Source organism: Sphaerodactylus townsendi, linkage group LG02 (genome assembly GCF_021028975.2).
Source record: "Sphaerodactylus townsendi isolate TG3544 linkage group LG02, MPM_Stown_v2.3, whole genome shotgun sequence".
Classification (NCBI taxonomy): Eukaryota; Metazoa; Chordata; class Lepidosauria; order Squamata; family Sphaerodactylidae; genus Sphaerodactylus; species Sphaerodactylus townsendi.
In genome coordinates, this window is record NC_059426.1 from 93,905,998 (window position 1) to 94,194,355 (window position 288,358).

General features: G+C 41.7%; 3 protein-coding genes across 9 annotated transcripts in view; 1 reads left to right on the forward strand and 2 right to left on the reverse strand.

Annotated features, from left to right (window-relative positions):
• Positions 1 to 40,076: 40,076 nt before the first annotated feature.
• LG02H11orf91 (linkage group 02 C11orf91 homolog) lies at positions 40,077 to 42,205 on the forward strand. Its single transcript, XM_048484582.1, has 2 exons — positions 40,077 to 40,497; positions 42,120 to 42,205. Exons 1-2 carry the CDS (start codon positions 40,077 to 40,079, stop codon positions 42,203 to 42,205), a joined length of 507 nt encoding a protein of 168 aa, XP_048340539.1.
• A 16,874-nt stretch (positions 42,206 to 59,079) lies between these two features.
• Positions 59,080 to 234,205, reverse strand: KIAA1549L (KIAA1549 like). Of its 4 annotated transcripts, none has more exons than XM_048485597.1 (22): positions 233,640 to 234,203; positions 168,984 to 169,310; positions 165,522 to 166,115; positions 163,033 to 163,145; positions 159,619 to 159,838; positions 157,896 to 158,029; positions 152,138 to 152,300; positions 142,965 to 143,024; positions 133,234 to 133,385; positions 131,845 to 132,016; positions 126,761 to 126,924; positions 119,816 to 120,003; positions 116,905 to 117,032; positions 110,317 to 110,340; positions 99,121 to 99,293; positions 96,950 to 97,167; positions 91,600 to 91,729; positions 81,962 to 82,312; positions 75,955 to 76,052; positions 74,518 to 74,666; positions 66,383 to 66,534; positions 59,080 to 63,047 (listed from the first exon to the last, which is right to left on the reverse strand). In XM_048485597.1, exons 1-22 carry the CDS (start codon positions 233,866 to 233,868, stop codon positions 62,766 to 62,768), a joined length of 4,221 nt encoding a protein of 1,406 aa, XP_048341554.1. In that variant the 5' UTR covers positions 233,869 to 234,203; the 3' UTR covers positions 59,080 to 62,765. The 4 variants fall into 4 exon arrangements, 3 of the variants coding, with proteins under 3 accessions (XP_048341554.1, XP_048341556.1, XP_048341555.1); XM_048485599.1 differs by having other exon boundaries at positions 165,522 to 165,665; positions 233,640 to 234,202; XM_048485598.1 differs by lacking the exon at positions 110,317 to 110,340.
• Positions 234,206 to 249,476: 15,271 nt separating this feature from the next.
• The window catches only part of HIPK3 (homeodomain interacting protein kinase 3), a 115,422-nt gene continuing 76,540 nt past the window's right edge, over positions 249,477 to 288,358 (reverse strand). For 3 of the 4 annotated variants that reach the window (XM_048483694.1, XM_048483695.1, XM_048483696.1), the window contains exons 3-16: positions 282,651 to 282,774; positions 281,551 to 281,670; positions 279,755 to 279,841; positions 275,905 to 276,089; positions 273,651 to 273,810; positions 265,098 to 265,221; positions 263,319 to 263,437; positions 263,083 to 263,198; positions 262,820 to 262,981; positions 261,486 to 261,782; positions 259,457 to 259,597; positions 254,550 to 254,776; positions 254,150 to 254,277; positions 249,477 to 253,696 (exon numbers count right to left, since the gene is read on the reverse strand). In XM_048483694.1, the coding sequence (XP_048339651.1) occupies positions 253,223 to 253,696; positions 254,150 to 254,277; positions 254,550 to 254,776; positions 259,457 to 259,597; positions 261,486 to 261,782; positions 262,820 to 262,981; positions 263,083 to 263,198; positions 263,319 to 263,437; positions 265,098 to 265,221; positions 273,651 to 273,810; positions 275,905 to 276,089; positions 279,755 to 279,841; positions 281,551 to 281,670; positions 282,651 to 282,774 (2,464 nt within the window). In that variant the 3' untranslated portion in view covers positions 249,477 to 253,222. The remainder of the gene's footprint in view (positions 253,697 to 254,149; positions 254,278 to 254,549; positions 254,777 to 259,456; positions 259,598 to 261,485; positions 261,783 to 262,819; positions 262,982 to 263,082; positions 263,199 to 263,318; positions 263,438 to 265,097; positions 265,222 to 273,650; positions 273,811 to 275,904; positions 276,090 to 279,754; positions 279,842 to 281,550; positions 281,671 to 282,650; positions 282,775 to 288,358) is intronic. The other variant, XR_007243473.1, reaches the window with a different exon arrangement.

Below are 288,358 nucleotides of genomic sequence, written 5' to 3' on the forward strand. Positions count from 1 at the left end.
CACCTTTGGGGTAATTCTGTATGCTTTCCAGCACATTAATAAACTCATTTAAATTGGCATTTTCTCCCTCCATCAGGAACTACTCTACTATTTATTTTGTGTTAATCTTTCCATTCACTGCTGGCAACTTAAAAATAGAGATCAAGGCTCAGATTTCACTAAACTCATCTCACTTTTCTTATTCAGTCAAAGGCAGCTCTAGAGGAAGAGACACTTCATCCATCAGCAATTCTCTATTTTCTTCATATCAAGAAATAAAAGGGGGGATACATTCAGCACTAGAAAGCAGAGACTGTACTTTCAGTGTAGCATGTTTGGTATTTGAATGGAGGAGAAATCAGCAATAGCAAAAAAAGAGAGAGAAAGAAAACCCCAGTTAACTGAATCTTTTGTGAGCTGTGGTTTCACCCAGCTGGTACTTCTAGTAAGTAATTATTTTGCAAACCAGATCTCCATTGGAGGGTAAAGGTGGCATGTGTGTATTGGGAGACAGTATAGAGAGCCAGAGAGTGTAAAAGGATATATTGATGCATCTGTGATAGCTATAAAAGCTATTGAAGGAGTTTCAGTTCAATTGTTATACCCATCTCCATTTTATGTTTCCTCCAAGATGAACTTTTTATCTTGCTGTGATCTCAGTGGGCTTTTTGGTCTATTGTTCCAAAAGTAGAAAAAGTGATAGTAGCACTGGCAAAATCAATCCCGTTAGCCCTTATAATTACTGTTGGTACATAATGTGACGCTGAGCCAAACTGATCACACAGGGGTGCTTGCTAATGGTTTTGTCAGTCTTAAGAACATAAGAAAGAGCCTGCTGGATCAGACCAAAGTCCATTTAGTCCAGCACTCTGCTACTCACAGTGGCCCACCAGATGCCTTTGGGAGCTCACATGCAGGATATGAAAGCAATGGCTTTTTGCTGCTGCTGCTGCTCCCAAGCACCTGGTCTGCTAAGGCATTTGCAATCTCAGATCAAGGAGGATCAAGATTGGTAGCCATAAATTGCTTCTCCCCCATAAATCTGTCCAAGCTCCTTTTAAAGCTATCCAGGTTAGTGGCCATCACCACCTCCTGTGGCAGCATATTCCAAACACCAATCACACTTGCATGAAGAAATGTTTCCTTTTATTAGTCCTAATTCTTCCCCCCAGCATTTTCAATGAGTGCCCCCTGGTTCTAGTATTGTGAGAAAGAGAGAAAAATGTCTCTCTGTCAACATTTTCTACCCCATCCATAATTGTTTAGACTTCAATCATATCCCCCCTCAGACGTCTCCTCTCCAAACTAAAGAGTCCCAAACGCTGCAGATTCTCCTCATAAGGAAGGTGCTCCAGTCTTGAGTGCCACATGCTTCAGTGCAGAAATGAAAGGCTGAGTTTTGTGCAGACAGTTCTTAGCAGAGCAGGGGTGAGCATGCCAAATACCACTTTTCAGCTTTTCTTGACTAATATTAGTCAAGGACTAATACTAACATATAACAAATTAAAACAACCAGCATTAAAACTAATCTGAAAACTTTAGAGTTGACTCAAAGTTTCAAAATATTATCATTTTTAAAAAAAAAAAAAAACTTCCTAGTCTGTCACATTGCATAGCAATTTCCAGTTCCCCAACCTGTCAGACTAACTTTTTTTGTTCCATTATTTTAATTGGACAAAGTACTTCTTTTGCATTCTTTAACCACTAGAGACAAAGGGGTAAGTGAAAGAATTTTGCCTATCTCTCATATATCCTTAGGTCACCTAATGTTTAGAGCAAGTACTGAGCATAAGCAAATCATACAGAATCCAGTCAAAAATAATGGAATTACACACAAAGCTTGCAGGAGTAGGAAAAAGACAAAATCAAAAGCAGCAAACCAGCCAGACATGCTGCTCTAAACTAAGAAAGGACATGGGGAGATGCGTAAAATTTTGTCAGCTGATTCCCTCCTCCAGTTACAGACCACCAGGTGGGTCTCAGTGATCTTCTAGAATTACAGCTGATCTCCAGACTACAGAGTTCAGTTGCCCTGGAGAAACTGGCTGCTGTGGTGAGTGGACTGTATGGCATCACATTCCCACTGAGATAATTCCCTCCCCAAACCCTGCCATTTCAGATCACATTCAAAGATCTCCAGAAATTTTCCTACCCAGAGTTAGCAACCCTATGGGCTCTCCAGGATAAACTAAGAATCAGAGCAATCTGAAGGCTGTAACAATCTAAGTATGATGTATTGTCGAAGGCTTTCACGGCCGGAATCACTTGGGTGCTGTGTGGTTTCCGGGCTGTATGGCCGTGTTCTAGCAGCATTCTCTCCTGACGTTTCACCTGCATCTGTGGCTGGCATCTTCAGAGGATCTTCTGAAGATGCCAGCCACAGATGCAGGCGAAACGTCAGGAGAGAATGCTGCTAGAACACGGCCATACAGCCCGGAAACCACACAGCACCCAAATCTAAGTATGAGCTCAGTGGTCTAAATCTAGGTCATACAACTTTCCACAAAATTGTACATACTTATACTAACCAACAAATTCAGTGAACCCTACCAGTGGTCCCATCATCTCAAGTAATACTTCAAACTCTGCCAAAACCCCTTTGGAAAGCCACACACCCAGCATAAGATATACATTATTTGAGAAGATGACTAGAAAAGACAATAATGCATGGAAAAGTTAAAGGCAGCAGGAAAAACAGAAGACACGGCATGAGATGGATTGAATTCATAAAGGAAGCCATGGTCCTCAGTTTGCAAGACCTGAGCAAGCTAGGATATTTTACAGAACACAGATTCATGAAGTTGCCATGAGTTAGAAGTGACTTGATGTCACTTAACACACACAAGGAACAAGTTTTCATGTTAAGGCACCATTATTCCACCTACCACCACCACCACCACCATATCCTGTATCCTCACAGGATGCACACCACCACCCCACCACCCCGAGCATTTGTTGTTTTTTTATTTATTTATAGTCTGCAATTCTCACTAAGACTCAAGCATTTTGTCAGTTGCTGTAACAGTTTAAAAATCAGGGATTCTAAATGTGTTTGTTAAGTTTTGCATTGACAATCAGTGTATTTATCACCAAATGAAAACATTGTGCAAGTCATTTGTTCTGGTTCACAGAAATGAGACAGTTCCTGATAAAGTCAACAGGGATCATTGTAAGATGTGTCTGTTCAGAATCTTGTTAGGTGTGTTATTGCAGCTGAAAGATGCACATGCTGTCAGGTGAATGTAATAACCCTGATGCTTTATTGTCTGCAAAAGGCAGAAATTGAAAATGAAAAATGATGCAGTCCCATAGTATTTGATCAAATTTGGATCACAAGAGCTTCACACTACTACACCCATAATGCCATGACCTCCTTTAAAACATTCAGGACAGATAAAAAGCATTATGAAATAATTCAACCAAGTAATTAGCAGTGAGTTTGCATATGCTAACTGATGATCAGGTCACTTCCTGCAAACACTATGATAAATTAACACAGCTAACAGTGCAATCCTAAGCACAATTACATCTATCTAAGTTAATTTGTAGTAAAAGAATATCATTCCACTTAGGGTAGAATGGTGGTATTGTTATCTCACTTGTTATATTTCAATTGGCTTGTCATTGTTACAAATCAAAAGGGTTTAGAACTTCCTAATTAATTTCCATTGATTCCTATAGCCATTGATTGCAAGTAAATGGTCAAAAAATGAATGATGAACCCTCACTAAAGGCAAGGCTGTGCATCGCCAGTAGAAAGATCCTGTGAAGAGAAAGCAGCTAGCATGAGTTTGGAAGCAAGCTACTCACACAGATTTCGCACAGCATCTGTAGACTCCATGACTTTGGAAACAGAAATGCAGAGTTCAAAGTGCTGCAGCCTCCTTGAGGTTAGGAGTCAGTACTGCTTTTACTACATTGGAAATTAGGTATGTGCATTTGGATATATCCAAATGTGTATATTCAGATCTCCAGGTGGTATCTGGGCTTTCCTGGGATGCCAGTAAGAGGTGTCCTGAAAAATCCCAGAAACATTCAAGATTAACCAATAATATTGGGAGCCAGTGTTGGAAGGCACAGAGTGTCTGTGTCTTCTTGGGCTCAGTATCAATTTGCAAGATTGATTTGCCTTAGATTATGCCCTTTTAAATAGTTTTTGTTGACATTGCAAAGTGACATTATTTGCTTGAGTTGCTTCATGACAAGTTTGGTTTTTGCAGTAAATTCTTGTGCTTGGCATTGCTGTAGTTTCTTGGCTTGAACATTGGCTATAGGAATCAATGGAGAATGGCTGGGGTCCCACTGAATTGGACTTCTTGGTTTGATTCACTTGATACTTAGGGGTTATTTAAAGGACAGGAGCCAGCAGCTTCTGCTGGAATGTTGGTGCCAATAGCTTTAAAAATAGCCCTACCAGTTGAAAATCGCCAACCTGTTGATGCATTCTAGGAAAGATGTCACTTGCTAAAACACCTTGTACTTATAGTCTGCTCCCATACTTTCAAAGAGGTATCAGAAAAATAAGGGGAAAAAGAAAGATGATCCTGTAGATTAAATCAAACATAGTTTCCATAGTGGATTAAATCGTGCATAGCACCCCTATGGAGTTCCCCTTTGGATTGGAGCTTGGAATAAATCTGTAGAGAGAGTCTAATCCAAATTTCTTTGCAAGATTTTGGGGGTACCCCACTGTGTTCCATATGCTGTTCTGTGTTTCGAATCAGGACAGCACTTGTTGGAAACCAGAGCGTGGATGACTACTTTAAAATTCTGGCCTCATCTTTGCTTTAATACTGAGGCCGAAAGCTTCACCCATTTAGCCCTCACTGAACTGCAAATGGTGGAAATGTATAGAGGCCAAAATAACCTCTTTAGGTCTCTCTTTAGAAACCTTTTTAATGCAATCTGCAAATGAAATTTGGCTATCCCTAAAAAGAAGGCTACTGGTCTAGGAATACCAGTTGCTGTTGAGTGCAGCCAGAACATCTTGCTCTCCCTTGCACTTTGGAATCTATCCTGAAATTAGTCTCACAGCTAAATATCTATCCCAACTGTCCGAGACCAGGCATTCCCCTCTGCCATTCTTAAGGGCCGGCAGTTGAATATTCCACTTCAAGATAGAACATGTGCATATTGTCAGGATATTGTTGAGACTCCCAAGCATGTTATGTTTTTTTGCCCGACGTTTGCGTTACCTAGACTCTCTCTACTTGTCCCTGTTCTAGGGAATTAAAAAAGTTGTTTGGAGCATACAAAGACTACTCACCTGCTGAATAATAGCGATGGCGGGATAACTGGAAAAACTGCTGAATTTTTATTAGGAGTGCTCAAGTCAAAGACATAATGGAAGCTTGATCACCTCTTCTATACCAACCTTACGTGCTTTGTCCGGTTTTATGTCCTGTTTTAACACCCAGTCTGTCTTGTATTTTGTTTTATTTTTACTGATATGCCTAATAAAGGTCAGTTGAAGTTGAAGTTCACAGTCTTCAGATTGTCAATACAGTTGGAATAGATGCTTTTTCAGTATTTTTGAAGTATTTAGAAATCTACTTACATAGTTTAATTGTTCGCACTACTAAAGTCTAAGTGTTCATTGTATTCACATTTTTTCTGCAAAAATATATGTGCAAAAAAAGAAGTTACCCATGGAAAATGAATAACAGTAAATAAACTTCCTTTGCATGACTACAATATAAATTTCTGCTCTATAACTCTAGTTCAAGATCACCAAGTTTGCATGTCTGTTTTCCAAAACCATTCTAGCACTGGATATACAGTTTTATATACAGTTATGAGACAGAAGATTTACAATGACCTTTTCCTCCATGTTGATGGTCTTGTGAAATATAAAATCTGTGGTCTACTGAATGGCCCACCAAAGAATGACCAACTGATGTTGGTGTGTCACAAACTAAATAACATATGAAATGCATAGACTATCACAGTATTATAGAAGAAGGCTATATTTAAAAAGCTATATTGATCTCCCCATAATTCTTCATTGAGTCCCATTTCTTTTAGTAGTATGATTCACCAGAAAAGTGATCTTTACCTTTCCAAATCTGCATTCTTGTGACAACCATATCAGAGTCATGTGAAAGAATGGACAGCAAACTAAAAGAGCTGGGCATTTATTTGTTTGTTTGTTTGTTTGTTTGTTTGTTTGTTTGTTTGTTTGTTTGTTAGTTTTTTATACCGCCCTATCCCCAAGGGGCTCTGGGCGGTTTACAACATAAAATCTAATACACTACTAACGAGAAGCAAACAATAAAACAATGTACATAGGCTCCAACAATTTAAATTACTAAAATAAGTGATAAATCCCATTTAAAACAGCAGTAATATAGTAAAAGTAGAAGGCGCCCAATAAACCTAATATCAGACCCTCCCCTCAGAACAGAAAAAGAAACAGAAGAAAGTGTATCTTAGGCCCATTCTGCATGAGCCCCCACAGTGGCTGCATACCAGCATATATGATGCTGCTGTGGCCCCAGGGCCGTTTGCATGATGAAGTGCAAGTGGCCCCAGAGTGGCTGTATCCCATGAAGGTGCCTCCACACAGAGGCACCTTCGTTTCATTTCCCCACTCTTGCCTTCTCTTCCTGCGGAGCTCCGCAGGGACAAGGAGACATGCCCATGCTGCCCTCCAACTCCCGGGGGTCAAAGGGCAGTGTGGGCATGTCTCCATGTTCCCTGCAGAGCTCCGCAAGGAAAGAAGGTAAGCGTGGAGAAAGCAGGAGGTGCCTAAAAGCAGAGCCCCCAATCTGGTGCCGTTTGCACGGTGCTGGCTGGGAAACACTGTTTCCCAAAGCAGGAAAACAGTGTTTCCCCACTGGTTGTCAATGCAGAGGCAGCAGCTGTGTAAACAGTAACCCTGGAACAGTGTTTTTACTGTTCCAGGGGCACTATTTTTGGCCCATGCAGAGTGGATCTTAGTGAGAAATAAGTCATAGTGCCTTCCTCTCTACCATTGGATGACTTTGCCTCATTGTCCTGCCTCTCTTCTCAGCTTGGCATCTTTGCTCTATTTTAAAGATAGGAAAAACATTGTTATCTCTGTAAGGTCTCACAATGCAGTTGGAGGGGTTTCATTATCCACTGTAACCCATGGATTGAAGATGATTGCTAAGATATGATTCCACTGTCCCCTTTCTGCATACACCACAGTACTAATCGTAGCAGGTTCTAAGTCTTGATCTTGCTGTCTGCCTTTGGCCTTTGCAAATCATTCTACTGCATCCTATCTGGAATTCTGCAAGCAAGCTAGAAGCAAAGAGTCTTACTACATATTATGAGTTCTTTGCCCTATCTGTTACTATGGAAATGTTTTTTTAGCCAAGAGAGCTTGGGCAAAATCATCTGATTTGATTCTGTTCCATTTCCTTGCTAAATGAATTTTCAAGCATTGCACAGATAGATCTAAGGCTGCAAAGGATATTGTTCCCTTAAGTCGTCAAATAGAAAAGCAAAATTGTAAAAAATACTTTGGGTTTTCCTGAAAAACATACTGTGTTTTTATAAATTGTTTCATTTTGTTTTTCATACACCAATGTTGTAGCATCAGTTTGGAGTTTAATTATATCTGTTTCTCATATTAATTTCAAATGTCATATTGCACCAAAATACACTTCCGACATCTATTCACAGAGTGATTTCATGAAGTACTCATTTCTATAAATCTAGACGTTCAGTTGTCATCACTAATACAATCTGTTATTTATACATTTCCATATTTTTACAAACCAGCAGTGCCATTTGTTCATTAAAAAATCCAACAAAAATTTCATTATCTTTTAAATGGACTAGCAAATAGATTTATTTAAGACATAATGGAATAGGATATTATGTTGTTGGACTTTTTAATGAATAAGAGCATGGCTGGTTCGTTGAAAAGTACCAGTGAATGAACAATAGATTTGAGGCCAAAGCTGCACTTTTCATTTACTGGTATATTTTTTCATGTACTCTGTCATAAGGTATATGTCTGGGGACAGGCATCTTACTTGTCCTGGACTGCAACAACAACTCAGGGGTGTACGGGGGCCCCGACTCCCTCAGAGGGGGTGGAGGAGGCACAGCACCACAGTACACAGATTATTCTAACAGCATCAAAACATTTTTTAGAGTTTTGTCTTCCATAGGAAATAATAAGAAAACAAACTATTCAGTAGAGAGAGATCTATGAGACACATGTCAAAAAACGCCATTTATTCAACGTCAAGGTGTGGAACTACCAACCCATCAACTCATTTCCTTCTTATGTAAGAATAAACAGACAAACATGGGGAATGTCCTTCATTGTTATAAAAAATAATAGTCAGCTTTCTTCAGAGAACAGGAAAATGAAGTAAAGGCCAATAAAGATACATCATACAAAACATTTTTTTTCCAAATTACTCAACAGTTTTAGTTCACGGATCAAAAAAGTTTATGATAATTGATTCAAATGTCACAAAGTATATAACAATATCTAATTATTTTGGACTATACATGAAGACCCAGGACTTCCAAATTTTGGATTCCTATGAAGTACACAATTTTCACTGATTAGGAGTCACATACACTAGATACAAATATTCTACCGGCAACCCAAAAGGAAAAGCTATTACTGTGTTCCTTAAAAGAGTTAAAAATACAATCTACAAATCATTTTTCCATAAATCCAGTGGCTATAGTTAATCACAGTTAATTGTAATCCAATTAACTCATTGACTCTTTTTGTCTCAGCAAACTAGGTGACAAGTTGACAACATATCCTATTCTATTTTTTATTCATATCCTTTATGCACAACATGAGGTTCAAAAGCTAACCAACAAAAGTTATGCACAACATGAGGTTCAAAAGCTAGCCAAAAAAGGAAAAACAAAACCCTGAAACCCCTAGTATTGAAAGATCAATTAAATATATTGTATTCGTCTCATTTCTGTAAAACTAAACACAGCAATGACAGAATGATCTGGAGAACCAGCTGCACAATTTCCACCCACAATACTTCAAGGGTGGCATTGCTAGTATTTCTAAGTCACAGTGTATCCAACTCAATCTCAAGCCTTGAAATAGTCATCTCACCAAGGACCAAAGAACTTGCCAAATCATACATTCCCCAAAATGTTTAAATGTCTGAGTTTTAACAGCACCTGATGCAAAATCCTTCCAGCTAAAAAAGAGAGCCAACATGGCAATTCTCCAGTAAAAAAAGTTTCACCTTTTATGAAACTCTTTTTCATTTCTGTGGAACAAAATAATCTTTAGGGTAGTTACCCTGCTCCATCTGTTTTGAAAATAAACCTGTTTGTTCCAATCAGTGCACCTCTGCTAATACCTTCTACTTTTTTGCTTTTAGAAAAGGTATAAAAAAAAGGATAGTGGGGAAGATGAAAGCCTGAGTAAAATTTGATAGTTCTTAATATCATTAAAAAGAAAGGGATACAGGCAAACTAACCTATAAATATTAAATCAAATAGCCGAATGTCTTCCTCTACACTCCAAAGGGTTTCTTCTAAAAATGAAACTGCCAGCATTGACCATAAATGTTTGTTTATTATTGATCATTTGGGAACCTCAAGTCTCACGAACAACTAGAAACTGCAAATTTTCTGTGTGGCAAGGAGGATTCTTATACAAAAGAGCAGAGGCAGATTTTTTAAAAAAAAAATTCTTATCCTTATTTGATGGTTTCTTTTTCATCAAAGTTTATTTCTAAAAGTTTTATGTATCTGGCATTAAGGAAACTCTTATTCTTCAGCAAGTTCCTGCAGTGGGAGACATAAACTCATACATGAAACCAAGGGGTTATCCCCTTATATTGTACAGAACAGTAGTCTATTAAATTATGGATGGAATTCTGAAGTGACGAGAGAGCACCCCAGTAAAATTCTCTAGGATAAGTTGAATAAAGTAGAGCAAGTAATTCATCATGAATCATCATGCCAAAATTGGAGAGTTATATTCTACATGACATGCATTTGTAAATAAACTGTTGAAATGTTATGTTGATGACCCACCCAGAGGGTTCTGCTTTTGCTGTGTTCCTTGAGGAAGACAGAAGCTTTTCAGTAAATGCACAAGGAAGTAAAGATAGCCTGTCATATGACCATCATGACCATCATGCTTCTTTCTTTTTAGAAGAGAAAGCATAAGAACATATATGAAGATGTCTTAAACACTCCATCTATACCAATATCAGCTACTACTGCAACTGGCAATGCTTCTTTAAAGTCTCGGCGGAGGTCTTTTTAATCTCCACTGCATTGCAAAATCCCTTTTTGATTGGAAAAGCTAGAGACTGATCCAGGAACCTTGCTTATGCAAAACATAGTCATGGACGTCTACAAATGGCACATTTGTATTATACAAACGATAAACACACAACTGAATAATTTGTCAAGGTCTTCAAGTATGACCTGATGCATATGATGAAAAGCTTCCTAATATGAGCTTAGTTGCATCTAGTCAAATCATGACACATGCAAAGAATGATTCTAAAGAGTCTAAAGACAACAACTTCAGAATTGTTGTTGAATGTTAAAATGTACTAAAGCCAGTTTGGTGTAGTGGTTAAGAGCAGGGGGATTCTAATCTGGTGAACCAGGTTTGATTCCCCACTTCTCCACCTGAGCGGCAGAGGCTTATCTAGTGAACCAGATGTGTTTCCGCACTCCTACATTCCTGCTGGGTGACCTTGGGCTAGTCTCTCAGCCCCACCTACTTCACAAGGTATCTGTTGAGGGGAGAGGAAGGGAAAGGAGCTTGTAAGCCACCTTGAGTCTCCTTACAGGAGAGAAATGTAGAGTATAAATTTACTCTTGTTTTCTTCTTCATCCATGTAATCAGTCTCTTTTGGGGATCCTATACCCCTCCATGCTCTCACATAAGAATGAAACCCTACTAATCCAAATGTTGCTCCTGAATAGTCTGTACCCTTTATTTCTGCTATCAGCCTCTTTGGAAAATAACCTAATATAAATACCTTGTGGTAGTAAAGGTGTTGGTGGATGTACATTATTAGCAGAGTTTAGCAGATACCAATAAAAACCCAGATACCAGCAAGTTGAATAAAACTTTACCAGCTAAAACTGTAGGGTAACATGGAGACAAAATAATAAATACTAATCTGTACTATTACATATTTACAGTTTTTTTCAGCACATGGTTAGAATTTACTTTGAATCTGAAACTGAGAGAACAAAGAAAGAAATAACTTTATAACTTCAGGTATAGGTGCTCAAAAACATGTAGGCAATGGCTATTCAAACTGGCCAATAGTAAATCAAGAGGTCAACTTATTATAATGTGATCTCAACATTCTGTTTACACAGAAACAGATAGTTTACATACCAACACTTTCATGGCTGTTTGTGACAGACACTTGCAAATACCAACAAAAGGTTGTAGCTGTTAGTGTTCATCTTAGCACCAGTTGATTAAACTGGAGGGAGCTTGTACTTGTTAAATTCCTCCAGTGAAAGAGGACATGACATTTGCTATTCCAGTGCCTTAAAATTTCTTCTTCACTTCCCTGTGAAAGACATCAGGTGCTTATTTTAACCTAAAGGACAAATTGGTATTCTTTCTCAAAGGAATTATTTAAACTGTCCTTCTTACTTTCACCATAATTTGTGTACACTCATCACAACTTTCTACAGAGTTACCTCATAGCTTCCATTCTTTGGGGGCCTTCAGATGCTGCATATCTGTAGGTCCCTACATCCCTCACAATAGTTTCATTATTGGCACCCTGCTCCAGGCATCATCTTTTGTTCTGCTGAACTACAGTTGTTTAAAATAGGTCCAGTTGTCAAACAAACTGGAACTTCCTCTCTGTTTTAGGCTCTCTGTAATATGTTCAGAGTCTAGTAGTCCTCTACCCCACCCCCTTTCTTTCCCAAGGAAAAAATAATTCTTTTTCAATAAGCTCCCAGAGCCTAGTACCTTAGAAAAGCAACAGAGTATCACCAATACATGTCAAAACTGCTGCCCTTGTGCTGGCGTAACAGGTACATTTGATCTGGGCCCAGCCCTTCACTCCAACCATCCTTCTCCTCCTGTCAGAGAACAGCTGTTCTGAATGACAGCAGCTAGCATGATGCTGCACAGGTGTTATCACCCAACAATAAGTACTTCACCAGTTATCTCCTCCTCCCACATATTCCTACACAGCCTCCATTCAAGTGAAAAGGTCAGTGGATAACCTCATACAACCCAACCTGCTGTTGATTCCTTTGTTCTTCCCTCATACAGAAGGTACCAATTAATGAACACATTCTATAATAATTCACTAACCACAATTTGTCCCAAAGGCCTTGTTGAATGTATAGGGAGTTTTGGGCTGGTTGGAAGATTGTTCAATCTGATTTTCCCCCCTATTTTTGTCATGGTATGCCATTGCGTGATTTTATCTTGACATTTATTACTGTTACACTAATGCTATTTTTTAAAAATCTCTGTAGTGCTCATGTCTCCATAGCTGTCAGTCCCCCAGATCAGGACCCAATAAACACTCAATTTGTTCAAGGATTTTATTGGCAGACTTCAGGGAACAAGGAAAAGATGATTCTGGTGAAAAGGCGCCAAGCAATTGATAATATGACCCATACTTCCCCACCCTCACATGTGTACAGAACAGCACAGAGAAATCCAGACAAGAGGTCTATCCCAGCAGTAGACATGGCCAGACCATTAGATAGCAATGCACCAGCAAAAGCAAAAGTAACTTCACACATCCCCCTCCCTGGCAAAGCCAGGCCTGACAATAGAACACTTTCACCTACAGCAACCAGTTTGAGAGAACAACTAATGTTACAGAATAGGCATTTTTAAATCAGTAGGAAATTATAAATATTCAAGAGAAACACCTGCTGGCCAGAATGTAGAGATTCGGCCATCTTGAGCCATCATAGAAACTTTACACATTTAATTACACAAGTAGCTACTTCTCCATGAAAATGAACTATCCTGGGCCAATCTGCTAAAATCATTTGCTTGTTTTTGTTGCTCCATTTCCAGATGCATTCTGTTCCCTTTATGATGTGTAGCATCTGTTTATGAAGTCTTTGATTTGTTGCATCATGGTGCTCTGCAAATGTTTTCAGTGCAAGAAGCATATTAATGCCACAAGTGATCACAAATCATATAGTTCAACAGTTTTTTCTTAAAAGTCAAATTATACTACAATGTCTATAAGAGTATATTACTATGGCTATATTCATATGATCTTATTTAATGGTAGTAAAATTGCCCATGGCTGTTTCCACATGGCCAAAAAACAGCACCCTAGGGATGGAAAAGACACCATCCCTGGGGTGCTGCAGCACTGCTGTCCATGCCCCCTCCTAGCAGCGCAAAGATGCCACTTTCAAACCTCACTCGGGGAGCGAGGTTTTTTGAATACACCGGCTTCCACCCATTGCCGAGCGAACGGCAGCAGGTGGAAGCCAGAGTATTCCCTGCACTGCTGCCAAATGGCTTCTTACCTTTTCCTGACTTCCATCACTCTGAGGAGGCTAGGGGACATGCCTCCTGGCCTCCATCGCTGCAGCCATCGCTCTGGCCATGGGGCGTGTCCCCTGGCTTCCTCAGAGTGACGGAAGCCAGGAGAAGGTAAGAAGCCATTCGGGGGGCTGTGCAGCTATGCGGAGCCCGTTGTGGCAGCTACACAGCCCGTGGGTCCGTTCATGTGAATGGCCTTAGGACTTGCATCAGCATGAATCATGCCGATACAGCACCACAAATCTGGCTGTGTGGAAATAGCCTATGTTAATGACTTCATACACTAAAACTCTGACAGACTGTGCAAAATGAATTTGAGAACCTCACACAAATCTCACCTCCTCCCTGATAAAATCAATCATCTAGACTGGGCTCTGCAGGCTAATGGCTTCTCCACAACAGAAATCAGAAGAGCTTTAAGACCAAGAGAAACCCAAAGGAATGAGGAGAAACAGCCCACCACAGGAAAAATATTTCTACCGTACATCAAGGGAATCACAGATCAATTAGAGAAACTGATGAAAAAACATAACTTACAAACCATCTTCAAACCTACCAGGAAAATACAGCAGATGCTACGCTCAGCAAAGGACAAGAAAGACTCCCTCACTTCTGCAGGAGTCTGTCGCATACCCTGCAGCTGTGGAAAGGTCTACATAGGAACCACAAAATGCAGCACTAAGACTCGTATTAAAGAGCATGAACGACACTGTCAGCTTAATCATCCTGGGAAATCTGCAGTTGCAGAACATGCCTTAAACAAAATTGGACATAACATTTTATTTTAAAACACTTAAATTCTGGACAATTCAGAGGGTTACTATGTCAGACAGCACAGGGAAGCCATTGAAATTCACAAACACCAAGACAACTTCAACAAGAAAGAAGAGACTCTGAGAATTAACAAAGCTTGGCTACCAGTACTTTAAAAACACCAGAAGCAAAGGCCAAGGGCATGCTAAGTTCATGGACAATGGACTCAATTGTCTCAATTCCCTAATAGGGATTGGGGATGGTGCCAGGTTCAGCAGGCAGGCTGCCCAGCGGCTAGGATGGGCCCCTTATGCTCGCCAAACTTCCATGTTGCATAATAAAAGGGCTGCAGACAAATTTTATTCCAACAAAAAGTTGTGTTGTATTCTTGGGGCAAAGGAAGCTCCACAAATCAGCTCACAACATAAGCTCAGAGAGAAAATAGTGTGGGATCCAGAAAACACCTGCAAATGAATTAAGACTGGAATCAAACGGAACTCTGTTATATTTCTCTGTGAAAGAACATGCTAGGTCTGTATAGAAAGATCCCCTCTCCAAAGGAAAAAAAGAGGGAGTGGGGAAAATGGGGAGAATTTAAAGGACAGCTTTCCCTGCCTTTGTGGAATGAGAAGAACACAGCTGGATCAACATGAGCACCAGCAGATCAACCTGAATGCTGGAAGACACATTATGGGAGTTGGTGGCAGGGACCCCCATAGGGCAACAAGTGGGAGGGAACACCTTGTGAGCAGCTACAGGGACGACCACGATGACAGCGACAGTGTTGGTGGCATTGGCAGAGATGGTGGCTGCTGAGATTGTCTGGGAAAGACTGGAGTTGCTGTACTGGACTGAGAGCCAGAGGCCCCAGCAGCAGTTGATGTCCAGAAGCACCGAGGCAAACATCGAAGGAAGAAACAAACAAAGCAGTATTAGGCAGCAGAGGCCGGTGGCAGAGCCCTTCGCAGGACAGCACAAGAAAGCACCGCAAGTGAGAAAGGCAGCGCCGATGGAGCTGGGTGCTCCTGAAAGGGAGTTGACTTCTGCTGAGCTTTGTCAAACCCTCCTGGACTACATCGTGCTCTTTCAGATCAGGCTGCAGAGGCCAGTGGCAGGCATTTGATTCATGTTTTGATGTTATTTGCTTGTTGTTTGCCACCCTGAGCCCTATGCGGGAGGTTGGGGTATAAATGGAATAAATGAAATGAAATGAAACATCTTAAAGAATTCTGGACTACATTTCCCAGGGCACACTGAGGCAATACCCTTTGGACACACTGGAAAGAGCATACATGAGCCTTAGAGAAATGGCAGAAAATAGATTATTACTTGTGCTAGCTCATTACATTCCTAGATCAGGAACAGAAGACACAGTTCTGACCCCAGCATTACAGTGCAATTTTGAAAAAACACTTTCCTGCAAGTCAGCGTCCATGAGGATTCTGAGTATATTTGCTTAAGATTGCATTTCTAGTGTTCCATGTGGCCAGTAACTTATGGGGGTAGCACAGCAAAAAATGTATAGGTTTCACAACAGATATAAGAATAGGATATCTCCAAAAAGCAAGCCAGGAATGACAGCTTTTTGGACATAATAAGGTAATGGCAGTGAGAGATACAGCTGCCCAGAATACCATGATATAGTATAAACATTGTCTATCAGTATTTCAGGCAGTTTAATTGACATGTCTCACTGAGGTAGGAAAATATCAAAGTCTAGTCTTTCTAATACTATAAGGCATAGCTGAAGCATAAGGTCATGATTTTTGCAAAGGCCAATAGCTGGTGTACTATAAATCTGGTGTTCATCCATCAAATGTAAGCTATTTAAAACAAAAGATCAAGGTTGAATTGTCAATCAATGTGCGGTATGCTATGCATATTTATTATGCTGTTACTTTACTGGTGCACTTACAGAATCAGCATTAACTTCCAATTTAGTGATTATTCATGAGGAGATGCAAGCAGAGAGCAAAGCGGCACCGGGTGGCTTCATTACATCATCTCTTTGAAAAAGCAAAGTTTTTAACAGCAAAATTCTTAATGACAGAGCTTGATTTTGGTGGTACAGGAAGTTGATGAATATCTCATCAACAATCAATATCTCATCAACAATTAAGTTATGGTATGTAAGAACACTTGGAATGGTGACATCTGGAAATGATAGAGGAATCAGGAAAGTAAGATATACATCTGTAGTCTAAAACTTAGAACTTGGGGGTCATGACATATATAGACACAGACCTGGAAGAGCAATGATCTTATAGTGACATAACTACAGGAGTATATAGACTAAAACAAAACTTCAAACAAAACAATGGAACAAAAACAATGAAACTTCAACAACTAAGAAACCCAGATTTCTGGGGGAGGGGGGTTGAGGTTGGGAGGTGTTGTCCCATGGCCAACATGGTTTAATCAGCTAAAAGTTCACTGGAAGTGAATGGAACAAATAAAAACATAGGAAACATTACCCATGGAAACAAGCACAACTCAAAATCAGTTTTAGAAAAATATTGAGGCAAAAAATGGTCCCAAAAGAATTAGGAAAAAACCCAAGAAAGAAAAGTGAGGCAAAAACTAATGGCTTAAGAGAGCGTATGGAAGCCAGGTGACAAACTGAAGTGGTTTGGGGCCAAAACCCATGCAATAATGCTATGCAGCAATGTGGCATGTGTAAGAATGTTTGCTGGAAAAGATTTACACTACTTGAAAACCAAACCAACTGTAAGACTCTAAGTTGCTGTTAAATTATTTCATTTCTAATTGAGCCAGTGGTGTTGAGGAACAGATTAAAAACATTGAACAATGCTGTGAGAAATTATTCAGATTGCCAACCGGCTAGAAAAGAACCAGCCATTAATTTTACAATTGCCCATCTTGTCTCTAAGTAGATAGTTCTGTTAAAAAAAAAAGCTGTGGGAAATATGAGGTGCAAAATTTTAAATTATGCTTCTATCAATGCCAACTTAAACAGAGTCACGTACTTCTAAGTCCATTGACTTCCAAGGGCTTTGAAGAGTGTAACTCTGTTTAGGATTGCATAAGCATCTTTGCAGTTGAAAAACAGAGTGTTTTGCTTGGTGTAGTAATCAAGAGGCATCTTGTTCAGGAAATATATCAATAAATAGAAGCAATCCACCTTGTAATAAGCAAAATATGAAATGGTTAATCCAGTCTGTGAATTTCAGTTGACTTGAAAAGCAGAAAGAGCAAAGAAACTTTTGTGCTACTATCTTCCTCAAAGGCTCTTCATCCTGGTCCTGCATATGTGTATGAGTCAGCAGGTAGAGGTCTTTGGCGACACTGTATTCTCAAGAATCTATATATTTAAAAAGCTAACAGTGACTTAGTTAGTCATGCCCTAACGCCAAAACGACTGGACGGATCACCCCCAAATTTTCACATGACGTTCCTCCCTGTTGCAGGCAGGTAATCGGACCTTCAAATCACCAAAAGTCCATACCTGAGCCAGGTAAAACGTCTTTTTCCTGGTGCACCAGGCCATGAAGCTGGCTGTGTTTAACTGTCACCCTTAGAATGTTTGTGCAGCATGTCTGTGGCCTGAGGGGTTGGTACGCCCTTACAATGTTCGTGCAGATGGGCAGAGATGAGCATTGAAAACAGTAAATAGGTAATACTGTTAGGTAATATGAGTGGAAGTGAAACACATACACACTTTGCCATGTGAGACGTCAGGTGGGGTTCCCCCCTCACACGCAGGTAACTTTCACTCTCTGTGCCTCACCCACTGCTACCACACAACACATGTACTCTCATACACATCCAGCTCATCCTCACACACCTCACTCTGCCCTGGAAATGGCTAGAATATTTGTTTTCTCACTATTCTGTAGACATGTTCACCTACCTAAAGGGATGGATTTCAAGGCTGGTGGAAGTAACTTGCAGGCATGTTGAACCCTGACATTTAGTAATTAAAGCCCTAATTAATAACCAACTTTTCCCAACCCAGCATTGAATGGACTACTGGACAGTCCAAAAACACAGAAAACAATTCACAGAATAATTGTATTAGGACTAAAGTCACATAATAGTGTGCAAGGTTTTTAGATCTTCAGAACTGTCTATCAGGTATTATATGGATTGTTTCCTAGGTTTTGTGGCTGTACTTTTAGACTAGTATGGCTGATGACTGGGTAATTAATAGGGCATTCAGAATCCTCTGGATGGAGGAGGCATAGCCCATCATTGTCTGTCCTTTTTCTTGTTCTGTTGTGTTCTTCTCCTGCTGCTGTACCTCCCACTCGATATCCAGTGTGAGCACCAATACCCTCCTCAGCAAGAAAGACAATTCTGCCATTCCCTGGCACCAAAACTAAGCAAGAAACAAAGGCCATTTCTGCACGGCAAAAGACACAGCTGTCCACCAGCACAATTATTGCTGGTGGAGCCATGGGACCGTTCGCACGGTCTCGTGTGTCCCCGAAGCTGCTGTAAAGTCCCTGAAGCTGCAAGGTCCCTGAAGCTGCTGCAAACAGCAGAGGAGCAGCCTCTGGTCTGAGTGTTTTGTTTACCTTGTCTTCCCTCTGAGACTCCAGAGGAAGGAAGTGACATGTCCACACTGCCCTCTGACACCCATGGGTGCCTGAAAGCTGCGCCCTCACACCAGTGCCCTTTGCATGGCACCAGCAGGAAGACACCGCTTTCCAAAAAACTTGCTCAACTTTCAAAAAAACTTGGAGCGAGTTTTGGAAGTAGCATTTTCCTGCCATTTTGGGGGGTGGGGGAGAGCATGGCACTGCTGTGCTGCAGCAGCAGCAGCTGTGCAAACAGTGACCCAGGGGCGGCCATGCAGAAACGACCGAAGTGTGAGACTAAGCCTGGCATTAAATAGCAATAACAATAGCAATCTTCAATTGTTCTCTGTCAGTCAGCTAGTACAATTATGCTTTACACAGCAGCAATACTCCTCAGACCATTCCAATATAAATGTTCTCCATTCTTTGTTATCTCAATTTGTATACATTCCAAGATCTTTTGACCTTCAAAGCATGGTATTTAATCCTTAGACTATCTGTGAAGAAATATGAAAGGCATTTTTAATAAACTTCTGGACAGTATGAAGCCACAGTATTTGAAACAAGTGACCTTGCTTTGGCAACTAATCTTCAGATTTGAACTAAATAATGTAATTTAGTGTTCCAAGAGTAGATCTCTATTTCCCAAACATTTTTCAATAAGAAACGACAACTTCTTGGTAAACCGTAAGGACAAAATTTATAGTCACATGAAGCTTGTCATCGATGTTGGTTCCCATGATCAATAGGTAGCACACTTGTGTAAATAAATAACTGCTAACAGAAGCGGTTTATTTACGTGACCCGTTTAATGTCAGAGCAAGATCTCAGTTCCTCTTCAAGAGCAGAAAAATCATTGCAAGTCGGGCCATCCATTCCAAGAACCAATAGGTCATGACTTCATGCCCTTGATGCTGAAAAGCATTAATATCTTTTTGATATACAAATGCTAACAAAGACCTCTCTCATTTCAACGTGGTAGCCTGGTATCTTTGAAAGAGGAAGTGAAACAATAATTGGCCTCTCCTCCACCCTCCTGGTTGGGTTTCTTTTGGCAGGGGGGAGACTGTTCTAGCAACAGCCCGGCAGGAATTCCTAGTTGTAATTCTTATGAATGAACTCTGCTTTTTCTTAAACTAAAACAGTTCAGAAGCCTTAAATACATCATCTATATCTAATAAATGCTTAGATGTGACATCTCACACACAGATACTGAGAGGTTGTAATTCTGATTTCAGAAACTCCCTTTGGTTGGTGTGCTTTAATCCATGCTACTGCCAATTACTGAGATTTGCTTGATGTTTCTAAAGACGCACAGCTAGAGCTTTTTGATTATAACTTTTATTATTTTCACTCATCTTTGAAACTTCTATTTGCATACTGGGTTTTCTAGCTAATTCTACATTTCAATTAAGCATGCATTTTAAAATCTTATTTTAATTAGCTTTCCTTTAACTAGCTTAATTTAAATTAGTTCCTTGCTGATGATTATAAGTTCACTGGTATTGTGCTCAGTGGGTTTACAAATAGCCTCAACTGCATGTTTCCATGTTGTTCTTTTTCTTACATAGAAGAGCCACAATCCTCAACTTGCTTGCTGGCAACAAACAAATCTTTAAATATGTATACACCATTTCTCTCCCTGATTGGGAACTATGGTTGCCAGCTCTTGGTTGGGAAATACCTGGAGATTTTGGAGGTGATGCTTGGGGAGGGGAGGGGAGGGGAGGGGAGGGTTTGGGGAGAGGGAGGACCTCAGCATGGTATAATGCATAGACTCCACCCTCCAAAGCAGCCATTTTCTCCAGGGGAACTGATCTTGGCCATTTGGAGATCCATTGTGATAGCAAGAGATCCCCAGGTGCCACCTGAAGGTTGGCAACCACACTGGGGACCCAAGGCAGATTTTTCACATCTTCCTCCCTCCTCTATTTATTTCTCACAACAACATCCCTGTAAAGGTAAGTTAGGCTGACAGATTGCGAGGGCCCAGGTCCTTCTCAGACACTCTAACCACTATGCAAGTTGTTGCAGATGTTGCATAGTGCCACAAATCTACTGAGAGCAACATGAATATGAATGCACTAATAGCATGCATGTGCTGCAACACTTTTGCACATGATCAATTATTTAAGCGCAATGAGGTATGATTCATCAAGCAACGAGGATGCACTCTCTGCTATAACAACCTTTTTCCTGAAGAACCAAAAGAATAAGAAAATACAAAAGACAGGAGAGAGCAGACTTCAATATATTCAGACAGAACATGGGAGAGGGAAACGACCAAACCTTCTCTGTGTTCCAGTGAAGCTGAAATAGCAGAAATAGCACGCATACATCTCCATATGCACTAGCATCAAAATGATGACAAAATTTCCACTAACATAATTATAAAGGGGCCAACATAATAATAAAGGAACCTGTTATCATGATAGCATCTGTGGATAAATGGCTCCCCTCCCTTTTTTTTTCTTTTTTTCCTCCCCACCTTACATCAGGTATCATAGATTTGGAGGACTTTAGAGATTCCAGATGAACCATCAGGAAATGCTACCTGACCTAGGGGGAAAGGATATCTTGACCCAGCCTGACCAGGTCAAAGGAGGGTGGGGTCTGGGATCTGATAAATTGCTGGGAGTGGAGGGGCGAGGTCTCTTCTCTCTTTCCTTCTGCTGGGAAACAGACCTCTTACCTGTGCTGTGAAAGCACCAGCCATTTTTGGACCATGTGCTCAGTCAGGTAATGTGAACTCTTTGAGAATTGCAACCTTCTAAGTTTTAGATGCCTACCCTATGTTCAACTACTGCTAGCTAGGGTATGTTAAGAGATAGGGGCAGGGGATTTGCGGGTTTCACCACCTTTGTTTTGGAAACACTTGCTCCATCTGGTGCTGTGCTAAAATATATTGGTAGGCATTTTTATTTTTAATAAATACTTTTAAATCTTAGATGTGGAGAATGGTTCTCTGCACCACGAATGCTCCACTGTCTTAATTGTGCTATCTAAATAGAAGGGGAAGAAAGGCTGAGCAGCTTTTCCTCCAGGACCTCCAACCTGCCCTGTGGACCCCAAGAGAGGGGGACCAAGGGAAACTGAGGCAGAGGTCTCATGGTTGGAAAGGAAGCTGGGGAATCCTGATCTTCCGCAGCGGGCAGTCCTCAAATGATCAGGTGGTGGCAGCGGTTTACCCAGAGAGAAAGCTAGCCCTCACCAGGAAAAGTTGGCAACCCCTGGTAGAGTGCAGAGAGTGGAATAGGGCCTGCCAGGCAAAGCAAGCCCGTTTTGCCACACATGATTTCCTTATAGTACTCCAAAAACAATAACATGAATATGACAAAGTGGTAGGCCCAAAATACTTATTTAAAAATCAAGAATGTCAACAAACATACAATGTCAAGTTTCCCAAATCTCTTTACCAGTTCAAAAAAGTAGTTTTTGTCTTCTAAAGATCTACTTGTGCTGGTAATAATAATTCATCATCATCAGTAAATGTGGTGTTTCACAGAATTTTTAAAAACTAGAAATATAGAAGCACAGTAAGCCATAATGCCATACAATGGAGCAATAAAATTGTTTATATTGGATATTCGCTGGAACTAGATTATACTTATTTTAAAGTTCCATATGGGAATCCAGCATTTACTCTGAATTGCTGGTGAACCATTCATTTTTTCCACTTTACAATGCAGCAAAAGGAGAGGGAGAATCTACCACAAAGGATCCTACCACAAAGAACAAACAGTAAATTTGGACACTGGAGGAAGAGGCTTGCCATGGGTCTGCCCACAGTAGATAAATCACTCTTTTGGACCCAATCCTACACCTTCAAGAAGCTGAGAAATGGGAGGAAAATGGGAGGAAAATGGCCTCTGTAGTTGGTGGTATAAAGTGCCATCAAGTGGCAGCCAACCTAGGTGACCCAGTAGGACTTTCAAGGTCAGAGATGAACAGAGGTGATTTGCCATTGCTTTCCTCTTCATAGCAGCCCTGAACTTCCTTGGTGGTCTCCCACCCAACTACTAACCAGGAATGACTCTACTTAGCTTCTGAGATGTGACAAGATCAGGCTAGCCTGGGCTATCAAGATCAGCACACTCCATAGTTACAATTTTCTACATTTCCTTATGGTCTTCATTGGGGAAATTCCTAGCTTATCATCCTGAAGTGATGCCACATCCCCCCCTCAAACTGCACCATCCCCAGGCAGTGCCCCCCAAACCCCCAGCATTTGTCTAAACTGTGCTGAAAATTCTTTGGAGGAAGAGAACAGAGGAAGGGGGGGGGGAAGGGAGACCTTATGGCCCATCCTCCTTTCTACAAGCAATTCTCAACACTCCTAACAATGCCATTCCCTAGCTTTGATTTACCTGCCTGTCACTTAAACATTAACTTCACACACACACACACACACACACACACACACACACACACACACAAACAGAGAGAGAGAGAGAGAGAGAGAGAGAGAGAGAGAGAGAGAGAGAGAGAGACACTCTTTGAATGTGTATTATTTAATTGTTTGGATTCAGTGGGGCTGTAATTTTCCAACAACACAATCAGTTCAAAGGAAGCTGGTGAAACACCTAGCAGCTAAATTCTTACAATGTTAGGAACACTCTGTGGGAGATTCTTGCTTGGAAACTACAATTAACTTCAATGCAATTCTTCCTTGTCAAAAAAGTATAACAAGTCAGTTCGGATTACACTTTGTGAGCCTTTTTAGTGGCAGTCAGCACAATGAGCTTCCCAGATCCTTGCTGAAAACATCTCCAGTCCCCTGTAGAGAGGAAAGCCAATCATTACAGCCAAAATACGTAGCAGGCAAGTTCCACGTGTACATGAGCAAACTCATCATGGCTTGAAATTCATGTTCAATTTTATCTGTTAGGAATGTTTGCCTGGAAGTTAATTGCCCTGAGCCATGTTGCTGTCCGAGGGTGGATCTCTTTTGTGTCAACCCCTTTACCAATAATACACACTACTCCATTGCTGGGGTAATAAATTGGCCATAGCCATTTTATTGAGCAGAAGCGTAAGGCTAAGCATGGTTTTGGATCTGGTCATGTGGCAACATGCTAAAACTCTGGTGGCAAACCTATGTTCCAGATGTTCATGGACTACAATTCCCACTGTGCTAAATGCTCTGCAGGGCGGGTGCCCCATCCTGAGCTTCATTCTACTGCGGGGCCCTTCCTGACCAGAGATGTTCCCCTTTGGCCCAGTTCGGCAGGGGTGCTCGCCTCTTGCCACTGTTGCCATTCCCAAGGGGAAAGCATAGCTCCCTAGCCCCCTTCCCCTTGCCCTTCCAGAGCCATACCCATGCGCCAAACTGCCAGAAGTTAATTGTCCTGAGCCATGTTACCAAAAACCTTCTCTTCTTCACATTGCAGACCCTTTAACGTTTCTCATTTGACACTGCACAGTCCTCCACTTTTTCTTAAATAAGCTGTCTCTGCATCTGACATGGCACTGTTTATTAGGGGGTAGAAACCTTCCACATATTTCAGACCAGAGGGTATTGTTTTAGGAGCATTTCTCATATACTGTGTTTCCCCGAATATAAGACAGTGTCTTATATTAATTTTTGCTCCCAAAGATGCACTATGTCTTATTTTCAGGGGATGTCTTATTTTTCTGTGTTCTGTTCGTCGGGCATGCTTCCAAACAAAAACTTTGCTATGTCTTACTTTCGGGGGATGCCTTATATTTCGCACTTCAGCAAAACCTCTACTATGTCTTATTTTTCGGGGATGTCTTGTATTAGGGGAAACAGGGTAGGAAGGCATAAAAACTAATTACAAAAATGTTTCTTAAATACACTTCTGTCTTTGCAACTTATCTTTAATATATCCAAAAACAGATCTTTGAAAGGACCCCATGGCACAGAGTGGTAAGCTGCAGTAGTGCAGTTAAAGCTTTACTCACAATCTGAGTTTAGCCTCCTCAAGGTTGACTTTGCCTTCCATCCTTCTGAAGTCTGTAAAATGAATATCCAGTTTGCTGGGGTAAATTGTAGATGACTGGGGAAGAGTGGCAAACCACCCCATAAATATAACCTGCCGATTAAATATGGTGATGTAATGTGACCCCATAGGTCAGTAACAATTTAGTGCTTGCACAGTGGACTACCTTTAGGTCTTTGAAATTTGCTAACAATATTGCTCCCCTTACTTAAATCTCTCTTCCCCCATCCCTGCCTATGCCATGAGACTGTTCCTGAATTCACTTTCAGGGTGTATTCTTCCCAAGCTATGAATATTCCCATACTCTTCTCCAAATGTTTCATATATAGAACTTGATAGTGCAAAATAAGTTTCAGGTAGAAGATTAAAATTTGTTGTAAAGCTGTTTCTCCTCACACTTTACTCAAATATGCACACTTTCATCTTTATTTATTTATTTTATTTATTATTGCATTTCTTAACCGCCCCATCCCCTAAGGACTCTTGCCATGTTGGCACATCATAACCTTGTCTCCAGTGCAAAATATCAACCATTAAGCAACAATTTGTTTTTGAATAGTAATTATATATACGCTATACGCTATGGTGGATTCCACATAGGCCAAATAGGTGTAGGATGTTATATAAACCATTTGTGGGGGGACTTTGCACTGGTCCCATTCCCAAAACGAGTTTGGCCCATTTTATTCCCCTCAACCCAGGATTTTCAAAAATTGCTAAACTAGCAATCCTCTTGCAAAATCCCAGTTGGAGGTCCTCCCACACAAACACAACAGGCAGGAGATACTTTATTTCCCTTCCTTCTACCCATTCACTTCAGGTTGCATGACATCCATTGTCAAGGAGAATCTGCCTGTCCGCCATTCTGTGCAGGTTGTGGGCACCCAACAGTGTACAAGTTCCCCAAGCATGGGCACCCAACAGTCTACAAGTTTCTCCATGTGGCAGCGAGTTATGACCACCATATAGATCTACAGCAACACTTTCATTATTGTCCAGCCATTGCAGGGAAGTCCCTTTTTCTTTTTCTTTTCTTTTATGTGTTGCACATGCGCAGTTATGCAGGTGTAGTCAATTGGATTGTGGAATAATTGGCTTGGATGGGGGGGGGAGTTCTTTCTGTCTGCCTTGCACAGCTATGCATGTGTTGTAGGCTCAAAAGCAACCCAGATTGGTTCCATGAGCTCCAATTGCTGCCTGAACGAATGAAGGGCACACACGTGAACAGGAAAAAGGAAAATGGTTTCCTTTCTAATGACTACAACCATTCAATAATACATATGCTGGGCAGAATCCACTATTGATAAGTTAATGCAGCTTCCCACTGCATGTCACTCTTGTTTTTACAGAAATGTTTTGTACTTCCAATATCGATTTCGATTTCAAATACCTTTAATGGCATATAAATTGTTTAAGATTAACTTAGCAAGATAATAACAGCCTTTACAACTTTACAATTTCTGACGAGTTAAAATAACCCCATTTAAAAATTTAGCCACCGCTTCCAACAGCTCGTAGTTGTGGCTGTTTAAAAGATATATAACAGTGGTGGCAAACCTTTGGCACTCCAGATGTTATGGACTACAATTCCCATCAGCCCCTGCCAGCATGGTCAATTGGCCATGCTGGCAGGGGCTGATGGGAATTGTAGTCCATAACATCTGGAGTGCCAAAGGTTCACCACCACTGATATATAACCTTCTGTTTATCTGTAATGCATTCACTTCCATGCAGGAAGGGGATTATGTGCTTCTTCCTACCTATCTCATAAAAAGGACAATTCAACAGCATATGAGATACTGTTTCCACAGAACCCATGCCACACGGGCATTTTCTTTCTTTATGTGGGATTCCAAGGTGGCGTCCAAGGCTAAAGGAAGAAGGCAGGGCATTACACCTAGCTAAGGTGATTGCTCTACGCCACCGGGCCTCAACCAGGAGATAAAGGTACTGGGCTACAATTAATCCATCCACGGGTATTCCCAGAGAGATCGGGGAACAGGTTTTATTCGCTTCCTCTAGCATCTGTCGAACCTCTCTGTCAAAAAGTCTCTTCTTGATAGCCCCATAGACCTCCTGCTCTGTTAGCATTAGCAGGTCCTCCAAGGAAATGCCCAACTCATTAAGTTTGGCTTCGATTTTAACCCACCACTGGGTTGTGTGGAGGATGGAGCGTCCCTGGGATGTATAGTCCAGTTCACCTTGATTAAAACAAATCCTGGCCCAAAACTTGAATGTACAGCACCAGGCCAGAGTTTCCAGCCGATGCTGGCCTGTTTCTAAGCACAGGGCCGCATAGGGAATATAATGGGGCAAGCCAAGGATTTTATACAGAAAGTACGACTGGACCCTTTCAACCTCTGCTCCATGCCCCTATCCAGATGGGGATCCCATAAAGGATTTGTTGACTCACTTTGGCATTAAATGCTCTCAACGCTGCAGGGATGTATCCTCGCCTTTCCCATAGAGGAAGCGAGTAATGGCTGAGGCACTTAATTTAGCTGAGATGGCCTCGATTCCTATGTAGTGTCCAGGAGACCCTATGATGGTAGGTAAGCCCTAGGTATTTATATGACTGCACCTGCTCAAACTACTGTGGCCTATCATCCGCCAATTGGTGGCTTTCCATTTTATGGGTAAATACCACAATTTTGGATTTATCTAAGTTAAGTTGCAAATCGTTGGTGTGCAGTATTCTATACAACACTCTAAAGCTCTCCTTAGTCCCACTCGTGAGCTGAGAAAGTACAACTGGCCATCAGCAAACAGAAGCAGGGGTATGGAAGTTGAGCCCAGAGTTGGGCTGCGTACTTGGGTCTCACTTTAGTGTGGAAGCTAGATTGTTAATAAAGAGCTTAAAGAGTGTAGGAGCCAATACGCAACCTTGTTTCACCCTTTAGTAACTTGAATTTTGGGGTTAACAATCCTCCATGTTACATCTCACGGGCAATAGGTGTTTGTGTGCAGGATCTTAATTAATTCAAGCAACCTTGGCTCTACACCTTGGCTGCTGAGTTTCTTCCAGAGAATCTCTCTCTATTAACAGAATCAAATGCTCCTCCTCGAGATCAATAAAGGCTGCATACAAGGGGCTCTTTTTTCCTCTTATATTTGGTTATCAAGCAACTTAACACCAGGCAGTGGTCGAGGGTTGATTCTTATCCCTTTGGAATCCAATTTGTTCCTTCCTATGACATTTTATCAACAATCCAATCAGTTAATTTCCCAAGGAGGTATTTACAAAGTTTTCCCAAGACCGAGAGAAGACTGATTGTCTATAATTGATGGATCTGTTAGGGCCACCCTTCTTATAGATAGGGATGATAATTGAGTAGCTCCACACAGTGGGAATTATGCCTGTTTGGTTAACCGTGTTAAACAATTGTGCCAATAGAAGGGACCACCGTTCTCCAAATCCTATAAACAACACTGGAAGAAGAGTGTCAGGACCAGCAGCTTTACCTCGTTTAAGTTGGCTTATAAGTTTCCCAATCTCAAGAGAGGACACGGGAGGCCAGGGGTTGTCAGAAGGTAGAACATGAACCAGGGTGGAATGAGAATTCTGGCACTCCCCCATTGTTTCCAAAAAAACCCTCATACCATTGTGATCTTGAGATACTAGAAGGAAGGATGCTGCTATCTCTAAGCCCACCAGTGACTATTTTCCAGAATCTTCTAGAGTCGTTGTCCTGTACTGATTGAATCAAGGAATTCCAGCAACGATCAATTGCCTCTTGTTGATTAGTCCGTAGTTGCAATGCTAATTGAGTTTTTAACGTAAAGTAAGATGTGGGCAGGCTATCCCATTTTTGGCTTTTATAGTTTTCGTAAATTTCCCGCAGTGAGTGTTTTATGGCCATACTCCTAGAGCAGAATTCCAACCTGCATGGAGATTTGTTGGGCGAGGTACTTCCAATATCATTATGTCTATTTAGCACATGGTTAATAATGTCATGTGAAGTATCTCTAAATATTAAAAGGAGCATAACATTAAATAAGTTTGTGGTCTAACTCCTAAAGATAACCAAAAACCCATAAGTAGGTCACCCAAAAATTTCAGTTTTACCTTAAAGCAGTTACAGGTTGCAATTTTGACTGGACCAGGATCACTAGGAGAGAAGGCTTTGGCACACTGGATTTCCAGTCTAAGTCATCCTGTGCTCAAAGATCCAGGTGAGGGAAAATGGACTAGATCTTGGGAAACTTGAACTCAAATCCCCACTCTGTCAAGAAGCTCACTGAGTGAACGAGTTACACTCTCGACCTAGCCTACCTTAGAGAATGCTGTGACAGTAAAATAGGCCAAGGAAAGCTATACATGCTGCATGAGTGCTCTGAAGTTCTTGGAAAAATAGGCTTGTTTAAACGTAATATTTTTAAAAAAAAATTCCATCCTACAAGGAATGATTTAGCCTAGGGAAATTACCTACAGGATAAAGTTGAATAGCCTAGTCCCAGGACTGATGCTGTTATCAACATTCCAGCCCCACATGACTGATTTAAACTTTTTTTTTAAATGAAAAGATGGAAGATCCAGTGGTGTATGGCTTGGCCCCTGTACATTAAAGGTAGTTTTCTCTCTTTTAACAAGATCTGGATTACAAATGGCTTTAGGCAGGCTCTCCCTTTCTCTGCACTGTTGAGAGCTCAATACATCACAGTCCAACTTGCATAAAAACACCACTCACCAGAGCCGTCTACTCATCTGAGCAGTGTAACATAGCAATAGCAAATTCATGTGATAGCGCCAGGCCCCTTCTGCAAACTAAAAAATTACAAGGTGCAATTTTCTAGTTCACTGAAGAGAGTGCTCCCAAGAGTCTGCTGCTCCGATATTATACTCCTCACAAGAATAAACTGCTTCTGCCAACAGCATTTTTATACAAGACAGCATCTGTCCCTGGAACAAATTCTTATTCTAAATAGAATGTTCAATTATTTCCATCTCCTGGAGATGCACAAAATGTCCCTGTACTTGCAGCAAGTGTAAGTTGGTTGCTCTCTGGGAAGAGAAGATCCAGCAGCTTGAGGCACAAGTGTCTACTCTTCAGCACATTAAGAAGAATGATGGTTTCCTGGACAAAGTGGAGTAGACAGTACTGACTGAGGAACACACAGGAGATTCCTCTGAGGAGGAGGGCAGTTCTCAAACACAGGAGGTGGGCTTTTGAAGGAATATGACACATAAAAGTACAGGGATCAGGGAGGCATTCTGTGAGTTTGAAGCTACAGAATTAATTTGAAGTTGCCTCCCTCCTCAGTGATGACAAGGATCAGGCTCAGAGGATAAGAATCTGACTGTTATCCATTCCTTTTGATCCACATGGGAACAAATGATGCTGCAAGAGGTAGCTATAGGGACATCACAAGGAATCTTGAGGCCCTGGGAAGAAAACTGAAAGATTGGATGCACAGGTTGCCATTTCATCTCTACTCCCAGTTTGAAGGACATGGTCTAGGGAGGAAAAGAAGAATAGTGGAGGTAAACAATTGGCTTCACAAATACTGCTGTCAGGAATGTTTTTATTTCTTGGACAGTGGTGTGCAGTTTCATGAAGATGGACTACTGGCAAGGAATGGGTTGCACCTTATAGCTGCAGGTGGGTACATTTTTGCTAGGAGGCTCACAAACCTGATCAGAAGGGCTTTAAATAGAGTTATATGGGGAAGGGAGACAGTATTCAAGTGGGCAGAAGTTCATCAAGTGGTAGAGATAATAGCCCAAAGTTTATAGGGAGAACTAAGCAAAGAGTTCCAATGAGGAAAAAATGGGAGGTGTCTAAGGAAACCAGGATGAATGTTTAACGAACTTTCAACTGAGCTAAGATTGAAAGGAGACATAGAAAAATGGGGAAATCACCAAAGAGGAATTCAAACAAATAGCAAGGATGTGTAGGGAGAAAGTGAGAAAAGCTAATGTGCAGAATGAGCTCAAGCTTGCCAAAGAGCTTAAAAAGAATAAAAAAGGGTTTTTTGGTTATGTCCATAACAAAAGAAAGAAAAAGGATATAATAGGGTCACTGCATGGAGAAGATGGCAAAATGCTAACAGGGGACAGAGAAAAGGTAAAACTACTCAACACCTCCTTTGCCTCAGTCTTCTCCCAAAAGAAAAGCATCTTTTCTCTCTTTGTATGGTAGAGGTCGTTTCAGCATGGTCCAAATATCCCAGGTGGGGCTAGGGAAATATCCTAGTTTGGCCAAGAAGTTGCATAGTTCCTGGTCCTAAAGTAGGTTTGTCCAGTGATTTTTCCCTCCCCTGGGATTTTAAAAAAAGATTATTTTCAAAAATCCCATGTTGAACCTGCTACCATGCAAACACCACGGGAGCAGAACCAGTTTATTTTTCCCACCCAGCTGCCTGATCTCCCCACCCCACCATCTGCCCCCTGATCTCCCCCCCCCGACATGTCAGTTTTCAACTCTGTTGAACCACCAACAATTGCAGTCCCCCCTTCCCAAAACATTTCCCCAAGCACGTTTTCTACTCAGGGTATCAACCAGGTGCCATCTCACCTGGGTTAATCAGGAGTCGAGTCCCAAAATGTTCCCATTTTCTTTTCTCTATATATACTGGTTGCTCGGAGTGCATAGCTAGGGAGATGTGCACTTTCGGCGGAATGTTATTGGGCATATCAAGGTGGGGGGGTGTCTCTCATTTTCTACAAAAATATGAGGTGAGTGGGGATGTGATGTAATACTGTGCTCCATTATTTTTTGCTGCTGCTTGCCATGTTGAGACCTGCACCAGGTTCTCTCCAGAACTGGAAAAAAAGGGGGGCTTCGTTTCCTCCCATTCACTGTGGGTCGGCCAATCAGAAGCACAGCCTTTTTGTGGGGGTGGCAATGGCCTGAAACAGACCTTGGGTAGGAAACAGCCAGTTTGATTTTAGGGTTAAGGAAGAGTTGGCAGCAACTGCTAGTGTGGTTTTGAACGATTGGCATGCATGGATGACGATGACTGGCACAAGTTGTGATGCTGCTGTTAGGGTCTACCACTCTACCAAAGTACCAGGGAGAGGTGTTGCCTGGAAGGAGGCAGAAACCAGGGACCTGATTGGGATCTGGGGCCAGAGGACTGTCCAGCAGGCCTTACCAACAGCCATAGGAATATTGATGTTTTCGCTAAGGTGGCTGCAGAGATAAGGAGTTGGGATCACAGCAGGACTGCTGTCCAATGCCACACCAAGATTGCAGTGAGAATACAAGCCTATTGTGCAACACAACAGGATGACAGGGTGACCTGCCCCTTCTGTAAAGAGCTCAAAAGGATTGTCAGGGAAGACAGGAACACCAGCCTCTTGCATCATGAGAGCCACATGGTTTGGAGTGAACAAGTGGTTATTGCCACCAGAATCCCCCTGCCCTAGAATCAGAGGAGCTCTTCACAAAGAAAAATGAGGCAAACATTCACCCTCCTCCAAGTCCCCTAGACTCAGGTAAATAGAATTTGTGGGAGAGGGTCCTTCCATGTGTCTCCCCAAGATGTCCTGCCATAGTATGAGTCTGAAATTGTGTGCATCGAGGAATGCTGCTGTAAATTTCGTTGTGTGTGCACAATGACAATAAAATGCTTATGCTTATGCATAGTTGGTGTTGTGCAAACTTGGACCCAGAAGAGCACAGAGCTCGGAAGGGGAAAGCTTCTGGGCACATTCACTGTCCTTGACATGTGGTAGCCACAGGGATTGGGAGAGAGGTTGATTCTCCCAGTGGTTCCCACCATGGTCTTCAGTGAGCAGGAGCCTGAGGGAGTGCAGAGCCTGTTTCCCCTGCATTTCACGCCTTAGATGGAGGGGAATGAGGAGAGATCCTGGGCTCTCAACATGCGGAGGCTGTTTGGGGAACCAATTCCCCTGCATTTCGAACTTTGGATGGAGGGGAACGGTGGGGGGAGGATCCTCAGCTCTCAACATGGAATTATGAATGTCTGTAGAATGCAGAAAAAGAGTCTAAAGAAAACTATATTGAAAGATACTCCCAGAGGAGAAAGCATTTATGTAAGAAAGCTGCTTTAAGTCAAAAACTTCAGATCTTCTACCCTTTCTGTTGGCTGGTCGCCAAAGCAAAACTGGAAAAGAAACTACTTTACATCACCACACAGAGAAGAAATTTGAATCCTGTATTAAGTTACTGAAACTGTGGAAACAGAAATATCTAGTGGATCTTATGGACATAGCAGCAACCAAAAAGGGTTCTGTATCCCTTGAATTAACTGAAATAACAGTAAGCCTCAAGAGCAAATCTGCCAGTATGTTAAGTATTAAGGCAGAATTACACTCCCTGAAAGACTCTATCAGTAACAACATGCCACAAACGATGTTACATCTCATAAATGAGATGAATGACCAATTCCAGAAAGTAGCACATAGAGGCGAAAGTGTAAAAGACCAAAGCAAAAGTAAAATCCTTAAAGCAAGAAATGGACTCTATATAACTGAATGTTAAAATACACTCTTCAATTGGAATATCAAAGAAAAGGCTTTGTGACTGAGATAGTTACCAGTGAGTTTCAAATCCGGCAAAAGAGGAGTTAAATAAGAAAATTGTCTCAGTCCTGGACAATCATTTGAAGATAAAATAATAAGATATGGTGTCCCAGACTGAGAAAATTTACTGTCACATAAAAAAAACAAAGTGAAAAGACCATACAGAGACATTGTCATCTATTTCCACTCTGAAGAAATGGCAGAGCAGATTATGGAAGCACACAGGAAATCAACAATCAAGACAGAGGATAAAGACATCATTGAGATGAGGGAGATTCCCTTAAGAGTCCTACAGAAAAGGAAAAACTATGCATTTCTGGTGGACATTTTGAGAAAGAACCAGATAAGATTTGCATGGCTTAGATGGGAAGGGATTTTCTTTACTTACAAGGGATAGCAGCAAAGAATTATTTCAATAACAAGTGCCAAAGAGATCTGTAAGTAAATTTTAGAAGTCTCTAAACGAAAATATTAAAGATCCAATAGAAGAAGAAGTAAATGGGTCTATTGGAGAGAAACAATAAAGCTAGGAGAGTAAATTTTGTTATAAGAGAAGGGGGCAGGGGGGAATAGTGGAGGGATGGGGGAATAAGAAAAGGGTAATAAGGGAGGGAACTTACGTTTGTGTTAAGGAGAAAAATAAAAAACTGTGACTATGGGAAACTAGGTTAGGATGATAAGATTTTATTTATTTATTTATTTATTTATTTATTTATTTATTTATTTATTTATTTATTTATTATGAATTGCCTCAATTTTGAAGTTGATAAATCAAAAAAGGTACACACACACAAAGAGGAAACTTAGTTGGGCTTGAAGATGAATAAACTATGAAGAAATGTGATGGATAAGATCAACAGCAGGGTGCAGGCAGGAAATCATTTAGTTATATACAATCTTTGTAGTTTATGGAGTATTAACCCTTGTTTTGTAAGTAGTTTGAGATGCCTGGATCACCAATGTCTTTCCCTTCTCATGTTGTATTTTCATTGTAGATGTTATAAAATTAATAAAAATATATATTTAAAATGTATACAGACTGGCAGTGATCACCTTTAAAGCAGTCGTCTAGAAACATGCCTCAGGCCCCCAAGGCTGTTGCGTGGCAGCTTGAAGTCAATGAGTTCATAGAAGTCACTGAGTTCATAGAATCATAGAGTTGCCAGATCTCTGACAAATGCACTCATATTGTGGGCTTGAAGACTCCATATTTAACATGTGCTGAACAATCCAGAGTCCACTTCCTGGAACAGATGTCAGTTTTTGATGACATCTTATGCTAATTATGCTTAAACTAATTATGGATGCTATTGTGCACTTTTGAGGACAAGAACTGGTGAGTTTGAAAGGGGGAGCTGGGGGAGCTTCTGTCCTGTACATAGATAAGCATTCTTCCTGGCCTTCTTTATCTCTGCATCTCTCCCCAAAGTCCCACTTTGCTTAATTACTTTGCAAACTGTACCTCATTTCCTCCAAGACACATCCTTATTAAATACTATTTCCCCTTAAGTCATAGACATAACACAAACATGTTCCTTTATTCCCTTTCCCCTCAAGCTACCATAACTTTCTCTTAACCTGTCCCTTCCTTCATTAAATTTCCAAACATTTTTAGTATTTCCATTCCCCACCCCCTGCATCACTTTTGATGCACACACACAATCCTTTCTGTCAGCACTTCTGCATAAATTTCTGCATAACTCTTCACCCATCAAAAATGATTTCAAGCACAGAAGGGGGTGGGGGAGTTCCAGTCAGTAGTGCTTAATGAATAATGAAACTAACAAAACACAGCATGCTGCCCTTCCCCAAACATTTTTCCCAATCTAAAACAAATACTTGTGGATTGTTAACTCGTGATCCACTAACTTTATTCACTGAAGATTATGGCATGATTTCCTATATTAAATTTTCCCTATAGTGATATAAACTCTCAAATAAAATATACATTACTGGAATCATTAGCTGTCCAGTCCCTAAACTAAAGGTGGGAAAACATCCTGAACTCTAGACATTTCGGTATTTCCTATAGAGATGTCACATGAAATCATGAAGCCATCCATAGCAATTATAAGGTCTGAAATGTCTTCATAGTGAACTAGAACCAATACATATACTGTCTTTCCCCCCAACTAAAGGTGTTTGGTTCCCTCTGCTGGATGAAAGTCAGACCTGCAGGATTACCTTATGAAAGAACTTAATTTCTGGAGCAAAAGCTATTATTATCAATAACAGTAGCAAAACACCTACTGCTATGGTTGGAGGACTCCCGCTAGCACTCTTTGTTATCTGCAGCTATTCTGAGCATGACTGCAGGGGAAAAATAAATTGCCAATGTCAGACATAGTGTGACATCACTTCTAGCAAAAACTTAAGAGGAGATGTCATGCAGCTCTAGAAACTACTGAAAACCCTATGATTTTACCACAGAATTTCCAGTGATCCTTTGAGCGACACGACATCACTTCCAGTTTTTTCCAAAATGACATAATGCCATGCACCACCATGTCTCTATACCCAAAGCTTCTGCCAGTTCTCAGGCATCATTATAATGGTTGAAATTTATATGGAGGGAAGATTGGTAAATTGCAAGGACCTCTGTGGTGAAGCAGAATATAATTCTGCATGTTGTGTTTTCTGACATTTATTGAATCTACTGTGGGATCCCGTCCAACCAGGGTTAAGTTAGTGTCAAGACTGGATGACAAGCTTTGCCTTATAATGCCCCCAAAGATTGTATTTCTGAGACTTAGTATATAAATCTTGACAGCTCATAATGCTCACTTTCAAAAATGAAGGTGAACATTTCAGTCCTTCTCTGTATCAAGCTGATGTTTATTCCCCACTTACCTGGGTTGCTATTAATTCAGCAGGTTGAAGCAGTAGAAAGGTAGTGTCCTTCACTGCCAGTATCCCTCTCCCTGCATCTCAGACACTATTTGGGTAGCATCTGGGACTTCCTGCTCCCCAAGCCCTACCCCCGGCCTCAGTGCTTATAAAAGAAGGTCTCCAAGGCTGGGACTGCAGTCTCTTCTGGCCTGCCCAGAGAGGGGGTGTCATAAGAGACTGCAGACTGCCAGCTGGGAGCCCATCCGGCAAGGGGGGGAGGGAGGGGGGAGGGTTGAGGCGCTTGGAGGCAGAAGGCAGTCCTCCCATTTTTGCATGCCTTGGACGGGATCAAGGCATGCGAAAACGACAAGGCAGCAGAACTTCCTGGTCACATGGGGGGTTGATTTTGCACCCCCCACATGACCAGAAGAGTGGCGCCTGGGGATAAGGGGTACCCCTTTCCCTAGGCAGATACACCACTGCTGCTACAGCCAAATACTATCAAAACAGATTACAAACCACACTATCACCTTGGACTACTAAACATTTGTCGGGTTTTGCATATGGACATCAGATTTATTACTGTGGAGACAACCCTCCGATCACCCTGTGCTTGATGTCGTGCTCTGAAGTGGCGGGATGAGCCCCCAGGAATGTGCTTCAGTGGCGGTACAGTCCAACTCCCTGCCCTTCAACCCTACCCTGAACCTCTTCACAGCCTTCTCACTCATCAGCATCCAATTGCAGAACACTTTCTTTCTGCATCCCGAAAATACAACGGCTGCTTCCACATGATGTCTTTTGGAGCCCACCAGGTGAAAGAGAGCAATAACACATTGCATTATAAAAAGACAACTACAGGAAGCTGCTGCAAAATATGCGAAACCATCAGTCCACAGACAGGCTGTGAGGAAATGTGCTGCATGTCACCCCAAAGTGCACAAACAGGCTATAAAGAAGTATGTTGAATGTCACCCCGAAATTCATAGAGAGCCTGTGATGAAGTATGCAGAGCGAAGCACGGGTGCCCTGCTAGTATAAAATATTGTTCACAGGAAACATTCCACTATAATGCAACCATTTAGCTGCTAATCTAACCAGCATTACCTCAAGATCTCTCAAGTGAATGAAAAAGAAGAAACAGCAATAGACTCAAAACCTCTTTCCAGGAATTGTAGAAATAAGTTGTTCAGAACTGAGGGAAAGTGTGTGACTTTATTTATTGTGAGCCTTTCAAAAGCAGAAACTAGTCTTCAGAAAGCTAAATCTAAGAGGAGGAGTTTCCATCATGTAATGTCAAAAGGATAGTTGCAAAGGTTTTGAATTAATTTGTTTTTCTGAAACCATTGTTCATGTGCATGCAAGTTTCTGCATTAATAACTTCAGAAGCTGGATTTCTTGGTATAAAATATTTCATATAGATAAAAGTGGGAACCTGTAAGGACTTATGTGAGGCATTTCATTTCCTCCTCCCCCACCATTTTTCTTTCTCTTTCCTGAAAGTCCCTTAGCCTCTCCTCCTTTTCCTGCATCTTTTTTGGGGACTGTCTAATTCAAAGAGAAGATACAGTGTAGTAATTAGTAAGAGAGCAAAGAAAACTGTACCCACAAAGATGCAGTTACAAAGTGTAAACAATTCAGTTAAGCATCTATTACCAAAAAAAACCCTTTATATGTCATATACTATTAACTTCATGCCAATTCAACAAAGTAACTATAACAAAAGAAAAGAATCACATCATAAGTGTGTAAAATGCAAACAACTCAAACATTAATACAGAAATCTGCAGTACTGATCACATACCACCGGATGTCACTGTAAAACAGTATATGGTAAAGTACCATGTAACAGTCATGATACAGGAAATAAAGCAATGCTCAAACACAAAGTTTAAATTTCATTAATGGAAATTTCAGTTGATAAATAGCATAAATTCCAAGTCCCTTCCTGCAGGACCCCAGTTGTCCCTTGTTTCATGTTTGTCTTTGTCAGGAAAGATCAATCAAAATAATGTTGTATAATTTATTTTATTTCTTTATTTATTATCATATTTATATACTGCCCCATCTTCCTCTGGATGAAAGTAGGTTCATTAATTTTTACAAAAAATGCTGTTCAGAATATACATCCATATCTTGTAATTCCATCAGAGATATTGCACTTTATGTTTGTTTCATATCTCTCATACTAGCAGTTAAGCCTGTTGTGCTGAACAAAACAACAGGCTCTAGGCAGCTGTTGGTAGTGGGAGTAGCAGTGAGGCAGGATCAGTTTAAATCAGTCGTGAATGTTATAAGATTGCTGGCAAGCTGTTGAGGGAAGGGGTTTTGTTTGTTTGTTTGTTTATGTTATAATGAAGAAACAACTCCATCTTTGCCCAACAATTTGTCCAAAAAGAATCAAGCCACAGCAGGGTTTGTGGAGGGGAAAGTTCTCGGGAGGGGGTATAATGGCAGACACTCCACCAACCAAAGAAGTCATTTTCTCCTGGGGAGTTGTGTCCTCTAGTTTTGCATTCAGTTGGAACATGAGATCTCTGTGCTTCACCTGTAGTTTGGCAAGCTGTTGATGCAAGGGTGTTCTTTTTTTAATGAAGAAACAACTGGAGCTTCCCCTCCTTTCCTTTTCTTTCCCCTCCTCCCTTTTTCTTTGTTTCCTGCTGAATTGAGCCAGATTTTACATCTCTCCATCCTTCTTTTTGAAAGTCTCTTTTACTACTCCTGGAAACTGATGTCACTGAATTGTAATTGGTGATTTCCCTTTCATGTTGGTTTAAAGTGTGATAAAGGGAATCAGAGTTGGGGTGCAGTCTTTTTTGCTAGGATATATTTGAGGATTTAAATAGTTATGCCTGTATATGCTGCTATGTTTTATATTGATTACTATGTATATTGATCAAATAAAAATAAATTAAAAATGAAAATAAATAAATATAATTATTCAAATAAAATAAATACAAATGATGTACAAAATACTGACCTAGCTGTTAGGGGACAGGAGACAGTGAACAACTGTTTTCCCATATATCAAGGTTTCTACTGTGCCTATGCTGACCTTGGAAGCAAGATTTCTATGCATAGCATTGCAGGCTAAGCAGGTCATATGTATGGTGAGGCCATGTGTAAACATTGCTTCTGAGTTGGCTTTTAGCTCCTGACTGCAGCTGATTTTTTTTAGCTCTGCAGAATAGACTGTACAGGAGCTATGTGGAAAGCAGCAGCTGTAGCCTCACTGGATACGTAATCCAACTGTGTCAGATGATAGGTAGGTGTTCTGCCAAAGGTGGATGTTGCTGTGTCGGGGGGAAGGGAGAGAGAGAAAGAGCCTCACCTGTGCCTCAGAATGATTTCATTACAAATCAGACCTTCCCAGATTAGAACTACGTTCTGCTAAATATGGGTAGAACCAGTGTATCCCCACTGACATTTAGCAGAAAGCCCCCACTATAATAGAAGCCCTGTCTTTCTATTATAATGCCAATGGGTTACCAATGCAGCTGGTAAACAAATTGGCTGTTCACTAAACCAAATAATTTTTCAGCTGTTTCTGAGCTTTTCTTATCCTCGTGTGAGATTCAGAAATAAAGAACAAACATTCATTTTCTTCTTTATCTTTGACTTTAAAATGTAACACTTTAATGTCTTTGACTTGGATGTATTTATATTGGTTGACACAGCAACACATTTTGCAAGCCGCTTTAAGTCTGGTAGACACATCAGCTGCAGTGGTTGTGCATGGGTTTCCCCTTCAACCCTCCACATTTGCACTGCAGCAGCTACACATTCTACAACATACCTTAGTTCACTGTAATTTTTTTTGCCTTCTTGAAACCAGATTCTAGCCTTTAATTTTTAGTCATTTATTTTTAAAGCATTCTACTTGTAAAAGTTTCTTGTTGTTAAAGTAACAGGTATACTTTTAAAAATAGTACTCTCTATAGAACCCTATAACCTTATGGATTCTTCCAGATTCCATTGTTTCCAAGGCAGCAGCTGTGGTTGCTGCGCCATCAGGAACAACCCCATGAACCATGAGCCATCACCAGCAGCCTCCACCACCTCCTCGACCACCAGCCCCTCTATATTTCCCCTCCCTCTATGACCGAACCGCACCAAGCACCACCCAAGCTGACTGCAGTCTATGGCGGAAACTTTTTGTGCCATTGAGAGGGGGTGAAGCAGCATCAACTGGACCTCAGAGACCTCCACCTGGACTAGGACTTCTCCCACCTGCCAATGAACATTACTGCCCACCTCCCTGGCCAGCTGGCCTAGCCCCCATTCCCTATGAGCCACTGCGCTTCTTCTGTCCTGCTGCAGAGAGCACTGTCCAGTGTGGAGCTGGGGCACATCAACAGCAACAGCCAGATGGGGAGATCTGTGAGCTAGGCATTCGTCTAAAGGAGCTAGAATTACTGGCACTCACTGGAGATGGTTCAGACCCACAACAGTGTGAGTACCACAAACATAAGTTGAGTGTGAAGTAATCCCAAATCTTCTCAACATAGAGCTCCTATATTGTTCAATGAATCTCTCAGTCTTAACATAACTATCCTCCTCAATATCATTGCCACAACACCTCAGATATGCCACTTAACATCTGTGGCGTGACACTCTGAAATAAGCACACTAATGGTGCAATACAATTCAACACTGAATTCAGGACTTCACCAAATCTCTGTTCCACAATAGCATCTCAACAATGAATCACATGAGCATGAGTCCTGTGCCTTGACCACGAATATATTTTAAATTCCTCCAATCAGGCCCTATAGTTCTGAAAAGGGTTCCCCACAAGCTTTACTAGGTTCTGTTTAGGGCAGGTTTCTGTATTTGCATAGAAGAACAGTTCAGAAAATTCCTGCCTCTTGCATATGCAGTAGGATAGGATGCACCAAAAATGTCACTTCTGTACACATGACTAAAAGACTCAGAGCCATTTTCTTAAAGAAATCTGGCAACTTTAATATTGGTACCCACGTGTACCATATTTCAACGCTCCCAACCAGTTTCAATATTTCCCATAAAGAAGCCAATGTCCTGTCAGTTGTGTTGTCATATCTCACCTTGAGATCCAAATAATACCATTAAATTCTCCCAATGTAGAAAAGATTTGGCAGATGCAGTTTTCCTGCCCACTCCTCTTCTGATCCTGTTATCCAGTACTAATGAGGTATGCCATGCTGCAAATGGGAGTGCAAGACCAATGTCAGGAACATCAAAGGAATAAGTAAGAACTGTTGCTACTTGGTCAATTTAAGGAGGATTCTGATGATACCATTCAGATCTCTCATTTGCAGTCTGGCAACCCAATCCACATGGTTTCAATCAAAGCTTCCATTCTCAACACGCACAACTTCCAAGCATTAGTGTAGTCAGTCAATACAGGCCCTTACCACTAAACTAATAATGCCTAACAATTATTTTTAAAATGCATCACAAGAACTTTGGAATCATATATCTATCAAAAGTCTGGAAAGAAGCTAGAAATGACAGACAATTAAGTTGATTTGGTGAATTTTACTTGTCAAAACATAATAATAAAAACTATTATTTTCCTCCTTGGGTTAAAAGAAAGGGAGAGTCCTTTGCTGTAGCACTGAGCAACTACACAGTTGCTGTAGTGTTAGAAGTTTGGGACCCAATGGAGAAGTTCCAGTAGCCCATAGCATAGGATACAAGGAGTTAGCACAGGAGCACAGGTTTAAAGAGCTGTGCTCATATATCAACTCAGAGGTTCCCACCTAATCGCTACTGCTGCTGCTTAGGTACTGGAGAGTGCTGGCTCCCTGCCCTGGGCCAAAGAAGTGAGAAGTGAGTTTGCATTGATACTTGAAGGTAATTCTGTGCTGTGCTGCAACACATAAGATTAGACTTTTCATAAGGTTACTTTCACTAACGAGGAATTCATTCTATTGTCATCTTGCTATGTGATTGTCCCAAAGACTACATTTTATATCTTTCAGCTCTTTAATTAGATTACATTAACTAGATCAGCAAGCTGTGTGCTGCCTCCCAAATTACTGAACATTTGTATTGTTGACCAACTCATATCACCATCTGTTCTTTTCTAGATAAACTTCTAAAGGCACTAAAAGACGAAAAGACACAAAATGTAATGGCAGGACTCCCTCCGAAGAAACATTCACATGCATTGTGAGAGCTATTTCAGTCTGACTTATAGTAATGGACTACATTATAGTAATGGACTCATTTGTATTATGTATTATATTGACAACTAGGCATTTTTCTCCTTTACTGCTGAGCTGGAAATTGACAATTCATTCTTCAATTAGCATTTTGTATATTGTTTCATCTAAGACTGTAAATTTCAAATACAAAGCAACCTTAAATTTCAGTCTTGTAATTCTTCAACAGCTGTCTGAATTTGAGTTCACAACCGAATAGTTACATCTTATTCATCTTAAATATGGACATTTCAAGTACATATTTGAGTTGAAACTTTGCCTAAAAGGCCCATCACAGGCACAGTATCACAACCTATGATGTCATGGTGGCTCATGACAAATGCATGGCATTACAATTGCCTCCACTCACGAATTCAGCAACCAGGCATAAACTTGATAGTTAACAAGTGGAGTGCAAAAGTAATGTAAGTGCATGTGTGTTAGGAAATACAGGAAGGAAAGTCCTTCTCCAATAGCAGAGGGCTCTGAGAGAGGGAAGGGGCTCTCCTCCAGCATTTAGATCAGTCAACCAAGGCAAGGAACTCTTGGGAGGAGGGGTAACTTACATCATTTGATCTCCTACTTCTCAAAAAAGAGAATGGATCAGCAATACTGCTGCCACTGTGGCCTCACTTGTCTTTCCTTCACATTAGCTCTCTGTTTTACAACAGCCCTTCCTCCTTTGTCAAGTCAGGGGAGATCAGGTGCTAGTGGAGCAAATGAAGAACTGAAGTTTTAAGATGACAGAGACAACTTCTGAGGACAACTCATGACAAAAAGGCAATGGGTCATGTCACTTGAGGTCAGAGAGTTTCAGGTCAGAGGATGATAAGCCAGCTCTTCCAGCTTCCTTCCAAACTTCTCTCTATGCCACAAGAGGGAAGGGACAGTCATACCTTGGTTTTCATTGCCTTCGGAAATTGTTGGTTTTGGTTTTCGCCAATGGGATCCAGCCATTTGTTGCCTTCAGGTTTTGTCGGTCACCTCGAATCTGAGGCAACTTTTGCGTAAGTTGCTACGTTGTTTGCATTGCACCTGCACAAATGGCGTCACCTCAGTTTTTGTCAGTTTCGGTTCAGCCGAGGTAATCCAAATGGATTACCGACGAAACCTGAGGTATGACTGTAGAGGGAAAGAGACTGATGACAACTTTGCATCATTAGATTTGTACTGAAATGTTTGCACTCCAAATCACTGGGTTTGTACCGACAAAGATTGAGTTAGTATTTTTATTAGCCATAAAAGATGAGGACAATCGACAGAAACAATTATGCTTCATTCCTGTGGAATTCCATGGGTTGCTCAAGCGCTGATATGGCAAAGCCTTATGATAATTCAGGGATTGAAAAAATGGTTGTGAGGTGGCAAGACAAGAGATGTGACTCACCAAGCCAAGCAGGCCCACCTTCCCATGAAGCCCAGAACAATGCCGCTTTTTGCTGCTTGCCTGGAACTCCAAAATGGCTCTTGAGCACTTGAGTCAGACTGAGAACAGCCTGTTCCTCAGATGCATGATGTGGATGAAAAGGATGATGTACATAGATATTTACATAAATCAAACAGTATGGAATAGTGGTTAGAGTGTTGGCATAGGATTGAGGAGACCCAGGTTCAAATCCTCACTTTGCCATGGGAGTTATTCTCTGTTGCTGTTATGAGGATAAAATGGAGGAGAAAACAGTGTTTTAAGCTTCTTTGGATCTTCATTGTAAAGGAAAGTGGAGTATAAATAAATACATAGATAAATAAATATTTGTGCAGTGCTGGCAGAGAGGAGAATTCTGAATTTCAAAGGGTTTATGGGGACTTGGCTGTCTGACAGCAGTGCTTCCAAGAAACAGCATTTACAATTCAGTATTCTGCAATTTACAGGCTGTTGGTAAGCATTCTAGTCACCATTTGGCAAAATCACTGTTTTCACGGGTACACAGGGCTTAACTTGAGTCATATTGTATTTCTCACATTCTTGTCATAACAACATAAGAACATAAGAAAGAGCCTGCTGGATCGGAACAGAGTCCATCTAGTCCAGCACTCTCCTATTCACAGTGGCCCACCAGATGCCTTTGGGAGCTCACATGCAGGATGTGAAAGTAATGGCTTTCTGCTGCTTCTGCTGCTCCCAAGCACCTGGTCTGCTAAGGCATTTGCAATCTCAGATCAAGGAGGTTCAAGATTGGTAGCCATAAATCGACTTCTCCTCCACAAATCTGTCCAAGCCTCTTTTAAAGCTATCCAGGTTAGTGGCCATCACCACCTCCTGTGGCAGCATATTCCAAACACCAATCACGTGTTGTGTGAAGAAATGTTTCCTTTTATTAATCCTAATCCTTCCCCACAGCATTTTCAATGTATGTCCCCTGGTTTTAGTATTGTGAGAAAGAGAAAAAAATTCTACCCCATACATAATTTTATAGGCTTCAATCATATCCCACCTCAGATGTCTCCTCTCCAAACTAAAGCTGCAGCCTCTCCTCATCGGGAAGGTGCTCCGATTCCTCAATCATCCTTGTTGCCCTTCTCTGCACTTATTCTATCTCTTCGATATCCTTTTTGAGGTGTGGCAACCAGAACTGAACACAATACTCCAAGTGGGGTCGCACCATTCCTTTATATAAGGGCATGACAATCTTTGCAGTTTTATTATCAATTCCTTTCCTTATTATCTGCAGCATACAGTTTGCCTTTTTCACAGCTGCCATGCATTGAGTTGACATTCCCATGGAACTATCAAATAAGACACCCAAATCCCTTTCCTGGTCTGTGACTGATGTCACTGACCCCTGTAGCGTCTATGTGAGGTTTGGATTTTTTGCCCCTATGTGCATCACTGGACTTCAACCTGTTTCCTAGCAGCCTAAATTTAGCCTGCAGAACCTCCCGGCTACATTGTCCAATGTCGTTGATGCCAATGTGGACCACAACTGCTGATACCACCCCAGCACTGTCTAACAGTCTATCTAGACGAAGTGTGACATCCGCAAGTCACCATGTAGTCATCATGCCTCTCACAAACCCAACTCTCTACATTTCTAATGATCAAATCACCTACTACGAAGAGCCCCCCACCTTCCCAAGGGGTATCCTCAGTGCGAGAGGATAGCTGATCACCAGTTAAAGAAGGGGTCCCATCTAAGGGAGCATCTTCCACTACCTCAGACTGGCACCCTCCATCCCCCAGACCCTCATTCTCCATGACATCTGAAGAGATGTCACCGTGGGAGTGGGATCCGGTTGTTAGGTCCCTGAGAGCCTTGTCTGTCACCCTCTCTGCCTCTCTCAGCTTCTCCAGGTCTGCCACTTGGCTTCAAGAGAACGCACACATTCCCTGAGTGCCAGGAACTCATTGCAGTGAGGCCACACCCACAACTTCTGTCCTAGTGGTAGATAGTCGTACATGTGACACTCAGTGCAAAACACTGGAAAGTCCCCACCCCCGTGCTGGTTTCCTGCCTTCATGTCTAATTCTGTTTAGATATTCAAATATTAAACTTTTAATGAGTGCCTCCCACGTGAGTTTTTTTTTGTACCTTCTACTATCCCTCAAGATATGTCCTTATTTAGTAAAACACCTGTGTGCACCGTTAAGCACACACTGCTGCTTCCAGAGACTGAGCAACACAGCTAATAGGAAGCCCCACCTCTCAGCTGCCCCACCCCTCAGAAGCCTGGGGCAAGCACACAGCCAGAAAAAAGAAAACAAGAAAAAAGCCCCTGTTAACCCCTGTTAAAAACACACTGTTTAAAAAGTTGTGGCTTTGAGAAAAGCCCTCCAAAAAGAAAACCAGAGCTCACTCAGCTGTTTCTGTCCCAGTCGTCTTCTCCACTGCTACTCTGATGTCTAAACACATTTGTGTTAAAGTTATGTTATAGTGTATTGTGCATGACTGTTCTTGATTTGCAGACATTTTGCATCTCCAGCATTCACTGACCGCTGCATTGGAGAAGTGACAACAGAAAGTTCTATGGGACTATTGAAAAGTTAGCAGGACTGTACAGAAAGTTGTGTTTTTAAAAAAAAAATCTGGTCCAGCCACTAGATGGCAGTACATAACAATATTTCTGCATCAGGAGTTTGCCATATGGAATACAAAACACCTGTTGTTATAACAACATTTTAGAAATACCAGGTTCTCCTGAAATTATAACTGATCTCCAGGTTACAGTGATAGCTTTCAAGAACAGAGAGAGAGAGAGAGAGAGAGAGAGAGAGAGAGAGAGAGAGAGCGAGCCTGCTGGAAAAGGCAATGCAGAGTAAATAAATGATATTAACCTACCATTTAAATTAATCCTTATCCATAATATTTTCCTCTGAGAAACAAATGCTTGGAGAAGGTAATGGGATGGATGAAGGCTGAACTCCTCTGAAACATTTAGTGGCCTGTGTACTGAAAGTCCTCAATTTCCACACTGTCCTGCCTGCCAGCTAAGGTAGTCATCACTATAATTAATAAAATTAAATGTAAAAAAACCAATCCCAGTCAACAGTGCCCCCTCCCTGAAGAAGCTAAGCAAGTGTCAACATAGGACACAGTTTTTTTCAGTGAGGGTTTCCTGATGTACATGAAGCTCATCTCATGTTAAAGCTCATCTGGTGCCTACCATGTTGGATTCTGAATACATGAAGCCACCTTACACTGAATCAGATCCTTGGTTCATCAGGGTCAATACTGTCTACTCAGACTAGCAGCAGCTCTCCAGGGATCCCAGGCAGATGTCTTTCACGTCACCCACTCCCTGGTCCTGTTAACTGGAGATACTAGGACTGGGACTGGGTCTGCATGTCAAGCAGATATTCTACACTGAGTCAGTCTCTCCATGAGCCAGGCAAAAACATTTCTGTGCCTGGAAGTTTTCCCCATCTTTAGTATTAACCCTTTCCTCTATGTCTCACCCTCAGTTCACTTTTTTTGCTTCATTTTACTGATAATCGGTGTACTGCTGAAAAAATTATTGTTGCATTCTTATTTTTCTTCAAAAGAAGACATTATTGTATGATATATTGCTTTCTGTTTGTTGGAGAGATGAGTTGGATGGGCTGCAGGTGTGATCAGGGTGACTGAAATGGTTATATTACATTATGGAAATACATAATGGCAACTGACTGATAGAGTCTGGCACTTCTTCTGCCTTAGAGGTACTGCTTGGCACTGGCTCTGTCTGTTTCTGTTGCATCTCATTCTGCTTGTAATGATGGTCATGATGATGGTTGAGGGAACTGAAAGGTAGTTCTGTTGGCAAAAAGGTCCCCAGCATGGCTGGCACAGTTCTGAATTCTCTGACCATCATTACCAAGTATTGCAGAGGTTGTTGTTCTTAGTCATGCTAAGAACTTTGCAGTGAAAATGTTCACCAGTTATCTATTCTTTGTTCTAACTCCCTCCTGAAGGGTTTATTACAATATTCCCTAGCAAAGATCAATACAAGCACAGTACCATGTTGAGTAGCTTTGCACCTGCATGTAGGCACCTGATCATTGCAGATGGCAAATGAAACCTTCTGGAGCCACAGAGACAAGTTAGGATTCCTGGGTGCCATGGTCATTCCGGTAGTTAAACTGATTCAAATCTATAAGTCATGAAATCTCTTTGCCAGGAGACATTGGACACATTGCATGGCTTGCATTTCACATCCATTCAAGAAATGAATTGTCCAAGCCTCAGTTGATGTTCATACCAGAGAAGAGAGAGTTAAAGGGACTGTCACCTGAGTCTCACAGTAAGCAGATAGGCTGGGGTAGCCCTGCCAGAGTTCATGGTGGCTTTCACATTGCCATGGAAAAATATAGTGCCCTCTCCCTGTATCTTGTCTTACCATGAAGAGAAGAAGTAGCTGAGAGGGAGGCTTGGAATGGAAGGTTATGCAAAAGGCAGATGGAAAGTCCCTTGGGTCCTGGGTGAGCCTCCAAGGCCAGCTTATCTTTCCCTGCTTTAGAGAGACATTTACAATTACACATAATAACTGAGAATAAAGCACCAGTTCTCTTCCCACATTTTTCAATTACGCATGCCAGACAGTAATTGTCAGGTGCAATTTATCCCCATTCTGAAAAGCAGCCTTCTGAATTAACACATCCATCTGCACTATAATTAGGAAAGCAGCATTTACAAAGAGAAATATCTGGACTTCTGCATTTCAGGTTCCTTAATTCTTTTTTTAAAATCTTCTATGGGGCATCATCATAGCAGACATCCAAAAAGTGGTGATACAATAGCCTCCAACACAGAGTTGCTACAATGATATTCATGTCCTTGCCTGGAAAGCGGCAAATTCTTCCACTTCAGAAATCAGACACTGCTTTGGCTTTTTTTAGCGATGGGGACATTTAGATATGAAACCCTTTAAGGACAAGGAAGTGTTTGGTTTGTTTTCCGTCCTACTCAGTTTGTTCTAATTACCCTATTCTTGTATTGTCGAAGGCTTTCATGGCCGGAATCACTGGGGTGCTGCGTGGTTTCCAGGCTGTATGGCCGTGTTCTAGCAGCATTCTCTCCTGACGTTTCGCCTGCATCCGTGGCTGGCATCTTCAGAGAATCCTCTGAAGACACAGCCCGGAAACCAAGGCTTCCCTGTGCTCCTGGCCAATGCTGCCCCCCTGGACTGGCTCCAGCTGGAAAAGGCACCCCACGGGTGGCCCCTGGCTGCCCCTGCTCTTCTTGGCACCCGCCGTCTGGCTCCACTTGCCCGGCTGCATCCTCTGCCAACCACAGTCCTGCCGCCGAGCACTGCCTTTGGACCAATGCAGCTCTGGAACAACTGGGCCTGTGAGGGGGGGAGGGTGGCAAGATACCCATTCTGAAAGAGAAGTGGCAGGGCGGGGCCTCCAGAAGAGCCCAGAGGGGGCCACTACGGCCAGTGGAGGGGATAGAACCGGGCAGGGGCACCTCTCCGCCAGAGAGGTGTGGGGTGATTTTGTGCCCCCGTGATTAAATGAGTGGTGCCCACGGACATGTGGCCCCACATGTCCCTCTGGCAGGTACACGTCTGAAGCCAGCATGGTGCAGTTTCCCACTCCTCCACATGAGCAGCAGAGTCTTATCTGGTGAACCAGATTCCCCATTCCTATACATCCCTGCTGGGTGACTTTGAGCTAGTCACAGTTCTTTGGAATTCTCTTAGCCTAACCTACCTCACAAGGTGTCTGTTGTGGGGAGAGGAAGGGAAAGAAGTTTGTTCTCTTTGAATCTGCTTACAGGAGAGCAAGGCAGGGTATAAATCCAAACTTCTTCTTTTGAAATGATCATCTCCATTATAGGACACATGCTGAATACATTAACACAATGAATAAATTGTTCAGTATTTTAGAAGGCACAAGTGTATATTGCTACATGAGCTGTTTGGCAAGATGTTCCAGAGCAGGGCTTTTTGAGTTGATTCCCTTCGGAGAAACAAGTACTGGTGACTTGTGGGTTTTATTTGCTTTATTTTACAAATATACTAGTAGAGTTCAGGTGGAAGCAAAGAGGTACTCTTATAGGGCAGCAAATCTGCTATTCACATCACAGAGATCCTAAGAGGGTTTGCAGCCCAACATGGTTCAGTCATTTCACAAGTGTTTGCTTCTCTCTCAGTGATGAAAGATGACATGTTTTGAAAATGTTCCATGTCATTATAGCATCATGTAATGTCATCCACAAGGCTTAATAAGAAAGAGAATAAAATATATTACTGATGCTCTTTGAAGCACTTCTTGAATTTTGTATCTGTCTATTCTTATCCATAACCATAAGTGGACCATCCATAACTACTGCAGCGGGATTCAGTAGATTGCCTATACTTTTTGTGGCTCTTTGATTTACAGAGTTGGATGAGAATCCCAGTTTACAAACAGATTTACAGATGAAAATGTGCCATGCTCAAAAATAAGCTCAAGTTCAAGACAAAGTGTCCTATTCCTTTGTACAGTTATACTCAGGGAAAATTAATTTTACTAGATTGCCGCAGCCACCAACTGCACTGTGGGGATTGCCTGGCATTTATAACACCAAAATGGCCCCAGAATAGTTTGTGCAATTTTGACATGTATCTTTTAAAAGATAAGTGTACCTTGTGGTTGTTCAGATGTCCGAATTAAAAGAAAGGGAGACAGTCTGCTTGAAGCATGGCAGGGATGGGGGGGAGTGATTCATACTAGCATCAACCAAGGACTCTTAGAGAGCAGTTCTAGGCAGGTCTAATCAGAATCCTATCAGATCTATTCAGTGGAATCTATTATCACAGAAAAGTTTTTTGGGATTGCACTATTAGATAAGGAGATACTTAGGGAATACATTCTTCTGGAAGTGGTGGCCCCACTAGGTGAATCAGGGAGGAACATGTACAACAGAGAACACTTGGGGAAGGGCATGGAGAAAATGTTTTATTTTATTGATTGATTTTTGCAGTAAGTGAAGTTTAAAACTATGAATTAAGCATGACCATACAGTCTTCTTTATCACAAGCCAGGGACCTCATGGATGCTGTGAGAGAGAAAGAAAATAATTTTATTATAGTTGTTCTGTGGGAAAGAACACAGCGTTAATGGTTGCTGCTCCCCCCCTCCCCCATCATAATAAGCTGGCTTGCTATACTTGCTGTTTAATTTTCCACACCCTCTATGTTGTATGTGTGCTATCTGGACTGGCCATCTATCAATTTGAGGATGGAATGTATGGTTGCTACTGTTTTTGATTGGATTTTAATGTTATTCGATTTGTCTGTATACTGTTATTTGTTGTCTTTTGTTTAATTTGTACACCACTCTGAGCCCTTCGGGGATAGAACGGTCTATCAAATCTAATTAATAATAACAAACAACAACAACAACAACGACAATAATATCATCTGCTGTTGAAAGAAAATAGCCCAAACTGACTATCTCGAACATCACAATAGGCTAGCATCAATGGTGCACTAGAACCTTTGCAAAAAGTACGGCCTGCCCTGTAACAAGACCTTGCATGAGTACAACCTAGAGAAGACCACAGAAAATGAAGAAGCAAAAATACTCTGGGACTTTAGAATACAGACAGACAAACACCTGGCACATAACACCCCAGACATAACAGTGGTAGAGAAAAAACACGTTTGGATCATAGATGTTGCAGTGCCAGTTGACAGCAGGGTAGATGACAAAGAGCTGGAAAAGATCATGAAATACAAGGACCTACAAATTGAAGTTGAACGATTGTGGCGAAAAAGAACAACAGTACTCCCAATAGTAGTCGGTGCTCTAGGAAGAATCCCAAGAAACCTTGAAAAGCATCTGAAAAGCCTGAACTTGGACAGAATATCAGTCCACATGCTGCAGAAAGCAGCACCTCTAGGAACTGCACACATTCTACACAAATACCTCTAATATCCTAGGTCCTTGGTAAGGACTCGATATTCAGAGATTAATTCCAGACACTTGTGCTGTGTTGTTATGTGTATTATTATTATTATTATTATTATTATTATTATTATTATTATTATTATTATTATTATTATTATTATTTAGTAGTAGTAGTAGTAGTAGTAGTAGTAGTAGTAGTAGTAGTAGTAGTAGTAGTAGTCCAAATACTATCACATACCTATGAGGAGAAACCACCAAGCAGTAGCAGCCTGTTGTTCAGTCAGAAGGAGTCTGTTGCAAGTGAGGCTGGGGGACACACATAAATGGATGGGATGGCATTCAGGATGTCTGTAGGGAAGAGCAAATGTGTCTCTGATTCTCTCTAAAATGTTTCCATATTTGCCACATTTCCAAGAACTCCATGTTGGAGTTTACTGCACAAAGAAGTGGCTAATACACTGATTAAAAGGAAAATGTTTATTAGGAAGTACATTTAGGATAGGAACAAGGGAAAGTTAGCATGCTGCAATCATGCTAGCTAGGAAGAGTCTCTGCAACTAACTTCCAAGAAGAAGCAGGATATTAGACCTGAGAGTATCAGTCTAAGGACAGACAAGAGGTGACACAAAAGGATGGAGAAGTCACTAATTTTACAGCCCTCTCTAGCTGACCACTTGCCTGCCCCCTGCTGGGTCTTCTTCTCTGTTCTTTTGCACATTAGATATTGCTACATCCAACACTCCTTCTCAAGGTCTAGTGTGCAAAGTCCACAAGATTCATCTTCTTACGTAGACATTCAAATTTCTCTCCAGGTAAAAGGGCTTGGTGAACATATCTGCAACCATTTCTTCTGTAGGACAGTACTGCAAGCCAACAAGCCTGTCTTCACACAGTTTTCTCAAAAGATATTTCACATCCATATGTTTAGCTCAAATGTTAAACTATTTCATCACAATCCTCTTTGCTTTCATAACATAAGATCAGATCATCCACATAAGTCAGAATGTGAGTCCATCTATTGTCTTTCTTAGTACAGGCAAGGTTCTGCTTTGCCTTGTTAAAATCCTTCTTTGGTAAATATCTGATGAAAGTTTTGGTTCAAATACCAGGCTGCCTGTTTTAAACCCTAAATGCTCTTTCAGCAGTTTGCACATGTGATGCTTCCCCTTGTGTTGTTCAAATTCCATGTTGACTTCTTCCTTTATTTCTCCATGTAGAAAGGCAGCTTTTATGTCTAGGTGCTCAACTTGCAACTTTCATACAGCTGTGATGTTCAAGAGCAGTCTCACAGAAGTGTGTCTGATCACCGATGAAAAGGTTTAATTGTAGTCTTCAAATTTTTGAGAGTAGCCTTTTATAACCAGTCTTGCCTTCTGCATCATGCTTGCTCTTCTTTCTAGACAGTAGTTCTGTAAATGTCCATGGTTTTTTTTTAGTTAATGGTTCAATCCTTCTGATGTTTTCCTCCACCTCTCTGCTTCTCTGGCTGGCATCTTTGCAATATCCTACCATGTGTAGGGTTCTGGAACCATTGCTGCCTTCCCAAGACAAGCATATCTCAAAGGTGGTATGCCCATGTTTTTTTCTGCTGGAACGCCTGACCAGGGGCAGAATGAGGAAGAACTGCACCAGGAGAGTGCGCCCACCCTGCAACCCTGCCCCGACCTGCGAACACTCCCGCCACACACCCCCTGTCCTGTGGGCACTTCGCCACTGTGCCTGATACTTGCAATCCCTTCTGGTTGAGTAGACTCTGCAGATGCTCCAGGTGTGCTGCCACAGGGCTATCCTCAGGTGTTTCAAATTCACTGTATGTGACATTCAAATTGACTGCATCCAGCTGCTGCACTTGATTTTGCTCCACTGAGGTGAAATCACTGTAAACTGCTTTCTTTCTTTCATCAACATAAACTGCATCACAAATCTTTAATTCACCAGACTTAGGGTTAAGGATTCTGTATCCTCTGCACCCCTGACCATATCCTATGAAAATACCTTCTTCAGCCTGAAATTCATTTTTGAATGTTTTCCCATAATAATATAAGCATATGCTATAGATCCAAAAACTCTCAAATGGCTCACACTGAGCTTCTGCCCAAACCAAAGTTCACAAGAAGTCAGCTCCTTTAGTTGACAGTCTGTTTTGTAAGTTGCCTCTGCCCAATATTTAACTGGTAGTTTGGCCTCTAACAATGCATCTGAACATTTCAGAAAGGGTTTTTTTTTCTTGCCCGTGGGACAAAATGGAACAGTCAGTTGATGTTCAATTCTATATTCAGTCAATAATGCTTTCATTTCATTTTAGGAATATTCTCCCCCATTGTCTGAGCATAGAGCCACTAGGGTCCTTTGGATTCTGTTTTTGACTAATGCAAGGTAAGCTTTAAATTTACTCTGAATTTCATTTTTATGTCTGAGGAAATATATCACAGTATATTTTGCATAATAATCTATAACAATTAGGAAATATTTGCTTCCAGATGGAGTCTCTGTTTTAACAGGTCCACACACATCTGTGTGAATAAGCTCCAGAATATGTTTTGTTCTTCCTCTGCTCAATTCCTTTGTAAAGCTTGGTCTTACAGGCTTTGCCTTAAGACAAATTTCATGCCTATCTCTCTGCTGAAAGCAATTTGCATATTCTTTATTAGATTCTGGCTCTCAAGTTGTTCTATTGCTTCAAATGATCTGTAGCCAAAGCATCTGTGCCACAAATTTAAATATTGGTACACTTCTGAACAAGATTAACTTTCTCTGTATGTAAATGCAGAAAACACAGCCCATTTCGCTTAGTTCCTTGGGCCACTAATTCTGACCTATCCAAAATTAAATATACTTCATCAAAGGACAATGAAAAGACTTTCTCTGCTAAAGCACTTATAGAAATCAGACTATTTGCAAGCAAGGGTATGTATAAACAGTATTTAATAGTTATCTCTGTCACAGCTCCTCTTGCAAGAATTCATTTTATGGTCAGCTGCCCAATCCACTCTGCTCTGACCATTTCATCATTGGCAATGACAATTGACTCCTTTTTACTTTCATCCAAATACTCAAACAGGCTTTTATCTCCACTGTCTAAAATCCAAGCATCTGATTTCATTTCACCAGATTTCACTACAAAACACTTCTTAGTTTGCCTCAGCACTGCTGCTGTGGAAGGAACTATGCTGATGGCTTTTATTGATCATTTTCTAAAACCCAAATGGCACCCTTCTTGCAGACCTTCACTGCAGTCTGGACATTGACTTGCAAAATGGCCCATTTTGTTACATGAATGACATCATAAAGATTTCTTGTTGTGTAATAGCTAACACTTGTAAATCATTTGTGCTTTGAACAAACTTTCTCCTCATGCTCTTTTTCTTCAGCTCACCAGCAAACTTGTGCTAAAGTTAAATTGTCTTTACTTTTAATTATGATGACCAAGTTCTCATAACTCTTTGGCCATGAAATTAACAAATATAGAATCACGTCATCAACTTCCAAAGGCTTCCCGGTTAACTTCACTTGATCAATTAGCTTCAACATTTTATTGATATGCTGATTTAAATCATCCCCTTTGGGCATTTGTTTAACAAGCAGTTAATAATGCAAAAACATCACTACTGTTCAATATTTCTTTGCCAAATGTTTTTCTAAGTCTCCCCAAAATCTCAGCTGCCATTTCAAAAGCATCTGTCTCAGTCAGTTGAAATAATACCTCTGGCTTTTGAGTTCCATTTCTTCTAGTCCTCATTTGGCTGGACTGGTTTTGGTGTTGAGAGAAAGGTCCATAACTTTTCCTGCTGTAGGATCATTTTTATACACAGTGTCCATGTTGAGAAATGTACATCTGCTAGCAGTTCCATTAGAACTCCAAATTTCTCTCCATAGGTGGCAGCCATCTTTGCACTTCTGTCTTTGTTCCCTGGCTATCTGAGCCTGGGGCAAAAGTTTATTGTTTTTTTCTTTTAATCAGTGCAATTAAGTCCTGGTGCCCATAACCAAAAATGTTGGAGTTTACTGCACAAAGAAGCAGCTAACACACTGATTAAAAGGGTAAAAGGTATTTTTTTTATTAGGAAGTACATTTAGGATAGGAAAGAAGGAAAGATAGCATGCTGCTATCTTGCTAGCTAGGAATTTGCTCTGCAACTAACTTCCAATAAGAAGCAGAATATTGGTTATACCTGATAGTATCAGTCTAAGGACAGACAAGAGATTACACAAAAGTACAGAGGAGTCACTAACTTTACAGCCCTCTCCAGCTGATCACTTGCCTGTCCCCTGCTGGGTCTTCTTCTCAGTTCTTTTGCACATTAGTCATTGCCACATCCAACACTCCATCCTGTACTTATTTTATTCATCTCTGATCACTCCTGCCAGGGAACTCAATAGTATCTAGCCTATCAGTAGAGCAGTAAAACAGGTCACCCGTACTTGAAGAATTTCTCAAGGAATGCAGACATGTATAACTTTAAAAATTAAAGCACAAACAGGCCAATTTTTAAAAATGTATCCTGCTTATCACTTCCAGGAGACACAGGATTTTGCGGGATCTTGGTCAGTTAAAAAGAGAGGAGGAAAACATGGGAAGATTAAGAGAAAAAGCATTTATTTTAATACTAGCTAGTCATCTAGCCCTGGAACTAGGGAGAAAGTTCATAGCAATATATCCTTGGCCTGTGAATCGTCATAACTGTAACACTGTAGCCATTTTAATACACTTTTAATATACTTAGGCTGCAATTCGGGGAGGGAGGCTAAAGTCACATATGAAGGTGGGAGGGTTTTGTCAGTGCCCATGCCATCAGTGCTGTACGAAGTGGCATGGACTGTGGTGCAGAGAGACTTATCCTGATGGTGGGGCACTGTGGAGCAAAAACCAGGAAGTGTTCACAATGCCATTGCTTCTGCACCACAGGAGACTGAACTGACATGAAGAGGAACATTCCAGGGGTGTTCTAGTAGTTAAGTCAACTTTAGTCAGTTCCCAAAGGACCTTCAGCCCAGGAATGCCCCCCTTTAGCAGCGCAGACTTACACCACCAAAAAGGGTGGCATAAGTCTTGTTCACACATGGGCTTTCCAAGAAGAAAAGAAAGTTTCTCCTTCTCCCTCTGCACTCACACTGCTGAATGCCTCTTTGGAGGCAGTGCTGTGGTAGCTGCCATTGTACTCACACATCCCTCCTCCTTTGGATTGCACTGTCAGTTTCAATGCACTTAAGCTAATCTTTGTTAGATCATGGTCAGTGTCATTTTATGGAAAATGGCTTCTTTGATAAGATAAAACTATCTGGTGGTATTCAGGCACAGTAGGACTTGGCACTACATATAACACTTGAGTCTGAGTCATCTTTCCATTAGTTGCACTATTGTCAACTTTCACATTTATTTTCTTTAGAGATCAGGCAGAAACTGGCTGTTGTGGGTTTTCCAGGCTGTGTGGTCATGGTCTGGTAGTTTTTGCTCCTTATGTTTCACCTACATCTATAACTGGCATCTTCAGAGTATGTCATGGGCAAGACATGTTTTTCTCCGTGTCACAGTATTGAGTGATTGTATGGTGGGACATATATTTTGTCCACCTTACAGGGAGTGAAGCAGAAATTCTGGCATGCTTACATTTACAGAACAGACTCAACTTGAGCATTGAAACCATGTGGTATGAAAGAAAGAGGATCCCAAATATTTATCTTTTGTCTAAGTCTCCATCTGATGGTGTTTGGTAACCAAAACATTTGTGAATTCAGAGGCTTGGTGAGTGTGTATAAGTTCAAGCAGGAAGGATGTATATTAATTATTTTTTTAAAGGTATGTAATTCCTTAATAGTTTGCATCTGATGGACTGTAATGCTCAGTGTACAGAAGTTGGTGATGACTAAGCTGGATCATATTACTACTACTAGGAAAACAAATCACTGAGTTTATAAAAGAGATAAAATGTTTTTATGGGTGACTTTTAAAGTGGCTGGAGAAAATTATAAGCAGACATTAAAGATACCTCAGGTGCAGCTGACAGACTTAAGAAGGATTATTTGTCTTGAGGTAAACTTAAGTAAATTGACCGTAATGAGGATATCACCAGGCCTGACTAGTTCAAGTAACTTCTGGAAAAACTCTTGACTATGTCTGAACATTCTTATGGCTGTGAGAAAACATCTGGTATGAATGGTGTAACTCCTGAGATTTGCATGCCAACTGGGGAGGGAAATTACAGATAGAAATATTTTTAATCTCAACTGAAACTAATATAAACTGTTGAATTAATTTACTAATTTAACTAGCTTTAATTCTGATATTAAAGAGTGTCCCTCAAGTTTTTAATGGAAACTGACTTCAGCTTTTTGGGGGAGGTACAGCACTGGTTCTTATACTTGATTGGGGGGAAGTGGTAGCAACTATAAATGGTCCATTCATTGTGAACTGTGTCATTGTGAACTGTGAACTGTGACTCCTGGTTTCATAAATTCAGAACAATGGCTATAGGAAATTGAATAAAAATGTTATGTATGCGGGTGTCTGTGTGTGCATGTCTCATATTCAGACACAGTGATTAGGGTCAACTCAAAAGTTTTTGGACAAACTATGACTTTGGTGGCTTCCTCATTCAATATAGAGAAAAATGAGACAATTCATCCATTATTTCTTATTTGGCACCCCTTAAAGCTTAGTCCTTGGTCTTAGGCAATGACCTAACTCACATATATGGTCAGGCTGAACAGTGAAGACTGAATGTCCTATTAACAACTGTCAACAGATATTTTATAGATATATACAATAGGGTAAAACTGTTTTCATTGCACCTAGTAGTTGGCTTAGTCATTCACTTAGTCTATGATGTCAAAAATATTTGCTTGTTGAAAGGGTAAGGACCACTCATAAAAAGTGCAGCTGTTAGAAAGATGTGTAGGCCACTGTGGCTGGAAGAAAAATCTTACAGAAGCCTTGGAGATACAAAGGATCACACCATGCAAGAATGGAAACAGAACCATTTGAGAAGCATGTCAGCTGAGGGTACAAGGCTGTGAGTCATCGTACAAATACCATTGATTATAAGCTAATGGAATATTGGTATAAGGGGATGAAGGAGCTGGAGAGCTGAATAGCTGAGGGCAAAGTGAGAAAGAGGAGGAATGCAGGACATGTCCAAAACCCAATTTCTGGCTTAGGGGTAATGGGGGAGGGGTGAAGAATTGCTAATGATTTAAGCAGTGGCATTGTAGTCTATTATGATGTGAAAGTAGGCATGGAGTCCATGTACTACTATTGGCATCCATGGAAAACTAATAATGTTCACAAATGTCAACTTTTACTTCATTATTGTGCAGATAATTTTAGTCATTTTCTGATTTTCATTAACTAATGTTCACAACATCTTTAGAGTCATTAGTAAATTTGAACATGAAAGCATTTTGTGTTTTCAAAATGTTTGAGGAATAAAGACACTTCCAAATAGCTTATCCAAAATATGCCCTGTTGCAACTTGAACTTGTATGTTTTGCCTTGTGCTCTTTTAAATTTCCAACTGAAAACTATATTGCAACTAGTATCAAAAAAATATTTAATATATGCCAAATTTATACACCATATTTTCACTTCATAAATGCATTGTGCTCATGGATACTATATGCTAGAACATAATTCATATTTCCAGAAATGCCCCCTTAAGTAAAACAAGTAGCCTATGATTCCTCTACATTGCACACATTTCTTACCAACATAATTGTTTACTTATTGAATTGGTAGATTAATATAACTTCATCAATCAATGAACCTCAGGAAACATTTTTATAAAGCCATGGATTAGACATCTTTTCAACAGAAACTAATACTTAAAGTATGTAGATTCTGTTCATCTAGAGAAATGATGTGTCATTAGTCATTTCCCTTATGAGCAAATTATGGACCCAAAACCCTAACATAATTATGTGCAGTTTAAGTCCTAATGAAATTAATGGACCTTAATGATGCAAGGCTCAGTATGGGGATCTGTTCATTAAGTAGAAATTATTTATTTTCTGTATTTTCAAAAGCCATTTGATAATTCAATTCAATTCATTTTTTATTGTAACCCACCCTGAGACTATTGCAAAGGGTGGAGAATAAATCAAAATCATCACCATCCCTGTATCTCAGTCTTCTAAAACGTTTATGAATGTGATCTAAGTACTGAAAATGAAGTCAACTCCTAAAAATGGGTTGATTCCTACCAACTGATAAGAGTGGATCATTCTCCATCTTCACTTCTACCAACTATCTCTTTTGACTTTCCCTCCCCACAAAAATCGTATGTCATAGGTCAGTGCATTGGGGAAATTAGACAAGATTCTCCCTCTTCTACCAAGTGAAAGCTGGTAGGATCTCGTCTCATGGATGAGGATTCCTTCAGAAATCACAGTGCCTTGATACTTCTCAACTTGCATGACTCCCTCAAGACTGACTGCTTGCTGCTGTTCAACAGCAGCCACCCCATGAAAGCCTGTGTGGTGTTATGGTTAAAGATTCAGACTAAGTTCTGGTAGTCCCAGGTTTGAACTACCACATAATTCACAAACTTATATTTTAATGCAAAAATGGGGAGGCATGCCTCAAATGCAAAATCCCTTAGTTTATTCTGGGGACAAACTACTGCTATAATGATAGGCATTAGACATTCAAGGATGAGGTATCTAATTAAACTTCTTACAATCCTGAAATGTAGTAATCCTTCTACAGGCTAATATGATCTGTGACTTATTAAAAATGTTATTTAAAAGAGACAATTTACATTCTTAACTAGATAAATCTGAAAGTTACATCAATTACTTATATTTTACACATAATTTTATATTTGATTATAATGAAATGGCATTATTCTCAAAAAATAGGAGTCATCATAAATGAATTTAGTTCCATTTAACTGAAATATATTAACTTAATATTGACTATTGTATGCAGCATTCATCTCTAGTTATAGGGGACCATGCACAGACAGGATCCAGGACACTTTTGTTCATTGTGCTGCTACCCAGCGCCATCACGCCCAGGTGAAACAAAGGAGTCTCATTCTTTTGGCAGTGTTAGTGGTCATATCAAAAGCTTGCTCATCTCTTTCCATCTGTTCTTTACAACTGCCAGCTCTGATTATTCATCTGTTTCAGATGACTATAGATGGACAAGCTTGAACAAAGCCCAAGAAGATTTAAGTGGCAGCAAATCCCATTAAGCTCTCTCACAAACCTTTCTATATTGTCAAAGACAAAATACCAAAACAGACAGCAACCAAAAACATTAAATTGTGAATATATTGCATCATGATGGTACAATTAGCATGAATTGGTTGACTGTTTTATTAGACTCATTTTTATGGGAGATTTGAGTTAAGTCTCACTACCTATTTATATAGAGACTTCGACCATATTGCTTATTTCTTTTCTATTTTAAGGGCATTTATTATTCTCAGCAGATAAATCATTTCTAGAAACATATTTACATAGAAATTAGAAAAATACATTTTATTTATATGTGGTCTACTTAAGTAATGAATAAACAATTATACCATGATGGTTAAGTAGTAGCCTTGGGAACGAGGTTTTCAATATTTTTAAAATAGTGTTGCTTTGAAAATTCTGTGCTTTAACAATGCTTAGTTTCCTGGTTCAGTGTTCTGCTTCTCAACCTATTCAAGCTGGTGTTGTGGCTAGAAGATTCACTGTGGTTCCTCCTTGACTTTGTCGATAAAGGCCAAAGAAACGCGTGAAAGAAAATGAAATCACAAAGCTATACCAAGTTGGTAAAATAAATAAATTGAATAATGGGCATATAACCTTGTACTCCAATGGATACTGATATAACCAAATGGTGTAACTCAAACAAATTCAGTTCCTTCTAAAGTTACATTATGAAGATTGGTTTCTGCAGCTCTCCATCAATGATGAGTGAGTGAGCACAGAGGCTCATTCTGGTATTGTTTTCTTTAACAAAGGTTGTATTTGCATGATAATGTATTGGAACAAGGAATGACATGTATCTTTCAGAATCTACAGCTATGGGTTTAAAAAAATACTACCCCTAACCTTTTTAAACAAAGTACTATTTGGTTTAATTCACACAGGTGTTTACGTATTTGCACTTTAATATAATAATCAGGTTGTAGTCCAACACATCGAGATATGATGGTTTCTTAAAGATTTCCTTGTGTAGTTTTTGTTCCGATGTAATCCAAGTTAAGTCACAGCTCTGGTTAGCTGTTTCTGGTATCCCTTTAACTAGATGTCATTGTTTATAAGAGAGAAAGGGCTGCAGTCTATGTCAAACAGAGGTTTTCTTGTAAAAGCAGGTGCATTCAGTATTCCATGCGGAGCAGGTTCTCAAATTTGCTAGGATTACCATGTGTTCAGAATGAAAGCCTTTTGAATGTAGGACACTCATAGAATGTTTTCACTGGTCAGTTTTGGGAAGTTTTAAACACCAATTTACTTCATCAGTTTTCTTTACTATTTTGCAGTGAAGAAACAAAGTATTGAAAACACTCCTGTGTAACTCACCAGTAACATTAAACCAGCACTTCAGATATCAATTATGCTAGTATGCCTCTCCACAGTTCTTTCTTCTGGCTTTCAGATTATGAACAATGATGATGAGTTAGGGATATTTACAAAGGACTCCACAAGGCTCATTCACATCAGATTCTTCCTGATCAAATGTGGCTTCTAGGCAGCAACGATTGAGCTCTATTGCTTTGCTGCAATCTGTCTTACAGCCCTTCCCAACTGCAACAATTTTGACTACTAAAATATGATTATGTGGCTCTTATTTTTATGACATTACTATTTTTTCTTGATCCAGAATGAGATTTACTTTTTACATGCACAACTTGATTCAGCATGATCTATATTGTGCTTCCCAAGCTCTTCATATTTTGAAACATTAGACAGAACATTCTATGGTTCAGTAATCTTTTCAACAACAAAGGCTTCAGAGAACAAGGAAGTATGTGACGGTCAGTTCCATACCATAAATATGATATATCAATATTGAACAAGGAGTTGCTCAGGAATACCTTTCTTAGTTGGCAGATAGCTGTTTTTCAGATTGATGGTTCTATTTTCTTTCATTTCACAAGAATTCAGAATTGACTGTTTCAGAACATGGAAAAAATTGCATCATTTTGGCACACACCATCATGACAAAGCTGATCTGAAAGCTAACGGTTTGCAAAGCGTGTGTTACAAACACTCAGCACAAGAAGCCATCAGACCTGATACTCGAACATGTCTGTCTGTTTCTTGGCTAGCTTAGCAACTTCCTCTCTTATTGCCTTCACCAGAGCAGCCGTAGAAAGGTTGGTGATAGGACTGTCAGATGGGTCATTTTCTGATAGGCTTTGATGAGAAGCAGTAGTGGAAGGCAGGGTGGCATGTTCTAAGCTGGAATGCATATTTGATGGCTGGCTGTATTGACAAGGAAGCCTTGAAGGAAAGTTGTGTTGATAGCATAGCCGGGAATAAGCATCTATGTAGCCAGGGAGTGGGACCTGTAAAAGATAGTAAGCAGATAAATACAAAGGTTCTCAGATCTACACACAGAATTCCAGGGGTAGTAGTCATGTGGCAGTAAAAGTGATGAACCTAACAATGGCCAAACAAGATCAGAATTTGATCTGTGAGGCGACTCTGGTTAAAATAAAATATTTAAAATAAACCAAAATTTCACATTATGTCTGAAGAACTGAGTCTGTTTGTTTCTCTCTCTGTTATCTACTGTCACTGATTGCAGTGCTTCACTGATGATGGTAGAGATGCTACCTGGCATTTGGAGGGGCAGTGAAGAATTTGCAATCAACCCCCCTTCAGTTTACAGTACTGCCTGCCTGCATGTCTGTATGTGCAAGGACTTTTTTTTTTGTCATTTTGCTAGTGGGCACAAACATTAGAGAGAATAGAGAAGTGATGATTTTTGTTTGGTTGCTAATCTTATTTATTTTAAATCCACTCAAAGCCAGTGAGCCAGTAAACAGATTCATGTAAACCCCATTTTGGAAAGTGAACAGAGGGAGCTCCTTCTCCCATAATACTAAAACTTAGCAGCATCCAATGGAATAATTGGGAAATAGGTTCTGGATAGACAGAAGTAAATATTTTTTAACAAGTAATTATTGTGGAATTCACTTTCAGCGGAAGTAATGATGGCAACACATATAGATAGTTTTAAAGGGGTGTTAGAGATCCATCAATGGCTACTAGCCATAGGGGGCCTTCATCTTACACAGGCAAACCTCTGAATATGAGTGCTGGGAGGAACCAGAGGGGAAAAGTCTTAGCCCATGCCTTTTTTTTTTTTTTTTTGCTTTTCTGGGCCACTGCATGAAAAAGTATACTGGACTAGATGGAGCAGTAGTCTGATCGAGCATATTTATATATGTTCTTATATTTGCAACCACAAGAAAGCTCACAGTTTTGCGAAGAGTTTCTCTTGGGCCTACTCTGAAAACTCCTACTGATGCAAAATGCAGCAGTGTGGGTCCAAACTGGGATTCCGTGTTGGACTCATATCCAACCGGTGCTCCGCCAGCTGCATTGGCTCCAGATGAAGCACTGGATTAGGTTCAAGGTTTTAGTGCATATCTTCAAACCCCTAAACTGTCTGGGACCTTCATAACTACGGAGCAACCTTTCCCATTACATCCTTCGAACAGCACTCCAGTCAGCGAGTAACAACTTACTGGTGAACCTGGCCCAAAAGAGGTCCAGTTAGCTTCAACCAAGAACAGAGTTTTTTCAGCCTTCACTCCAGCCTGGCGGAATGCTCTGTCCAAGGAAACTAGGGCCCTGCAGGATCTGATGCAATTCCACAGTGCCTGCAAGATGGAGCTGTTCCACCGGGCCTATGGTCAAGTTGGAAACAGTGCCATCTAGGGATTGCTATCAACAATTGGCCTCCCTCTGCCCTACTTCCACCCACCCACTATATTGTAAATATTTTGTCACCATCTATTTTAGAACATTATTTAATGCTTTTTAAACAATTTAAATGAATGATATTAATTGTAATTTAAATGATGTAAGCCACCTTAAGCCTGAAAAAGGAAGGGCAGCCTATCAAATACATACATACGTACGTACGTATGTAAGTAAGTAAGTAAGTAAGTAAGTAAGTAAGTAAGTAAGTAAGTAAGTAAGTAAATAAATAAATAAATAAATAAATATTCTACAGAACAACGCTAGAGGTCACCCTTTCATTACTTTTTAACTCAGGCTAGCTTTACAGTAGACCTCCAGATTCAAGAATTAGAGGTGCAAATAGGCTAGCCAAGTGATCATTCAGTTTCATCCATCCACAGGATTTCTGTTGTCAGTACCAAAGCATCCCATGAGAAACAATAAGTGGGCATGGGGTAACATGCCTTCAATGGATCACTACACAGTTACACGGGAGCCATTCAAATGTATATTTACAAGAGGAGATGTGTTCAAGTATGCATAGAAAAGTTGTTTGTCAAACTATAATTATAAGGAACACAGGAATTTAGAGATAGAAAACTCATGTCTGCTTATACTGGAGAATGACAATGTTCTATGTTACCTTAATTGTTACAGTAACAGTTCCTTCGATCAATAGGAAATTCAAATAATACTTTGAATATCAATAGACATATTAATTTACTGTGACATACAATAACCCCTGAAAGCCATGTCTATGGAGCTTTCTGGATTCTATTCATTTCCCTGAAGATCATACAAACCATAGCAAACTTCTGCTTCTCTTATTAACGAATATAGATAGGTGTCAATTCCATGTATGAAACGATGAAACTTGCATGAAATTTGTCTCATGTGATGAATATACATATATCTATGATATACTTGGCAGGAAACCAAAAAAGAAGTTGTATAAATGCTTTCACAGAAGTGCTGAAATTAATATTATGTGAAGCAGCCTTAAAAGTAGCCCTTTCATCCTTTTTTGCCTTTATCACAAAGGCTATTGCGACTTTAGCAATGTCTCCCTTTCCCAAGTTATGCTCTGTTCGTGCTGCTGCAATCACTCACTTCCTGGGTTTTCCTGTCATCTCATGGAATTAGAAAATGCTCACTGTAGAATTAAATCAAATGATTACTATTACCTGAGACAAAAATTAGGTCACTTTAGTGGTATAAATCCTGTCACACCAGCATAAACCAGATTCAGACTAAATTCCTGTTTTTTATGAAGGATGTGGATGAGAACTGAAACAAATTATGAATCATGTTATTTATGGGATTAACTTTGCCTATGCTATCTCTGTTCAGAGACTAAATTTAAATCTATCCATAATATTCTTTGATTTGCCTTGTCTTCATGCAACCACTGCCAAAAGAATGGGAAAGTATCCAAAAGTTCTGACTTGCAATTTGGAAAACCAGCTCCTAGAGACGCAGAACTACAGACCACTGTAAATGCATGAGCAGGATCTCTGTTAAATGAGCCAGAACATTTTTGGGTTCTGATTTCTTTAAATGATGTATATATAGTTCATTGTTCTAATGTTCTACTGCATCTAAATTGTCATTACAAAATCTACACTAGCAAAACAGCAAGGTTCTGCTTTTCAGAAAGTTGTACAAAATGTTTAATATGGACTTCACGTAATGAAAAATTCCATTTCCTCCCAGGCAATCATATTTTTTTAACTGTCCCCTTGCACTCTCGTTTAACTTGGGCAATTGAAAGATAGCCAAATAGTAAAACTAGCAAAGGTACAGCTGGCAACAGTGTCCAGGATAATAAAAATACCATCGATGAAGAAATCCCCCCTTCTAAGAATCTGGTCTGAATAAGTTCACTATTATTCAGTATATAATGAATGGAAAGTAAAATCTGCAGAATTACCGAGTCAGCCCATTGCCCTGGTAATTCATTCTCTCCAGCATAAGACATCCAGGTGGGGTTCCTGTATGCTGCAGGTGGTGTTGGGATGAAATAGCCTGTGAACTCAGGTCGGCTTGCTGCTGGGATGGCAAACACTGCTGGAACTGTGTTTCCTATCGAGAGACACGGAAGATAATTAGTAATCAAAAAGCATTGCAGAGTACTTGATATGTTCCACCTAGAAGATGTCATTTTGCGTTGGCAACAGAGAGCACTTGCCAAAGACAGAGCATGTATGTTTGAATCTGCACACAGTGCCTTGCTACTACTGTTGTAGGGAGATGGATAATCCTACACCAGAATATACCTGGTTGAAGAATCCAGAACTTAAACTTAAATTGACACTGTGGGCATACCAACCCCATGATCACGCCCCAGTGATCATACTGGCCTATATAGCATGAATTAGTATCAGTTGTATAATCCACCACAGGCACAGTAAAGACACAGACCTCTAAGATTTATGATAGTGTAGCAAGCACTTAAAATATGCCAAGGTTAAGATGGTGGTGGTCAGGATTCTAGTAGATATGAGGTCTTGTAAAACAGCACACATGGTATTTCCAAATATTGATTCTAGTGTTCCAGAGATTGTAGCTTTTTTTGCACAACATACAGACTAAAAATGCTACTGTAGCATTATTTTAAAATATCCAAATGGATACAGAGGCCTTTATTACCCTCAGGCAATTACTGAGCAGTAAAAAGCAGAGTTTGGGGGTTCTGAAGAGCACTACACCTGTGTATGGCTATTCTATGATTTGTTTTTTGTGCATGTGTGTATAAAACTTTGTACATTTCCTGAAGGGGGAAATAGGATGTGAAAATACTCCACTATGAATCGTCAATCTTTTCAGTCGTGACATATGCAAAACCATTAGATTAAAAGGACAAAAGAAGGGAATAAACTTGAATATAGCTGTGATGTGTTCCTTTTTTGTAGTGTGAACTGATCTTTGGATCATGTTGTCCCAACCACCAGTTAATTAAATTAATCATTGCAATAGCCAGTTCAAAGTTCCATATGCCTGTATCATTTTACATTAGCACATACTGATACATGACCAAATATACCCATTATTTTTTTCCTAATGCTTTCTAGCATGTTATGCTTAAACAGTTTATTTGTTCACTGTGATACTCTTCTTCATCAGTTGGTAAATTGCTGGCTTCTTCAGTCAGTCACTCATGCACGCTTCAACTTGCAAATCTCACTGGTATTTTCTGGAAGAAATTTGCAACTTTTAGGTGACGCATTACTGCTTTCAGCTTGAAAGATGTTGCCAAGTGTTAGAAAAAGAATCTTTCTTTATCTTCTGTACAGTGAAGCAGATCTCTTATATGCTGAAGGCCCCAGCAGTTAATGTATGTGTTAGGAACAAGTATTAAAACTACATACTATAGCCTTTCTGTTTCCCAAAATCTTAAGCGACAAAGGCATTACTTGATAGGTATGAAAATAATGTCTTTCATTTGGTTTTTTTCAGGGAGGGAGGGGTTAATTCCTGAAGAGTGCTTTTTTCCTCTGAGAGCAATACCCATTGCTATCAGCATCTAACACCACAATTCATTTTTTTCTGGGCATAAAGATATCCATTTGACCATTGCTTTGCACAAAGAGGTTAGTTCTATCATTTCTACGCATCTTAGTAGATGTCTTAGAAGTTGATCTGATGCATATTTACTGAGAAGCAAAAACCACTGGATTCAGTTAAACTTCTGTCAGAATACAATTGCAGCCTATATTTCTTTCCTAGGAAACTCCCATAGAATTATATCTAATTCTAAGACTTTTCACATGTGATACTTGATTATTTGTGCCATTTGTGAATGTTGGCAAGCATGATGAAGATTTATTTCACAAATCTTATAAATGTAAATAGAAATAATAGATGCTGTGAGCAAAGGGAAAGTCAAAAAAGAGACTGATGCATGCATTAATCCTTAATTCAGTGTTATCTGTACCTTTATTAACATAGCAAGCAATCTTTCTTTTATTAACTTGAAGAATCCTGGATGCCAATATGATTTTTATAAGGTTCCTTGCTGAATTCCAGAACATTTCACCTCTGTACCTCCCACTTCCAATCTATATCCATGGATGGATGACAAATCATTGAAGAGCAATTAGAAGCTGACAAAACTGTTCCATTACTGTCAGTTGTAAGGAGTGGCCATTGCCTTTCCAGACACTTGCCTGTTAAAAAGCAAACAACCCTACCCTATTTGACAAATGTACCTGAGCAACTTGAAACAAAACACTTCACACACAAGATGTTAAACAGAAACAATATATTTAATAATACAGTTCCAATTATTTTCCATTTCAATTTACAGCACAGTTTCCAGCCTCCGGTGTCTACAATGGGCTTGTCAGAATTGCATAAATGTTGCTTATGAAGTTACATGGGATGAACAGAACCAAGGAGAGCAACCAAGCACCTTTTAGTTTAAAAGAATGTGTGTGTTGTGTTAGAGGATCACCACGTTTGCTTGGAGTCATGTTCCACTAATGACATAAAACCATTCTGACATATTATTTCAAAATCTGAATTAACGATTTCAGAAGATTGTATTCCTGTCGATGAATACACCCCATGTGAACAGAAATGGTTATAGGGTGCATTTACTCTGATGGGAAAAACAATTCCCAAAATTTAAATCCCAAAAATAAAACAAAAAAACCCAATTAAGAAGCAGAGACATCATACAACAAAACAGAGTCTCTTGAATTCATAGACTTGGCTGACTATAGAGATAACAAAAGGAATTTAAACTGGGAAGATATTTTTACTGCTAGTAGCCATTTCCTTTACCAATATCTATACCACAGCTGTATATTTACACCACACTTTACAATCACAGCAAGGGGGCTTGTGATGTTAAAACCAAGCTGAGAGTAATGATGAACTGCTACATCCTGCTGAGACAATTGTGACCTTCACTCAGGTAGTCACAATTATCCCCAGGCTATTCCCAGAGCCTTAATTCTTACCTGTTTTGTTTTTGGTAGTTTTCTATTGTTTTCCCCCTCATAACCATCATCTTTAAGTCTTGAAACATAAAGAAAGGGCTAGGATGATCATATCTTCTCCACATTCAAAACCATTTGATCCTGAGCAGAAGAGGAGTACCAAGTGTTGTTGTTTTTTTCAAATCCCCGGACTTAAAGAAAAGGCCAGCTGCTCCAATGCAAGCACAAAAGGAGACTATCCTGGCCAAAATGCCATGTAAGGATCACTCAGAAGCTGGGCCTAAGTATAAATGAATTCACTATAGTTGCACATTTTTAGTTCTCAAATAGCCTTTGCATTCACAATACTTTACATTTAAATCTATTTCTGCTGTAGAATGGAAGGTTTGTGGTCATGCACCAAACCTATATGGCCATATCAACCTCTCCAGTCAGGGGAAGCCGTGGTGGCAAATGTTATTTTGGTACTGTAAAGCAGTGGTAGAATTTCCGTTTTCACTAATGTAAAATAGTAGCTGAATATTTATTATACTTCTGGAATTCCCCGACTATAATTCAAGGTCATTGATGGTTAGGTTTGTCTAAGAAAGCACAGTGGGAAAATTATCCCATCCTTGTCAAGTTTTAATGTGTGTTTTCATGAGGTTATTAATCAGAGTTTTTTATCATCTACCTGATATAAAAAGGTAGTTTTGCGGTCGATTCAGTCTAATCTAAGGGACAATTAGTAGGTAAAGTTTAATGGTTTCTTGTATCCCTGGGTTCTTTGTTCTGAGGTAGTCAAAGCATGCTAAAAACCTAAACCAAGTATGAACTTTTCTTTTCATTGAGTGGTACTAAAAGAACACTCATAATTGTTCTACCACCACCCCTCCCCACTGCAGATGAAGAGACACAACTTTTGAGGGTGGTTTCATGAACTTAAATATAGCAAAATTTGAAGACCTCCAGTAAAAGTACTGTTGTAGATGTGTAAACCCAGAAACCCTATAAAACCCACTGTGATAACTCTCAAATAATTATTTTCTGAAAGGTCAACTTGCAGTTTTTGTTAAAAGTTACACCAGTATCCTGAATACTTCATCAAAGTTCAAGCTTTGCCTTGATATTTTCTCAGTAAAGAATGCTTCCTTCACTATCATTCTTATTCCTGACAGCAATTCAGTGTCTCTAATAACAGATTCATACTTGTTAAAGCCTTAACATTTCAAAAAACCAACAAAACTAAAAGAAAATGGTTGAGAAATCCCTTGTTCTTCTTCATGTACCACCTTCAATAAACTGCTCTACTAAACTCAAGCTTCTCACAGAAAGTATCAGTGGATAACAAGCATGAAATTACAACATTGTCTTTATTTTGTTCCATGATGTACCTAGAAAAAGTGTCACCATCTCATATCGGTTTTTTCCCCAAGGCCAGTCCATTTTACTTCCTCTTCAATTTATGCACTTTAATTCTGTTGTCTGATTTATATAAAGAAAAACTAAGAAACTGAGAATAGACATAAAATTCAGAGGTCATAATATTCTACTCTTTCCCAGAAAACAAGCAAACTGGAACATTCTCTGAGACAGAGTGTTCTTTCAAGTACGTGCATCTGATTTCCTGTAACAATTGCTAAGGAATCTCAGTGACAGTGGGTACAATTACAGGCTTGACAGGATGATGAAAATGGTAGGAGTCCTCAAAAAGGCATCAAAAAGACTATATATGTCAAGGTCACATCTGAGTTTGATTAAGGATATGTAAATCTTTTCCCCAGCAAACATGGGGATGTTTCATTTTATCATTTTAACAGTAGCTTGAATTCCACCTAGCAACCCTGAAAAAAGTTAACCTGTCTTTCCAGAGAATGAGAGAGCATTATCTTTTATTCCATAAAAAGCACACCACTGGTAGTAAATAAATGTGCCATAGCAGTAATACTTTATCCATTATTAAAATGCAGGCGCCTCTGTTTTGAAGATCAGTATTCCAGTCCTAAACTGAACAACTTTTAATACACATGTCTGCAGGATTTAATACAAGATATTTACTATTTCTTTCAGGATTCTGCTTATACCAAACAGAGCTAGCAGAATGATTTCCTATTAATGAGCAAGGACCAGACAGGAATCTTTTGCATGGAATGTGACACTGGGAATAAGATGGTAGAAAATAATAAGGAAACTTAGAATGGAGTTCCCAGTCAGAGCTTGGAACAAAAACTATATGTTCAATTCCACTGATAAGTTCTCTTAAGCATCAGGTTAGAACCACAATGCTAGGTAATGAGAAACTCTCAGAACCATGCCTAATAATGAACTTGATATGTACAGTCCTACTATAGATCAGTTCCAGAAATGCTCAGTTTAACTGTGCTTTTCAGAAACAACTCATGAGAAAAGTTAACTGCAGCAGTGAAATGCCTGTTAGGATCTGCTGGATTACTGTGCATAAGACTAGCAAAGAGCCTTCAAGCCACTGGGAGCTGCGAATGGAAGAACACAGCATAACCCCTGCTAACATGCAAACTGTGCAAAATGGTTCCACTTGAACTATTTACATGCTTAAAATGAAATAACATCCTTCAATGCTCCGCTGGATCATCGCCTAAGGCAACATAGTGAAATTTCTACAAGCCCTTTATATCCAACCTGGTGCCAACCACCCCACCAACAGCCCAAATAAAAATCCATCATTTACACCAGTCATAAAAACTTTACTTGGAAACATGGAGGTCCCAGTGGTTTCTATGAAACCTGCTTGCGTGGAAGTGAACTTTGGATTGTGGCCTAGAAACAAGGCCTTTACTGCTTTTACAATATTAAATATTAATTTTACAAAAAGAATTAGGGAGTACTTTTTAGAGTAAGAGTATTCTATTGTTTTAATAACTCAGTCATTCATTTTTTTAAAAAAAAGTGAAGGCCAATAGCTCATTTAGCGCAGTACATTTCTCCTATCCAAATGTTTTAGAAACTTCAGCAACAAATATAGCATTCTATCCTGTTTAGTCCGTATCTTGAGCACTTGTGGTGTAAAGAGTACCTAACCATTAGAATGTCCTTTGTCTTAGCTTTATGAATACACTGACAACTTACATGATACACGGTTGACTACTAATGGGACAAACCAGGTCTGTTTAATTACTACAGATAGAACTTTCTTCAACAATTTACTGCTATTTGTAATGTTCAAGGTAAAAATGCAGCAGAGAGGGAAAGTTTTTAATTTACTTTTGCTCTGAGTAGGAAGGTGTTGCAACAGCAGATGGCAGAGGCCCATAGCTGTCCAGATGTGGACGAACACTCAGGATCTGAACACAGTTGGGGACCATTAAATTACAGAACATAAGAGGGGAAAGCTGCAGAAGAGACAGTCAGATCAATAAGCACTGGCATTCTTTCTCCTTTAAGATGTAATTGGCTCCAAGCTTCATTCATCAGGCTTTAAGAGCAGGGCAATTAAAAACCTTGCTTCTAGCCTTTCATTTAGAAATGAATGACTGGTCTTCAACAGGCTTTCTTGATTCAGAGAACCATGTGGACTTATGGCAATTATTTACTGCTCACTGTGCACTGATGAGAGTAAAAACAGAAAGGGGAACTTGCAATGTAAAATGACTATGGAGTACAAATCTTATTTTCTTTTAAGAAAAGGAGATAGCTCCCTCCCACAGCCCTCCGTCCCATTCAGGCATTTGACACAAGCAGAAAAGCTACTCCAGCTCTGCTCACCTTTACTTCAATGCACATGCTTTTTTTGATACCTAAAGACAGTTATTACGTGAACAGCAAGCAATCAGTGTTATTCCAGTAAATTTCAGCAATTCTGAAAATCATTTGCTTTCTCCAGACCTTCCATGATCCAGTGAACTCAAGGGGCCCTTTCCATGAATATTGGCACTTCTTTTTCCTACTCCATTGTGCTGGCTACCCAACCATCCATCCTTTGAATGAAATAAATATCTCAGTGACCTCCTGAACAATCTCAATAATCTTCAATAGTCTTAATTGACATAGGCTTCAACACCTGGAAGCTTTATTTAGTGAACACAGGAATGCTAACAAAATGGCAGATAAAAAATGGCAGTTACAATGTAAAATAGAAGATGATCCCAACTCATTCACGCACAGGCTTATACAAATATTTAGAGTGTATAAGTCCAATGTGCCAAAGGAGTTATGCAATGTCTGTCGTGTTTCCTTAATACCAAAGAGGTTTGACTGGTTGGTATAATCAAAAAGATTTGCTGGGACCCAAAGCTCAATGGCAGAGTACATCCATTCCATGTATAAAGTCCCATGTTCAGTTCCCAGCACCTCCACTTAGAAGGGTCTTAGGCAGAAGTTGCTGGGACAGTTTTCTGGCTGAGACCCTGGAGCGCTTACGACTTAGAGTAGATAGCACTAGGCTTGATGGACCAGTGGTCCGACTTGTATAAGAAACTTCTTACATCCATATAAGTTCATATTCTTTGCTGAAGCTTCTCATTGCAAGCACACTCTATTTATTCTCTAGCCTCCAAACGAAAGCACTGTACATATGACCATATTCAGCTTATTAATTATGTGGTGAGGTCAATCTGAGTTGAATGGCCACATTGGGCAAAACCTCAGTCACAAATCAAAATATCCTCACACAACCCATTTCAGAATGGTTTGCAAGGACCTGCTGGTTTGCAATGAAACAATACTATAACATGCTTACTATCAGTTCAGAATGGCTTCACTACACTGAGTTGAAAGTGGTCATCTGCGTTGGTTGTTTCCAAAGATAACATGTGGCCCCTGGGTCATTGCAAAGTGGCCCTCAACTCCAGAATAAGTAGCCATTGCAACAAAAACTGACTACCTTACATGGACATCAGTTCTCTGTACTGCAGCAAACCTTCAGTTCCAAGATCCTGCCTCAGAAAGATGACAATTCCAGGTGCTTCAAATAGAATGACCATGTCCTTCTTCCCCATTCTTTCCCACATTAGAAAGCTTTTATTCTTTTATTGATCCTCCTCCTCAAGCCTTCAAGAAAGCCATTTAATACAGTTCTACCCAAGGGTGTTTGAAACATCTCACACGCTCGTCTCTATGCCATACAGACTTAGATGTGGTCTCTGTTTGTACCGCATGCGTTTTTCACCTGAGTAATTCAAAGCTGATTGATCCAATGGAGCCACAGATACTGAGGCTCTTGATACTGGGACAAAAGGGGCATGATCATGTGGCTGTATCTGTTCAGTCCCACTGGACTCTGAAATTCTTGTCTTGCTGCCAATATCAGATGTTGACCTGTATGATATATATATATATATGGAAAATATCAGTTATTTCAACATCAAGCAAACATCAGGTGCGCTCTACAACCAATTTCAGAGTAGCTTGTGATTTACAAACATTGCCAAGAAACAATTTCAGCCTACATTAAACATGTGGAAGATGGTAGAGAGAGTATTGTGGTTTTAGTTTTGACATTTCTACAGAGCTTGGTCATTATTTGAAAGCTTGTGGTCTACAGTTGCAATATAGGGCTTTGACTCTGAATTCCCAAAAAATACAACTGGATGTGAAATAGCACAAATACTAGAAAATACACATATAGTGAAGAAATGACACTGGTCATGTAGAGCATCCTTCTTCCACTGGTTTCAAAGAAAATCTAAACATGTAACCATATTTTAAAAAAGTCTATTTTAGCTCACTTCCAACTATCAGTTCTACCTGACAGAGAAAGATGAGCATGGCTGCCAGTGCGCCAAAGTTCATTGATATTTCTGCATGACTGTCATGACATCACTGGCAGCCAATCAGGACAGCACCTATTTCTGTACTCTAATGCCAAACCACAGCAAATAACAATGTGTGTGCTAAGCCTGGGCTTTGCAGACTACCCAGTGTAAAGCATCATCTGAAGACCAAATGATTTTATCAGCCTTAACTGTGCAACTGTTAGTCAGATGGCAATCTATAAATCAGCTACCTGTGAGGAAACAGAATTTTAAAAATGCTGTCCACCAGCTTCTGCTGCTGCAATGCCTGCGGAATTGTGCACTAAACATTAAACTGACTATTAGAGGTGATTTAAATTTATTACGTATTTTAACTGCAGATAACGAGATCTTAAAGGAACAAATCCTTTAAATGTTTCCAGAGTGCCAAACCAATTTCAGCAGGCAGTCCATATATTTTAAACTCCCTATAGTTGGCTCATCTTAGAAGAGAAAAACAGGAAGGTTTATAAGTTATTTGCTTATTTTACAGCACAGCTAATCTGACATTATACTTTTACAATTGAGTGAAACCAGAACATATATTTGGTGTATGTTTTTGGCATCTTAGTAGGACTACAGCTGAATAAGAAATACACATTTCTTACTCTTATCTGTTTGCCTGCTGTTAAATAAGTAAAAAATAAAAAATAGATGAAAATCTGAAGTTTTAAAATGATGTTGCTTGTTAACAATTTCACAAATCTCTTCTCATTACTACACATACAGCCTTCTCTGTGTGAATATAAGATATCTTTGTCACAGTGGGGTAGATTTAAAATTCTCAGCTAAAATATTTAACAGCATAGTACCTCCTAAGAGAGGTGATAGCAACAGGTCCTGTTCTGGGAGGCACAGGAGGAGGTGGAGAACCCATCACCATTTCAGGGAGTGGAGAAAATCTGTAAGCCTGTTAAGAAGGGAAGAAACAATGAACATTTCCTTAAAAATCTATAGGGACTTGCATTTCTCCAAATACAGCAGTAGCATGTCAGTAGCAGGAAAATACATTTCTCCAAATATAGCAGTAGCAGAAAAACTGATTAAAATTTGAGCCATATGAGATCCCTCCAAGCTAACATTTTTAGTACTTCCTAAAACTGCAAAATCACAGTATTCTTCTCTGCCTGGAACCCCCCAAGTTAGACTTGTTTTTGTCCCACTGAAAATGAAATGTTTTGATGTTAGTACACCTGGAAGCATCAAACCCCATCACAGGAAACAAAACTGCCTGTAAACACTCATTTATGTCTCAGCTTTCTTTTTGTATCTTTATAGTGGGAGATCTTTATCACATTCTGCTACCAATGAAAAACAAGGTACTATCTTATGACACTATAAAGATACCAGTTTTAAAAGGAAAAGAAAAACAAAACACCAGAGCAAAGTAAACCTGAAGAGGCTATCAGATCAGTTACCCTGCTTCTATCAAGGGCAGATTTATAGAGCTGGGGCAAAGGTGGAGGATTAGCACAGCGAAGATTCTGCTGTGTTATATGCATGTAAAAAAAACTTCCTGGACCTTTCACTCCAATAGCTTATGGCATTAAGCATGAGATATCACTCTTGAAACCTTTGTACTGTGATGGGGATTGTCAAATTTGCTTGGGAATACAGTGACAGTTATTGACTCTGCTTAGCAGCTAGACTAAAACACTGCAGTGACATTCTCCAGTCTTCATTCTCCTAGAGTTGGAGAATTAAAATCATCACAGAGTACAATGGAGTTATAGTTTCCCTAAATATATTTTGACAAAGTAATGTATTTTGACATGGGAGGTACAACAAGAATCAGAAAGCCGTGTGTTTCCAATGTTCTGCCTCATTGTTCTCTACTCTATCATGCGGGATTTCAGAGATACTTAATGGATAGTTGGGACTACATTTGCATTATTTCCTGTGCAAAACATAGGGAATACCAATATTTGGCAAGCACATTTACCACCTTTAGTTTCTAATTAAAATATGTCAAGTAAATTTTGCTAGTCTATATCTGTACAAAGATAATAGCTTCCAAATGCCAAATTATAATAATCATAACAATGTGTACAGTACTTTAGATTTTAAAAATCTTTAATGCACTTTCCTTATAGTCTGATGTCACAAACAAATTATAGTTTCTTGCCTACACCACAAATTAATCCGGGTTTAGAACTCTGCTTTCTAGACTACATGCAAACTAAAATTTATTACAGTAGAAGAATTTACATATCACAATAAATTAAGATTAGATTTAAGCTTGCTAGGTACCACCTGACAACCAGTGTGTGTGAGACAGGGAATTTTCCCAAGAATAAAAAGAGGCCTAGGTCAGCACTGTTGGTGACAAAGGGGCATTCTGGAATTTGAGCAAAAACCTCTATGATACAAGTCATTTTTACCACAGAATTTTGCTTCAATATTGGAGCATCCCTGCATTGGTGGCAGCATGATTACATCAGTTCTGATATGTACCAGAGGTAATACTGCCATGTTGCTGGTGAGGCAAGTTTGGGTCTCCTTTTGCAGTGTGCAAGTTCCCTGTCAGCAAGCTGATTGATTCCAAGGGGAGGGGTCCTAGAGCAGGGGATCCTTTGCTCCATTGGGAGTCAGGCAAGCCTGATTAGATTGGAGATTTCCAAAACAAGAGTTAAGGTTTAGCTTTGCTTAAATTTATTTGTGACATCTGAATAGAGATAAACAATGTGACAGCTGAAGTTCGGTATTTGCGATGTCTGTTCCTTTAAGCAGGATTGTTTTCCTAGCCCGCCTGATGTTTATTAAGCCTGGTGTTTTATCATGAGCTGGTAGTTGCTCTCTTGTAGTTTTTGTTCTCTGTCTATGTTCAGAGACTTCGTGTCTCCAGGCTTCTCTCTTTATTAAACTCTACTGCTGTCCTATGAGCATGTCTGAGGATTGCTATGTTTGCTATGACTAAGAGACATTACAGTATTTATTAGTGTCAGGTGACACTAGAACAAAAAATCCCCACTTCAAGTAAGGGCTAATGGCATCTGAACTTGCTGAGACTGAGAGGGAAAACGATCTTGAGGTCATAGACAGCCTTCAGATAAACAGGGAATTATCAGTTTCTACCAGCATGGCCAATTGGCCATGCTGGTAGGGGCTGATGGGAATTGTAGTTCCTGAACATCTGGAGAGCCGCAGGTTCCCTACCCCTGTCATAGTAGATAGCTCAATGAAAGTATCAACTGCACTGCAATGAAAAAAGGCAGACTCTGTGCTTGGGATTATTAGGAACAGGATTGAAAATAAAACAGTCAATATTATAATGTCCCTGTTTATATCTATGGTATGGCCTCATTTGGAAAATAGTGTGCAGTTCTGGTCACTATATCTCAAAAAGGACATCTCAGAACTGGGGAAAGTACATAAGAGGGAAACCAAGATGATTAGGGAGTTGAAGCACCTTCCATAGGAGGAAAGATTGAATAGTCTGTCCAAGGACTGAAAATTGAAGCTATATGGGAACTGCTAACTGCAACTCTATATGTGATAACTGCATGTATAGTTGATAGTGTAACCCCCATGCTCAGAATGGGTTGACCCAGTAAGGGGTGGAGACTCAAAGCAGCAAGAGGCTTCAGACCTCATGTAGTTTGGAGGAGACAAGGCTACCAGACTCGGACCTTGATTTGTATAAGCCCTTAACACCTTGTTAAGGGTTCTTTTTGTGTTTGTAATGGGTGAGAGTTCTCCTGGAAACCTTCATCATGTTGAATTCTGTTCACCAAGCCCTTGGAGTCTTCAGGAGCCAACCCACTTGCAAAGAAGAATTGGACTTGGCAGTATCAGTAGACTGTAAATATAAGGACTTGAAAATGCAACCTGAACAGGACCTTGAAGTGTGATGTTAAATGTTGATGTTTGGTGTTATATGTTAAGAAAGTAAACCATATTGTTTTTAAAAATTGTTGTTGCAAACTCATTCCAAGTTCTGCCCCACAGAACCCACAGATAGAGGTTACAATAGCACATTTTATAGCAGGTAGCTAACTAAACAATGAAAACATAATGAAACAACGAGAATATTGATTGAAAGCAATTTTTGTTTGTTATATTCGCACTCATTTTAATACACTTCTGTTAGATATTTATCATGGGAATTTAAAATTCGTCATCATATTTGATAAAGAGCAGACCTAGGAGATGTCATGACAAGTCATGGCTTGTTCAAACTGCAGTTAATTCAGCAAATGCACACACCTGACCAAAGTTTGTTCATTTAAAAAAGTCTGTATGATGCCTGCCTTCTTTCCCACCTCCAAGCAGAATCAACAGCTCTTTGGTAGCCAAATACCACTGTAGTGGCCAGGTTTTTCTAATCTTCTGTGCAGATTAAACAGTAACTAGGAGGTTGAGAGTTCTACTGAACAAAGCAAGATTTCTGAATTCAGGTGTTAACAAGAAAATGAAGTTAATACTTACAAGCTTTCCAGACCCAGGTACAGCCAGTGGTTTAGAATCCCAGTTTCTCACCCACTAACAAACCCAAGTTTATTGGAAACCTACATCCAGACATTGCTAGTTTTATCAAACCATGGCTTGTCACAATACCTGAATGCAGTCCAAGTGTCCTTCAACACATAATAGTGTGGCTTTTAACACTTCCTTTTAGAAATATCTGATAACACAGGAAAGTAATTTGGTTGTCATCAGGTGCCCAGCACAAGTTCTAGATAGATTCCAATAATAATATGTGATAACAAACACCCTATGTGAATCAGTGCAGGAATGTCAAAGTGACACAGGGCAATCTTTGGTAAGGTTTAAACAGTGGCAGGCAGAACATTTCATTGACTTATAAGTAAATAACAATGGATCAGAAAAAAACATCATTTTCTAGTTTCTTACTATATCTGATCCCAATAGTATGGATGTTAAATCTCAGCAAGTTCTTTAGCCATTTGTACAGAAATACTGTTTCCATTATGAAACCTGAAACGTCTTCTATAATACAAGAACAAAACTATCTACATCAAAACAAAATAGAACAAACTTATCTTTAAACACCACAACCACCATAACCGCCCAGCCACCATTGCCACTGCCAGTCATAAAACAAATTCTAGGCTGTACTATTTCACAAGAAACTAGTCGACAATTTTAAAAAATAAATGTTTTGTCAGCTCTCAAATTATTATTAATTCTCCTTTGTCAGACATAAACCAAGTCTAATATGTATTTGAAAATAAACAAATATTTTGGTAAAACATTTTTTCGAAGATTATTAATAAAGAATCAAGACCTTTACATTCAATACTACAGGAAGCAAGTTTGTATATATCTAGGATACAACATGTTTTCATTTTATTCTTTCTCTAAGGAGCTCAGGACCATTTGCACTGTTCTCCTATATATCCACTTTTTATTCACAACACTCCAGTGAGGTAGGTTAGGTCAACAGTGATAGACTCACGGTCGCCCAGCAAGCTTCATGACAGGTGGGAAAGTGGAGGAAGGGGTGGGGTTAGGAAGTGCAGCTAGTAAAGAAGAAGGAGGGCATCTGGAAACAGAGGGGAAGTAAAGGGGTGGGGGCAAGATGGGATTTCCCCTGTCTGTGAGTCCTCATGGGTATCATCCTAACAGAGACCTATCCCAGTTAGAAAACATGTTATGAAAGCTAAAGTTTAGATGATCACTAACATATCACCTGCACTGGTATTTAGTAAAGGTGTCAGCAAACTTTTGTGTTCATCCACCCGACACTTTGAAGGTAGAAGTCATGTATACTTCCAGGACAACCCACCCTCTTTGTTGGGTAATAAAAACGTGACGGGAAGATCCCATTAGACATATTGATTCTTACATCTAAAACTATTATCAAAAATCTAGTTCTTCTTTCAACAGTACAAAATAATTTGCAGGATTTTGTCTTCCTGCAGACAAATTATTCCAACAGACAAATTATTCTGTTGATTCAGTATAAGTCATTTAGAATATGGTAGCACATGTCTATAGTCCAATTGAACAAAATCTGCTCGGAAAAATAAAGTTGACATTTTATTGTGGTCATATTAAGAAGTGGAGAAACATCACTGGGACTTTATTTGATAAAGCTAATAATGGTGATCATCTCAAACTAATTGTCTGTATCCAGCCATGCTGTTCTGTAGCCTTATGGTGTGAGCCTTATGATGTGAGAAAGCAGACTTTGCACAATAATGAGACAGAGGCAGTTGTTTACTGAAATAAAGATCAACTTAAGTTTTCTTTAAAAGAGATGGGAGATTTCTACTGATTTTCCCCCTCCAACGACCAACACCTCAATTTTGTTCCTAGAAGTTGGTAGCCCCTCTGGAACACCACAAAGTGGGAAGTGGGAAGAATGCAGTGGGAGGGGCAAATCAGCAGAAATCACTGCTTTTTCTTAAGAAAACTAAAGTGCCCTTAATTCTTCTGAACTGTATTGTTGGATGCAGGCCACAAATTAACCCAGCAAAATAGGCTATGTGAATGGCCAAAAGATACACTCCCTTCATAGACAAGAAGATACAGAATTCAAATATAGATCAACTATGACAGTGGTTCTCAACCTTCCTAATGCCGCGACCCTTTAATACAGTTCCTCATGTTGTGGTGACCCCCAACCCTAACATTTATCCATTTTACAGATGGAAAACACCGATGCAGAGAGTCTTAGGCAACCCCTGTGAAAAGGTCGTTCGACCCCCAAAGGGGTCCCGACCCCCAGATTGAGAACCACTGAACTATGACATCACAGGGGAGGGAAGTTCTCTTGCAACTTTAAAAAAAACTACGTTGTAGAATACGGGTATTGCCACAGCTGCTTTGTATATTACACAAATATTTACTTACAGGTCTTGGCAAACTGTACTGATAAACCTCGGGCCTATATGTAGGTACCCACTGTATTCCCCCTCTGGGTCGAGATATTGTACCAGGAGCACTGGTCACAACTTCCGCATACGGCAAGTGCTGCGTAGAACTGTAAGGGTCTTGTTGTCTGCTTTGACCTCCATGGCCTGCTGAAGCCAGACTAAAGGCTTCTTCCAATAACATGTGCATCTGTTGTCTGACTTCATCAATGGATGGTTGAGAACTCAGAGTTGAAGTCTCTGAATGGCCTTTTGCTTGATGGGGTCTAGTATAATTTCGAGGCTCATTAACACGGTCAACATTTGTTTCTTCTATCATTTCAGGTTCAGTCTGTTGGATAAAGTAAGAACATTTAACAGAAACCTCTGGACCATCTTTGATACAGCACAAATGCCTTGCATATGATTTATACACTGTTTTTATTTATATTTGAAAGACTATGAAGTTTTTCATTACAAGTGCTCTCTCATTATTCTCTGGAACATATCCACAACTGATTGATGTATCAATAACTATGAGGTTATGGTCCTGATTCCTCTTTGCCAGCTAGATAGTAACTGAACCAAGAGCAGAAAAACTGGGCTGCATCTTCTGTTACAACTGCAACAACCCAGCCTTAGGAGGACATTTTGGATAAAACAGTCCCCTGTATGTCTGCCTTCTTCCCTTTTCAATGCAAATCACAATCCTGCTCTAAGCATTAATTCATTTAGTACATTTATTTATTTAGTACATTTTTAGTCTGCCCTTACTACAGGGTGTTAGGACACTCCTTTCCTCCACTTTATCCTTACAACAAACCTGCAAAGTATGTTGAGAGTGAATGACTGGTCCTTGGTCACGAAGTGGACTTCATGGTAAATATGGATTTGAACCACAATCTTCAAAGCCTAGTTCAGCAGTCTTAATCTCTATGCCACACTGGTTCTTGTATATAATGATAATTCTTTTTTATTCGCAGTTTAATTCACCACCTTCATTTAGAGTTTATACATCACAGGAAATGTAAGCTAATTGGCTTGGAAAGACCTCTTGCAGAGATTTTTAAAATGAAGGTCCACAAGCTGTTGCTATGAAAGTGAAACTTGAGCTGCATTTGTGGGACAAGCAGACATTCTAAGAAAATAACAGGTTCAGAAGGTAAGGTAGGTGAAGAAAGAGTACACAAATTAAAAGAGCAGAAAAATAAAAACAGCAGGCCCATTTATTATAACTATAACTAAATATAAAAACTTACATATGTTCTGCCAATCCTGTTTTCTAAAACTGAACCACTACAAATCTTGACAAATATTGATAGAAGATATATTTCTCTGACCTCTCTTTAGATCAGTCAGATTGCCTTACTAGTCAATAAAACCAATAGTAGCCAGCATCTCATTAACCTGAATCTGCAAAAATTGAATTATTTATAAAACCCTTAACCTCTGCCAGTGTCACCTTCCCACTTCTGCTGCCTTTCAAGGATTCCTCTGTACCCATCACCAATGGAAGTATCAATTCTCTTCTGTTAATATGGCCATTGATCCCTGAAAGAGGTGGATGCATCTTAGTCTGGCGTCTTAGCTGTGACTATTCCACCCTGAGTTTCTCTGCTGGAAATTGAGCCTCTTGACAAAGTCTAAACTCCTTGCAGTATTACTCTCAGCTTTGCTGACACATACAAACCCCCTCACCATGTTAAGATGTGTGTTCAGTATGTGACCATGTGTAACACTATGTAAACTGCTCTCCTGCTTACTAAGATTTTTTGCTGCACCCAGCGTTGCCATGTATTGTAAGGCAATATATGTACTTACACATATGTCTGTGTGACAATACTCCACTTTCCAACTTAGTCCAAATTCATACTATGCTAGCCTAACCAAACCAATAATCAGCACTTTTGAGCAGATAAGTCCGGTCTGAATATCCACTCTACCATCAAAGGTTTCTGTGTGACCTTTGGCCAGTCATACACTCTCAGCCTAACCTACCTCACAGAGTTGTGAGGATAAAAGGGAGCAGAGGAGAAGGCTCCCCACTAGGGAAGAAAGGAGAAAGTAAATCAATCAATAAGACATACAAGCAACAGAATCAAATATTAGAATGTTCCTGTTAAGATACAGATACTTTAAACGGCTGCATTCCCACTGTGCATTTTTCAGCAAAGACACAGAAGAAGAAGGAGGAGGAGGAGGAGGAGGAGGAGGAGGAAGAGGAGGAAGAGGAGGAGTTTGGATTTATACCCTCCCTTTCTCTCCTGTAAGGAGACTCTCCCCGCCACACACAACAAAACCCTGTGAGTTGAGTGGGGCTGAGAAAGCTCCAAAGAGCTGAGACTAGCCCAAGGTCACTCAGCTGGTGTGTGTTGGAGTGCACAGGCTAATCTAGTTCCCCAGATAAACTTCCACAGTTCAAGTGGCACAGTGGGGAATCAAACCCAGTTCTCCAGATTAGAGTGCACCTGCTCTTAACCACAACACCACTGTTGCTCCCTCCAAAGAGGCAAAGCAAAACAGATTACAGATACCTACTAACTAGGGCATATTCTGGAAAAGATCCAAATTCAAATTAGGGATTTAGTATATCTGAGTTGCTACTAATAAAAAAAGGTTAAGTCCAAAGGCAGGGGTAAGATGCAAATGATTGTAGCCAGTTGAAACTGCATCTCTCAATGTTGATTTGAATACTTGGCTTTAGATATTCGTAACGTTATTGCAAACTCTCCATTTAGCCATGATACATTAGTTAGGAATTGGTTAAAAGAAAACATTAATTAATATTCTTGAGGACACTTCTAGAAGTCAATGAACGAGTAATCCTGAAAATGGCCATAACATCACCAATCCATTGTAAGACCCTTTCCGCACATGTAGATTAATGCACTTTCAATCCACTTTCACAATTTGCTATTTCTCACAGTACAATCCAGCTGCAAAGTGGATTGAAAGTGGATTGAAACTGTGTTATTCTGCATGTGCGGAGGGAGCTAAATAGTATTTCCTAAAAAGCTGTCAAAAGATGGAAATATTCATGGGACACTAATGCTTTATTTCTATTTATAAACCTGTGCTTCCCATTGGTGAATTTGCTGACTTTATTATTTACCTGAACTAGTCATGTTTTCAAATTATTTTTTATTAAAAAAAATTTTGTAGTCATAAACGTTGATATTTTTCATGAAATAAATCATGTGTTTTTCTCCCCACAACATTTACAGTTTGTTTAAAAGCAGATTTTAATCTTGCTCCTTTATATTTCCACTGTGATGAAACACTGCAGTGCAGCAGACCATAATCCTCATTACATGGCATATTACAATTTGGTTGATTCCCCACGGGGAAATTCTACCTAGATCAAACCAAGTTTGTAAAGAAACCACACCTTTTCATTGGGGCTTCAACCTCCCCACCGCAGGACATGTAGGCCTATCTTGGATTCCAGAAATGTAGTAATTCCCACTACCATGCAATCTCCTTTGCGGGTCTCTCCTGATTGGTTGGTGTGCTGTGTTGGGGTGGGACCTTTTTAGGGTGGGAAATTTTTCCCTGCTACTTGCAACCGAGGTTCGCTCGTTTGCAAGGATGAACATTTAAGCGTTTAGGCGCTTAAGCGGGTTTTCGTTCATTTGGAAGGGTGAACGGTTAATCATTTAAGTGGTTTTCTGTTCTCCTTGAGACCAACAGCGAAATCGAAACCCAGAAGAGGCTGCGCGCGCATTGCTCAGCGCCCGACAACAGCTGATTGGTTGCTAAACTTGTGTCATGCTCCACGGCGGGAATTTTAAACACAGATTAGACCCTGCTCCTCCCCTCGAAACTGGATCGAAAGTGTGCTAAGAAGAAAAGTTGTACTTGCAAGCAGGTTCTGCTGGGACGTGGGATAAGGGGGAGAACAAGTGGCAGAAACGGGATGAATCCCTGTTCGTCGCTCAAGCAGTGGGGAGTTCTTGCTGAAACATTGATATTTCACGTGAGTATCACGCGATTAATTGACCGTGGGGAATCGACCTTTGTAAGTTCTGACAGAATTTGTCAAAACATTGTCAAACTTTTCACAAAAGTACACTTGTCAATATCATTTGATGTTTTGGTTTCCTTCACTTCATGAAATGCCACAACACAGTAGCATGCAGTGATATTTATTACATCACAGGAATTGCAATTAGGCTTGGAGATTCGGGTGTGCTGAATCCCGAATTCAGCCTGAATCTGGGCACATTCGGGAATATGCGGGCCAAAATCGGCCCAAATATAAATGAATCTGAATGCAAGGCATTCAGGCTGGGTTTTTTTTGTTTTTTTCATGTTTTGGCCTGCAGGGGGTGCATTTTTAAAGCTAGTGGCACCAGAATCTCGCAGTCACATTCGGAGACTGTCCTGATGATGTCATCCAGGTTTGGTGAAGTTTGATCCAGGGGGTCCAAAGTTATGGACCCCCAAAGTGGGTACCCATCCCCCATTGTTTCCATTGGGAACTAACAGGAGATGGGGCTACCCCTTTGAGGGTTCATAACTTTGGCTCTCCTGAACCAAACTTCACCAAATTCAGGTGGTTTTATCAGGACAGTATCTGGATGATACCCCAAAATTTTGGTTCCAGTAGCTTTAAAAATGCGTCCCTGACAGGCACCCCAATAATTTGCCCAGATTCTCTGCTATGAAGTGCCTTGGCTCCATTGTAGCCAATGGGGAATTTCTGAGTGTGTAAGCAGGCTGCACTTTTTTGAAGACAGAGATACCAATTGTCAAGGTGGCTCCAGGAGGCCCTTCTAGCTATAGCATCCAGGCTTGGGGAACTTTGCTTCTGGAGGTTCAATTTTATGGGCCCCCAAAAGGCTTATTTTGTTTTCCCACTCCTACACATGAAGTCTGCTGGCTGAGTTCTCTCAGAACTCTCTCAACCTCCCCCCCCCCCGCCCCCAGAAGCAAAGTTCACTAAGAGTAGCTGCTAATACCAGGAGGGCCTCCTGGAGCCACCTTGAAAGTCTGGTGCCTCTATATTCAAAAATGTGCAGACTACACAGAAATTCCCCATTGGGTACAATGGAGCCACTGCAGAGCACAGAATCTGCCAGGCTCTTCAGCAAGTTCTATGGTGGGAAAAATTAATTAACTTTTCCCATCATAGACTTCAGTGGGGCTTGCTGTTATGCCCAGCTGGCTCTGTGCTGGAGATTTGGGGAGAGCTCTGGCGAGGGGGTTGTTCTGGGTAGGGGCATCTAATTTCCTGCAGAGCTGCTGGTGTGAGTCAACCAGCCAACTTTGCTAAAGTTTGCTTGGGAGGGGCAAATGCTGTGGGGCACCCAGTTGAAGGTGAACCTGATGCCCACAGAACAAGTGCCCAGTCATCCAAACGTTAGCAAAATTTGCTGGCTTGGTGAACTTTGCTTCTGGGGGTGGGTTGAGAGAATTCTGAGAGAACTCAGCCAGCAGGCTTCATGTGTAGGAGTGGAGAAACAAAATAAACCTTTTGAGGACCCATAAAATTGAATCCCCAGGAGCAAAGTTCACCAAGCTTGGATGCTATAGCCAAGATGGAGTACAATGGAGCCAAGGCACTGCAGAGCAGAGAATCTTGAGCAATTTATTGGGGTGCCTGTGCATTTTTAAACCTAGAAGCACCAAAAGTTCAGGGTCTCATCTGGAGACTGTCCTGATGATATCACCCAAGTTTGGTGAACTTTGGTCCAAGGGGGCCAAAGTTATGGACCCTCAATGGAAACAATGGGGAATGGGGGCACCCCCTTTGGGGGTCCATAACTTTGGGCCCCCTGAACCAAACTTCACCAAACTCAGTTGGTATCATCAGGATAGTATTGGTATTATCAGGTATTATCAGGCCCTGCAGGCACAAACACGAAAGAACCACCAAAAAAACAAAAAAAAATCAGATGGACCCAAATTTTTCAGGTATACCTGAGTATGTTATTGGTCTTATTCAGGCATACAGATAATTTTATGGCTAAAAAAATCCAAATCCGAATTTTACCACATTTCTAGGGTATTGACCAAGCCTAATTGCAACCCTAGTTCTTTCAATAAAACAATTAAAGCATCAATTAATTTTGTAGCCTTAGTGAAAAATGCAAATTCTACATTAGGATTTTTAAGAAGGTGATTGAAAATAAATTAAAATTCAGATGTGAGTTTCTTGGAACCGGTGGCGTAGCACCAACGGGGCCGAGTGGGGTGCAACGCCCTGGGTGAAACAGCAGCAGGGGCATGGTCGGGCCACAGAGGGGCGTGGCGATCCAGGGGCATTCCAGGGTGGGACGGGGGCAGACGGCACCACAGCAGGGGCACAGGGCATGCGCGTGCCCTAGGCACAGTTTCCCCTCGCTCTGCCTAGAACCATCTGGCTAGCCATTGCTAGGAAGGGGAAAAAACATATACACCCTCCGTCTGATCAAATGGAATTATTACATATGTAAATACTCTCCATATTCAGTTCCCTTGAACGAAGAGGAAGCCAGGATATAAATGTTCTAATGATAAATACCTAGAAGCAATGTCCTTATTTTGAATAGCTTATTCCTCATATTTGATCTCTGACCTTGCTATGTTGATGCTGGAATAAGAGCAATGGAAGAAAGTTATATCAGACCCACCTTAAGCCTACTCCAAGCTATGCTTGTACATTCAATATTACTGATTTTCACAGCCTACCAGCACAATCCTATGCACATCTATTCAGAGGTAAATCCACTGTATTCAGTGAGGCATACTCCTAGTAAAGCATTCATAGGATTGCAGTGACAACTGATTCTCCTGCCTTTATTAAGTACCTATTGTTATACCAGCTCCCAAACACAGCACAACTGAAGATCTTATGGTTCACAATGATTTTTAACATGACCCGATACATATTTACTTATTTAGAAAATATATATGCTACAGTGAACCGCTTGAGATAGTTGCAACGAAAACAAAACAAGCCAAAGCCATTACAATCAATTAATTAAAAAGAAGGCAGAGCATAAACATTGCATAAACAGAGCATAAACATGAGCGGCCTCAATTTACACTGACAAAACAGTCCCCAGGCTAGAAGAGAGCTAATAATTTCCATACCATCAAGCCAAAAATGGCTTTCAAAACGTATGGCTGAAATTGGTGCATAACAAAATACAAAGCCTGGGCCTTTCCCTTGAAACCCTGAACCAAATGAACCTCTACTCTGCATGCAAGCTAATTAAATCTAGCATTTTACAGTTTGATAAATGGAGTATATGTTTGACCCCTCCATTTATGAAGACCCTACCTTCATACTGTAGGCTTATAACAGTTCCCAAATATGGAATACTGTTCTCTTAAGAAAGACTCTATGTTCTGCTATTAGGAGAACTAATACACTTCATGGGATCCCCTTCTGTAAGCAGTTCTGTGACTACAAATAGGGCGACTTAGATACCATCTGGCATTTGTTTTTACTGTAAGAAATATAAAATGGCCCAAGAAAAATGGATTACTAGATACGCCCCCAAATGGATCCCTGGTATAAAATAGAAGCTTGTAGCCAAGTCACTAGCAGATACTGATCTAAGTATGATTTTGGCAGTTGCAAAATGTTTGTCTATGGCATTTAATGATATTACTTTTTAATTTTCATTGTAAAATCCTGTTTATTCATTATTTTATGAAAGTTTTATAAAACTGAATTCTGTATATATGAATTTTGAATATTATGCCATTTACAAATGTATTCTTTTTGCACACAGCTAGTTGGACTATGAGGATCAAATAAAGAATGAGACTAAATGATGAACCCCTTCAGGTCTTTAGGGGTTTGTTTTTAAAAAGGTTTAAAATTTTGAGAGAGATAATTTGGTAACAACATTGTTGTTTTGGTTACGGATAAGTGTTCTGATGTAAAAAGTGCTTGAGGTGAGAGACTCCATTGTTAAGATATAATATTACTTTTGAGTAAAGGATTGAGTTTCATTTAAATGGATATTTGATTTGTTTTGAATACTTGGGAGAAGTTATTTGAGATCTTACATTAGTGGTGCTTTTGTTGATGTATCATGTTAGGTAGAAGTCTGGGCAAACCAAAAAATGTGTTAACCAGGTGCCAATAAAGGATAGTAAGGTAAGCGTCAGGTGACCCTCAAACAGGAGGGCATTTGTTGCTGAAGAATTTTCCTGGTTCACAATATGAACACATGCATCTTTATAACATTTCTATCTTATTATTCTCAAAAATGTTATAGGATGCATGATTTCCTCCTCTATGTTATCGTGAAAGCAATTTCATTAAGTAAATTAGGCTAAGAGCCCCACTGACCCCAAGTCACCCAGAATGCTCCATAGCCATGTGGGAATTTTACCCTGGTCTCTTAAATATTAGCCTGACACTCTAACCAATACACAAGTCTGGCTTGTCTCCAATCTGAGGCAAGTGTTAGGACCAAATAACGTTTCCTCAGCTTGGACAGCAACTATGTAAAGTGTGTTATCATGGTTCTGATCACATCAAGGGAAAATACAATGGGGAGGACAGGAATAAAAACAGCCTGGAAATAAATTCTCGTAGAAGCTGGAATATATCTATGATTCTATTACAGTGATGGCGAACCTATGGCACGGGTGCCAGAGGTGGCACTCAGAGCCCTCTCTGTGGGCACTCGCATACACATCTAGGCTGGCCTGGGCCACTGAGCACGACATTTGCGCACTGCGGTGAGCAGGAAGGACTCGGCTGGCGGGCCTGGTGCCTGTGCTCTGGGTGGCTGCTGCCCAAGGGGGGGCACAGAGGAGGCAGAGATGCTAGAGAGGCACAGAGCGGTGCGCGCGGGACTTGCTGGAGACTATAGCAGGCTGGCCCCTGCTCGAGCGGGTGGGGCGGAGGAAGGGGGAGCCAACCTGTTTTTTTTAAACTAACACCTCAGCATTCAGGTTAAATTGCCGTGTTGGCACTTTGCGATAAATAAGTGGGGTTTGGGTTGCAATTTGGGCACTTGGTCTCAAAAAGGTTCGCCAACACTGTTCTATTACATCCTACATCCACAAACAATACATCAAGGGTCTCCAAATTCAACCCAGAAAAAAACCCTAAATTTTAATGCTATACAAATGATTTATGCTATACAAATTATTATGTGCATCTTTACAAATTAGTTTGAAGAATAACTTTTCCTTCAGCAATTAATACAGCGAAAGGATTTATACCAAGCAGTAAAGTACAATCCTTTAACAATTTTAACATCTGATCAGTACCCCACCACTAGCCCTAGGATTTACCATACTATCCCTGAAATTCTTTTAAAACTCAGTGAAACTATAATAGTACTTGGAAGTTGTTTAAAAAAGTAAAAGCTGGCATTTTCAAAATGCAGACTTTCATACGTAATACAAAATTCCAAACTATTAAATCTTGATTTCAAAAACTACCTTTCCTTATTTAATATTGTACTTGCTCAGTTGGATATATCAAAAATTGAATAGGAAGCTTCACTGTAAAATGGACATCATCATGAAGCTGCAACTTGACCTCTGAATATATGGATCACTACAAATTTACATTTGCAATTGTCGAACTTTTATTTAGTTAGTTGTATATGCCATTCATTATCCTTATAAAACCATATATAACCAGTACAATTTGCTCAGCAAACAGGATTTCCATATACTTACATCATATCCACTATTGCGAATACCACGCCTTTGCCTCTCTCGGGTAACCAGAAGATCCATTTCTGTTTCGCCTGGACTAGGGCTGTTTAAGGACTGCCTGCTTCGGTAAACTGAGTTCTTGATCTGCTGCCTGGACAAGGGTAAAATAACATTTAAATGAGATCTAGTTACATAAATATGTACTGTTATTTTAAAAGTAACATAATCTTGACCTGAGCAAAAGAAAAAAAAAGTTTATTTGTTTGGAAAGAAACTGGTTAACACTTGATCAATTTTGCAGTGTTCACAAAAGAAAAGTATCATGCACATCACTATATGACTTGCAAACACACATACAGACACAGTTGTTAATGATGAATACACAATTATTCTACAAATGCTTTTATTCCACTAGCTAGTCTCCTGATTTTCACAGTGCTTGGGACTTACAAATAATTTAATGTGACCATCTCAATCCTTCCCCAGATGAGCTCTGAGGGGAAAGGGCAGGATACAAATCTCATAAAATAAATAAATAAATAAATTTCAGAACTTCAACAAATGGCTTAAAATGGAATATAAATTTGACACAGTTCTAGCAGTCATCTCTGCTGCTTTGTTTTCCTCAGTTCTTCCATCAACCCAAAAGCAGAATGTGTGACAGAGCACTTAGAAGCAGTTGTGTCTACTGCTGAACCCAAACAGGAGAAATTTAGTGTTGAGGAGACAATGGTGACCAGGGGCGTAGATACCATGGGGAAATGTTGGGACAAACGTCCCGGGCGCCCATCATTTGATCACGTGGGGGCGGGGGCACAGAAAAATTTGGGTTCATTTCTATTTTTTTGTATTTTTAGTGTTTTTATTTTGTCGGCCGGCAGGGGGCGCCGTTTTTAGGCTAGTGACACCAAAGTTTCAGGCGATCATCAGGTGACACTCCTGATGATACCAGCCAGGTTTGGTGAAGTTTGGTTCAGGGGGTCCAAGGTTATGGACCCCCAAAGGGGGTGCCCCGACCCCCACTGTTTCCAATGAGAACTAATAGTAGACGGGGCTACCCTTTTGAGAGTCCATAACTTTGGACCCCCTGACCCAAACTTCACTAAACTTAGGAGGTATCATCAGGATAGTCTCCTGCTGATACTGCCCAGGTTTGGTGAATTTTGGTTCAGGGAGTCCAAAGCTATGGACCCCAAAGTGGGTTCCCCATCCCCCATCCAATGAGAGCTAATAGTAGATTGGGCTACCCTTTTGAGGGTCTATAACTTCAGGACCCCCTGAACCAAACTTCACCAAACCTGGGTGGTATCATCAGGAGAGTCTCCTGAAGCTAGCCTGAAATTTTGGTACTGCTAGCTTAAAAATTGATCCCCTTACAGGCACCCCCAAATTTTCCCCAGATTCTCCCTTTAAATCCACCCTCTTTGGAGTGGATTTAAAGGGAGAATCTGGGTTCTCTAGATTAAAAAAAATTGAAAGTATTGTCGAAGGTTTTCACAGCCAGATTCAGATGGTTGTTGTGGGTTTTACAAGCTGTGTGGCTGTGGTCTGGTAGATCTTGTTCCTAACGTTTCGCCTGCATCTGTGTCTGGCATCTTCAGAGGTGTATCAGAGAGAAGTCTGTTGTAAGAGAAGTCTGGACACAGTGAATAACAGACTTCTCTCTGTGATACACCTCTGAAGATGCCAGCCACAGATGCAGGTGAAACATTAGGAACAAGATCTACCAGACCACAGCCACGCAGCCTGGAAAACCCACCACATCCAACATTAAAAGTGATGCTGTTTCAGGCTGGATTCCTCCACCCCACCCCAAAACAGCATCACTTTCAATGTTGTTTAAACTAGGGAGACCAGAGTCTCCCTTTCAGGTAGATTTAAAAGGAGAATCCGGGCTCTCTAGTCAGCATCACTTCCAATGTTGTTTAAACTAGGGAGCCAAGAGTCTCCCTTCAAGGTGAATCTGGGCTCCCTAGTTTAATATTGAAAGTGATGCTGTTTTGGGGTGGACCCCCCCCCCCGAAATAGCATCATTTTCAATGTTGTTTAAACTAGAGAGTCCAGATTCTCCCTTAAAGGTGGATTTAAGAGGAAAATCTGGGCTCTCTAGTCTAAACAACATTGAAAGTGATGCTGTTTCAGGGTAGATCCCCCCACAGCATCACTTTCAATGTTGTTTAAACTAGGGAGCCCTGGGTGTACAGATTTGTGAGTTGGGGCATGTTATATAATGTAATGGTGACTTTGAGATGATCTGGTGCAAAAAAATCATTCTTCTGTTGTGGGGGGGATTGGTCGGCCATACAAAGGGCCCCCAGAAAACTCAGATTTTGCCCCAGGCTCTATTTTCCCTAGCTATGCCTCTGATGGCGACTAATTTCAAGAGGAGACATCCATTTTAGACAAATTGGGGAATCAGACTGAAGATTTGCCACTTACAAGCCTTGGCATTAAGGAAACAACAACTTAGATAAAGAGGTATTAATCTTTTTCGCTTTGGCGGTTCCCCTCCTCCACTGGGACCCTCGGATGGCTGGTCCTTCCCACCTTCCCTGACCTGGGGGTTGTCCACCCCAGATGTTGATTTTTCCAGTTGGCCCAAGAAACAACCATACCCACAGGGTGCCTGCCGTAGGCGGCAACCCTCACTTCCTGCAGTCCCTCACCAATTGGCCTTCTAGCCTTCCTCGGGGCAGGACTAGCCTTCTAGCCTTCCTCGGGGCAGGGCTAGAGCTCTCCTGTGTTACTACACAGGGAGTGGAGGGGGTTGGGTGTGGCTCCCACCCTGTTGCTTCACAGGGGTGGAACCAGTCTGGGGTGAGGCTCTCACTCGGGCGAGGTACACCGGTTTCCAGGCACTTGTCCTCCCACCCCACTTCCCACCACCGTACTTCCCCTCCTAGCTGTGTTCCACCACCCTTCCCAGCCCCTGCTGCTGCGGCAACTCCCGTCTGCTCGTTCCCCACTCCCTTATATCCCCTTCCTCCTCTCATTTCCCTCCCTCACCCCAGCTGCCGCTCTCAGCTTTCCCTCACAGTCATCACAGCTGTGGGGGGTCACGCCCGCCTGGGTTTGGAGCCATGCCCCGCCTTTGCCTCCTCGGCAGTCGGGGCTGCAACCACCTCCTCTGCCACCATGGGAGGCCCTGCCGCTGCCCCGCATGTCTGTGGGCCTCCACCCCCCCCTGCAGTCCTGGCTCTGCCCAAGGGGCTGGGGCCCCCCGCCGCCCGTGGTGGTGAGCGGGCGCGGATGGCCCATCTGGGTGCCGCGCACCCCCCTGCTGTGCCTGACGAAGCACATGCGGGGCTGGCTAGTCAGAGTGCCACGGCAGCTGTCATGGCCAAGCCCAGACATTGGCCTTTTAAACAGGAAGCTCATTTGGCCACCAAGTCTGAGTCAGAAGTCAGATCAGACAGAGTCATTGGGACTGAGGCAAGCAAAGGAGTATGAACCCTCTTTGAAGATTTCTCCATGGGAGTATCCACCAAAGTAAGAGACTGTCTTCACAAAGCGACCTTAAGACCTGAGACACGTTCATTTCTGGCCTTTGGAATAAAAAGGCAGCAAGATGGGTAAGTCTCAAAGACATAAGTTGCACCAAGGCAGAAAAGACATTCATTATGGTCATCATTTTTGATCTGTTTTCATTCTACACTGAGAACATTTCTTGAATAATGTCATCTCAACAAAGATGAATGAAAAGAAAAACTCTGAGATAAATGAAGTGCTCAGCTGAAGTCAGTCTTCTTTCCAAGACAGTGAAGAAAGAACTGGGGGAGGAGCATTCTCCCCACCTCCGTCATGTGACTGGGCAGGAAACCAGACTGTTCTCGGCTCTGGAGTGGGAGGGAGCACTCTAAGGCTGTTTTTGCACAGTCAAATTATCCCAGGGTAGAACTGGAATCTTTCATACTGCAGCTGATTTGTCATGGTTTGTCCTTCAGCACAGCTCCCTGGTGCTTCCAAGGAGTCGAGGCAGGACCTGGATGTAATGCCCCAGCAGTTTCCGCACTAGCCCACATCTTTTTCCATTTGTACTGTGATCTCTTCCGTGATCTCTTCCACACATGCACAGACAACCATTGTTTCCCGCATTCTGATTGAATGATTCTCCCCCCCATTCCCCCACTCACTTTCACAACTGTAGCTTTAAATGACTTTGAACCCAAAACTCCTTCTGTGTTGATAAAAGACATGGCTTTGATAGCAGTGGAAAAAAAACACAGAGGGAGAAACTGCGGATTTAGACAGAAGAAGTGGGCTTGACAAAAGGCAGTGGGAAATGGCCCTCCTCGAACCCCTCCGCATTCCCCTTTGCCATCCACACATTTGCTGGCTCCAAAGCCAAGAGGAAAACAGCTCTCCCGCTGCCACCCCACATTTCCCTCCACCATCCACACATTTGCCGGCTCCAAACCCAATACAGATAAAAGGGAAGGGGGAGCAAGTCTATCAAGCAACTGCAAGCACTTCCTAAGTCAATGCAAACATTTGTTGCTCCCAGAGCCTGTTGATTGGTGGGGCAGGCCAGAGCGGCAAGGCAGGAAAAGGCTCCAGTTCTGCTCCAGGTGCATTTGCGCAGTGCGGGGTCACACAGGGATATTGGAAAAGAACTGCCGATTTTGCCATTTTTGAAAGTTGCAGAGCAAAGGCAATATCGTGGGGGTGACGCCGGGGCCACACCAAGGCAGACCTGCTGCAGCTTCGGGAGCCGTGCAGAATTTTCTGCTGCACAGAGATATTTCTTGTGCTCACACAAGTGCAATTTTGCCATGAAAAAACAGCTAAAGTGTTCTGAAGCTTCTAAAAGACTTCTGTCAGTTCTCTGTGGCCGGCTTGCACAGTCCCACGTAGGAATGCACTGAAGACACAACAAAGGAGTTTGGTTTCCAAAACAGAGGCAGTGTGGTATCAACGACTGATTTCCAGTAGTTGTTACAAAATGCTATTATACAATAAAAAGTCATCAGTGTAACTTCAGTACACGAAAGCTTTTGTATTATCATTCAGTTTTTCATCATAAAAAGTCCTGTACAAGAAACCATGCAGTTTAGCACAGGCCATAATTCCAGTTAAATGTTCCAATTAAATGTTCTGATCAACAATAACAACAACATACCTACAATCGTATTCCTTTCCAACTTTCTTCTTAGAATCATAGCATAGCAGTCAAAGGGCCTACTTCTTTGAGCAAATGCACCTCACCAAACACAGGAATCGATTCTTCCTAGGCAAATAAGTGTTACTGCATATCACCATTCCTCAACATCTACGCTAATTAGGCTGAAACACTTTTCTTCATAATGTGTCCCTTTTGTGGATGGAACCAAGGGTACAGACATGGGTAAGCATAAAGTAGGTAAATACTCACCTGTTTTTGGGTTCTACAAATGGGGAAGATCCATCTGTATCAGGATCCAAAATATGATCTATTTCATTTTGTGCATTTTCATACATCTTTTTCCTCTCTACCAGTCCCTTGTTGTTATCAACTTGAGGAAAATCATAATACCCTTTCCGTTTGGCTTTCAGGCGTAATTTGTTGCGATAGTGCTCTATATCAGACTTCTGCTTGAGGGCTTTATTAACCTGAAGGTAAGTAAAAACAAATTTAAAATGACAACACCAAAATAAATTATTCTAACTAAACTAAAATTAGAAATTAGTTTTCATGGATAACATGTGCAAGAATACCTTCACGTTCACACCCATAGTCTAAATTAAGAGATTCACATATATACAGATTAATCTAATCACACTATTACCAGTATTCAGGTGAAGACAAACAAATTTATTGTGGCATAAGTTTTAGAGCCTACATTATGACACTGATATGAAAAAAACTGTTAGTCTTTAATGTAAATCAAATCACTTTGATTTTGCTACTCCACTGATTATGAAATGCCAAATTCATGTGTTTTTTGGCAATCATTTTTATAGCTTATAGATTGCGTCTAATAACTGAAGGAACAGGGTGGAGTTATATTATTTGTAGTGTTAGAGCCATATTTTAATTTCCTAGACAAATGTTGATAGACCCTAACAAAATTGTAGTAATTGATCCATAGGCTTTCATGGAGATTAAAATGGGACACCATTATGAACTACCTGTGCCAAGCCCTAAGCAAATCAAGCCCTAAGCAAATCAAATCACAATAGTATTGAACTAAGAAACAGGGGAATTTGAAAGCATTCTTTGACTAAGAGCTCCCATTCTGAGACATCTGTTTACTTTTTCCAGTCACCATTCACCTTATGTGTAAGTATAAGTTATAATTTTCTGGGTCCACTCCTGGGCCCAGTCAATAGATGAGGTTTCCTTGTTTGGAACTCAATTCCCAGGTGCATACAAGCCAGATTATAGATTGGGAGCAGGGCTTAACTATGCAATTCAAAGGAGGTGGGCTTGAAGCCGCACCCATCGTGCCATGCAAACTGGCATGGACAGAATCTGGCGTACAAACACTTAGGTTGGCGAAAAGCAGAGCAGTAGTGCGGCACCCGAACCCAGAAATAAAGTTGGATGCGATTGCTGCTGTGCCATTCAGGTCTGTGCTGGCATCCCGGGAGGGGGTGGGGTGGCATTCCCAGAGGTGTTTCCAGTTATTTTTAGACCAGGAATGCCCCCTTTCAGGGGTACATATTTACACAAGCAAACTGCATGGCATAATGCATTCTTAGGGAATGGACTAACTGGGTAGAGATGAATGTTTTCTCTCTGCTGGCACCCGTGCTACTGATTCCCTCTTTGGGAGAAGTGATGCAGTGCTGTCCCTGGCTGCCCCCCTACTCTCTCTCTATTGGATTAGAGTGTAAGTCTTCCTCTCCCCATGTTGTTTTCCCAGCCTGAAAAGGCAAAACTACATGGAGCTCAGTGGCGAAGCCACCAGGGGGAGGGGGGTGCGCCATGCACCAGGCGCATGGATTTGGGTCACGCATTCTGGCCCAGCTACGCCTCTGATGGAGCTTGCATGTATACTTCAGACAAGTTGTCCTAATTTAGCAAAAACAGGCTCTGTTGGTTGGGAAGGCTCTTGTTCTTAGACTGCTTTGTGGCAGCTTTTATATATTCAGAGTGCCAGAAACAAAAAAAATGTTTCATATCCTACTGGATTTTAATATCTATGTCAACCATTCACTGACTAATAATCCCTTAACTCTGAATATTTTATGAAGACTTGTCAATACACAAATCAATGCATAAAATAATCAATGGGATATGTTCAATGTATTGTCGAAGGCTTTCATGGCTGGAATCACTGGGGTGCTGTGTGGTTTCCGGGCTGTATGGCCGTGTTCTAGCAACATTCTCTCCTGACGTTTTGCCTGCATCTGTGGCTGGCATCTTCAGAGGATCTGATAGTAGGAAAGCAAGTGGAGTATATATACCTGTTGGAGTATCCAGGGTGGAGAAAAGAACCATTGTCTGTTAACAAGTAAAGGGTGCAATTAGCAAGCTAGATTTACATGTGTTGAGTGGGATCCACCCATTAGCATGTGAGTAACAATGAAGATAGCAAGGTCAATGGGATATGTTCTCACCTCTCCATTAGCAGTTTCCTGACTCCTATCTGATGTTGGATGTACAGGAGGCAAAGCTACAGGTTTTATGGCAATGAGTTGTACGGATCCAGAGGATGTGTCAAAAGGATCAAGGGAAGACTTGGCAACACTGTCAAAGAGTATGTCTCCCTCTTCTTCATCACTTATGGGCACTAAAACACATAGGGATTAAATCAGCATATATTTTTGGATTTTTTAAATTTTGAGCCTCTGAAGCAAAAAAAGAAAATGAATTCATGCATTAGATCAGGGCTGTGGCTTGCCATAGGCTTGAAAAACAGATCCATGAGGAATACAGGTTCCATGCTAACTTAAAGCAACAAAGAGGCAAGAAGAAATCACACATACTAGGCAGCTTTATGTTTTCCTAATTCTCCACCCATTCTTGCTCAAAACAAGCCTTCAGAATAGTAATCCATAATACATTTATTCTTTGAAGTACTCATAGTATATACACTCATCCTAATTTCTGGGGGAAACCCATAAGTAACCTGGAATAGCTATAGAAATTACCAGAAACTCTATGGTGCAGTCTTTTTTTAAAATTGCCTGCTGCCACTTAAAGAAGCAGCAGGCAAGGTCAGCTGCAGGGGGAAGCCTCCCATCATAGCAGGAGGCCTGGCAGCACTAATCCAAAGAGGCAGAGACACTGAAAGACATTCATCAGAGGTTATTGGCAGTCATCCACAGCACAGGTTTAGTCAGATGGTGGTCACCATCTGCCACCATTGAAAATAAAAACACAATAAGCAATTACTAGTTAACTGATAATGTTACCTGCTTTTTTGTTTTTCAAAAAGTATGTCCAATGATTTTATAAAGAGAATTAATCTGTTAGCACTCATATGAGGTCTCATCAATAAAAATCAGTTCAAAAGCTAAATTATATTCTTTACCATCACCCCCACCCCCCCTCCAAAAAAAAATAACATTTTTCAGGCACACATCAGACCAGTTCTTTGGACTGGCAATCCCAACTTCAGGAGAAAATTCAAAGGCCATAACTAAACTGTACTGACAAAAATACATCCATGTCGTCAAGTTTAAGGTTCAGTTTATTACCCCACATGGACTCTAAAGCTATCTCCAGGCATTTGGTTCTGGGTTTCTTCAGCCTCCGTGGGCCCATTCCACATGGGCCAAGAAAACAGGTGTAGGACACTATATAATCCATTTTGGGAGGGGACTTTGCACAAATACCGCCCCCAAAACGAGTCTGCTCCGTTTTATTTTCCCCAACCCAGGTTTCTGAAAATCGCTAAATAAGCAATCTTTTTGAAAAATCCCAGATTGGAGCTGCTCCCTCACGAACAGCCAGGCAGGAGGCACTTTATTTCCCTCCATTCTGCTCCATCCTCCATGGTCAGGGAGAAGCCACCCACCATTGCCTGGCCATTGCAGGGAGGCCCTTTTTCCTTTAAAAAATTTTTTGCGGGTTGCATTTGCATAGCTACGCAGCTGCAGCTGGTCATATTGTGGGATATCAACATGGATGTGGGGATTCATTTCACCATGCCTGTGTAGCTACACATGTGTTGCAGGACAATAGAAAAAACCAGAAGTGCCTTCATGTGAAGGCATGACAGCAACCTGGATTGTTTCCGTGGCCCCCAATTGCTGCCAGCATGGGATGCATGTGAATGGGAAAACAGGAAAGTGCAACCTGTTACACATTTGCTGGGCAAAAGGGATCTGGGATCAACTAGAAGTGCAAGATAGAGCTTAAAGTCATTTGCATATTGGTGACACAAACAAACTATCTAGATGACCTCATCCAGCGATTTCACATAAAAAGAACATACGGGACAAGATGACATTTTGTAAGACTGAACAAGAGCCCCTCAGAATTATTTTCTGAATACCACCCTCCAGGTAGAACTAGCACCCTGGCAGAATAGTTCCTCCCAATTCCAGCCCAAACATGTTGTCTGGAAGGATGCCATGACTGATGGTTCAAAAACCACTGAGAGGTCCAGAAGGTCCTGGACATCCTCAGTACAAATTATCCACAAGGGTGACCAAGGAGAAGAGGAAAAAGAGTTGGTGTTTATATCTTGCTTTTCTCTACCTTAAGAAGTCTCAAAGCAACTTATACTTCCTTCCTCTCTCCACAAAGGCACTTTGTGAGCTAGGTGTCACTGATAGAGTTCTGAGAGAACTGTGACTGGTCCAAGGTTAGTCAGTAGACTTCAAGTGAAGGAGCAGTGAATCAAACCTCATTCTCCAGATTAAAATCCACCACTCTTAATCACTACACCATCCTGGTTCTCATTTGTTTCAGTCCCATAACCAGACTTGAAACCAGATGATTGGAAGAGATCTTAAAAAACTGGTCTCATCTAGGAAGGCTTGGAGTTGTCCAGCCACTTACTCAAGAATAGAATCACTTACTCAAGAATAGAATATTTAAGACTGGTTGACAATTATTGAGATCTCTTTGGTCAAGGGTAGGGTTCTTTTAAGTGGAAGAATCAAACCCTGTTTGAAGGCTTCTAAAGAAGCGCTAACTACTTGAACCCCGTCAGCCAGTCTCATTCCCCAACCTGGAAAGATTTAAGTAACCAGGAAGATCATAAAAGCAGGTGATAGAACTTAAACTTCCAAGGATTCTATCCATATCCTCCAACTGAATAAACTGAAAAATATCCCACATAACTGGACATAATTGGATGCAGGAAGACTGGCAATCTTAGGGGAGAAGAAAGCAGAAAAAGGGGAGAATCTATAAGGGCTTTCAGGAAAGGGAAAGAGGAAATATTAGGGGAAATGAAACAACTCCTGCAAGTCCTTGTGTGTTCCCAATCGTCTATATCCTAATAGCCAAGTGGGCCAAATCTGAGATTACTTACATCTGGATATTGGACCCTTGTATCCAGATGTAAGTAATCTCAGATTTGGCCCACTTGGCTATTAGGATATAGACGATTGGGAACACACAAGGACTTGCAGGAGTTGTTTCATTTTCCCTAATATTTCCTCTTTCCCTTTCCTGAAAGCCCTTATAGATTCTCCCCTTTTTCTGCTTTCTTCTCCCCTAAGATTGCCAACCTCCTGGTGGGACCTGGGGGCCTGCTGGAATCACAACAGATCTCCCAACTGCAGAGATCTCCCAACTGCACTTCCCCCTTAGGATTGCCAGTTCTGGGTTGGAAAATTAATGGAGATTTGGGGGTTGAGACTTAGCAGTGAGGTTTGTGACCTCAGCAGGATATAATGCAAAGGAGTCCCCCCTCCAGAGCAGCCATTTTCTCCAGGGGAGTTGATCTTTGTATCTGGAGAGCAGCTGTAATTCTGGGTGATTTCCAGTCCTCCCATGGCTACTTAGCAGGGTGGAGTTGAGGGTATAATACTTTCTGGGGTCTTTCTGCACCATTCCAAAGCTCTACTCTCTAAATCTCCAGGTATTTCTTAACCCAAAGTTGGTAACCCTAGCTCCTTTTCATCTCCTATAAAGTCATAACTCAACAAAATATCTGAATTAGCCCAAAGATTTACACACCAATTAGAGTGCTCCTACAAATTCGAAAATAGTTCATGACAAAAAGGTAGATGAATAGAAGTAAAGACTTACAATAAAGAAAGGTAACTACTTTAAGGCTGTTAAAACAATATATAAATATTTGGAAACTCAGAAGGACATAATTCTGAGTTAACATGAACAGGACTGAGCAGCATGTTGCCTTGCATAACTGAAAAATGACCAGATGTCATCATGTCATAACAAGCAGAAACTAAAAGTGGAATTTCTTTTTTACCCAAGAAACAGCTGTTTGATAAATGTCACTTAAATTACAAATCTGATTTCAACTTTTATTTTCATCCTACTGACACATGAACATAAAATCAGGATGTAGTCTACAAATGTTACCGTATATACCGGCGTATAAGACGACTGGGGGTATAAGACGACCCCCCCCTCTTTTCCAGTTAAAATATAGATTTTGGCACATACTTGCCGTATAAGACTACCCTGCAGCAGAGGCTGCGACGACACCCTGTGTGGCCTCGGCCTCAGGAGAGGCAGGCCGATCATTGCGGGGGTGGGACAGAGCCCTGCTGCCGCCGCCGGCACCCCCGGGTGGCCTTCCTTGGCCTCGGTGGAGGCCGGCCTATCGTCGCGGGGGCAGGACAGAGTGGCAGCAGCGGCACCCCAGGTGGCCTTGGTCTTGATCATCAAGGGGGCGGGTCGAAGAGCGGGCTGCGGCGACAGCGGCAACACTGGGATCCGCCCCGGCCGGAGGCCAGGTGCGACAGAGGCAGGACACCTCCTGAGCTCCCTCCCCCTCACTCTCCCCTTTGAGTACCTCCCGCTCTTCACCAACTCCATGCCTTCCCTCTCAGCCACAACACCCACTCCTTCCCCCGCCTTCCACCACACCGTCCCATCTCTTCCTCTTTTCCTCCTTTTATCCCCTCCCCTTCCCCAGCTGCCCTAAAACCCCACTGCCTCGTTGCTGGCCTTCACGCAGGACTTCCGGTTTGTCAGGCCGCTGATCCCCGCTGGCGTGGGGTTGTCAACGGGGGTGCCCCCGGAGGAGTTCCCCTTCCCTGGCAAGCCCGGGGAGAGGACGGGGGAAGCCCCGCTGTCGAGGGGGCCATCCCCGGGGGTTCCCTCCACTGCGGGAGTCCCCCGGCCCATCCGCGCAGGAGCAGGGAACGCCCCTGGGCCCTCGTCGTTGCCGGGCTGGCTGCAGGGAGCTCCCTCGCTGGAGTGGCCAGTCGATCGGCCAGGCGGTGGCAAGTCTGAGAAGGGGGTGGGGGATGCCCGGCGTATAAGACGACCCCCGACTTTTGATAAGATTTTCCTGCATTAAAAAGTCATCTTATACGCCGGTATATATGGTAGCAAACTTAAGCTGTCATTTAGGTAAGCAATGAACTGTAAGCAAACACTGTGGACACTTCCATGTTTGCTCTGACCTCTTTCTCAGTGAATCCACTAAGAGTGTTCAAAAGAATACAATTAAGCTCTATAATCACCATTTCAGAGGGTCATGAAACTGATAAAATGTGAGGATGTTCATGATCAGATCCCACCCCCACCCCCCAAGTTGTCACAATGTAAATCAAGATACTATGCAGCTTCTATTTACATTTCAAAAATGCTGGAAGGATCCAGTCAGAAATGTTCAGGCATCTTATCTGTTTTGACTGTCTTCAATAAGCTGAAAAATGTATAAGGAACCTCGAGACACATCTAAGCATTGATACTGTGTGTTGAAACACACACCCCCCCCCGCCCCCGATCCTGGCCTTGGGTTTCATAAATACATGATACCTGTGATAGGGATGGTACTGGACTGTCCGCCTTTCTTCAATGTCTCATGAACTACTGAAGCACTGGGAAAATCTATTTTCCTGCAGAATGCAGCTGTCTTTCAGAGTTTGAAAATATACTTGAACATACTTGTATATTTCCACTCTAATTATGAATGCTTTAACTACAATTTTTAAATATATGGTAAAGTCTTAAATCTAACATTTTATCATAGGGAGAGCAAAAAATCTCTAGTTGCTTGTTCTAATTAACACCATGGGTATGTGTGTGTGCGGGGGGGAGTTAATAGACAACATTTAAACTCTTTTTTTAACCTTTTGCTTTAACACAACTGAATGTCAGCATCCTTTTATAATCATTACTCCATCCCACTCTTTCTCAAGCTCAGGCATACAATTTACCACATTTATTTGAATGGAAAAGAAGAAAATCAGTTTGTTTCTATAGTAACTACAGTTTCCTGAAATATATTCTACATATTCATACAAGCATTCTTATGCTGCTGGGATTAATGTATGGAATAAAATTTGGCCACAGACTGTTATTGGTATGCTGGCTGACGGAAGCAGGGGCACAGCATATGGGACAGCTCTGAAATTGGGTAGAATGTCTGCTGTTCCCCAGTAATAACCTTCCCCCCGTCTGTTGCAAGGGGGAAAAAACAACACGCGGAGCAGCAAGATAGTGGGAGCCATCGGGGTGCTGGCATCTTGATGAACTCCCCTTACTGCAAGGGGGCATGAGCTACCTGCAGTCCCTGCCTGGGTATGCGGTACACATGATTACCATCACCCCCCAGGCCTCTTATAGAGGCCCCCACCAAATGGGGAGGCCCGGCATGCAGCTCTTCCTCCCCTGAACGATTCCCTATGAGCAACTCACCAGGCTGTGACGAATTAATGTAAATCACAACAAAACACAACTAACAATATGGCAACACTACAAGGTCAAAAAACAAGGGAGGGTGGGTGAAAGAAGCCGCTGCAGCCCGAGCAGAAGAGAGGCCCGGGAAGGCCCGGCATGCCCTTACAAGGCTGCGGCCTTGCCCCCTCCACTTACATCACATGTTCGCGCCAGCAGCAGAATGGCCCTGCCTGCTGGGCTGGACATTGGTGTTGAGCCCGCCCATTTCCCTGCCTGCTTCAGGCAGCAACCGTGGCCAAGGTCACTCTCAGTCATGCTTTGCTGCCTGAGGAGGGGAGAATGAGCTTGAGGATGTGGAAAGACAACACAGACAACCACCTTGTGCAGAATAAAATTTGGCCACAGGCTGTTTGTTGGTATGCTGGCTGAAGGAAGCAGAGGTGCAGCATAGGGAACAGATCTGGCACTGGGCAGCTTGTCTGGTGCCCACCTGTGGTTGATGATGCAGTCAAGGAATGAAAGCCTTTAACAGTTTCAATTTCCTCACTGTCTACCCTAAAGCTAAGGCTCATTCCGCACATGCAGAATAATGCACTTTCAAACTGCTTTCAGTGCTCTTTGAAGATGTGGAATGGCAAAATCCACTTGCAAACAGTTGTGAAAGTGGTTTGAAAACGCATTATTTTGCGTGTGCGGAAGGGGCCAAAGTAATTCCCCAGTAGTCATTACTTTTGTATTAACTGCTGTTCAGCTGTAGTTCTGCTTTGGCATTTTCTCCTTTAACTTTCAGCAGTAGTCATTTCAAGTCCTCACTATTTTCCTTTAGTAATGTATTATCAGCAGCATATCTCAAATTGTTAACATTCCTCCTCCCAATTTTAACACCACCTTCAACTCAATCCAATCCAGTTTTCCTTATGATAGGTTCTGCAAACAGATTAAAGAGAAAAGGAGATAAAATTGTCTAACAACTTTGCCAGTTGGAAACCATTGTTTCTCCATATTCTATCCTAACAGTAGCCTCTCGTCCAAAGTGCAGGTTATGCATCAAAACAATCAGATGATGTGGCACGTGCATTTCCTTTGAAACCAGCCATAGTTTTTCATAATCCACACAGTTAAATCTATGAAACACAAGATTATTTTCTTTTGAAATTCTCTCATATCCTCTAGTGACCAATGTTAATTTTCAATATGATCTGTTGGGTCTCTTCCTTTTCTGAACCTAGCAGTGAATATCAGGCATTTGTTGTTCCATATATGGTAACAGTCTTTGTTGTAAGCTTTTCGTCATTGCTTTACTTACATGAAAAATGAATGTGATGGTCCAATAGTTGCTCCAATCTTTGACATCTCCTTTTTTGAGAACTTGAATGTAATTTGATCATTTCCACTCTGTGGGTCATTGTTTTGTTTTCCATATTTTGATAGCATATTTTTGTCAAGATTTGGATGGACTCTGTTTCTGTGGCTTGAAATAGTTCTATCGATATCCCATCTACTCCTGGTGATTTGTTTCTCCCTATTGCTCTCAGTGCAGCTCTTACTTCACTTTCTAAAACTGTAGATTCTTCTTCAAAAGATTCTTCTTGGAAGGAATCTCTCATCCTAGCAGCTATTTTGTATAGTTCTTCAGTGTATGGTTCCACCTTTTCTTTATTTTGTCCTGCTGATCTTTCAGCATACTAACTGTGCTGTAAACTGCCCTTTGATTTCTTGGATCTTGTGGAACAGATCTCCTTTTTTGTTGTTTTCTTCTATTTTTACACTGGTTATTATAACAGTACTCTTTGTCTCTGTGTATAAGTTGTTTTGATTCTGTTTCTGTCACTTTTTACTTTTGCTTCTTGTCTGATTTGGTAATTTAAAACATTTTCTCAGTCATCCATTGAGGCTTTTCATTTCTTTTGACACTGAATTTATTTCTTTGGGCTCTGAAAATAAACTGGAAATTAGCTGTTTTGGTCAGCTTGGGGATATCTGAAAGCTTCCAAAACACTCTCATATTCTTAGAGCAGTGGAAATTTATCTTCCAGAAATTTAGAAGTGTTTCAGGTATCAGGGATTGGAAACCAAGGGGGAAACCAAGGAAGGTGGTCTGCCATACAGTTGATTGGTGGCTTCATCCACCCTTTAAATTTTAAAAGGTCATTGTTTTTTGATAGGAAGACCTGGTCCTTTAATATTTAATAACTGCTGATCAGGTAGACCAGGCCTTCTGAGTAGATCTGGCCTCTCTACTATCCTCAGGAAGTAATGGTTTCTATATACCTGATCGACTGTTAGTCAGAATCTCCATTTTAAAGCACCAGTTTTACGAGGGTACACCTGGCCAGGTCTTCCCATAGAAAATAATGGTGCTTTAAAATTTAAAGGGGATGGAGACGCTGACTAACAGATGTTTGGAGAAACAACTTCCTCCTTCTCCCTCCTTTCTTGTTCATGCAGCCTCTGGGACTGAGGGAATTGGTGTGTGTGTGGGGGGGGGGACAGGTATTGATAAAATGTTCACCAATGCTCAATGCCCGAAAAAATCCCAAAATGTTAAGGAAAGTCCTAGTAATTCAGAATAACAAAAAGCATGCCCTCCCCAAATCTGAATTCATCCAGTTTTTACATGTACACTCCTAGATACAATAGGTTATGTCAGAATATATTTACAATAATATCACAACCATTTGAGATTATGTAAAAATAGTTAGTGTCCTTTCCAGAAAGCACTAAGGGCTGATCACAGATATTATAATATTGGGCAGTGACTTGTTTCATGATCCTGCAAAATGTAGAGCAAATTAATGAAGTAACAGAAGTTTAATGGCATTACTTCTATGATACCAGTACTCCAAACTAAGTGGTTTGGATCACCAGATACCACAATAGTTTGGTTGAAGTCCATAAGCCCCTAATTTACTTGCCACATAGCTTACAACAATGTAGCTTTTTAAAAGATCCAACATAATGTCTAAACTGGGTCATAATGCAGAAGCTTCTCCCCTGTTTTCAGCTGAATATTCAGTAACTTGCAGAGCATTAAGTAAACCCAAGAAGGAGCCTACAGCACTTCAGAGAATGTGCTGGTAAAAGAATCCTATTATGTCTGTGAGAACAGAGGCTTCCTGTTACAGAACTGCAGAGTCTATCTTCTAAAAAAGAACTGTAGCCCAAAGGCTTATTTTTTTCAGAGAGAGAAAAGTTTGCTAACAGAAAATACTCGTTTTTGTTCAGAGCTATTTAATGTTTGGTCATACATGCACAATGCTGTCCTGCATCACAACAGGTGCATTGCAGGAATGCTTGTTTCTGGCTTTCACCATTATTTGATACAGACTGTAATCATGCAACTGAAGAACCCACACAAATGGGCCATAGAATAAAGCACTGAGCTTAGATATTATGTCTTCTGCCTGAAAATAGGGACCATTCTCCTCCCCCATATAAACTAGAGCCAATGCTGTCTAAGGACTAAACAACCTTGCCTAAGTTAAAGGAACTCCATGTAACTGTAAAAAGAGTACCATCTAAAAATGAAAAACAGAGCAGAAAGCATTAAAACATGCCTCTAGCAAAAGTTACTGTCTTTTTTGGCAAAAAACCATCTGGAAAACTCTGTGACCTGTGAAGAGCTGATCTGTGATCTGTGCCATTATTCTATAAAATATGAGGATTTAAATTAGTTTTATTTTAAAGATATGATACAATTTTAACAATGAATGACAGGTCAATTCCTCCAAAACACTGGCTGCATCAGTCAATCTTTCCTGCTTCTATCAGTTCATCCAGCTCCTAATTGTCCACTTGCAGATGCCAACAGAACATTCTGTGTGTCTAATTTGGGATGCTTTTGAAAAGAATTATAATTTCAAGTTTTATCCTTTACAAGTAACCACCAAATGCTATCATTTTCCTCTCTATCTAAATGTCAGAGGGATAGGATCTAAAATTGGTTTGTTACTATGACAACTCATGAACCAACCTTAACTTTTTGGCTCAACAGTGCAATCCCATGGACAGTTACTCCACTCTAAGCTCATTGACTTCAATGGGCTTTAACTGGAGCACCTCACTTTAGGATTACACTATTAATCAAGCAATCTGAATAGCAAAGAAATGTATTCCAATGTTCAGATATCCCTGAGATCCCATCTTTAAACCAAGATGTTAAAAGCTTAACCGGTAATGGACCAATGCATGCCCTCGACATTTGCTACCATGGAACTTTGTCAAGGACAGAAAAAAGACATACAGCACAAACCAGCAGCTTTTTAATCATGCCGAAATGTTTTCATTTAAATATAGCTTTCATGCATGCAAAAGAATAAATATTAATTTTAGTGCCAAGGAAGCTCTACACATGCACCTGACTGAGCATGCCATGCTGTCAATTTCTTGCCATGAAAAGAAACAGGGAACCTTGCATACATAGCATCACAGAATCAACTATATTCATATGAATATATGATTTCATTAAGATTCTAAGTAGCCTCCTTCGAATTGTACTGTATGTTACCCAAAGAGCTAGATTCCTACTCACTTTAACTGTTCTGTCTTGAGAAAATATGAGGGAAAAAATATTTTACTTTTTACTTTATTTTGGATTTTTAACTCACCCTACCGCAAACAATTATTTTGATACTTATACACTATTTTTCATTGCACTGGCAACCCAAAGCAGCTTACAGTATTCTCAATTTTATCCTCATAGCAACCACCCTCTGAGGCAGTTTAGGCCGAGAGAGTGACTGACCCAGTAAGCTTCCTGGGGGGTTTAAATTTGAGGTTCCCAGATACTGGTCCAATACTGTAACAATTACACTGCACTGGCTCATATGTAACAAATATGTAAAGTAATATAATTTATACCTTCACATTGTAAAATGGTAAGGGATTACTTTCTTTTCTTAAATGGGGTATTCTACATAATACGAAAGCGGTGATTTCAATAGCCATTAATCTAAAGGCACATTATAATTGTAGCCACTGTTGATTCAATGAAATATCAGTACAATTTTAATGAAGAAACTAAAATTTCTTACCAATTTTCTTTGAGGAATTAAAACCTAAATGTCAAGAAAAACAAATAAACAGAAAATAATGTCCTCACTAAGATATATCAGACTGACAAATGGACAATAATCATGTCTCTTTAATTGCTCCCAGGAAAGATTAAAAAAAACAAATTGCATTTTAAACATTCCAATTTTATTTGTTATAAATTACACGTCTTTTTCTCTTCAAATTTGAATTTTTAACGTCAAAAATGAAGGAATTTGTTGCACTACTGACTTTTAAAGTTAAACAGAAAATAAAGGTTTTAACAAAAATATGGATTTACAGAATAAAGTAGAGTTGATGGATAAAATAAGATTTAAGAATAAAAAAGTAATATCTGAGTATTACATTAACTAATATGATTTGTATGTTATTTCAAAATAATTACGTCAAAACGTGGAATGAAGTAAAAAAAGATTTGTTAAGGGGAAGCAAACGTCAACTATCCTTGTTATGGATAATTGCTGTGATTAAGATGAATGTTAATTCTGCTTCAAACCACACCTGTGTTAGCAAACAATATTACATTTAAACAATGACAAAAGGGAATAAACCTCAGACTAAACATAAAATTCTTCAAAATGCAAGGGAAAGAGGAAGATTAGATTTACTTGACCTGAAATTGTATTTTGCCACCTGTTGCTTGGTTTGGTTGATTTTGTTGAGAAATAGAAGGCTTTTGGAATTAGAGGGACATGATAAGAGATTCAGATGGACCCTCAAAGGTGTAGCCCCCATCTTCTATTAGCTCCCATTGGAAACAATGGGGGACGGGGCATCCCCTTTTGAAGTCCATAACTTTGGGCCCCCTGAACCAAACCTCACCAAACCTGGGTAGTGTCATCAGGAGAGTCTCCCAACAAATCCCTGAAATTTTGGTGCTGCTAGCCTAAAAACAGCACCCCTGCAGGCCAAAAACTGAAAAAAAAACCCACTAAAAACCCCACAAACAGGAAGCAGAGCTTCGGACATGTAACGGGGGGAGGGGGGGGTCAAAACTGGGAACATCCTTGAAGAGAACACATGGTTTTGAAGATCCACGACACAGTTTGAGGTAGAATGATATAAGAATGATTATTATGTTATTGCCAAAGGGTATTAGTTTCTGTTGAAACTTGAAACAGAAGAATGAATGAAAAAGCATATGACAAAAAGGCCAGTAAAGATGCAATATAGAAATGGATCAATGGGAAATTATGTAGTTAGAGGACCTTAAATTTATATTAAGTTCCAGTCTTAAAATGTTTCTATAAAAGGACACATCATTGATATTTGTCACAGGAGAAATTAGTAAAAATGTATCAAAAGGTTCTGAATGTGTGTTGGAAATGGGAACACCATGAAAGGTCATTTTACCATTTATGATGGACTTGTCTCTAATTTTTTTTAGCTTTATTACAACTACATTCAATAATTTGGAAGATTTTAAAGACTAATGTAGAAATGAAACTGGAGGCTTACCTTACAGGTATTATGGATAGGTAGTTTGAAAAGAGATATAGAATTTCTGTAGATTTTCCAAGCTGTGTGGTTGTGGTCTGGTAGTTTTTGCTCCTAATGTTTTGCCTACATCTATGGCTGGCATCTTCATAGGCATGTCATGGTAAGATGCTTTTCTCTGCATAACACAGCGTAGAGATATTGTGTGATGGGGCATATATTTTATCCATCTCACAGGTAGGAGGGGGGGTGAGGTATACTTTCATGTGTCCAGGTGGAGTTCAATTGCAGTTGCAGTAGCATTGACAAATGCATTTGCAATCTCATTCACAATTACATTAGAATATGTCTCTGCATTTGAATGTCTTGCTTTTTGGTTTTGGTGTTTTTTAGAACTGGTAGCCAGGTTTTGTTGATTTTCAGACACGCTTCCTTTTTGTTGAAACTGTCCCGGTGTTTGTGGGTTTCAATAGCTTCTCTGTGTAATCTGACATAGTAGTTGTTGGAGTTGACAAGAATTTCTGTGTCTTTAAATAAGATCCCATATCCGATTATTTTCAGCTACTGATGATACCTCAGGCTATGAGTCGGCAGTGCTTTCATGTTCTTTGTGCAACTGCAACTGACACACATGCCTGGACACATGCAAATGCACATCACTTTCCTCATCTGTGAAGTAGACAAACATATACCACCACACAATCACTTCACACTGTGCTATGGAGAGAAACACATCTTACCGTGACATATCTCTGAAAATGCCAGTGATAGATGCAAGAGAACAGCCACAACAGCCAATTCATTCTGACTCTGAAAGCCTTCAACAATATACAGAGCTTTATTTTTATATATTATACCAGCAGTGAAAGTATTGGATACGCAAAAATGGAAAACTTCCTCTGTACCCGCAATATGTCTTTGTTTGTTTGTTGGATTTAAATCTAAGAGAAGAATGTCCTGGGAAGATTGAAATCAGCTGAGATGGCTAAACTTACTTCCTTGATTACAGAAAATAATCTACTGTAACTTTATAGATAGCTGAAAAATCTTGATAGACTTTTTACTTAAAATGGAAAAAATGAACTGATCTGTGGATTTGAAGACGAGGAGAATAAGAAAATAGAGAAAATAGTAATTCATATTTAATTAGTAAGAATTCAGTAGCAATGAACTGAATTTTACTTCTATATTGGCAACTAGAAAGCAAGTGGTGAATTCTTAATTGGATTTGTATTTAGCGCAGAAGAAATCAGAAGCCGATCTTTTTATTTTTCAGTAGCGTTCTTGTTTGTATGTAGCTTTAATTGCTGTTAGTCTTTTAAAACATTAATAAAATAAGTTCAAACTGAAAAAAGTAAGCAATAATCTATGAAGTGTGGAAATGGCTACAATAGATTGAAATAAATTGGATCATTGTGGCATCTTAAAGACTAACATGTTTTCATTCTAGCATAAACTTTCATTGACTGATCACACAGCTTCCGTGTTTCCCTGAAAATAAGACAGTGTCTTACATTAATTTTTGCTCCCAAAGATGTGCTATGTCTTATTTTCAGGGGATGTCTGATTTTTCTGTGTTTTGTTCATCGGGCATGCTTCCAAACAAAAACTTTGCTACATCTTACTTTCGAGGGATGCCTTATATTTTGCACTTCAGCAAAACCTCTACTATGTCTTATTTTCAGGGGATGTCTTATATTCAGGGAAACAGGGTACATAGGAAAAAACTGTAAATACCAGAGTCAAAGGACCATGAAATACAAGAACTACCAGGTGATATGTAATTATGTCACATTTAAATGTGATAAAGAAAAGAATGTAGATCATTCTCATGAGCAGTAATTGGTGATAACATCAATTTTCGTATTTTTAGTTAGTTAGCAATTTGAATGGCTGTGAAATCTGTATTTGATTCTGATCATTAGACGGGGACTCACACCCAGAGGCATAGCTAGGAAAAATGCAGCCAGGACAAAAATCTGAATTTTGTGCCCCCACCCACCCCCCATGTAGGTGACCGCCCTCCCCCATCATGACCAAACAATGATTTTTTGCACCAGGTCATATAAAAATAAAATAAAAGGACCCACAAAGGCACTTCCAAATGGCATTAATTTGTTGTCCTGTATGACACTCCAGGGCAGAAGAAGCATCAGGCTTGGTATATATGTGCGGAGACTTAGGTAGTAACGTTTAACTTTTACACAAAAGCCCTTAAGACTAGCAATATAGAAGGGATTTCAACAATTGATACAAAATCAGAGTGAGGGGGAGAGTGATAGGGAGTTCTCAAATTGCCTAGATGATAAACCCTAAGCAGAGCATTAAAAATGCAGCCAAAAAAAGATTTTAAAAATGTGGCCAAAATCCATAGGTTCCAAGAGACTGTCTAGTAAAAACCCATGTACTTGGTGTCTTATTTTTTTTAAGGGAGCAAACACCACTCCTTCAGGAACATAATTCTGTCCTATCTAGTAGCACACATACAATAAGCAATTTGTAGTTCCCTAAAGTCTGTGCCAGGGAGGCTTGCTGGGGATGGTGGGGACACTGGGAGGGCTTGCTCTGCCTGTGTATCCTGTTATCCATGGACAGGGAGGTGTGCTGTGGATGGCAGGGGGTTGGGAGGGTTTGCTCTGCCAATGGATCCTGCAATTCATGGGCTGGGAGGTGTGCTGGGGATGGGGGGAGGCTGGATCCTGCAATCCATGGGCAGGGAAGCGTGCTAGGGATGGGGAGTAGCTTGTAGAGCTTGCTCTGCCTATGGATCCTGTGATCCATGGACAGGGAGGCTTGCTGGCATGGGGAAAATTGCACCCAGGGCAACACCTGCTCTGGGCGACCCCTTGCCCCCCCGCCCCACTAACCTTAGCTGGTGGCAGTCTTGGGTGGCAGTCCCTGGTGGGGCCTGGTGGGGCTGGACATGGGCACCCAGCTCAGGCCTCTGCCAGGCCGTGCAGGCCTGAGGGGCGCCCGACAGCGGCCTCCGCCAGGACCGGCAGGTCCAAGTTGGGCTGAGGAGGGAAAGAGGGGTGTGGGGGCAATTTTCCACATGACCAGATCATGTGACTAGATCGGCAGCAGCCCAGGGCATATGTCCCTATATGTCCCCATGGTAGTTACGCCCCTGCTCACACCTATCTGTATATCAGAGATGTACATTATGCACTCTTGGGATTTTAAAATCTACTCAGTGAAGTTAGGATTATCTATTACTCAGAAATAGCCTACTACCACTTAGAGCTATTGTGAACTGGTTCTATACTTTTCTTCAAAACATTTGAATTGTACACTTATCTATTTCTCAAGTGGGGTCCTCATCTGTAATATGTGAACTGGGGTCACACTGATATTACCAGATTTTCCTGCAAAGTTTGTGCACCCCCAGGTTTGCAGAAAAATCTGAAATCTTTTTTAAAATGATGGTTTAAATTTCAAAAATGCATAATCTGTGCAAACAAAAACAATGCAGTTACCTTTCTTCATCAGAGCTGGTAGTGTTGGCATCCAGGAGCCTCTCTGGGCCTGGTTGCAGTGATGTCTGGGAGCTGAGTTCAACAACATGGGAGCCACTTCCAGACACTGCAGCTACTGCAGCTGGGCCCAGAAATGGCTGCTGAGGCCTGAGCTGCACCTGGCTCAATGAAAGGGGGAGGATGGGATTCCACCCCTCCATGAGTCTTGCGGGGCCCCATTAGCAACAGGAGATCAAAGCTTGGGGGAGAAATGGGAGGAATAATGATGAGGGGAAAAAGAGCGGATATTATCAGAGAATGGTAGGGGTAGAACTAGAGAAGGGGTAAGAGGGAGAAAGAGAGGTGAGAAAGATGGACAGAAGTGGAGGGGTGAGAAAAAGAAAGAACACTGTTAGAGAGGGAAGGAAGCAAAGGTGGAGAAGATTCAATCTCCACACATTTCTTTCAGATCCCCACTTGTAATTATATAATCCTTAGTAATTCCTGCATTTCATGATTCTGCTTTTTACAACTTCTTTCCACCTCATAAACAACACATATCTGCCAATGATCAATTCTCCTTAGGTCTGACTTGCTCCAGTACACAAAAACTTGTGCTAGAATAAAAATGTATTTCCATGACTATCCTTCTAGAAATATTCCACAAGTCAGTTGCTATGTATTATTAGTTATTGTTAATGTGTCAGTCCTGCAAGCAAAGGGCTTTGTTGTCATCATGAGTCTATGCACAATACTACTGCAGTATTCTTTACTGAAGTATTCTTTACTTCTGAGCAAAGAACTACTCTAGTGTTCAATAGGTCTTCCTCAGAGTATGTGTTTAAGAAGAGAACCCCAAATTTCCAATCTTCAGCATCGGCAACCACTTACACTGTAATGCCAGAACAATGTTCTATTCTGTGAAACTGTATTAATGCAAAATTTAGCAGACTCCGTTAAACTTTTTAGATGTCACTGCAAGTTTTAAGATGAGAACACTGACAGCTAATCAAGACAGAAGGTTATAAAAATATGACTATGATTGTCATGCATTAATTTGTATTGTACAACATTTACAGCTCAAGTAGTGGAAGCAAACAAGAAGAAAAAAAACACATAAAATACTTGGAATTAAGATACACTTCTTATCAAGTATAGCCAGTACACTATTAAATCACAGAGCCTCCTAACACCAGGGTGCTCTTTAACTTAGGGCCATAGAAAACATCAGTGGGAGAACGCCTATAGAAAAAAAAAGCCAGCTAAAGCTTGGAGGAATATTACACATTTTCATATTGCCTTATTATCAGACCTGGCCCAACTGAAGCAGAAATAAAGGATATGAAATACAGGTACAAATCTAGGTTCCCATGTGGAAATCTCGGTTCCCATGTGGAATCCATTATCATAATGAAAACTAACAAATATTTACGAAGTTTCCAGATTCTAAATAAATATTGAGTACAATGGTTACAGGGGTTGCTTTTTACATCATGGAAATTTGTAATAACAAACAGGGAAATATGGTCATGAAGCAGAATAAATGCAAAGGCGATTATTAGGCATAGAGTATTTTAAAAGGGATGGATTGCAACATTGCATTGTCTGCAGTAGCAATTGGTCCATGGGAGAGATTACAGCCATGTGGTAGATTTTTCACTAGGAAACATTTCTCACCATTTCTCTTTCTTCCCTCCTCTTTTGTCATTTTCTGCTGTGCCATTACTTTCTGCGGAGAGCCTCTGCCTGAATTGGGCTTTCCTGATTTGTTGCTGATGACAGAACCATTCTCACTGGGCGACCTGCTGCAAGTAACCATAGCAACAAGGAAGACTGTAAGTTTCTCCTGCATATTCCTCATTTCAAGGTTATTGCATTTGCTTTGTTTGCATCACTGACTGTTCAAATTTGATTTTATCCAAGAAAGAAAGAAAATATGTTGCAATAGAGAAATACAATATTTCTATGGCATCTTAAAACTGAAAAGGATTTCTGTGCATTCCTAACTGAGCACCTCTTCTGTAAAAATCAATTATTTAAAAAAATGTTGCAAGGGATAAAATATTATTTTCCCATAAAAAGGCCACCAAACCATTCTGATTTCACACTTTTTTATCCCAATATTCCTTGAGAAACATGACTGCAGATTCTTTGCAAACATTTCCTTGTTCTCTTGCCATAATTTATATTCTTAGCAAGGTTTTACAATATTAATATGCTATATATGCACACACAAACATACAAATATACATTTTAACAATAAAGTGAAAACAATACAATACAGCAGTTTCAACCTTCAAACAATTCTATTGCAATTCTCATCATGGAGACCAATAACAATATCAATCCATGCAAAACCAGTAATGTGAATTTCTATTTGTTTCATCTTTTCAAAGACCCCTTGGGCCATTCTGTAAACCTTTGCTCTCACAGACACCTGCAAAAATATGAGCAAATGGAAAGAGGCAGTTACTACAGAGTATTTTCTGTATAGATAATACTATTGGGAACAGTTCTGATTATTAGCTGCTGGATGGGGTGGGGGGAAGCAATGGCTGGATGGGGGGGTAAGCCTTGGGCTTGTTTATTCATACTTGGTCTGGTTACCATGGGCAAATGAATAATGAGCAAATGAATAATGAGAGCCCATATACATTTATGAACTAAAGTCTGCTGCTGACTTTGCAAAATTACACATTGACACTGTGAATCATGCTCCAAATCTTTTTGGAGATAAGCTTGGGTTTGGGCATGTAACAGCTCCATGACAGAGAGATTGCTGAATTACAACTAAGAATGAAGTTCAAGACAGTGAATTCTCCTGAACAGAGATCTAAGATTCCTGTCTCATTACCAATGCTGATTTTGCCATGCCTACTATCCCTTTGCATATCACATCTAATCCAATTAAACTTGCCATTGTTATGCTATTGAAACTATTGCTATTGTCTGAATTAACTCTTTTCCACTTAAGAACAGAGGGACTCATATTCTGGCGGTATCTGAAGAAATAAGCTGTAACCAGTGGCGTACGGCCCGAAGGAATGGGGTATCCCATGTCCCCGGGCGCATGCCTTTTGGTCTTGTGGGTGGTCGCTGGATGGCCCCCCACGTGACCAAACAGGCAGCCCCTCTTCCCTGCCTACAAGCCAGGCACGAGTTTCACTCACACTCGACTTCTAGGCAGCAAAGAGGGGCTGGAGTCCAACTCGCAAATAAGTGGGGATTTGTCTTCAGGCGCCATTTGGCCCTGGTACGCCTCTGGCTGTAACTCACAAAAGCTGACCATGTCAGAAATTTTAATAGACTTTAAGGTGCTACTAGGCTCTTGCCCTTTTCTATTGCTATGGATAGACTAACATGACTCCCTTCATGATGTAGCTCCCTGAAAGTAAGGTGCTAGACAAGACAGACTGTTTTGATGTAAAACAGAATACATGCCAAAAAAAGCTTTGAAAACAGACCCTATGAACTCACAGAAAAAGTTCGAAGGGACCTAAAGACCATCCAGTCCAACCTCCAGCACCTTGCAGGAAGTCCTAAAGTATGCCTAGCAAATAAATGTCCAATCTCCACTTAAACAACTCCAAGGAAGGAAAACCCACAACATCCCTGGGGAACCGATTCCACCACTAAACTGTTCTTACTGTTAAAACATTTTTCTAATGATCCCACCAATATCTCCCAACTTGTAATTTAAACCCATTATTACATGTCCTATCCTTACCAACTGAAAAAGTACCCCACCTTCCTCTAAATCACAGCCTCTCAAATACTTAAAAAGAATAATCATATTCCCCTCAACCTCCTCCAGGCTGAACACTCCCAGTTCCTGCAGTCTTTCTTCATAAGAATTACTCCCCAAACCCCTAATCATTCTCATTGCTCTCCTCTACATACACTCTAAAGTTGCTTTGTCCTTCCTATAAAAGAACTCCAGAACTGGACAGTTCTCCAAATGAGATCTGATTAGCGCAATCTTTGGAGCATTGCCCTTTTAAGAAACTCATAGAGACAGGCTGCTGGAGCGGCAGCTTCCCTGAAGCTGAGCCTCAGGGCCTGCGGGGAAAGGAAAAGATGAGTTAGTGAGGGGGATGATGGGTGGCAGCAACGGGCGGGCAGGCAGGAGCCTGCTGGGCACCCCACAGGCATGCGCCCGGCATCATGGGTGGCCCCGGCTCTTCCCTGCCCCTGCCTGCTCTGGCGTTTCCTTGCTTGCAAGCAAGGAAACAGAGCAATCGTCGGCTTTTTGGGTTTCCTTGCTTGCAAGCAAGGAAAAGCCAGAGCAGCCAAGGGCTGGGGCTGCTGTGGGTATCCGGGAGGCAGCGACGGGGGCAGCGATCCGGTGGGGAGCGGGTGCCCCTGCTCTTCCCTGCCCCTGCCTGATTTGGAGTTTCTTTGCTTGCTTCCTTCCTTTCTAGAAATATGGCTAGTTGTGTGAATTGGTCCAGGGTCCTCACAAACATATGAATCTTGTTGAATTATCTTTTCTTCAGAAATGTTAAATATACAATTACTCAGTAACTTGGGGGAGAGAAATCTCTTGATGTACGCACCAAAAGAATAATGAGCTGCTGTCAATATTTACCTCTTTCTTGTATCATTGGACTTAGCTGTTTTAGCTGTGGTCCCATCCTGGACAATTTCCCTCTCTTGGGATGCAGGATCTCTCACAGGAAGTGGCAATACTACAGTCTCCTGGGTTACAGGCAAAACCTCATCTTCAGCTCCCTGTTGGCCTAAATGTTGCTTGGCATAGTCAAAACCTTGGACTGGCTACAAAAATAGAAAGCAAAAGAATATTGAATCCATTATCCACTTTTTGATGCAAAACACGACCATTCTTTAATTTTACTGTGACGCTATAGCTACAGCTGTAAATTTTTCATATACATTACTGATTAAAAACTGCAGTTATATATTTACTCTTGCTCTTGCGAAATTAATGAACTAATTTGTAACTATTTGTATTGCAATTTTTGAGATATGACATTTTCAGCAGCTCTTGACTCTGAAACAGTTGACTTTTCCTGAAATGAGGAGATAAAGGACAGAAAATCTAGGTAGAGAGAATAACAGTCAGCAACAGGCATCTGAGAACTGAAGGGATACCAGTAAAGATAAAGAACCTGCTTTATAATTGAAGCTCCATGTTTACATTTGTTTACCTTTGACTGTCAAGACAGCCTTGGCAAAAAATATCTAGAATCAGTGAATTCTTATTACTTTACTGGCAAGCACACAGGGCCTAATAAAAGACATGTTAAAGAAAACAACAGTGTTAATTTCTTTTAAATCACCTGGTAGTTTAATTGAGACATTTTGTAATTGATCAAATAATTTAAAAGCATGTATTTCTTAAACCACAACTCTCCCATTACAATGGAGGACATTTTGAACTTGTAGAAATCAGTGTCTTCAAAGATAGTTGCTTTGCTCATCGTGAAATGTTAAGTGCATTATTAAGTGTATTATTCTAAAATATAAAGGAACAAAAGTTACAATCAATGATCTACCAGAAAGATAAACCCCATCACTCATGGGTTTTTGTATTAGCTACAGCCTGGAACATATCCATTTTTAAATTTTACAGATTGGATGAAACTGCCAGCTATCCACAGTGCCATCTGCTTTGTGTAAACATCAGTTCTTTTTCTGTAACTTTGTTACATCTTACAAACTTAAGCCAATAAATGAAGTCTGAAGTATTGATCAGTAACGTTTATTGAACAGGCATCAAAGCACCACACTTGGCAAAGCCAGTTCTGATGAAGTTGGCATTCACAATTCACTTTATCCCCCGTAGAGACCCCCCTCCTGTTTTCCCAAGAGTTTGTGAAAAACAGTCTTTGGAGACAAGGCACCCCAAGGTCAGCGGCATATAGCAAGAGAAAGCCACCTGGCTTCCTGCCCTACGAGATAACGAATATAATACAGTTCCCATGGGACAGAGGCACCAGGGGAAGCCTAGTTGTCTACACAGCATGTGAAGCCATAAAGTAAAGATTAAGGAAAGAATGCACAGGTGGCAGTGGATACATATAGCAGGCTGGTTACATCTATCTTTCTAGCAGCAGTAATTTGTTATTTTAAGCAGTTGCATGGTTCCAGGAATGTATCTCATTCACCTAGATGGCATCCTCCTGACAAACTTGTGGCAATAAATTATATTCAACAGATGCATATAACACTCTGCAGGTATGTCAGTCCAAAAATTATATGTTGTGTATAAAAAATATGCGTTATGACTGAAGGGGTTTCAGCTACATTTTTGCACTGTCAAAAATACTGCTTAATACAAATGCAAAAAGAATTCTGCAAATTGTCAGGAAAGTCTCAGTGATACCAACTTGGAGACATTTATTTAAAAATATGAAATGCTTTGATATAATAATAATAATATTATTAAATATTCTAAGCACTAGCCCTAAAACATAATATCATAAAGATACAATAACCAGTATAATTTTCTGATTCTAAGAACTGATGGTGCACAAACCACTGCCTGTCACATTTGGAATGAATTAACCTAAATATTCAGTGGATATTCAAAATAAAGTCCTTTTAATTCAGGATTTATTCCAAATGATTTTAACAGGAATACAACGTATCACCACCTCTAAGTTACTCCCCCCCAGCACACACAATATGGTTTTTACACAGGTGAGAAAGGGAGATCACAGGATACGAGGCAACTAGAGTGCCTCAGGCTGCAAGCCTAGTGATGCAATAAGCATACCCAGTAACATCCAGGGAAACCTGTTGACATAGGAACAACATTTTTTTATGATTCCTAGTGTCCAACCATATCCTAACTACAGTATCTGCAGTATTACTAGGGATAATTTAATGAACTAGGAAAAGAGTCACTGAGTGTCAGGTAACATTACATAGTCTTTTCTAAGGTCATTTTCCTCCAGTTGATGAATCACTCACTTTCTCAGATAAATTCAGTATTACTAGGGATAATGTAAATTCCACAAACTGAAGCCAGACAATAACCTCACCAAAATATTTCTGCTCAAAACTTTATTTGTGAATGGTTCAGTACTTCACTTCATCACAGATTATTTTACATAATTACATACCACCATTTTCATCTTGCATGTGCTGGCCCTTTGCCACAACCGTTCACAATTTGTCTTCTTTAAAACTTCTGCTCACTAAGTACTTAATGTCACTTTGAAATCTAAGTTTATGTGTATATGCAAAATGTGTATATGCAATATGGTGTCCATGTCCACGTCTATATGTATTATTTTCAACAAATTCGATATCCTTCAAAACCAATTTCTCAAAGGTAATAATGGATGGGTCATACACTGGGGGAATAAATTTACGGTAGATTTCAAAGTGACTTGACCAGGTGCTGGCATAAGTAACTGCGGGATATTCTCCGCAAAAATGACTCGTAATTTTATAGCCCATATAAGTTTGAATAAATCTATTCTAGTCTGATAAGAGTCATATTTTGGTGTTAAAACACATCCCAATCCCAGGTTCAATACTTTTTCTTTCTCTGGGGTAAGTTGTCGAGATGACAAATTAACTATTAGGTTTTCTTTCGTCCTCTCCATGCCGAATGGAAAAAAGTCGGTGGACGGCGTTCCCAGGCACTTCGTCTCCCTATTTCAGTCCCTCTTCTGTCATATGGCTCACCCTTTCCTTGCCAGACGTTAGTGCGTGTGGATTTGGCTTCTAAACAACTTATGCCCTTGACTCAATATGGGCATTTTCCTTGTGGCCGGTGCGCACAATGTATTTGTTCCATGTCTACGTTGACATTAGTTATTCCTAATAGCAATATTACTTGGCAGTTACAACATTTTACAACATGTGAAACGGCAAAATTTGTATATGCAATATTGTGTCCACGTCCAAAATTGTATATTGGAAAAACAGTGTGTTCTTTGAAGACTCACATCTCTCAGCACAGGAGTTGTGTTAGATTAGGCAAAGAAGAGGCACCTTTAGTTCAGCATTTTCAAGATAAGAACCATAAAGACTCTGATTTACAATTCTGTGTGATACAACAATTTAAAGATTTTGCCACACATGTAAATCTTGATAAACTTATTCTGCAAGCTGAGAACCGCTTTATTTATAAATTTAAAACAGATTTATTAGGGTTAAATAAAGCTTTAGATTACGCTTGTCACTTATGAGCAATTATAGCTGAGCCCAGGTGGGATTAATTTCAATGGACTATATAGCCACTGATTACCTACAGGTGAACACCTGAGGAATGGATGCTGTGGGATGTTTTTCAGCTCTGTTAACAGAGAGTATGTAAGTACTGATTAGTTATTGTTCTGAATATAGGGTTCCTAAGAGTGGATAGTACATAGTAATATATAGTTTGCATGGTAGTAGTAGACTGTTTTGTGATTTATTTGACAGATTACCCATTGGACACCTCCATGATATAATTACACATAAGGTTGTGGTACTGAAGGAGGAGACAAAAAACGCATTTTACATGAGATGCATTCTTGCTAATGCAACCTAATAGGAATGGATTACAATTTCTACCATCTATATATGGATTATAATAAATAAGTTCTTTGGACTATTGGACTATTGATACGGTGAAAGCTACATTGGATATAAATAGGATTGTATGAACTTGGAATTTGGTTCCTTAATCCAAAAAAAAAAGAGTTCTGTTACTTTAATGGAATGTATAATGTACTGTCTTAGAAGGTTATATGACTTAAATAAGAAATAGAGCCAAAGGTGCGGCATGTTTATTGTGTTATAGTATTGTGGACACTGCATTTTCATTACTTATATTGTACAGCTATCACTGCCACACACCCCTCCAGTGCAGGATGCTGTGGCACCGTTCCTTTACTGCCATCACCAGCGCAGCAGGGGCAGTTCAGGGCATGGCCAGATCAAACAATCCAGACTTCTGAAAAGCCCCACAGAGGCTACTGGGCAGCAGAGATGTCTTTTCCTTTTGCAGGCCTCCCCACACCACTGGAAAGCCTCTGAGGGAGTGGCAAGGTGGCACGAATGCAGTGCCACGGCCAGGTGTCCACCTTGTGGATGGAACTGCCCCAGTACCTACTTTTTCCTGTGCTCCAGGCTTCAACTCCTTCAAACAACAGAAGGCATCTAGAAAAAATTTTCCAGTGGCAGGATAAAACTTTAGCAATGGGCTAAATCTTTCCTTCAAAAAAGTCTTGCCTGCTATATGTGGAATTCCCTCTACATATGACACTTCGTATGTGACATGACATCATCCTTTTGAGAATTTTCACACATTGCTCCACTACGAAGCTGTTGTCTACAAGAATGCCAAAACGGTCGAAATGACATCACGTGTAGAAATGTATTAGACACTACCAGGGGAGAGTGGAAAGAGAAGATGCAGTGTCATGCTTTCTCATCTTGTTCCATTTTGCATTCTAATTTAGAGACTTTTTAAAAATACTTTGGCATGAGTAAGTAGGAGGGAATTTTCTTTCAATGGAGAAACTCCCAGATGACAACTTCACAGTAATAGCCTGAACTGATAAAGGCTCCTATCTAGTTTGGCATAATGATTATTCCAACTCTGACAACATCTGTGCAAGACTTCAACATGAAGAAAATGTGAGAACTCTAGAAATGATCCTGAAAATGTGCCCACTTGGTGGTTGGAATTCTATGCCACTGAGAACTAAAGATGGCTCATTTCTGTCAAACATGAGAACATACACATACAATGGAACCTGTAAAATGCATTCATTTAGTTATGTTACATAACAACTTTAAGATGAAAGAAATCTGCTGCCCTTCAATAGGACACAGATCTGCCATTCAAATGTAGGATCACTGTTTCTAAAATAATGCCATGAATGAAAAGTAATAAAAGTTTAAAAGTGAACACTGGAAACCTCAGCCATAGCCGCCCTGTCAAATCTGTTATAACAAACATAACTAAATTTAACCATACAGTACTTATCTCAAACAGGATTAGAACATGTTACTGTTTATATTAGACAAAAAAAAATCATTTTCATTTATTACAGATTGCTATTCATCTTCTGAAACAATGTAAAAAAAACCAGAACAGTTCTGTGAATGCATTCTCTTTCTGTGCTAATAAATTCATTTTATTCCAGTTCTGTAGCTTAGACATAACCCCTGTTGGAAGAGTAATTAATACAGCAATGGTACACAACCTGATTAAAATGTAAATAAAACTTTATTTGGGAACCAACATACTTGATAGTGAAAAGGAAAGATAGAGATATGTCCCAATCCAGGTGGGGGGAGTGAATCTCCCTGTGGAGATGGTGCAGGACTGTGCTAGTGGATTTGTCCTCCCTGGTCATTTATCTTGGCGGAGAGGCAAATACAATGGTGGGAGGTCACTGCACACTTCCGGGATGTCCAGATGCACCACTGAGTGCCTTGTCCAGACAGAGAATCTTCTAAACTTATCTGCCGGTCTTGTATTTGAATATTCTAGAATGTCTTCTATGACATGTAGTGAGTAAATATGGTAATGGCCACTATTGCTCTAGAACACATAGTTAAAACTGTAAAATGGGCCATATTAAAACATACTGAGGCCCTAGGTTTTGTCAAATTTGAGAGGCTCCACAACAGTAGTACAATAGAAATTTAGTTTAACGTCCAAGGCCAGGCACAACCTTGGACTTGACACCTGGCCCCTCCCCACATAGCCCCAAGCTCACCTGAGGTTAGGAAGGGGCAGGGCATGATGAGCAGCCGTTGCTGCTGGTCGCCAATCCGCAGCAATCTGGGGGGTGATAGCCCCCCAAGGCCAGATCAAGTGCAGGGCCAGAAACTAGGGGGAGGCTCGGGAGGTGCCAGATGAGCCCCAGCAGGGCAGCAGGGCAGACTGGGCCTGAGAAGGCCGCAGCAGTGCTGCCAGGGAAGGGCAGGCCAGCTGGGAGGCAGGCCAAGCCCAAGGGACTGAAAGGGGGCGGGGCACTGATTAAGGAATAGGGGTGGCACAAACAAGAAGGAGAGGGGAACAGGATACAAGGAGGGTGATGGGAAACACTGGGGGTGGATGTGAAGAGGTGGAAGGAGGTGGTGGTGGAGAAGCAGCAAGGAAGCGAAAGGAGTGAGTCTGAGAGCACGGAGAGACGGTGGAGGAGAGAAGGAAGGGGCAGGTGCAGGAGGGCGGGGGATTTGCACGCTGAAGACTGGTGAGGAGAGCTAAGGTTGAGGGCAAGGCACCTCCATAGCCAAACTGTGACTCAAGAGGCTGAACACAATTGACCACTCCCTGGCAAACGGAAGTGCGGCCAGGAGCAAAAACACCTGAGTCAGGGAAGGAGGGGTGGCAACCAGTCCCCTAACAGAGTTGGAGAGGGGTGATGCTACATTTTAAAAATAAATTTAGAGGCTCTTTGTAATCAGAAGCCCTAAACTGTGGCTTATCTGGCTTCCTTCTAAATCCAGTTCCAACATAAACCCCCTTGGGAAATTTAATTCAGTAAGGTAGGGAAAGAAACCACTTAAATAAACAGTTTACAAATATTTCAGAGTTGGCTTAAAAAGTACTCACTTTGGCTCTCTGTGGTAGGTTCATCATGGTGTCAGCCTTGAAGTCATTTTTATTTTTCCTGCAGAGAACAGCTGTGATGATGATGATGATTACTGTAACCACAGCAATGGGAGCCAATACTGCTGCAATTATCCACAAATTGTTGGGTGGATTTTTCACCACAGCTGTATGAATATATACATATAGAGAGAGACAGAAAGAGCAAGAGAAATAGTTATATGAAAAGTCAAATTATTGGTCCAAATATTTATTTATTTTTATTAAAGATTTCTATGTCACCTTTCCACTCATTTCAGGGTCCAAGGGTAGCAAATATTTCAAACATTAAAAAGCATTTAAAATGAAGATGTATATAATACTAGCGGGGCCCAGCCACGCGTTGCTGTGGCAATTGTCCTTCTAATCACAGTCTGCAACCCACACAGATGTCCATGCAGGTCCAATGATCCGCAGCACAGCCTTTAGGGGTGGTCAAATGGAATCCCTCTTTCCCTTTTCAATTCACATTGTTATATGGTGGTGTCTTTTTTTTAGTATAAGGGAACACTTTCCATTCCACAACAGAACTGTCCAGAGTGTGAATCCCGCTGTCCATGAGGCTGGTTGACATGCACAGTCCTGGCTTGGGGAAGGCAGAACGGGGGCAAGGAGGCTATCCCAGTCAGGCAGCAGAGGCAGGGTGGTGAGGCGCTCAGATCGAGGCCAGCTCCCTGGGTTCTTAAAGGGCCATGTGCAAAAGAAGCGGAGCCAGTAGTGTTGGTTCGCCCCCACCCCGCGGATTTTCTTAGAAGAAAAAGGCACACTCCAGCTCGCTTTTAGTAAAAGAGAGCTGTGGCGAATATGGGTGAGGAAGTGGGTAAGTGGTGGTTGGATGTGAGGGAGGGCAGAGTGAGGTATGTGAGGATGAGCTGTATATGTATGAAAGTATGTGTGTTATGTGGTAGCAGTGGATGAGGCACAGAGAGTGAAAGTTACCTGCGTGTGAGGGGGGGAACCCCACCTGGTGTTGTTACCATCGGGGTAACGTGTTTAATAAAAAAATTAGCTAATAAGCTTGAGCCAACAAGGAATAGAATTAAATAAACAATTTTTATTCCAAACCAACAGAGGGTCTATTTAGAATTAGAGGAGTCGTGCTGATTACACAAATGTCACAGTTCTTATAGGGTAAAAACAGCTGATGCACCATAAATGTTGCAAAGCCAAATTCTGTCAATTCATGACGTTTCAATATTTTCATCATTGTTAATCATGGCGATACATTGTTAAATAGCATTCTTAAGAATATGATTTCTCACATGGCTTGACTCACACTTTGCTTTAATTTTGCTGACCAGTTCTTTTCCTACACACACACTTTTTCAGCTAGTTGCTAAGTCAAAGTATCTTTTCTTTGGAATGTGGGAAGAAACAATAGGACTGTTTAGAAAGCAAAGTGCCTTTGCTATATTTTTAAGCAAGAATTTTTAATACTAAACATGTCTTCAAAAAGACTTGCTTAAGTTACATATAAGTATGCTTTAGCTGAAATGTTTAAAAGTTTTATTTCTATTTTCTAATTTCTGGGTCTGTGCTTTTAGATATGCTTTAGTTGAAGATATTATTTTCATGAGCTTTGACTTGCATACAAGCATAAAAAAGTATCTTTTTCTGGAATGCAGGAACATTGAATGCTTTCTCTTAACAAAGACACTTTTTATGATTCTGTGCAATGACTTTAAGATGTATTTTTACCAGAATCTTTTTCAGAGAGCTTGATTAAGGCCTACATGATTTTTCCTCAGAAAACCTTAAACATGATCTCCTGCTTCACAGCTTATGGTTGTCAGCACAGAGATGTAAAAGGCATTGACTGGCTTAATATAAAATAATTTCCCTGTTCTGTGCCTACAGTGTCTCACATGGGAAAGTGTGTATATGTTTCACTTCCAGTCGTATTACCTAACAATGTTACCTATTTACTGTCTTCAATGCTCATCTCTGCCCATCTGCGTGAACATTCTAAGCCCTCATGCCGAGCCCTCAGGCCACAGACAGGCTGCACCAACATTCTAAGGGTGACAGTTAAACAGAGGCAGCTTCATGGCCGGGTGCGCCAGGAAAAAGACGTTTTACCTGGCTCAGGTATGGACTTTTGACGATTTGAAGGTCTGATTACCTGCCTGCAACAGGGAGGAACATCATGTGAAAATTTGGGGGCGATCCGTCCAGCCGTTTCGGCGTTAGGGAGTGACTAATAAAGTCACTGTTAGCTTTTTATATATATAGATTTATTACAATTAAATAAACACATCACATAAACCCATCTCTCTATATAATTGAACAAGCCTAGAAGATGGAGCCAACTCACTTCAAGCCAATCTCCAAGCCTGGCTTACTTCCAACCACTTGCTTGGGGGCAGGGCTGACACAGAACCAGTAAAAACCAACACAAACAAAACAGAGGAATTTGGTGGTTACTTGCTCTATACACAGCAGACTGCTTAGCTTCTGAGCTCTAATGAGACTGGGCTAGCTTGAACCATCCAGGTTAAGCACCCCAGGTAACCCCAAGTTATAACCTAGAGGGACATTTTGAGCTGTAGGGAGGTGAGAAAGTCTCTTCTATAATGCTCTTAACGAATACTGGGTTACAAGGAGAAGGGGGTAGAGAAAGAATGCCTCTGACTATACTTGAAGGAGTTTTCTCAGCAGACTTTTCCTGCTTAAGAATCACAGCCAGCTTCTACACAGCTGAGACTTCAAAGCCCCGGCTGCAACTTCCATGAAGCCATGAAGCCCAGAACCTTTTCATTCAGAAACTCAGCACAGAAAGTAAAAGATGAGGGAGTGTGAGTTCACCCAATCTCTCCCCTCACTACAATGCTTACAATGGCACATGATGTTTTGGCCATGAGAACCCCCCAATCTTCATCAAATGTTTTCACAGGTTCACAGGAAATGGCTAGAAGGGAAAGATGTGTCTCCAAAAGTAATTTGTACAATTCCATACAGTGTCTGCCAGTCAAACTGTCTTCTGCAGTAATCCACAGAACGTGTAAATGTAGCCTAATTAATTAGAATGCTTTGTTGTACTGATGCACAAGCTGAAGACTTCATCCAAATAGCAAATGTTGCAAAAACAGTTGCAAATGTTCTAAGCCTAAAGTTCTAAGATACAGTCCAAAACAAAGATCTTTCTTCATTCACCTGTCAACTGTCAAAAATAAGTGTGTCGGGAAAATCATTTAAAACATAATCTGAAATTTTAAAATATATGTATAAACAGCATTCAGAAGTCACATTCAACTGAACAATGGGAATTCATTCTAAAGGGGAAAAAGGGGAAAGGTCAGCCTGGAAACTCCACTTGGTATATAATGCTGCAGTTCAGTTATTATCAGGAGCTAGGTAGAGCATGCATATCACACCCATTCTTCAGTCACTCTGCCAGCAACTTTACTCAGAGCTGGTAGAGCCCAGAAAGACCACCAGATTGGCTGCCCAATGATTGTAAGTTGTCCACAGAATCAGAGCCATTAACTCAACTCATTGCGGCAACCCACCTCCACCAAAGTATAAAAGGGTGACTGCTAACAGCTGTTCACAGAAGTTAAGTGTGTTGTTTAGTCTTGCTGCAACTCTGTCCCAAAACTGTTCTCTGTACCTAATACCCACAACTCTGGACGTCAGCTTGACCCCTAGCTTCAGATTGTTACCTCAGACTTGCCTCTGGAAATCGTGTTTGGCCTATTACTTCCAGTACACTCGACCATGCCTTGGATCGTTGGACCTTCCCATACACTGGACCATGCCTTGACCTACTCTTTCAGACTCTGCCTGGACTCTGTTTGCCTTACTCATACTCTGACCTTGGACTGATTGCACACTTCTCGGGACTGTGACACTGCTCTCTCATTCGGAGCCCTCCCGCTGCTTTGCCCAGACATCAGTCAGACCATTTTATTTATTTATTTATTTATTTATTTACTTACTTATTTAAATTTCAACTTACTATACCACCCACCCCCAAAGAGCTTTGGGCGGTGTACAATATTTCAGATAAAACATCATAAAAACATAACCATAAAACCAGAACAAACCCATAATGTTATAACAATTGCAAGATGGCAAAACAACTCTATATAGACCCCTTCACTATAGGGAATGACACTAGAATATCCCCCTCCCCACTCAGCATTTAACTGTCCACCATGACAATAGATGATAAACAGATGTGCCACGTAAGTATTCACAAATCATGTATTCTCTCCTTTCTCCAGCTGATTTTGGGTCCAATACAGATGGGAGCGGTGGAGGCTTATGGGAGCAGCAAAGGCCCGCAACAGTGCATTTGCCCACCCCACCAGCATAAGGGCACCTACACCAGTGTACAGAGCAACGACATGTGTCTTCCAGGTTACCGCAGCATCCAACCCTGTAAGTGCCCGCCATCTGGGTGCTACACCTGCATCCAAGGGTGCACCAGCACAGTGGAGGTGAGCTGGGGGAGTTCCCGGGGGTAGAGTCAATTTTAGTTGACTTCCACGGGGGTTTCAGCTCAGGAGTACCCCTCTCCACAGATATACACCACTGGTAATTATGGTGTTTTTTTCTGCAATGGGGCTTTTTGAGTGGCAGGAGGGTTTTTCAATTTCCCTTCTTTTCACACTGCCAAAGCACCTTTGGAGGCAGCACAGCACCACGTTTGCTGTGCCATCCCTGGCCTCCACGGAGCTTCCACCTCATCTGGATAGCATCCATAAGAAATCCAGTTATTCAGATACAGGAGAGCAGAACAATACATATATCTTTTAAATCATCTGCCATGGAAAGAAAGAACAATGTTATTTTAAGTCAAATTTTCAGCTCCACTTCCCTCCTCAACACAGAAGAGTCAACTGATATGCAAAATTATTCCAGCTATATGATACAACAAAATTTACTGATGATACAACAAAATACATAAGAAAAACAGCTAACCAGAAAAAATATTAGAAGTAATGTGTACAAACCTCATGTGACATACTGACTTGTTGAATTATAAACAATCATTACAGACCACTCTTATTAAAAGGGAAATTTAGCATTAAAAATATTCTTACGATCAGCTTGTACTTGAACAACATATCCCAGTGTCAAGGCCATCCTTTGTGAATCAACAGTGGTCAGAATTTTGGCGGCTGTTGTGCCCAGCAAAGGTTTTCCATTGTATAAAGTATAATAAGTCAATTCAGCAGGCTCCTTGGGACCTGGAATTCGCTGCATTTTTACCATCTTATTAAAGAAAACAACAACAGAAAGATATATAAAGGAAAGATCATATTTATCATATTAATAGGTTCATGTCTATGCCACAAGAGACAGAATTATTATGCTAATGAATTTGTAAATTAAATCGACATTTCTAATTAAAATTCAATATGTACAGATAAGCAAAGGGAAAATATTCTATGTGGAGGCAAAAATATCATTTCAGTTGAGAGGTTTGCATTAACTCAGTAACTCAACACATTGGGTGTCCTGTTCCTCCCTCTCCTGAAACCTTGTTCAGAGTTGAAACAGGTTCAGCTATGGACATCTCACCAGTTAGTCCTCAGATAAGCTTTGTTGGCTGGTGCACAGGTTGACAACTCCTTTATATAATGATTTTTAGTATTAAAAACTCACAAAGCTAAAAATGAGAGGAAAGGGAAAGGCGGGGAAAAATGAACCATTGGGTAACTTATTTCACACTATCACTCTGACAAAGCAACAAAGACATGTTTTGCCTAATATAAAGTATTTGGGATTCAGAATATCCCAATAGAATATGATGAGATTTTATTATTATTATTTTTAATGTTACGGCTGCCAGTTCTTTAGCTGGTTATTGGCTTTTCATTACAATTTGAGCCTCACCTAGAGGCCTAGGAAGTTGTAATGTATCGGTGTAGTATTCATGCAGATCCCAGCAGGGCTGCCTTCTGAATCTGACAGATGTAAATTTTGTTGATTTGAAGTATTTCAAGTGCAGCCCTAGGGGTTTCGGAATGGCGCCCAGGGTGCCGATTACCACTGGGACAACCTCAGCTGGTTTGTGCCATAGACGCAGAATCTCAATTTTCAAATCGTGATATTTAGTGACCTTCTCATGTTCTTTTTCATCTACCCTGCTGTCACCAGGTATTGCTATGCTATTGTTGCTATTTGAAAACCAAGCACAAAAATACTTTGTGGATGTGATTGCAGCATAGATAAAACTTCAGCTCATTCTTTCTTTGATCAGCAATGTATTATTTTTATTCCACCCTGGATTAGAGAGAAGGAAAGCATTTTGCATATTGGATATAACATTAGTTTCTTATTTAAAAATAAGCTTAATCACCATATTTTGTTGCAATTTACTCTAATCATAGTACCACTCAATGCAGTTTCCAGAAATACATTATTCTTTAAGAACAATAATTGAGGTAGATGATCCCACCCCCCACCCCCCTTGCTGTATCAGTTACCTGCACAGTGTAGCTGCCAACTGTAGTGGCCCGTTTAAACCGTCTTCCTTGTTGATGGGACATCATGAATAGTGGGGCTAAACGCTGCTCCATTAGTCTGGCAAAACTCTGATTATTCAGCCCCAGCAAAGTGATTTCAACTCCCTGTATAACTGAGAATGGAGAGAAATAATCAATAGGAGGGCATTAAGGATATACTAATTTATAGGCTGCAGGTATAGTCTTAAAGAATGAAGCAACAAATTGGATAGCAAATCTAGAAACTTATTTAATAATGGTTCATACTATATACCTTCAGCATGTATATGCAGCCTTTCTTGAAGCTGCTGCAGAGGGGAGTTTTGCTGTCTTCCCACTAAGGCACCTTATTCCATGGTTGAGTTATGCCTATAGTTATATATTTCTTCTAATATTTAATTCAAATTTGCCATTCTGTTGGAAAAACCTCTTTGGTGGCTTCCTTTCCTTTTAAATGTCTTGTTTAAGTACCTGAATTGTTACTACCGTGTTTCCCCGAAAATAAGACAGGTTCTTATATTAATTTTTGCACCAAAAGATGCATTAGGGCTTATTTTAGGGGTAGGGTTTATTTTAGGGGAAATACAATACCTTCACAACTCATTAAGGTGGGCTCTCTGCAGCCCTTGCTTTCCTGTCACATGTGATGCAAGCTGAATCCTCATTGGCAGGGAGCACCCTGCTGGATCACACCATCCTGATCTGTAACTACTGGTAGGGCTTATTTTTGGAGTAGGCCTTATATTTTAAACCTCCTCCAAAAATCCTGAAAAATCATGACAGGGGTTATTTTTGGGGTAGGGCTTATTTTCGGGGAAACATGGTATACTCCTTCCCCTTTCTCTAAACTAAGTTCCCATGATTCACTTTTGAGAAATGTTGCAACCATTTTCAGTAGCTTCAAAAATACACACATGCATACATTGGGAATGGGAGCCAAAATCCACTCCTACACTATAACATTTGAGCTAGCAATTAAATCCAAAAGAACTCAAAACCAAGGGTTTGCAGTGCAGAAGCCTCAATAGTCATTATACCTGCTACATTAGTATGAGAACTATACTAAACAGGAAAGAGCAAACAAATATGAACATGGAAATTTTTCTACAAAAATGCTAAAAGATAAGAATTCAGAAAGGGCCAGAAATAGGAAACTTCTGGAGCAGCAGGATTCCATGAGGTCTGGATAGGAAGACATAAGAGCACAGCAAAACTGACCCTGCAACCAAGACCAGGAGACTTATTTACACTGTCAAGGTGAAATGAATCAGGCTGTGTTAAAAATAGCTTTACTGGTTTGTTTGTTTGTTTGTTTGTTTGATTGATTTCTGCCCCATATCTTAAACCAGCAAAGCTGAGAGACTGAATAACGATCTCTATGGAAGCAATCTCTGCCTAGACAGATTTTTCTTAGTGTGGGAGCCATATTCATCTGCAGCAGCAAAACAACAAAGGAGTCCAGTGACACTTTAGAAGACTAACAGTACAAACCAGTACAATTCTAGTACAAACATTATGTGATCAAGTGAGGTCTAACTCATGAAAGTTAAGGGATGTCAAACAAGTTGCCCTGGGGATGAATCAGGCCCCTTAAAAGGGTTTATCTAGCCTGGTAGTTAGCTGAGGCAACATCCCCGCACCCACAATCTGACCCTGAAAGACCCCGCCCCCAATCTTACTGTGCAAGCCTGACTGGATTTGCCAGTCCAGGTACCTACCCACCCAGAGGCGTATGGCCTATAGGGACATGGGGTCACCCCCCCCCCACATAACCAAAAGGCTTGTGCCCCAGCCGCACACCACAGAGCCCCTGCTCCTCCGTCTCCCGGTCAATCTGAGCTGGCAAGTGTAAGGAATTTCATAGAAGCAGAAATAAAAGGCTCTTTGGTGTAAAAGACCGTTTATTCAGACATCTTAGAAAGCTCAAGTACACGCAGTGGCAGGAATAAGATCTCCCGCCAGAAACACAGGTTATAACTCTGTCCATCCCATCCCCCCTCCCGGATTCCCATGGGAACGGAGGTCTCATCTCCCTCGCAGAGATAAGGTCTCCGCCGGAGAAGCTGGCCCATCGCCCGGGCTGTGGAATGCAGTCAAGGCCAGGCGGCTGCCCCTCTCATCAACACCATTGAATCCTTTACAGCAAGCCTTATGCAATGAGCCTGCTGTGGGCTTGCCAACTGAGGTAGTAATCCCCCCAAGTGTAGACCTTCTCCCCACTGCCATTTTGAGCTGGAGATAGCCACATAACCAAAAGCCGTGCGCCCAAGCCGCACACCACAGAGCCCCACCCCTCTGTCTCCCTGCAGGGGAGCCGGCCTGCAGTGAGGCAAGGCAGACTTGGCAGCAAGCAGTTGCCCAAGCTGCCTGCTGCTGCCAAGCCCCACCCCCGGCCTTTGTGCAGACCAGCTTTTGCCCTCCTCAGGCCCTGCTGGCCTGCACAGAGTGTAGGAGCAGGGCTTGGCCTGCATGCAGGCAGGGGGTGGGGCTCAGCACCCCTGAGCCATGTCCTTGAGCACATGGGGGCACAGGGGCAGGGGGCACAGGGGCCACCCGGAGAAGGTGTCTTAGATGCCATCCCCCCCAATACACCTCTGCACCCACCTCATTCCCAATCTGATCTGGCAAGCCCGTCAGTCGAGGTACCCACCCCACTCCCAACTTGGCCTGGTGAGCTACCCCACCCCACTCCTCCGGTGTCAATCTGAACTGGCAAGACTTATGCAATGAGCCTGCTGTGGGCTTGCCAACTGAGGTAGCAATCCCCCCCCAAGTGCAGACCTTCTCCCCAGTGCCATTCTTGGCTGGAGATAGCCTCCCTCCAGAATCAATCTGGGCTGGCAAGCCCACTGGCGACGGACCAGTCCAGGATTCAGTTTGACCAAATCAGATTAATGTCATATCCAGTCCTCATAACCAATCAGTTCAACACTCCTCTTTTAAGGCGACACTAAACCTCTATTAAAGTCCAAGCAGAGCAACTGCTGCATATTTATGAATTTTTTTTTATTAAAACATTTTTGCCCACATCTCCTTGTAGTTCAAATCAAAGAGAATGAATTTCCATTACCTATTAACCTTGATACTAATATATAGCAAAAAAAATAAACATTAACACCAAAAACCAGCTTTAGGCTTGGATGTTTCTGTTCTTATTAATGAATCAACTGATTAGAGAGGAGAAACATGTAAGCAGAATCAAGTACTAATAAATAAATTATGGAAAGTGAAAAGGTAATTTTTCACCCTTCTCAATTTCCCTCTGCTATTTTTCCTTCACTCCAGTACTGGAGCTACTGACATTGGCTACTGACATTGGCTAGAGGGAAATATGTGAAAATATCCTTGGAGAAAGGCTGTGAGGCAAAGGTTAAGCTCCCATTCCTACTTACTGATTCATACTTGCAAATGATCTTTCTGTCACTACATTAGAATTATGATCATAAATGCAGACATGATTTTCTAATGTACATATTGAAAGGACTAGAAAATAAGTGCTAATGGTACAAATGCACATGAATTTTGCCATACCTTCATGACATATTTTTGTCAATTAATGCACTGTTTGTGAAAGAATGATGATCCCACTACAAATGCTACAAAATGCTACAAAAAGACATTTTTCATTAAAGTAAAAACTGCAAAATCAGATTTGTGAAGCCACCCTGCCCTACTGCATGCCTGTTGTACATACCTGGGAGGGTATGTGTGTACCATTTCAGGGTCTGTTTTATTGGACCTGAAAATTTTTTTGGAAAAACTACAAAAAATCCAAGTACTCATACTGGTAAAGCCCCCCCCCCCCCCGTTTTTGGATATCTGAAAAATGTCCAGCTCCGTTAAACTCTATGGAAAATGTGGCGGGGGGGGGGGCTGGAGGGCTATTTTTCAAGGTATAGGCATCAAATTTGCAGCACAGTTGCAGGTGACCTTCTTTAGAAGGACCCCCAGTTTGGTGATGTTTGAGTCAGGGGTTCAATTTTATGGGTACCGAAATTTTATGGATCCCCAAAAGGAATGCCCCCATCTATTCAATGTTTTCAATTCTTTCCAGTGGAAGACAGAGGCACCAAATTTAGGGGTCCATAAAATTGGCCTTGCTAATCCATATTTCACCAGACTTGGCAGTTCTTTTGAAGAGAATCACCTGGAGTTGTGCTGCAAATTTTGTTCTTCTTCATTGAAAAACAGCCCCCCAGAAACCCTACAAATTCCCCATAGATTTTAATGGGCTAATGTCACACCCAAGAATTTCCTGGGAAAAGTTCCAACAGTGACTTCAATGGTGATGGGGAACTGTTTGTTTCAATTACCTACAATGGGAGATCTTTGTGGGGCTCTGGGGGGGGGGGCTGCTTTTCAAGGAAGAGGCACCAAATTTGCAGCACAGCTGCTGGTGACTCCCCTGAGAAGAAATTTGGTGAAGTTTGGTTCACGGAGTCCCATTCCGTGGGCACTTAGAATCAGAAACCTTTAATGGCATTTTAAAAAACAAATGCAGGTCCAGTTGGTTGTCATTACATATAATAATCTATCTATATCTATAAATATAAAAAGCTAACAGTGTTTTTGTTGATGATAGTATAACTCAGTAACTGCTGGGCCAATTCCTCTGAAAATTCCCAACCTCTATAGTCAGCCAGGTGAGAGTGTTTTTAGATGTTCACATACCTGAAATTTCACACCTGGCCCAGGTAAAACACCTTTTTCCTGGCCCTCCATGGTGAAGGACATGCCTGTGAGTAACTGTCACCCTCAGAATGTTCGTGCAGCTTAGATTGTTCACTCAGATGGCAAGATATGAGCAGTGAAAACAGTACATAGACAGTAACTCTAGTGGAAGTGAAACACATACACACATATACACATGAGGGAGAGGGAAGGGTGGCATGCAAGGGAAGAGAGGGAGGGAGAGGAAAGGGATGGAGGGGGAGGCATGCAAGGGAAGAGAAGTGAGAGAGGGGAGACAGTGAGGGATGGCATGCAAGGGAGGGGAAGAAGGGGCCTAGCATCTTGATATGACCCACCCACCCTAGCGGAGGGAAAGAAAAGAGAAGGAGGGGAGGGGTGGCATGCAAGGGAAGAGAAGTGAGGGAGGGAAGAGAGTGAAGGGCGGCATGCAAGGGACGGAGGGAGGGGCCAGGCACCCTAGATTCCCTAAATACTGCTGTTACAGTTAAGAAAACCAGGCACGCATTACTCAGGAGTAAGCTCGGTACAGCAACCGTGACATACTTTGAATGGCTACGTCGCGCCCCTCAGAGGGTTTCCTCAGAAGCGACACCCATTGCCACCAACCAAACTTACTCCCAGGTAAAAGATCATGACCAGCCAGCCTAGATGTGTGGGAGGTGTGCCTTTCCATTCCCCCCCCCCCCAAGGAATGCGGGCACACACATCAATGACATCACACAGTATCAGGCTGCGTGTTTGCATGAGCACGTACTGCTGGCCTCTGCAATTGATTTGCTGCTACTGTTCCTTTTCCATTTCACCACAATAAGCCACAGCAACGTGTGGCCGGGCCCCGCTAGTGATATCTAAATATAAAATCATACATAACAATAACTATACCAGCTATTGCATTATCTGAAAGGCCAATTCACATTTTTCTGCTCCTCTTTTTAGCTCCAGATATTCTATTTGAGATCTTTAGATCAGTTCTGTGGTCAGAAAAAGTGCCACCAAGGCACTCAAATGGAGGAAAACGGATGCCCATAAAATTAGTTCCTCTCACTAAACTTCACTAAACTTGGGGGTTCTTCTGAAGGGAGTCACCAGAGGCTGTGCGGCAAATTTGGAAAATTTGGCTGTGCGGCAAATTTGGTGCCTCTACCTTGAAAAATAGTCCTGTCCCCACTGCATGAGCCCTGCAAAGATTTCCCATGGAATTCAACTGGAACAAAACAATTACCCAGGCCCCCATCCTCCCATTGTTTCCAATGGAGGAAAAAACAGCTTTCCTGCTCCAGTGGACAAGCAAAGAGGGATGCTTATGAGCACCTACAAGACAATGTGTTCATTCCAAGAACCAACACAAGTCCAATAGAAGCATACCACAACCCAATCCAGTGGAACCACAAATCATGAAGCCTAACAGAACCAATGTTCCCTCATTCCCAGAGAAACAAACGCAAGAAAATCAAAACAGGAGGCACTTATGCCTGCTGATATGAAGCTGCAAGCCAATCCAATGCACAGGTGCTCAGCAAATCCCAAGCACATTCTGGCAGCACAAGCCTAGCAAAGTCCAACCACACAATGCCAGATCCACTATGTATGTTCTCAACAAAACCCAGGCAGCACAAACTCAACAGAACTCATGTCCAACCAAACAACAGCAAAAAAAATACACTAAAAGCAAAAAATAAAATACCACCTAAAATACCACCTAAATACCAAAAAATAAAATGCCACTAAACTACACACAAAAATGCCACCAACTAAACTACAAACAAAAAACCCAACCAACAACCACACTACCAAACAGAAGAAGACAACCAGTCTCTCAGAGACACCCAAAAAAACCAGCTCAGAAAAAAAAATCCAGCAGAGCAACCCACACAAAAAGGGTCCTAAAAATACAACCAACCAACAAAACAAAACCTTAAATAATTTTTCCAGAGAGGCAAACCAAACTCTAGCAGCTGCACTGCCTTTAAGCCTTGCTAGGCTCTGAGTTCCCACCAACCCACCAACAGACTAAAGACTAAAAAGTTCACACAAAAATACAAATTATTAAAAAAATAAACCAATTATTTCAAGCTGTTTGATGTCTTCTTCTCAAGGCAGCAGGCAGGCAGCAGGAATCCAAATGTAGGAAGGCAGGCAAAGCACCAGAAACTCAGAGGAAGGAGCAGCAGCTAAGCCCAAACTTTGCGCTGAACTCTCTCAAACGTCTGTCTGGAATGGGGACTGCTGGAACCAGGCCTCCAGTTTATGCTCCTTGGCCATGCACAGAAATATTTGAAAGAAATTCAGGCCAAAAACACCTTCTTTTATTAGCAAGGGAGCAGTGTTGTCCTTATCCTGAAATCCTATTTGCCATTCTAACTTTCTGACCCCACGTCTACCCTCCCCTCTCTATAGGTTGCTGCAACCCACATTAGGACTGCAGCAGCCTAGCAAAAATGTAATGCAAAATGCATTACAGCCATTGGCTGAATAGGAAATCTCCAGTGAGCTCTCCTATTTGTCCATTCAAGATGCCTCTCCACCTCCCTCCTTTTGCCCTGGAAACCAGGCAAAGGGCAGAGAAAGATTGCTCCTTCCAGAGCAATCCAGCAAGATGGGGCAGCTTTGTCAATCCAGCAAAAACTACCTGGAAGCCTAGCAGAGTATTAGTCAAAGTAAGTTTAAAGGGGCGTTAAAATTTAAAGTCCAATTGCCAGTTTCACAAATGGGCTTTAAAATTTTACATGGTATTAGAAAAGCAAATTTTTCCTAGCTTTTCGGCTTTATCCAGATAGCTGAGGGAGATAGGGGGAGTTACACTTGGCACAACTGAATGCACACCCCTTGTACATACTATTTTTCCTGCTCAGCATAATATCTGCATAATTATTTCCCTCAGGTATTTCTAATACCTTTCTTTGTCATCAGAATGTCCGTTCTCAATTTCACACTTTTCAACCAACTTTATTATTAAATTATGTTCTGCCAATATCAGGTTTGCCGGCACTATGAGGAACATGTACCTCAGAAAACAAAATCTAACAGCCAGCTCTTCAATACCAGATTTGCTATGACCCAAGATATTAACTAAAGTAACTTATATGCTAAGCATTAAAATTCACATTATATTTTTGTTTAACACATTCACAACTTTCTCCTATGTGATGGTTGACTTCAGATGATCTACAGTATTAGGATATCCTTAATAGTGAATAACATGAACCCAAATAATCACATATCTTAGGTTTAATATATCTATAGGGCACCATTTAAAAATATATATACACAAAGCACAAAAATTGAAAGATATTTTACACAAATAGACAAACCAGGAAAAAGAATAGAATAGGGGTGCGGTCCTATGTTTATTGATGCTATGTTTATTGTTTTTTTCTTACTTGGTGTTATGATTACTGATGTTTGGTATTATACTGTTGTTGTTCACCGCCCTGAGCCCTTCGGGGGAGGGCGGTATACAAATCGAATAATACAATACAATACAATACAATAAATAACATTGGTCCATTCTGCACAGCACAAATAAGACATTCTGAGGACCTAAAAAAGGATGGGAAGGAATTCCGCACAGCTTTTTTCCCAAGACGTCCTCAGGATGCTTTATTTCTGCTCAAGGTGTCTTTTTTGAGAATGCTTTAAAGTACACCTTTTTTTCTCAACTGCCTGCAAGACATCTCCTGCCTGATTGTGCAGAATGCAGAGCTCAGGGGGCATCTTCTTTTTCTCACCCAATCGTTTTGCTCCTGGTCAGTTTCACCCTCAGTTTGCACCTAACATTTTGTGTGCAGTTGCCCTCCTGCCACCATTTGCAGAAGTTGCCCCAGGACATTTACTCTGCAGGCTCCAATCCTGGGTGCATTTTCAGCCCAAAAAGTACATAGTTGTACTCTGCTCATCCTGCCAATTCCAGCAATGAGAACCCGCATGGTGTAGTGGTTAAGAGCAGGTGGATTCTAATCTGGAGTACTGGGTTTGATTCCACACTCCTCCACCTGAGTGGCAGAGGCTTATCTGGTGAACCAGATGTGTTTTAGCACTCCTACCTTCCTGCTGGGTGACCTTGGGCTAGTCACAGTTCTTTGGAATTCTCTCAGCTCCACCTGCTTCACAAGGTGTCTGTTATGGGGAGAGGAAGGGAAGGAGCTTGTAAGCCACCTTCAGTCTTCTTACAGGAGAGAAAGGTGGGATATAAATCCAAAATCTTATTCTGCTTCAATGTTTAGTTTCCCTATTGTTTTTATTTTTGAAGAGCTATCATTGTAGCTACACAGGCACCCATAAGAGATTCTTGCTGCTTGGAAGATGAGTCTGCCATCTTCTGAGTTAACCTGCCCTGCACAAAATTGGTCACAGAAAGCAGTTCTACCCAATGCTTTTCAATGGGCAGCAGATCCATCTTCTGAGTGGCTAAGATTCTTGATTTGTGTCTGCGTAGCTCTGGAGATAGCTCCTCAATTAAAAACAAAATAGGAAAACTATAGATTGCTGAAATTGGCAGGACAAGCTGAGTACAACTATGTACTTTTGGGGCTGTAAAGGCACCCATGATCATAGCCAGCAGAGCAAACGTCCGAGGGCAACCTTTAGCAAATGGCAGCAGGAAGAATCCCTTCAACTGCACACAAATGTCAGGCACAAGCTGAGGGTGAAACTGACCAGAGAGAAAAATGGTTGGGTGGGAAAAGCCAAACAAGAACATACTATTTGCATAGCATGGATATTCACACACATCAGATGCCACCTCTCTTTAAGAAGTCCTCTGAATGTTTTATTTTAAGTGTGTAGTATGCAAAGAAGCAGTCAATCCTTTTTAAGATGTCCTCCAGATGTCTTTTTTGTGCTGTGTGGAATGGACCATTATTCAAAAATCATGAGTAATTGGAGAATCCATCAACAAAATAAACAACTGGCAAAGATTCAACTTATACTAATAGTACAAGAGCCATTAAGACCTGTTCTCACAAGCCAAGGTGAAAAATAACATCATGGAATTCTTGTTCCATAAAAATGTAAATATTTACCTGTAACAATCCAATATTCTCTGGTTGTTTCTGAAATATCAAGGTTTGGATATTCCAAAGCTTTGAAATAAAAAAAAAAGAGGCATTAGTCTATAATAATTAATTACCCAATTTATTTAAGGATCTAAAACTGATTTTTATAATGCTAAACAAACTTTATCAATATGTCTTTACCACAATTTAATCTCATATAAATACTGAATGGTAGCTCAGGTTCAGATAGTGGGATGGTTTGGATTATGTCTTTCTAATGTGTAGAGCTGGAGTTAGAGCTCCCTTTCATGCAGTCCATAATGCCTGAGACATCCAAACATGAGCATACTATTTGCATAGCATGGATATCCACACACATAAAAAGCCTCTCATTATTGGTTCATGTTGGCCCCAACATTTTTATTATTTTTCTTTACTATTGTAGTAATGTTGGTTTTCTCTATTTCCACTGATTTCAATGGGAAGCAGATGTTTGTCTATAGCCTTTTCTCTATTAGTCAAGAAACTGCCAGGAATTTAACCCCTTGCCCAACAGATCCTCCCACCTAAATTTTGTTCAGAGAAAACACTTCAATTTTTATATGCAGCTAAAATACTCATTTGGTAGAGGCAGATATTTGGAAACCTAAAAAAACAGGTGCTGGCTAAATCAAATACAATAAATGGCAATCCTCGTGGGTTAGTCCACCCACTTATATCTAAATGAAGCTGGGAGACTATTTTCAAACAAAAATTGACTACATAGGCATGACCTGCTGCCTTGGTGCACCTTACCTCACTGCACTTAAGTGCTTGAAGCATTTGAATTCTATCCAGACTCTACCTGAAGTGGTTTGACTAAAAGAAAAATGCACATAGACCCCACCTCTCCAGCTCTCTGTACATATAGAACTTTAGACTGTTTGTCCTTTCTCCATTCTGAGGCTAATAGGATCTAGAGGGTTTTTAAGTGAGGTGATGGTGTGCAAGGACTTTTTAAAGGAGCATTAAAGACACTGAGAAACATTAGAACATACACTTCAGTGATCTCTTGTGTCTCATTCAGTCTGGCCCTGTTTTGTGCATACGCTGGGCACAGAATTTGCCCTTGCATTTGCACTACCTGACTGCATGCCAGTGTATTCAATCAAAGCATTTGGCAAGCAGCAGATAACGCCTGTCATTGGGAAAAGGAAGTGTGGCATTCTCATACACTTCCCCTGTAGTGCTGCCTGTAGTGCTGCCTGTCCATATGCCAATGTATGTTAACAGGTGTAGCCTAAGGAAGAATAGGACAGTAAGCAAAAAGAAGAAACTGCATTAGAATATAATCAAATGCCTCAAGCAAATTCTCTCTTACCTAGTGTAACATGAGGAGTCATTGAGCCATTAACTAGTTTTGACTAGCAGTTATAAAAAATAATAAAGATTTGTGTGTTATCTAAAGTTACTGTATTCGCAAACACAATTTTTTTGTTCTTCTGAATTATCACATTTAAAGAAATGTGTGTAAAACACAGAGACATCAGCCTAATCCCTGTTGAAATCCATATGGTCAAGAGGAGATATTGAACACAGATAGTTAATGTGTCTAAATTGGCTCTATAACATAGGCATATATGACTGCATACAATATATGCACATGGCTGCATGTTACACACACAGTACATATAAATGTATGCAAACTGCTATTTAAAAATCTAAGTTATACAAAAGTTTACTCAGTGCTTTTATTAAGGAAACAGCATATGAAACTGACCACTGGTACTGTGTTTTCTGTAAAAAATTTAACTATCAAACTTTAACTGCACATTTCTACCACAGCTCACAAAGAGTTTGAAAGACTCCTTACCAATCTGCTAGGAAATTAAGCCTTTGGAGAATGCTTTCAGTATTTGCCTGATGAATTAAACGCCTTTCAGTATTATGTTAAAAGCCCGCAGACAATTTTTCCAGGCAAACGTTTACAGAAGAGAAACCATAAATACTGTATGCTCTGCAGGTTTGCCAAGTAGCATAGCAACAACATAAAAGAACTAAGCAGCCTTACCAAAGCACAGTGTTTTATGGTACTGTTCACATAAGCTTTGGAGGAGGATTGAAAGCCAGTGTGGTGAGGTATGGTGCTAAAGGTGTTGGACTAGGAAGGACCCCATTGATGTCTGCGAGGTGATCTTGGACCAATCACATACTCTCACTGTGATCCAGGGTAGTATTTGGGTAGGAGACTCTCCAAGGAATACCAGGGCTGAGACACAGAGCCAAGCACCACCAAACATCTCTTGCCTTGAAAAACCTACAGGTTTACCATAAGTCAGTTGTGATCTAATGGTAAAGGGAAGGGGGAGTATGCAGGAATTACTACATATACAGAGCCCTTCAGGGACGGGGCGGTATAGAAGCCTATACCGGGACAACAAAGATAATTCAGAAGTGACATTCACACAGTACATGAAGACTGATTATCAGTATACACCTCCACACTCTTATTTACAAAACTAATTACTGAGCACTTGGGCCAAGGAAGCAGCTGCAACTTTGGTAACTCTGGCTGTTTCTGCATGGGCGGAATACAGCGACCCAGGGATGCTAAAAACAGCATCCCTGGGGAGGGGTTCACACAGCCTCGCAATCCCTGAGCGGCGTGAAGCCGCTGTTTCCGAACCTCGCTCCCTGGCCGAGGTATTTCGGAAACAGCGGCTTCCAACTGCTGCCATGCGAATGGCAGCGACTGGAAGGCGCCATCCCCTTCCTTTTCTCGAACGCCTTAACTTCCCTCCGACCTTCCAGCACATTGTCCAGGCCTGGGGACATGCCCCCCACCCTGCGACTCCAGAGCTGTCACGCAGGGCAGGAGTGTGTGTCCCCTGGCCTGGGCGACGCGCCAGAAGGTCGGAGGGAAGGGAAGGCATTCGGGCGACGGCACAGCACTGCGCCCTCTTCCCCGCCCCTACCGGGACCGTTCGTGAGAAAGGTCCCAGGGGGGTGCGTCGGCATTGTATACGCCGATGCACCCCCCGAGCGTGGCCGTACGGAAACGGCCTCGGATTCCAACAGCAATAGCACTTCCACCTACACCTTAGACCCGTTCATTGTACTGTTAATTTTATGATTGACAACTATAAAAACATGTGTGAAGCAATTGAAAAATAAACATGCCTTTTCCTTGAAAAGAATCACGACAAATGAAAAAGTCCATTCATTTAGCTTGAAAATCAACCATTGTAAAAATTCAGAACAGGCCAAAGTTCATCAAAATGTAGAATATGTAGAAACAGTTGAATGCAGCTGCAAAAAATGGTTTCTTCCAACTCAATCTAGCCCACAAGATTGCTCCCTACCTTGATGCAACCAATTTTGTCACCTGGATCCATGCCACAATAAGGTCAATTCCGCACAGTAAATGTATAACAATTGCAGTTGTTATAAGGGAACCCATTTTCCTTTTCCCTGTTCACATGCATACTGTGCAGGCAGCGATTGAAGCCCATAGAAACAATCTGGGTTGCTTTTGTGACTTTGCACGGAGATATTTCTCCCTTTTTAAAATTTCCTGCAACACATGTATAGCTGGGCAGGCATGCAGAAATGAACCCCACAGTCATGGCAATCATTGCACAATTACGATCAGCTGCACCTGCGAAGCTACTCAGGTGGAACACAAAAAATTCCTAGGGTTGAGGGAAATAAAATGGGGCAGACTCATTTTGGAGATGAGACCTGTGTGAAGTCCCCCTCCGGCCCAAAAAAACAGTTTATATAGTTTCCGACATCCATTATATTTGCCCTGACCAGAATACACCTATCATTGAGTCTAGGCTATTCTAATGCACTCTACATTTGCAGAACCAGTTTTGATTCCCTACGCCTCCACTTGAGCAGCAGACTCTTATCTGGTGAACTGGATTTGTTCCCCCACTCCTCTATATGAAACCTGCTGGATGACCTTGGGCTAGTCATAGTTCTCTCAGAACTATCTCAGGTAAGGGCAGGAGTTTGTAAACTGCTTTGAGATTCCTTACAGGAGAGAAAGGTGGGGTATAAATCCAACCTCTTCTTCTGAATCAAGAAGATGTAGAAGAAGGTCAACTTAGAAACTCCAATTGGTGCAGAACACCATAGGAACAAGGCGGAGCATGCAACTCCCAATTCGCAGTCACTCCATGGTATGACTCAGTTACCGGGCTAAATTCAAGGTACTGGCTATCATATACAAAGCTCTTCATGACCTTGGTCCCTTATATCTGCAGGACAACTTCTCCCCCTATTCTCTGCCATGTAAGATTTGTTCATCAGAGCAGAGCCTCCAGCACATGCCACTCTGCAAATGGATGAATCAACAACTGCACATACGTGCACATTCTCTATTGTGGCCCTCATCTTGAGGAACAGCCTGCCCAACAAGGTAAGGAAGGCTCAGACCCTCCTGACCTCTTGCCTTTCCCTGTATTTGCAGTTGAGCTCCTAAAACCCCCCAGAAAACCCCCTCTTGGGGCTGCCATTGTACCACAGACTGTCAGTCAAATCCTAGTGGTCCCCTGATTGGCCCCTTTGCTCACAGGCCCGCCTCTCTTCTTAGGCCAGGGAGGGGAGAGGCAGGTGCAGCTCTCTTGTGGTTGTTTCTCTGCTGCTGCTAGGCATATCTGGTTCTTCCTCCGCCGCCTGGCTGTTTTGCCTCCAAGCCCAGCCTCCTACCTGCCTTCCCTGGCTCCATCAGTTCTCCCTGCTCAGCTCCAACTGCCTGTCTGCAGCAGTGACACATGGCCCGGTGTTCTGGTGCTTCCTCACAGCCCCGTCCCAGGTCTTTGGGTGAGTGCAGCTTGGGGGGGGGGGGGCGGCAGCAACAGCAGGGAGAAGTGCAGTAGCCATGGCAGAGATCAGGATGGCAGGCATGGCCATTCCCCTGATTATTTTTTACTTTTCATAAAACTGATATTGACATTGGAGTATGACAGATGAGGATCTTCCTCCCCTGTCCTCCCTGATCATACATCCCTGCTAACCAGTCTCCTATAGCTGGGATTACATGGCAGGATTTACAGGTCAGACTGTTCAAAAAATTTAGAAGTTAAGCACAGGGACCTCTGCATTTATACTCATCACAGTCTGGTTGGTCTAATTAACTTTTTGATCACTGAGGGATAGAATGACTTTCAGTAACTTACATAAGAAACTTCAAAGGAATATTTTTTGTCAACACTAACCAGTGAGGGTGAGGAACTCAAAGTAAAATCACGAATGCTTATTTTTCAAAAGCAGCTTTTAAACTATACATGAAAGAATCTATAAGAATGTAGGAGATTGTTTTAAACTCAAGCACAACTAATAGTTGCCTGTGGGCTTCTGCTTTTCCTTGAAGTGTGCTACTTGCTATGTACTACCTTTACCATAGAACACTGGCTAAATTAGAAATCTATGACTGGATCCTCCGACGAATTTTTTAAGCAAAGTGGCAGCTGCACACATTTCTGGTATGGATCACACCATGTAGAGAAGGGTTTCAATAACTCAACCTCTGCATTAGTTGGCCAGTCAAGTTCACCTTCCTTGTGCTGAAATTTGCCGTGAAAGGATAAAAAAGACAGCAGTTGTCTTTTGCCTGTCTTTCCCCCACCCACCTCTTTCAAGGGCTGATAGTAGCATGTTTTCCATGGGCAAAATCTATGGGGCACTAGAATAAACAAACATCATTTTCCCTCATGTGGTTCTTATCTGCACTGGAACAAGAGTAACCTACAACATTGCTTTATAAAACCATGGTAACATACTACTCTCTCAGCATCTGACTCCCTTTTATCTCTTTTGATGCAGTGCAAGGAGATGTAAATGGGTCTTAGATGTCTATCATGTTTTCACGGAATGTAACTTAAAAAGGGAAAGATGTCTTAAAATTGTAATACGTAATACAGTCCTTGCAATCTTTTTTATTCTGTCAATCTGTTTGCTACCTTTCTTTGTTACCCTACTTCATTTTCTGCTCAGTTGTGAGCACTTAGGAGAAGGAAATTATAAACCATTTCACCCATTTATCCGACTTCCAACCCTTCTCATGTCATGGTCAAGTAGGTACAAACTTCTCCCACTACTTAGCACGGATAGCATGTAATGTGGGCACCTTCATATTTTGTGAAGAATCAGTGATATTTTTAAGTGGAGTGCAGATTCATCAGGTGCTGCTCTGCCACCTCCAGAGGGCTTGAGACCAGAGATATGATATGAATCTCAATAACAATCTATTGAGCATTTAGGAAACATTGGGGGGGGGGGGGAATTGGAACAGATCTAGAAAGGTTTTTCAGAGGTAACCATAGATGATGTCACAGAAGTTACAGTCTGGGAAGTGAGCAAGGGGTTTTTATATCTGAGGTTTATTTATATCTGAGGTCTCATTTCAAAAAGAAGATAAAGAACAACGAAGGAAATATAAGATGAAGTTGCTGAGGAAAAATATCATAATCCTAAAAAACATAATAATCCTGATGAGACTCTTACTAGGGCATTAAATTGGGCCAAATAGCAATTAGGAAGTTTAAATGTATATAAGATTAATCAGAATATGTTGTTCATTAGGCAGCAGTGGTGAAGCCACAAGGGGACGTTAGGTGCATTGTGCACCGGGCGCATGCCTGGGATGCAAAAATCAACCCAGGCCCCTCCCCCTCCCCCCAAAGCAACCCCCTGTGCGCACCCCCCACCCCCTTCCCATACTTACCTTAGTTCCTTTTTCATAACTTTTTCAGGCTTCAAAAGGCCTTGTTCTCAGTAAAAACGGCCTGAGGAACTACAGTTCCCAGGAGACCTTGGGCCTCACAAGGTCCCTGGGAAGTATAGTTCCCATCAGGCCTTTTTTTAACCGAGAATAAGGCCTTTTGAAGCCTGAAAAGGTTCTGAAAAAGGAACTAAGGTAAGTGTGGGAAGGGGAAAGGAGGGCGCCACGAAGGGGGGACATGGGGGCGGCGGAAAATGTGGAATGCGCACCAGGCGCAGTTTGGCCCAGCTACACCTCTGTTAGGCAGATATATTTTAAATCCAGTGGATGGGCGGTATATTTCTTTCAATAAAAGTAATAAGTTTAGATCTAAAGGAATAATACCTTCAGTAAGGAAGAAGGATGGATCACAGACTACACATCCTGAAGAGATCATGCAAGAATTTGTTAAATTGTACAGGAATTTTTATTTCTCTGAGAGTCTCTTGAAAAGTGCTACAGATATTCTCTTCAGTAAGAGTAAAATTCCAAAACTAACTCATGAAGACAAGATTAAACTTTCCCAGACTATCAATTCTCAAGGGGTATGTTTGTTTGTTTGTTTATCTATTAATTATTCAATGTTGTAGCCCGCCTTTTTCTGACTGTGGTCAGGCTAAGGGTGGTTCACATCATAGATTAAACAGTAAATATAAAAATTGACAGTAGTTAAAACCTTAACACTAAAAATTAACAGAATCCACATGGCACCTTAATACAATTTAAAATCCTGACAGGGCAACCAGAGGAGAAGGGGAGGGATACAAAAGGAAGAAAAGGAAAAGGCGTCAAAAATAAAAGTGACTAAGAATACAACAAAACAAAATGGGAGGATAGGGAGGCCAGCAAGATTTAACCATTGCTGTCTCATCCATAGCATCTCAGTCTTACAAGCCCTGAGGAACTGAGCCAAATCCACAGGCCCAGGTCTTATTCGAGTTCCACCAAAGAGTTCCACCAGACCAGGGCCAGAGCTGAAAAAGCTCTGGCTCTGACTGAGGACAGCCAGATGTTTCTGGTGTCAGACATACCAACAAATTATTACCAGCATAGTACAGCCCTCATTTGAGGGGAGGGGTATCAGGAGAGGTGATCCCATAGGTATGAAGGGTTTGGGGTTAATATCAAAACCTTGAACTTGTTTGAATATTCAACTCAGAGCCAGTGTAGCTGGCGAAGCACTGGTTGTATATCTATAAGGACCCTTGCCATCACATTCTGGACCAGCTGAAGTTTCCAGAGCAAACCCAAGTCCTGCATAAAGCCCAAGTCCTGCATAGAGCAAGTTACAGTAGTGATTGTTTCATGGATCACCATGCCTAAGTTGGGGCAAGACAGGTAGGGCAGCTGCTGTCTTGCCTGGCAAAGATGGAAAAAAGCCATTCTAGCTGTATTTCTGACCTGGTTGTTGATGCCATTATGAAACTTAAAAACAATAAGGCTACAGGATTCTATCAAAAAAATTGGGGAGGGGCTGTGTTACCTTTGTGTAAAGCAATAAGTCAAACCCATATACTTAAAAAATTCCCCCCATCTTGGACAGCTACAAAAATGAATGTAACACTGAAAGTGGGGAAAAATGAAACTCCCCCTAGCTCATTTTACCCTCTCTCTGTTAAATCACGATTGTAAAATTTTAACTAGACTGAATTCTACTGCGTCCAAATATACTGCTGTCTATCATCTGGCTTTATATCTGGTGTTTTTTGAAATTTCAAAACATTTCTTATAAAGATTACTGTTGGGAATGAATCATATAATATATTTATCTAGAATATTAATACAAAAGTTGCAAATAAAAGCCCAACTATATGTGCAGAATTAGCTGTGTGCTTCTCTGTTTTTAATTGATTTGCCCACGGCATTTTATTCTGGATAAGGCAAGTATTGGAAACGTAAAGTTCAGTCCAATTTCCCTTTCCCAATATTTCCTATGAAATATTTAATAAAGTTAAACATAGAGCAGTTTATTTTAATAACAGATGGGCTGCTGTTTCTTCATTTTCTTTCATTTCTTCAGAGCACATAGAAACTTCTATTTTAAAGCAAAGATATTTCACCATGACTGTTTCGAATTCCTAACTAGATTTTTAAAAAATTGTTAACTACTAAAAAAAAACCTTTGCTACTGACACAATCCCCGCCTTATTTTTTGAGAAGACAGATGTTTGTGAAATGCTTTCAGTTTTCATTTTATAAATTGGAAGCCCTTATATATATATATGAATCATTTGCTCCTTTTCTTCCCAAGTATGTTATAAAATATGGATTTTATTCAAGTCTGAGTCACTTTTTTTTAAAGGCCACTGGTTGAATAGATGGATGGAAAAAATGTTTCTTATATGAGAGGAATAGAGGAACAAAGAGAAGGTTTTCTTACCCACACCCACATACCCCAAGAACTACCAAACTCTAAAATAACACAAAGAATTATTCCTTCTTGAAGGCTTACCTTCAGCAATGGTGAGTGGTGGGTAGGTAAGATAGAATCCCACCAGTTCTGCTGAAAGATGATTAAGCAGATGGCTTGATATGGTGCCATTTAGGATTGTGCTTTCATTTCTTACCACATAAAACAGAGTGACAGCCTGAGAGACATTAGATGTGTACAGAATCTGAAACAGCATAAAAATGAAGGAACAATGGGTGGCTTCATTTGGAATTATTACTTTTTTGCATATATTATTACATTTGCGCAAAAGACAATAAAGAAAATGTTAATCATGCTGTCATTGTAGAATGCACATGCTCGTGAGTATTATGGGACCTTGGTTAGAATATCCTGCTTTATTGTGTATGTGCGTCTGTTAAGTGCCATCAAGGCACTTTTGACTCATCGTGACCCTATGAATCAATTTCCTTCAGAACATTCTGTTGTTAGTAGCCTTGCTCAGGTCCTGCAAACTGAGGGCCATGGCTCCCTTTATTGTCAAGCCATTTCATGTTGGGTTTTCCTCTTTTCTGCTGCCATCAAACTTTCCTAGTATTACTGTACTTTCTGGTGACTCTTGAATTCTCATTATGTAACCAAGGTACAAAAGCCTCAGTTTAGTCATTTTAGCTTCAAGAGACAGTTCAGGCTTGATTTGATCTAGAACCCACTTTTTGGTGGTCCACAGTAGGGGCATACCGGCCTAGTGCCATGTCCCTGGACACATGGCTTTCAGTCACGTGAGGGGAGAGCAGCAGCCAGCCTACAGGGATGCGGGGGGCACCCCGCCCCCACAGCCAGGCTTCTGCCCTCCCCTGAGCCTGGGGAGAGCAGGAGCTGAGCTGGCCTCCATGGATGTACTTTTAAAAGCACAGAGGCCAGGGGTGGGGCTCATGGGGGTGGGGCTTGGGGGTGGATCCCCTCAAGCCCCACCTCCCGGGTTCCCTGCAGCCCAGCTTCTGCCCTCTCCAGAGCCTGGGGAGAGCAGGAGGTGAACCAGCATCCAGTGACATTTTGTGTAAAAGCACAGAGGCAGGGGGTGGGGCTTGGGGACATGGCCCCGAGCCCCAAGCCTTGCCCTCTCAGCCTCCGTGCTTTTAAAAGCACATCCTTGGCAGCTGGCTTGGCTTCTGCTCTCCACAGGCTCTGAGGAGGGCAGAAGCCAAGCTGTATGGAGCACAGGGGTGGGGCCCAGAGGCCACAACCCCGAGCCCCACCCAAAGGCAGGAGTGCCCAGGGGGACATCGGGAGGCACCAGGAGAAGGAGTTGTCTCCAGCTGCCATTTTCCCCCAGACACCTCTGGTCCACAGTATCTATAAAACTTTCTTCCAACACTACATTTCAAAGGAATCTATTTTTTTCCTATAATCTTTCTTCATTGGTCAATTTTCACACTCATATCCAGTAACTATGGCATGAATTTATTTGCCATTGGTTGCCAGTGACATATCCTTACACTTAAGGAGCAGCAGTGGCGCAGTGGTTAAGAGCAGGTGCATTCTAATCTGGACGAACCGGGTTTGATTCCCCGCTCTGCCGCCTGAGCTGTGGAGGCTTATCTGGGGAATTCAGATTAGCCTGTGCACTCCCACACATGCCAGCTGGGTGACCTTGGGCTAGTCACAGCTTTTCGGAGCTCTCTCAGCCCCACCCACCTCACAGGGTGTTTGTTGTGAGGGGGGAAGGGCAAGGAGATTGTAAGCCCCTTTGAGTCTCCTACAGGAGAGAAAAGGGGGATATAAATCCAAACTCCTCTTCCTCCTCCTCCTCCTCCTCCTCCTCCTCCTCTACTTCTTCTTCTTCTTCTTCTTCTTCTTGTTCTTCTTCTTCTTCTTCTTCTTCTTCAGGAACTTTTCTAGCTCCTTCATGGCTGACCTTTCCTGTTTCAATCTTCTTCTGATTTCTTGGTTGCAGTCTCCCTTTTGATTGATGATGCAGCCAAGGAATTGAAAGTATTGAACAATTTCAGTTCCATCAACAGTGATTTCCACACAGCAGAAATATAATGTCTTGAGGACGTTATAAAAAGTGTTTTGGGGAAGAAGTTCTCTCTCCCAAGCCTCCTCAGGATGTTTTATTTCTCTTAACCCAGGTTTTTCAAAAATCACTGAACTAGCTATCTTTTTTCTCTAATCCAGTTTAAGATGTCTCCTGCTTGCTGATCAAACAAAAGCGGACAGGAGACTCTTTATTTCTCTTACCCAAACCTCATATTTCATTTTCGCCATTCGCGCCCACCACTTCGTGCTCTGTAGCAGAGATTCTCTGTGAAGGTTGACAAGAGCTCTGACAGCCAGCAGGCATGAAGAAAGAACTATTTTGGCTGGCAACACCTGTATTCTCTGTCTAGTGAACAGAAAAGGCCAAAATGGGTCTTTTCAAAATGTCTGCAGGACATTTTATTTCTGCTGTGTGGAAAGGACCAATGTCAACCTTAAAGCTGAGTAACAGGTGGAAAAGAACATTCCTGCCTCAGGAACAGGAAGACCTCATCCCAAGGCACCTTTAATTTCAGAAATTTGCAAACAGTTTCAGCATAGAATTCACACAGTCCAGACCTATAGAGTGTTTCATTCCGCACTGGGTTGAAGCAATCTACGTAATTGCAGGAGTAGGCACAGGACACATGTTGACCTGCACTGATGCTTACTATAGGAATTTACTGGAAAAAAGAAGACTTCCTCGTTCTTGGACTTTGTGCTCCAAACCAAGACATCAAAAAGGTCTTCCCTAGATCAGTACTATAGATTCATCTGAATTGTTCATAGTTTTACCTATTCCCAAAGCAGGGTACCATGAAGTTGGAAAAGATGAGGAAAAGGCACCCAAAAAGATTAGAGTGCTGGGAGCTTATTAATTCAAAAGATTAATATGGGGAATATGAGAGAAGTTTATATAATTATGTATGGTGCTGGATAGAGATTTCCACCCCTATAATACTAAAACTCTGGGTCTCCCTACCTTTGAAGCTAATGGAAAGTTGATTCAGGACAGAAAAAGGAAGCACTTATTCACATAAGTAATTTACAGCATTTACTGCCACAAAATGTAATAATGGCCCCTGGTTAGCTGGGTTTCAATGTGGAAGGGTCTGGTTTGGGTCCCTCCCTCCCAACTCCTTCTTTCAGACACAGTTCCAGTTTTTCTTGCCAGCTAAAGGCCTCAGAATGGGTCAGGGAGGACGAGCCAGAGCTTGAACCTTCTCCTTCCCTGGGTGTGAGGTCCCCGTAACACAGGAACCTGTCAGCCTGTTTCCTCCCTGGCCTCTTCCTTTTAAAGAAGCTGCTCCACCCCTTTTCCAGCCCCTAGCCCAACCCTCAACCCTGGGCTCCGTGTGTACCTTATGGGGTGGGCTGTGCTCACCCTCCGAGCCATTGTTCAGTTCCTACCTGTGTTGTTTCAGCTCCTTCCCTATTGCCCCACCCCTTCCCATTAAGGCCTCCTGCTTCACATATTGCTATTTCTGCCGGCATGCCCCTAGCTGGCTCAGCTCGATTTGACGATGACACTCAGGCTGCCCTTGGTGCAGTCATTCCTGCTCTTGCTGGTAGCTCCTCTGGGAAGGGCTGATTTCTGCCAACCCAACCTCCTGCACAGCCCTGTCTTTGGGAAGCCAATTCCAGCTGCTCCAACTCCAATTCCTGCTCCAACTCCAGCCCAGGTAAAAGTGGATAAAGGCCCTGGAGGCAGTTCCAGAGAACTAAACAAATTGATGGAGAATAGGTCTAAATACTATTTAGTCAATATGGCTAGCTGAAACATCTAAGTTCAGGGGAAATCTCCCTATAAGTACTAGCTGATGAAGGCAGCAAAAGGGAACAGCTATTGGTTTCATAAATTGCTTGTATGAGAAGCATAATGTTGGCCACTGTGGAAAATATCGGATGGGATGGACCTGTGGTCTGATTCAGCATGGTTCTAATGTTCTAAAGAGGTTTCGAGGTGAATCTTCTTAACATTATGTTCTACATCTGTGTAACATTGGTATTTGGAATATATAAAGGTATACTGGGGTTTCGAAACTAGGTTTCTGTACTAGGTTTGTCTTACTTTTAATATGAGAACTGAGCATTCAGCACACTGTGGTCCCACCTGCTTTTACTGTTGTTTCCCATTAACAAGGTTTGTGAGTAGAGATGAGAAGGAAATGGAAGAGGGAAAGAGCAGAGAGGTTTTAAAAAAACAGGACATGAAATTCCATGCACAGGTGAGTCACAAAATATCATAGAGGGGATTTCCATCACACAAGTTTCTGAAGTGCAGTAAGTTGAAGTGGGGAAATGTGCCTGTCTTCAAGCTAGTGCCATTTTCAACAAGGCAATACCATGCCCACACAGATTTCCATACACTTACAGAGCTGATTATACAGGTCAAATGCACGTGCATTCAGGTTGCACTGACCTGCAGCAAATATCTAGGGCAGTCAAGGCCTCCATCTTTTATTCATAGGAAAAGCAAAAGAGCAATAATTACTCTTCTCCATGATTATTGCCATTATTTTTAAAGTGCCTAAAATATATCAGACACTACACATAAGTACAGATATGATATTACTAGAAAACAAAATAGATTGAGTTGACAGTTGTCAAATCTTCTGCAATGCAAAGGAGTCATTCCATTTGACCCATTGCCAAAATAGTATGAATATTCACTACTCATCCTTGTTTTTATGTATTGGTATTTGAAAACACCTCCCCGCTAAGCCTTTTTGTGCTCAACCAAGTATATACAGCAGGTACTCTCCATATCTGAGTTACCAAGACAAACATATCTGAGCTGCCAGCCAAGTATAATAGCATGTAACGAGCTCTATAACCCCTTGCTCTTTAACTGTAAGGAAAGCCAATTATGTGCAGATGTTAGTTGATCAAAATTCCATTCCAGTAGCCGAAGTAGGTGACATAAGCCTCCAGTCTGTCAGTCTGTCAGTCATGTAGAATGTCAGTGCACCTCTAGACACTGTGAGAGAATCCATATTTGATGGCCCATCCCTAAGAAGCTTCTCATAAATATGGCACTTCTGGGACACAGTTCCCAGGAGATTAAAGATCCACCCTCTGTATCTGTTTCAAAATCCACACAATGACCCAAAAAGTGCTGAGTGGAAAACCCATTTGATCCTCGAGAGAAATAGTTCATTTTTCTTGACCTTTTTGGAAACAATATGTGTATATCACTCACTTTCTGACTGGTCAAAGGCCACCACTACTTTCTCACTGAATCCTTAAAATAAGGCTAACACCAGACTTCTTAGCTCACAGTAAATATACATAAAAGGTTCAAGAAACAGGCAGTTGGGTTGGTAGAAACCAGCAACTTGTCCTGTTCTCTGTAACTCACACAATCTGATCACTGAGTCTCTTCTGGGGAAACGGGGCCACAAAGAGTTAACCCCTTAGACAGTGGCAGGTCTACACAATAGCACTCAGCATCATGCATTAAAACTATGTCAACCTTGTTAAAACTCAGCTTCTTTAAACAGCCCATCAACACCTATCATGAATCTGCTTTTGCTGCCCATGGGAGACTGAAAGTGCATGTGTGCGCGCGCACACACACAAATAAATAAATCCATGTTTATGCAGATTATACATTTTAGTGACAGGCGTTCCATAATCACAGGCTGTCACAAAAAAGGCCATGATGCCATGGTTTCTTCTCGCCTTACCATGAGAATAATGGATACATAGCAAACCCAGATACATTTCATATTAGCTAATACCACTGTTAATGAATTGCAAATAATTATCAAGTAACAGATACAGTTAAGACTTTTACCTGAACAGTTAATTTGTTGCTGGTGTTCAACACTTTTCTTTCAGCATCCAGAAATGCTTTTTGTAGCCTTTGTTCCATTGTCTGAACAAATCTGCACGACTGTATGTTGTCTGACTGACTCACAAACTGCAGTTCTGGTTGAAGAATAGACAATGTTTTTGGTGATTTTTAAATAATCATTTTCCTTTACTAACAGTCAACACAATCAACTGGTCAACATATGACTGATCAATATATAAGAATATGCAACTGATAATCTAATCAAACATTTTAAATAGGTGCTTACCAATAACACAAAACCATGCAAGACAACAGGAATAATATTTTTATTCCCTTTTAGTTCAAAGTTTAAGTGAAATTATTTGTGACATCATGCAGAAAACCAAATGGGATTGCTTTAAATGTACCTGTGTATATTGTACAAAGATTTTTATATACAAAGGCCTTCCTGATCTCTAAAGATTTCATACTTTTTAATGAAGTATGGAAACTTATCATGTACAGTAACAACATAAAGACGTCTGTGAATCACCATGAGACACGGTTGCTGCTCGGGGTGGGGAGGAGCGAAACCAGCAGATGCTGCCCCAGCAAGGGCGGATGGGGATGGGGAGCCACGTCAGGAATGGGCTAGCGTCACTGGAAGAAAGGAGGGGCGAACCGAGACTTTAAAGGAGCTCGACTGCCTTTGTGCTGGGCCATGTGCTCGGCAAGGAACATACCTACATACAAAAGGATGCCACTGGACACAGTAACACATTTACAGATATGAGGCTCCCCTTCACACTTTATGGCATTTGCCCTGAAAATGGGGAACTGGTTCTCATAAAAAGAGATGGAGGACATATATATAGTGCTGGAAGACTGCTGCCTTTAAGTCACCCTTGGCTTCTCCACCTCTTTGGGCAAGGAATTCACATCCCTTCTGAAATAATATACTTAAACTATTGGTGGCATGCCTTCATAACCCTTTCCCAGCATTTCTTTCTTAATGGTATATGTGGATCCATTATTCAACATGAGAGAGAAATGAATTTAATAAGATATTTTCCACAGAACATTCACCTCTTTTCCTGCTTTTCTGTGCAAAGATAACATGATAGTCTAAGTTTAACAATACCAAAAATTTAGAATATTGAATCCTACTCAACCCTTGTATGATAGTTACTATTTCAGAGATGAAACACGCCAGCACCCAGAAGTCGGGTGCAGGGGCAGGGCAGGCTGGAGCACCCCTGGGGTTACCCCAGGGGGGTAGAACCGTCTATAGTCAGATTCCACCTGGCCTTTTGCGCTGTGAGCACTGTGGCCAGTGGCCAGACTTGTGCAACCCAAAAGGATTGCGTAAATTCATTTAGACCAGGGGTAGGGAACCTGCAGCTCTCCAGATGTTCAGGAACTACAATTCCCATCAGCCCCTTTCAGCATGGCCAATTGGCCATGCTGAAAGGGGCTGATGGGAATTGTAGTTCCTGAACATCTGGAGAGCCGCAGGTTCCCTACCCCTGATTTAGACCCATGGAGGGCTTTCAGGCAGCAAGAGAGGCTGTTTGCACCACTTGAAAGCCCTCTGGAGGGGGCAGGACAGGGCAGCAGCAATGCACTGTCCCCAGCTGCCTCAGTCTTTGGATTGGGCGATGCATAGATTAATCTCCATTTCTTATCACGGGATTAACGGCAAGGAGATAATAAGGTATAATCATGTGTCATCATAGATACTTGCCTGTTTTTAGCTGGAAGTGGTAGGCTGGCAGTGATTCCCATGGCAAGGCTAATACAGCAACAGAATGGAGATTTGGCATGTGTTGTTTAATATCCGAAGTGGCATTACTAACTCCATAAGCAATAAGCATTTCAATAACGGCAGCAGGTATAAAAACCAGTGTCTCTTGAGTTACATAGTAACCAACTGTCACATTGTTTGATTGTTCCAGGATTTCAACCTGGAAAAAAAAATCCATGGAAAACAGCATTCATCTGAATTTCTCATGCCATCTTCCTCGAGTTTAAAAACATTTAATTCAGAATATTTAGTATTCTGTGAAAAGAAGCAGTATGAATGATAACTGGCTATGTCACCTAATACCACATAAGTATAAATGGATCGAAGAAGCCGGATTTAACGAAGAGCCATGGAGTAAGAGAATAAGAAGAATGAATCTCCTACTGCTTGCATGAAATAACCGATAGCAAGAAGGGGGGACGGGGGAGAAAATGGAAAAAATGTATAGATGGAATAAAGATATTAAATGTAACAAATGTATAAATACTCTATACAATAAAAATTATTATAAAAAAGCAAATTCATCATGTGTTCCACTGATTCCCCTGTCTGTAAGTATTTATTAAAATTATTTCTAAACTATTTCAGGATAATACCTTCCTGACAGTAAAATTGTGGGCAATTTTCTAGAAAACTGATGTATTTATTAAAAATGGTGAAATAACAATAACAAAATCAAAAGAACCCACTGCCCTTTGGCTGCCTATGACTGCTAAATTCTGTTCCCAACTGTCACAGCTCACTTTGATGCTGGCTCACAACTATCCTCATCCAGAGCTTTGTACTGATTTGTCTTCTCAGGTGTATCACAAAGAAGTTTAACATCACTCCAAACTTTTCTTAAAACTAGCCATAAGACATGGCTAGTTGACAGTGTCCTGGATTTTAAGATGTTGCTAAGCTGTTCATCATTTGCTGTATTTAGTGGATGTTACATCAGCTGCTAGTTCTAGAAAACTAAAACCTGCTCCAATCATATAAATAAAAGCCAGTTCCATCTCTTAACCCATTTCCACAAAGGTTATAGGCTCCAAGTTCAATATTTTTGCGAAGTGTATTTTTTCCCTGTTTCCCCACAGCATCATGGTTTGTTTGTGTACCTCTGGGGTTTCCATGGCTTTTCTCCAATCTTTCTCAAACCTGCTTTGCTCTGAAGTTCTGGGAAAGAGCATAATAAAGCCTGGAATGACTGCTTTGTAGATGGGAAAAAAATCAGATTTTCCAGCCTACAGGAAAAATTTTCTCATCCTACCACCATGGGTTTCAGTGTTGTTGTTTTTAATGGCACTAGAATACTGCTGTAATAATAGGTGTAGCAGATGCTCTGAATTCTCAGCTTTTTTTTTAAGGACGTTTCAAGTTTTCTCTTTGAAAGAGACATGAAGAAACAACTATATCTTCACAAAGGAATTTGAAGAACCTGCTACACATCTAGTTACACTGGTATATTGATATTACAGTATTCTAGTGCTGATTTTTTAAAAACCTGCAAAAGCCCTGATGCCCCAGAGGAGGGTGGTGGCCACTTTTGAGGCACTCAGGCATGGAAACCTGTCACGTTGAAGCCCTGTCATTGCTGTGCTTTATCTACAGTTATACCAGAAATGAGAAAACCAAATAATCTCATCCTGCTGTGGAAGCCACCTTAATCTCACTCCACATTCCTTCTAAGATAGTTCAATATATGGGAAAGCATATACAACATTCACTTCACCCCGAATATACAAAGTATACTGCAGCTGCTCTGCACATTTATTCAAGTCACTGCTTCTGAAACACAGCTAAGGGACAGGAATAGAAGGGATTTCTTTCATGACTCTTGAGAGAGACAGTGATCTTGGAAAATGAGACTGGCATGAACAAAGCAACCATGAACTATGAAATAATAAAATAATCCTAAAGACCACTGCTCCATGCACAGAACATAAACATATGAACGGTATTTGTTGTGAGGGGAAAAGGAGTTTGTAAGCCCCTTTAAGTCTCCTTACAGGAGAGAAAAGGGTTTTTTTATAAATACAACTCCTCTTCTTCATCATCATCATCATGATGCAGGGCTACTCCTGAGATTCTCCACAAACTCCAGCTAGTGCAAATGCAGCTGTGCAAGTCCTTATGGGGATTCCTTGGTGGGCACATAGCCAGTGGATCAGGTTAAAGATCTTGATATTAACTTTCAAATAGTCTGGGATCTTCATAACTGTGGAACCACCTCTCCCCATATGTTCCTCAAAAAGCCCTTTGTTCAGCAAGTTAACAACTTACTAGTGGCCCCTGACACAAAAAATGTCTGGCATATCTGTCGTGTGTTGGCAGCGAAGCAAAATTAAAATCACCCTATAAGTGGATTCGCTTGCCGTGAAGAGAATAGAAAGTGAAAGAGGGGCCAGAGGAAATATGTCTGTACAAGAAATCTTGCTGCAGCAGATATTCACTTCTACCAAGCAGCAAACACCTCGTGTAATTGTGTAATTGGCCAATGTTTATTTCTTGGAGGGTACATGCACATTGCTAGATGCACGGTCTCACTCAAATGTAAAATGCTAGTACTTGAGTAACTTTATACAAGATTCAGTGATGCTATAGTGCTCCCATTGTAACTCCATATACAGTTTCCAACTTTCATAAAGTTAAATATACCATCAGAATTCCAAAAACACAAGCAAAAGCCACAAAATCCAAAAAGACAGATCCCCTAAGAAAAATAAATCGAAATAATAAAAGTCATACTTTTAAACATTCAGTTAAGTTGACATTATAAAATATTTCCATTTAACATCAGTTTTAGTTCTCAAACGTCCACATCTAAGCTGCATTCCTATGTATTCTTATTTAGTAGTACATGTCATAGAACTCAGTGAAGCTTCTATTGAGTAAACATTTACAAGACCCTTTGTTCATCCAGCAACAATTTTCATTCCATCTTAAAACAGGTGGGCTTTAAACACTTAACAAATACAGTTAAAATGACTTAAGTTCTACATGCCTGTTAAATATTCAAAAGCCAAACCAGTATCGATAGGATGGAAATGGGAAAAAAAGAATCATCAATGTTCTACATTTTAGTCAAAGGAGAAAGAATGATATGGTTGGCTGGCTACAGAACTAAGTTATCAATATGCCAATTTAATTTTAAACATGTCTTTTAAATCAGAGAGACCAAATCTGATGTGGTTCTAAGATTCATATGCAATCCTTATTTATACACGCCATGAACCAATTGTTTTTACATGTTCATGAGTTCCATGGTCATGAGTTTCTAGTAGCTCAGAACGGTTCATGATGTACAAAAAATCTGTGTTTTTTTAGCCTGAGATTTTCATTTGTTTATAAACATAAACTCAGCTTGCTTACTTGAGCATTGACATTTCGATTGAAAGCCTGTCGCAACGCTTGGGTGAGACCTTTTGTGACATTCTGTTTCAGGGAGTCATTCAACAGTAGCCTTCTTGTATTCAGAAGCAAAACTGGAACACAAGGTTATACATTCATTCAGAAGCATCTTTAATTTCATTTGCTTAACATTTATTTTCCAAATTACAGGCAATGCTCATACAGGCCAAATGAGGTAACTCATAATGCATCTGCACTCTAAATAGAAATTTTTCAAGTAGGGAAGAGACTATTGCTGAGAATTGAAAATTATTAATTGCTTGTTGTTTAAAATCTACATTGGTATTCTAAGGCATCACCATGCCACCTTTTCAATGAAGGATTGTTTGGACATGGATTTAAAAAGCATACAGGTGTTCCAAAGAAAGGGAAATATTGCTCTCTTCCTGACAAGGAGAAACTGCCAAGGCCAGAGATATAGGAAGGTGTTGCCTATAATGTACTTGACTAGGATGAATTCAGGATTTCATTAGTCATTCAGCTGCCAAAGCTCAAGACACAAGTAGGTGCCATGAAACAAATCAGCAGACATCATAGACCAGTGGTGGCGAACCTTTGGCACTCCAGATGTTATGGACTACAATTCCCATCAGCCCCTGCCAGCATGGCCAATTGGCCGTGCTGGCAGGAGCTGATGGGAATTGTAGTCCATAACATCTGGAGTGCCAAAGGTTCGCCACCACGGTCATAGACACTATGTTGGGGACTGCTTTTCTAGATGAATTAGGGTTGGCTCTTGGTATCTGCATTTGCCCATGGCAACTGAAGTAGCAAGAGGAAATGGGGGGTAGGGGTAGGGGTGCAAGTTCACTAGTGTCCTGAAATAACTTTGTGTGAAAACCCAAAATAATATCATGAGTGTGCTAGGATTTGCATATCCATGACAGCAATTTCTGATTTTCACTAGCTGTGATGACTGTGTGCTGCCTTGACACTGGTATGCCAGTCCATACTCCAGTGATGTAGGTATAGATCTTTTATGGGTGGGTCCAGGGGCGGGGCCATGCCCCCACCCACCCCTGGGGGTGTGACCACACTTCCCCAAGCCCCACCCCTGGCCTCAGTGCTCATAAAAGCAGCTCTCCAAGGCCAGGGTCAGCAGACTTTCACCAAAAAACAAAACCAGAAGAGAAAAGGTGTAGCAAAATAAATAAATAAATAAACTACTACACTTAGGTTGCAGACATCAGTCGGGACAGCCTATGGAAAGTGCCAGATTTAAAGTGAACAATAGATAAAGTGAACTATTCAATTCACTATCATTTACTAGCCATTGACATATATCTTAGATTTTCCCACTATGAAAAAACTGCCATGTTTCATACAATGTTACATAAACTGACAAGCACTTTGGCCTAGTCCTCTTTCCTCCATGCTTCCTGGAATTCACTACATAGTGCAAAACGTAGGCAACTTTACACATATTTCTAACATACTACAATATTAGTAGAAAAATGACACAAACTAGCCCCTAACGAAGTCACACCATATTCAATAGTCTTCAATATAAAGCGGTGTCAGAGAATAATAATATTCTTATACTAGAACTACCTGAAAAATAGTGATATTAAACATACGGGGCAAAGTGTCAATCTGTTCAAAGGTTTATCAAGCACAAAGAAATATATCACCATTCAGAAAGAATAAAACTATCATTATTATCTGGGGTGTTGTGTGGTTTCCGGGCTGTATGGCTGTATGTGTGGTTCCGGGCTGTATGGATGTATGTGTGGTTTCCGGGCTGTGTCTTCAGAAAATCCTCTGAAGTTGCCAGCCACAGATGCAGGCGAAACGTCAGAAGAAAATGCTACTAGAACACAGCCATACAGCCTAGAAACCACAGAACACCCCAATGATTCCACCCATGAAAGCCTTCGACAATATTATCATTTTGGGAGGTATAATATAGAACTGTGGAAAGATAAGAACATAGTTTGGAAGAAGCTATAAGCTGCAACACTGATAATTACAGGGAAGTACCATTGAGACTACTAGGAATTACTACACAGTGAACACAGTTAGAACTTAGCTAAACAGTCTTACTGCACAACATAAAACAACTAAAGGGTAGATACTATGTAGCATGAATGTGGGTGCCTTAGACAAAGAGGGACCACCCTTTCTACTACAGATTGTGACCCCTGCAAGTGCACCTCTGGGTCAGTAGACTCCCAGGAATAACATGGGGGTGAGATGCAGGGAGGAATAGCCAAAAACTATCCTCTTCCATGGGCAGAAGAGCAAGAACAAAAGAAAGTCTTATGACAATCAATTGTTCAAGTTGTCAAACAATAGAACAATATTTATGAGATGTACTTATTTAATTTGTACTATAGCTATTTTTAAAAAAGTTATATAACATATTCTGTTTCCGCTTCTAAAAGGAATACTTTAGACAAACTCATTCATTTTAACTCAAACTCCTCTCCTCACCCCCCATATGTTCATACCTGTCTTGACCAGAAGGTTTCTGGAAAGCTGGCATTCCAAAGGAAGAACTGTTGTCACATTACCAAAAGTTGACACTGGTGTAGTAACAGCAACAGAAGTTTTTTCACCAGGTGTAGGGAGAAGTCTAGCTGTTTTCGCTGATGCTGTAATAGATGTCAAAGCTGCTGTAATTGTCAGTGGGTATGCAGTTGATGTTTTAGTGATGTCTGAATTTGTGGGTTTCTTGGTGTTAGGTACTGTTGTTTCAGTATGTCTTGGTGCATGTGTTGTGGGATCTGAAACTGTACTAGCTTTTGTAATTGAAAATGAACTCGTGGTGTCCATGGATGTTGTAGACTTGCCTCTTGATAAAACTGTAAAGGCTGCATGTGTCACTACTGGGCTTAAAGTTGGTGCCATTTTTGTGGCAGTGTTATTTTTTGCTAGTGTTGATATTAACGTGCTTAATGCCATCACAGATGGTGAATTTTCAGTACTCAGTGAGGACAAGGATGAAGTCAGCATTGGTGATGTTGGAGCTGATTTTCCTGTAACTGGTGTTGCTTCTGAAGTTGCTACAGATGGTATTACACCAGGAGACACAGACGGTAACACTGTAATGACAGAATGGGTAAAGTTGGTTGTTGGCAACAAAGAAGTTGATGATGCATGAAAAGAGGTTATGATGCCTGATTGAAAAGCGTTGGAGGTATGTGTTTGCAATGGAGTGATCTTAGTGGTTTCATTAAGCAATTTAACTGTATTTAACATGCTTTTTGTAACTTTTGTATACCATCCTCCTGTACTATATGTTGTTGGTGGCTTAGTCAAGTGATTATTTGTTACTAAAGCAGTGTTATTCATGAACTGTGTTTGGGTTCCTGAAACTATGTGTTCTTCCATTACTTTTAATTCAGGAGTTGAACTTTGTTGTTCAAGTTCTGGAATAGTATGAACTGATGATTTCAACCCAGTAACAGAATGAATTTCATTATTTACTGCAACAGTTAATTTAGAGATAAATTCAGAAGCCCGTGAAAGAGGAAATGTTGTTGTGTAGAGGGAATTTATTTGTGGAAAGAGGCTTTTGAAACTAGTTGTTTGAGTATTCAGGATAGTGAGCGAGTTGGTATAAGCCAGAGAGTGAGGTGAGTGGGAATATGTTGACAAAACTGGCAAAAATGGACCAATACTAGTAGAAAGTCTCACATTATTTGCCATGAAATCTTTAGATGAAAGATAGGATGGTTTTTCAAAGTCTGAAGCCAAGTTCAAATTCCTGGTAGTAAAATATTCCAGAACATTTTTATTTGTATTTGTTTCCTTGTTTGACTGCAGAGATAGTACTTCTGGGCTCTGTGAAAGGTTCTGTATAAGGGATGAATACTGATCAATAGATGTCTCAATAGGAGATGAGTATGCATTAAGTTCCACGAAACCTTTAGACTTTGCTCCAGTAAAAGCTGAAATATTCTGAACATATGCTGTCGATGTATTAACCAGTAATGTTTGGAAACTTGAAGTCATTTTTCTATTTGAAGCATCTGTATTCTGCTGCACGTTCGAAACATCATAATATGCTGCTATTAAATCTGTAGGATCTGCACCATCCTCTGTAATTCGGGAAATGTGAGCTGTTCCCCATTTTACAGACCCAGTAATACCAGCTGAAGACTGCCAATCTCCACTGTTCTGTTTTAAGGCTGTGGTTTTAAAAATCTTCGCTGTGCTAGAAGTACCCTTTAAATCAGTACTGGAAATGTCCACAGAAGCAGGCAGTGCACTTCCTAGAATGTTTATTGCTGGAGGAAATGAAGGCAAAACATATATGCCTGTAAATGCAACAGTGGTCCAGAAGGATTTATCTGCCATAAGTGAAGTTTTATCCATTTTAACATTAGATTTATTGAAAAGTGGCTGAGATGTGTATTCTGTGTGTGGCATCATATTGGCCAATACCTTTATCTTTTTCTTCATGCCTTTTGTTAAATTAACAGTTGTGCTTTGTACATTAGAGGTTGTTAACTGAAAAATTCTAGAATTATTAGCAGATTTAAATATGTAGGTGAAATCAGGTTTTGAAAGGCCTTGAATGGAAGTTGGCAGAGACACTGACAATACAGTAGAGTTCATATTTTCCGGTGACAAATTTCTTTGAAGTTTTGTTTGCCATGGTGTTTGCTTGCTGACAGGAATTTCTAGAGTGTAACTGGTTGTTTGCATTTCTGATGACAGATGAGGGAAGACATTGCCAGCATTAACATTTGCAAATATTTGGGCAGTGCTATTTTCTGTGAAGGACCTACGCTGTAAAGATCCCCCTAAAAAATAATTAGGATGCCATTGTATAGGTTCAGAAATGATGGGAGGTGTGACTGCACGCGTTTCATAAGTGGCATCAGAAGTATCTTCTAAGGAAGACCAATTAGTTGATTCTGTGATGTAAGGATTTGTTAAATAAATCTTTGAGATGAACTCATCATTATGAAGTGTTGAAATTGTTCTATGTGCTGCTGTATTAAAAGTCCAGTTTCTCACCATGAGAGAAGTGACTGGTATGCTTGTAGATGCTGGCACTTGAGCTATTGCACTGTTTGTAGTTATTTCCTCTGTAGCAACTATAGTGGGCACTGTTGGAGACATATTTTTTCTCAAATGGGAAAGTCTCACTGGACTTTTAGAAACTGATAATAAAGTTATTTCTTGAGTAGAATCTGATAACGATACAGAAGACAAATCAGAAATATTCTTCAGCAGTACAGAAGGAACACTTGTAGAATGGAGAACTGATGTAGAAATCCAAGGAACTGATGTTCTGTTATTAAGAGCTGGGGACAATTCAGTCATATAATTGCTCTTTTCTTTATAAGGTATCACTACATCAAGTGGCTTACTGGTGAGCATTGCTATAAAGGATGCAGAATGTATTGGCTCAGAGGGAGATTTCTTTTTGCTAGAATTCAACAGAATTTTCTTATTAGTTAATAGAAGGGAATTCTGACTGGATAATATTGCATGCAAAGGAGAATAAAATGTCCTATTCCCTTGGTATACCTGTCTCCCTATAGATGTGGTGGCATGCCCTCTAATAAAGCCAAAGCTATTACTAAAAGATGTGTTGGTTGATAATTCTCTGCTACGCCTGCTCGTTAATGAATATTTTGTTGTGCTTTCTAGATTATCTACACTCTGATCAAATAAATGTTTGGCTGACGTTAGCTTGTTTAAATTTTTGTTACCTTTGGATGAAGACACATTAGTAGGTGGCACAGTTAACTCAGAAACAATAATGATATGAGGTGATTCTGATACCAATGGCAAAGGGGATGTTGATGGAAAGGTTAAGAACATGTCTGATCTTGATGGGATTTCTTTTGAAATGGAAGATGTTGCATATGGCATCTGAGATGACACAGTAGTACTCGAATGCGTCAGTGATGGTGATGTGGACAATGCAGAGAATACATTCATTTGAGGCAAACCTGGTACAATAGTCATTTCTTCAGCATCTTGAGACTTTGCTGATGATTCAGCTGATAACTCAGAATGTTCCTGGGATGCACTGTTGCCACTCCCTTGAAACAAGCTTGGTAAAAATTTTGTGTGGTCAACAGTTCTGGTCCGTGTCCCTGCCAGTGTGCTTTTTATTATCTGAAGCAGATTTGCACTCTCCAAAGCTTGTCTCATGGAAATGTCACCCACTGAGGAAGACACAAGTTCTCTAGAAGGCCATGTTGGTGATAATATAGCTCTCCAGTTGGTTAAAGACTCTGAAGAAGGGGCAACATTTATCTGCTGTTGTTCAGTACCTGCAAAGTAATACATTTGTATTAAATATGTTCCAAGACAGACAATATTCAAAGGAAAGCATTGCTTATAGTGAGACTCTCACAGGCCTCAAACAGTGGAAATGGAAAGACTGTCTAAGGGAGCTGTGGGATAAGGAAAAATACAGGTGCCTGTCCTTCAACCAGCATTTCAAACATAGCCAAAAGTATACAGAAAATAGAGCTAGAAAGTCAAGTACATACTGGCTAAGAGGACAGACAAAAAGCAATGCATTTTTGTCTCAGAGTGAAGTAAAGAGCTTCTTACAGCCCCATCCAAAAACCCCAGTAGTGGGACATGGCACCACTGCAGCACTGTACTGCTGCCTCCAAGAGGGTTTTCTAGCAGGAGCAAAAAAATGCACAATCCCCATCCCTGGAAAGCCCTCCATAGGGCTTAAAGGACTTAAACCCCAGGAGGAAGCTGACTATATCAGCTCTGCCACCAGGAATGCCTTGGCCTGCCCCCCCCCCACGCCCCCACGGCAACATCTGATCAGGACACCAGCACAGCCCCGTAGCAACCCAGACTTCTGGGTTTTGCAGGCACAGAGCTGGGGAGTGGCCATCTGCTGGTAAGTCTGCCTCCACCACTGGACTAAATACCTTGGGGAGGGCAAATGTGTCAGCAAAAGACCATGCCACTCCCCCAAGTCCTTTCAGCTCCCATCCTTTGGGTGGGTCTCCTAGGCACTTAAAACAATCCATGAACCTCTGCACAAGACATCTACAGTTTGAAAAAACCCAATAAGCAAACAAATGGTAAAACATATGATAAAGAAGGATAAAAGCATATGACAGCAAGAATAAACAGCACTTGAGGATGGGATGCTCCTCGTATTAACAATGCTGAAAAACACTGGATAAGCTTTGTAATTGCAATTGCTGCTATTGTTTACATGAACATACAGAAGCCTGACTTTGCTTAAAACTGTGGTGTGCTTGACTAAACCCCCAACATTACTATCAGCCTTACTGAGTCAACATATTATGTAAGAAGTCTGGGGCTAGTAGCAGCAATACAAAGAGAATGGATGCTGACAACTAAGCTTCAGTGGCTCCGCAAACCAGACAGCATAGGAACAGAATCAGTCTTGGCTGGGTTCCTTGCATAGAGCAGCTGTAGGAGTTTATCTTGACAGCCTTAATTATGTGCACAATTACATGCAAGCAAGAAAAACACTGGGAAATAAATTAGTTAAGGAGAGCAAAAATTAAAGGAGAAAAGATTAAAATGATGATTAAAATGATCTAGTCATACATGCAAAGATGCATACACAAATACAAGGACATTCTGGAAAGTAACAGCACAATGTGTGTGTTTGTAATATGTTAGAAAATGCTCTCAGACTTACCAATATATTATAGTTCACACACAGACTTTTGCATTAAGCAGCATGATTCAAACTTGAACATAAGATCATGCTTTAAAAAGAATAGCTGACAGCTGAATATATGGTACAAGAGCCAGACACATTTGTCCATCCTGTGAAAACTTGTTAGAGTAAGCAGGTACAATGGACACAACACAATTTTCAGTAAGCATGTGGGCAGAAATCATGAAGAGCATAGGCTCTGCTGCACAGCATGCTATTCTACAAAGCCACAATACTGCAAGGCCCAGTAATCCAGCTCTATTGAGGTCTGGAAGCAGTCTCTTGGAAACAGAATACTACATATTCTGTAGACACCATATTCCTGTCTCATTTCCAGTACTTCATGCTGCTGCCTCATTCAAAACAGAAACTGGAAGTATATGATACACAGCTCAAAATTTCTAAATATTTTGACTGCAGGACCTTCTTATAGTGTAGTAAACAATTTTGTAAACAGTTCATAATGTCTGTTTCTATACAGTGGGAAGTATACAGCCCAATTGATAGGACTGAGGCAGCCGGGGATGGCTCTGTGGCTGTGCTGCTGCACTGCCTCCAGAGGATTTCCAGGAGGTGCAGGCAGGCAGCAAAAAGAAAAAAAAACCCGGTCACCTGGAAAACCCTCCACAGGGCTTAATAGAGTTACACCTCTCTTTTGTGTGGCATAAATCCAAAGATCTGGCCAAGGCATTCCCAGCTCAAAAGCCTGGGAGGAAGCCAACTACATTCAACTTCACCCCTGAGAACACACCAGCCTACCTTCCACTCAGAGCCAATCTTGCTCTGCAGTGTCACCCTCTTCTAGGTTTCACCACCATGGAGCTGTGGGGTGGCTGGACACCAGCATTTTTATCCTCTCCACCAGCAGGGAGGCCCCTTATTCCAGAGGAGGTGGCAAACATGTCGGTGCAGACCAGTGCCACTCCCATAGTCCTCCCATTGGGCTGATAGTGTAACCACTAAAATTAAGACAACTCAGAAACAAAGCTTTATCGACTTCCATTAAGCCATTTAATATTACATTCAATCTAGCATTTGTACAAAGAACCAGAGATCAACCCTTTATTATAATTAACAGCTACATTGAGACCTAATGAAAAAAGAGACCCCAACCTTTGCTGCAGTTTACACAAATAATAAACAAAACCAAGAACAATTAAGAATGAACTGACGTTCAACTGAAAAAATGGGTGGGGGAAACACACTGCAATTACACAAAATGATCACAATGTGTTCTGTATATCATGAATATGGAATGTAAAATGTTTTTGTGGAACATAATGAGACTCAGGCTCCAGTTCTACCTTCTCTTCTCCTGGAGTCTGGAGAGAAATATGTATAATATCTGGCTTGAGAGGCTAATATGCAAGCTGGTTGCTGCAAAGGGATCCATCCACATGAATATCAACATCCAACTCCAGTGCAGGTTTTCTTTGGCCAAAATGATTTGGGTTGGTATCATAGCCTAGGTCTAAACTTGAGCTCTTCTGGTGAAATTCAGTGAACAGAAGGCATAAACCCGCTCCCCCTCCTAGTTCTAACCTCCTGTATGTCAATCTTTCACTTCTTTGTGAAAGCAAAGAGATTCTTCTTATCACATTCTTAAATCTATTTTTCTATTTATAAGATTTCCATTAAAAATAAAACCTGTCTCATGATTCTAATAACACATAGGGCGTTTCCCCACTCACCCCGATCCCCCCTATGCCGCGTGCTGCTCTCAGCGCACAGCATCCCTGGCGTGCGGCGTCCCCATGACCCCGCGTTCTGCGCGGGGTCATCAAAAGACGCCGTTTGCAAGAGCGCCAGGGATGCTGCACGCTGAGGGGGCAGGACAGCGGCAGTGTCGGAGCAGCTGCGCTGTCGCCGCCCCTGTCGTGGGGAGTACCCCGGGACCCCACGCTACTTGAGGAGAATAGCGCAGGGCTTAAGGTAAGTGGGGAAAGGCCCTTAGTTACTGTAGTGTAATACTTTGCCACAGAGCTGACAGTAAATGCTGGGCAACCAGTGGGAGGTTTGGGGGTGGGGGAGAGGAGGCATGGTATCCTGTCCATGACTACATCGCTTCTGACAAAAAACTTCTGGTGAGATTCAGGGAGCAGAAAGCATAAACCTGCTCCTCCACCACTAGTTTTAGCATCCTGTGTGTCAATCTTTCACCAGCATGAGAGCCGGGGTGGTGTAGAGTGCCAGAGTGGTGTAGTGGTTAAGAGCAGGTGCACTCTAATCTGGAGAACTGGGTTTGATTCGCCGCTCTGCTACTTGAGCTGTGAAAGCTTATCTGGTGAACTAGATTAGCTTGTGCACTCCAACACATGCCAGCTGGGTGACCTTGGGCTAGTCACAGTTCTTCAGAGCTCTCTCAGCCCCACCTACCTCAAAGGGTGTTTGTTGTGAGGTGGGAAGGGAAAGGAATTTGTAAGCCCCTTTGAGTCTCCTTACAGGAGAGAAAGGGGGGATATAAATCCAACTCTTCTTCTTCAGGTGGGGCCTGGAATCCAAGCTAGTCTCTAGACTAAAGAGATCAGTTTCCCTGGAGGAAATGGAAGCTTTGGGGGGCAAATTCTATGGCTTTAATTCCCTGCTCACTTCCCTCTCTTCCCAAACTCTGCCCTCTCCAGACACTTCCTTGGGCTTGCCAGTCTCCAGGTAAGGCCTGGAGATCTCCCAGAATTACCAGTGATTTCCAGACTACAGAGATTCCCCCAGAGAAAATGGTACCTTTGGAAGGTGGATTCCATAGCATTATCTCCTCCTGACATTTTTCCTGTCCCAAACCCTGCCCTGACCATCCTCCATACCTACAGGAATTCCCCAAGCTGGAGTTAGCAATCCTACTTTCAATGCAGTTTACAACAAGTTTGATTGCAATTAGACAAGTTTATTAAGGTGGACATCATTATTTTTTAAGGTTTAAAAATGTTTTGCTTTCAATGTCAACACTTACACAGGAGTCATAGAAATACTAATATACTAAGTTTACTAGTTTTATTCCTATGTCCTTTAATACATTTTAATTGGAAAAACAATTCCAAATTTTCTTCATTCTTTTCCTTACTGTGCACAACTGCAAAATCACCTCAGACAAACACCAGCAAAAATTAAAAGAACAGAAATTATAAAAATAACAACTAGAGGGAGAGAAAATGAACAGGAAATGTGGAATGATCATAGCAAGGGAAATCAATACAAGGTGATGCAATCTGGGGGTGCAGCAAGTGGATATGAGAGATCGATTTTTCAGGAGTGAAAAAAGTAGTTTGGCTGTACCTCCATATCTGTGGAAATAAAACAATGAGCAAAAGAGGAAATGGTAGAAAGTAGGAAGGTTCCACACACGTCAGTCACTGGAAACAAATAAACTGACTTTTTAAAAAAGCTACAGCAGAAGAGTTGGAGAAAGATCATGGAAGGAGAAAAACAACTTGGGGCTGCCAGCTTCATGTCTTTGCACAGAACAGATGACAAGATGCAGCACAAACAGTGGTGTCCTCTCACACGATCAAATGAAATTGCTGCAGTGTATTCATGCTTCAAATTGCTCTCCCAACAAACTACAGAATGTTCTCCTTGACAAGTCACTCATAAACAATGGTTGACAAAGCACAATGGTTCAGATAGAGACCTCAGTACTAAAAACAGGGACTGTTATCAGAGTACCACAGAATACCACAGAATCCTGGTGATTTATTTATTAATTAAAATGTTCATATCCTGCTTTTCCTTGTGGTTCAAGGTAGTTTACAATAATACTAAAAATGTTTTCAGTTTAAAACCAAATGTAAAATAACAGACTCCAGATCTCTCCCCTTAAAAGATGTCTGCCTCAAAAGCCCTGGCAAATAGGCAGGCCTTGTTGTACTACCTGAAGATCTCTGGGGATGGGGGGCATGTCACCTCTTCAGGGATCCCATTACACGGAGCCAGAGCTACAATGGAAAAGGCCTGAGCCTTAATGGAAGACAGACCACCCAAAATGGTAACATAGCCAACAACCAGAAGACCATAGTTGACACATAGGGACATAGCCTTTTGTATGTGTATTAACACAAACAAACTGAATGTATCTTTCATATCAATGTATTTTTTTGGTTTATCAAGAAATCAGTGCTCATACACCTCAGGGATTTTTTAAAAAAAGGAACTAAAAGAAACATCCTTCCAACTACAGAGATGATAAATAATTGAAGTTAAGCACAGTCATTTGGTAACATTCCATTGCTGCAATTATGTAAGAATAAACTAGCCAACTTTATAAACTGCCAGGGACATATCGTTAAAAAGAACAGACACATACAGAAAAGGTCAGAAACTCACATTGCATGCCATGGTGCCATTAAAGGAAAATAGTTATAACATTCTAGTTTGGTTATTTTGCGAAGAAAAGGGAGGGAAGACATCCTCTGGGGTTGCTACTCCAACAAAAAAGCTGATATTGTTGGAGACAAGGCTCAGCATGCCTGGACATTGGGGGGTACTAAATCTCTCAAAGTTTATAATTGTTATTTCTTGGGATATTCCTCTCTTTATCTGTAGCTGGGAGCTGCCCTCTGACACCTCCTCCTTCTGACTCAGTAGTCATTGCTTTCTGTCTCTTTCTACATGGATTTTCACGAGGCAGATCGTTCTACAGGTCGCTCCTATAGAAGCAAATACCCCATAGTTTGCACTCACATGATATCACAATAGGTGGCCACTTAAATAAAGAAGTATACTCTTTAGATTGAGATTTCTATCTTTCTTTCAACTGCAACAAGAATGTGAGCGGAATCTACTTGAATAAATGTAAGTTTTACCTTTTGCAAATTACTTTGTGGGACAACTGATTTTAGTGCACTCAGCATCTTGCTTCCATGACTGGACAAAACTGCTATATTAACCAATACACCCAACAGATATAAATAATGCATGCTAAGATAACCACTGGGATGAACTTCTTTGTTTCAGCACTCAGCAGAGGGCAGAGGAGGCTCATCCAACCAGGCAAAAGTCAGCAGCTGCTCCTGGGCAGGGCAGGAAACATCCAGGGATGACAGTAGCAGGCGGGGGGGGGGGGGCGAGCAGATGAGAAGGTGCACCTAGGCATGAGCACCAATAAAAAGTACTGGTAAATTTCAGGTTTGGGTTTTTAAACCCAGAAATATCCATCAGCTTTATTTAGCTATTACTGAAAATACTCAAGTTAAAAAACCCAAACCTCACATTGTTCAGTTCACACACACACACCCCAGTCCCAACCTGCAATTGCCATTTCCCAAGACCCTGGGGCCTTGAGAAATGGGGGGGGGGGAGAACTGCCCCTGCTGGTGTTTTCCAAGAGTTTGGAAAGCATCTGAGAGGGACATATTCTGCATGTGATGCTCAGTTAGAAGTTTCTGGCCAACCTATCCAAGGCTTTTCAAGCCCCACAGAGCTTGAAAACCACCAGTGGGGGATAGATCCCCCATGCAGTGCTGACCTAGCTCACCATCACATGAAGGATCTGGCTAACCCTTCCCTTTCAAAAGCACTGGTGGGGGATAGATCCTTCGTGAGGCAGTGAGCAAGCTCAGCACCACATGGAGACTTCTCCCTCCCTCCACCCCTTGCTGACTCTGCCCACATGGGCTTGGGATATGGCAGGGGAGAAGAGGAAGATTTTTAAAAGCCCCAAAACTGGATGCTGCTTTTAAATTGTTTTAATATTTATTGTCTTATCACTGTTGTAAACCGCCCTGAGCCCTTCGGGGGAGGGCGGTATAAAAGTAGAATAAATAAATAAATAAATAAATAAATAAATAAATAAATAAATAAAAAAATAAAAAAAATAAAAAAAATAAAAAATAAAAAAAAGCCAAATGTTATCGGTCCCTGGTGTATTCGGCTTTTTTAATACACCTAGATTTTTTCATCGGTAAAAGAAAAATCTGAAAAAAGTTGATATGGCTTTTACCAAATCATCAAGCTTTTGCCCCACCCACAGCAGAATGCTTCTCCACTAATCAGCTGCTGAGCATAACAGGAGGAGTTTTGTAAGTCGGAGGGGTGGGGTTAGCAGAAAGGGTCTCTAGCTGGCCCCATGCAAAATCGGCTAGATTGGGGCAAGACAAGGGGTTAAGAGAGAAATAGAGCTCAGAGAAGAAAGGGCCCGGGCAAGTCTTGGTCAGCATAGGTAGAGCCCTAGGGACCAAAAGGGAGATGTCGAAGGAGGAAGGCAAGCTGGCTGAAAAAAATTGACAAGACACAGGAGAAAGAAATGGGAACCTGGAGGAGGAACTGAGACCATGAGTCTCATACTTGATCCTTGAGATGCAACCCAAATCTGGAATTTGTTATATTGCTACAAATAATTGTCTGCATGTATAAATGTGCTTTTATTTCAAATTTTCCAGAATTAGTCTGGGCTCACATGGAAGGGAGTGCTCTTCCCTAAATTTCATGCTGATTACAATATTTTGAAAACAGCATAAAATTCTGAGTATAAGTAGTACACTATCAGCAATGTCATAATGTGGCAATCCAGTCCTAATGAATCAACATTGTATCCCACCATAACGCAGCCTTCTTAAGGCCCTGGTAATGAAGAAATGTATTTAAAAGTTTGACTGCACAACTCCAGCTCAACCACAGACCTTTGCAAGTCGGATGCTTATTCTCACAGACTCTTGCAGCAAGGACTGGCACTATTGAATTAAACAGAGGTTAAGAGAAGCAAACAAAAAAAAATCCGGCAACTCCACTTTACAGAATTGCCTGGGCTTTGTTACAATTTGAGATGATGGCTAGAAAGAACTCACACAGTTTTATTATGTTCTAGCATGCTCACAGAACACAGGTGGCACTATCTATAGTGATTTTATATGAACAGGAGGTTAGGAATATAATCACTCACACTAACATTGTTCAGGAGTTTCCAAAACCTTGGCCTATGACGATTTTACTTTTGCAAACTTGTCTTCTGCCAGCCTATTCCTCTTGAATCCAGTGATTGATCTTTTCAGTGTTGTGGTGCAGATTGCCAGTAAGAATTCTCATTGTCCCTGTAACTTGCTCCTCTGGTCAGCTGAGCTTTAAGCAGAATTTGGAAGAACTTATAACTGACATTCTAAAGTTCATAAGGAATATGTCAGTTGACACCATATCAGTATGGCAAGTACATCATAAGCTTTCAAAAGTCATCTTGTTAATGCAAATGAACTGCTACATTATGGTGAGTACTGAATGAAAACAACTTTTTATTTCCTCCCTTCATCTGCTTTAACTATGGTTTAGCATTGCATCTCCACTAATAAAAACATAACACTAAGAATGCCCCTCTCTTAACCAGGGTTTCTAAACCGCTTCATAAGAGCACTAATAATGCTGATACAAGTATAATGCTAAATTATGGTTGAAGTGCAAACTTCTGTCAGAGAATGGAGGAGGAAGTCAAAAAGAGCACACACCTTGAGACTCACATAGTGCAATGCAGATGAACCACATGTAATGATAAGCTAATTTACAGTGCCATCCTTAAGTAAATTATACCCTTCTGAATCCACTGAAGTTAACAGGCTTAGATGGATATAACTCTGCTATAGGAATGAACTGAATAATACATAGCTGACACAAGCTGTAATTTTTTGGCCATATTAATATTGCAAAATATATTAAAAGCATTGTCTATTGGCAACACATTCCCATAGAGAACCAGTAGCTTGTTATAAACCAGGAAACAGAGGGATGGGGATAGAAATAAGTCTCATAACAAAGGAAAGTTAAAAGTGTCATTCTCTAAGTAGTCATATTAGAACATGAGCTATTTGCTTTATTCATAAATATTCTACATTCAGGGAGAACATTTTGTCAAGGACATAAATTATTCAGGATTATGAAATTCCCAACCAACTGTAAAAAAAATACCCTCTTGATCCATTTGTGATCCTGGGTGAAATTTAACACAATAGTAAACAAAATGAAAAGCAAGTGCAAAATTATGCACATTAGTACAGTATACACACATGTCTCCTGCTTTGCATAAGCTGTAATTTGCTGTGAAAATCCAAAAGGTACCTTGACTCTAATAGCAAAATCAGTAAAAGTATTAATTCAGTGCAAACAAACTTTGAAAAGGGTAAAATAGATCTGGGAATTATTAGGCAAGAATACTGTGAGTGTCATGTGGCATTTAAATAGTTTTATGTTTTAATTTTTTTTATATAAGATATTTATGTATCATTTTGCCACCATAGCGCTTGAGGCAATGAAGCCATATTTAGAACATACAGTTCTGGATGGCCCATCATGTACACGAAAAAAGGTGAATTAAAGGGCAACGAAAACAAGAAAGTAACTGAGCATGTTCGCAACAAGAAACTTATCAGCAAAGGTTTAAAATTTTAGCTTACACAAAGAAAGAGCAACAGACTTTCATATGATTATAAATAATGTGGAGAAAGTTATCACAGAGACATTTCCTGCTAATAACATTGGAACTCATTGCCAACCGGTGAACTTACTGGATGTAGGTTTATGACAGACAAAAGGAACAATAGGATTATCCAAGAATCCATGAACCTCATATAGTGGGACTTTTCCACTTCCTTCTCCTAATAAAGCTTGCTTATCCTCCCCACTACAATTTTGTTCCTAGGGGCGAGCAGTCCTTCAAGAACAACATGAGAGAAAACTAAAGGTGGGAAGGAAAACAGCAGAAATTGTAGTCCATTCTTCTAAAGATTACGAACCCTTCAGAACTGGCCACCAATATACATGTTCATGCGAGTGCCATCAAGTTAAAGCCAATGAATGGCTTTCAAAGGAAGAGGTGAACAGAGGTGTTTGCCATTGCCTGCCTCTGTAAAGCAACTCTGAACCTCCCATCCGTATACTAACCAGGGCCGATCCCGTTCAGCTTCTGAGACCTCATGAGATCAGGATAGCCTGGACCATCCAGCTCAGGGATACCAAATATATAATTCATGCATAATTAGTTATCATAACTAACCATCTCATTACCATAATATGTGGTAATGACAACTAGTTTAGATAGTCTTAAAGAAAATAGTAATGGATAGCAACTCTTGCCAATGGCTATTAGTCACACTGGTTAAATAGAAATCTACAGGCAACATATAAAAATGAGGGATTACAGACTCATATGCACTTAGATTTGAGGATCAATTTGCTATTCCTACATTTTGTAATATCAACATGGAAAGGGGATTTGGAGGAAAAACTAGAGTCAAGAGATTTGTTCCTGAAGCATGCATGTTCCATCCCAATTCCCCCTTCTTCCTCATAACTTATTAATTAGTTGTTCCTAAACTGTGGTCCAGGAAAACCCTTGCAGGCCATGAAGTTACAGAAAGGGGACTGTGAATCCACCTAGTTTGTATAGGTTTCTGCTTTCCACCATCTTTGTCCCCCCTACCCCCCGCTACTAATGGTTTATCTATGTCGCTCTGCTCTTCTCGACCTACAAGCTTAAAGGGAGCTGCCTCCTGGAAGGAAAGAAGTGCCTGGAGATGGATGGTTGCCATCAAAGGCAGAGCTTTTAACCATTTACTCTATTTCCTTTCTCTCCTGTGGATTAGTTTGTTATGTCCAGACAAACTTCTTGTATTTTCATGCATATATGTTTGTGGCCTGTTGCTTTTTTATACTGCAAGCCTCATTGGGCCGACACGCAGTGGAGGATAAAAAGCTCTGCAACTCAAAAACTCCTTGGGGGTTAATTTAGATCTGAGAAATCACTTTTCTCTCTGATCCTAATGAATGGGAATGGGCAAGCAAACCCCCTAACGGCTTAAACAATCACAGTTTGCAAGAAACTGATCTGAAAAGAAACTCACACAAACAATACCAATCTCCTGCCCCTTGTAAGATCCTAGGATAAAGGAAAGCAATCACCCTTCAGCCTAATAACTACCCAACATGCTAGGAGGCCAGCTAAGCACCTGAAAAGACAACTGTAATTTGATTCCAGATGGACACCTTCCATTCAGTTCCATCCTTCCCCATAGCTGCTTGCATTTAATTAACGTTTGTTAAAGTTATCAGTAAAATAAATCCAATCAAATGTGAATAAAATTTATTAATTTGCTAATGATCAATCTGAAGAATGTGATTTTCCAGACCATAAGTTATTGGATTCTGCAGGAAAAAATATGGCAAAGATTGTGGCAACTCAAAACCATCAAATTAATGAATTTTTCAGAAGACCCAGGTCACAGTCAAAAGGTACATGGCATAGGTAACTCTGTTAAAGCTAAATAGGTCAAGAGATATTCTGGTAGTAAATTAAGTTGGCCACCGTTATCTGTATACTAAGAACCAGTGTTGTGCAGTGGTTAAGAATGGTGGAGAACCACTCTGATTTGGAGAACTGGGTTTGAATCCCTATTCTTCCTCATGAGCAGCTGACTCTAATCTTCTAAATTCCCAAGTGTGGCCCCCATCTACAGATATCTAAATCTGAGGATCAGGGTCCCTCTTACTCAAAACATATTCTACAAACTTGGAGAAGCCCCCAGGTTTTGGGAAAAATCTTAAGTAAAATATGTGGGGGGAGTTAATTTCCCTCAAAGTAAAATAGCACTGTCTGCCCATGCACAGTCACTGAACTTACTTTTGAGACCCATCAGCTCCTTCTACTGTGGTTTTGCGGCTGTGGAGCCCAGAAGTGGCAGCTGCTATGGTGGTAGAGCCTGGTTTCTGCAGAGCCCAGGGGCCACTGCAAGACCAGGCAACAGTAGCTGCCCAAACCTGCTCCAGCAGTAGACTGAGAGCCACTCCAGGCTTGACTGTGGTGCTACCCAAAATGGTAGGAATCTATCCTTTTTAGAGTAGGGAATTAGCAGGAGAAGAGTATTGACTTAGAAAAGGTCACGCACACTTGAGATCTTTGCTGAGTATGTATACAAAAGGCAGCTTTTGCAAGAAATCTGCAAGAAGAAGAAGAAGAAGAAGAAGAGGAGGAGGAGGAGGAGGAGGAGGAGGAGGAGGAGGAGGAGGAGGAGGGGGGGTTGGATTTATATCCCCCCTTTCTCTCCTGTAGGAGACTCAAAGGGGCTTACAATCTCCTTGCCCTTCCCACCTCACAACAAACACCCTGTGAGGTGGGTGGGGCTGAGAGAGCTCCGAAAAGCTGTGACTAGCCCAAGGTCACCCAGCTGGCATGTGTGGGAGTGCACAGGCTAATCTGAATTCCCCAGATAAGCCTCCACATCTCAGGCGGCAGAGCGGGGAATCAAACTCGGTTCCTCCAGATTAGAATGCACTTGCTCTTAACCACTATGCCACTGCTACAAGGGACCCATGTAAAGTTTAAAGGAAAAATAATAAAAATACAAACACACAATAATCAAAGCAGCAGAACACACACACAGTCCCAGGATATAAGCAGGGTTGAGGGGATAAGTTAGGAATAGCAGAGGAACTGGGGGAATTCTTAGGGGTACTACTGTAGCAGATCCTGAAGTAGTTTTGGGTTCATGAAGCAGAGTCCAGGAACCTGCACTGGGCTCCAAGGAAGCAGGTGGAACAGAACAGCAACTGAACTCACAGGCAGACTCAGAAGTACTAGACGTTGAGCATTGGATGAAGAGCTGTTTTATAGAGGTTGGACCCTTTGGCCATGCTAAGAGAGCTCATCTTCCTGCACAAAGGAGAGTTTTGCCTTTCCAGGCAGAGAAAGAGAGACAAAAAACCTAAGTATGTGGACATTAGTCTAATAGGTTGAGCACTTGGCTTAAGTGGCTAAACTGGGAGTGCCCAAAAGGGGGAAAGTAGCTGATTAAATTAAGATGGTATTTAAAGAGAAATCAGTCAGAGGAAGAAGTTTGGGCAAATACATTAGTAAATCTTTTGCCTTAGTAGAGTGGGTAGTCCAGGGATGGGGAGGCTTTAATCCCTTTAGGAAGGGTGTGAGGCAGGTATTTTGCAAGGCAGATATTTGCAAGGGCAAGTCCAGACAAGAATTTTCTGTCATTGTGGGTAAATTGGCTAATACAAATAATGGGCTCCCCATTTCGGCAAGGCATTGCTAGGTACCCCAAGGGTTGGCAGGGTGGGTAGAGATGCTGTTGTCTTAAAACAGAGCCCCGCCTACCATGCGTCTGTCTGGTAACAGAGGTGGCAAATGCAATGAGAGGCTCCAGACTCAGTTGCTGTGGAGGAGGATATCAGGAGCTGTTCCCAGTCCTGCTGATGAGGCGGAGCATGCCAGAAGAGGCTCCAGGCTCAGCTTCTGTGACAGTGGATATCAGGAGCTCTTCTGGGTGCAGCTGCAGCGGATGGCAGGAGATGCTCCAGGCCCAGCTAGCATGCCGTACATAATGCAGGGAGGAGGACACAGGGGAAAGTGAGGTGCTACCTCATAAGTCTTTGAGGCTCCCTACCATCTAAGTGGGCCTAGCCCAGCAGCCAGCACCATACAACTGGGTAGGTAGAAGCAAAACAGGGGTGGGGGTGGGGAGAGATAAAGTTTAAGACAAAGGGGCAGGCTGGCTGTTGAATAGGAAGGAGATAGGAAATACCTGGAAATTTGGGGAGGAGCCTTGGAAAGGAAGCAGTGTCAGCATGGCATAATTTCATAGATTCCACCCTCCAAAGCACCTATGGGGACTTTCTGGAAAGAAAGAAAAAATAGTGGAGGAGGGGGAAATGAAATGTCTCCCACAAGTTCTTATGGGCTCCCATTTGTTACTACTACTACTACTACTGCTACTACTACTATTATTATCATCATCACCATCACCATCATCATCATCATCTCCCTTTATTGTCCACCTTCCTCATTGAAACACAAAGTAGATTACAAAGTATGAAAAGCAATTCACGCAGACAGCAGTGGTGTAAGAGCAGGATTACAGAACTGGGAAAACAATGCAAATGAAAATTGGTCCAAGTCAAGATATACATCATCATCATTACCTTTATTAGGCATAGGACAAACCAAGAATCAGACTAGCAATAACAACAATAGAAAAGGTTATTTATTTATTTATTTATTTATTGTTTCGATTTATAAACCGCCCCATCCCCTGGGGGCTCTGGGCGGTGAACAACATTCACATATACAATTAATTAAATCGATAACAACAATATAATACTAAAAACCATTAAAAACTACTTAAAAACAGCGGTTAGCATCATAATAGGTGCCCTATTATGGCCAATTCAATTTAGATCACCCCAGTAAAAGAAAAGGGAGGGGTCAGGTTCCTCTCTGGGAGGATAATAGGTGGTAAAGTGCAACAGATGGTATGTGCAAGAAGATGCAGGGGGGGAAGGAGAGGGGGAGGGGGAAGGTACTCAGTTGTTGATAAAGCTGTTGCCAAATTTGCTATGTCTGCAGTTCTTTTAGTGCAGCAGTCATTCAAAAGCAGAAGTAGCTTGTCTTGGTCAGAAGTGGCAAGACATGAATTAATATGAGGTTCAATGTAGAGACTCCTCAGTTCTGTGTGGCAAGAACAATGCAGGAGTATATGAGAAGTTGTTTCCACTTGGTTGGGCAAACATTGACAAGTTCTCGCTTGTAACAGGACCTGAAGGAATCTGCCATGGAGAACCACAGAGGGGAGGCCATTTAGAAGAGCTTGCATAAAGAAGCATCTCAGTAATGAGGGTGAGAGATTTTTGAAGTAGGCCGGAAGGGATCCATCAGGTGGAAGAAATCCATAGCTCAACGCTGAGCAAGGCCTGTTAGTTTTAGATAGCAGTTTTTGGATATACCATAGTGAAGAAACAGGATTATAAAGGTAACTGCAGTACAAAGGAAGGTAATACAAAAATAAACAGTGCAACAGACTACATTACTGTTCCTCACAGAAGCAATTATGAAACAGATCTAGTGATAGTAGAAAATGAAGATATAAGTACACATGCAAGGCACTTCAAGATACCTTAACACCACTTAATAGTTGGATGGAGGGGGAAGAACCAAAACTTTGAAGACAAAAAAAAAAGATAAACCAAATAAGTGTCCTCTAACAAATACAGCTGAATATTCTGTATAAATCAGAGTTATGTTTAAAATGCAGATTTTCAGTTCCTTCATTAGAAAGTATAGCAAATGACGAAGAGGGAGATTTGTTCCATTTATTTTACATCAGTAGTGGCTGATCTGATTGTAAAGGGATCTGTTCAGAATAACATCTTTACCTACTAAGTGTACTTCTTTAACGCAAGCACTGTGATTCGACTTTGCCAGTAAGAGGGGATAGTTGAATTGAAGCATTCAATTCCCAGAGTGTGGTATTTTTTTCTCTAAGCGGCAAAAAAAATTCTCTAAGCAGCAAAAATTTCCTGGGATCTCTCTTACAGACATATTTTTCCTCCTAGTCTGTTGATCATAGGCTGTTTACAAATAGCGTTAATCACATTTACCATTAGCTTCCTAAATCATAACCTTTGTTAGATGACATTTTCTCTCTTTGCAGCTTCCAAAGTAAACTTTATTTAATTCCTACTAATCAATGTGCCATTTCTTGAAATCACGAAAATAGAAGTGTCAGCTCTACCAGAACAAATGAGATTTAATAATTAGAAACTCCAATGGGAAAGAGCATTTGTCACAACTGTGAAGAATGCAATGGAGAATACAAATCTGTCAATAAATATTAAACATTTTAAATAAATTCAATAGATGATCAGCAGAAATAGACAAGAAAGATACGTGTCTTTGAAGCCAGCATGATGGGTTAGATTGAAGCTTGGCTTTAAATCCTACAATATAATACAATACAATAACCTTTATTAGGCATAAGTTAAAGTTGTTTACAGCATGACCAGGAACCATATGTCAATATCACAGAAGCATATGCAGAGACTGTCACTTCATTAGACGACAGTCAAGGTCATAAGGAAACAAGGACATAGGTAAGGGGGGATTCTTGGGTTCAACCCCCCCATTACATGTCTGAAGCTCCGCCCCCCCGTTTGTGATTTTTTTTTTGGTATTTTTAGTGGTTTTTTGTTTTTGGCCTGCACGGGGTGCAGATTTTAGGCTAGTAGTACCAAAATATCAGGGATTTTTAGGGAGACGCTCCTGATGATACTACCCAGGTTTGGTGAGGTTTGGTTCAGGGGGTCCAAAGTTATGGACTACCAAAAGGGGTGCCCCATCCCCCATTGTTCCCAATGGAAGCTAATAGAAGATGGGGTCTACACCTTTGAGGGTCCATAACTTTGGACCTCCTGAACCAAGCTTCACAAAACCCGGGAGGTATCATCAGGGGAGTCTCTTACTGATACCACCCAAGTTATGTAAACTTTGGTCAAGGGGGTCCGAAGCTATGGACTCCCAAAGGGGGTGCCCCATTGATTCCAATGGGGGCTAATAGAAGATGGGGGCTACACATTTGAGGATTCATAACTTTGGACCCTCTGAACCAGACTTCACCAAACCTGGGTGGTATCATCTGTAGAGTCTCTTACTGATACCACCCAGGCTTTGTGAAGTTTGGTCCAGGGGGTCCAAAGTTACAGACTCCCAAAGGGGGTGCCCCATCCCCCATTGTTTCCAATGGGAGCTAATAGAAGATGGGGCCACACCTTTGATGGTCCATAACTTTGGACCCCCTGAACCAAACTTCACCAAACCTGGGTGGTATCATTAGGAGAGTCTTCTAAAGATACCCTGAAATTTTGGTGCTGCTAGCTTAACAGTTGCACTCCTGACAGCAGGCAACCCCCAAATTTCCCCAGATTCTCCTTTTAAATCCACCCCCTTTGGTATGGATTGAAAGGGAGAATCTGAGGCCCCCAGTTTAAACATTGAAAGTGATGCTGTTTCAGGGTGGGAGATAATCCACCCCCAAACAGCATCACGTTCAATGTTGTCCACCCTTTAGGGTGGATTTAAAAGAAGAATTTGGGCTCTCTAGTTTAAACACCATTGAAAGCGATGCTGTTTGGGGGTGGATTCCAGCATCACAGTGGCCGCCCGGGGGGGGGGGGGCAAAACTCAGATTTTGCACTGGGCTCCATTTTCCCTAGCTATGCCTCTGCCCAGATTGGGGGCAGAAGGGGCTGCTGGCTGGGAGCACAGCTGGTGGGGGGGAGGGCAGGGCAGCGGAGTCTGCCGTCCCTGGCCTCGGAGAGCTACTTTTATAAGCACTGAGACTGAAGATGGGGTTTGGGGAGGTGTGGCCCTGCCCCCAACCCCCCCCCCCCTGTAAAAAAATCTATACCTACGTCCCTGAAAAGAAAGCCATGTGCTGGAAACCAGGAGAATCAAGAACACTGGAACCAGCAGTGAGACAAAAATCCCCATGTTTACTTGGGGCTTGTATGGAGCCCCATATTTACTTGGGGGTTTTGTAGAGCCACGTGTTTACTTGGGGCTTTTTTAGAGTTTTTGTGGAGTCAATGGACTACATCAACAGGAGGAGCTTTTTGATGGCTCAGAACTCTATTCCTAAGAAGTATGAGAATGCATGTGCAGTTCAACAGCCTGCCATTGGCTTTGGGTGGTTTGTGGATAGCATGGAACAACTTGTGCTGAGAACATATTTATTTTGTGTGTGGGACATTACTATTACTATTGATCAAGGGAAGGTTATTAAGGATGATTGTTAAACCAGCACACAATCTCCACAAATGCAAGGATGGAGTAAGGCAGTGGTGGGATTCAGCAGGTTCGCACCACTTTGGCAGAACCGGTTGTTAAAATGGTGCTTGCAAATAACCAGTTGTAAAATTATTTGAATCCCACCACTGGAGTAAGGCATGTCCTGAAGAGGACAGGGATCTTGCTCTATGGCACTAATCTGTGTAAAGTGTTTTTTCCATGCAGCTACAGATGCAGGAATGGAATTGAGGCTACTGATGGATTATTTATTTAAACCTACCACCCTGAGACAAATATCTGTAAGGATTCTAATAAGACATGCTACTTCTAAACCATTTTATATTGGCTTTATCCTAGGTATTTGTGCAGAATGTTCCCTTTGTATAAAGTCAAGTTCCCACTTTTGGGGGGCTTGGCCTCAGAAACGGAGGGAAAGGGGGAAGTTTATAAGCCCTCCCTATCCCAGGCTAGGAGATCCACATTTGCACAGGATTCTCCTCAGCCTTTTTCCTTCCAATCTTCCTTTTCCAGCCTCCTTTAAAGAGATAGCCCCAGACACCAACCCTGGTCCAAGCAGGGTCTCTGCGCCAATCCCTAGCCCTTCCCTCCAGACCCTGATTGGCCAGCACTGCCATCCCTCGGGCCCTGGCCACACCTCCGAAACCACCCTCCTTGGGCCCCTCCTTACCATTGCTCTCAGACACCAAGGCCCAGCAGGGAGCCTTTCACTCTGATGGCCTGCTACTGCTATGAACACCCTCCTCGTGGCCGCCGATGTTCCATCATCACCATGTGCCACCCAGTGGTAGCTCAGGTGGGTGGCTCCCTCCTCCCAGCTCCTTGCCTCAATCTCTTGCTATGTTTGGGCAGCGTGCATCCCCATAATCCCTGGTAAGTGTGGCTTGAGGGCGATGAGAAGGGCTCTTGTACCCACTTATGCTCTTGCACCCACTAATGCTGTTGTCGTTACAATGGCATAACATTCACAATAACTCAGCATAACATCATTGTGTCACTGTAAACTGGAATTGCACCAGTACTAAGGATTCAGTTATAATAATACTCACCTAGCCAGAACAATTTGAAGATAGGACTGCACTATTACAGGTTCATTTGTCTGGTTTTCATTTAATTTTAAACAATCCTCAGAATTTGATTCCATACTGATGTTACATAGTAGGAAAAATTACTCAATTGAGGAAAGCCATCCCCAAGAAGGAGAAATGATAAATCACTACTATGAAGGGCAAGTCCAGTTTTAGAGGACTACAGAAACATTGCTGAAGTTTGTGAGTTGAGGGTAATATATTTATACACTTATTTTACTGCATCCAGTGGCAGCCACTTAGGACATCAAAAGTAAATACCACAATTAATACTGACATCTTAATGAAGGGCTTTTATTTTTCTAAGCTGCTAATTGCTAAGTTGACTGTCCTAAAGGCTAACAATAAATAATACCTAAACACACTAAAAATGGCAGGGGAAAGACATTTTGAGAGACTTTCTTCGGGCTTTGTGAGTCTGAGATCATTAACATTCGCTATTAAGTTTTCACCTCCCCACTGCCTAGCAAAAGCAGTATCTCATCTGTAAAGCTCCATTTAGTCTCTTCACCTTGTCACCTCTTTAAAAAAATCACTTCAAATGCTATCTGGCATGACACCATTTCAACTAATAATAAAAATCAGTCATCCAAAATGACAAAGGGACTAAAAGCATACAGGGAAGACCCAGTTGTGGCAAAGTAAAAGGTTAAATAACCCCACCGCAGGGCTGGAAATAAAACATTTCTTCAGACTTCAGTTAAAGTCTAGGAAGAAAGACAACATAAGGTTATACATGTACATAGCTCTGATTTAAAGGGGTTGTGAAAACATATGCATTATCAAGATTAAGTGAACAATGTTAATGACATGAAAACCTACAACTTATATACAAATGTAGAAGACTTTGAAGAAGAGTTTGGGTTTATACCCCGCTTTTCTCAACCGTAAGAAGTCTCAAAGCAGCTTACAAAATACATTCCTTCCTCTCTCCAAAACAGACACCTTGTAAGATAGGTGGGGCTGAGAGAATTTTAAGAGAACGACCCATTGGTTACTCACCGTGAAGGGGTCTTCTGATGGATGATGGGAGGCCGTCTTGTTCGGGTTTTCACCGTACTTGGTTCAGGAGGCAGGATCAACTTTCTTGGCCACTCCCACTTGCCTCGTCAGAGCCCTCTTAGCCCCAGTATCTGAGTGCCCTAGCGCAGGCTTACAAAAAAGGCCGTTACCGGACACACACAAGGCAAGACAACACAACAACTAAACATTAACCTCTAAGGTAATACGAAAGTGACCAACTATATACAAGTAGGCTCCTAATAAAAATGACTGAACTGACCTACTGGATGAGAACATCGTTGGAGCAAACCCAAGGGTGGGCCAAGACGGCCTCCCATCATCCATCAGAAGACCCCTTCATGGTGAGTAACCAATGGGTTGTTCTAATGGATGCTGGGAGGCCGTCTTGTTCGGGACTTCCCGAGCAGTTGCCCCAATAGGGTGGGAGTTAGTCTCCCACGATGTTCTCCAGGATGCGTCACCCAAATGACGCCTGGACTGCGTCAATGGAAGACAATCTGTAGTGCCGGACGAACGAGGAGGGAGAAGCCCAAGTGGCCGCTCTACAGATCTCCTCGAGTGGCACCAGTTTTACCAGGGCGGCGTTGGTCACCGCACTGCGGGTGGAATGTGCCGTGAGACCTCCCGGAACTGGTAGGTTCTTAGCCTTATGGGCCTCTACAATGCAGTTCCTGATGTTAGAACTATTGGCAGATGTGGACATAGCTTCGCCTAACCTGGGACGGGCGATGTTAACGAAAAGATTTTCTGAAGGGTTCAGAACGAATCAGGAAGGCCTTGAGGGAACGCCTGACATCCAGATGATGCCAGAGACGCTCCCGAGGATGTTTTGGGTCCGGACAAAAATTGGGGAGGACGATTTCTTGTCTCAGGTGGAATCTGGAATCAACTTTAGGATGAAAAGAAGAGTCCAATTTTAAGATCACCTTGTCAGGAAAGAATTGACAAAAATTTGGGTTGGTGGAGAGTGCTCTGATCTCTGAAACCCTCCTGGCAGAGGTTATGGCCACCAGGAAAAGGAGTTTCATTCTGAGCCATCTTAAGTGTATTGACTGGACCGGCTCAAAAGGGGACCTGGTGAGGGCATCCAGGACTGAATATAGCCTCCAGGTGGGGAACCTATGGATGGAGGGTGGCTGGGACTGTTTTACTCCTCTGAGAAACTTTTGGACGTCTGGATGGGTGGTGACAGGGGTCCCTTGCATGTGAGGGAGGACTGTGGCCAGAGCTGCCAGCTGTCTTTTAAGAGTGGCACACCTTAGCCCCTGATGAAATCCCTCCTGTAGGAAGCTCAGCACTGAGGGGAGTTGGGGGTCCTCTGGACTCAGACCTTTTCGCCTGCACCACCTCACAAAGGCTTTCCAGGAGGAATTGTAAATCCTAATGGTGGACTTCCTACGCGCCGCTAGCATGGTGTCCACCACCTCCCTTGTGTAACCTTTTTCCCTTAACCTGCACCCCTCAATAGCCAGGCGGTCAAATTGTAGCGCCCTGGGTCTGGGTGGTAGATTGGACCTTGGGACAGGAGCTCTGGAGACACCGGGAGAAGGGAGGTGCTACGCTCAGCTCCTGAATGATTGAGAACCACGGTCTGCGGGGCCAGGCCGGAGCCACCAAAATTACAGTTCTCCTGTCCACTTGAATCCGGTGTAGCAGCTTGGCCAAAAGGGGGAAGGGTGGGAATGCATACAGGAGCCCCGGAGGCCAGCTGCTGGACATGGCATTGGTCCCTACTGCTAGACGTTCGTGGAATCTGGAGAAGAAACTCGACGACTGTGCAGCATCGCAAAGAGGTCCACCACTGGTATGCCGAACTTCTTGGTTATCGCCTGGAAGACTAAGGGGTTCAAGCCCCATTCTGATTCCCGGATCCTGGATCTGCTCAGCCAGTCCACTTCCACATTCAGCAAGCCCTTGATGTGTTCTGCTCTTAGGGATGCCAAGTTTTGCTCTGTCCATCTGAGGATCTTGAATGTCTCCCTGTGGAGTGCCGACGACCTGGAGCCGCCCTGATGATTTAAGTAGCACTTGGCTGAGATGTTGTCCGTGTGAACAATCACGTGACTGTGCCAAACTTGTTGCCTGAAGTGTCGCAGGGCCAACCCGATCGCCCTGATTTCGAGAAGGTTGATGGGTAATGTTTGGAGATGGTTGGGCCAGTGCCCCTGGACATAAAGAGATTCCAATTTGGCCCCCCAGCCCGAGAGGCTGACGTCCGTGAAAAGGTGTAGAGGAGTCTGGACTGCAAACACCTTGCCCGACACGAGGTTCTGGCGGACAGTCCACCACCACAGGGAGAGTTTCACCGCCGGAGGGACATGAATGAAGCGGTCCCTCCTGAGAATGATCAAACGGGCGAAGGAACGGAAGAGAGATTGGAATGGTCTGGCGTGTGCTCTGCCCCACTGAATCATGTCCATGGTAGATAGCAATAATCCCAGGGCACTGGCCAGCTGGAGTAGACTGCATCGATCGCATCTGAGGATCTGCATGATCGTATGAAGAATCTTGGATACCTTGGACTCTGGTACGGACAGGGTGCAATTGGTGGTATTGATCTTCGCACCCAGATGTTCCATAACCTGGCCTGGCACTGTAGAGCTCTTCTCCTGGTTGATTATGAAGCCGTGTTCTGATAGAATCCTCTGTACCTGGGCGACATCCCTCAAGGCCGACTCCTCCGACCTTGACTGAATCAGGATGTCGTCCAGGTACTTTGTGAACACACGTGGGGCTGTAGCCAGCCCGAAGGGTAATGCGACGAATTGGAAGTGCCGGTGACCGATGGCAAACCTCAGAAACTGTTGGTGAGCCGGATGGATGGGGATGTGTAGGTAGGCCTCCGTCAAGTCGAGGGAGGTGAGGAAGACCCCCTTCTGGATCATTTCTACCGTGACGCGAAGAGATTCCATCCGGAACTTGAATTTTCTGAGATGTCTGTTGATATGTCTCAGATTGAGGATGGGTCTCACATCTCCATTCTTTTTTGGAACTACAAAGAAGTGTGAGTAGGTCCCTCTGAAGAGTTGGTCCCGGGGTACCTGCTGGACGGCTCTGATGTTGAGTAGGTGTCGAGTGGCGGTCTCCAGCTGGGAAGGCTTCAGGGGGATAGAACTCACCGAGGAGGGGATAAAGAGGTCTCTGGGCTAGCATTTGAACTCTAGAGAGTAGCCCACGGAAACTATCTCTTTGACCCAGGCATCTACATGATTTCCTACCCACAGGTGTCCAAAAGCTAGGAGACGCCCCCCTACCAGTAACTCCGGGCAGTCATGCTTTGTTACTGGTTGCTTCCTGACGGAAGCCCTTGCCTGTCTTCCCTGACTGACGGTAGTCCTGTCTCTTGTGATAGGAGGACTGGTGTTGCCATGGTTGCCTTCTCCCATCCTTACTGGCTCGAAAGGATGGTCTGAAGGAACGAAAGGACGGCCTTGGCGTGAACTTGGGCTTGTCTGCCCTGACGAAACGGGGCATTGTCTTTTTGTTGTCCTTAGTCTCTACTAAAATTCGTTCTAGCTCCGACCCAAAAAGAATGCCCGCCTCAAAATCGAAACTGTATACCACCATTTTTGAGTGGGTATCAGCCTGCCACAGCTTAAGCCAGACTAGGCGACAGACAGCTGCTGAGGTGGCCATGATGCGGGAAGTATTTAGAAAGGCATCTAGGGTGGCGTCTGCCAGAAAGGTGGAGGCCAGAAGAATACGTTCCACCCCCTCCCTGAGACCCTGATCCTCTGGGGGGATGCGATCCAAAAGGCGCTTAAGCCACACAATGGAAGCCCTAGAGACCGTGGCTGCAGGTGCCAAAATCTTGGAAGACATGGCAAGGCCTTCGTGCACTCTGCGTAGGAGGTGATCTGCCTTTTTATCCAGTCGATCTTTGATGGACCCATCCCCATCCCTGTGGACCAGGCCCCCCGACTGTAGAGCTGAGACTGGACCGTCTACCAAAGGAGTCTTTGTGAGGGTGGACAAATGAGGGGGCGTTAAGTAGGTTTTCTTAAAAACTGAAGGAAAGCCCTTGTTGGTAGTGGGGGAAGACCATTCCTTCCTAAATTTTCTCTCAAACATCTCTGGTAAGGGGAAATACTTTTCACTTTCTTCCTCTTTAGAAAAGAGGGAGGCCAAGGCCTTGGGAACCCCTTTGATGGCCTTAGGTTGCTTTTGGTTGGGGTCTTCCGCCTCTGCATGAGTCATGCAATTCAAGGGCAGATATTGTTTTAGCCAAAAGGAAGGGAACATCTTCGGTCTTAAATAAACGGTGGGATTGCTCGCTGGGCTCTGAGGGGGCAGCCTCTTCCTCAGAAAAATGATCTGAATAATGAGAAATTTCCCCTTCGCTCCAGTTGCTGCTGCCAGACTGAGGAGAATGAGCCCTCCAGAATCTATCCCTTCCTACCCTCCTGGGGGAGCGGGATCTAAATCCGGCGCTAACCAGGCTCCTGGAGTCCGATCTGGGGGGGGGGGTAAATCGTAGCACCCCACTTCCTCTCTGATGGACTCCTTCATAAGTGTTATGAGCCTGTCCGGGGTGAAGTTTGCCCATGAGGCGCCTGGGCCCTCAGGCGCCCTGCGGCGCGCCGCCTCCCCCTCTCTCCTTGCCTGACCGATTGCTCCATCGTTGCCAAAGTGCCCGGCTCGTCCGGCACTTGTCCGTCCCTGCAACCTGAATTCAGGCGCGCCCTGCCTGTTCCACGCTCCTCCGAGCGGCTGCGGCGGTGGGAGAGAGGCTCGGCAGAAGAGGACCTGCAGCCTCCTGCACACCGGGAGGGGTGCGATCTCGTCGGGGACCACTGGCCAAGCTCTCGGCTGCACTGGGTCCCACCACTCTGAAGCCTGCCTGAGTCGGCCCTCCGACCCTGGGGAGGGCCGAATTCGCTCTCCTCCCCTGGCTGGCTCCTGCTGACTCTCAAGGGCCGAGCGCTGGAGAACTGGCTTGACGGCTGCCTGGTTTGGAGAGAAGGGCGCAGACGCCATCTTGGGTTGCTCTTTTTGGCGGGAAGAAGAACGCTGTGCTGCAGGCTAGAGGCTGAGGCAGCTTCACTCTCAAACACTCAACAATAGGTAACAAAAACAGCACAGAGGGAAAAGACTCAAGGTATATCACTCAAAACCAACACACACACAAAAACAGAAGGAAGAATTAGGAGCCTCTTAACAATCCTGTTCTCCCTGTGCAAGGCAGGAAGATACTGGGGCTAAGAGGGCTCTGTCGAGGCAAGTGGGAGTGGCCAAGAAAGTTGATCCTGCCTCCTGAACCAAGTACAGTGAAAACCCGAACAAGACGGCCTCTCAGCATCCATTAGAACTGTTACTACTCATGGTCACCCGATCGGCTTCATGTGGAGGAGCAGGGGGAAAAAATTGGTTCACCAGATTAGAGTCTGCCGCTCATTAGAGGAGTGGGGAATCAAACCCAGTCAGAAGCGTGTCTTAGGGGGGAGGGGTCTTTCTCCCCAGGTGCCACTCACCTGGGTCACGTGAGGGGGCACATTTAACCCCCCATCTCCTGCAGGCAAGGAAAGCAACCAAAGTGGCCCTATAAGTTGCTGCTGCCTGCCTGGCTCCTCCCTCCCCCCCTCACATTGCAGAAAGAGGGGCAGGGAGAGAACAGAGCTGAAGGGGGTGGTGATAAGGCTGAAGGAGCACTGTGCTGCCGCCCCCATGCCTCTTCCTGCACCCCCTCACCAGCCTCCATCTCCCATCTGTCCACCTCTGCTGCTGCAGCCAGCCACTTGCCCTCCACTTGGGCTTGTGCCGCCTGCCTCTCTCCTGGGCTCTGAGGCACATCAGCTGAGGTCAGCAGGTGCAGCAGTGAGCCTGGACCACCATGGTCCCTCTTCACTTATCAGGCGGCACCTCATGTGAGAAGCCTTTGCCTCCAAAAGGGAAGGTGGGAAGAGAAGGACTGGCTTGTCTTTCAGTTTGCAGGGATCGGAGCACTCAAAAAAACTTTCCAAGTGTCCATGGTTTTATCACTTCAGATCCTCAAAGAATCCAAGACTGAGATCAGAACAGAGCTGGCACTCTGATTTAAACTCCGCTGAAATTACCCAGTTCATTTGCGGTCACTAGAGGAAGGTCTAAATAGAAAAGCCTTTTTCAGCACCCCTATGCTGCCAACTCGGAGGGACTCCGGTTTGAAGGCTGGAATGTTGCGGGTGGTGGATTGTCCTGGTAAGAAGTGGGTTGTGAAGCTTTCCCTGAGGAAGTGAGACTTGTGTGAAAACCTGGACATTGTGCCAGTCCACCCCCCGCGGCATAGAATACCAAGAAACCTTTGGAATTCTCTGAGGAAGGGGACGTCCAAGGGCGACCAGTTTTTCACACAAGTTTCAACCTCTCCTCCTGGGAAGGTGGGTGGGAAGTGGGAGTGAATTGTACATCGTATTACAAATCGCAGTACAAAACAAACCCAGAATACTATTTGCAATGTCCTTAAAATGCAGAACAGGATCCCTAATGCAGACCTGGACGGCAATCCTGTGCACGATTTTCTCTATTTGTTCTATTTAAGAGCAAGTAAAATGGATTTACTTCTGAGTAGACATATGTGGACTGCATTAGATTGGTCTACACTCCTGCCGCCGCCGCCGCCACCACCACCCCAAGAATGCTTCAAAATAAACTCCCCAATCCAGCCACCAGGTACAGCAAGAACTAAATCATCCTTGTGAGCCGAGGTATATCTAAAAGATGGGTGTCAGTTACTGGGGGAGTGGGGGGGGGGCAATTTAAGAACCTGCCCCAGGCAACACTTTCTATATAATACTTACCAATTGAGCATTAAAACTGGGCTTAATTTGTGATTACATTGAGGCTAGTTTTCTTTAGCTGCTCATCTAATATTGGTCTACTTAACAACACTGCTGACTACTACAGTGTTAAAAAGTCTGCCTTTATTTCCTTACTATTAATTTTAGTACTAATTTCAAAGAGATCTTGAAATCCTGGATATTATTTAATGAGCACTTAGATTATGAAAGATAAATATTTGGTCCATTGGTAATGTGTGCTCCAGTGAAAAACTGGGGGAAATGTAGGAGTTGAGCTTCCTGCTTTCTGAGAAATTGAGTGATTAATGAGAACAGGTCCTAGAACCACACAAATTGCCTTACCTTGATTTTAGTGGTGGTATAATATTGATTTTAATACTAATGATAAATATGCCACAGAAACAGAATAATGAAATTATACCAGAACTCAGAAGTGTGATAAATACTTCTTCTATATTAAGCACGCACAGAAATGAAAACAAATTATTTATCAGAACACCAGTTTGGGAAATTTGTGGAAGTTTTGAGGGTGAAGTCTGAGGAGGGCAGGATTTGGGAGAGAAGGGACTTCAGTACTGTATAGTAATACAAACCACCTTCCAAAGTGACAACTCTGCCCCTTGAGTGTCAGTCACAAGACCACGCGATTCAGTTGCAAAAAGGCAAATGGTTGAAAAATCAGTGAAAGTTTATTACCAGAGCTCTTATCAACTAGGCCTAGTTGGGTCCAGGACGAATTTTGCAAGCGGTACATTCATTTTTATAATGATACGTCAACAAGCAGCATTGAATTAATGATTGGCTAATTAGTATTTCACCTCCTCTTTCTTATGTCTTGTCTAAATTTGGATGTGTTCTGGTATACGTGGTTGGCGACCAGTTTGTTGGCTCTAACTATACTTTGAAAGCTCCCTGGGGAGGGGGTCAGGAGGAGAAGAGAGCAGGTGGCTTTTCTGAGAATCACAAGAACACAACATCAAAGAGTATTTCTAAGAGAAATCTCGTGGTTTTAGCAAGTTCTTGGGTGCAGGATATAGCTTAACTTGTTTTCTAAAAGGCAAGCAGTTTGCGGTTAAGGCATCTTAGCATGTTTGCAAAAAGAATGCTTTTCAGAAAATAAAATGCTTTTCAAAGTTTTTCTCTGTAGGTTTAAGCTTCAGCAGAGAGGCCTCTTTAAAATCACAATTTTGGGGTTCACCTTACAAAAGCAGCTATTTTATCTAAGGCAACTAATCTCTATGGTCAGAGATCAGATGTGATTCCAAGAGATCTCCAGGCTCCACCAAGAGGCTAGCAAATCTACTGTATTTATGCCAATTTAAGACAAATCCTTCTTTTTTAATTGCATACCTGGGGGTGGGGACCTAGTCTTACATTTGAGTAAAAAATATACAAAGTCACAAGGGTTTACATTTACATAGGGCAAGACTGAGGTACCTCCAATTTCCCTTCACTGTTCCATCCCTCCCCCCCCCCCCCGGCCACAATACTTTAAATTACATATTCCTTTGGATTTTTGAAGAAAAGCAGCATTCCTTTAAAAAAAAGATCTCTGCCAAGGACAACAATGAAATTGTTCTATTTTCAATAATTTTCCTGAGCCAACTCACACTTTAGTTAATAACAGCTCTGAGTTCAGAGGAGATACTGTAGAATCTTCATAAAAGCAAAGAAATGAAGATTGTAAGCTTCCAAGACTTTAGAAACTTTGAATATGTAATGATAGAGGTGCTCATCTATAATTATCACTTTATTATTCTACTTTATGTTTCTTTAATTCAATTCACAGGAATGAAGAACAGTTTAAAAAATTTACAACCGCCAATCAAATGCTCACAACAATTATGTAATTAACTTTATAATTAACTAGCATCAAAGTCCATTTCAAAATGCCATAAAATGGGCTCTAGACCAGTGGTTCTCAACTTGGGGGTCGGGACCCCTTTGGGGGTCAAACAACCCTTTCACAGGGGCCGCCTAAGACTCTATGCGTCAGTGTTCTCCATCTGTAAAATGGATAAATGTTAGGGTTGGGGGTCACCACAACATGAGGAATTGTATTAAAGGGTCGCAGCATTAGGAAGGTTGAGAACCACTGGTCTATAGACAGACAGAAGAGAGTGCAGATGGGGACTGGGCAGGCCAGGGGAAGTTTTTCCTGCCCATGCCTTCCCACACCCGGGCACTGCTCCTGCTTTTTTTCACTGGTCACCTTTTCCCACCCCCTCCCCTGGTGCTTCTCTGTCGGTAGGCTTTTGGGGTGGGGGAGTGGGACTGGGGGAATGGGGAGGTGGTTGGGAGGCCCAATGGGAGGATGGCTTGGTGCCACTTCCCCCCAGGGCTGGGTAGGTGTTTAGGGCAGGAGGAGGAGGATGGCTGGGGGAATGGGAAGGCAGGTTGGCTTCTCCGCAGGGGCCAGGAAGGCATTTGGGGTTGGGGGAGGGTGACTGGGAAAATTGTGAGGTGGATGGGAGGCCTGGTGGGAGGCCAGCTTGGTGCCACTTTTTTGCCAGGGCCAGGTATGTGTTTGGGGCAGGGAGAGTGTGGCTGGGTGAATGGGGAGGCAAGTGGGAGGCCTGGAGGGATGGCAGCCTTGTGCCACTTCTCTGCTGAGGCCAGGTAGGTTTTTAGAGTAGGGGAGTGGGGGAGAGTGGCAGGGGGAATGGAGAGGTGGGGAAGGCCCAGAAGGAGGACGGCTTAGTGCCACTTCTCCACTGGGGCTTGGTAGGTTTGTGGGGTGAGGGGAGGGTGGCTGGGGAAACGGGGAGGCTGCTGCCTGGCCCAGAGAGGAGGGCGGCATCCCCAGTGGGTCCAGCTTGCTCCTGTGTTGGGAAAGGCGGTCGGGGCAGTGGTTTTTAATTTGTCATTGGGGGTGACAAATGTCCCACCAATGGATGTGCAGGACTCAGTCCTGAGTGCACACTGGTGGGGTGTGAATCACTGTGACATTCCATCTTTTATTCAATTATGTATTCAGATTATCTCAGCATTTGGTTATTGCATTTCACAGCACATTAGACCTTTAACGCATATGAATTTAATTATCCTAAAATCCCTATGATGAAATGCTATTAAGGCCATACGGGTAAAAAGTGCAAGACTGAAGTCAAGATCAAATCAAAAGTGGTGATTGTGCCCAAGCAAAAAAATAATATGCATGAAATAAGAATTTCCATAGTGTACAATACTTAAGTATAATTCAAGCTGTAAAAATGGTTCCATACTAAAGCATCTGCTTAGAATGCAAAATATCTCAGTTTCCATCCCTGGCATTTCTGTTAATAGGATCAGGTAGCAGGTGATGTGAAATACCTTAGCCTGTAATAGTAGAGAGCCACTGCTAGACTGAGTAGACAACACTGACTTAAATGGACCAACAGTCTGATTCAGTATATCAGCTCCATGTGTTTATGACCAATTCTTAAGCCATTCATAATTAAAATCAAAATTCAGTAACCTGGCAATCAATATGCCTGGGAATATTCAACCCATTTATACAGTATTTTTTTAAAAAGCAAAGCTTGAGACCAACAATAGGGGTGGAAAATGAGAAGCAGGACTACTTGGAAGAAAAAGAAAGACGAAGTTTTCCTAGGTAATGTGGTTCCCTAGTCACTGTACCATCTTCTTTACCTCCCGTAATCTAGTGAAAATGCAAAAAAGCTGTGAAAATGCAAAAAAAGTACAAAAAAGTGTGAAAATATGCTCTGGGGTTTTTTTAAAGAATTTTTGAAGCATTCACAGATGGTATGCACAATAGGCCACCTAATTACTATTCAATCCAAGGAGATTTGGACCATCACTAACCTGAAGCTACAGTGCCGTTGCTTTAGCAAACAGCTTGCAGTTGACCATTTATAGTTTATCTTTATAAAGGAAACATATGAAGCCCCATTTCAATTCCCATTTCATGAGAAGAATGAAATTCAAAGCAGACTTTGCTTAATCCTTTCCTTTCCAAAGAACAAAGGAGACATTTGTTACACACACACCACTCCCATTATTTACTCATGTTTAAAGCTACTACTCACAGCATAATCCTAGGAAATCACACCTTTCAAAGTCCATTGATTTCAGTGGACTCAGAACACCTTAACTATGCTTGCAAAGCACTGCAGGTTTCTGTTAAAAAGTAGAATATGTTTGAACCACCAAGAAGTAATGTATTTCAATAAATACCATATGTATTTTGTACAGACTACAGTGTAGTCTCTCTCTCTCTCTCTTTCTCACAAACAACTGGGGGAATCCATTTTATGCTGACACCATCCTTAATTACTTTGTATATATCCAAGAACTGTCAGAGAGATTCTGGCAAGCCCAGTATGCCTAATTACTAACTAATGGAGAATGGTTCAAAAATACCACATTCCTAAAGCTCAGTCTTAAGTACCTTTCTCAAAAGAACCCAGTTCTCAGTGTGTATGTCTGGATTGGTGCTTTAATCTAGGAATGATTAAATTAAATGATCAAAGAAGAGACTTTGAAGATTAGCAGGGCCTGGTTCTCAGTACTTAAAAAATGGACTGATAACTGTAAAGATCTCAGTGGGGCTGAATCTCTTCACAGCCGCTTGGCCTTGACTGAGTTTCCTGGCACGGGCGACGGGCCAGAATCTACAGTAACTACACTGTCGGAGGGCTTATCTCTTAGAGCGAGATGAGAATTCCGTTCCCATGAGAATGGGACTGGAGACTCCGGGAGGGGGATGGAACAAGGGGGTTATAACCTGTGGTCTGGGCGGGAAGGCCCATTCCTGTCATGTCGTGTGTGTGAGCTTTCTAAGTTGTCTGAATAAATGGTCTTTCAACCAAAAGCCTTTTATTTCTGCCTCGTTGGAATTCCTTACATTATGACAGGAAACAATCGTTATTTTCCTTTTTAAAACTCAGTGGATCTCTGGTGTCGTAACATGCAGAGATTGAATATTCCTGAAATTGTGGAAGGCGCGGTAGCCCCCATAGAAGGTTCCGAGCCTTCTCTTCCTGATTCTGAGGAACCAGCCGGGGAACGGGTCTCGCTGGTGACTCTGTCCCGTCCTCGTTCCAGCATGAGTCTTCCCCTACTTCGTTGGGATGGGGAATGCAGTTGCGACAATGTGGAGTTGCACGAGCCGTTTGGGGCGCTGTCTATGGATCGAGCGCCTGTAGATCAGATCTCTACCCGTGTCCGTGTGGATTACAAACCCCAGATGCAACCAGTCTCAGAAGAGATGGGTCTGACTACACTTCATGCAGCCACGCAGGAGTCGATCGAGCGGTTCCTTGACTCGTACTTCGAGAATGCTCCCAAGGACCCACCGTGGCACAGCACTGGAGCCCGTCCCAAATCCACAGTCGAAGGCGGGACGCTGTCAAGATCAGGATCGATTATTGGGAGAGGTTTCCGTGCCGGTTCCCAATCCGGATTTCCAGCTCCCGGGCCGGCGGCTACCGATGTGCAAGAGGCGCCCCGTGGAGCCGTCGGAGGGGTGGAGGAGTTACCATCCGGAGAGGGGGAATCCGAAGAAGATGCCCATCCAGACCTATTCCCCCTCTCGTCCAAAGAAAGCTGGGACGATGAAGTGGCCAGACTGCGCGATGCCAAGGAAGCATGGGACCGAGAACGCAGGCTCTGGGAGGAGGAACGCGAACAGCTGCAAAAAGATCGTGAATGCCTGCAGAGGGACCGAGAACAACAACGTCAGGACGTCCAACTCGAGTTAAATCGGGCCAAGGAGGCGTTGCAACGGCAGTACCAGCAGAACTTATCGATTCATGACAAAGTCCTGGATCACTCCAAGATGGATCTGGAGCGCCAGCGCGAAAGCATTAGGGCCATCCAAACGCAGAGCGAGCTGACTGCGGCCATTCAGTGGGATGAACGAACAAAATTGGATCGTGAAAAAACGGCCCTACATGCGCACCAGGATGCCTTAACTCGCAAAGAGAGAGAATTGGCTGCCTTGGAACAGGAGCTGAAGAGGCAGCGAGATACGATGACACGAACCCGAGTCGGTGCTTACAACTTTACCAGAGCGCCCACCACCGCGCCCCCTGCCATGGGATCGACGCTGCAAGGCCCTACTTCGATCCCTCCCCGCACTCCTGCTGCCTCCTTTCTCGCGGGGGGGACGTCGCTGCTGGGCCCCGCTCTACCTCAACCCGCTCCTGCTCTCCCAGCTCCACCGCCCCAGCCATTGCAACCACAACCCCAGCGAGCTCCAAGAGCTGTTGAAAGAGGATATTATAGGCCTCCCATCCCTGCCCGCTTTGATGGTACCGCCTCTAAACTCCCTTACTTCATTCTGCAACTTGACGCACATATGGAGGAGTTTGATGATCTGTACCGTTCTGAACGTGAAAAAATACGGGATATCGGGTCCGTCTTGGATGGGGTGGCTGCTGACTGGTTTGTGACTCTTTACGAATTACAAGCGGATGATACTCGCACAGTGGCTGCATTTCTTCAAGCCTTGCGCGCCCGCTTCCAAGACCCGGATGCTGAGAACGAAGCCATTCGTACCATAAAGTCCATTCAACAGGGCAACCACTCTTTTGCCGAATTCGCCCGTGAATTCCGTGCGGCGGCTACTAAACTTCCTCCTGACTGGCCTGAACGCATGAAATGTGAATACTTCTTCGAGGCTATGAATATCAAACTTCGGGAAACAGTACTCCTCATCCGCATTCCGCGCACCGTGGCTGAGTGGATTGATCTGGGTTCACAAGTTGCGGCTCGTCTGGATTATGCTCGTGCCGGGGGACGCCCGCGTCCGAAGACCACTACGGCTGCCCCGTCCACTCGCAAGCCAAGCACACTGCAGCCCGGAGCTCAACTGCCCAAAGGTAGAATCTATCGCATGAGGTGGTGGTCCTGGCCATCTGGCTGCCAACTGTCTCTAGAAACAGAAGCCCGCTGTCCCGTCTTCCGCACTTCGCTGCCAAGCCTTCCACGGAAGTCTGGTCCCCCCCCCAACTGGCTCATCCAAGGCCGCCATCGAGGATTTCGAGGAAGGGGAAGTGGCAGTGTGCCTATCTTCAGCCTTGACATGGGTCCCAATTCGATCCGTGTGAGTGAAGGCAGTGCTTCCATTACTATTCAAGCTTTAGCCAACCCTGCTGGGCATACACGCCTCCTAGCCCTCCTCACTGCTGACTTCTGTACGTTCCCACTGTTTAATGCGCACCGCAGGTGGCTGAGGAGCTTGGCTTAGACCAAATTCCCTCAGCTAAGCCCAATTCCGCTACACAAATGGATGGCAGCCCACTGGGCTGAGGGTTCAGCCCGATTCAAAACGCGTTAAACCCGCTTCCTCCATTGGCGCTGACCATTGGGAAAGATTAGTTTCGCTCTTGCTCCAGTGGCCAAACACTCCATTGTCTTGGCATGCCATGGTTAGCATTAACGGTTAAATATCATTTGGAAAGAGCGTAATTATAGAATTCACTGACTTCAAGTGGGAGCATAGCGAAGTGGGGAACTCCACCTCCAAATGACATTGAACCATTGGCTTCCAGCTTATTGCACACGGGCGTGACTCCTAATCCCAATGAAATCCCACAAGCTTATAAAGACTCTTGGCCAGGGTGTTTCAGGAACAGAATGCGATCAGTTGCCCCCCCATAGGGATACCGATTAAAAAAAAATCATCCTGCAGCCCGGAGCTCAACTGCCCAAAGGTAGAATCTATCGCATGAGCCCCACCGAAGAAAAGGAGCTCCGTGCGTTCTTAGATAAGAATCTGGCTCGAGGATTCATACGACGAGCCACCAAACACACCCACGCCGCCCCTGTTCTGTTTGTAAAGAAAAAAGATGGCTCATTGAGGCTTTGCACCGATTACCGTGGATTAAATGCTGTTTCCATGTCTAATAAATACCCCTTGCCCTTAATCAAAGACCTCCTAGATGCACTGGGCAAGGGCAGGATTTTTACTAAGTTGGATTTAAGAGAAGATTATTACAGGGTCAGAATTGCGGAAGGCTATGAACATTTAACAGCGTTTAATACCAAATTTGGACAATATGAATATTTAATAATGCCATTCGGTTTGGCTGGAGCTCCTGGAGCTTTTATGGCCCTTATCAATGAAGTTTTGCAAGATTTATTGTATAAAGGTGTGGTCGTGTACTTAGATGATGTTTTGATTTATTCACAAACTATGGAAGAGCATGAAACCCTGGTTCGTGAGGTATTACAACGTTTGCTTGACAACTCTCTCTTCGCGAAGTTGTCAAAGTGCTGTTTTCATCAGTCCTCCATAGACTATTTAGGCTATCGGATCTCACCCGAAGGCTTAAAAATGGATCCTGCAAAAGTAGACGCAGTACTCCAATGGCCGGCTCCCACCAACAGAAAGGAATTGCAGTCCTTCCTTGGCTTTGCCAATTTCTATCGTGATTTTATACCCCAATTTGCCAAACTAGCCCTTCCACTCACGGATCTTTTACGCACCAAAGGCAAGGATTCTCAGGCTGCCAAGCCCGGGGCTCCACTCCCTTGGTCTCAGGAATGTCAAGCGGCATTCCAGCATTTGAAGTCAGCTTTCACTACTGAGCCCATTTTGAAACACCCCGACCCTGACCTTCCTTTCGTAGTTCACGTGGATGCATCGGACAAGGCGCTCGGCGCAGCCCTCTTGCAGAAAAATAAAGATGGAAAACTTGTGCCGTGTGCTTACTTATCCAAAAAGTTTTCTGGCCCCGAACTCAACTGGAGACTGCAGCTATTAAAGTAGCGCTATGCACCTGGCGTCACTGGCTTGAGGGGGCTAAACACCCCTTCCAGGTTTGGTCGGATCATAAGAATTTAGCCGCCCTCTCCACCCCCCTCAAAATGTCCGCGAAGCAGCTACGTTGGGCTGATTTTTTCTCCCGCTTCTCCTTCACAGTACATTTTTTTCCTGGAAAAACTAATAAACTGGCTGATGCACTGTCTCGTCTTCCCGGGGAGGGGGGCGGTTCTTCACTACGGGAGATCCCGCGCACCGTTCTCTCCCCCTCCCAGCTGGGCTTGGCTGTCACTCGATCGCAGGCCTCCGCTACTCCTCCCCCTTCGCCCATTCCAAGCATCGTCTCCCCCTTCCTGCGGGAACTCGAGGAGGCGGGGCTCCGCGAACTCCCAGCGGAGGAGAGAGATTCCCAAGTGCGCTTGGAGGATCGCGTTTGGAAACGGGGGGGTGTTGGTACGTGCCTCCCCCCCTCCGTAAGCAGGTCCTCGAAGCCTGCCATGATGCCAGGTCGGCTGGACATTTTGGCTTCCTTAAAACGCTACACCTGGCCCGTCGCCAGTTCTGGTGGCGCGCCATGCGCAAAGACATTGAGGCTTATATCAAGGGATGCTCGGTCTGCACGGAGGCCAAGCCCATCCCGGGAAAACCCCATGGCCTTTTAAAACCTCTCCCCATCGCATCCCGGCCCTGGGAGGTTATTTCAATGGATTTTATTACGGATTTGCCGGAAAGCCAGGGGAACACTGTTTTATGGGTGGTGGTAGACCTGTTCTCCAAGCAAGCGCATTTCATCCCCTGCACCACCATTCCTTCTGCCCCGAAACTGGCGCGGTTGTTTATCCAACATATCTATCGCCTGCACTCCGCCCCCTCCAAGGTGGTGTCAGACCGCGGGCCCCAATTCATTTCTAAATTTTGGAAGGCTTTCCTGGACTTGTTGGGAACAACCCCGGCGGTTGCCGCCCCCTACCACGTTCAAAGTGACGGTGAGTCAGAGAGGACGAACAGGACTCTAGAGCAGTATTTACGTTGTTACACTAACTACCATCAAGACAATTGGTGCGAGTTAATTCCATTTGCGGAGTACGCTTACAACAATGCCATTCATAGCAGCACACAGAAGACTCCCTTTGAAATTGTGTCTGGTCGTTCTTTCCCACCACTGCCCCAACTGCCCACAGAGGCGCTGCAACCTCCTGAGTTCAATCAATGGATTTCATCCCTGGCTGAGGGGTGGAAAACGGTCCAGACTGCCCTACAGCAAGCCAAGGACTCTCAAAAGTTCCAGGCGGATAAACATCGTTCTGACTTTCCTTTACGTGTAGGGGCTTGGGTCTATTTGTCTACCAAGAACCTTAGAGACGTTCACAAATATTCAAAGCTAGGCAAGAAATTCGTGGGTCCGTTTAGGATTACAAAAGTGATCAATGATGTTACTGCTCGTTTAGAATTGCCTAATTCCTTAAGTAATATCCATCCCGTCTTTCATTCTAGTTTGCTCAAGGAGGCTCCCGCTTTCGATGCCTGGCACGGCCCTCCGGAGAGACCCCCGCCGACCATGATTGATGGCCACAAGCACTATGAAATTGATGCTATCCTGGACTCTCGCTTTAATCGCAAACGCTTACAGTATTTAGTCTCTTGGGTGGGATATTCTTCCGGCCATAATCAATGGGTGTATTCGGAAAATATCGATGCCCCCTCCCTTATTTCTGCTTTTCATCATGCTTTTCCACTGAAACCAGGGGGGGAAGGGTTTTTCTTAGGAGAGGCGGAATGTAAAGATCTCAGTGGGGCTGAATCTCTTCACAGCCGCTTGGCCTTGACTGAGTTTCCTGGCACGGGCGACGGGCCAGAATCTACAGTAACTACACTGTCGGAGGGCTTATCTCTTAGAGCGAGATGAGAATTCCGTTCCCATGAGAATGGGACTGGAGACTCCGGGAGGGGGATGGAACAAGGGGGTTATAACCTGTGGTCTGGGCGGGAAGGCCCATTCCTGTCATGTCGTGTGTGTGAGCTTTCTAAGTTGTCTGAATAAATGGTCTTTCAACCAAAAGCCTTTTATTTCTGCCTCGTTGGAATTCCTTACCCCACCCGCAACACAATGCACTCAACCACACCTTTGCATAGCAAGTTCCACCCAAACAGTTAATGATTGGTTTCCCACCCTGGGACATGGACAATATACCACACTAAACTTTCCCTTCTCACTTACACAGTGAGAAACAGACTTTTCTCTGTGATACACCTCTGAAGATGCCAGCCACAGATGCAGGCTAAACGTTAGGAACAAAATCCATTCAGACTACAACCACACAGCCCGGAAAACCCTCCAGAACCAGTTGAATCCGGCCGTGAAAGCCTTCGACAATACATCAATCTAGGAATGATTTATACTTGGGTGAGAAACAGCACTTTGTTATATGTTACGCTTTTGGTGTCAAAACAATCAAGATGTTACAGTGGTTAATTGTCCTAACAAGGATTTTAGAAAGTGTTTGAGGATCACGCTAAACCATGATAATACATGAACTACTGTAATTTTTCTTCCATTTTTGCTGAGACAACAGCTAGAAATAACTCCATGAACAATCCATGCTGATTAAACTTAAATTCCTGGCTCAAATCACTCTTTAATATATAGCAAACATATTCTTTTTATTTTCCCATATAATCTTTTCTAGTTGAATAAAAATCTAAAAAAAATAGAAATGTATTGTTGATGGCTGGAATTAATCCGGAATGGACTGGCTGTTGTGGGTTTTCTGGGCTGTATGACCTTCGATGTGCCTCTGAACCTGCCAGCCATAGATATAAGTGAAGCATCAGAAGCAAAAACTACCAGACCACAGCCAGACAGGCTAGAAAACCCAAACAGCTACTTTGAAATGTGTTTGCAAAGAGAAAAACAATTAATTAGTCTTTTCAAAAGAGATGGTCTAACACAGGAGTCTGTAACATAGTGCCTGTGGGTGACATGGTTTATACTGACATCTTTTCTGACTCCCACCAACTGTTTTTAGGAGAGGGTGGGGCCAGGTAGGGCTTCTGCCAAACAAGACTTCTGATTGGATGCTCAGGTTTTGTTTAAATGTTGTGACTACTGGTGTTTGATTGGCTGTCAGATTTTGTTTAAATGGAACAGGAGGAGGTGGAAGAGGAAGAATTCATACCCCATCGTTCTCTCCTGAAAGGAGTCTCAATGCGGCTTACACACTCCTTCCCTCCCTCTCCCCACACCTTGTGAAGTAGGTGGGGCTGAGAGGGTTCTGAGAGAACTGTGACTAACTCAGTGTTTCCCAGAAACTTTTAGTAGAGAAGTGGGGAGACAAACATGATTCACCAGATTCGAGTCCATTGCTCTTAAACACTATATCACACTACCACAGCAGAGGGATATACACTGTATTGCTGAAGTTAAGCTGTGGAAATTATGTGGTTGGCTCTGACTCCTGCAGAAGCCATTCTGTGGCAGCCATTTTGTTGCTCTGCCTACAATACCATGTCACCATTCCAAAGGTGTCCATAGACACAAAAAGGTTGGGGACCTGTCTAACTAAATGCCATGAATAACCAGTATTTCTAATGTTCAACTGATAATAAATGCATCAGTTCTTTTCTATAGCTTTTGGATTGAAAAAGAGTGGTCAACATTTAGTTCCAGATTAGGTGCTGGTACAATTTCTTTAGTTACTCCCAAGTTTTTTTGTTAGGGAGAGAAGGAGAACTTATTGTAATAGAAATTGAGTGTTAGGTACTTGTTAACTTAGGTCCCCTTATTAATTATGAATCCTGCTTATGTATTTTGTTATGCAGACAACTGAATGGGCGGTGGTTAATTCAGTCTTCACTATGATTTCAACTGAGTACAAGAAAATTTCAGCTCTCCAATTAACCTAGTTGGTTCCTAATAAGTATCAATGAGTTTTATCCTCGGTGGTCATGAATATTTTCAGCTCCCTATGAAGTAATTGCTGATTGATATCATCGAAACCACCTGACCTGACTAATATTGTTTTATTCTACTTAATGGAGGGAGGGGGGTACTACTTAACAATCCCCCGTTAATACCCTCAAATAATTATCCTTCGTTCATGAAACTTCTTTATCAGATCTCAAAAGCTCAATAGCTTTTTATGAGTAAGGACTTTGATCATTCTATTAGTTATGACCAACTTGTCCTTGGAAACACTGTAAAGTACTTTGAATCTTTTGTTTGTTTGTTTTTGCTATGAAGTCACATCTGATTTTAGGCGTTTTCAAGGCAAAAGATATTCAGAGGTGATTTGCCACTGTCTGCTTCCGTGTCATGATCCTTGTATTTCAGGAGAGTGAAATACTTGCCAGGGTCAAAGCTGCTTAGCTTTGGAGATCTGACAAGATCACACTAGTCTGGACTATCCAAATAGAATTTAGTAATACAGGTCACGATTATCAAACTGCTTGCATGGTACAATACCCATACAGTGCAGCACCAGACCATAGTTGATTTCAGAAGGAGTGACTTGACAGGGGAAAAAAGGGCAGTCAAGACACTTGTTAGTTTCTCAAGTGGCATGCAAATGTTAAACATGGAAAGGTCTACTGCCATATGGTAATGTCTGCTATTCAGGTACTATCTTAGGCAATTCCAATTCCACCAATTCACGAGTCTGATGATTCTGTGGTCATAATAATTATTCCCCTTGCTTCAATGGACTCTCTTTTTTCTTTGCACTCCTTTCTCTACTGCCAAATGATAGAACACAAGCCTTTATGCATAAGACTCTGAGCTGAATTCCTGGTGAGTCCAGTTAAAAGGATTTCAGATTGCACGGTCGGAAAAGGCATATGACTTGGAAAGCCACTGTCAGTCAGAATAATAAGCAATGGGTCAAATGGACCAATGTCAATCAGAGTAATAAAGCAATGGGTCAAATGGACCAATGGACTGATTCAGTAAAAGGCAGTATCATGTCCTCCTCAAAGCTGAGATGCAGGAGTCAAGGCAGGGGCTAAAGCCAATAGCACTACAGCTTAGATGTTGTTTCAACAAAGGAATATTCCTGCAAGAAGGAGAAATGCTTGCTCCACCTTTTCAGAAGCAGGCTACTAGCAAGGCTGGCTCTAGGATTATCTTAGATGAGCCAGGTTTTCCCCATGAAAATGACTCCCCCCCCCCCAATACATATCTGGCAGGCACAGAACCCCTTCAAGCACAGCCACGAATGTGCAGAGCCGGTGGGGGACCTTCCCTTCCTCCATCTGCAGTTCACAATGGTTTTGTAGCTACCCACCATGCAAAGTGACCCAGTGGGGGTTATCCTGTGTAGGCACAGAGGCACATGCTCAAGGAGACCTTCCACAGGCTACCTTTACTGGAGGCCATGCCATCAAGAACAGGAAAACCAGTCAGATATCAGAGCTGTATTCCATGTAACAGACAGGGATGCCAGCCTCCAGGTGGCAGCTGGAGATCTGGAATTACAACTGATCTCCAGCTGACAGCAGAAAATGGCCACTTCATTGAAATGCCTCCCCTCCCCAAACCCTGTCCTCCTTAGAATCTCTGGGTGTTTCCCAGTCTGGACCTGACAACCCTTATATGAGAGCTGACAAGCTCCTGGTGCTTCTCTGGCACATTAAAGGAGGTATCTGGAGGTGTTTCAATTGCCACCTTCTGCAGTGGTATCAAGTGCTCAGCCCCTCTCTCCATCTAGTCTTTGGTCTTTTCGTCTGATGAGGAGAAGCCCATGCTCCCACCCATGACACTTCATAGATGTTGCCACACATAACCTAGAGAACAAAGGAGGGGGTTGCCATCAAGTCTCAGCTGACTTATAGAAACACCAGAGGGTTTTCAAGGCAGGAGATGTTCAGAGAGAGTTTGCCACTGCCTGCCTCTAAGGGTTGTGACCCTGGTATTCTTTGGAATACTAACCAGGGTCAGGGCTGAGAGTGTGTTGCTGGCCCACACAGCAAGCTTCCATGGCTCAAGTGGGAATTTGAGTCCAGCATCATAACTACTACACAATGCTGGCTCTTGAACAAAGATTAGGTTATAACTATTGTGGAAGACCATTATGAACATCTTCACTTACATCAAACACTGTTAGTATTCTGTATTTAAAAATAAAGTATTATGTGTAGCTGAATTATACCTAATTCTCCTTCAAAAAAGACTACTCCCAAAGTAGTCTTAACCATTTTCTATTTTACATGAAAATGCATCTCTAAACACTATACTGTTCACAAGTTGAACAAAAACTGTTTTCAGAGGGAAAAAGTGGGCAGCAGAAGGGAGTAATCTATGTACTAGAAATAGAGGAAGTGGTATTGGAACAGAAGGGGCAGAGTGGGATGTAGGTGGTTTGTACCAGCAGGAAATATTAAAAGATCGATCTGTTGTTTTTATTACAAGAAATAATAATGAATCCACATATTTCAGATGAACCATTTTTTCAATCTGTCCTACTTTGCTTATATTTTTTTTCTAAAGTACTAAATTAACTATATTATGCCAGACAGCTCAAAACCATATATACAAATCTGCCAGCAAAATGAGAACAATAAGTTGAAAAGGAGAGCCTTATTGCTTCTGACGTTAAACAGCTAGAAGAGAAAAGTGCTTAAAGGTAGGTTTGATGCCTTTTGCAGGCTCTCCACATGCTCTTCTTGGGCATGTATGGTGTAGCTTTAGAGTGCTGAACCAGGGGAGATTTGAGTGACCCTAGGCTACCCATTCTCTTTCAGCCTCATATAACTCATACAGGATGCCATGATGAAATAATGTGGGGAAGACAGCCATGAACACTGACCTGAATCGGGGCCAGTTTATACAATGGGGGAAAGGAACAATTGCTCAGCCATTGTCTGGGGCCAATCTCATAAGAGAAGCACAATCCTTGTATAAATGACATATTCTATTATGTGCTAATACAGGTAGGGGGAAGTGGAAATCAGCTATAATCACAAGCCACCAAACATTGGCCAAAGAATTAGGCACTCATTCATGTAGACAGATTAAATTACTATTGCGTGATGTCACATGCGCGAGTACTAAAATGACAGCACCCAATGTAACATTAACTCAGTAAACATCACTGGTAAAAGACAAGCTGGAGCAGAAAAATAAAATAAGGACTTGTTCATTAAGATTACCATTCAGTGATAAATAGCATTTGATAAAACTCAAAAGATTTTAAAAAATACATTCATAAAATGCTCATTAAGAATTTGGAACTGTTCAAGCATTAATCTTTATTCAAGCTTGGGATGCTGCAAGTGAAGAAAACCTTGCAAAAAGGGGGAAGAAAAATGTAACTGCATGAAGATCAGCATAATTTACTGTACAGTGCATGGGTGAATTTCAGAAAAAAATAAAATGTACTAAGAAGATGGAAGGAAATATTATTTTCAAAACTGCTTTATACATCTCAGTAATTAACAAAATGAATTATGTATGCATTGAACCTTGCTGTTTTACTGGTATCTGCCACTTTGTTAGCTGAAAATGTCCCCTTTCCCATTTTCTTCCTAATTATGGATAACTTTGTAGAATTCAGCATATTCTTATACAAAGAGAATAGTTCCATCCAAATATGCCACAAACCTCCTTCCCTTTTCCATATTTACTTATGTCACATGACTTTTTAAATCTTCAGAAATAGAAGCAAGCAGCCAAAGAGTCTGCTGGTTAGTTCAAATAACATCAATATACCAGTGGCGTACCTAGGCAAACTGGAGCCCTGGGCAAAACCTGAGTTTGATGCCCCCCCCCCCCCCAGGCAGCCACCCTCCCACACTGTGACCAAACAATGATTTTCTCCACCAGGTCGTTTCAAAGTCACCATCACATTATAGAACACTCCCCAACTCACAAATCTGAACACAGCAATGGGCCATGCCCATAGCAGAAATATTTTTTTGAAAACATTTTCAAAATGCTCCCCAATTGGGGGAGACAGCATCACTTTCAATGTTATTTAAACTGAAACCCCAGATTCTAAGGTAGATTTAAAAGGAGAATCTGGGCTAATCTAGTTTAAACAAGTGATGCTGGAATCCACCTCCAAACAGCCTCATTTTCAATGGTGTTTAAACTAGGGAGCCCAAATTCTCCTTTTAAATCCACCTTAAAGGAAGAATCTGGGGTCCCCAGTTTAAGCAACATTGAAAGTGATGCTATTTTGGGGTGGTTTCTCCCCCACCTTGAAACAGCATCACTTTCAGTGTTTAAACTGGGGACCTCAGATTCTCCCTTTAAATCCATGCCAAAGGGGGGGGGATTTAAAAGGAGAATCTGGGGAAATTTAGGGGTGCCTGCTGTCAGGGGTACAATTGTTAAGCTAGCAGCACCAAAATTGCAGGATATCTTTAGGAGACTCTCCTAATGATATCACCCAGGTTTGGTGAAGTTTGGTTCAGGGGGTTCAAAGTTATGGACCCTCAAAGGTGTATCCCCCATCTTCTATTAGCTCCCATTGGAAACAATGGGGGATGGGGGCATCCCCTTTGGGAGTCCATAGCTTTGGACCCCCTAGACCAAACTTCACAAAACCTTGGTGGTATCAGTAAGAGACTCTCCTGATGATACCTCCCAGGTTTGGTGAAGTTCTGTTCTGGGGGTCCAAAGTTATGGACCCTCAAAGGTGTAGCCCCCATCTCCTATTAGCTCCCATTGGAAACAATAGGGATGGGGCACCCCCTTTGGGAGTCCATAACTTTGGACTCCCTGAACCAAACCTCATCAAACCTGGGTGATAGCAGCAGGAGAGTCTCCAGAAACAGCCCTGAAATTTTGGTGCTGCTAGCTTAAACACTGCGCCCCCAGCAGGGCAAAAATGGAAAAAACACTGAAAATACAAACAAATCCCACAAACGAACCTGCATTTTTGGCGCCCACCACGTGGCACCCTGGGCAACTGCCCACTTTGCCCAATGGGAGGAACGCCTCTGCAAAATACACATTTTAGCCCCATACTGCTTTTACCACCCCGACACAATGCAACATCCAATTAGGATAGCCCCTGAGCGGATCACATGTTCAATCCACCTCAGTGGGGAATCCTTTGTTGCTGCTGCGTTTCTGGGAACAAGGATCGCTTGTGGGGCAGAAGCTGCAGTGGGGATACTGAAACCGTGCTGAAAAGGTCCCGATTTTTCCCAAACCGGGTTGTATCTACATTCATTTTTTCAGTGGGGAATCAACCAGTGAGGATAAGGAACAAGCACAGGAGAAACAGAGTCAGACCTCACAGAATGTGCAAGCGATAGAAGGTTCAGCCCATAGAATGGTTCCAGCAAAACTTCAGAGAAGACAAGTAGTTGTGGTTGGGGACTCCCTGCTGAGGGGAACAGAAGCAGCAATTTACAGGCCTGACAAAATGTTGCGAGAGGTATGCTGTCTCCCTGGGGCAAAAATCCAGATGTCACTGAGAGGCTGATGAGACTTGTTAAGCCCACTGACCATTACCCCTTCCTTTTGATCCATGTGGGAACAAACAACACAGCAAGAAATAGCTTTTGAGACATCAGAAGGGATTTTGAGGCTCTGGGAAGGAAGCTGAGGGATTTGGATGTACAAGTTGTCATTTCCTCTCTATTCCCAGTTGGACATGGCCCAGGGAGAGAAAGAAGAATAGTGGAGGTGAACAACTGGCTTCGCAAATGGTGCTGCCAGGAACAATTTGGGTTCCTGGACCATGGTCTGTGATTTAATGAAGAGGGACTGAAGGCAAGGGATGGGTTGCACCTCACACCTGAAGGTAGAAATATCTTTGCCAGGAGGCTCACAAATTTTGATCAGAAAGGTTTTAAACTGAGTTATGTGTGGGAGGGAGAGAGTATTCAAGCTTGTTATTTTAGCTTTGGTTTGTGTTAACTATTATTGTAAGCTGACTTGAACAAAGAAGGTGGAATAAAAATGTTAAAATAAGTAAATAAATAAAAGTAACATGGGATACTTTAAAATGTTTACTAAGTATAAATCAAAACAAACATGCTAACTCAGATCACAATACATCTGGAAATGTATATTGCTGGCTCCACCACCAAGTTCCTCCTGACTGAAGGTGGAACTTGAGTGGGGGGCAGCTGTATAAAGCTGGAGCTGGTCAGACTAAGTGCACAGTTTGATGCTTCAAGTCTGCAGTTTACAGCTAAATTCGACTGAGTCGAGCCCAGTGTGAACAGGTGTGCCCTGCCCCCAAACTCCACATGAAGTTTGGGGGCAGGGCAAGTCCACTTGAATGCTGTCCAGATTCAGCATTCAACTGTGTAACTGCCCCTGAACTTCCTGTGAAATTTTTGGGCAGAGCACAGCTGCTCCCAGAGGCTCTGAGTGTAGGCTGGTGCCCCCTGAGGGGCAGTGCCCAGGATACATGCCCTGCCTTGTCCCACCCTAGATATGCCTTTGGATGTTTACAGAAGGAGCTGCTATTTTGTTATTAATTTTTTATAACTGTACATTATTATGAAATAATTAGTATGAGTGCTGTTCACACTTTGGGTACAATTTGGGACCAATGATTGGCATGCAAAGGTCTGCATAATTGAGCAAAAACTGCAGTTCAGTTTCATGACTTTCCTGTTATTAATATGGTTGACATGCCTTATGCCTATGTAGCATATGAAAGCGCATGATAATCTTGGCATATCTTGCCATGACCTGAAGCTATTAGTTATATTGAAAGCATAAAATGACATCTTAATATTGCTGGAAAATGCACTGCTGGTACAGGCATAATTAGATTAACTAATGGAACTTTAAATGATATAATAATTTAGTAGTTATAAAATGCTTTTTTATTAATACAATTTCCATGTCCGTATTTTTCTCTTCTACTAGCTACTAGATTATTACTATGTTTATAAGAATACATCCCTACCAAATCACTCCCATTTTTATGTTTTCTGAGACTCTCAAAGGCTGGAATTTCAAAGGCTGGAATTCCCATTATTTGTGCTTCTGCAAAACTTGTTTGCAATGTTTAAGAATTCTAGCTTTATTTATGCTTTGCCTCAGTTTATGTAAATTATGCTGATGGGTATTTAAGAACCCAGATGTATACTGTCTTGCCCTGGTGACGTGTTAATTCATAATTTGTAAGCCAGTACTAACTCTTCAATCTGTTTCACCTCTTCATTCTGTGACGCCCTTAAACATTTTCCTTTAAAACAATAGTTGAGATGTGGATATTTTCCAAGATCATTCATAGAATGTAAATAGTACAATAAGAGAACTATCACTGAGAACTATCTCTGTCTTTCAATACTCACTGTTATGTGAAATTTCTACTACCTCCAGTGTGATTATAAAATGAGAGCTATGTTTTTATGCTTTTAGCAGTTTGTTCCTCCAAAATGTCATTGTTTGCATTATCATCAACTTTTACCAGAGTTTGTACTCTTTGTTATTAATGTTTGGGTTTGGTTAAGACTACCTCTTTTAAGAAGAAATCCTTCATGCGTTTCAGTGGTTTCCTTGATATTGCTCTTTCTTCTAGTATCATCTAATACGAGGTCCCCAATCTTTTTGAGCCTGTGAGCAGCTTTGGAACTTTGACCCAACATATTGCTGCCACAAACTAGCTGCTGCAGGAGGCAGAGCCACCTACAAAATGGCTGCTGCAGCTTATCTTCAGTCTCAGAGAAGTTCTTTGTGCTGTGATGGCAGTTGCTGCCAAACCAACTGCACAGCAAATCCAATAAATCTCCAGTACCTAATCAGAAGTCTTGATGGACAAAAGCTCCATTTGCCACCACCTCACCACAACTTTCTAAAAACATTTGATAGGCACCCGAAATGATGTCTGCAGGCACCTTAGTGCCCACAGGTACTTCACTGGAGATCTCTGCTCTAGTTTTCTTTTTATTTATAACCTTAGTTATCTATGATATTCATTTTTTCTGAGCATCAATTTTAAGTGAATCTACCATTCCTCTAAAAAGATTTGAACTGTTCCCTTTAACTAATCCCCTCATTTTTTTTTAACTTTCCCTTTTGCTGAAATTGAATTCTGTTTGATTTTCTAGGTACTTTCGCACTTACATGTATGTTGAATTTCACACTGTTGAGGTACCTGTTGCTGTGTAGCTAAGCATCACTAACAATTCTCACTGTATCTTGGTCTCTGCTCACTATTGATTCAAGGGTCATTTCCTCTCATCAGCCACATGGTTGTTCTCAGGTGCATAATTTATTTTACTTCAAAATTATATTTCTACAAACAGTACTGAAATAAGAATTTTTAAAATTCCAAGTGGATATTTTGGATGGCTCAGCAAACTCTAATGCTCACAAAATCTAACCATTAAGTCTTTTTTAAAAACCACTAATTTTCTACAAATATTTCCCTCACACACCCAAGCAACAGAAAAGTTCCAGCATCAGTCACCTAAAATGTCTATCTTGGAGTGTCGGAATTTTTTCAGCCATTAATAGATCTGTTGCCTAAAAATGTTATGCTCACAGTTAGAATTTAAAATATTTTCCTTGTATTCAATAACTCTGTCATTTGAACTTAGAATGAATACCAATCACTTAGCATGAATAACACTATAATATAGGTACTTGAAGTTCACACATGCTACCTCTTCTTTGGACCAGCTATGCCGTAGAATGAACATTTTATTTTAAAGATAAAAGAGCTAATACATTTATAATATAATGGCTCACACCTACATAGATCACATAATGAAGTCCTTAATTAAAACATTAGATCATACAATTTTTAAAAATCACAGAAGAGTTTTGAGTATTTCAATCAATATACCAGGATGAAGCCAGATTTTGACAGCATCTTTTTTAGCATACAGGTGGAAATTAGCAATTCAGCTGACTAATATGAATTCAAAACCAGAACTGCAATCAGCGAAATTTATTATCTGCTGTTAACTGCAATTATTAAATTTATGGTTCAAAATGTAGAAAACATACCGCTTAATTACTAATATAAATAGTTATGTAAATTATTTATCATTTTGGCTGCAATAATATGATGTTCTATTAAATATTTAAGCAACACCACAGGGTGTTTCACTGCAGCAAGTTAGCATGTGTGTCTACAGCTGAATGCCAGAAATAGCACTTCAGGCATAAATTAGTACAGCTTTTGCTGCACATACAGCCTGGTGAAGATTTTTAGTGAATGGAGCAGGGCATTCCAAGTCTACATATTCCACAAACTTATTAGATTCCACCCCACCCCACCCCCACCAACAAAAATAAGTTTTAAACAATTAATGAGTTTTTTAAAAAAATCTGAAGGCTAATTTTTTAAAAAGAATTCTAATGAATGAGTTAAATTAATATATCAGTTAGAGAAGTTTTGTTTCAGCTTCATGTTTTTGAAACATCAAGTGATGCTAGAATCCACCCTCAAACAGCATCATTTCCAATGGTGTTTAAACTAGGGACCCCAGTTTCTCCTTTTAAATCCACCTTAAAGGGAGATGGGGTTCCCAGTTTAAATAACACTGACAGTGATGTTGTTTCCCCCAATTGGGGGGACTGGCTACAACACCATAAAATGTTTTCATAGCAGTAATAAAACATTTTGAAAGCATTTTGAAAATGTTTTCAAAAAAAATTATTTCTACTGTGTGGCATGGCCCATTGCTGTGTTCAGATTTGTGAGTTGGGCCATGTTCTATAATGTGATGGTGACTTTGAAACGACCTGGTGGAAAAAATCATTGCTTGGTCACGGTGGGGGAGAGCGGCTGCCCATGGGGGGGGGTGCCAAACTCCAGGTTGCCTAGATACGCCACTGGGCGTAGCTACAAGGGGACCGGGGGAAGTGCGTGTTGCACCAGGCACACACCTGGGGGGGGCATCAAACTCAGGTTTTGCCCAGGGCTCCAGTTTGCCTAGTTACACCACTGACTCCAAGCTGTTTTTACTGGGGGTGGGGGGGGATAGTATATACTCATAAGACTATCCCAGAAGGAGTAAAAAGCAGCTTGAGGATTATGACTTTCAGTAAAGTTAAATAGCAACTCTCCCCTCAATCCAGTTTTCCTCTATAAATCATAGTTCCTATGGCTATATTATCAGGTGGAAAGTCAACAGGAAAAATAATTACAAGAAATATGAAACTTTTACATATGAAATGTAAGTCACAGTTACAGATGTTTACATACGAAAAGCAACACACAGTTGTTCATCTGTATTCTTTTGTGTTATGCATCTTTTTAATTACACTGATGTACACAGTCATATGCAGAGTTCTTACTATTTTCATCAATCTTAATTTAAACTAGTGGGGCCCAGCCACGCATTGCTATGGCAATTGTCCTTCTCATCACAGTCCACAACCCACACATGCAGGTCCAATGCAGGTCCAATGATCCCCAGCATAGCCTTTTGGGAGCAGCAGTGGCATAGTGGCTAAGAGCAGGTGCACTCTGATCTGGAGGAACCGGATTTGATTCCCAGCTCTGCAGCTTGAGTTGTGGAGGCTTATCTGGGGAATTCAGATTAGCCTGTGCACTCCCACACACGCCAGCTGTGTGACCTTGGGACAGTCACAGATTTTCAGAGCTCTCTCAGCCCCACCCACCTCACAGGGTGTTTGTTGTGAGGGGTGAAGGGCAAGGAGGTTGTAAGCCCTTGGTTTGTAAGCCCTTGGTGCTGTCTTGGTTTTTAGTATAAGGTAACCCTTTCCATTCCACAATGGAACTGTCCAGAGTGTGAATCCCGCTGTCCATGAGGCTGGTTGACACGCACAGTCCTGGCTTGGGGAAGGCAGAACTGGGGCAAGCAGGCTATCCCAGTCAGGCAGCAGAGGCAGGGTGGTGAGGTGCTCAGATTGAGGCCAGCTCCCTGGGTTCATAAAGGGCCACGTGCAAAAGAAGCACAGGCAGAAGTGTTGGTTCGCCCCCACCCTGCAGATTTTCTTAGAAGAAAAAGGCAAACTCCAGCTCGCTTTTAGTAAAAGAGAGCTGTGGTGAATATGGGTGAGGAAGTGGGTAAGTGGTGGTTGGATGTGAGGGAGGGCGGAGTGAGGTATGTGAGGAAGAGCTGGATGTGGATGAGAGTATGTGTGTTGTGTGGTAGTAGTGGGTGAGGCACAGAGAGTGAAAGTTACCTGCATGTGTGTGTAGGGGGGAACCCCACCTGACATCTCACACGGCAAAGTGTATATGTGTTTCACTTCCACTCGTATTACCTAACAGTATTACCTATTTACTGTTTTCACTGCTCATCTCTGCCCATCTGCATGAACATTCTAAGCCCTCATGCCGAGCCCTCAGGCCACAGACAGGCTGCACGAACATTCTAGGGGTGACAGTTAAACACAGCCAGCTTCATGGCCTGGTGCGCCAGGAAAAAGACGTTTTACCTGGCTCAAGTATGGACTTTTGGTGATTTGAAGGTCCGATTACCTGCCCACAACAGGGAGGGACGTCGTGTGAAAATTTGGGGGCGATCCATCCAGCCATTTCGGCGTTAGGGAGTCAGCTTTTTATATATATAAATATATATATTTATTTTTATATTTATATTATTTATATTATTTATATTATTTATATTTTATATTTATATTATACAAAATATATATATTTATTTTTATAAATATAAAAAGGGAAACTGTAGGATCTACATAATTCAGCTCAATATTCTCACTATATAATTGAGCAGTGTGTTCCCAACGACAACCCAGACAAGGTGAGGGTTGCTGGGAAGTGTAATCCTTAACCCTCCAAGAAGGCCCAAATTCCAGCACCTCCTGGAGGGGCAAGGACTAAACTTCCCAACAGACCATGAAAAAAACTGCCCCATAGGGATCACTGCAGTCTTCATGAAGGCACCTTCCAAAGAGGAGAGGTGGCAGATTCCAGCTTTGCAAAGAAGGGAGGGGAGCCAGCAGAATGCCTGTGCATCTCTATAGGCACATACACACCCATTAGCAAAATTGGATCATGGCTTTGCAAGGGAGGAGCCAGCAGGATGCCTGTGAAGGTGAAGAGAGTTCTCTCCATCTCCATAGGCACACCCCTGACCGTTTGCACTTTGCAAAGGGGTGGAGCCAACAGGGTGCCAGTGAAGATGCTGGCTTCCCGCAACCCCTTTACAAATCCAGGATGCAGCTTTGCAAACATGGGGTGGGGTATGAAGATGGGAGAACTGGCTTCACTCCCTCCCCTCTGCAAAGCCAGGATCTAGCTTTATAAACAACAGTTTTCTTGAGCCCATTGTTTTTTCTCACTCAATGGGCTTTATTGCTATAAGGCAATAAAGAGATGGAATAAGCATCCAAAAAAATGACTATCATTTAACAGAGTAACCATTATGCTACCTTTTTTGTTTGCTATGCCTGTCTGAATCTTGAATACAAAACAAAAACAAATATGATATGAAACAATAGGGGCACAAGAATTTATGATGAGTTCTACTGTATATTCCAAAAAGGGGGGAAACACATTAGCCTGACATTTCTAATTTCAAGCAACAATATCATAGGAACAGCATTCATAGGAAAAAAAACATAACAGGCATATGAAAGACTGTCATCACAAATCCAAAAAAAATTATATAAAGTCAGAATTTTCAATAAAGGCCAGAGGAAATTGGTTCCAATGAACTGTGGTAACTAATAACTGGAAATGCAGATATTAGGATAGTCCATAAGCCTCCTTTCCAAATAGGGTTGCCAACTTCCAGGTGGTTGTGGAAGACCTCCTGCTATTATGACTGATCTCCAGGTGACAGTGATCTGTTCACCAGAAGAAAATGGCTACTTTAGAAGCTGGACTCTATGCCGTTATATCCCATGGACTCTATGCCATGGACTCTATGCCATTATACAGACCAACCTCAACCCAAACCCCACCCTCCTCAGGCTCCACCCCCACAATCTCTAGTTATTTCTCAACCCAGAGCTACTTCCAATGTCCAATAATTAAATCAGGCTACAGATGCCATATAGAATGTATACCTGCAAGGCTTAAGGATTTCAGCCAATTGATCAACAAGAATTGCTATTGAACAAATAAGGAAGCAAATTTTTACGGCACATCCTCAAGCTATTTTTTTTTTCAGATCTCTTTACGATTACTTTTCCCAGCACCAGGAGGTACATTGTTCCCATAGTTATTTACCCATTCCTTCACATGGCAACTACTGGGAAACTGTAGAAACAATTAATATACATAGTTTAAAAATCTACAAACTATTTACTAAGTGGTGCTAGTTCTCACAGCTCCAGCATTACACTAAAGACATCAAAAGACAGGAGTTTCTTATGCTGTCCAAGGCAAAGCCACAGATAGACGTATTTCAAAAAGTCCCTAGGCCTTCTGGAATAATCATTGCTGTTTACAAAAATTTCTCCCCGCTTTTTTTTGGAGAGCCCTTATTTTCAATTGATGAAAACTCCTGTCAAGAAATACTGAACTAGATTAGGCACTTGAGACGGACCCCGTCATCTTCCAAATTTCCTGAGGCAGGCTAAGCACTTTCTGATTAGGCTTGTCAGCTTTCCCGCCTTTTCTCAGGGAATGAGTTGCTTGGTGTAGTAGCATGTGGTGAAATAAAGCACTACTGCTCAGCCCTGTAACTGCCTAGAAAGTTAAAGGAGCTCATTATCTAACGTATGGCAAATCCCCTTCTCAGGGCACCAAATAATACAGAGGCAAGTTCAATCCTACAGAATTAACAGATGAGATGGCAATAGGAGGAACTTAGATGGAAGGAAAATAGTTAGGAGATAAATATATACAAGAGCTTTGGCTGAGTTTCAGCCACAGTCATTGGCACAGGCTTATTATGTTTCAGTTTCAGTAGCTTAGGTGTTCAAAGATGGTTTTCCTTAAGAAAGAACAGATTCAGATGTTTCAGGTTTAATAATTATTACAGAGTTCTAATGGCTGGTATTTTTCCTAAGTACTCTCACTCACAGCCTTGTCTCAGAAACCCAAAGCCTAAACAGGGTAAAAAGAAAAAAAGAAAAAACCCACTACCAGATTAACTAGTCTCAGGAATTCGCCTTCCTACAAGGTCTATTCCTATTCCGTTTATATGGCTCCCTGCTGAAAGACTCTGTTCTTCCACCTCAGTTTTGGTCCCTCAATAAACTACCAGTTCTCTTGTCTGGGTATAATTGTGCTCTTTAAAGCTCAGGATGTCACCCTATAACCAGTCAGGTACCTCACAACTGACTGAAATACAATCTTAGGCTGATTCCGCACGGGCCAAAAACAGCAGTGTGAAAACGGAGTAAAAACAGCATAAACCCTTTTACACCGTTTTAAACCCTTTTACACCATTTTCACACTGCTGTTTTTGGCCCATGAGGAATCAGCCTTAGAGTAGATATGTTTAACATAGATAGGCAGTTAGATGTTCACCCAAAGGAATCAGAATCCAAAAGCATATTCAAACATTTCCTGTCAGAAAATCTCCTCCCTCTCTGAGTCATCCAGTTGCTTCACCAATCAGAGTGCAGGTTAGTCCATTCAATCAGTTTGTTTCCCCTGTTCCTAGGGAGCTTATTCCCCAGTCTGAAATGTAAACAACCTGGTCCTAAACAGACCTGCATTTTTAGTCTCACTTAGGCCCCTTCTGCACAAGCAGAAGGGGCACTTTCAATGGACTTTCAATGCACTTTGCAGCTGGATTTTACTGTGCAGAATAGCAAAATGGATTGAGAGTGCATTATTGTGGATTGAGAGTGCATTATTCTGCATGTGTGGAAGGGGCCTTATACTGTGCAGTCCATCACAACTCTAGATTAAAAAGAAAGAAAGAAATTTGGAGTTCAAGAAGACTTCATAGGTTTACTTACTTAGGATATATATATTATATGTTTTCTTCAATATTGTGTCTGTGTAAAGTGCCATCAAATGTTTCAGCAAAGCCGGCAAACTTTGGAAACACATGTGTGACCAGTGCATTTCAGAGAAACACATGTGTATAAAGCTATTTCTGATTCCTTCTAAACTTTAGCTGGAGGAGCTTGTGCAGAAGAAGAGTTGGATTTATACCCCCCCCCCTTTTTCTCCTGCAAGGAGACTCGAAGGGGCTGACAATCTCCTTTCCCTTCCCCCCTTTCCCTACAACAAACACCCTGTGAGGCAGGTGAGGCTGAGAGAGCTCAGAAGAACTGACTAACCCAATAACTGGCGTGTGTTGGAGTGCACAGGCTAATCTGAAATCCCCAGATAAGCCTCCACAGTTCAAGTCGCAGAACGGAGAATCAAACCCGGTTCCTCCAGATTATAGTGCACTTGCTCTTAACCACTATGCAACTGCTGTTCTTGCAGCACTGAGCAGGAAGATCTTCACATGCAAATAAGTGCACTTCTCCTCCACGTTAAAAACTAATTGGGCATTTTTGCTGGCAAATACTGATGAAGCTTATGAAACAGTATACAGCTAGCTTTCTGTTTGTTTGTCTATAACTGCCTTTGCCTAAACATATTGGATATAAACTTGATGTTTGCTTGCTGCTTTTATATAACTTGTTTGTGATTATTACCGTAACTTTGCTTATATAAGCACCATACAGACTGTTTGTTCTGCTGCCTATACTTTGGAAAGCATGTTTTGCTGGTGGCAACAATTTTGATTATATTGTTTGTCTACAATTGCCTATTGCCTATACTTATAAAGAGGAGCCGCATGGCATAGTGGTTAAGTGCTTGCACTGCCACTAACATGGTCAGGAGTTTGAGCCCCCTGTGGGACAGATATCCTGGCAGCTAGCTCATAGTCAACTCAGCCACACATCCATTCCTTGGTTGGTAAATTAGTACCTAGCACACAGCTAGGGGGTGAAGAATAGCTGGGGAAAGCAATGGCAAACTACCCCACAAAAACGGCTTGCCTACGAAATCACTGCTTGCAGTGGTACCCCAGGGTCGAACACGACTGAAGGAGAAACTTTTACTTTTATACTTATAAAATATAAGGCTGATGTTTGCTTGTTGCCTTTATACAAGTTGTTGTGACTATTACCGTAAATTACCATTGAGACTATTTGTTCTGCTGCCTATACTTTAGAAAGCATATTTTGCTGGTGAAAATATTGGTTATATAAAATAAACTAGGATTAAAAGCCCATTTCAAGGGGGGGAAATGGGCTGTAGTGTGGGGGTAGGTGAGGCAGTCTATGACTAACCCACCCTTTTCTGCCCCCATTTTGGTGGTTCTTCCACTTCCCTGAGAGGTCACTGTTCACTTCAGATGGACAGGAGCTTCCTTTGGGTGTCCCAGGTGGGTTGGTGGGGGCAGGGTGGGAATCTGTAGGCCACAGTCCTGGACAGGACAGCCTGGGTTGGGTTTGGGGGGCGGGTGGATAGGGGACGAGAGGCAGGTGTTGGGGTGTAGGGAATGAGAAGGAAGGGGTACCTTTTAGTGGGCCCAGTGGGAAAGCTGCTCTGCTTCAGTTTTGGGTGTGGGGAACAATGGCCAGGGAAAAGGAACACCGTCTGGTGGGGCTAATGGGAGAGAATGGGTTGGTGGTGCTGTGAGGGAAAGAGCCAACTTTTGCCAAGTGCAGTGGGAGAGTGCAGGCCACCGCCACTCTGACGCTGGGGCTGGCTTCAGTGTTGGGTGCAGGGAAGAGTGGGTCAGGGAGGGCCACTGGTTGCCAGGTGCAGCTGGAGAGTGTGAGCTGCCATTGCTCTGGCACTGGCTTGAGTTGCTGGGCGCAACGGGAGAGCTCATCTCTCTGGTGCTAGGGCTATCTTTGGTATCAAGGTTGGGTAAAGGTGGACAGGGGAAAGGACCGGTTGTGCCTAGCACAGTGAGAGAGAATGGGCTGTCACCACTCTGGCTCTGGGGTTGGTTTCGGTGTCGGATACAGGGAAGGGCATGTGGGGTAAAGGGCCCACTTTTACTGGGCACAGTGGGAGAGAGCAGGCCACTGTAGCTGTGGTGGTGGGGCGGCTTCGGGGTTGGGAATGGGGAAAGGGCTGGTTGTTGGTGGGGTTAAGTGGGAGAGAGAAGCTCAGCGCTGCTTTCTCCCAGGAGTAGCAGTGGCATAGTGGTTAAGAGCAGGTGCATTCTAATCTGGAGGATCCGAGTTTGATTCCCCGCTCTGCCGCTTGAGCTTTGGAGGCTTATCTGGCGGAACTCAGATTAGCCTGTGCACTCCCACACACCCCAGCTGGGTGACCTTGGGCTAGTCACAGCTTTTCGGAGCTCTCTCAGCCCCACCCACTTCACAGGGTGTTTGTTGTAAGGGGGGAAGGGCAAGGAGATTGTCAGCCCCTTTGAGTCTCCTACAGGAGAGAAAGGGGGGGGGATATAAATCCAAACTCTGCTTCTTCTTCTTTGGTGCTACAACACCAAACTATCCACCAGTGGGTGCCCAGAAGACTGTCCTGCGCATCCATTAGTTCACTGCTGTAACTGTAAGTATGTTACTCAATGTTCATGCTGTTGCTTATATAAATGCTGATGTACATTGACTTCTGAAACCTATTAGATATCAAACCTCAATACAGATTTTATTATTACTAAGCTAAAAAGAACTGCATAGAAACAAGCCTCAACAGAACAAAACAACAGAACATTTGGTTCTGGTGGGTTTTCTGGGCTGTGTGGCCATGGTCTGGTGGATTTTGTTCCTAACGTTTCACCTGCATCTGTGGCTGGCATCTTCACACTGGCTGACACAGTGTAAAGTAATAGACTTCCCTCTGTGATACACCTCTGAAGATGCCAGCCACAGATGCAGGCAAAATGTTAGGAACAAGATCCACCAGACCATGGCCACACAGCCCGGAAAACCCACCAGAACCAATTGAATCCGTCTGTGAAAGCCTTCGACTACAACAGAACATTTCTTTATTCACCCATACATGCCTATGTACCTATAGTATTAAAATATGCAACTATACTTTATAAGGTGCCAAAAAATCTCTCACTAAGGGGAATGAATTAAAGAAATGGGGGGGGGAGGGGGAAAGGAAAAAAGAGGAAGGGAAGGGGAGAAGGGAGGCTGCCCTCATAGGCCCTGTGGAAATGCCATAGGTCCCACAGGGCACAGGTCTCCTTTGACAGAGCATTCCACCAGGCCAGAGCCAGAATACATTCCTTTATTCTGTGGAACCAACATGGCAGCAACTGTTTGTATCATCAGCGAAGCCTGAATAGCAAATCACAAATTAAGAAACTACATTTTTATTACAGATAGTCAAGGAAGTATCAAACAAGGAATTCAGCAGCTGAGGAAGTAATTCTAAAGCAATAAACGGATCTTTTGTTCTAACACAATAGTATTTACAATGTACGGAGTATATAGTATACATTAAAATCAGCATTCCTCCCCCTGCTCAATATGCCAAGCTGACTGAGCAGATGCCTGTAGTGAAAAGCATCTCCAACAGTACTCCTCACAGAGTACAGCAATGTCAAATAACCCCTGGCAAAATGTGAAGTGGTAGGTAAAGAAGAAATGCACTCAGGAGAAAGCAAGTTATTCCTTTGCAAGCTGCTAGGAAATTGAAAATGAAAAGATATTAAATACAATTAGTTGTTCCAAGATTATTTTTCTAAGAACCACCTCAAATGCCACTAGCTGGATCTTTCATGAGAAAACATAGATGTCACAAATTCTATAAATTGTTTTCTGGCTGTTGACCAAATCATAGCTGAGCAGAAAGTTAAAGAGACTTAAGTTAAAAGGCGAGACAGAATTTGGATAAGAGAAAGTCCTGATAAGGGAGCATCCCAGATCTACATTCACAAAGCAAATTATAAATAAATCCTGTTACAGATACCTTAGCATATTTGTGCATCAGAGAACAGTAGAAAATTTGGGAACAGGGGAAGACTATTCATAAGCTCAACACACTTGTGCTTTTTTGTTTACTATAAGCTTCATTATTTTTTGGCAAATTCTTAATCCCCTGCTCCTCCATAAACTAATCTTAAACTCATTTAAGCAAGGAGCATAGATCACTCATTAACTTGTCCATGAAGTTTATTACTCCATAAGACTTCTGGATTGCAGAAAGAGCCTATTTTATTAAGTGACCATAGACATGAGCTCTCAAGAATGTCCAGATGTTAAACTTATTGCTATTACTGTTAATTTGCTCTTCTTTTCTTGTAATCTTTTGTTGATAAAATAAAAATGATTTTTGAAAGAATGTCCAGATGAATTTAGTGACAAATGAAGCAGATTTTCCACAATTTATTTAAAATATTTACCCCACCTTTTCACAATGCTCAACACAGCTTACAAAATATAAACACAGTTCAAAACCTATGTAAAACATAATTCAACTTTCAACTTCATTAATTAAAACTGCAACTCCTGCAACAGATATCACTACCAGCTGCCAACCAGAGACATGTAGTATATTCTTCTGTTCAAGGTGTGACAGAATAATTCTGCTCTGCACTTTTTATGCAAGAGAGAAAGGTATGGAAGCTTTCCATACTTTATCTGACAGGATGTTTCAAAGTTTGGTTTCAGCTATTGAAAACAAATGCACATGAGAGCACCTCCCAATAGAGGTGATTACCAAAATTGAGGCACCTGATTACCTTTGTTGATAAACAGGATCATATGGGGAAAACTACACATGTGGACCCCAGGCCTTTAAAGATAACAACCAGCCCTCTGCAGTTGTGTCCAGAAACAAATAGGTAACCACTGAATAGTTGTTAACTGTCCACCATCAATGAAGTTTTCTTGTTATACTTTAATATTCCCTCCAGTAAGGAGGTATTAACAGTTCTTTCCAAGCAAGAATTAACGGATATAGGTCAAGCTTAATTAGCTGTGATGGACATGGATCCAACTTACAAATAGTAAGATTGATACTCTCCATGATTTGTTCCAATCAGTGAGAAAGATCCGTTTGAAACTATCCATCAAAAAGGATAAGTTGCCATCACAAAGGGCTTATTTAAAACAACAACATCTAGATCAAAGTGGATCAGAGAGATTTTATCAGCGCAGAATCCAGCAAATTCATCACAGCGCCCTCCTAGTCCTTCCTACATCCAGGGCTGAGGTCTCCATTCCATTATATTCTTTGCTATTTGAAATCATTATACTGGACAAGGCTCCACTGATGTAATGACAGCAGAGAGAAAAGCTTTTTGGCTACTATTATCAGCACCTTGTAAGCCCAATGATGTGCTCTAAAATGTGTTCTGTGAAATAATCCTACGTTTTCCACCTAGCTTTGCTAGGAGATTAAACCAGGGACATAAAAGTGGTTGCTGAATGCTTAACTGTATCGCATGTACTAATTCTCCATTTCAAATCATGCCCACTCTGCCATCTTGGAATTGTAAATGCATGTTTGCAAGCCAAACATGTATCTGGCATGCCCTAAAAATAAAGTGACCAGATTGTCACCTTTTAAAACCGGGACGGGGGGTGGGTGCGCGCGCGCAGGAGCGCACTTCCTTTTGGGGTGCTCCCTGGATTCCGAAACGGGAGTGCCCCAGAAGGCAGTGCGGCAGCGCGGGAGGCTGCCGCACTGCCTTCTGGGGCGCTCCCTAGATTCCCGCCCTGTGACAGGGCGGGAAATCGGGGAGCGCCCCAAAAGGCAGTGCACTCCTGCGGCCACGTGTGCAGCAGTGCAGGAGGCTGCCACACTGCCTTCTGGGGCGCTACCCTGTTTCTGGGGCGCTACCCTGTCACAGGGCGGGAAACCAGGGAGCGCCCCAAAAGGCAGTGCGCTCCTGCGGCCACGTGCGTGGGAGGCTGCCGCACTGCCTTCTGGGGCGCTACCCTGTTTCCCGCCCTGTGACAGGGTGGGAACCGGGAGTGCCCCAGAAGGCAAAATCGGGACAGGTACAAAACCCTGCGGGATGCAGGACAGATTGGTGTAAGGCGGGACTGTCCGGCCAAAAGCGGGACGTCTGGTCACCTTACCTAAAAAGGACACACAGAGCCAGGGTTTCTTTCTGCTGGTGAAAGTGGGATGTAAGGAAAACTGGAAGCTCAGTCATACACACACAGCACTCTCTTGCAATGCTGAATAGTTAAGCACTTTTTAAGCTGAGTTCCTCCTATATATGTCTGCCTGCAAGTTTTGTTGCACACCAATAACCCAGTACACATTAAGCTTGTCCCTAACTCTTCTCTCCAGTTAGAAATTTTAAATAATAAAATTAAGCTTTAAGATTTGCAGTTTGCCTATACATGGTTTCCTAATCCACCCATCACTGACAACATTTCAATTATTTAGTTTTAGAGAAATGGAAATGTTTTAGTCAATAAGAAAGGTGGGGCTCATTCTTACAAAAAAAGGCTTCATGTGTTTTACAGAAGTCAAGCTATTTCCATGTGTCTATTGCAGAGAAAGATGAACAGTAAATGCTAAACCACAGATTTGCTTGATGAAAAACAATGCACACCAAAGCAAGAACTTTGTAGCAGTCTCTTGCACCAGCTGAAGGACCACAGTTTTTGCATAACTCATCAAAAATATGTGTAATTGAAAATTCACAAAGTTTTGGTTGTGGTGGGTGGATCTACCAGACCACGGCCACACAGCCTGGAAAACACACCACAACCAGTTCAATCCGGCCGTGAAAGCCTTCGACAATACATATCACAAAGTTTTCTTTGCAATTAGCTGTGACTCTTACTAATACAACGTTTTTACTAACAATACACCCACTTACTTTTGTAAACCATCAGATTAAACAGAAATCAAAGAATGGGCAAGTCAGCTCTATAACACTGCACTTTAAACTGACTTTTCAGCAATTCACTGGTATGTAGCTTGAAACAATCTAGTTTCTTTGTTCACTTAAAAATGAACAAAGGACCACTATTTGGTAATGAGCTTCTTTCAAGGATACTTTACCAAGTAACTTCTTTTCTTCCAACTTTTGCATTAGTAGTCTTAGTTTTCTGGTAACATCTGTAATTTTCTTCTTTAATACTAAGAACACAGATATATTATACTTCCATTAGTTTGTTATATAAATCCTGGTTGCTTATCTTGTAAACCTTTTACTGAAAAAAAATCCTTTCTACTCCAACTTGCTGAACATCTTTAAAAACAACATATTACATTAAACTATAATCTGTCCTTTTTGTTACAGTTAACGTCGCCACATCTTGGCAAACTACTTCAAAGCAAACGTAAAAAGTGCTTCACATGTTTAAAGACATGTTTATGCTATGGAATATTTGCTGTGCTTTTCTACCCTTTTAATTCATTTTTTCACTTTCGGAAATTTACACAAAAACATGCACTTTAAAAGTCTTCAGTTGTATTATCTGTAATTAAACCAAGCAGCAATATCAAAACTGTTTTATTAATGTTACATTATCGCCCTGAGCCCTGTTGGGGAGAGCAGAATATAAATAGAAAAATAAATAATTTTTTTAAAAAATATGTGTTTGCTGTGATGGAAAGTCATAGAAGAGAATTTACAAACAAGATCGGAGAGCAACTGGATTTTCATGAGCAAGTCTGTCCATTTTTTTACTGCCAAATTTGTTTCTATGTTGTAGTTTAAATACACAGCAATATGCCTACTCTAAATTTTGGAACGTAATAAACTGGAAACTGGTCAAGAGATTATACTAGAGACTCATGGAGTTCTTCTAGTTGTTTAATTTCAAAAGGAATATAAACATACCAAACTACTGTAAAACATGACCCAGAAGATGAAAATGAGGGCAGATGCTCTGTTAAAGCTCCATGGAATCCAACCTTACATCAATGATGTAAGTGATTGTTACAGCCCAATAGCTTAAATAGGAATTGACAACTGTTACTAATATCTACGATGTGAGAAATAAACAAACAACTTTCCACAGACTACAATGTGATGGCTTGCCTTCAGAGAATCATTTCAACTGCAGAAGGCAAAGTTATTAGCCAAAGTAATTTCCATAAGTATATTTCTTACTGAATCAGGATGCGCATGAGCAATCTGGAGGCAGATCCACAACCACTATCTATTTCCAGATGCAAGGCAATATGTATAACTCCAATTTCATGAGGCATTTTTTTCAAAAGATTGATTAACCCATACAAAAAATGAACATAGTCACTTAATGTGAGCCACAGAAAATTAAGTGGGAGTTAAACACAATCAAAACTTATTATTTGAACAGGACAAGCACAGAGGAAATCATTTAAATCCCAATAACGTCAATGGAATTTGGATTGTTGTGGGATTGCTTTACACAATAATTCAGTATGGCACAAGCAGCAAATAAAAGAGAACAAGGTGGACCATACTAGAGAATGGTGGAGGGGATTGTAAGGTAAGGCATAAACCAAGTACAAATAAATGGCTTTAGCATACAGAAGCCATGACAAACATTAGCAAGAATGGAGAAGAAAGGGGGAGATCATCAGCTTGATATACAAAAAAAAAAAGATCCAGCCCTATATAAAGTATTCAAAACATATGTAGAGTGCTTGAGCAAGGAATTTCTCTCAGTTCATCCTCCCAATATAAAGCAACACACTTTTAAACATCTGCTCCCCCTATCAGATCTGATATTCCATCCTTAGTGTCAGCCACTTATCATCATAGAAACAAGGAGAAGGAAAACACTTCCTTTATGGTCAAACTGGTGAGTTGTTCATTCAAAAATACAATGACCAGAATCCAAAAAACTGAAACTAGTTCCAAGCATCTTAGATGCTTTCTGTCCCAACTAGATGCCAAAAAAAAAAACATGACAAACTGCATTGGAAACTGAAGGAACTTTGAAAAGCCATATATGATATTACACGATATTACAAGAAAGTAAAAAACAGGCTGGTTCAGGACCCTGCTGAATGCACTCTAAATGAAGCAGTTCTGGCATTGCTTCCATAAACAACCAAGACATCTTCTGTTTTCCACAAGGAAAAGGCTCCTATCTTCATGGAACTGGGCCAGTGGAAGGTACACTTCTATGGTTCTTGATTGTATGCAAAAATTCTTATTTTGAAGTCAAGTTGTCTACTGCTACCATTTGCAAAACAAAAAACAGCACATCAACAGTTTTCAATCCATTTTTCAAGGGCCAATAGCTAAACAATCATCTCAGAGGTTCTTATGGTACTGACAGGAGGAGGATGCTCATTTCCATTTTCTTGGACCCAACTTCCCCGATTTTTATTTATTTAAAAAAAGGAAGGAAGTGATTGTAGAAAGGAAATGGTCTCGGAAAATCATTTTGTGCATAGTAAATTCCAAAGGGGGGCATATAAGCATTGGACAACAAGACATAGAGGAATACTTTCCCTCCTATCACTTAAGTGGCAGGCCACTTAAAACCTCAGAAGACAACAGGCCTCATTTGTGATATTTTACAATTTGCCAATCAGAGAAAAAAAAGGCAACAGGATGGGGGGGGGGGGGACAAGGAATTCCTCTCTGCTACAGTCTTGCAAAAGTCAGGTTCCCTTTGACAAAGAAAAATCCTTCAGACACTTAAATCACATTTGTGCATTGCAGTCGGGCACAGCTATTGTGTAGGAAGCTGCAAGTTACCGTATGTTAAAATTATTTGGAAAGAATGACAGGATGAAGAGCGAAGCCCTGAGAAGATGGCACCTCTGCGCTGTAGCTGAGGACCCTGTCTCTTTCACGGCATCAGAGAAAACGAGCCAGAGGGAGTCTGGCACCAGCTACATGTTTTCAGCAACAATCCAAGCTGGTACCATCAGCATGCTGCGTGCAAAGCCCGGTTAGGGAAAGATGCCGCCACGTTCCTTTTCGAGATGGGCACAGGTCTGCTACCCCAGGGACTGCGGAGGCTTGCTGTCACGGCACCCTCGTCTAGCTATTCCTAGCAATTCCCCCCCCCCCCCCCCCGAATCTTGTGCACAGAGCCGATCCCCCATCGGGGACGAAGGCTTACCTTGCTGCGCTTGGACACGCTGGCAAAGCACGAACAGTACCCCAAGGAGCATGGCAGCTTTGGAGCGGGGCCCTCGACCGGCCGCTGCCTCCGCGCTGCTTCGATCAGGGCATAGCAGGCGCCGGCGACGCGGGCAAGCGCCTGCCGCAAACCAGCCCCGCAGGCGCAAGGCAGCCTCACACCTCTGGGCGGCAACCGCCGTCCCCGACGCCTCCGCGCAGAGAGCCATTTGCGGGACGGCACGGCTCACACATGCCTTTCGAGGGTCGGCGCCTGCCCGGGGGTGCCCCGGCGCTCTCGGCTGCCCATGGCTCCCCAGCCACCGCCGCCGCCTCCCCCTCCAGAGGGCGCGCTCTCGCCAATGTCTCTGTAGCTTTGCAGCGGCAGGTGCGGAGGCTGTGGCGAAGAGCGGCAACAGCAGCTGCAAAAGGGAGCTCCCTGACAGACCCACCCGCCGCCGGCCCTGCCGGCAGCCTCCTTGCTCGGGAGATGGACTCCGAGGGGCTCCTGCCCTCCCCGGCCCGCGTGCCTGACGAGTCGTTCCCTCGCTCGGAGATTGCGATGGGGAGTGCAGCGGTGAAAGAGCGCTTCGTCGACAAAGGGATCACGTAGCAACCCTCCGCCCCTTTCCCGCTTTCGAGATGTCGAGAGAGCCCGGCTCCTGAGGTAAGAGGGACCTCTTCTGGGCTCAATAAGCCCTCGCTGAGGGAAGGAGGGGAGAGGCCCCCGGAGCTGCTGCACCCCAATTGGAAGGGCACGGCCAATTTGCCACAGCGCCTTTCCACGGATCTTCGTAGCCCACCTCATAGCCCAGACTAACCTGAGCTGGTCGGAGCTGGAAATCTAAGCGCCTTGGTAACTTGGATAAAAGACCACCAAGGAAGACTGGGGCTGCCATCTCTATTGATCTTTTGCCTTGAAACCTTCTGGAGTTTCATGGGGTTGCCATTAATTCCTTGTGACCCATCAGCACAATGTACTTTTATGTTGATCCTAAAGGTGTCCCACATCCTGTGGGGTGACTAAAAGTCATGACAAGAATGCCCGTTGGAACAAAGGGATGTGCCAGAAAGCCCATTGGATATTATGGGAGTCAGGAATGCCAATTGACTTTAAAATGCATTACGGGACAAAAAAGCTGCAATGAAATGTGGAAGAGATTCTGAGAAATCACCTCTGGGCCTGAAATGACAACCCCAAGGTGGATTGATGGCCCCTGAAACTAGATGAACACCTCTGGGACTGGAAATGATAGCCCCCAGAGCGGAAGGCAGAACCCTGGGAATGGCATACATGCTTCGAGATTGGAATCAAAGCCACCCAAGTGGAATGATGGTCCCTGGAAGTAACATAAAGGTCCTCGAAACCTTGAGACGATAGCACCTCTGTGCTGTAGTTAGGGACCCTGTCTCTTTCACAGTATCAGAGAAAACATTGTTAATTTCAGCATTCATGTCAATGGCAGATAGGAATGAGTGTTCTTTGGAGTTGCATAAATGTTCTGGGGCTGGAATGATAGCCACCTAAGTGGAATTAAGGTCCCTGGAAAGAGATAAACTAATCTCTTATCTCTTTGCAGCTCCCAGAGTGGAAGAACAGTCCCTGGGAGTGGTATAAGTGTTCTGGAACTGGAATGACTGCCCCCAGAGTAGAATTCTCAAGTCATGCTGAGGAAATGAAATTCCTAGACATAAATGACTGTGCACAGGAACAGTTTGCCACAGAGCCAGTAAGAGGGTAGTTTTAGAGGGTTGCCATGTTAGTCTGTAGAAGAACAGTTAGATTTGATTTCAGTAGCATCTTAGAGACCAACAAAAATCTCAGGGTGTAACCTTTTGAGAGTCAAAGCTTCCTTCATCAGACAGCATAAGAGGGTGTGGGTGGTAGTCTTGGATTTGGTACTGAATCGGGCTTAAGACTTGGTGATAGATGTCGAAGTTGCTGCATCAGTTGGGAACATTGACCACAATGCTGTTAAGTTCAGCATTCATGTCAATAGAAGGTTACTCCTAAATTCCAAAACTGTAACATTTCAAAGGAGTAACTTTACAAAAATGAGGGGAATTGTTAAAAATAATCTGAAAGGGAAACACAAGAGAGCCAAATCCCAGAAGATTATTGGAAGCTATTTAAAACCACACTGAAGCCCAGGTAGAGTGCATTCCCCAGGTTAGGAAAGGTACTGCCAAGTCTAAAAGAATGCTTGACAACACAAGTCAAGGAAGCTACAAAAAGTAAAGAGGCTTTTAAAAAAGCAGAGGTGTGTCCCAATGAATTGAGTAGAAGGGACCATAGGCTCTAACAAAAGAAATGTGAGATAATAATTAGGCACATAAAAGAGAATTTGAGAAGCAGGTTTCTAAAAGCAATAAACATTATTGAAATATTTCCAGAGCAGGAAATCACCCAGAGAAGCAGTTGGGTTTTTGGATTAAAGAGATTGCTAAAGGAAGTTGGGAGATGGCAGAAAAGCTCAATTAATTTTTTGTTTCTGTGTTCATTATGAAAAGTGTGGAGCTTGTACCCAAGGCCAAAGCCACTATATTCAGGAAGAGAGTCTGAAGAACTGAGTCAAATTAAGGTGGCAAGAGTCGGAGTTCTAGATATACTAGGGAAATAAAAAACCAAAATTATCGAGGTCTTGAGGGCATATACCTGAGAATTCTTAGGGAACTCAAATATGAGATAGCTGATCTACTAGCCTGAACATGTAACCTATTGCTAAATTCAGCCACTGCAGGAGAGTTGCAATGTAACACCAATTTTTAAAAGGGGGACCAGAAAGAGGAGAATCAGGAAGAGCTGGACCAGGAAATTCTCTAACGTCTGTCCAAGGAAAATTAACAGAAATGTAATCAAATAGGCACATGGAGGAACAAAGCCTACTGAAGGAAAATCCTCAGGGAGTGCAGGATCAAGGTGCAGTTGGCAGGGGAAGCCTAGCCTCCTGTAATGCACCCCAAGGCTCCAGCCCCACTCCCCACACCAATCCTTGCTATGCCAATGATAACAACTGAAATTTGGTATGGGGAAGCTCAGCCCATGGGTTAGGGGAAAATGAGTATGTTCTCACCTCATTTTTAAGGGCAGCCACATGTAAAACATAACATTTGATGCTTGAAAGTTTACAAAAGTGTAAAAAAAATCTTTCTACACCAAAAAAGGTCAATGCCTGTGCAGCAGGTACAGCTGACTAAAAGGCTGTTCTGGTCACTGCTGCAACATTTTCCCCCAAGAGCACAGCAGGGATCAGAAGAGATGTGAGCCATACAGGACAGGTCCCACAGTCACTGAACTTAAGGTCAGAAATCTTATTGCGTCATTAGCTTCCAATAAGTCCACTGATGAGGATTTAATTCCACCAGACTGGTATAAATCTTTTCCTAATTGGTGGGCACCAATCTTAGCCAAAGTATTTACTCAGATAAATGAATAAAGTCTTTCAGGATTGGGCTGAAAATCAAGCATTTGTGGTCTCAGTCTTTAAGAAGGAGAGTAAGACTAAACCCTACAATTGTCACTTAATTAGTTATTAAATGTTGTTGCAATGTTGTATAGCAACCACCTTTTACACAAAGAAGAAATCTGAGAGATTGCTAACCATGTTATCTACCCTCATCAAGCTGGCTTTAGAGAGAAAGCACTATCAACCACTTCCAAACTTTGTTCCACTAGCTTCTCAAAGAGTAAAGGGTTCCATCAAAGGTTTGTAAGTGACCTCTGTCAAAAGAGATCCCGCCTAAACATTAGGAAGAATGTCCTAATGGTAAGAACTGTTTGGCAGTGGAATACGTTGTCTCGAAGGGTGATGGAGTCTCCTTCTTTGGAGGTTATCTGTTGAGAGTGCTTTGACGTTCCTGAATGGCAGGGGGATGGACTGGATGGAGCAGCAGTGGCGTAGGAGGCTAAGAGCTTGTGTATCTAATCTGGAGGAACCGGGTTTGATTCCCAGCTCCGGGTTTGATTTCCAGCATTCCATTAAAAATGTGTATCTTTAAATAGATAAATTATTCAAAAAATACACTATTTTTGTATATAATTTTTAGAAAATGTAGATTTAAAAATTTTAATTTGAAAAATATGCCAATTTAAAAATTGTAAATGCATATATAATTGTTACAAATGTTATTATGCCAATTAAAAATACATGTATACATATTCATAGTAGCAATGTATCCAAAAATACGAAATAATTTGTATGTATAAAAATATATGCCAAATAAATTATTTATAGAATATCTTATGAATTTATGCAGATTAGAAAATTTGATAGCTGATCATTAAAATAGTATTTATAAAATTTTAAGATATGGAATGATTAATATTCAATTTATATTAATAAATTAATTAATAACTGATTTTAAAATATCATACTCACATATACCAGATCAATGGCAAACGTGTCCCTTATGGCTATTTCATCTGTAAAGTGTAAATGAAGTATACAATACTATGCATATATATAAATCAGTGAAATAAGCAACACCTATGAGATTTATCTTAACCAGGTGTTAAACATGATTTAATGATCAGAAACAGGCCATCTATATATCTTTTGTAGTAGTCTATATACTAATGGATTAAAGTCAGCATTATTAATATATTCCATTTCAAAGCTATGCATATATAAATTTGCAGTGCTTGAAGCAAAACTGGACCCCATGCTAAGACCCTTGCATTGAATATAAAAAGTGTAATCAAATCTGAAATAGCTATGATCTAAGATGATTTCTATGAGCCCAATAACGAAGTGTGAGGGAGGATTTAAAGACACTGTATTATTTAAAACATCTAGTAAAACGAATTGTACCTCCTCGTGAGGAATATTGGTGTACATCCAAAGTGATCAGAGTTGCACCCTCCAAACATATTTTGCCTTCTAATTTATTAATAAAGTTTGAAGTGTCTTTGATATGTGAGGGCATGTTTCTAACAAAAGGCTGTAAGAAAGTATCAATATAAATAGCCAAAGATTCCAAAATTGAATTGAAATGGTTCTACAACACAGTTCAGTCTGTAGCGGTGAACCCATTGACTTCAAAGGATAGTTGAAATCTGGGCATTTTTAATACTCATTTTTTAAGGGTGCACAGAACCCCCCTCTAATACAGACAGTATTCTGTCTTCCAAAGATAAATTGATAATTCCCTCTAACAGTTCGAAATATTTATTTTGGTTGTCAAAACAGCTTTTCTTGTGGAGCACCAAAATAAAAATGTCACAAACATTTGAACAGATGTTGAGGGAAAAGAAAGAATGTGTCAATTAACATATAATGGCCAGAAAGGGTTTCCAGCAGAAGGACCGTATACTGTCACATAGCTGATCTGGATCACAGTGGACAGGAACGGTATGAGTGCAAATCTTGTGTCATCTTCCCAAATCCTATCCTTCTTGGTAACTGACATTTTCTATACAGTACATAAATGATATGAATAGGAAACTGACTGATGGAAATGTCCATTTTGAAAATGGAAAGGATAAAAAGTATATGGATAGACAAGCATGTTTGCTTTAAATGTCACATTACAGACAGCACCTCTGGCCCTCCTATATTCAGAAGAGCCAATCCAAGTATTCTCTTGGGGGAAGTAAAAGAATCGTTCTTACCATCAAACTTGGCTGCCATTGTGCCATTCCTGTGAAAAAATACATTTATGAACAAATTTGGGGTACAAAATAGCAGTTGATTACTGATATAATACTGCAAGGAAATGCTGGGGCGCAGGGGAGTAGCTATTGAAAAATCACCTCTACTGCTTACACCATCTTAGCTATCCATTGCAGCTGATAATAGTTGGGGGGAGGGTGTGGTTTGTTTGTTTCTTGTTTGAGTATACTGGTTGAAGCCAGGCTCTGGGTATTTTTTGATCTCTCCAAACTCATTCCAAATCTATGCCCAAACAAGAAAGATTAAAGCAAAAGTCTCAACAGTCATGAGGGGAGGGGTTTGGTGACCATGATGATTATTCCCCATTTTCTTTGTAGGTGTAAAGTTCTTTACCTGATCGTAAGATTTGCAAATGGGTGGCGGGAGTAATTTCTACATGTTATAGTCTTCCCAAACAGAAACAAACCCTAAATTTCACATTCTATATTTTTAATCCAGATATGAAACTGCTGATCAGGTAATGTTTGCAGGTGCTGCTCTGCATGACTTTGACATTTGCTCTCTATGTTCATTTCATCCTCTTTTTAACTTGTCCCAGGTGGTTGTACCATTCTGGCTTTGTTCCCCAAAACTGTTTCTCATCCCTGGTGTAAGGTTTTTGTGTGTTCACTTATGGAGGAATGATTGCATACCTGAATAATTTTCACCAGCTATATTATTTTGTTTTGTAATAAATAAAAAGAAATAGTTTAGTTTTTCTGATGACGTTCTTATTTTCAAATGTGAAAATCCTGCTTGTAAGTATATAATTTTTTAAAATATGAGGATGAAGGAAAAACATCTGGAAAATTATGTTTATAAAAAGAGAAGCAAATTTTAAAGGAAAACAGCAAAAAAAGCAAAAGGGGAGGCACATATGCTACAAAATATTCTCAGTTTAGAAACTCACAAGATCATCTGAAAATCTAAGGCTATAGGTGCTCTAATATTCTCATCCCCTATTCTTCCTGTTTGTGGATGGGAAGAGAATGGCCAGTAGCCCTGGCCTCCCTGCCCTGATGGTATCCAATCCTGACAACTTTTAAATATGCTTTCCATGGACTGTTCCATTTTGTCTTAAAGTTTTTACCCATAATAAAGCCAAACAGATCAAAGGTACAGAAAATACAATTTGCAGCAATACTAACAAACTAACACATCTCATTTATGTGATTGCTGCATGACCTTATCTATGAGATAGCAGGAACAAGGATGTGACTACCACAGAAGCTGTTTACAGCCACACTTATCCAAAATCTAAAAACAAAGCACAATCTTAATATCTTGTCTTAGATTACACAGAATGATACAAAACAGCATGCAAATGTTTGAGTTCACCTGAACCCTTCATCAGGATGAATGCTGAAAATAAGAAAAAAGAGATAGTGGTGGGGAGAAGATATTTCAGGTCATGATTTTAAGCCTGTTGTTGCATTTCTGCGCTTAATGCCAGCAGGCATGTGGACATAATGTGATGCTATTTGTGTCAGGTTCCACTCTAGTTTCTGTGAGCAAGAAAAAAAAATGACATCTGCCTGCTGAAAATGCAAAGGTCAGGAATTTTCCTTGAATCTCTCCGACACCAAGAGACATTTTCAGAGCTCTACCAGGGTCAGCTTAATCTCAATCAATGGGTCAGAGCCCTCTGGTGGTATTGATATGGTATTAGATTCTATTATCAAAACATCAATATATCAGTCTTTATTTTCCAAATGTTATTTAAGCAATGAGTAGTTACAGAAAAAAAGGTTTTATATCATTTTGTTTATGACACCATGCAGCAGCCGGTAGAAGATAATATACTTTTGAGTCTACCTGATTCAGTTATTAATTTGGTTTTCGATTGCTGTGGTAAAAAGGCCTGACCATGTACACTCTGTATAAAACTACTGAAACTTTCTGATATTTATGTTATGATACAAGGACTATGTAATCTTTTACTTATACTTAACATTACTGAAAAATCAGTAAGACACTGCATATCATTTGGACATATTCCACATAATATAATCTGGTGCTTGCTCTCAGAGGAAGAAACATTTCAAGCTGGCAGTGAAAAAGGCTCCTGCTGGGGAGGGATTTCATATAACTGCCTTCAGCAGTTCTGACTGGAGATGAAACATGGGTATTGGGTAGTGTGTGGAGGCCCTGAGCAAAAAACAGGACAAAAAAACCCTAGGGAAAACCAGGTTATTCCTGATGACACCCCCTTCCTTTTTTCCAACAAGAAAATTAATAACTTTAGGGAGTAAGGGGAGGAGGGGGATCCATTATGTTCTTGTATTGTGGAATAAGTGAAATTATTTTTAGGATATGTAGTGTGATTATTTTTAAGACTATCTGCAACATTAGAGAACATTTCCTGTGTATATTTAGACTTGTACAATACTTAGCTTTTATAAGCCCTGAGACCGGGGGCAGGGCTTGGGAGGCATGGCCACACCCCCAGGGGCAGGTGGGGGCATGGCGCCACCCCCGAACCCCCCCCATTAAAAAATCTATACCTACGTCCCTGGAAAGAGCTGTCAGATTTTTTTAGAGGGGGAGGTGCAATTTCAGTGCTTGTTCTGGGTGCCACTGTCAGTAGATACACCTGAGCAGATAAGGTATGTGACTGGAGGGGGACTATAATGGGAATTTCATTAGTGAAATTTCCTTCTGTTTGTACAAGGTCACCATTAGATCCAAGGCAAAGGACTGTGTTTCTAGATCCATATAGCAACCTTCGATAATGCTTTTGAATACTGATGTATCTCCAATTAAATAAATAGCCTTTATGTATCCAAGTATTTTATGCATTAATCTAATTATGATCTTAATTTGCAAGGTGTGCTCCTTTAAGTGACATTTTTAAGTATATACATGTGGCAGAAGCCATGTGCTCAATTTGAGCTATCTGCTCAATTGCTATGTGCTCAATTGCTGGCGCATAATGCATTTGTGTGTTATCCTATGCTGTGTGTATATTATCATGTGAATGTGGTGAATGTGATATTTCTCCATGGAATGCTAAACCCAAGAAGGACCACGTCTCAGATACTGTGAACATATTTGTGTAAGTCTTAATACCTATCTAAGGTCTATGTTCTATTTATGCCCTTTTTCCTATAGCTGCGGTGGTGAACCTATGACACTCCAGATGTTCATGAACTACAATTCCCATCAGCCCCTGCCAGCATGGCAAATTGGCCATGCTGGCAGGGGCTGATGGGAACTGTAGTCCATGAACATCTGGAGTGCCATAGGTTTGCCACCACTGAATGGCTACATTGTTCTATCCAAGCCCGAATTCTAAGTTTGTACCAATAAGGGTCTCAGATCCTGAGATGAACCAATCAGAATACAGTCCTAAACCCACCAAAGACAACTAAGTTCCAATATTAATTTTAGTCTGGTGTCCAACACTAGGAAAGGCCTAGTTTGCACCAACAGCATTAGACCTTTACTGTTTATGTCAAGTAGTGTATGATCTTTTCTCTCTCATTTTGATTTCCTTTTCAGATCCAGCCTTTCATGTTCTTCTTCCTAGTCTCTTTCCTTTCCCACTGCATCAAGGTTAGTGACTTGTTTTCTCATCCTGAATTCTGTTATCCTCACCACACCTTCTGGTCCCAATTGGAGCTGCCCCTTGTATCTATTCTCTAGCCAAGCAGGGGGGAAAAGGGCATTTGACTTAAAGTAATACAACTGCAGATTAGTTTTGTACAAAGTGACTGGTTTTATTTGGATTCCATAATAAAAACCGCTTGCTATTTCAAGGTTTCGTGCTGAGCCTGTCTAGTCATCTTGTAAGGATAATAAATTTATTTGCTGGTTAAATGCTTCATCACCCTTTCATCCTTTATTTGTCTGAGATTTAGTGTGCAAACTCTGGAAGTTATATATGTAGCAGATTGAATTGTCTCAGTCTTACTCTGAGTCTTGGCTGTACAGGTGTAGAGGATGGTCTGAGATGACAGGTCTGGCATGGGGCTGATTTTTGTTAACAGTCAATAGAGGATTCTTTTCCTTGGTAAAAGCGGTCTCAAACCAGGATCATCAGACATCTTTGGTATGTTCTGGTCACAACACAACAGAAACCTTCCAATGTTTTTTGTTACTCTCTTGTCCAGTGAAAGAAACTGGAAACAATCACCTAAACACTCACCTAAACTGAAACTTAAATCCTACCAGAATGATGGAAATGCTACTGGTGAGCAAAAGGTCCATCCCAGGATTTAAGTGGTTGCTCATTCTGGATCGGGTTGCACTCTCCTTGAATGAACAGGTCTGCAGGCTGGGGTGCTCTTGGACTCAGTCTGACTGCTGGATAAGTCAGGGGCATAACAAGGCAAACTGTAGCCCTGGGCAAAACCTGAGTTGGATGCCCGCCCCCCCCCCCCCCAATGGGTGGCCACTCCACCACGACCAATTTTTTTTGTACCAGGACATTGGTGCGTGCAGGGGGTGCATTTTTAGACATATCAGCACTAAAATTTCAGTGTATCATCAGGAGACTGTCCTTATGCTACCCCCCAAGTTTGGTGAGGTTTGGTTCAAGGAGTCCAAAGTTATGGACTCCCAAAGGGGGTGCCACATCCCCCATTGTTTCCAATGGGAGCTAATCCCCAAATTGCGTGCCCTATGCAGCCCTTGGTCTGGAGTTAGGTCAAAACTCCTTGGAATCAGTCGCTTGGCTGAGGGCTTTTAGATTCTGGCTGCGAATTCATTTTCTCTCGGACTGTAATTCCCTTGTCCACCGTCTGCTCTCTGACACCCATTCCAACCCCTGGTTTTCCATAATTGAAGAAAAAATGGCCTCTATTGGACTGTCAGTGGATTCACTTTGCCCTTTGTCCTATTCAGAAGCTTATAGAAAATTAAAAGGTCAACTATTGGATAGAGAGTTCTCTACCCTAATCACCGCAGCCAAGAAAACGTGCTCCCCCCTGTATTTTTCTCTCCCATTTGAACGGGGCCACTTGGCACACTACCTGTATTGCTTAATAAACCCTGCTCAAAGGAGAACCATAATGCTTGCCAGGTTTAATGTTATGCCTTCTGCCTTGTTACATGGCAGATTTAATAAGCAAGAAAAGGCTAAAAGATTGTGCCCATGTAATGATGGCTCAGTTGAATCTCTGGCCCACCAATTACTACACTGTCTCAGATTCAAGCAAATCAGATCCAAGTATGTAAATCTTACTCCTTTACATTTACCTGATCTCCCCGATTTAATTAGATTACACTACTTGTTGGACAATCCTGATCCTTCTCTCTGTATGATAGTGGCAGACTTTCTCCTGGAAATTACTAAACGCCAGTAGATTTCCTTCGACCTAACATTTATTTCCTGTTTTGTATATGCTTTTTAATCCATTTTTATTATTGTTGTACTGTTGTCTATGCCAATAAAGGCTTGCAATGGGAGCTAATAAGAGATGGGGGCTACAGTTTTGAAGGTCCATAACTTTGGCCCCCCTGAACCAAACTGCACCAAACCTGGGGGGTATCATCAGGGCAGTCTCCTGATGAGACCCTGAAAGTTTTGAGACTGTGCCTTCAGAAATGTGCCCCCCCCCCAGCCTGCAACCCCCATTGACAGCAATACAGAAAACTCAATGCAGAACAAAGATTCTTGGGCAAATTTCTGGGATGTTCCTGAAGGGGGTGCATTTTTGGATGTATCAGGACCAAAATGTCAGGGTATCATCTGGAAATTGTCCTGATGGGACCCCCCCAAGTTTGGTGCAGTTTGGTTTAGGGGGAGATGGGAGCTACCCTTTGCTAAGGAGATGGGGCTACCCTTTTGAGGGTCCATAACTTTGGACCCCCTGAACCAAACTGCACCAAACCTTGTGGGTGCCATCATGACAGTCTCCAGATGATACCCTGAAATTTTGGTGCTGATATGTCCAAAAATGCCCTCCCTGCAAGCACATCTCGAAATTTGCCCAATAATCTTTGTTCTGCATTGAGTTTTCTGCATTGCTGTCAATGGGGGTTGCAGGCTGGAAGGGGCACATTTCTGAAGGCACAGTCTCAAAACTTTCAGGGTCTCATCAGGAGACTGCCCTAATGATACCCCCCAGGTTTGGTATAGTTTGGTTCAGGGGGGCCAAAGTTATGGACCCTCAAAACTGTAGCCCCCATCTCCTATTAGCTCCCATTGGAAACAATTAGGGATGGGGGCACCCCCTTTGGGAGTCCACAACTTTAAACTCCCTGAACCAAACCTCACCAAACTTGGGGAGTAGCATAAGGACAGTCTCCTGATGATACGCTGAAATCTTGGTGCCACTAGCCTAAAAACTGCGCCCCCTGCAGGCCAAAAATGGAAAACCACTAAAAATACCCAAAAACGAACCCAGCATTTTGATGCCCCCCACAAGGTGATGCCCTGGGCAGCTGCCCACCTTGCCCAATGGGCATTACGCCAGTGGGATAAGTAGATGGCAACTGTGGCCAAGTGTGCCTTTTATCAGCTTTAACTGGTTAGCTAGGTGCAGCCTTTCCTGGGCAGAAAAGATCCAGCTACTAAAGTGAATGCCCTGGTTGCATCTAGATTAGATTACTGCAATGAGTTCTACCTAGGGCTGCCCTTGAGAAATGTTCAGAAATTTCAATTGGTACAGAATGCTACAGCCAGGAGGTTGACAGGGGAGGGTCTAAGGACCATATCACTTCAATCTTGGTTCTCCATTTTTTTCTGGGACCAAGGTAATTGAATGACAGTCTACTCCCTTTGAACCTGCCCAACCACGAGGGTCGTCTTTAGAGGGCCTGCTTCGGGTATCTTCTGATATTAGGTAGGTAGCAACCTGGGAGAGTGTTGAGAGCCAGTGTGGTGTAGTGGTTAAGAGTGGTTAAGAGCAGGTGCACTCTAATCTGGAGAACCGGGTTTGATTCCCCACTCTGCCACTTGAGCTGTGGAAGCTTACCTGGTGAACTAGATTAGCTTGTGTACTCCAGCACATGGCAGCTGGGTGACCTTGGGCTAGTCACAGTTATTCAAAATTCTCTCAGCCCCACCTACCTCACAGGGTGTTTGTTGTGAGGGGGGAAGGGAAAGGAGTTTGTAAGCCCCTTTGAGTCTCCTTACAGGAGAGAAGGGGGGAATATAAATCCAACTCTTCTTCCTCTTCTTTTCAGTCATGGCATCAAAAGCTCTGGAACTCTCTCCCTAGAAAGATTTGTTTGTCTCTTTCTGTTGCCATCCTCTGCCAGCAGTTTCATAGGTATTCCTTCAGGGACTCCTCCCTCCTTACCAATGCTCCAATTGTTTTTATGTCTTTGTACGTATTTCAACTCTTGTGTTAACTGCTTCAATAACAAGTTGTTCTTTTGGGCTGGGTTTATAGTGTGATTATGTATATTTTGTTAGCCACCTAAGTTGTTCTATGAGGGCAGAAAGGCAGAATATAAATTTTATTAGCTGAAAATAACAGAAACCAGCAATTTTCAAACTTTAGAAGTCCAGGTTTTAACTTTCTCATGCCCGTCCCAAGCCTTCCTCTCCTTTCTCATCAGAGTCCACCATCCACCAAACAGTTACTTTCAAAGTACTTGGAAAGCTGTGTATACTCCATGGTCTCTGTCTTCAAATAATAAGAGTTGCATCAGTGACACTTTTAAAACAAAGTTTAAGAAAAAATGGTGTATTCTCTGCACATGGGGTACAAGTCAATGCCCAGGGGGTTGTTAATTGAATAGAGTCACAACTCAGAAGACCAAATTCTAATCAACCTCATCCCTTTTGGAAAACTTTGTGCCCAACACAAGGTACTTCCTTACTGATTAATTACTTCTATCAGAGGTTGGCTGAACAGGGGTGGGAAGGGTCTTCGAAAAGTTTTCAAGACCTGAATACAGAAAAAGGGCAATGCCCACATTTCTGGTATTCAGTTGAAAATTTCAAAAGCTATAGTCTTCTCTGGATGCAAAGTGGAGTTGTCTATTTCTTTGATAAAATCCATTGCATTGAAAACTAGTTCATGAATGCTATTAGATAATTTGAATTTCATTTTTAAACATGAAATAACTTTAACAACTATACTAGGCCTATACCTCCTTGGTGTTAGTCAACCCATCAGACTTTTTGTAGGTGAGCTAGTGGTTCCTGGCAACTAATCAGGACATTTTCTGACTGGAAGTCTGGGATAACCTGAATGCTAGGCTCCTCAGGTAATGGCATCAATACTAGCTTTTACCCTTCAGAACAGGCATCTTCCTATAAGACAGAAGATCTGCTATTCTTATGAAATTGAGAGGAGAACCTTTCTCACATTATCTGGATGAGCACAATCTTTGTCTTGCAAAATACACTGTATCCCTAAGTACCTTGCAGAATCTCAGGAATTCCCAGATTTGCAAGAGACCCCTGTTACCAGTAACTCGGATTCAAGTCAGGAGGGACAGGCAGCTTAACAGCTTATGATGCCCTTATCAAATGATTGACTACCTTATGCTGAGCTTCTACTGAAGAAGATTCCTTTTTGTGGAATACACCACGGAGCCCATTTTAGACTCTAGGACGGAGAGAGAAGAGAAGCCTATCTATTTGGCTGGTCTCCAAGACTTGTGCCTCATTGCAATTTTGTTATGGACAACTGAGTTATTTTGGTTTCATGGTTCAAGAGGAGGACGCTAATAAAATTGGATTACATAAACTGTTTTTTTACATGAAAGGGCTAACACCCCCAACCTCTTACATTCTTAATGGTTTCTTGTATGTTAGTATATTTAATTGTGTGTCTAAATTGTATGTTATGAGTAAGAGTTGTATGTTTGTGTTATGAGTACGAATTGTATGTTTGGTAATAAGGAATTGTTATCTGTTAGGCAATAGTAAATAGTGGCAGTCTGTTAAGTATAGAGATGTGGATGTTTAGGAATCACACTAGCACAATAAACGCACTGTGCTCTTTATATTGAGGTTTATGTATTAGCGGGATATATCTTTGTGTTTTAGAACCTAAGGGAATTCCCAGATTTGCAAGATACCCATATTATAGTCTGGCCAGCCTCTATGTTTTCAATCATGAGAACTCTTAAACTACATTCATATCTTCAGAGGCCTTTGCTATATGAACGCTAGTTTTTTTCTAAAGGAGTAGAGGTATGATATCATTATATTTCAGTAGTTGATGCTGCATATCAGGATTTTATTTACTTAGACTTAAAATGCAACTGTTACCTTGAGATATAACATTTGCTATTAGGTAACATATGCAAGACTTCCAAGGGCTAGAAATAACAGCATACAGCTCAATCCTGAGGGGTGAGGTAATTCTAAGAGGGGAGTAGTTGTGTCAGGCACGTCACAGCCTCACCACCTCCACAGAGGTTTGGAGCACTACACCCAGCATGAAAACAGGCAACCTTCTCCAGTGGCAGTGAAAAACTCCTATGCAGCCCAATGGGGTGTGCCTCCTTATTGCTGACATAAGTCCACACCAATTGAGGGGGAGGGGGGGTTCCTGGGGTAAAAGGACTCAGGAAGCCAACTAAATTCAGCTCCGTCCTGGAAACGCCCCCATCAGTGCTGGCATGGGTTCCTATGCCGGAAAAGCACTGGTGCTGCAGCAGAATTGGGGCCCAGAGGTTGCATAGCCGCATGGCTCCAAAGCGCCAAGGTAAGTGCTCCTGCACCAGCACAGATGCCATTTACATCAGTTTTAAGTGGCATTTATGTTGGTGCTGGCTTCACACCACATTCAGTGGCCTTTAATCCCCCCTCCTCCGGATTACACTGATAATTTTCTGATAGTTTGTGTGTGTGTGTGTGTGATCTTTTCTTACAGCAGAAGCTTGGCTAAGATGGCTGGCTGCTGCAGAGTTCTGTTACAGTGATTTTTTACATGATAACTTACTGCATGGGAATGGAACAAACAAGTGACCTTTCCAGAGAGCTCTCTCCCAGTGTCCTCGTGCAACTCTAGTTGTTCAAGGGGCTCATTTGTCAATAAAGTTCAGTGTTACAACACAGACAATCACTTTTCCAGTGATTGTTGAAAACTTGACAGATCTGCAGTCTATAAAGCTGTTTTCCACTGAGATCACATGATAGGAAGTATCGATGGCCACTTTAACCCAACAGGAGTTTTTATATATCCTCCAAACATAATAATGTGTCAGGATAGATCTTTCAGAGTACAGGCCTATTTGATCATAATTTCTTTTAATGAAAATAAAAGTCAACTTCCAAATCGCTGTAATATATATTTTAATTCAAAGTGAATCTCGACAGTAATACACCATAAATTCTTATTTTGACACTCACCAAAATAGTCACCTGGAAAACCCGCTTTTTGTGACAAAGTACAGAAGGCTTGGTCACATTTAAATCACTGAGAACTAGAGAGAAATACTATCGCAACCTGTAGGAAACATTACATCCATAAAAATTTTCCCAGTCCTCTTATTGTAATATTGCACAGTGCAATTGCTACATGGCAAACTAGTGTAGCACAGAAATCAAGAACAAAAAGCCACAAGTCTACAACTGATTGTTAAATTGTAACAGTTCAAACTTAGAAACCAAATCAATATCATTAATTCTAAAACAAATCTTTCTACAGCTTGCAGTGTGATTTAGCTTTTAATCAACACAAATCAACTTAAAATTAGCAGTAAATAGATAATATTAAAAATTAGTTAACACAGTAGTATATTTGATCAAAACACACCCTGAATTAAAGTTAAAAACTGAATACAAGGAAGTCATATAAAATTAATCTCCAAATTAAAAACAGTATGCAATTTTGTCATCCTGCAGTGTTTTATTTAAAAGGCATTAGATCAATAGGATTTTGTATATGGGACAACTTTTCCAGATTTACACCCTTATCTTGCAGGCAGTGCTGCACAGACACAGTTAATCCTCTGAAGTCACAAGTTATTTATTCCAAAGTAAACTTGAATTTAAAAAAAACTGCTGTGGAATAAGAGTTGTGACTACAGAGATGGAAAAATCACAGAGTCACACATTATGCTCAAGATTGGTTGCAGCAGGCCTTTGTTTGTTTTTAAATCACAAGGGAATAAAAAACATTTGCTTGTTACTATACATTAAAGGCTATGAACTTTAGTTGGGGCATATTGACTGCAGAGGTTTCATATTTCAACTTGGCAGACTGTGCCAATTATAATTAGCTTTATATCCTAAGTATAATTTAAAAGTACAATAAATACTCAAGAGCAAGAAAGGGTCCAAGTAAATTTAAAAAGCAATTTTTGTTCTCTTTATAGAAAAGTCAACTTCTGATGTGTATAATTTTTACCAAGTCCACTGCCAGCAATGGAAATCACACCAAGCAACCCCAATTCTCCATGCCAAGGAGTTAACAGAAAATCAGAATTTGTTGAACCACGAGCAGTAAGGAGCAGAATCTGCTTATCTGTTCTGTTGACTTAGTTTACTTAAACTTTACTATGTGCTGAACATGTTGCACTTAAGTCAGATAGTTCTTGCTTATATATTTATATATACACACAATTTGTATTTATATAAAATGCTGTTTATGAAAAACCGCTGAAACCAAAATTCAGAGAACTAGTTTAGGTAGCCTCCAGAATTTATCCATGCCAGTAAAACTTTTTACTCCTCATCTGAACACCAGCTTCTCATGCTGCATCACAAACTTTTAAAACTTCTGCAAAGTTTCAAAAAAGCTTTTTCTGATGCAGGACAGAAGCTGCTTCTAGAAAAAGAACAGTAGGTCAAAAGCTTGACTGAACATGTAAAATTATGCCTATGGCTCTCAGGCTGTGGTCCAAACTGTAGGGAATATTGGAGCTCAATTTTATTTTCAGCCATTAAAATGCACAGCTGGTTTTGGTTTTTATGAATACTGCTGTATTTCAATCATTAAAAGTAAATCAAATGTAGGCACATTCATTTCACTTAAACATACGATAAATAAAACACTGCTTGTGTTAATGGAACAAAGAAAAACCTGTTAGTAACCAAGGCTGCAATCCTAAGCACAATTACCTGGGAGTAAGCCCCACTGAACACAAAAGGATTTATTTCTGAGTAAATATGCTTAGGATTGTACCTCAGAAATACTCTGCACTCTTATTCCAGTCCATGCTGTAAGAACTGTATTCCAGAAACTTTTGTTTATAAAAAAGTCAAGTCACCAAGATACAGTTAAGTGTCTACACAATGCCAAAATGAACGCACAAAAAATTAAATTACATGGATACACCCACTTATATGCAGTGATCGTTAATGGAGATAAAATACTGATGCAAATAACACACCCAAAGTAACATATGAAATTTCTTTCATCATTTACAATATAATAGTTACAACACTCCAAACATGAAAGCAAACAAAACAAAATCAATTCCCCCTTCCATTTCATGTAATTAGACTTATACAGAAAACAGAAGGCTAAGAACTAGTTAAAATCACCTCATTTCACAGCTATCTGAAGTGGCAATCATTATATAGCAGCTTTATCTATGATACATTCAAGATAAATGATACAATTTATTACTTGCCTCATAAGCTAGAACAAAGCCTCAGTTTAATACCGTCCTTTAAACCCATTGCTAACACTACAGTATACTTGAGGTCTATGAAAAAGTAGCTACCTTTTATAGGAAATGGATGATTAAGATTAAGTCTTTGGTGCTGCAAAAGCAATTTTACTTGAAAACGAACAACAATAACAAAACACACAAACACACAGAAAAGATGCACTTCCTAGGGGGGTGGGGAAAGCATGTAATTTATTGTCCCTGGCGGAATGTATTAAATAAGAAAACATCCCAAAAGGCTAGAACAAATACTATAATGTAAAAAGGCTAAAATCTCTCTCATGCATAAATGAAAAATTGCACAAAAAGTACTCACATCTTTTCAAGCTTCAATAGTAAATACTTCGCTACTGTTTATTAAATACTGCATGGTTTGCTCAAGCTAAGATGAAACCACAGCATGAATCAATTCGCATTTTGCTTTTTCTTTAATAATCTATCCAAGTCATGCCTACTGCACCTCTAAACAGGATATTAAATCCAATTGGACATAAACACTTTGAAAATAAACTACTTAGGTTGTATTGCAGTTCCACTGAACAGTATAAAACACAATTTTAAAAAAACAGCTACTGAATCAACTTTTTCTCTAAAGCACTACAAAATGCTTCTCTTGAAGCTGATCATTCGGTAGCAGAATTCAGCTACAGCAAAACATGCTGCCTTCTAGATAAACAAAACACACTCAGTACTAAAATTATACCACACGCACACGCACACACCTAAAAAAGAGCATTACTTTTATCAAATAATCAGCAAATCTGAATGTTAAGTGCTGCAGTCCTCAACATTTATAATATAGTAACATTGACAACCTCAAATATTTAAGGCACTATGTGTGGGAACAGTTTACAATGCAGCTGAGATTATTAGGACACCAACATTTAAGAGCAATTTTCTAGGCAACTTTATTTTTGCCCATGCAAAAGGACACATGCAATGTGAATAACAGCTCAACCTTTTCAGATAAGTGACTCGACATGGAACACCAAGATATGTAACACAAACAAGTTACTCATACATGATACTGATGATACATGTGCATCTGTTGCTCTAAATCTGTACACTCAAATGGCTTCCCAAATGTAGACGTGTCTCGCACTTGTTAGAAGGCAAATTTATAAAAAATAGTAGGAGCAAAACTGGTTTTCTGCTCCCATAAGTCACCTGTCTGGAGTTGCTCTATAAGAAGTTAACATGACTAAAGACAAGTTATACCAAATGTGCAAATACACATTAAAAGTGAGTTAAAGCTCAAGGTTGTTTAAATTGCACCAAAGTCTGACATGATTAAAAAAAATAATTTTCTTGTGCCATGGCTAATATTTATTAACTACCATGTTTTCCTCTCAAATCAACACATGTTTCATTGAGCTTCCTCAGCATACTGAACTCAAGTTCCCTCTCACATAAATGGATACTGGCTGAGTTTTGTTGGACTCAGTGGAAATCCTGTGTAAGCAGGTGAAGCTATGTAAGAATGTGGTGGAAAAATTGGTTTGTACTGAGTCTGATGGATGGTTGGGGAAGGAAGGAGTCGGGGATTTATGCCCACTGGGACTTGGTGAACTATGCCATTGTGATGAGATATACTGTAAGTGGGATGCTGTAATATCGGTCTTGAAGTACATGGTGAGGCTAGGATGTGAGCGACAGGAGCAGAAGTACTAAGAGGTGCAGATGATGGATAAGGTAAAATAGCAGGCTGTCCTCCAAGATGTGCACTTCCAGCCAAATGTGCATGAACTGAGGTATGAGTGGGACTTCCGTGTTGAAGAGAGAATGCATGACTGGCTACATTGGTTGGGATATAGGCTTGCTGTCTCCAGGGTCCACAGTTTCCATTCCACTCTTGAGTCCCAGATCCAAAGTGTTGAACCTGCTCAAGAGAAATGATAGTTAAATTGTAAATAATAAAAGCAGTCTTTCCCCACATGTGAAGTAGACCATGCTGTCAAAAACAACGTCTTGATTTATGCAAGGAAATCAATAAAGAATCAGTGCAGATCCTCGAAGACTGATCTCCATGTTTTAGGCACTAACCCTCATCAGAAGTTGAAAGGCAAATTCGGTATAACCTACAGCTGCCAGATAATTAGGCCTCTCTAAGATAAAGAATGCTATTTACCAGATATCTGAACTAAGGTAACTTGATTAAAAGTAGTTAGCTTAACAGGTCAAGTACTTCGATAAGAGTTAGCATAACAGGTCAAGTACTTCGATAAGATCAACAACCAGATGAACTTGGATTGTGAGTATTATACAGATTTCCAAGACAATCTCCAACCACATTCTAGTGTATTTATATCTGTATGTCAGAGTGCATATATACCTGACTGAGGTTTGAGTGCTGCTGATGGAATGCTGATGTCAATTTTCGTTGACGGTTACCAAAGCCAGAAGGATAGTTTGCCTTTGTACGGGCAGATCGACGTTTTACAAGTGGTTGACAGGTGGCATCTAGCAAAATATAAGAACAGGTCAAAAAGGTAATGCTTTAAATATTTCACTTGCGTACACTTTCCCACACATCTCGATTTTGGCTATTAACTATAAATATTATGTATGTCGCAGAATCCTATAGTGGTAGTCTTTTGTAGGGAGGCAGAAGCCACATGTATTTATGTAATTATTTTTTAATTTGGGGACTGTATAAAAATAAACTGACAGAAATACAAAAGCTGCATTCAACAAAACATGCCACCATAGTAAAACAAATAAGTTCTGATTACCTTTGTGTGCCATTTGCTCATTTGCATCTAATCTGTTCTCTATTTTCATTGGTGGCACCACCACAGTGCAAACAGCTGGTTTGGCTTCCAAGTTTGTTGAGGTTCTTGTTTCTGGGTTTTCCCTGGTATCTTCAGCAAAATGGAATGGGCTGTCATGGCCTGAAGAGTCCGAACTGGGGGAGCTATCCACAGTATCACAGCCACTTTCTTGATCATCATCTGACATACTACAGTACAGCAATAAAGTAAAGCACTATTACATATAGTAGGTTGTGTTCTATGAGATTTATAATTTGTCTGTTAGGTAGATCTTATTATTTCTGTAATATATATACACACAGGGATGGATGCAAAAATTGGTAAAATTTAAAATCACATGAAATATTTTATATTTTAAGTTCTCCTGTTTGAACATGAACCTGTTAAAGTTCCTGGCTTGTGCTTCAATTCTAAAAAGTACAGGCAGAGAACATCTCTATAAACTCCTCAGGAGATTCCAAACTGTACAAAAATGAAAACTGTCAACATTTCATCCAGCCAATATGAATAGGAATGGGCTGACCTTGTATAAAATTTAATTCTCTTCAAGGCATCTTTGCCATCTCAGTTATGATTTTATGTAGGAACTGTTTCAAGCAACTTCTGCTTTCCATAATTCAGTGGTGGGCAGAATGTTGGCATGCTCCACATGGCACAGTGCCAACTTTTACTATTGACTATTTCTTCCCAAAACATTTCTTATCCCTCACAACTGCAGAAATGCATTCCACTGAAATTAGTGGTTCTTACTTTCATAATTTCAGATTGAGGGCATTTCATAATTTCAGACTGAAGGTATCTCAGATTGAGGGCAAAGTGTTTGAAAACAAGCTGTACTACAGATTGTCTGCTGGTCACAAGAGAGTCAATTCATTATGTATTCATTTGTGCTCTGCACAAAATAGTGACATACAGATCTCTAGGGTATTGCTTGTTTTTTGGCTTCATGTGGCCATTTTCCCCCTCCTTGCTGTACTTTTACCACAAAAGCTTATGCCTAATAACTGTGTTAGTTTTTACCCTACCACAAGATTTCTGATGGTTTTAAGAGTTGAAGAACATTTTTCACTGACAGTCAAGAGTGTTTTATTTAAACTAAGGCATGAAAGTCTTAAAATAATAGAGAACAAAAGGCATGCAAGTGTTTTCTGTAAATGTAGAAGAGAAGAAGAAGAGTTTGGATTTATATCCCCCCTTTCTCTCCTGTAAGGAGACTCAAAGGGGCTGATAATCTCCTTTCCCTTCTTCCCTAACAAAAACCCTCCTGTGGAGTAGGGGCTGAGAGAGCGCTGAAGAACTGTGACTAGCCCAAGGTCACGCAGCTGGCATGTGTTGGAGTGCACAAACTAATCTGGTTCACCAGATAAGGCTCCACAGCTCAAGTGGCAGAGTGGGGAATCAAACCCGGTTCTCCAGATTAGAGTGCACCTGCTCTTAACCACTACACCATGCTGTACATGTTATGGCACATTGGTACAGCACTACATTCCTTCAAAAGCAGACTGTGCAAGCCTGAAGATCACCCATTCTTGGTATAATTCACATTGTGGGGCTCTACCTTTCCAGAACAATCTGTGTTCTAAAAAGCACTGTCAGTAGAAGTAGCTGGGTACCCACTTGTGAGGCCCAACTGGGGTGTGCATCTTTTTTGGCATTTTTCTGGTTCGGGTTAAATAATCCCAGGAATTTTAGAAAACCCTGCAAAAGCTGAATCCCAATACCAGCTGGGATGGGGGCTGAAAATTTGTGGGTCTATTAAACCCAACCCTGAAAGATTCCTGAGGTTTCTGAACTCCACATGGAGCAGGCACAGAGCTGAATACTGGGTTCCAGGAGTCCAGAATTCAGCTCTGTAATGCTGATGCCTCCTAGCTCCCTGTGGGCTGCCTCTGAGCTCCCAGACTCCAGCAATGCTGCTACAGGTAAGAGCAACAGGGAAGAGGAAGAGGGGTTCCCTCCATCTTTTTATTTTTAATGACAGCAGGCCTAAGCAGCCCCAAAAATGCTGAAAATATTCACCATTTTTCAGATCCACTTGTCAGCTCCCTTATATTGCTGTAATTTTTCCTGCTGAAAATAAACCCAAAAAATGCTGAAACGGCTTTTTTCAGGTTTATTTTTGGTTGGACTTTATCCAGATGCACAGTCCTAGTTCCAACCACCTGAAAACAGTCATTCAGGCAGTTTATCTGTTTGTTTGTACATTTTATAGGCCCCTCTTCCGTGACTTACAATATCTATATTAAAATATTAATATTTTATAATCTATATTAATAAAAACATAGCATAATCTCAATACCATTAGAATCCAAGAGATAAAACTCCAGTATGACCTCCCATACCAACATTTTTATGTTTGTAACTAAGGGAGGGAAGAAAAATAGAGAAGAAATGTGGGGAAAGGCGAAAGAAGGCAAGATCAATGGATGTTGCTGTTCTCAGCCATAGGCCTGGTGGAACGGCTTTCTCCTATACCCCCTGCAGAACTGTACTAGCTCCCAGAGGGCCCTGGTCTCACTTGACGGAGTTGCATCAGGCCAGGGCCACAGCCCCAAAAGGCCTGTTTCTGGTTGAGGGCAGCCAGACAACTTTTGGACCAGGGTCCACCAGCAAGTTGTTGTTCACTGATCGCAAGGCTCTTTGAGGAATGCATTAGGAGAGCGGTCTGGCAGATATGATGGTTCTGATTACTACCGGAACAAAGAATCTGATCTAGTATTCGACCCAGACCAATGCAGTTGGCAGAGCACCAGTTGGATATGCACCTGCCATGAAGGTAAGGACTTGAGCAGCCACATTTTGCACCAGCTGAAGTTTCCAGAGCAATCTCCAGGGTAACCCTGCATAGAGCGACTTATAGTAGTCTAACCTGCCATGCTATTACCGTTGCATGGGTTACTGTGACTAGGTAAGGCAGTGACAGATAGGATACCAGCTGCTTTGCTTGGCATAGATAGTAGAAAGTCAAGCACACTGCATTCATGGTGTGTGCCTCCATAGTTAAGGAGACATCTAGGATCACACCCAAGCTCTTGGCAGCCAGCATAAGTGTAAGTCGTACACCATCAAGAGTCAGAAGCTGGCCATCACCACCTGCCCTGCCCCAGTCCAGCCACAGAACCTCCATATTAATTGGATTAAATTTCAGTTGGCTTTGCTGTAACCATTCCACCATGGCCTTCAGACAATTGGCCAAATTAACCAGGGCAATATCTGGCCAGTCACCTGACAACAGGTACAGCTGGGTATCACCAGCATACTGGTGACAACCCAGCCTAAAACTCCAGACCAACTTGGCGAGGGAGTGCATATAGTTCCTCTGATTCCTGAACAAGATTTTTTAGCAACTTGGTTGCAGCAACCAAGAAAAATAGCAATCAACAGCACAAAAGTTATTTATAGGAGGAATTACTATATTGCTAGACTATGGCATGAAATAGTCTCACATTTTTGGTGCTGATAATTTTAATTCAGTGTTTAAAAATAGGGAAATCCACACTTAAGTAATTTCTATCTGCCATGCTATTTCAGATACATACATAACATAAAAGGAAGCCAAATAACTACATGAGGTTCCAGCCAAATGGGAAGCACAGTTTCTAACAGAATACGTTCCCCAAAAGGCTCAGGAACAGTCATGAACAAATGGAAACAAGCAAGCTGAGAAAATGCAAAACAGAATAATTTCTAGGGAAAGAATGCTGCGAAGCCAAGGTGCCACCTGCCCTGACAGGCATTCTGATTTGCATAAAAGCATGGCCTACGAGGTAGCTTTTTTTTTTTTGCTGTAGCCACTAAAAAATAATCAGAACTAAATATATGCAATTACTGTTCCTTGTAGAGATGATCACCTCATTCATGCTTAGTATAACAAGCTTGATATGTATATTTTTAGAGGCTGTCATATTTCTTGTCTGTAAATGTAATAGCTGTAATTAAACTAATTCTAGCTATGTATATTTGGTCACCCCCTGAAAAATCTTTTGTATATGATTGTGAGGAACACTGGTTCGCAGTGATGTGTAATTTTAAGCAAATGAACTAAACTGACTGGCTGCCATGTCACTGTTACCAGGGGGAAAAACAGCTATTTTTCAAACAAAAAAAAAGATGCCCGAGCTACAGCTCCCTGAGGCTATGAATAGCAGCGAACCAATAAAAAAGGTAAGTTTTGGGGGGGTCTGAAGAAACTGCCACCACCCACTCTGTTTCATGTTGTAACTGTTAGCAGTGGAACATTTGGCTCAGTCCTAGTAATTTCTCTCATCTTTTTAATTGGGGGAGCCTAGTTACTATGGTGATTGTTGTCAGGGAAGCAAGATAATTCCATAATGGATCATAAATTCAAGGCATTCACAACTAAACAAAGCTTTTCATTTGAGTCCCCTGCAAGTCTGTATAGAAAACTTAAATGTTTAAAATTTGTATTTAAGAATTAGTAGCATAACTGCTTTAACCACTGATCCATCATTAGTCCCCATTGGTCCACCAGAAAAACATGGTTGCTCGCATCTCAGAACGAAGTTTTGAGCATATATTTAAAACACCAGTATCAATAATCTTCAGGATCTGTATGCAGCTGTCATATTCAAGCAAGAAACATGTACACTCCAAACAATTCTAAGTCTTCATTATATACAAGATTAAAACTGAAAGCCTATACTCAGCTTGGTAAGGCTTCTCCCCCTGTAATCTTTTAGTCTTATTTGCTCCTCAAAAATATCCAGATATCAAAAAATATCCAGATGAATTGTCACAATGATGCATAGAGCTGCATGGGAAAGCTTATGCCATATATCCCTACATCACAGGAGTTCTTCTAGAAAACAGCCTTTGCATACCACCCAGTTCTTTTTTTTAAGCCTTACCTGTTGCGCCTTTTACAAGGAGATGGACTGGACTGTTCAGAAGAGCTAGTGCTCAAAGTGCTATCAGGACTGCTTAATGAACACACACGATCAATATTTAGGGTACTCTGGCAAGCTTCACAATCAAGGCTACCTTTACACCTAATACAGGAAAAAAGGAACATTACATAGGCTTAGAAAATGTTAGTGCCCAAGAAATGGAAAAATTGGAATATTTGGGGGAGTACAGATTTCTCTGAAATGTCTCATAACACGCTTCTCAAGGCAAAGGTTTTCACATTCACACTGAAAAAAATTATGAAATATTTTCTGTTTTTGTGTGAGAAAACCATTGTCTTATAAATCATGGAAAAGTCCAAGGATTTTTTTCCAATGGAAAAATTGGGATATTCACGGGAGCATGGAAAAAAAACCCTCTTATTCTATACAACATTTTCAAGGGTTTTTTTTTGTTTCAATGTAAATAATTGTGGCAACAATTAATTAGCTGTAATGTGTTTAGTGATAGTACATTATTTAAAATTCAGTGTTTCCAATGTTATAAAGTTTAGCTTAATAGCCAAAAAAGTTGGAATTCCTATTTTTGGGGAATTATTTTCCTTCCAGATAACACTTCCTTTTATTTATTACATAATTTGTTTTCTACCTTCAACTGTTTTTCCAACTTCTCAGATGGCAAAAACTTAAAAAAGTATGTACTTAAGTGGCACACAGCCCAATCCAGAGGGCTGAAGCAGCTAGAGATGCCACTGCTGCCGTGCTGCTTCCAGAGGACTTCCAGGGCGTTTTCCCCATGGCCAATATATCCTGGGATAAGGAGGTGAAACATCCCAGTTCGGCTATGACTTCCGCATGGCTTCCGGGTCAAACTCGGGCCAGCCCTGCGAGATTTCCCTTATCCCGCGCCTTTCAAAAAACGATAAAATTGGTGGTTCTTTTTTAAAAAACACACCGTTCCCGCTCCCATTCAAACACTGCAAGAGACGGACTGGTTTATTTTCCTCACCTTGCCGCCTGCAGCCAATTAGAATGGCGGAACACCAGGACAGTTTGCGCATGCACGGCAATGTCGGCAAGGAAAATGAAAGTAAACCGGGGGCCGTGCATGATCACCTGGAGTTCTTCCTCCCGGCCTGAACATGCTGACGGGCTGCCATGCGGAGGGAGAACCGAGATGGAAACATCCTGGCATGTATGATCCCAGTTTTTCCCCGGGATATACTGGCTGTGGGGAAAACATCCAGGTTGCACAGGGAGGCAGCCAAAAAAACAAAGTCTGAGGGCTGTGTCAGGCATGCTCCTCAGCTGAAAGTCCAATCGAACCTGTTTACAGTTGGCTCTGCCCCTGGGAATGCCCCTAGCTCACCCCAAGCTGCCCCAGCAGCCATGTTTCGGCCAGCACAGCTCTGAGACTTCAGAGCACTTCTGGGTCAGTTGCCACCAAGTTGTGCAGTGCCCACCCACCACCCTCTTTGTCCCTCCGCACGTGCATTTTCTACTTGCGCAGATGAGGTGGGTACCTACACCAGCTCAAGCCCACAGTTCCCCAAGTCTCTTCCCCCCCACCCTGGATTGGGTTGACAGTGCAGCACTTTGCAACTGTTTCTCAAGTAATGGGTATAAGTGTAATTTTTGTTATAGAAAATGAGGATATTTAAACTTTTAAATTCCATAAATATGCTAAATAGTGTAATCTATATGCAAATCAAATTATACATGATGCACTTTATGTTCAATCAGTAAAAGTAGTTTACGTTTGATAGGAAAGTAAGCATTGCATATATTTCAATTTTTTTCCAGTTTCCATTATACCTGGTATCTTTTATTGTTTGTGTGTGTACCAGTTTGATTTCAAAACCATTCCATTGCTACTGACTGTAAAAAAAAAATAGACCAAATATGCCTGCTTACTAATGCTACACATTTAAGAAGTTTTAGATCACAGGCAACAAAATAAGCCCCTTAAAAGTTCCAGCCTTCACAATGATCTAGGGAAAGCAGAAATTAAAACCGAAGAGCATCTTCTTACTTGGCAAGTGAATGCCTTTGTGCCAAATCTTCTTCATCCGTGTCACTGCTGATGGTAATCACGCTGACTGGTGGACTTGGGGAATCTGCAATGATGATAGCCTGACGTTGTTTGCTTGAAACGGAGGAATCAGGGTCCAGCCCATCAGATGGTTTGCAACAGTTGTTGTCTTGTCCCTCTGAATTATGATTGCCCTGTGCTTCTACACAATTTAGTTTCTCACCAGCCTTCACATTAATTATCTTTGGAGACACAAATGCTGAATTTTGGATATTGGTATTTTGTAACACATTACTCCTGTGAAGAAGACATGTATTTAGACACTTTGTAAAGAGGTTTTTTTTTAAACAAAAAAATATTTTGCCTACTCCCCCCACGTTAACTGGAACACAAACTTTGAACAGCAATGAGTATAAATAACAAATGAAACATAAAACAATGAACATACAGAAAACACTGTAATGTTGTTTTCCAGAGAAATAATGGAAAACTTTTCCGGTAACTATTGCAAATCACAAGCAGGGTTGCTTCAGATGCTGCAATGCAAGGTTTAAGGTTGGATTTACCAATGAAATGTAGTACAATACGCTGAAGGAACCATTCTCTTAAAAAGGAAATAAGAAATGAAGAAATGCTGGCTTGGACACCATAGACATTTTTGAATCAAATTCAAAATCCACTGAATTCTCTCAGAGTTATTTTTACTGACTTCAGTGGACATGAATTGATGTTACTTAACATAGTTCACCAATGTAACTGTCCTTCATGACCTTGAGTATCTCCATTACTGAAATGTCCCATACCTTTGCAAATACCTTCTGTAGTGATGGGGCACATTTTCTCCACAGAGCACTTAAAGTGTTTCTTGCTGCCAGCAAAAGAAAGACTATTCTTAATACTATTCTAAGTCATATTATGACCACTATTACACAATGTCTCTATTTTCATTACTTCAAATTTGACAAACCCTCATGCACATAAGTCTAGGAACAGCTATCTAGGGCTACCTGAATATTTTACATCACCAAACCAAAATGTTTCTGTGGATACATAATCACAGTCTCTACTGTAATAGAATCAGATAGATTAAAGGGCAGCAGATGCTAATTTACAATGCAAAACTATTTTCGTTCTCATTTCTTGGTTATTAATAAGCTTCTGAGAAATTTAAGCTATTTCTCAACATATAATTTTAAGTAAGTTTCCCAAACTACTTTGTATGTAACAATAATCTTTTGAGCATGCAGCACTTATAGTATATTTTCTCTTTATGAAAGTTTGTTTATTTATTTATTTAACATCTAAACCAGTCAGGGACACCACACAATACCAACCTGTTCTGGCATACTTTATTTCTCTTGGTAGACGTGGGCTGAGGCCAGACAACATGTGCAATGCCCACATTGATAGGCTGAGGAGCAGATAAAGTTATTTGATTGGTTAAAAGAGACTGTGTCATTACTGAGTTGTAATGGCCGCCATGCGGAATCACTTTCCTGGAGAGGACAAAAAAATCATTATTCACATAAATAAAAGTTGCATGCTGTGGTTTAAGACACAGAAACTGGTTTACAGTAGCAAAACTATTTGGACGTACCCCCAGTCTCCAAGCCTTTGTGGGCAAGAATCAGAGGCAAGCGTTGTGGTAGGAGCCACAGGGGCTACTTGCTGCCATGCTGGAAGCAATATCTGCTGTGTTCTATTAGACCAGGTCTGTTATAATCAGAAAAAAACATTTCAGAGAACTACACTGATGTGGATGTTACATCAAAATTAAATGCAAAAAGATATTGCTGAAAATGAAATTCTGTAATGCCAAACAAATTATCATACCTGAGAAAGGACCCCTCTAATCTGGAGTGGTGGTAGGGTGGGGGCTTGTGTTACCAGTGGCACTGTATTATCTACCCTTACAGAGTAACCGTTGGGCTTCCCGTGATTAGTTGGAATGCCTAATTTGGAAAGGGGGGAAAAGTTAAGCTTTACTCCAACTTACTTTGCTTCAAGTATACAACATTAAATTCCTAGTTCTCTGATGAAATAAACTAATGATATCCCTTCCACTTTCATCCTTGCAACCTGATGTGCACTTTCATTAAGAACATTCTGCTTCAGTGACTCAACTCAGCCATCACTCAGCTGATTGCCAAACCATGATTTAACAACTGAGTAGGATTCCAGCAGCTTCTCCCTTCCTTCCATTATTTCAGAGAACTTTCCAGTGCTTGAAATTTGCCACGAAACCTAAATTAGGCCAACTATGCTACTAACTGCAATTTGCTTACGAACCAGCAAATGAAATCTCAAGTCCCCAAACGTTTGCAGTAGTGTTGTAATAAGAGCCACAATGGTTAATTATTTGTTCGATAAAATTAGATCCAGTAGTATGAGTGGTGAAATGCCCTAAAACCAAATGAACCAACATTAAACTGAAATGCAGCATAACACTCCTTAGAGAACTCCTTGCCACAAAATTACAGAACTGCTTGTGTGGGCTATCCTTTATAGTTCTGGGATTAAGATGTTAAAACATGCTGCAACTGTTAAGCAGCAAGTATTATAAGACTGAAAAGGTTTTGGTTATATCTAGTATTAATACAAATTCTCAAGGGTCTGCACCATTTCAGTTCTAGACTCCCAAGTGATAAAAATAAAGAACACACAAGAGAAATTTCGTCAAGGAAGTATGAGAGATCCTTCAGCAAAAACCAGTCACTCAGGGAGAAGAGTTTCATTAGGGAACATGACCGAGACAGCATCTGTTGACAGCTGACAGATTTAGAGGACAGACATTGCTAGTCCTGCAGTGCTTATACATTCTTACTAAGTAGTTGTGGGTCTCAATATGTTAAACTACTCTTCAGATTTCAGTCCACCCATGCTGATCTGTATGAACATTTAACCCAATTTTTACAAAATCTTGCCAACTTTAAAAAGCTTGCAACTGACAATAATGACACTTTTTAGATGTGACTCACATGAGGCCAAAATAAATTTAGTTTGACCAGTGTCTGAACCACTGCCTGTCAGTTCAATTAGTATGTGCATTGCTTTTAAGCACAATGGAAGTGACAAGAAATCTACAAAACTGCTGTACCAGCAGCTAGCGAAATCTTATTTTAAAAAGATGCCTAAACATTTAATGTAATAACAACAACAACAACAACAACAACAACAACGATGATGATAATGTTACTAGCAATTCCATGGATTTAAACATTAGATGGTGCATCAAAATGCAATCATAAGACTCCATTATCATCTTTCATTTATTTCGTCCACTACAGTTCTCAATATAAATCTGCTAAATCAATGACAATGGAAAAACTGCAGTACAATCTCTGCTTTTCTTCCCAGATTCCATCAAAGGAAGCACATTCTACTATCCCTCTTGTGAAGTCTTAAGTCATAGCACAAGTTAGGTTCCATTATACATGGCAGAAAATTTAGAATTATTTAGCAACCAAGATTCCAAAATTATGATTAAAAACTTTGTTGCAGATCCCAGCCATTATTTTTTATTTATACCCTACTCCCTCAGGCATAATAGTGACAAAGCAGTCATACCAGCTGTTCCTAATTTTTTAATTGAACATTTTAATTGACTCATACCTTGGATTGTAGGTGGGCATATAATCAGAGTGTGCTGAAAAGCATCACCACAACCAAACTGAGCAGTTCCTGCTTGTAGTGGTATTCCATGATGCATAATAGAATGGGCAGATGCAGCTAATGTCTGAAACAACACATAGTGTATGAATTAAAAACTTCATTGCTAAATTTTCTACACCAATGGATGAAAAACACATTTTGTTATAGATCTCTTCTTTATGTACATAGTACATACAGGTAAGCTGTACTAAACTAGTCAATGATTTACCATGAAAAGGTTAAGCAATGAACATTACTGAAACATGTCTAATGGATCTATTAATTTTATTAAACAGTCAATTCTCTATTCCTTTTTATATTTTATGTATATTTTGTTGGCTATAATTATAGCCAAACAAATATAGCCAATGTGGATATATTGGTTGTATATTCAATTTTTTAAAATCATGTATATCAGCTTCTTCTCTATTATTTTTATAGTTTAAAGGATATATTTACTCTGCAACAAGTAAATCCTATTACGTAAAGACATCATGCAAAGAGTTCTTTCTTCAGCACATGCTGGTAAATGGAAATTTGACCACATGGGGGCACTATAATAATGCAATTTTGAAACATAAACATGTTCCGACTGAACTTGTGCTCCATAAAACATGCTTTGCAAGGAGGACCCAGCCCATATCTAGAGGGCAATACTGGAAGCAGCCCCCACCAAAAGAACTGCCATAGCCCACCCACCCATCTCCACCTAACCCAAGAAGCTTTTCCAACCTCAGCTGAATCTGGAACAGAAATTGTTTCAGAGTCTAGCCATGCCAGCCTGCAATATAACAGTTAGATATGAGTCCAGCAGCACTGTAGAGACCAGCAAGATGTTCAGAGTGTAAGCTTTCAACAGTCAAAGTGCCTTCGTTTGTTTCTGACAAAGGCAGCCTTGATTTCCAAAAGCTTATACCCTGGAAATCTTGTTGATTTCTAAGGTGCTACTGAACTCAAACCTAATTGGTGCAGGAATAGAGCAGAATTCCAAATTGCTATCCATGTGCTGCCCAGCCAGCCCTCTCATCCTCAGCCTGAATGGCTTGCTTGGCATTTTGCCTTGCTATCTCCTGAAAGAAGTGCCACAACTGGAGTTATCTCACTCTGTTTCCAGATGTGAGGTGTGAGCTGAAGACTAAGCAGGGCACAAAATAAGAGTGCCAAAATAAAGTCCAAAACTACTTCTGTACTTGTATTCACAACAATCACATCACAAGGGAACTTCATACATGACCAGGCAGGTGCTGGTGAGGGGGAGAAAACGACACACAAATGCCTTATTTCCCATCTCTGAGCTACGCTATTATATCTGAAATACAATTTCCACATCTTGCCCTGTAAGATTCTGAAACAGGGTCAGCTTTTGGGCCTCTTCAGAAGGTGAGATGTGGACATTCTAGTTAAAACAATAAAAAGCAATTTCATTGTTCAAGCCATTGAAATGCTATTAAAACCTACATTTTTCTTTTCACTTGTAAATATTGCTGCTCCTTCCAATGCCATGAAAGAACACACAGCTCTCTCTTACACTAATCTAAATCCTGAGGGATTAAAAATGTGTTCACTTACCATGAATTTCCTGTTCAGTGGTCATAGGATGGGGCAGTATTCATTGATGGAAAGAAGCTCCTCCCAGGAGGCAGGAAGGGATACTAGCCTTTTGGGGGGATTCCTGATAGGAGGGGCTTCTCCCCCAATCTCTGAGATTGGTCCAGAAGCAATCCAATTCCCCTAAACTGCAAAAATATGCTACAGCCACATAAACAAGAATGTAGTAAGACATAAAAATAGAGACACAGTGGAAGAACAATACAGCCAGACAGGTCCACTCCAGAGTCTTCCTTCAGGACTGCAATTCTGGATGGGTAAGGAAAATTCATGGTAACTGAACACTTTCCACTCTTCAGTGGTCTAGGGTGGAGCAATCTTCACTAACAGACACAAATGCAGGGTATCCCTGGATGGGTATCTCAACCTGCTAGAATATCTTGCAGCCAAAAGAAGCATCTGGTGATGCTGCCCTGTCAATGCTGTATTGGTGTTGTAGTAATGCACTGCTGACCCAGCAGCACCGTGGTAGAACGTTGGGACGCCAACGGACCTACGGCCTTCTGGTCGCACCGCACCCCCACTCCTCATCCCCCTATGAGTCACGGGTCATGAACTGTCTGGCTCAGTCACCGGGCGCAGGGACAATGGTCTTGCCCCCAGGTGAGGATTAGGCTCAGACGCTTACGCTCCTCTCCGCACGTAGCCAGGTGAGATCATGCATCACATGATGATCTCCCGACCTCCCGCCCCCCGCTCTCCCGGAACTCCCCCCGGTCCTCCCTCCTACACGCCCCCGATAGAATAACAATAAAAGGTGCCAGGAACCAGCACGCGGGAGACTCGCTAGGAACACGGACCTCCGGGCTCCCGCTGCTGGCGATCTCCACCAGATGTTATCTCCGCGTCTCGTCTCGTTCTTACGCTGACCACGTGGGTCGACTACAAGCTGGTGCCGAAACCCGAATCCTCGAACCTCCACCCTGCTCACCGTCGCCTGGGGAAGGGCCGCGATACCGCAGTCCGCTGGATCGCCGCATTCAGGGATCACCGTTTCGGTATCTCCTGTCCTCTGATCGGCGATCCAGAGACACGGCCCCAGGACACTCTCTCGTCCGACGGAACACCGGGTGAGTATGGGAGCTTGCAAAAGCAGGGCTTATGACAAGCACGTTGATCTAACTGAAAGCCGCTAGCGAAATGCGGCAGGGTCCCCGTGAAGAGAAGGGAGCTGCGCAAATTGGTTGAGGAGATTGAAGCTCAGTGTCCATGGTACCCAGAGGGGGGACATTGAATCTAAGGACTGGGAAAACATCGGGCGACTCTTTCGCGACAGAGCCTCGCGCGCCGATGTCACTGCTACTGACGGAGACAATGTTATGTCGCCATCAGCCTGCAGACCTATGGCTCCCTTGCTGTAGGTCACCTCCTTTTGATCTTTCACCTTCAATTTCAACCCCGGAATTTTCTCTATCCACTAAATTGACGCCTGTCCTCCTTCTGCCCCTTGCTCCTTCTTCGCCCCATTTCAAACTCTCCTCGCGGCTCAGCCGCCCCCTCCCCTTGCTCGGCCTTCATTTTCCGAAGCCACTGCACCTCCGTCAGCCACGTAATGGCGCGGGTTTCAAAACTCTCGCAGAACGTATTAGCCACGATCTGCAGAAGAAAGAAACCCTGACGGAAGACGATGCCGATATTCTTGCATTGTGCCCCGCCCATTTCACAGATACCGAGGGGAGGGTGGCGTCATTCGGGCTGGTTGTCGATACCGCCTCTTTAAACTATAACATCCTCACTGAGCTCCGCGAAAGCGATGCGAGACGAGGGAATCACTAGCCCCTACATGAGAGGCATGCTAGAGGCAATCGCGAGGAATCACTTAATGGTTCCGGACGACTGGAAGACCACCTTCCGCATGCTCCTGGAGCCCTGCACAATTTGTGATCTGGGAGAGCGAAGTTCCGCCAGCAATGCTTTAGCAGGGCAGCCGCCTCTGGCGGCGCCTACACCACCGCGCAGCTTTATGGCTGCGAAGCTTTCGCTAGCCCCAATGCACAAGTCGCTCTGCCGTGGCCACCCTCTTACGGTCGCCTCTGAATGCGCCTACAAGGCATGCTTTTGAAAGTCCCCAATACCGGACAGCCAACCCAAAGTTTTTCTAGCACCCGGCAGAAGCCTCAAGAGCCCTATGCTGAGTTTGTGAACAGGCTCCAGGAGGCCCTCAAGAGGCAGGTTGACAACGAGGAGGCCCAGGGCTAACCTCCTTAAGCGCTTTGCCAAGGAGAACGCCTCCGCTGAGTGCCGCAGTTTATCACAGGCCTAGGAAGGAACCCCGAGCTGGCCGACATGCTCAAAGCTTGCCAGGATATCGGGTCTTTCGCCCATCAAGCCAGCCTTCTAGCCGCCAGCCCTCTCCGCTGCCATGAGACAGCCCCGAGACGAAGTGTCTCACTCATGCGGCAAGCCAGGACATTTCGAGGAATTGTAGGCTGCCCGGCTGGGGGGCCTACAACCCTGACGGAGGAGGGTCTCTCCCCAGAGGGCGAAGACCCCCAGGAAAGTCTAAGACCGGGCGCTCCCAATGCCCGCTGGGGAGGCCCGCGCTCGGGCATCTCCCCAGCCCGGAACCAAGATCCGCACCTCAAACCCTTCCCCTCGAGCTCCCATGAGATCTTCGCTGCCCCAGCGCAGTATAGTGCTCCCATCCCCACGGCGACCCTTGGGCTGGTCTTGCCAGCTTGCTCCCTCCCTCCGCCTATACTTCCTCCTCTGCTAACCGCTTCTACTTCCAAAGTCACCATGCCTCCACCAGTGCCCCAGAATGGCACGATTTCAAAAATCTCTGCAGAGTCCACAGTCACTGGATTGCAACAGAAAGAAATGCTGACGGAAGAGGACTGCTGTTTTGAGCCCTCCTCAGAATGCCCCATAGCCAATCTACAGGACAATGAGGCATGGAAAGGGGAAGATGCTCGCACAATGGCCTTAAGCCAAAAGTCCTTCGCGAAGAAGAAGCCCCCTTGGCCCTCTCCAGCTGTAAGGTCCCAACCAGATCTCGTAGCCTCTGAGCCTGTGCAAAGCCCTAAGCTCAAAGTGGCAGCAAAATCGTCAGTACCTCAGAGAGAGCAAGATCTCAAATCAGAGTCGCAATCCTCCTCAAGCTACTTTATATGTGCTCTGTATGCCTATGTATGTTCTGTATGTCTTGCCCTCTTTCAAGAGACCCTAAAGTTTTCCCCTCATAAGAGGGATTTTTCCATTGCTTCTAAGCTATGCTCTTGTGCTTCAATTAAAGTTTTTCTCCTTCTGATTATGTGTGCCAATGCCTTTGAAAGGCCCTCGCTTCATTACAGCATCCGGCTTTTAAACGGGACACAGCTCGCAAGGCAAGTGTTCTCTAGGATACCGATGGGACCTGCTTCAAGCACTTCCATCTTAGTTTAAACCTTCAAAACTCTTCTTCAAACCTCTCCTTGAGAACCTTTTCCTTCATTCATCTGAGCCTACACTGCCACATTGGCGTGGGCGCCAGAATTATTTTCATGTTCCCACATTTCCTGCTGAGCTCTGGCTAGTCACGGTGCCGGGGTCTCCCAGCCACACCTATCTTACACAGCCTCCGCTGTGAAGGTAGGAAGCGAGCTCAAACCGCCAAAGTCTCCTTACAGGAGGGAAGGTAGAGCTGACTTCCAAACCCTTCCCCGCCTTCTTTTCTGCACACCCTCCTTCTCTCATGGGCTGACGCACTCCCACCTCTAGATCTGGGATCTGGACAAAAGGTTTTTCTTGCAAACCCCTCTCAAATTGCTCGTGTGGATCAAACCTCAAGCCCAGGAACTGTTCTCTTTGCATCTTTCTTAAATCTTTCCTATGAATGCTATATTACGATATGACTATAATTGTGAATTGTTTGCTGCCAAATCTGGTTGTGACCTCTCCCTTCTCCTAAGCCTTCGGGCAATTCGCTGCCTTGTGTACGCCTTGCGTGTTGCAAGTGATCGTCATTGGAATGGGCCAACTGCACTCTAAGAAAAGCTTGGCCAAAACAACGAAGAAAGGGGAGAAGTTCCCCTCTATTTGACCCAATCAAGGTCTCATCCAGCAGACCATATCCAAAGTACTCTTCTCTATTCTCTATCAAAAATTGCCTGCCCCCCCCACTCAGGGCTCGGACTTTCCATTGTCATCTATAAGAACTAACTCAGCCAGCACGCAAAACCCCTGGGGAAAAGCTGCCGCTTGTTTTTTCTCTTCTATACAGGAGTCCAGCTCGCCATGCCAGGCCAGCCCCATCCCGGAGATGGAGCGGGGCCTCCCTGAGGATCCGACCCCGCCGCCTGTTGAGAGAGCCCCATCACCCCCCAGCCTGGGCCAAGATGGGAGGGACCTCTCTGGAACCAGTACACCCATTCTTCCACGGAGATCGCAACCCTCTCTGCCGCCCCCTGGCTGAACTTGGAATTGCAGCCAGGAACATTCCTGATAGATTAACCCTTGGAACTCTCCGCTGTTTTCAGCCGCTTGAATAATTGTTGGAACACGCCTTCTCTCACAACCTTGCTCGTGAGAGTCACTGAACCTGCAATGCTAAAGACCATCAGTAGCTCTCCCTACGCTCTTGAGAAACCCATGGACTCTAACGCCATCGCTCTGTAGCTTTGTAGTCAAACAGCAAGAGCCATGCATTGACAATTATGCAACCAATGGTTGCCTTCCTTCCTTACATCTAGCCTATGTACTGTTTAGCTATGTTTATTGTTTTCATTTATATGATGTCGCCTATCTACAAACATGCATGTCTTGTATATATTGTTGCCAACGCAATGTCTGATGCCTTGCCCCTTTATGCCCATTGGAGCCGACCTCCAAGGGAATTGTTGAGTACTATGACCCGACTGATTATTGAAGTTACTGCATACCTTAATTTTAGAAGTTATCGTATTTGCTGTTGTTAAGACTATCGGCCGTTCTGGCCTGTGCCCTTGCGAAGTCTATCAACTCTACCTCCACCGCTCTGGATGCCCTGGCCTCCGAGCAGCAGGAACTTCGTCAAGCGACCTTAGATAATCGTGCCGCTATTGATTACTTATTGTTGTTGCATCACCAAGGTTGTGAGAATGTACGTGATATGTGTTGCTTTAATCTCTCTGATAGTTCCCAATTGATTCATATGAAAGTGCGCGAATTGCTGGAAGTTGTATCTAATCTGAAGTATGATGTTTTGCCCCATTGGTGGTCAGCCCTCTGGAGCTGGCTGCCGGGAGGATGGTTGAGTGCTATTGTACAGCTCTGCATTGGTTTAATTGTATGCCTCGTTATCGGATCTTGTTTCGTTCAATGTATGTCTAATATTGCCTGTAACCTATGTAAGAAGCCCCTCGAATTTCCCTTACCCCGCAACCAAGTTCTAATGTTACACAAGCAGCTCGGTCAGCTTGACCAGACGGCGGAGGAGACAAGCGTCCCTTTAAATCACCCCTTAGCATTTCGGTCCCCCTTCTAAAATGTAAAAGGAGGAGATGTAGTAATGCACTGCTGACCCAGCAGCACCGTGGTAGAACGCTGGGACGCCAACGGACTCCACGGGCCTTCTGGTCGCATCAGCACCCCCACTCCTCATCCCCCTAAGAGCCACGGGTCATGAACTGTCCGGCGCAGTCACCGCGCGCAGCGACAATGGTCTTGCCCCCAGGTGAGGATTAGGCTCAGACGCTTACGCCCTCTCCTCCCAAGACGTAGCCAGGTGAGATCATGCATCACATGATGATCTCCCGACCTCCCGCCTCCCGCTCTCCCGGAACTCCCCCCGGTCCTCCCTCCTACACGCCCCCGATAGAATAACAATAAAAGGTGCCAGGAACCAGCACGCGGGAGACTCGCTAGGAACACGGACCTCCGGGCTCCCGCTGCTGGCGATCTCCACCAGATGTTATCTCCGCGTCTCGTCTCGTTCTTACGCTGACCACGTGGGTCGACTACAAGCGTCTCCTTCCTTCTCAGCAGAAGCAGAATAAAACTTTTGAATCTGGGTTTAATATGAGACCTGAAATGATAACTACCCTGAGATGCTTTTTGCCTCTTGGGGTGGGGGGAGGGCTATGCAGACATCTCCCTCTGAACCCCCTGACACACCTGGAAGGAGACTGGGACCTGCTCCTGGCTTATTATGCCTTCCGACTGCTTAGGAGTGGAGGAGGAAAACTGCCCCTGCAGAAGTAAATAGTTCTTTTTCCATTTCACCCTTGATCCATGCCAGGTTTGCCTCAGCATTTTCTCCCAAGACATCAGGCACTGACTCTAATCCCCCAGCATTTGAATTCTGCAGAGGATAGCCAGGCTCTGTCAGGGAAGGGAAATAATCCAGTTCTAGGATGTGGGCTAGCTCTAAGGAGGCTACACACAAAAATCTGTCATACTGGCATTCACCACTGATTTGTTTCTCCTTTCTTTCCTACCTTTTACTCCCAGCGGTTTGTGTGTGTGCATATGTCTGTGTGGAAATGCTGCCCTAGTGAGGGGCCCTGCAGTGAAGGGGTGAATGGAGCTCCACTACCAGCTCCACTACCAACACTCCAGGAGTCCCAACCAGAATGTGGAGTCACCAAGGCACGGACTCCCCACAGCTTTCCCCTTGCCCAGGAGGTGGGCAGGGGGCTTGAATCCAGGGAACATAAGCCCACCTCTACTTCAGGCAACTGAAAAGGTGCCCTCTCCCTAGAGGGACACAGAAAGTGAGAGAGGAAAGGAAGAAAAGACTACAGAGGGGGGAAGGGAGGAGTCGCTGCTCTCTGAAATGAAACTGGAGGGTTAGGGAAGAAACTCTCCCCATCAGAAGTCACTAAAAAAGGCTAGTGATCCTGTCAGCCTCCAAAGAGCATCTCATTAGTGAAGACTGCCCCACACTGGACCACTGCAGAGAAAATGAAGTGCAAGTAGAAAAATTGACATCATACCAAAGGTACTTACCTGACTTCGTACTGTACCAATCTTTGGAAAATTAGTAGTCAGACTTGGTACACTGCCTGAGGAAACTGGTCTCATATGTGCTGATTTATTGCGATTATTTGAATCATATGAATTTGATCGGTATTTGCAAATGTCCATGATATGAAAACAAGATTTCACTCTGAATTTTAAAAAAAGAAGGGAAGAAGAGTTCTGAGGAAGGTAAGACTAACCCCTTCAAGCAAAAATGATGAACACCACCAGATGAAAATAAATATTCTCCTTGCTTCTTAGGGCCAAACTAGATGTGCTAGGTTGGGTCTATGTTCTTTATGTGTATGTAGTACTCCATGGGGAGCAGCAAAATGAAGTAACCCTATCCCCAGGGCTGTTATGGCATAGGAAAATGGCTGGGGATGAAGACCTTCCTTCTCTTGTGGTGTCATTCACAGACATTCTCCACAGGTGCTGCAAAGGCACTGAGTTGATTCTGGAGTCTGGAAAACCACTTTAGCCCTCACTGCTGAAAATACTCCAACTGTCACAGATGTGTCCCAGCTATTTAGACTTGAGGCCAAGGGTTCAATCCAACCCCCTGCTTGTGTGATATTTTAACTGAGCTAGAGATGGCCAGGGAACTCTATGTTTTTTGTGGGATACCCACTCAACAGCAGCTCCCCTTTCCCATGGCACATGCCAGCCTGTTCCTGAAGGTCTCCCTAATCTCAACAGCAGTTTGGGGAGCATGAGGGGTACTAGAGAAAACGGCTTATACAAAACATCCATTTCACAGGTTGAAACCTGCTTAAAGTTCCCTCGATACATGCCAAACCTTATCTCAATCCCCACACTGACAAGTAGTTTGATATTTTGGCTAACAAGAAAATACACACTCTTTTCCAGTATGTCAATACATATTATGCATAGAAGACACTGAAGTACACAGTAACACGCTTGCAACAAGAATCTCAGTCATGAATTTGTACATGTAAAGTGCTGTCAAGTCACAGCCGACTTGTGGCAACTCAATAGCGTTTGCAAGGCAAGAGACCAATAGAGATGGCTTGCCATTGCCTTCCTCTGCATAGCAACCCTGGTATTCCTTGGTGGTCTTTCATCCAATTAGTAACCAATTAGTAATCAGGGCTGGCCCTGCCTAGCTTCTGAGATCTGATGCGATCACGTTAGCCGGGGCCATCCTGGTCAGGGCATAATAAGTTCATTTCAACAAATTATATTCAAGTGCTTCAGTGTATCTCACAATTGACAGACATAGCATCAGTTGGGGGCCCTCTGATAAGCAATGGCCCCCATGAGGGAGGGCTTGGGCAGGCAATACAATGGGGAGAAGCAATGCCATCCTAAAATGAAACTGGATGGATAATCTGTGTTGAGCAATTGCCATTGGATTTAACAGGGCACTTTAACCAAAATTCTGACTTGGTAAGACCTAAGAAGATTTATTTTTGAAGCAATATGATACCTGGAAACTTGCCACTTAGAGGGCACTTTAAGTGCTGTTTTCCTTGTTAAAGCAAGTTGTGCTGATCACTGTAATATTGGATACTTGCAAACCTTTTCATCACTGAACTTACAGCTTTTGTTAGTTATATGGTTTGTTAACAGCATGGAATGACTGTATTTTTAATTTCTAACCAGAGTGTGAGGCGTGGCTGAGCCCAGGCTCCATTCAAGACATAAGATTGTTCTGAGTTCTGTTTCTTTAATCTCAAGACACGACTAGCATGATTTTCCTTTTCTGTTGACAGCTTCTTGTTTAATAGGAACCTATTCAGAACTTGCACTGAAGGGCTGAAATTGACTTATTTTATAGTTCTTAGTATGTGGCTACAGTATTGAGTAAACACTCATTTTTGATACAGGGTTTGTTTAAATTCAGTCCTCTGAGAATCTACAGGTATAATTTTCACTTTTGATTACCCGCTGAGGCAGGGGCAGAAACAACCCATCTTAAACACCAAACTGCACAGATACAGTCATTCACATGCACATAGAAGAGATATGGGAACATGGCTGATCTTGTCTGGTCAATGAGGCAGCTGCTGCTTCTCCCTCTAGTCTTTCATCTGCACAAGAATGTCATACAGCTGCAGAATGATAAATGAGGTACAGTTATGTGTGCAGAGGTTAAACTTCATCGGGAGAATGTGGCCCAGTATAGCCACAAAAACCCTCAACAAATACAGCAGCACAAAAATGGAACCTGTTAGAAAACCACTCCCAGGATTATTTTTAAGAGCTGTATAAAACATACTGGTTGCTATGAGGAAAATCCAGGAGGTGCTTCATGGTAACAAAAGGATGGTTCAGTGTGTCAGCTGGGGTGATTCTTAAATCAGCATCTATCAATAGCATTTTCTTCAATAAGCTAACAAACTCTTTTCTGTCTGCTTTCTCTGCCATCAGGTCACTTCCTTCCAAATCCATCACCATGTTCACCTGGCATGGAGAAATAAAAGCAAAAAGTACATATTTTAGCTGATTTTTTTTTCAACAGACAACAATCATTTAAAATTATATTACTATACCTCATCCTGTGTCCTATTCCACATTTATCAATTTCATATATATCCCATCCTTCTCCCTTGTGGGTGTATATATGAAATTATAATAAATGAAATTAATAAATTAATATACTCTACCCTTCCCCCTAGTGGTTAGTAGAAAAGTGGTCAAGGACTGACTGCAGAAGGAGAGAGCTGAAATGTAATTGAGACTTGCTTTTTAAAAAATCTGCTTTAGATCACATGCCAAATACAAATTACAGCTATTATTATATTAGTCCAACCTATGAAGTTAGAACAAAGATGTTTTACAATGTAAGATATGAAGACTTAAACTTTCCAAGCTTTTTTTAATAAGTCCAATAAATACTCAACATAGCTACTGCAGCAGGAAGAAATAAACAGCATATATCCAACCACTTACTTCCTAAGGGCCTGCAGACCTCCAGGAGCAAAATGGTGCTCATGGGGGGTCAGGGCACAGAATGGAGAAACAGACTGCAACTAAACATGCTGCAACCAAAAGCTCCACCTTAAAAGGGAGTAACCACATCAGGTTAAGAAGGCTTAAGAAGTCAATTAATTGGTTGAGCAAAGACAAGGTTCAGGTCCCACACAGAGACTGGAGGATAAAGAAGAGTTTCATCACAGGTTGAGTGAACAACAAATAAACACCCCCCTACAGGAGAGATCAGAAAGCAGATAGCAGTCAAATTAACCTAGATGGAACCTAGAAAGAGACAGAAAGTGGAGGATCAAAGTCACCGGACATGTTTATTGATCCCATCCACATCCAAAAATAAAGGTAATTATCAACTTGCATTCATAGGATGCCTTTCATACATTAAAGGGCTTCCCCTCAAAGCTCCTGTGATCAGTTGGTTGACTTAATCCTCCAGGGCATTAGAGATGCAAGGTGCCCAGAGAAAGAATTCTGCAATGATGCGACTGGATCGTTGGCACCTTAAGGAAGCTAATGAAATGGCCATAAAATAGTTGCAGGATACTTGTGAACCACAGATGTGAAATCAGGACACAATCCATGCAATAGCTCACCATTTGTACTATTATCTTGCAGTCTGGTGAAAAAGACACAAATAGGTCCTATGCAGCTAATTAGACACTTTCTCCTGGAATGACCAGGGTTGACTGAATGAGTCATTCTGCAGTAACTGCTCCCGTTCCAGGGGAAGGTTTTGTCTTTGGGGTCAAGTAAGGAGAAAAGGTTCAATAGGACATCCTAGTCTAAGCTGTGCGGGCAGTCCATCACCAGAGCGACTGTAACAGACGTATCTGAACCTTGGCAAAAAAAAGACCATAGTGATGGTGGCTGCAATGAAACTAAAGAGATGATAAATCTGTCTTGCTGGTTGGAATGAATGAAAAGCAGAGCCAAGTCTATAAGTATATTTCTTCACACTGAAAGCCAGTATGCCCTTCCAGAAACTGTGTCTAAAAGAATCCCTATGAATTAGAGAGCTGTAGTAGGAAACTGGTGTAACTTCTCTCCATTTACCCAAACACTAGCAAGGCCTATTGTGGCTTCCAAGGAGTGACAGAGAAAGGAAGACTCTCAGGCAACTGCATTCTGGATGGAACAATGTTCAGCCTCCCTACCCCTTACTTGGGCCTCTCCTAAATATTCTTGAAAGTCCATTTGCCTACAATCAAATAAAAAAGGGGAATAAAGTTTGAATAAAGGATTGGTAGCTATATGCTTCCTAAAGTTCTCTTATTTGGAAACCTGCTAGACCAAGGTTGCACTTATGTGTGAGGTATAAAGACATCACTTTTTCTTAAGCATTTGACTCGACAGACAAGACAGATAGAGATGAACAATGATTTAACAGAAAATAAAGTATTTAAAAAGGTAAATATTATGAGTGGATGATGTCAATATATAAAAGAAAACTAGTTCTCAGGTAAAGTAAATAAACCCTGAAAGGAGATTTGTTTCCTCTTTCTTTGGACAAGATACACCAGCAGGTCCAAGATTGCTCTTTTCCTATTACAGAGTTCCTTTCTACAGAACCTATACAAACTAGTTAGGAGTGATGGGCCCTTAACAGGATATTTGTTTGTCATGCTACAATAAGCTTTCATCCTTAACCCAATCCCCAAATCCTAACTAAAAGCCAAATAAAATCCTTTCTATGCTGACATTCCTTTTTAGAGCCACAAAATCCCTGTCCAAAGAAAAAGTTTTCGTCACCTTTCTTAAGCTGAGGAAGGCTCACCTTCTCCCGCCCAGTTCAATTCCAAGAACTCTGATTGGGTGACAATCACTTGGATTTGCATGAAGTCTAAATCACAAGGATTGGTTCACAGTCCTGGATGAGAGGCAGGACTTTTAAGAATGATTGCCTCACAGGTTACATAGCGTCATCCTTATTTGCTAAATGAGGGAAAGATGAGGGGGTGCTGTCAGAAGCAAGTCAACATACGGGAAAACAGTGATCCTTCAGTGCTTTGCATACACTGTCATGAGCTCGGTGAAACTGCCTGGAGCAGCAGAGAGAGACAACAATTGTTACTGGTAGTGAACAATTCCCACAGTGAACTGGAGAAAACAGACATGTTGCAGTCAGATGGAGATGTGACAATAAGTACCCTTGAAATTCTGAAGCAACCAAGCTTCCAGAAGAGGCAGAATAGATGCTAAAGAAACCATCTGAAACTTCTTGGTCTTGATCTATTCACTGACATCCCAGAGATCATGAGATGGAGAGTTCAATCTTTCTTCTGGAGAATGTAGTACCAGGTGCAGAACTGCAGGTCCCCTTGGGTTTGAAGCAGGAAGAAGTCACAAATAAAGAGGAGCAGTCAGAGGCAGCATGGGTGAAGCTCAGAGGTGTAGCGCCAAGGGGGAGGAGGGGTGCGCGATCCACCAGGTATGCGCTCCTGTGAAGGCGTTCTGGGGGCATTCCGGGGCGGACGAGGGCTTGGAGGGGCGAAGGCGCATGCACCAGGGGCACTTCCCCCTCGCTCCGTCTTCTGTTTCTAGAGGTAGGACTGCAGGAGTTCTGCTCTGCTTATGAAGCAGAAAGGTTTGCAAGACCCAAGACTGCATTGTAGACTGTAGTTTCTGGGATACTCTCAAGCATCTCAATTATCTTTGTGCTAAACATGTCCTCCCCACTTTGAAGGACAAGTCTTCAGTTTGGTCTTCGCTTTAGGCTGCAGTGAAGTGGACTGTAATCATGTATCAAAACAGATTACAATGGAAGCAATAGTCTTTGCAATGTAATATCAGTAACATGTTTCAAGATAACCAGCTGCTGGCGCTGAAGATGCAAAGGTGCTCATGCTGGCATGACAGAATATTGCACAATAGGAGTATTAGTAGGAATCTCTAGAAAAAGTGGCTAAATCACCATAGGAAGAACAGAAGTCAAAGATGATGAGGAACAAAGAAAAAAGAACAGAGTACTTTTGATACTGTTGCCAATGGAGGAAATCTGGGAGCCAAGGAATCTCTGTCTGCTGCACCCAAGGAAGTGTATGGTATGAACTGCAGTTTACTTATAAATACAATAGCTTAAGACCATAAAAACAACAAAAATTATCAGTATTAAATACAAACCATAAAAAGATACTCACGTGCACTATATCATCCAAACTGTTGAAAATATACTTTCGGGCCTCTTTAGATTTCATGCCTGTCTCTGCTTCATGCTCTTCCAGTGTCTTTAGAAATTTGAAAATTTGAAAATGAACACATCATTTCATGGTATTATGAATAATTTACATTGTAGACAGGAGGAATACCAATGTATCAGGAGCATGTTACCATTACTATGCTTTGTCTTTTTTGTAATATGTGGCCATTTTCAATTAAGGGAGTTACTGCATTATAAAAGTTACTGCATTATAAAAGTACATCACAGGATCCAACACACTGTTTATTGTCCAATGTAATTTGGGAAAGTGAAATATAAACAATTAATGTAAGCTAGTTTTACTGTCATCATTTTCAAAGAAATAGCACTCTCACTGGACAATGAAGATGCACCTAAATAACATTTAATACACAGATCCACAGGGAAGTGCAGATGTAATTTCATTGTAGACAGAATGCTGCACTTGACAGAAATCAGGTTCAAATAAGTGCACATGAGCAAGTGAACCCCCCTTTATCAAAAAGGTTTATTATAATTAGAGCTGTCTTCTACTGGGAGATCCATTACTAACTTTTTGATGAAAAAACAGGAAACATCACACTCTGGATACTTGTAGGCAGTGGTGGGATTAAAATAATTTAACAACGGGTTCTGGTGGTGGTATTGAAAAAAATTAACAACTGATTGTTTACAAGCTCCATTTTAACAACTGGTTCTGCCGAATCCTACCACTGCTTGTAGGCCAAATCTACAAGATTTGTAGGTTGGCAGATTGAATTTTATGCTGCTTACTTTCCTGAGAGTAACCGGCATCTATTGAAACAAAAAAGATTCAAGTGCTACGTTTTCAAGGGCTTCTAGATTGTTTTTATTAGAGCAGATGAAAAGATCTGCATTTCTCAATAAGTGGAAAGTCAGGAAAAGGGAGTGACCAGCTTTGCCACAAAACAAAGGAATTTACCCAGAGGGTCTTCTTCTCATAATCCATAACACTTTCTTCTTTTTATCCCATCCCCCACCTGTCCCTCCTTTCCTATCTTTCCATCCCTTGCAACCATCCTCAGCACCTGTAGTGGGGACTGTCCACATAGAACAGTGTTCTTGGCTAAGAACCTGGTGACCCTGAGGCACAACAGAAACCGGAGGCAGTGATAAAGAGTTACGTCAACTAGATGAGGGATGCCCAGCAACATGAAGCCTGTGGAGAGACCCAACCATACTTGGAAACGTTTCACATTATGCTGCATCAGAACTGCTCCGGAACATTAAGCAACAGTCATGATATCAAAACTGCAGCATCAATCACTTTTCCCTTGGCAGATAAGCTCTGTTCATCTACTCCACCTACCTCAAGTTTCTACTGTTGATTCAAATATTCTCTAAGTGAACTTCTTTTGCCATAATAAGGGGTTGCTGAGCAAAGCTCTTACCTGAGTCCAATTTATGTGGTCTTTAGAATCATCATCATACAATCATGTGACACTTTGAATTTTAAAATACCACTGAATGTAGCTTATTGGGTGTTTGAACAGAAGAAGTCCTGCTCTCTGAAAAATAAGCTCAGGAGGAGGGCATGGGGTACCTTGATGTAGATAGGAGTGGACCTAACCAACACCCCAAACAGATAACTGAGAAGATGAGAACATTTCAAAGGGATAAAAATAGATTCAGGAAGTGTGTATGTCCCTCCTCCGCCTTGGTTCAGCACAGTCCTATTTCTTCCTTAAGGCATACAACCGAAAATATAAAGCACAGGATCATAAGGAATCTCATTACCTTTAATCTCCAACCAGAATATGGCGCAACTGTTTCTTTACAGAAAAATCGCGTGGTCTTCGTTCCAATATTCAACAATTGCTCTGTAGGCAAGCCTTGTGTTTGTGAAATGTAACGAATCTAGAGGAATTAGAAACATAGCTTTGAACTGCTACATTATGTATGTATCACTATTGCAGCATCAGACAGTAATCTATGGTGCTTAATGTGAATTGTCAGGTATCACAATAGCTCAAGGGCTTGACCCTATAAAGAATAACTATTAGGCTGGATGTTTTTAGGAATGGATTAGATTAAAGCAATATACTCAACCAGAATTTTGCACTCAAACAGACCCAGCAGGGAATTTATGTTCCTAAAGACTTGTTATGTAGTTCATTGTAAAAACAATCAAGATCATCAGAATAAATGCTTACCTTTCAAAATCACTTTTTGACATTATTCATTGGTTTATGTAATGTTAGTTTGAGAAAGTTCATGAAATCAACCTGTATATTAATTTGGCTTTTGGCTGAGGTCAATGATATGATATCCTACTATCCTACTTGTGTGGAGAGCTAAATACACAAAAAATTAAAGTAAACTCAGCAATAAAGTATCTTTATATTGTTAACACACAGCTAAAAAGGCATTTCTTAGGACTCATTCACAAAAAGGACACCTGCATGGAGCCTGGCAGATTGCAGAATCCTGCAGGGGCAATCTCAGGTTCTTCTGCCTGACTGTTCAGTTGGCAATATGAACACCGAACATGAATGATGTTATCTAAAGCTATCAGAATAACATGGGATTACATTCAAGTTTTCCTGTTCAGAGTGAGTTTGCACAAGCCTGAGGAGAGGCAAATGTGGGCATTTTCTTGTTGCAAGGCTCCCCTCCCCTAACACACAGAGGATTTCAGGACAAAAAGAGTGTGGTAAAAATAACTTCTCCAAATGGAGCAAGTTTACAGAAGTTTGGATCTAACACACATTATGCCCAGTAGACAGTCTGGTCACTTTATCCCTTCAAAACCAAATGAGTTAGTCTTCAAATAATCAATTTTCACATTTAAACATGTAAAATAAAGTATTCTTTCAAAATTGCTGATCTTCTGTTACCTGGTCATATTCAAGAGCTCCTGGATATAGTGGCCATCCAAGGAATAGTTCTGCAATCACACAGCCCAGTGACCACATATCTATGGCTTCACAAAACGGCAAACCTAATATGATTTCTGGTGCTCTGAAAATAAAAACAAAACCCTGTTCTTCAATTTACTGCATTCAAATTATCAAATTAAAAGCAGACATTGGAAAATACGATACAAAAACATGAACTAATTTGTTTCTGCAATTCAAATGACTTTTCCTTTCTAATTAACTCCTCCTTGTCTCTTCATTGCCAAGTCACTTGCAACTATCTAGTTGTTCTACTGAAGACCAATACAGCTGTCCTGAAACTTGCAACTGAATCTGTGAATTAGATGTTGGCTTTCATACAACACGCTATCATGTGTGGCATTCAGTAAATATACTACTTCTTTATCAAAAACCTTTTTTAGAACAAGTCTTCACTTGCTCTTCACTTCTTCAGTCTGTAACAGTTCTAGATGCTCATAAAAATTAAAGAAAATGTCACATAAACATTCTGCTATGTTAAATTTGTCATAAATTAATGTTTTTAATTCTTATTCACAGCTCACTTTATCAAATGATTATTTGGCCTTCTATTAATAAATTTTACATGCATTTACCCAACGGCTTATAGCAAACTGTAGCAATTCTTCCATAATGGCCAGATATGTAATGATAAAATGTAGATATACTACAACTAAGCATCTGTACAAGCAAAACAAATGAATTTTAGAATTAGTGTGGAAATTCTCACATGCAGAAGTCACAAATACATCCCATATTTTACACATTTATTTACCATATTATTTTAAATAAATGATACTCATGGACCTCCACCTGACCTATCACAGCCAAAGGACTCCATGGTAAGAACATAAGAAAGAGCCTGCTGGGTCAGACCAGAGTCCATCTAGTCCAGCACTCTGCTACTCACAGTGGCCCACCAGGTGCCATTGGGAGCTCACATGAAGGATGTGAAAGCAATGGTTTTCTGCTGCTGCTGCTCCTGAGTACCTGGTCTGCTAAGGCACTTGCAATCTCAGATCAAGGAGGATCAAGATTGGTAGCCATAGACCGACTTCTCCTCCATAAATCTGTCCAAGCCCCTTTGAAAACTATCCAGGTTAGTGGCCATCACCACCTCCTGTGGCAGCATATTTCAAACACCAATCACACACTGCGTGAAGAAATGTTTCCTTTTATTAGTCCTAATTCTTCCCCCCAGCATTTTCAATGGATGCCCCCTGGTAGTTCTACATATTATAGCATTACATAAAATGCATTACTAATTTATATAATTAGACATCTGTCCTGCCTCTTTGTAAAACTCCTAATGTTTCTTACAATTCTAAAACACAATAAGCCTCAAAATACATAAGAAAATCACAACAGCCAATATTGACAGATTGGAGTTACCATGAAGACATCTTCGTTAGATGGGGCAAAATCATCCAGATTGGTTAGGTCATGCCTCCTACTGTTCAGGCAGGGCTATACAATTTTCTTGTATGCTCTACTAGATTGTAGGGGGCCATCCCTATCCAGTCATACAAAAGTACTACTACACCCCAAAGTCCCTATTTCCAACACCCCAGTTTCCAATGGGGGGGGGAGTTGATGACTTTGCCCCATTGAAAACAAGACACCTTCATGGCAAATCCAATGTGTTGTTCTCCAGCAGTGGGGCTCAGTCATCCAGGCTGGTTATAAACCAGAGCTATCACTTCAGGATGGAATAACCTACATACAACCTAGCCAAGTGTTAAAATTAAATTGGGAAGAATTTGACTTATGGTTTTTGTTCCAGCCCCTGCTGTAAGACTCTTCTCCCAAAGGAAGAATCAATGATTTTTTGCTGATACAGACAATAGTACCTCACAAAGGTGGAGAAAGATGACCAAGTAGCATTCTTTAAGATGCTTAGGTTTCAGACAAAAGGAAGGTAATCATTTTTTTAAAGTGAAAAAGGGTTCTCAAGTTCAGAACAAAGGAACAGGTCCAGTGAGAGAGTCACAGAGTCTTCCTGGAACATGCAGTTCTCATATGACTGACAAGGCCCCCAATTCTGATACCCTTTTGGCTGACATGATGGCCACCAGAAAGGCCATTTTCTAGGTAACAAATTTAAGATCCGGAAACCACACAACACCCAAATTAAAGATCAACAGTTTTTAGAGGTTCAAAGGGTTTCCCTGTAAGAATCCTTAATACCCTCCCTAAACTCCAAGTGGGGAATCTGTGTGAGATTGGAGGTGCCAATTGGGAACCCTCCTTCAAAAAAAATTAATTAAACCATTTCTGGACTACACACTCTGTGTTCTAAAAGTGCTGCAATAGCAGCAGTCTGTCTCCCAGGTGTATTTGGGTTTCAGACCCAACTTCCATTCCTTGAAGAGAAACAAGATGATGTCCCTGTGAGATGGTTGTAAAACATGGACCTTGTTCTCTAAAGCCCAAGATCAAAAGACTTGAAAAAAGTGTTATTGGGTATCCTTATTTTATGCCTTCATATATCATATTCTTTTTGTGCTACTATATGCCATAATTCATATTAGAAGATAAAATTTGGATAAAGCTTCCCTATTTTATCTTTTTGAAAGTGGAAGATGGCAAGAAACTTGCCTTTCTCTAACCATTTCTTGACTTTTCAAAACTTTGGTTCAGAACTTTGGTTTACTAGGCTTTGGGCCTAGTAAAATAATAGAGGCTTCTCTCTGGGAACTTAACTACCTGCAGTTTTAAGAGAGATAAGGTATGGGATGAGTCAGTCACAAGCGTGGATGAAATTACACAGTTTAGGAATTTTGAGGCCAGGGACCAGGAGGGAATTTTACCCTCACATTCCATCCCAATAGTGCAAAGAATCGTGGTCAGATGCTTGACTTTGAGCACATATTATCTGCAGAAGTATGTGGTCATGTATCTTAGCAACACACCTGATTGGTCAACCAGAAGCAGGAAAGCTTCTGGCAGCCTGGCATAGAGGAACATCATTCATTCTAGTTTGTAACTTTTTGTACCCATCTGGAAACCTATACTTTGGTCATCTTTTTCTGGACTTGGCCTTTTGAGGCCAAAATACCCTTTCTTGCACTTTGAAACTTTACCTGGACTCTGTGTTTCAGTCTGGTCAGGTAATATCTGGGTCAGAGGACCAACAAGCCTAAGTATTTTAGATTAGCTATCTAGATTGTATTATGTTATTCCCTGTTTTGTTTTGATCTGATTTATTGGATTTAATAACTGTTATTTATATACTTTTTGCATACAACTTGTAATAGACCTTATTAGTTATATTCCTGGAGGCTCTTCAGGTTTGGGGCTTCACTCTAAAAACCAGTATCTTGGCCTACTTGATCTATAGTTACCAAAGTATGTAACACACAAATCTAGAATACAACCCACAGTATGTAACACACATAACATCTAGATAATAACCAAGATAATAACCAAGATGGGTCTGTAATTGTCATAGTAGCCATAGAAAACTGAACTATGCAAGACATCAAGGTGCTGTTATGGCTGCTAAAATCTTCCAGCAGTACATTTTAGGGATATCTGACACCAGTGATATGACCAGCTCTTTGTGCATTTTTCTTCACAACACCCATTTGACTTAAATCACCAGTTTTCACCTTTAAAAATAAATAAATAAATGGGGATCTCACTCCTCAACATCTTTGTCTAAGGTCACAGGGCATATCCATTATGAGAAATTGAATCCAAATCCCCTAGATGGTGTTCTACTCCCTGTACTACTCTGGTACTAACAGGTTCTGAACAACTATAGTGGCTACATATAAAGCCCAGAATTAAGTTTAATAGTGATTTTTTTCAGCTTAATGAAGAAGATAAATATGTAGAAATAAATTTAAAAACTTGAACTCAAGGATTCTATGTTAAATGTATGTATGCAAAATTGACCGATTCCTTTCTGAAAACTGGTTACAGAAAGTTGGAAACTTTCCAGATGATCTTATCAGGGAGCTCAAGGCTTGAAGACAGCTAAAAATCTGTAGTCCAACTCATGGTGCAGGATATTGGCATCCAAGCTTGTACTGTATCACATCATAAAGTTGCAAAAGCTCATACAACTGTCTTTTTCCAATATACCTACTCTGAAACATAAATATGTCAACGGAAAGTAAACTTGAGACAGGAAGAGAAATTGTCCAACATGATTCAACAAAAGAACTCAAAGAAAGTTATAAGAACTGCAGCGCTGTTGCCAGTTTTTCTTGTCCTACTTCTTGAAAGGCTAAACAAAGAGGACACCATATACAAATGGTTTCTCATTGATCTGTATCTTTCTATTATTAATATTATAACAGAACATAAAACTTAGTTTCAACATAGCCTGCCTAGTCAACATTTTAGCAGGTTGCACAAAAAATTCCTTCAAAAATCTGGGAGGAATAACAGAGAATTTCAGTCTCAGAGCTTCCAGAAAGTTCAGCTTCCTTTAAGTCCTATATATGTAAAGATATGTCTCATCTTCCAAAATGGCTTGACGACCAAGCAGGAGACTCTCAAATGCAAAAATGGTGGTGAAAAGTTCTCTTTATTGTGGTGTTTTTACATAATGAACTTAAATAGATAAAATATTTCTGAAATGACAGGGGCACTATTTTTAAACCACTTCATAGAGGCACCAGGTTTTTTTTTAACTTTTCCAGTTCTGAAGACCACTTAAGAAATATCACATGTCAGCTCTGTAGAGCTGACCTAGATTCACATACTCAGAACAACTCTGGGAAGACTTAACGTTTACAAAACTAGTTCTAAACAGATTTTAACAGGAGAAAAACTCTAGGTAACTACTGTCCAACCTTTTTCTTTTAAAGGATGAATAAGGGAAGATAAAACATTGAGTTCCAAAGGTAACGTTAATAGTACTGTCTCTCTAGGGCTGTAATACCGGTAGTGTAAAGAAGAGTGTGTGGGCTGTACTGTCTATAATTTTGTGGGCAAAATAAAACTCACAGTATGTAATACAAGGCAAAATATTACTCAGACAACAATGGAGAGTTCAGTTGGATGCTTCGGCTTGTCTCAAGTTAAATGTTCCTTTGTTTTGCTGACAGGAGAGAATGGAATTAAGTACAACATTCATAGGACTTTTTCCTGTTGAGCATGCAGTTAGATTTATGTAGTACTGGTTAGCTAATGGGCACTTCTACATTGTAAATTTCATCACTGAGCAAGTTATCACAAAGTGTATTTTAACAGGTTACAGATTAATTCCCACCATACAAGACAGGAATCCAGATCTTCTCCAGGACTCATTCCCTGCTGCTTGTCTGTGCTGGAAGATACCATGCAACCATGTGATTTACACATAGATTATTTCTTTAAAGAAGCAATATTCTAAACACATGATAATCTGTTAACTATAATGCAAATTAACACTCATCTCTCATTTCAGTCACTGGCCAGGTGTTGCTTGCAGGTGTCACAAATTAGGTGTGAAAATTGACTGGCACATACAAAAAGGGTAGAACCACAGGCAGTTTGGTCACTGAACAGCATCTGCCTATTACTCAGACTATCCCTGTCCAGTGGTGAATAAATCTCTGATAAATCACTGTTACTATAGGACAGTTGTTTAACAGTGGTTCTCTGCTAGGTCACAGAGGTTGATTTGAGACACTTCATACTACCAAGAATACTGAAGCTAATATTTAGCTCACAGA

Coding starts and splice junctions, on each gene's coding strand:
- LG02H11orf91 (XM_048484582.1), top strand. CDS start 40,077: ATGAGCCATCACCAGCAGCCTCCACCACCTCCTCGACCACCAGCCCCT. Junction 40,498..42,119: donor TGGTTCAGACCCACAACAGT/GTGAGTACCACA, acceptor GTTCTTTTCTAG/ATAAACTTCTAAAGGCACTA.
- KIAA1549L (XM_048485597.1), bottom strand. CDS start 233,868: ATGGCTCTCTGCGCGGAGGCGTCGGGGACGGCGGTTGCCGCCCAGAGG. Junction 166,116..168,983: donor AGAAATGACTATTGTACCAG/GTTTGCCTCAAA, acceptor CTGTCATTACAG/TGTTACCGTCTGTGTCTCCT. Junction 143,025..152,137: donor ACCACTCACCATTGCTGAAG/GTAAGCCTTCAA, acceptor TTTATTTCAAAG/CTTTGGAATATCCAAACCTT.